The following is a 222,501-nucleotide window of genomic DNA, read 5'->3' as shown; positions in this document are numbered from 1 at the left end:
GGGGGGGTGTATATCCATTAATGAAGCCTTGGTGGGGGTGTATATAAATGAATGGAGCCTGGGGGGGGGGGAGTATATTAATCAATGGAGCCTGGGGTGGGGGTGTATACTAATTAATGGAGCCTGGGGTGGGGGTGGGGGTGTATATTAATTAATGGAGCCTGGGGGGGGTGTATATTAATAATGGACCCACGAAGAAGCAATGTGTTTCAGGTTTGCCTTAAAATACATCTAAAGGAATGGTCATGCCTGTAGTTGGTACTGGAGCAGTTTCAATTACTCAGGTTTATATACTTCATCAAGAAAACTTAATTACTGGCAGAGTTAGTATATTTCGCCCTGGGTTCCCAGACCTTTGTCCTAAGTGCCCTGAGACCTCAGGTACTTACCTTCATCTACTATGGTTCTGCCCTGTGGTCAAGGGGTTCTGGAAACGGGTCTGGGAATTTCTGTTTGCTTGGGTGCGACCATCCCTGACAACTCTAAGCTTTGTCTCGTCCTACTAGATCCTGCACTGTTCCAATCCAATACGGAATGAGCTTTCCTTACCAAAACTCTCTATTTAGCTAGAAAACTGCTGCCAAATCCTTGATGGCTGCCCATCCCCCTCTCTCTGTGACTACATCAAGACAGTTAATAATGTTGTCCCACTCAAGAAGTGGATATTTATTCATAGGAGGTTCCATATTACACAGGACAAGTGGCTTAAATCGCCCCAAATTCCATCCTAAGTACATAATGTATGGCATGTAGATTCTACTCGCCCTTATCGGATTGTATTATTAGGGGTGACCCTGGGGTAGGGACATGGTGCAGGCGTGGTGTTAGGTGCTTTGTGTAGCCCACACTTGAATCTAGTTGTTGTTACAAGGGTTTGGACTATGTATTTGCATATACCGCCATACAATTTACTTTACACATATCCACGTATAATTATGATTGATCTTCCTGTATGTATTCATGAGGAGATGATCCTTTTGTTGCAGCAGACCATGTATACATAACTTACAACTGTGCACTGCCCTTTGTATCATTCCTTTTTCAGGGGTCTTGAGAGACCACCATCCATGCACTTTGTCTGCTGTCTGCTGTGTATCTCCAAAGTGCCCTTAAATAAAGTTTATTGTTGATTTAAAAAAATACAATAAAACTGTAAGAAACTGCCAAAGACATGACATCATATGTTTAAAATTGTTTCAAATTGTTTAAAGGCATATTAATCTTGGTCTGTGTAAACTTTTATGTAATTACCGTATATACTCGAGTATAAGCCGACCCAAGTATAAGCCAAGGCCCCTAATTTTACCACCAAAACTGGGAAAACCTATTGACTCGAGTATAAGCCGAGGGTGGAAAATGCATTGGTCTCAGCCTCCCAGTATATAGCCATCCAGCCCCCAGTAGTACACAGCCTACCAGCCCCCTTAAGTACACAGCCTGCCAGCCCCCTTAAGTACACAGCCTGCCAGCCGCCTTAAGTACACAGCCTACCAGCCCCCTTAAGTATATAGCCTGCCAGCCCCCTTAAGTATACAGCCTGCCAGCCGCCTTAAGTACACAGCCTGCCAGCCCCCTTAAGTATACAGCCTGCCAGCCGCCTTAAAGTATACAACCTGCCAGACCCCCTTGAAGTATACAGTCTGCCAGCCCTCTTGAAGTATAAAGCCTGCCAGCCCCCTTAACTATACAGCCTGCCAGGCCCCTTAAGTATACAGCCTGCCAGCCCTCTTGAAGTATACAACCTGCCAGCCCCCTTAAGTATACAGCCTGCCAGCCCCCTTAAGTATACAGCCTGCCAGGCCCCTTAAGTATACAGCCTGCCAGCCCTCTTGACGTATACAACCTGGCAGCCCCCTTAAGTATACAGCCTGCCAGCCCCCTTAAAGTATACAGCCTGCCAGCCCCCTTAAAGTATACAGCCTGCCAGCCCCCTTAAAGTATACAGCCTGCCAGCCCCCTTAAAGTATACAGCCTGCCAGCCCCGTTCACCAAGCACATTAAGAAAACAAACAAAACTTCCATACTCACTTACAGGTGGATTCCTGATGCTCCATTCCCCGCGGCCGGTCTCCGGTCTTCTCTGTGTAGTATCAGCCGGCAGTGGACCATCGGGCCTCCGGAGGGTGAGTATGGAAGTTTTTTTGTTTTCTATTGACTCGTGTATTATCCGGGGGGAGGTTGTTCAGCACATTTTTTTGTGCTGAAAAACCCGGCTTATACCTGAGTATATACGGTATTCTGGCATGTAGCAAATATAAATAATTTTGGTAATCCTAATTGCCCTTAATCTATAAGGTTCACACGTGTTTTTTATATAGTGTATGTAAGCTTACGGTGTCAACTGTAGGTACAGTATGTAGTTGCAGCTGAGGTATAGAATTTCTGGTCAATATAAGGGGGACACCTATATAATTGCATATGAGATATAGCGGATCGGTAGTGTGTATGGTACACAATGTAATGTATGTACACCCACTGTACACAGTGAGAAGTAATTACACTCTAGTTTAGTTATATCTTTATTATGTCTTCTCTAAAATGATTACACCAGGGATTAATTTGCATATTCCTCTATAGTTTCCGTTTTCGACTACAGGCAGTCCCCGGGTTAGGTACAGGATAGGTTCTTTAGGTTTGTTCTTGAGTTGAATTTGTATGTAATTTGGAACAGGTATATTTTAAAATTGTAGCTCCAGAGGAAATTTTGTTTTGTCCCTGTGACAATTGGATATTCACAATTCTGTTCTGTCGTGGGACCGAGAATTATCAATAAAACATCAGAGAGGTCCGTCTGTAACTAGGGGTTGTCTGTAAGTCAGGTGTCGTTAAGTTGGGGACCGCCTGTATGTACTTAACTGCTGCTACATCTAACAGTGTAAGGTTAATAACTTCCTGAAGATGGGGACACATCTGGAATATTCCATGAATCCCTTCCCGCAGTGGCGCTTTTTAGTTTTTGCGTTTCACTCTCCACCTTCAAAAATTCATAACTTTTTTTATTTTTCCATGTAGAGAGCTGTGTGAGGGCTTGTTTTCTGCACCACAAAATGCATTTTATAGTAACGGGGTTTAATATTCCATGCCACCAAATGGAGCGAAATTGATGAAAAACCGCATTTCTTGTGGGCGTTTTGTGGGCCGCTTTCTTGTGGGCTTGGATTTTATGGCTTTCACTGTGCACCTCTAATGACATGTCCACCTTGGGACGCTGCGATCACGGGGATACCAAATTTATTTAGGTTTTATAATGTGTTCATACATTTCCAAAATTAAAACCTTCTGCACAATTTTTTTTTATTTCGCCATCTTCTGGCGCTAATAACTATTTCATACTTTGGTGTACGGAGCTATGAGTGGTGTAATTTTTTGTGACTTTTGAGGGCTGTACGGCCTTTTGATCACTTTTTATAGAATTTTTACTGTTTTTCAAAATAGCAAATAAGTGCCATTTTCGACTTTGGGCACTACTTTCCATTACAGGGTTAAATGCTGTGAAAAACCGTTATTATATTTTGATAGGTCAGTCATTTTGGTTCTTGTCGATACCTAACTTGTTTATGATTTTTACTGTTTATTACGGCAGTATATGGGGATTACCTCCTCATTCATTACAACGTTCGGATTGCATGTTGTAATGAATAGGTTAAAACCAGACAGCCAGACAACCGATTGTCGCCCCCCCGCCCCACCACCATGATGTCACACGGAGCGGCAATCTTCACCAAGTTTCACCATGTTTTTGAAACTGCCGGTCGCGATTGTTACAGGTGTTTGCTGCAATATGTCTGTGTTGGTCTTGTTCATCCCGCTCTTTTTCTGTACTCTCCTCATTGCTGCCAATCATTCTCCATCAGATAGAGAACATCATGGAAACTTCTTCAGGCCATGACTTATCTCTGCAGAATTTGCCACCCTGGTGACTGTGGCCTCTGGAGAACATCTCCTCACTACATCCCTAAAAAAATCACAGCCAATACAATGTCCCCTACATAACAGCAAAGTGCCCCCTGCACATACAGATAATACACTGCGACCCATCAATATATTATAATATACACTACCGTATAATTTCCCCCCTTATTAATCCGGTAGCCCAAGTATATAGGTAGCCCATGCCTTTAGTATATAGCTAGCCAATATATATCCAGTCGTAACCATAGTATAAAGGCAGCCTGCCCCCCTGGTAGCATAACGCCAGCCTGCCCCATAGCATATAGCCAGCCCCCCCCCTGTAGTATATAGCCAGCCCCCCCCCCTGTAGTATAAAGCCAGCCTGCTCCCCTAGTAGTAAATAGCCAGCCTGCCCCCTTGTAGTATATAGCCAGCCTGCCCCCCCCATGTGGTATATGGCCTGCCTTCTCCCCATGTAGTATATAACCAGCCCATCCCCTGTAGTTAGGCAATTCCCCCCCCCGGAGTATATATTCAGCCTGCACCCCTGTAGTATAAAGGCAGCCTGCCCCCTGTAGTATATAGCCAGTCTGCCCTTTCTGTAGTATACAGCCAGCCTACCCTCTCTGTAGTATTTAGCCAGCCTTCCCCCAGTATATAGCCAGCCAGTCCCCTGTAGTATATAGCCAGCCTTCCCCCCTGTAGTATAAAGCCAGCCAGCCCCCCTGTAGTGTATAGGCAGCCTGCCCCCCTGTAGTATACAGCCAGTCCTCTGTTGTATACAGCCCGCCAGCCCCAGTAGTGTATATATCCAGCCCCATGTAGTATATAGCCCCCTGCCGCCCCCAGTATATAGCCATCCCCCCGTATTATATAGCCAGCATTCCCCCTCCTGTAGTATATAGACAGTCCCCCTGTAGTATATAGCCAGCCACCCATGTAGTGTATAGCAATCCTGCACGCTTGTAGTATATAGCCATCCCCCAAAAATAATAAAAATAATGCTCAACTACCTGCACTCCCAAGAACCGCATGGCCCATCCCATGTCCTCTCCCTCTATGACCTAGGCTGCACACAGCAACCAGCGCTATGTATATCCAACCAGCGCTATGTATATCCAACCAGCGCTATGTATATTCAACCAGTGCTATGTATATGTTAAAGATACACATATCGCTGGTCGCTACGGGGGGCCAAGATGGTGCCCCGGGATGTGAAGTGAGGGTAGTGCCCTAGGCGATCACCTACCCTCGCCTACCCCTCCTCCCACCCCCCCTCTCTTGCTGACCTGAAGACATTTGTGTGCTAGGAAGCCCCATGTGTTTGAAAAACATGTATATTGCTGCCATCTACTGGTCAAATTTGCTATTACAGTTGCTGATTTTGGAGATGAATTATAATCTAATAAAAAGAGGTCACCGTCTAACGAATAGTTATGTATAATATTATGTTGGTGTAATTGTGGGTAAGTTTTTGTGACAAATAATACTATGGGTCTTTTTGGTGTATTTCGTCATTAAATTGGGCTTTCCGGTGCACAGTCGGATCATGCGACACATTTATGAAAGAAGTTGGTGCTCTCTCAGAGTAGTGCAGGGGGACCCAGATTCATGAAGAACATGCACCAGAAATCCTGAGGTGGTGCCTTCTGCACATTCCACAGGCAAACTGAACATAGTGCACATAAGGGGACATTTATCATTTTGAAATGGTGTATTCATATAGACCTTGTGCCTAATTTAGCATAGTCTTTTTATGTTGTGAAAAATGTCTCCATGTTCTATGTTATTTTGTTTGCCTTTTTTCAAATATTTCTTTTAGTTTCTTTAATCATAAATATGTGTGGTTTATTTTTATTAATCGTAGGTTGCAATTTTTAACATTGTGTTATATGTGTTATTAATAAAAACAAAACACAAAAATGTATACATCCTCCTTGAAATAAACCTAAAAAAATCCCAAAAACACAAGGTAATAATTTGAACTTTATATATTTAAATTCCCTCTTAATTAAAAATATGCAAATGGTCATCAAAAAATGTTCACTTTTTTAATGTAAAATATATGTTTGTAAAGGCAGGCCAACAATTACAAATATAGTAAATGTGAAGATCAGATCTAAATAACCCTTGAAATTATAGAGTTCACCTGTATTGATTTATGTATTGCTACATTTAACAAACAGATAGACGGTGGGATGATTTAAGCACGCTTTAAATCATACACCACGGTGCTCCACTGTGGAGTGACTGAGCGATTTTTAAAATGTTATTTCCTCTGCACAATAGTAAATCCGGCGTTGCACACCCACAAACAATGTTACATTTGTTTGCCTGGGAACATTTGCAAGAATTATGTTAAAACACCTTTGCGATTAAATTAGGCAAAAAAAAAAATCCCAATTTACACAAATTGAGCAATTTTTTTTGCAAAAATGAAACAACATAGAACGGATTTGAAATTATAAATTTCACCCAAAGTGTTTTTGGTATATGTGCCCCTCTGTATTAGCAGGTCCTGCCGCTGGGTTGGGGCCCATGTGGAATTGAGAGCTCTCTGATGATTTGGTTCTCCTTCTGCCCAGAAAAGTGTGAACATTTTTCTCCACCACTAGAGGGCGATCACTACTAGAGTTATTTTTCTCTTTTTTAGAGTTTAGTGTCATCATATTCTGCAGTGGAGGCTGGAAGCAGCCAAAACGTTATGGTTTACAGTGGAAAGGAGGCAGATAGAATTTAGGTGGGAAACAACTGGGCAGATTTATGAAATACTCTGGAGCCATTTGTGGCATAAAAAACTGGAAAATTTAGCAGCCATAACACCCAACCATCCTAGATCCAGTGGGACAATCCCAGTTTTTGGGCTTTGTTCCACTCAGTGGGAGGTATATACCAGAATATCAGCTCTGTCGACATCCTCCAGACACTGATAGACCTGATTATAGTGATAATGCAGAAAAGGTGATAACATCAGATCCCTTCTTGCTTCACTGCTACATGCAGCATAAACAGAGGAGAGAGGAGCTGCTGCAAGGGAACGGGGAAAGGTGGGTGTCTGAGTTTAATATTTTACTGGGGGGAACAAAACCAGGGGTAGTTGCTGGGGGGCACAATAATGGGAAGCTGCTGGAGGCATAATAATAGGGGGAGCTGCTATAGGGGAGTGCAACAACAGGGGGAACTGCTGGGAGGGCTCAATAACAAGGGCAGCTGGGGGGAGCACAATAACAGGATGAGCTTTTTGGAGGGCACAATAACAGTGGGAGCCAGTCAGGATAGATTTATGTTAGGTGATCAGCTATTGGCGTAAATGTGATTTTCTTGTCCATGATCTGCCCGCAGAATTTCTATTATTATTATTATTATTAATGATGGCCCATCTTCCGCTGTCAGTACTAGTCTTAGCTCCAGCAACTCCACTTCTTGTTTTGCATGATACAACAGGTAAGAGTTATCAATATTGGTATTTCATCACTGCTGTCAAATAGGTGACAGGCCAATGCTCTTCTTTGTCTATATATTGGTCATAATAAGGCTGGCTTAGCTATTACTTTGAGGCAATCAGTTGTTATGACCATAACTACCAATAATTTTATTTTTTAAGAAAACAATAGCTCCTGGGATGTACAACAACTTTGCCTATTATCTTGATTACCTATAACCATCAGTTTCTTTGTTATCCTCCTGAGTTTAGCCTATAAGTGAAGTAGCTGTTACCCCTGGCTGTGCTGATATTCCCTGTGAAACCATCATGTGAACAACTCTACAGCCTCATGTGTGTGGCAGAGTATGTGCTGCTAGATAGATTCAGAAGTTTGTTCTGTTTTCTAACAGTCCCTCCATCCTAGTCTGTGATTCTACAGAATCTGTGTAATACACTCCTCTGCAGCCCCTCCCACACCTTCTGCTCTATGGCAACTTTCTGCATAACAGGGAGCTGTCAACCCTAAGTGCTCACACAGCAGAGACTATATACTTTGTGTAACTGTTTCACTACTGGTTTCTACCGCTTAATACCTGTTCAATGCTCCTTTATGAGATGAAAGCTTCCAGGCTCATCACTTAATACATTCTGTAAATATACTATGCAGTGTTCTGTGTATTTACATATAGGGATTTCACTGGATTTACTTCTAAATTAATTAATTAGAAAGCAAAAGGCATCATGGAAACTGCATCCAAAATTTAACTTAGCTTCAGAGCAGATACAGGAAGTGGTTAGTCTCTGCCCACTTCACTGCTGGTCAGGAAGATTTCTTGGCTTTAGAACTGAAAATGCCATAACTCTGGAAAAAAGGGGATGGGGAGCACAATATTTGTATCTTTCTGTTTGTTTTAAAGGGGAAATCACATATAACAATTTGGTAAAAATCATTATGACATCAGAGTTTTGCTTTTAGTCTGTCAATGTATGATGTTTGTTGTATGAGGTTCCACACCCATGTCATTCTTTTGGAACTCAAAATGTGACACCTTAGAGAATATAAACTTTTACCCCTTCCCACATTTGGACGTTGCAGTAACAGTAGTGAGGGGGCTCTGCAAGCTCAATGGTGGAGTAGCTAACGCCCACAATCAGTTCTGGCACTGATCATGGGTGTTAACCATTTAAATTCTACAGGCAAAGGTGCCCTGAGCATTTAAATGTTGGCGGCCAGTAGACGCCACCATGTTGTCTCCGATTGGCGCACCCTATGACATCACTGATCAAATGATCGGTCGCCATTTCCCTAAAACCATAAACATGTTAGGTATTGCCAAGGGCCAAAATGCATATCTATCAAAATACAAAAACTGTTATTCCTGGCGGTGAACCCTGTGATGAAAAATAGCACCCAAATGTCCGAATTGCCACTTTTTCGCTTTTCAATTCACTTTACATAAAATGTTAAATGAAAAGTGATCAAAAGGTCGTACATTCCCCAATGCAAAGAAGCAAAAGGTTTTAATCATTTTAAATATATTAAAACATAATAAAACCTATATCATGTTGGTATCTCTGCAATTGTACCGACCCAAAGAATACATTTGAGGTGTCATTTAGAGCACACAGTGAAATTTGTAGAAACCGAGCCCACCAGAAAAGGACATAAATGTGTTTTTTTCACAAATTTCACCACATTTTGAATTTTTTTCCAGCTTCCAAGTTCACAGCATGGAAAACAAATCTTAATACAGCTCTGTACATGGAAAAATAGAAAAGTTATTGATTTTTGAGGGTGGGGAGCAAAAAAAGGAAACACAAAAACTAAAAAGGGCAGTGGCGTTAAGGAGTTAACTAGTGTAAATCAGTTTTTGGCAATGAAGTTTCATAAACATGGGAGTGTTCAACAATCATCGCTACATCTGACATATATCTGAAATACTGCTGATGTTTATGGTTTTTCAACATTTCATAATTTGGACGTTTTCTGTTCTGACTGCAGTGGGTTGATGTATGTGCAACTTTTAAAGATCCACAAAGTGACAAATATATTGATTTATCACATAGGCTTTTTATATTGTAAACATTTTCTACATTTTAGGGAGAGTACTGACTCCTCTCAAGAATATCAGTGGGTATGGAGACTTTGGGGCATATTTATCAGGGCCTCTGCGTCACGTCAGCTTATTGCTAGCACCTGTGATTATTTGCCCCAAATTGCTGCATGCACAATTTTTTCTTATATGCGGACCATGAACTTTCATAGAAGTCAATGGATCAGAAAAAGCGGACAGTACACGAATAATATGCTTATGAGGTCCGTTTTTTTCTTAAATGTTGCTAGCTAACTAAATGGGTAGGGAAGAAAATAGCTTAGAAACCAAACCGTCAGAATGAGCCCTTACTGCCAATATACAAGCAGCATGGTCTGTTGTTTGCTCCGCAAGTGTCGTCGACATGTAGAGATCTGCTCACACACCTATGACAGGAGAGATGAATTATTATTAAATTATTAAGAATTATTATTATTATAAAATGATTTCCCAAGCTATATAGCTCTCAGCAGACAGCTCAGGAGACCAGTCTGCCAAATGTCACAAACTAAGCAAATGTCATTTTTGACTGGACAACCCCTTTAATAAATAGAGGCACTCTCCAGTGCACACAAAGATTTCTGTGACACATAAAGAATGTCATGTTCAGTACAATTCCATACTACAATTTTTCACTTCTGATTTCATGAATCCAGATATTGACTAGAAGTTAAATTATTGGAATGCATCCTAATCAATCACCCGAGGACCTTTCACACATTCCACAAATACATTTTCTCTACATTTTTCCCTGAAAACAAATTGAGAGATTTATCTTTTTTCTTTCTAGTTTTCTAGTTCCCTTTTTGTCTAGTTTCTTAGTCTTATTTGTCTTAGGTGGATTCTTCTTGTGTTAAATTGCACCTGTGCCTGAATGTCTAACATTACTGCTTGGCATGACCAACGGGATGAATGGAAATGAGCAGGTCGAAAATAGCTCTGTATTGTTTATTTGAAGCACTTACAGTAGATTTACTTACCTTTGTGAAGAATCGGGATTCCTTGGAATTGAGGTAGATGCTTGACATTTATGTAACTTTGGATTTTATATGGGTTTGACTTACCTTTGAATCGTGGCTCCCTCCCTGTTTCTCAGCAATAGGACCTGCTCTATAATATGCGGCATGGTCATCCGACTTGGTTACATTGTGACCGTGCTCAATAGACCTCTATGGGACCTCATTTTTGTGGGGTTTTTTTTCAGTGAGAAAAGCACCACCCCGGCATACATAACCTTATCATGTGCAACACAAAAGAGAATTTTGCAAAGAACATCAATTTAATCACAAATCTGCACCACATAGGAAGTGGTGTAAATGGTGCAAAAATTAAAAGTGACATCACTGGATCTAAACATATAAAATTATTCATCGTGAACTGAAGGAATAAAGGTCTATAAGGAGGAATTATTAGTGTACATTCAGTGTATAGCATAGAGCCATGTCATAGTGGCCAGTATAGGTGGATGCCCAGGCCTGCGGCCTCCAACGATCGGTCAAACCCCGGCTCCATATGAAAATATGCAAACGGATTGGCAAAATGTCAGAGGTGCCACTGCTGCTGCAGTTTAAACATTCCCGCAGCAGCTGCCCGCACCATTGACATGATTCATATAAATGGTGCCGTCATGTCACCTGCAGCGTCGAGTCGGCGAACCACGCCGCATAACAGAAGCGGAGGCTATGCCGCATGGCAGGGGAGTGGTGAAAGGTAAGTACAGTTTTATTCTTTATTAATGCCTCACTGAAGCCCTACTGAATAAAATAGCTGTGGGGCTGGAGCTATATACTGCTGGGGACCTGCGGCTACATACTGGGGGCCTGGAGCTATATACTTGGGGCCTGGAGCTGTGTTTTTCAGAATAATGGCCAGGGGTTGTAGACTTGTTGTTGGCAAGGCTGTGAATGTCGGCTGTGGGACACATGGATGCAGCTTGTAGTGTTTGGGCTGGCAGTGATGGTGCAGTTTGTGTTGGAGTATGGCTGTGGCTATTAGGGTTGTTGCAGGCATGAAGGGGGATTGTAGGGTGGGTGCTTGCACAGCTGTGCCCCAAATATTTGGGACTGACAGTCTCTCCTGCATAGTTTCATGTATTAATGCTGCCAATTGGACTCTGTATGTTGCTGGTTTACATATCGCAGTCTGGTCTGTGTAGGATTTTTACCTCAAGGTGTAAAATTTTTTTTTTCTATTGCCTTTATGCCGCCTTTTTCCAATTTTAATGTTTTTGCTCATTTAGGTATCAGTGAATTTCCTGTGCAAAAACTGTGCAAAATAGGCAGGACTTGTGCAGATGTTAAACATACATGTGACTGGAGCACACACAGCGCAGCACACTCGTGTCAGAAGGCATTTAACAATGTACATACACTAGACTAAAAATCAGACGGAAACCTGCAGTCCAACACAAAGACATCTCCGCAAACCACTGCTTGAAGATAAATCTCCCCGAAGGAATAGGACCTGCTTCATACAGCCATGGGTGTGAGGCTATAAAAAGATATGGGTATGTGTGCTTTTCCAAAGAGAAATCAAAATCACCCACTGAGGTTTTGATTACTCTATGGAAAAGACTCTACCGAAAATTTGGTAGGGCATCGATGTCAGATTGCCGTGGGTCGGTAGAGTATGTGGAGCCAGATGTACTAACCCCCTATTCTGTGTAGGGTTCCGCTTCCATTCAAATGACTGGAAGTTCAGCAGCAAAGACCTGGCTTGGTCTCTGTGTTTCTTCTAGAAGTCCAGGGCCACAGCTGCTGATCTGAGATGAATAAGGGGCCGCCTGTTGTCAGACCTCCACTTCACCTCTTCTGTAATATGAAATCTAAAAGAGTTACAAATCAGTCTAGAAACATGTCCATAGTGGTGGTTTGCCCATAAAGGAATGAAATATGTACACACTATAAAGAAAAAAACAATCCAAACATAATGAAGAATTTATAATTTAATAAATTTAAAAAACAAATTTGAGCATATTTACAGCATTAAAATAGTAGGTTGCCATAAAAACAATGGGGTTTTGTATGAAAAGTGTTCTGAGGGCGCTGCAGAAAATGCTGATGAAATATACATATCTCCATGTCATCTACTTAGACAAACCCCTGATGGCAGCTCATAGCTAACTATGAGGATAGTATCAAATATTGGAGACATGGTTTTCTTTCTTGCCCATATACAAACCTGTGCGTGAACTTTCTTTCATACATCACCCCTACATGTATATACTGATTCCACGACGTGTAAGCCAGAAAATGATAAAAACAACCCAAAAACAGTAGTCACGTTCATATTATAATAAGATACAGCAGTCAATGAAATACTGGTGAAATGTCATGTTATGATCGCTTCTGTATTGAGCTAATACCATCGTCATATCTGGAATCTTTGCTGGTTCTTTCAGTCATCCTATATAGAGATACATGAAATCTACAGTATATAGAGATTTCCTCTGGTATATGCTGGCTCAAGTGAATTAAATTATTAGTAATAATAGTCCACACAGTGGGGCATATTATCAGTTACTTATACAAGACCTTCTATTCCATCTTTGCACATCTATTGACTTTTAAGTTGATAGATAGTTGAGTTTAAGCCATAAAATGCAAACAATTCTGGTAGCTTTTTGGAGCTACTTAGGCCATGCTCCCTCTGACTAATTTTGGGGTTATGAGTTGAAGGGTGTAATTACAGTATAAGGCTACTTTCATTCAGCCGTATGCCCGCCCGATTGCATCGCTGGATAGAAGGAGGAGGAGGCAACCCCTCCATTCAGAACAGCAGTGCACGGCCGCACACACAGGGAACAGCGTGTGTACGGCGTGGAACGGTGCCACACATTAATAGAGAATGGTACTGCCGCCGGGCCGCCATTGCCGTCTATGGGGACATATATGCGGCCGTAGATTTGCAGCCGCATTTACGTCCACATAGATGGCCGACTGAATGTACCCTAATACTGCCAATAAGTGCTCATCATATACCAAAAAATTGCAATACCCAGTTATTAATTATTCATACATTTCTAGTAAGTAAACAGAGAGCCAATTTCAATTTCTAAACGAACTGTTGTTTTATGGGGAGGATTTAGACAGATAAGACAGGAGAACTCACTGATTCTCTTTAAGGGCTTATTCACATGGCCGTCTGCGGGGACGTACATGCGGCCGCAAATTTGTACGTCCCCATAGACGGCAATAGCGACGTGCCGCAGATACGGTGCCGATCCGGCCCGCACACTGCAAAAAGATAGAGCATGCTCTATCTTTTGGCGTGTGTGCGGCCGTGCGCCACTATTCTCTATGGAGGGAGGAGGGGTCACCTCCTCCTCCTCTCCAGCACACTGCGGTATACCCACACGGCGGGCATACCATGTGTGAATGGACCCTTACCAATCTCTCCTGGACAGTGCTACCAATCTCTCCTGGACAGCGTTACCAATCTCTCCTGGACAGCGTTACCAATCTGCTGTCAAATGCTACAATAGTCATAGACTCATCCTGAATATTGTGTGAAAGGGGAACTAAGTGGTTTAAATGTATGGAAAAGGAAGTATAAATAAAGTTACAACTGTTAGGGTACATTCACACGCGGTATGCCCGCCGTGCGAGCATACCGCCGTGTGCTGGAGAGGAGGAGGAGGTGACCCCTCCTCTCTCCATAGAGAATAGCAGTGCACGGCCGCACACATGCCGAAAGATAGAGCATGCTCTATCTTTTTGCGGTGTGAGGCCCGGATCGGTGCCACACATGTGCGGCCGCATGTACGTCCCCGCAGACGGCCATGTGAATGAGCCCTTAGTGATATGTGATAGGGTATCTCTGGGTGTAGCTAAGTAAGGAGATGTCATGAGACTATTATTGTCATGAGATGAATTAATGGAGGATCGTATCATCTGCTTTCATTGCCTGACTCCGTTTTCTCAAAGTATAAAGATAAAAAACCTTTTCAGATGGTGGGTGTTTGCTTATTTAGTCTCTGCATTGTATGTACTAGGAGATGTTCACTCCTGAATTTGGTATCTCTAGCTGCGACTCTAAAAGGCTTTATTATCACTGCAAGAAGGTGTCTTATATGTGCTGTCAAAACCCTGACTGAAATCTATTGGCCCTGATTATAAGTCCATGAATTTATCAAATCCTAGCACATTTTGCCCCAAACCGCACGTTATACAGCCTGACATAGAATTGTGCTGTTACATACACCAGGAACCACAGTGCACCCCGGCACAGCCAACTCCACGCCGCTCCTTGCATACCTGGCATTGAGGTGGCTCAAAGCGGGGAGAATTGCATATTTTTATGTAAGAGCATGATAAATCCCCTCAATGAGTCTATGTGGAGCCGCAGTACATGGTTATGGCTTCTGCTATAAAGGATAGCACAGACAAGTCTTATTTATTCACATTGTAAAGCCTATTAACCTTTGACTCAAATAGGAGAAATTCAGTTTGGCTGGAGTCCAAGTTACCATGATTTGTGTCAAATTTATGAAAGTGTTGGTGTGATCTTTGAAAAATTTAGAATTTCTTTGAAAGTGAAGAACTTGTCCAATGATGTTTTATCACTTTTGATGCCATCCACTTACTGGAGTGAAATTACATGATCATTTATGATGTTTAAAAAGACTGGTAACCACAGCATAAAGATGAAAAGGGCACCAAATTTGATGCAAAAGCAGGTGTACACCAACTAACATCAGACAAGTGGTGCACAGCCTGTAAAATCCCCCAACAGTAGTTCAATCCATGCACATTCTGTACCTGATATATCAAATTTATGTAATGTCAGAACACATGAAATATCGTCTTTTGAAGTTGATCATTTTGTGTGGTCTTTCCTACCTATCCTTAGCGTCCAGTGCCATCTATTATTTTCTCTGGTTTGTGGATGTCTTTCATGTCCCCTATCCCCATAGTTTAGATAATGCAATGGAACAGAGCAATGAAACTTGCCCATGAAAGGTAATACCTGCATCAGCTGCTTGCATTACATCTCACAACAGGGTTTTCATGTTACTAACCAAGCCTATTAGCGGCCATATTGTAATTCATTGAAAAAACAAAGCAACAACCCAAAACATGGACAAAGGTTGTGTTAGAAGAATCAGCAATTAAAACATCCAAGTATATATTTGCAGTGGATATATCAGATTGAACATATATTCCAAAATAGAAAAACATTCAGGCATCACAGATTGAGATTCTGACATGAGGAATGGAGTCCTCCAGCAGCATAGAGATGTAATATTGGGGATGTATTACAACATGAATACAAAAAGGTTCATGGTCCAACAGAACTGTACGTAAAGAATCGCAGCTTTTTTGCCTATATTTAAAAAATGTATAAAAATTACCACCCTCAGGTCTGAGTCAAAGCAAAAGGTTGAGCCCTGTTATATGGTCTAGGTTAATTCCTATGAGCATGTGTATACCCATCCCCAGCAGGTCAGTGTCAATATCTTATGGCAAGTGTTTAATTGTAGATACATATAATACAGACAGAAGCAAATAAAATGGTGTCCTACTACCTCTGTCCTACAGGATTGGACCTGTACAGTACAGACATGGATACTTCTTTTTGACTCCTTCAAATTATAATCTAAGAAGGCGGACATTTCCGAGTGCTTTTCTTGGTTGAAAAGGAGAAATGATTGTTAAACTACATTCTGTCATTTGGGTGATGAAGATGAAGCTCACAAGATGTGACATAACACAGAGTTAGGATCCATACAACATAATCCCCCTCATTTATACATACATTAGATGCAATACATTTACAACTCCAGGGCAGAGGAGCTGCACAGACTTTTGCAGACATTTTTGGAAGGTGCTTCTATAGTAATTCCTGCAGTAAAGCTGCAATCTGTGCATTTAAAATGTCAAGTCAATAGGAAACAATCACAATGTATAAGTACAGTAAAAGTCACTGACAAGAGCCAAGAAGCTGCACAGTGTTACGTGCATAGTTCACTTATCTTTGCTGTAGGCCTAATATAGGCCGCTATAGAGAATAATCCACAGCATATGGTAGGTATGAAACTCTTTGTAGATCTCTTGACAGCTCCTCAGCAGCTTGAACCTAAAGCAAGTTTTTTGTAGATCCACAATGGTTGAGGCAATTTGGGTTGCATTGTAGCTCACTGGATTAAAAACCTGCCAACTTCATCCAACTTCAACTTACGGCCTTCTGCTCTGCAACCAGACTTCTTTTATGTTCATTCTCTTTCTCTTTCATATTGGCAGATACGGCTGTTAGCTGACCCGTCTCACTGTAAGCTTTGGAAGACAAACGACCATTAGTGGTGGCATGCATACATCATCCATTTGTACTATGACAATTGTCCAGATTTGCAGTTATGTTACCTGTGATCATAAAAATACAGCCCCAACTGCATATACCATGTTATAGAGCTGAGCTTAATGTACAAAGTGTCATATATGCAAGCAACATGCTAGACTACTGTAACTCTCTACTAATCTATTTTCTTTATCCTTATCTTTAAGACCAAATCCAGTCTGTGCAAATGACTGTTCTGGCTGTCTGTCTCATTCCGAATACAGTTTAAAATAATAACCCTCATCCACAAAGCTCTGCATAATGCTACACCTCCATATCTTTCTTTTCTCATTTCAGTCGATCACCCAACCCACGCTCTTAGATCTGCCAGTGATGATAGGTTAATCACTACTTTGATTCGAACCGCTCATGCACATCTCGAGGACTTCTCCTCAGCTGCACCAATTCTCTGGAATGCCCTTCCCCAGACTCTCTTTTCCAACCCATCCTGTGCAGGCTTCTCTGCAGTCCCATTGATCTTGGAATTTGTATATAAGATGGTGGCCAATGGCTGGTTCAAGCAGCAGCATTTTTATTTATTAAATCATTTTATACTGTTCCCTTATAATGGCTTACAAGCTCTTATACCTCTTGTGTCACCCCCTCATCCTCATAGACTGTATCCTCTTGCGAGCAGGGCCCTCACTCCTATTGTTCCATATGACTGTTTGTACTCTGTAATGCATGTTATAGAGCAATAGGAACTGAGCAGCTTGTACATAATGTCATAAGAAGCATGTTATAGAACTGGAAGAGCTAAGCAAATTGATAATGTGTGTGAGAAAAGTTTCAGTTTAACTTCAGTTTAACATTTATTTATGCAATTATTTCTTTGTTCAATAATAGAGGTGAACAATATACATTCTACAGTACATGATGTTTTTAACTATTATTACGCTTTATATTTTTTTAATAAATAAACATAGAAAATTCAAGTAAATATCCAGTTCAAGATCAGATTTCCATCTAGCAGAGCCAGCTACTCTGTTGTTAATGAAGTTAATGAAATGTTTGTGGCTATTCTTCCATGTAACATCAGTCAAAGTTCAATCTTTTACTCCTTTTAAAAATCCACCTGTGGATCTAGATAAAATATTGTACACTACAATACTTCACCAGCCTAACCTGCATATTCAGTACTATTCCAGCACATCTGGAAAGCGCAAAAGCGCCATAATGCTAGGGCTGATGAAAAGACAAATATGTGTTAATATGCCTTAAAGGGGTATTCTCATCTGGGCATTTACATTTAAATAAATTCATTTGCCTTATGTAAACATTTCTTCAATTGGATGTTAATAAAAATTTTTTTCCTGTGTGAAGATAATTTCTCATAAATGTAGCCATGTTGTCCCTTAGAAACGAGATGGCTTCCTCGGATACGACCACCTCACACTCTGGCTGCGGTGGCCAGACTTGCGCTATAAAGTCCTGTCGTACCACCAGGATTCAGCAATCATTACCACAGGGTGGCGGTGCGACATGCAGTAACTCCCAGACATTTTATATACAATAACCTTTTGTTTCTTTGTGCAATCACTCCAGCAGAGGTGGCCGTATCCAAGGAAGCTATATTGTTTCTAAGGGACAACATGGCTACATTTATGAGAAATTATCTTCACACAGGAACATTTTTTTTAATAACATCTAATTGAAGAAATGTTTATATATGGCAGATTTATGAAACTGAATGTGAGTGCCCAGACGAGAATACTCCTTTAATTCCTCAAAATCTGCTAGAGGTCTTTTGCTGGCCATCTTTATCAGTGTCATCCATCCATGGTTACTCAGTGTTTGAAGATAAAAGGATAATAACTAGTACACTTTTTAACATCTGTGGTATTTCTATCTGTTATTAAATCTGTAAAACCTGGCTCTGATTGGCTGTAATGTAAAGGTCTAACACCGCCCCCACCCCCGTCCAACCATGGTGGTAAGCAGTGGACCATTACCTGCACTGTTGTCTCTAAGGCAGACATTAGCAGATGTTTTTGGTGTTAATATACTGGCGGGTACCCAGGCTTTTCGTTTTGAAGTAAGTTCTTTCACTAACCTGAAATTAAAACAAATAATTCGCCACATTACAACATACTCCATACACCTAATAGAGACTTTAAAAGAAACCTCTCATGAGGATTTAGATCCAAACTCTTCCACCAACCTGCAATGCAGGACAGTGTCAGGGTCATGTCCAAGAAAATATATTTAAATGCTTTATACAAATGTAAAAGTAATGAGTCACAGAGATGAGAAGAGTCACTTTGGGATGCCCCCTACTGGTTTAATTGATGCCCCATTGTCAGGATACATCATTGCTGGGTGGCAGATGCTGAAGGTAGCTAGTTATAATCTACCCTATTTTTCGGACTATAAAACGCTTCGTACTATAGGACACACCCCTGATTTAGGTTTCCAAAAAAGGAAAAATATATTTTACACCAATTAAACTATCCTTGTTGGTTGCACTAAAGCACAGCACACACAGATCGGTTCCATCCATACAGTTACACACACAGCTCTGCTTCATCCATACAGTTACACACACAGCTCTGCACCATCCATACAGTTACACACACAGTTCTGCATCATCCATACAGTTACACACACAGCTTTGCATCATCCATACAGTTACACACACAGCTCTGCATCATCCATACAGTTACACACACAGCTCTGCATCATCCATACAGTTACACACACAGCTCAGCTATACACACAATACCCCCCCTCACTTCCCACCTTCCTCTATTCCCCTCTTCTCCTTTTTCTTACCCTGTCCCAGGGCAGCATGTCCTCATTCTCAGCAGTATGTGGTGATGTAAGAAGCATGGGATCAGTCATATGATGCTGACATCACTGCAGCTCTTGTCTCTGTTAGATCGGGTGCAGCTCTATATCAGGGCATCACCCGATCTCCCTTACAGCGGTCAGGAGGGTCTGGCAGTGCTGGATCCTCCTGACCTTCGGTCTATAGGATGCAGGCAAGATTTTTTCTTGCTAAAAAGTGCATCTAAGGCCTCTTGCACACTAGCGTTGCGTTTCACGTGCGGGTGCAATGCGTGAAAAACTGACGTTTTGGCTGCGTTTTTGTTCCATTTTTCCTTGGAGTAATTTGCGTTTTTGCGTTTTTCACGCGCGTGTTGTTAGCGTTGTTTTTGCGTTTTCGGCGCATTTTTGACGCGCGTTTCAATGGGAGACTCGAGCAGTTTTCAAAGGGACCATGATTTGGGATTAAAATGTGTTATTTAATTGAAAAATAATGTCTTCTGATAATTTGCAAACATCTGCGATCTATTCTTCACTGTTCCGCGCGTATATTATCTCCCGACAATTTAGCAGATGTGAAGAACAGTGAAGAATAGAATAAAACCAGTGAACACAGTGAACACAGGATCATTTAAGATAAAAACACAGTGCAGAACACAGTGCAGAATAGATTACAGATGTTCGGCACATCTGCTTACTTGTCGGGAGATACGCGCGGAGCGGTGCGAACAAAATAGCATGTGAAGAACAATATATATGTGTGTAAAGAACACATTGCAGATGTTTCCATACATCTGCAATGTCTTCTTCACACATATATATTGTTCTTCACATGCTATTTTGTTCGCACCGCTCCGCGCGTATCTCCCGACAAGTAAGCAGATGTGCCGAACATCTGTAATCTATTCTGCACTGTGTTCTGCACTGTGTTTTTATCTTAAATGATCCTGTGGTCACTGTGTTCACTGTGTTCACTGGTTTTATTCTATTCTTCACTGTTCTTCATTGTGTTTTTTTAATTAAATGATCGATCGCGAGCAGGGGAAATACTGTTATACTGGTCACCTAGCAACCCTTACGTTTAAAACGCATTGCACTCGCATTGCACTTGCAATGTTTGCGAGTGCAATGCGTTTTTGATACGTCCCCATAGACTTGAATGGGGCGTGAAAAATGCGCGTGAATCGCAAAAATAGAGCATGCTGCGATTTTGACGCGCGTGCAAACGAACGCAAGCACGCGCGTTGAAAACCACGCAAATGGAGAAAGACCCATTGAATACAATGGGACAGAGTGCAATGCGAGTTCTGCGCGTCAAATGCACGCGCAGAACTCGCGCGTGAAAAACGCCAGTGTAGAAGGGGCCTTATAGTCCAAAAAATATGGTACTTATTTTATGGGACTGTAGTCCGTAAGGGTCAGGTCACTGTGACTCTTCTCCACCCTTGTGACTCCTTAGGTCTTTTGTAGGCAGGGTTCAAAGTTCTTTCCTGTGAGAAGAAGGACGTCACTGTGAACCTGTCACTGTCCTGCATTACATTGCCATCCAATACAGTTCATTCCTTAACTGCCAACATGAATAGTAGAATTCAGCTTGTAACTATTGTGGATGAAAAACGATAGGGGCAGTGACATAACTATAGAATATGCAGTAAATCAGTACATATTTTGCAGTATATAAGTAATTGAGACTAAGCTAAACTTTTGCATTTGACCTATGAGTCTTTAGTTACACCCCTGGGTTACGGGTAGAAGGTAATTTAAGACTATATTAAATACAGTATAAAATAACATTGTTCACTAGTACACTAATATTCCAATGAAGACACATGATTTCCCACTAATATTATGGTAGATTTTGTGCTTCTTACCACTGCCCATTTTCTCCACATTTCTGGAACTGTACTATATCCCCTGGGTTAAGGGAAAAGGCTGTTGGTAAGCAAGTCTCAAAACTACTTTCAACACAGAAAAGGCTAGAATCCTGCAAAGGTAAAACAAAAAATAGATTTCAAATAATGTATGTGTACATTAGAGCAGCAAGCAGGTAAGGTTATGAGGCAGATTGATGGATTACAAAACATGTAGGGTATAATTACATTTTGTGAGGGAAGTATAATGGAGATTATATACTACATTGGAACTTGTTTAAGGGGATAGCACATAAGGCAATTGACAAGGGAAGTTCCAGCTTTTGGTCATGAGAGTCAGTGCAGGGCCCTATACCTCAACCTTTACCCATAGAAATGTTGTAGTTAGTGTTACTTCATTTTATGCATGTTCCTTCTGATAGAAGCAACACATATCAGCAAAATAAAACAGCATGAAAAACTGTTAACATACCATTAAAAGGAAAATCTGTATCCAAAGCTTTTACTTTACTTTTACTGACAAAAAATGTGCCTTGAATTTTTTTTCTTGCCTTGGCTTCTTACGTTCAAAGTGCAAGACAAGCTTTGGCGTTTTAGAAGCGATTAATAAGTAAGCATTTGTTTTATATCACCTTTTCTTATTGCTTAAATAAAAATGAAGTAACTATTTGTGTTTGAAATTAGTAGAATCTTGGAGCATTTGCAGAAACTTTGTTGCGTTTCTGATATGTAGCCAGCTTTATCGACTACTTGTACAGTGAGCAAAGCACTTGACCTGCTCTAGTTATGTTTGCTTTTGTGAACAAGCTACTTCTGGAAATATATGTATAACTGCCCATGTACAGTAACTTAATAGAGCTATATCTTGTTTAGTATGGATGACTATCATCCTGAATCAGTCTTCAGTAAGGCCCCTTTCACACTTAGGTTTTTCACGCACGTGTTCTGCGCGTGCTTTTGACGCGCAGAACTTGCATTGCTCTCTGACCCATTGTAAACAATGGGCTTTTTCAGACTTGCATTTTTTTTCATGCACACACGCGCATTTTTTTTAAAGCAAGTTTAAATCTCGACATGCTCTACTTTTGCAAGTCACGCTTGAAAAACGCACCATACAAGTCTATGGAGATGCATCGAAAACACATTGGCCGAACGAAAACCCGACAGATTCGGAAAAAACGCTGCATTTAAAACACGGAGCTTGCACTTACCTTCACTCAGCCCGAGCCGGTGAACTCCAGCGTGTTCCGATGCTTTTCAGCGCAGCAGCGCCACCTGGTGGACGGCGGAGGAACTACCTTAATAAATCCCAGCCGGACCCGAATCCAGCGCAGAGGACGCGCTGCTGGATCGCGAATGGACCGGGTAAGTAAATCTGCCCCAATGTACTCTGAGACACTTGCAAGTGCAATGCGTTTTTCACACATCAATTGCCATAGAAAAGATAGAGCTCAGTCCTGAGTCCTTTCATGCGCATTACCTGCGCATGAAAAACACATTGAAATTCCATTGAAAAAGCGCGTGAAAAAATGAGACACTGAATAATCTCTGACTGAAAACTGATTGAACTCTGATGCAAAATGTCAGTTTTTCACTGACCAAACCCTGATCGCACCCTGATCAGACTCTGACGTGATCTGCAATGCAAGTTGGAAGGGGCCTAAAGAGTTCCAATCCAAATAATTCAATTCAAACCAAAACCTCTAGGAAACATTTGTAAAAAAGAGTAGAAATAAATTACGGTACTTTGACTGCAGTGGATTCTTCCTCATTATCAGAATTTGAGAGCTCATCGTTGCTAGAGGGAATAGCAGAAAAATCTTCATATGTTTCCAGAGAATTGAGATGCTTTGGCCAATCTAAAGAGAATAAAAACACAAGTCATATGTTTAATATTTTAACATAAAGGTATTCACCTAGTCATCGAGATATGTAATGTATGTTAACTATTATGTCCGGACATTATCCCTTAAAGAATCTCCAACTGTCATCTTTATTTTTTTCACATGACCTGAGACTGAACATCTCTGCTGGAGGTGCAATGTGATTATCCTCATTATAGAAATTCTAAGAAGCTGAGATACTACAGTGTAAGGAGGCTGAACTGTGAGCTCCTGGTTGTGGTAGTAGTAAGTGTGAAGAGCTCACATGGTACAGCCCATGCCATTTTTAAAAAACACAGGAAGACTTGATGAGTGACACATCACTCATCACTAGAGTTAGATTTTTACTGCTGCTCAGCACCCATCCCAATGTGATAAATAGAGATAGAAATAGCAAGGAAAAGAAAAGCTGAGAGATCGACACATGGAAACCCCTTATGAAACACATGAGATTTTTTTGTTCATGTTGGAGTGTCCCTTTAAACTTTATCTTAGCTTAGTGCATAGAACAACAAACACAATGCCCATTATTGTAAAGGATTGTGTAGTACCTACAGTGACCACTGTAATTTACTAGTGATAAAGTCCAATTCCACAAAAGCTAACTTGATGTAGGGGGAAATATGATTGTATGGGGCAATCCCAATAAGAGGAAATATAGATGAAATATGTCATCTCACTTTCCTTGTATAAATAAGCTTTAAACATATGAAGACTTTTTTCAAATATTTAGTAGTAGTTTATTGGGATACAATATATCAGTACAATTTTACTGCCTTGAATTTAGGCAACTAAGACCTATGCTAAATGTAATAAATTTATGAGTGCTACATGATAACTTCAGTGCATATTTAGACACTTGTAGTCTTCTTGGTTGGCTTACTTTTGACCAATCCTTTGAGCCAGAGTTTTGCTTATATTTGGCACATTTTAAGTCATGCCACAATCCTTTCAGAATTGCTTCAGGATTCTAGTGCATTTGCTAATAAATCTACCCACATTAAGTGACCGAAGTTACAGAAAAAATACAATAGCCACGGCACCATGGCCAAAGGTAAGTTTCATCCATCACATTAATCTATTTAGGTCACAGGCTTGTCGTTATGCAGAAAATGATTATGGAGTGTTATGGAAAAACTAGCTGGCTACTACCATATAGAAACTGTATTGTAGCATAGTACATCCAGTGTGCATAAAAGAAGTACATCAGATGTTTTATGTTATACTTCTGAAAACAAGAGCTGACATAAATCAGACACAATTGTACAAAAAGCATGCAACAGATACTAACAAAAGAACAACATTGATACAATTACAAATCAAGCATGCTCAGGGATGACCACATTTGTAATCATAGTTTCTCAAATAAAATATATTTAACTCTGCAGATATGCAATTCAGTCCCTCTGTATAAGTAAATGATATATAGTAAGGAAATATATGTGGTATAAAGATCTATTAAATAGTATATCAAATTTAGTTAGTACAAAAAAATTTAAATAAAAGGGAAACAGTACAAAGAAGCTGACAGCAGACAGAACACTCAAAACAAAACATTCAGTATGAATATTTGCATGGCTGCAAAAAATGAAACTTACCGTAGATCCCTAAACATATACCACCTGGTAAAATATAGCTAAGACTATTGTAGTCTGATCTATCCTATCTTACATAGTATGCAGTTATTTCTATGTAGAACATTGTACACCACTTCCGTTTTTATTACTTGAGACAGTAAAGAATTGCCTGACAGCCCCTGCTCAATTTTCTGCTCAAATACACAGGAAAAGAAGTGGTGCACACAGACACTAAGGGAAATCATTAAAGGCAACCTGTCACCAGGGACCTCATTTTCACTAAAGACAGGTTCCAAAAGCCCATCACACCTGCAGTGCAAATCTGCCTTTCTGCTTTCTCTGAGCATTTGCATTACACTATAATTGTGTGTTATAACTTGCCTTGCACCCTGACAGAATCCTCTGTGTAGTCCCAGGGTTTTGCTTTGGTTTGGATGCAAATGACTTGTCTGTGCTGCAGACTGCTAAGCTCTCAGCCCTCACCTTTGTGTTCCTGTACACTTCCCCCTCCTGCTCTGTCACAGAGCTCACAATCTGGTGAACTGACATCAGTGGGAGAGAGAGGAGCTGTACAGGAGCACAAAGGCGGGGGCCAAAAGCTAAGCAGTCTACAGCCCAGACAAGTCACATGTTGTTTTTTTAAATGTAGCCAAACAAAAACCCAACCCTTGGGACTACACAGAGGATTCTGTCAGGGTGCAAGGTAAGTTATAACACACAATTATATTGTAATGCAAATGCTTAGAGAAGGCAGAAAGACATATTTGCAATCCAAGCGTAACGGGCTTCTGTAACCTGTATTTAGTGAAAATAAGGTCCCTGGTGACAGGTTTCTTTTAAAGGAAATCTACCATCATAATCAAGCATGATAAACCAGGGACACTTACTACTAGATTCAGGCACTGTGACTGTAGTTATTTTACATTTGTTAATTATGTCCTTCTTCCTTCTAAAATCAACTTTTAAAATGATGCTTATGAGCGAGAGGGGCACTTTCTTCTCACTGCACAAGTGCTGATGGAGCAAGGGGGAAGGTCAGACAACCTGTGGAGCCGAAACACGGAGGCCTCTGGCTTGATTTTAGAAGTAAGCAAGCCATACTATCATAGTCACCGTGGTTTATCATGCTTGATGATTAATGATAATCACTACATGAATAGTCAGCTTGAAACTGAAAAATATATCCATTAATCATGTTAAATGTGCACTAGGCTTTTTATTTACACTTCATTTTAACACAGGGAGCACATGATCCTGCTGATGTTATTTGTCATCTGTGATTCATCCACAGTAGACCCATTAAAGTTAGTGGATATGTGTGCTGTAATGTCCATGGAGTAAAAATAGAATTTTTTTGCATAGAAAAACACAAGTCATAAAGCAGCCCTTTAATGTTATGTAATCAGTTCTATGGATTTAGCAAACATTATTTTCTTTAAAAGGTTTTTAAAGAATAACAATTTACTCCATCTTCACAGCTTAATAGATAAAAGAGTGATGGCTGGTGGTCCAACAGCTGAGATGATCAATGATCATACAATTATGTAGATGGAGCAGTAGTGTCTGAGCTTGGTTGCTACTCTATTTGTTTTATTTTATTGTGATCACAGATGAGTCCAGTGGTTAGGCCCATTGTAATCATACACTTATCCCCTCCACTATTGGTAAGGGGGAAATTGTCTATGGTGGTAATACCTCCTCAAGGATAGCTCTTGAAAGTGAATTATTGATCTTATAATGTGTAGTAAAAAGGACCGAAAAACAATAAATACTTTGTGCAAGATACAAAACATAAAACCACACATACATGCAAAGTAGCACAAGACAGCACTAATACCTTCGAGGCCCAGTGGTGTTGGGTCACTTTTAATTTCGTGCCTTTTTGCTTTAACATCTGGGCCAAGTGGACCTATTAAGTTTATAAATGTGGAAAATTTGTAATATGGAATGAATGCAATATTTTTTTGATTAGATATTTTAAAAAAGCAAAATAACAAAGAAAAATATCAACAAATCCTAACTCTGATATTGAGTACTAATATATATATATATATATATATATATATATATATATATTGTGTAAAGGACATGGCTTATTGAAATAGGTTAATTGTAGTACCACATTCAATATATTTATAACTGAGAAACAGCACAAAACAGTTCTATGAGCATATACTAAAGTGAATGGGAACTTACACAACAGGAACCACCTGATTCCCCCCCACGATATAATATACATATATATATATATATATATATATATAGATATACAAAGAGGTGAGGCAGCACTCGGGAAAAGTTATGAACTCGGGTGCAATTCCCAGGACCTGAACCAAGGTCCATCAAACCATAGAACAGCAAAAAAAGGCAGCACTCCGAGATTTGTGGAAATCAGAAAAACATACTCATTTATTCACACATGTGTCAAGGCTACGTTTCGGCTCCTTGCATCTGGAGCCTTTCTCAAGCTTGAGAAAGGCTCCAGATGCAAGGAGCCGAAACGTAGCCTTGACACATGTGTGAATAAATGAGTATGTTTTTCTGATTTCCACAAATCTCGGAGTGCTGCCTTTTTTTGCTGTTCTATATATATATATATATATATATATATATATATATAAATATATATATACATATATGACCTAATAAGCCACTACCAATATGTTGTCAAGCAGCTCAACACTTTCCAGATCATGTTTCTTTCATGACCCAGTGTGGTGGCATCATCCAGATTAATCTACACACTTAAATCAAGCTCTCTCTTCCTCATAAAGCCTCTTCATTGTAATTAATGGTCCTACATCCAGAGACATCACTAATCAGTCCAATACATGATGTCAATCACAGAGGAGGAGGCTTTCAGAGTTCCCCATCTTAACCTCAGTGTTAATCTCTCCAACTCCTTGACTTTATACGACCAATTTACATCTCACTTCAAAGTTGATTTTCTGGATGATGCCATCAGACAGGACCATGAAAGATACAAAAACTGGAAGGTGTTACATGGCTTGACAATATTCTGGTAGTGGTTTATTAGGCCAATTGCTGATGACAGGTTCCCTTTAAAGTTGACTCTTTGGTGATTTTTAATTTCTGCCATATATTTATGGGCAAGGTTCTCCTTCAAATCTTCTCCTGGTCACTGTAGTATTGTATGTGTACTTGCATTTGTTCTTGTCTTAATGTAATGTACGTGAAACCCTTATTAATTGCACAGAACCATGACTGTGAGCAGTCCTCCTTCCCTCCATTCTGTCTGCAAACTGTGTCTGAAGAGGTTCTGATGTAAGACTGAAACTTCAACGCAGTTCCAAATAAAAATGATATCTTATGGTTGTGTCAGGATTCATGGGGTAGTGGACCCACAGAACCACTGCGCAGGATTACGTAAGCCGACACCTGGGAGTGGAGTCTAGGTGGTACCTGGTTTTCACCAGAGCCCACCCCAAAGCGTGTTGGACTTGCTCCGCGGTCAAGGGCAGAGCTGGAGCTCACAACAGGCAGCAGAGGAATGTAGTCAGGAACGGAACCGGGGTAAAAACAGGAAATCTCAATACTAGCAATGAGCACACAGGAACAAGCTTTCGCAATGGCGCGAGGCACAAAGATCTGGCGGGCATGTGAGAAGAGGCTGGCTATTTATCAGATCACCAAGTGGCCAGCGCTGTCAGGTAAGTCAGATAGCCGCGGTAGTCCTGGGGAACGGAGGGGGGCACGGGTGCGCCTGTGACAGGTTGAAACTTCTAATCAGTGTGACTGCAATTTCATTATCTTTGAAGTAAGGGATTGGGTCCCTTTCCAGAGCCCCTAAACATTAAAAATGGTGTGCAGGGAAATTCTACCTTTTACTCTATCCTATATCCTATGTATCATATAATACATAAACAGTACAAAAGTGCACAAAATAGTTTGCAGTTTGAGAGCTCAGCAAAAGTTTAGGTTAAATCTCCAAGTTAATTTTATTATGAGCACTAAATAAAATATTTGGATGTACTAAATTTTTATGTTATGGAAAGCGTGATAATAGTCTCAATTCAACATAAGAATGTCTTTTATAAAACTGTACTATAACAATGTGCCTACTATAGTTATTTGTTTCTTGTGTCTGGCATAATAGCAAAGAGAAGTCATGGACTTCAACTATATGAAACAGAGTGAAAAGCTAAAATAACATAAATTTCTCTTTTTATAGAAATTATTGCCAACAATTGGAAGTGTAAGGTAAATTTCACCTAGTTTGTATATTGTATGTAACTTTATTTAAGATCAGCAATTATTGTTCATTTTATGGTAATGTGTCTCTACTTATATTTCTGAATTAAATACTAATAAAACGTGGTCTCATTAATGTAATAAATTTAGCAAAGTACAATTTCAGTAAAATAGTAAACATCCACAGTGAAGAAAAAGGAAATCTTAGAATTTAACAACCTGTAGATCAGTGATTTTCAACTAGTGTTCTGCGGCACATGTGCCGCGGGGAAAGTTCCCCAAACTATGGTGCCCCCCAGAGGTCGCATTAACGCCTCACCAAGCGTCATAGACGCATGATGAGGCGCTATTACTCTTCAGAATAATTGCCGTGTGTAAAAGTACACTTGGCAATTACACCCCGTAACGTCCTGCATTGCGATCGTGGAGGAAAGTATCACTGTGATCGCAGCGTGCGGGTACTGCTCAGCAAATGATGCAGTGTCCACAAGACCAATAACAAAGCTCCTTTCACGCTGTTAGTATAAAGCAGCATGTAAGAGGCTTTGTTATTGGCTCAGTGCACTGGAGTCTGCACGTGTTTCATTAGTTTGTGCGGCCGCAAGACTTCAACCACACGCGCTCCTCTGCTCCACAATTCTGCAGAACCAGGTAAAAAAGCCATTTGCCAGCTCCCATCCTGCTACTACCACCTGGCCCTGTACTGTCTTCCAGTCCAATCAAACTCTGCTCCATGCTGCTGTATAGCTGCCTTCCTTCCTCCCCTCCCCCGGACAAGCTGCCACTGTCATGTGCCTCCAGCCACGGGAGGTGATATACTGGAGATCGGGGTAAAGGACAAGTGTGCAGAGCTGCGTCCGTCGTCCTGCTTCTACCCCTCCCTCACACACTGAGCCCAGCATCAGCGATCATCATGGCAGAGGAGCAACAACAAGTTGTGCAGAAGCTCCCTCAGCTGCCCCAAGCTCCCTCAGCTGCCCCAAGCACCCTCAGCTGCTCCAAGCTCCCTCAGCTGCCCCAAGCTCCCTCAGCTGCCCCAAGCACCCTCAGCTGCCCCAAGCTCCCTCAGCTGCCCCAAGCTCCCTCAGCTGCCCTCCTCATCACTGTCATTTATCTAGCATGTTATCTCTGCCATCCTCCCTTACAAGTAACTGACATGTACAAATGTAAAATGAGAAATACTATAGTCATGAGGCTGGAGTACTACAAGTACCAGCTCATATGCTGAGTATATCAGCTGGCACTTGTACTCTGGCCTCATGGCCATAGTACTTTTCATTGTACACCTTATTTTGGTTGGTGGTGTGCCCCAGGATTTTCTAAGTATAAAAAGTGTGCCGCGGCTCAAAAAAGGTTGAAAATCACTGCTGTAGATCCTCCTTGGCTGGGTGGGGTTTGTGGGCCCATATCTTATGGGCCAACTACCTGTTATACCCAGAAATCCAATATCATATATCAATTTATTTTTTTTTTAAACTTTACCAATTAGCTCTTGAAGAAGTCAATAACAGAGGCTTGCTTACTTTTTCTGTGTATGAATCCATTTTTTACCAAATTTGTACACTAAAAGACATACTGCAAACTCAGCCTTATAAAATTGGTAACTCATCAGGAGTTGCACCTTACACAATAACATCACACTATTTTAGTAATCAATTCAGAAATCCAGGAAGGGTTCACTTACTTATCTTACATCTTTTTATTATTCTTACACTCTGCCTTACATTAGTGTCAGTACACACAGAAGGTTGTTGCTAATGAATGTGAATGTGTTGTTGGTGATGAATTGTAAATGTATGGCTGCACTGTAGCTATAAATATTGAAACCCTTTAAAAATATTCACACATACAGAGCTGGTCAATTTCAGTGTTATAAAACAGAAATACATGATAAAAGAGCAATATGTGGAGCGGATGGAATTGATGTCTCAGTCTCAGTTAACTACCTTTTGTGCGAGCAGGAACTTTAATAGCTGTTGAACTGATAGAAGAAGCTAATGAAAAGCGACGAGTAACTTCTTTCTCCTTAGATTCTGACTCTAATGAACACAGATGTACAGCAAAAATTTGTCAAAATGCAGTAGATAACAGTCAATATCCACAAGGTTTCTAGTAATACAGACAAATATATGCACCATTTTAGCAAGTGTGAAAGTGAACAATAACCTCCATCATGGTGATGCCCATCCTGAAAACAATAACCCCGAATGTAGCTATTAGTATTTTAAATATTTTCTGTCATAACTCCATATTACTATCAGCGACCCTATTGGTCTATCACTGCGAGTAAGTCCACCAGCACACGAGTGAACTCCACTCACATGCCAGGGACAGTAGAAAAGACTGTCTGAGACGCAAAAAAAAAAGTAGTAATAGATGCTGCTCCATGTTTTGCAGTTAGGACAGATGGCTCATGCACTTTTCTTTGGACGCCATGGCAGAAATGAATTTGTGCATGTGCTCTGTTGAATTAACAGGTAGCAAACGAACAAAAACAACATTAGTGTTCCGGTTGGATGTATAATGACACATAGTATAGGTCCATAGGTGAACTGGTCATTTTATTAGTAGGTCACTAGATTAGGTTGGCCACCAGGCCCAGCATTAGTGGAACATTTGAAAGTACACTGACTACTAGATCTGGCTCTGCAAGCAGGGAGTCCCGCTTCTGTGCAGGGGAGTATAGTAAATGCAGGATATTTTTTTGTGTTGGTACCCTCAGATACAACACAGTTACATTTTAATAATGCTCAGATATTGACAATTTTGTGCTGTCAAGGGGCAGATTTGGTAATTTAACTATATGATTTCCTGCTGAGCACTTGATACTTCTGTTTTGGTACTCTTAGACACCATTCATCTTGTAATGTCAGATTATCATTTTGCATCACACCAATTATTTACTTTGTTTTTTTGTTTTTTTTTGCTTCTTACTTTTCAAAAGCTATAATTTTTTTAACATAGAAAACCACAAGGAAAAGGAACAAAATAAATATAAAGAGATGTTTATGATAAGTTTATAAGTTTCCTACAAAATGTTTTTCAATTTTCAGTGTTCTTATGTAAAGCATGATAGTCTTTAAAACTAAGAAAAAATGTGCACATGCTGGGGAGTGTGTATGTGCTCGTACATATACAGGGATATTACTCTATGTCCCAGTTCCCATCTGTGCTGGGGGTTACTGTTACAGTCTCCGGTTTAAAGGGAATCTGTCATCACACTAACCCCCCCCCCCCCCCAAGCCCACAAACCGTACCTTCTTCTTTAATATGTTGATCCTCTGCAGGTATATTTGCAACATGAATGAAAAAAAAATCATCTTTTATTCTTTTGTAAGATGCAGTCAAGGAGGTGGAGCTTCTCGACCAAGCAGTCAGGCAACCCTGATTTTTCATTCATGCTGCAATCTAGAAATAAGTCAAAAAGACCTCCAGGGAACATACATATTACAGAAGAAGGTACTGTTTGTGGGTTTGGGGGGTTAATGACGCGACAGGTTCCCTTCAAGAGACGGTAACAACAGGTTTTTAGTCTCTGTTCACCTTCTGTTTCCCATTTAGTTCACTGTAAGGAAAGTTGCCGTCCATTCCAATTCTGTTTTAATAGCAGAAAAGAAATGCTAGCTCTATTTCATAACAGGAGGGCAAACAGAAACTGTCAAACGCATGTGTGAACAGAGCTGAATATAGAAGAAATTATGTATGCAGCACTTTTCTTTCATTCTGAATGTTTATCATTTAAAAGAATTGTTGACATACAATTTTCTTCATTGTAGTTGTTCTTTAACTACAAAGCAATATACTATAAATTATTTATCATAATGTAAAATTCTTTTCAGCTTTCTTCCTTTATAAACATGCTTGCTACTTGTAAAGTATGCAAATCCAGTCATCCAATAATAAAAACTATACATCTGTGGTATTTATTCATTCATTCATATACATAAATGTGATTTGTGGCAGTTCTGGCCCCAAACTAATCTGATATTGAATACCAATATTTTAAGCCGAGAAAACAATTAATGTAATGTACGGTATTTTAAGTGATGTACTATTAGGCTAACTGTCTATAATCATGTATAGAGAGGGTTTAAGGGCTGAGGAGCCTCCATACAAGGAAGAGGGCTCCTGTATTGTACACCAGACACCCACTACTAATACACACGACTGTTAACCATCTAAGTGCTAACACACCATATTGGACGAGATTGTGTGTGTGTGGGTTGGTGGTGGGGGTGGGGGGGCGGGGGGTTGAGACAGAAAAAAGGTAGGCCCAGAAAATCAGCAGTGGTAGTTCAGAAGATCATATTATACATGATGGAGGGTTAGGGAGTGAAATGTTACATTCAGGGATCACATTGTACTCAATAATAAAGGTAAATTCTATGCTCTTAAATCCTCCATCTAGGGGTGGCTGCTGCTACCCAGCATATTGGGGGGAAATTATCAGAAGTGCCTGAGAGCAGAACTGTTGTCATTGCACATGGAAACCAGTCAGAGCTAACCTTTCATTTTCCCATAGCTGTTTATTAAATTAAAGTTGACCTCTGATTGGTTGCCATGAGCAACAAGAGCAGTTCTGCTCTTAGACACTTCTAATAGATCTACCACACTAGCTTTTGACACATGTCTTTTCAGAGGACTTTGGTTCTGTTTAAAATTAATACAATTATTTAAAAAAAATCAGATTTACTGGGTTATTTATGTCACAATTTACTATATAATGTCCATGTCCGAAAAGATTAAAATGATAGTATTGGGCACATAGAATATGAATTAGATGTTGCCTATTTATAGTATATCTGTACATTTCCTGAAGTTTGCAAGCCATGCTTAAAATCTGCTTAGGCATTTTAGCAAGATTGCTGTAGCAGCAAGAAAGCCGCAGTAAATGTCCACTTTCATGTTGCTTGAACATAACACAGAAAAAAAAGAAGTGAAATGTTCACAAATTTATTTAGCTCCTTCTTGTTAAATGCTAAAATTCCACATCAAAAAGGAATTATGTAAACAAATATCCATCTAAGTTTCAGAATTCTATGGTTAAAAAGCCTTTCACTTAAAAAAACAAGATACCTGGAATTTTATGTTGAGAAATCCTTTCTTAGTCAGGTTTGTAGAAACAGAGTATTTTAGCTCCTCAGATGCTGGGAGACCATCACATAGTGCAGGATAATATAGGGCTAACATTTTATGTCACCACTTTTGTAGTTAACAAATCCTTTATCCAGTGAAATGAGACTGCATCATGGGAGAAGGAGTATTGTCTCCAATAATTCTCTAGAGCTGCACTGATTCTCTGGATTGCCATACTCCAAACTATCGGACCAATATCCAACTCTAAAATCTTTGAACAGGCATATAAGATTCACTAATCATTTCATTTTCACTATGTTGAAACTAACATCACTGTGTCCCCCTGTCAATGGTATCTCTCAGCACTAGATCCCATATCTATGCACCATGTAAAAGTAGATAGTGGCTTGTTACTGCATTATTATTTTCTAATTTATAAGGAATGGCTGGACCTCTTCTTCTTCTTCATAGAATGTAAGTTGCAAACAGGGCCCTCATTCCTATTGTTACAATTGATAGAAATATGATGACCCTGTAATCTGTAAAGCACTGTGGAATATTTTGGTGCCATATAAATAAAGAGTTATTGTTATAATTACTCTTATTATCATAGTCACTCACAAATGTACATGCAGTTTAATGGTTATGCTATAGTATGTATTGTACATACTTGATTTGTGACTTGGACATAAACAATGAGGGCACAAGAAGATGTAAAGTGAATGCTGATGAAACGAGTGAGTGAGCTCGTGTTGGACAAGACACCAAAGTGCAAATGCTCAGGTTACCTTTGGGTGGAGCTCTGCGGTTCGAAAGGCCCTGCAAAGTGAAGCGCTTTCTAGCAAGCGCTGAGCGCTCAAGGTTATGACTGGCAGGCTTATCAGCTAGGAAAGAGGGAGAGGGAAAGCAGTCAAGCTGAAGGGGAGTGAGGTTAGTTAGGATAACCAGCAAGCACACAAGGGAAAGGTTGGATGGTGATGATTCCCACTTATATCTGTAGAAAATTCTTATTAAAAAATTTATACCAAATACAATGTACATTTTACAGTTTATAACAGAACTACTAAGAATTGTCATTACTCGGAAGAAACCATTTTCTGATAATTTAATCATTACCTCCAATCAAAACGAAATAAATAAAAGGTATCCACCCCATAAAAGTGATGCACCCCAAATCCCTGGATTCTATAGAAAATCATCAGAAAGAACTCTGTACACCCTGTTTTAGACCCTCACTCCACGCTCCAGGCTAAGGCTCCAGGTGTTAAGTCAAGTTTTAGCCTTCTGTCCTTATCTATCTGCTGTGTACATACTATTGGAAACACTGCCAATTGCAGGGGAAGAAAGCAGCAAAAAAAAGTGTGAAGTATTTAGCAAAGCTTTCTAATTCCAAAGTTATCAGCTGCACTATTCACTTGTGGAAAAAAAATGCTTCAAAGGTCTAGTTATTGTAAGAAGCTACATTGTGGTTCACAAACGGGAAATGTGGAAAGGTGTGATTGACATATTATTATTATATAACAAATTATAAGAGCGTATCCCCTTGCCCTTCAATTAATATTTAGCTCACTTAAATCTCATATTAATTCAGTTCACATTGGGGCACATTTACTAAGACCAGTGGAAACTGCACTAAATGTAGTTGCCTGTGCATAGTGCAGGGTAAACTGTAGTTAAAGGTTTTTAAAAGGGATGATAGAATGAAATCAGTTTCTTCCAAGTTCTTCTATTTATGGCGTGGATTGTAAAACTTTCAAAAAACCTTCAAAATATCTTAAATCTCAAAGACTTTAATAGTGAAAATGTTTTTGAATGAATGACATAATCAAGTAAAATATCCTGCCACGCCATTACCATTAGATTATTGTACTGTAACTGTCTGCATCTCCGATTCTGTAGCTCACCAAACCACAAGTGTCTGAAAGATGATATTCTTATCTTTAATATGACACCACAAGTATGTTTCTAGGTACTATAGAACTGAAGATAGCTGTATCTGAATTGGCACCCCCCCCCCCCCCGAACCTCTAAACTTGACACCTCTAAGGCAAAAGTTGACCCTTCTCTGCTCACTTTCATATAACTTTGGAGGAGATTTTTTTTATATGTAGAGAGGCGAGGTTTCACATAAAAGAGGAAAATCCCGAGGTGGCTAGTAGTTTAAGGGATTAAAATCTGGTGACAGGTTCCCTTTTGAAGGCATGAAATAATATTGTTGATTTTTATTGTTGACTTCTCAGCTTCCTCTTTGGATCCAAACATCCTTCCTATTTTTCTTTAATGTTTAATGCCCTTAATCTCTTTTCATCAGTTCTCACTTCCACTACTATATAACAATGATCATGGCTTTGTTTATTGGTATCACTCAGGTTAAAGTTTAATTATTGATAAGTATCCCAAACGCTTACCTTTAGCATATCTCCCAACTGGACTTGATGTTCTGTTCTTGTTATTATTGCTGGCCGATTCTGCTTTGTTTTGATTGTTTAATGAGGTTTTATTTGGCCTTTATAAATAAAGATGAATATTAAAATCAATCTAATGAAATCTATAGAAATAAATGAGATTAAAGAATAATTCTTGTCACAGTTCAAGTTACTTAATGTGATGTAGTTGAAATTCACATAAAAATAAGGCCGCATTCACACCACCGTAGGGACCTTACATCCTTACATACGGCCCCCATAGACCTGCCATGGCCGCACAAAGCGATATGGTGCCGCACATACCACCCTGTACACGGGAAAAAGATAGGACATGCCCTAGGTCACCCCTTCTCCTCTCCATTGGGGCATACGTCAGTGTGAACCTATTTGTAAGGTTGGGTTCTCAGGTTCTCCATTGCTAGAGCATGCAAATAGCTCAATGCCTGACCACCTCTTTGTATCTCTATGCAAGTAACCATATCCAGTTTGCTGATGAGCCATCATATTTTGTTGGTATTTAGGTGTGTCAAAATATTTGATTTTAGCTGAACACTGAGCTTCATTTACAATATGTTGTCAAGCTACAAACATATGGTGCAATGTAACTTCTGCATAACCACTTTCTGCATGCTATTGGTGCCTAGTTCTACAATGAGGCCTCCTCTTCCTCCACCATCCGACAGCTTTTCCACATTTTCAATAAGTTTCACTGTCATGGACATTAGAGATCCCTCTTGCAGCCCTCAAAATCACAGCAGGGTAAGCCAGCTTAGGCAGGAGAATATTATGCCCGACATGTTAAAATAGATCATGCAACTCACTTTCGACCAAATGGTTAATAACACTGTGCCTGAAACAGGCAGAGAAGATGACAGATTCAACTTTCCCCATCCCCCCCCCCCCCCCCAAGCTGTGGAGGCCCCCTGACCTCTTTATTTATAGTTATCAGGTAGTTGTCTGGGTGATGTAGTTGCATCAAATTATATTTATTATATTTATATTTTTGAGGTTCAGGGTGCACATATTGCAATCCTAAATTCCATGACATGGATACCTTTTTATGGCAATACTACACCAACAAATGGTACTGAAATTTTCAGTCTGAAAGACGAACTGGCACAGAATTGTGGCCCGACACTCCACAAGATGCTATTGTCTGTTATGAAAGGGGGGTTGGCGTCTGGGGCTGAGCTTCTGGGAGAAGAGGGCTGCAGCCCCACAAATCACCCACCAGAGATACATCTTTAATACGCAGATGCTATTGATTCCAAGATTCCTCTCTATGATGCAGCTGCTCTCTATAAAAGTTGGTGAGTATGTATTTTAGGGTGACTATGTATCATATTTAAATAAAGACTGTACTGTATGTTATTCTTAAGGGGGGAATAGTATACCAAATTCATATTAGTTTTATAATTAGGGTGTAGGGTATAATATAATATATATAACACACTCTGGTTATCTGGTGGCCGGTAATTTTTCAAGCTCTCTAAATGAGAAAATATACTGCACCTTACCTGGTAACACATGAATTCATAGGAGCATGGTACACACTCTCGGTTATCCTCTGATGTAACTGACTTGCCTCTTTAAAAAACAAAACAATAGATTGTATATTTATTAGGTTGTCAATCCCATCTTCAAGATGTTTCATTTGCTGCACAAATGCATTACTCAGGGTTATCATACAACATCCACATTTCAAATATGCCCTTAAAACACATATTTGTACATATTTTCAAATATGCCCTTAAAACACATATTTTTACACATGAGTTACTCTCTAACTTGTCTACATTTTTTCTCAATTAGGTAACTCATCTCTCTTTATTCTTTATGTAGACATAAAATGGTAATTGGCTCACGCTGCCTTACCTTTTAACGATGGCTGGACCTTTCTTCAAAACAATTGCAACTATTGTATTATTCCTATTTTCCATAGATTGGAAATTCATGTGACCAGAGCCCTCAATTTGATAATTCGATTTACTAATTTAAGTAATTTATTACTTTGTAAAGCATGATTGTGTATATAAATGTGAAATACCTATAAAGTGATGAGGAATATGTTCTGTTTTATATAAATAAATTATTTTATCATATAAATTTAATATACTGTGTATACTGGAGTATTAGCCGAGACCCCTAATTTTACCACCAAAAACTGGGAAAACCTATTGACCCGAGTGTAAGCCGAGTCAATATCATGTAGTATACAGCCAGCCCCCTGTAGTATACAGCCAGCCAGCCCCCTGTAGTATACAACCAGCCAGCCCCCTGTAGTATACAGCCAGCTAGCCCCATGTAGAATACAGCCTGCCAGCCACATGTAGTATACAGCCAGCCCCCTGTAGTATACAGCCAGCCCTCTGTAGTATACAGCCAGCCCCATGTAGTATACAGCCAGCCCCCGTTAGTATACAGCTAGCCAGCCCGATGTAGTATACAGCCAGCCCCATGCAGTACACATCCAGTCCCCTGTAGTATACAGCTAGCCAGCCCCATGTAGTATACAGCCAGCCCCCTGTATGCCAAGCACATAAAAAAAAAACGTAATACTCACCCTCCGGGGATACTCACTCACCCCCCAACTGTCGTGGCTCCTGATCCTTGGCGCTGTTACTGAAGTATGTAAGCGACGGCAAAACACCTGTCAGGGTTCTGTGGGATGGTCACCCTTGGTCCTCATTCTGACATGCAGTCTGGGTGGTATTTTTGAGTGTATATGTATGCACTAAGCACTTTTTATGTACATTTAATGTATGGCTACTTAGTGTTTATCTATTATACATGAACTATGCACTTTGTAAAAAATAAAATATACACACACACATATATACACATATATACATACAACAGGAGAGTCCAGGGCAGCACAACCTACTTAGCTGGGTGCAAATCTGTAGACCCGTGGCAGGGGAATTCAATATACTCCAAGAAAGGAGGCAGCACTCCAAATAATTGTGAAAAATGCAGGATTTTGGGTAACTGGTGGTGGTAACTGGGTAACCACCATTTTCGTATATAAAGTGAATGACCAGCAATTACATATATAAGGACCAACCCACAACCTGATTAGTCAGTTACATGGTAGTGCAATAAACACAAATATACAATATAATACAGTTAAAGCTTTTTTTATACAATTGTGGTCAATATATAAACCCAAAAGTGTATGTGCATATACAATATACAAGGTGCTGTGCATGTTAAAAAAAAAAATGATGCCACCTCTGGGTAAAGGACTGCCCCATCGTCTCTGGACTTTCATTGATAAAAAACATACAAATGAGATGCATTCTACATAGTTACTATGTCACGTAAAAAATACAACATTAGGCTACATGCACACTGCCGTGTGCCCGCCGAACCGTAGCATGGTGGGCACACAGCAGCGCGGGGAGAAGAGGAGGAGGTGCGCCGCTCACCCCCTCCCCCCCCTCTCCATAAGAACATATGGGCCACGGCGCCGTAATACGGGAAAAGATCGGACATGTCCTATCTTTTCCCGGGTTACGGAGCGGTACAGTGCCGCACGTGTGCTGCACCGTACCGCTCCCGTACCATGCCGTGAGCCCATAGAAGTGTATGAGGGACGTATATCGGCCGTATATATGTCGGCCGTATATACGTCCCCCATAAATGTGTGTGAATGCAGCCTTACCTAGATTGTAATTTATATGTTAACTTGTTAATTTAAATGTAATTTAGTATTTATTGGAAAAATTAGACCGACTGGTGAGTAGGCATTTTACATATAAGGGTCATAAGGAATCCCATCTGAAATTCAAATTTATTGACCATATTCCACCATTCAGACGAGGAGGAAATCGGGAACTTATGTTGAGAAAGAGAGAGCTACAGAGGATACATTGTTTGCATACATTGCAACCCAATGGTCTGAACATTGTGTTTCATTTGAGTACCATAATGTAGATAGGTACGTTACTTGTAAGACTGTTTAAATTGCATTGCCAATTCTGTGATCTGAAGTATATGTTTTTTGGGGAGAATTCTGCCACTACCGATATTTTCATTTTTCTGATTCCCTCTTCGGTTGGACTCATGTACCCCATACGTCTCTGAACACCTTTTTCCTGTTACACATGAGGACTACGGACCATTTATAATATATGATGGTTGAAGTAATGGTACTATTCCTTGTTGTTTAAGTGGTCCATAGTTGTTTAGTGGTTTAAGAAATGGCTATTGAGTCTTGATGTATTACTGTGTGATTATTATTATCAATTTGGCATTTCACGCATATACTATGAGGCACATTTACTAACCCCGACCGCGGAGTTCACCAAAAGTGCTTTGCCTGACAATAATGCACTGCGCCGCAATTCACTAAGATTGTGCGCCCAATATCCTGCATGTGTCGCTCGCTCCACTCAGGTCCCACAGAGGTCACCGTCTTTTTAGTGGTGCATGTAAGTGCATTGTCTTGCGACAGAATTTGAATGTTAAATCCAGATGGTCCAACGGTACGCCCCAATATGTGTCGTATGGAAGCCAGCGCAGCTGCACCAAAAAACTATCGAATGAGTCAAAATTCCAGCGCTGACACCTGTTGAATACCTGTCTAAGCCATGTAATCCCTGAAAATTGTGCAAAGTCCGACAAAAGTGAGCAGCGCAAGCCTTAGTAAATGAGCCCTTATGTGTTTATCTATATTTGAGTGACAAGGTGATGTACTTATTTTTGTCCACCAATGTATTGTTTTTATTGCTTTCTGAGTAACCAATAAAGTTTATATTCTGAAATCAGTTTGTGATTTATTTATATGCAAGCATTTGACTTTTGGCATGGTCTAGTTGTAGGTATTTATTGATCATTTATTGTAGGCTATGCACATTTACTTGTTATCTGGTTGGCAGTAGGTTAAATAGATGGTCTGCTCATAGCCACAAACAACTATTAGCTAAAGCAGGAAGGTGTTGAATTTCAAAAGTCAGATCCAACGTTTCCCAACAAATGCTTTTGTAAAAGGGATGTTATTGTTCTATGGTATATAAGAGAGAAAAAAATCTCCCCCATAGTCATGTGAAAATGAGCAGAGAAGAGTCTATCATCCACAGATAGGGTATGAAATGTCCTTTGTAGAACTTCCTCTTTTATTTGAAATCGTGCCAATTTACCTATAAAAATGTCTTTTACAGTCATGTGAATATGAGAAGAGGTGACTCATATTTTGCCTAGTTTAAAAGCTGCAGGGCAAGTGTCACTTCAGATGCCCTTATATTCAGTTCTATAGTAACCAGAAACATAGTAACTTTTGTTATCAAATATAAGGTAAAAACTTTATCTTTAAGGTCGCATCAGACTTGTGGTTATGTGATGTACAGAGCTGGGGATACAGGCAGGTCAATACAAAGTCCTGCACATAAAAATCCAAGTCCTGCCATTTTCTTAAGTGCCTGTATCTCACAAAACCATAATCCCGATGTGATCAGAAAGATGAGATTCATATCTTTAAGCATGTTTCTAGGTGAAAACCAAAGATCTGAAGTGACAGTTCCCCTGCAGCCTATACACTTGGCTCATTGTAGGCAAAATATGACTCTTCTCTGCTCATTTTCACATTACTTTGGAGGAGATTTATACAGGTAAAAGGATGAGATTTCACATAAAAGAGAAAATCCTAGAATGGATATTTCATTAGGCTGGTAGTTTAATGGGATTAAATCTGGTGACAGGTACCCTTTAAAAAGATTACAGTACTGCATTGAAATATGCCCTTCTCCTGGAATACCTGTACTTATGTGGTCACCTTAATCCTCAATAACTTCTAATACTCTTAACATATACCTTACATCTTTTCAGTATGTGGTAAGTTACCTTACATATGATATTTTATATTATAAACGTTTACTGTGCACTTAAACCATAAGAAAATGTTCACAAACATGTTGTATGGATATGGATAGAAGATTACCTCTACAAGCTTCCAGCTGACCAGTCAAAACTTTCCGAATCTGGGAAACCCAAAGATTTTTTAACTCAATAGTTGTTGCCTGCAAGATAAAAGAGCAATTGCTAAATGCTAAAAGCACAAAAAGAGAAAAAAGAAAGTAAATGTGAGCCTTTGTTTTTTTACTTGCTGGGGCATGTTAATTCTGTCAATATAATTGGTGATCAATATTCTTGTCACCTGGTGAGGAACTATAAAATTGGTAGTATGGGTGACCGTAAAACCCATTTATTTACATGCAAGCACAGCACAGCCAAGTGTACGTGCGTATTGTAAGGTGAGAAAGGAATAAATAAACTTTGTAGGTGGCTTATCTGGGCACCAAATGCCGCACATGTAAGTGTTGGTTGGATTGATTTATAGACTGGGATTTTGTACATATGTTATTGAAGAAAACATTAACAGGTGCTATGACAGCAATATATTATGTTCCCCATGTTTTTGCCAAAAAAACTAAGCGAAGAATAACATGAAATGATATAGAAGAACTTCCTGAAAAGATTATGGAAATAAGAAGAGAAAACTTTCTGAAGGATCTATACTAAATTGGTGGTATTGATGGTCCATTACCTGTATAATGTACACTTCTTCTCTGCCATTACACCAAACTTCAAACTTCTTGTTATCCCCCTTTACACTCTCAGTGATACCTACAGAACTCATCTGATGGATCACCGACACACAGAAGAAAGACAAAGAGCAAAAACAGAAGATTATATTCTCCAGCATTTCAGACTTTACCCACAATGCAACGAGTCAATTGTTATAGTATGGTCTAATTTTACAAAACATTGGAAATGCCTTATAAAGCAATGTTCCAATATTTTCCAGCAGAGGTGTGTGATAGACGAATAAGATACTTACATACAACCACATAAACCAGACTGTAATACTCAATAGTTTTTACATGAAAGAATGAGGGGGACATTACCTTTAATGCATGCTTGAAGCTGTAAGAAGGAGATTTCTCGTGTCCTTCTGTACTCTCCTCCCTCTTCTTGCAGAAGAGAAGAGTTTTGGCATACAAAAAGAGATGCCTTTGCATTGGTTTGAATCTGGCCAGATCTTTCACTTTATTATGGCCTTTCTTATGTTCAGTCCACACATTAAAGGAGCCCTGCATAAGTAGCTTCCCAAGCTCACCGAGATCCCCCTGTAAGCAATAGACACAGGTAAAGTAACACTTTGGAAGCTGTACACTATCATATATACACAGACTTGTTGATTTAAAATTTTAAAGGAATTATTTGTAATACTGTAGATGCCAAAAGATGCAGCCAATGTTAATAAAATTGTGTTTTGGTGGGTGGGCAAATAGCAGATGGTTTGCAGTTGCAGAGAATGAGCCTAGTTTCCCTAATCCTAGATCATCAGCACAGTGCCAAGGACATTTTCTGATGCTTGGATTCTGGAAGGAGGTTATTAACCCGTTAATATGAAGGTCTAAAAAGACCCTACTGACCAGACGCATATAGGGTTTTTACAAAGCTAGTGGTTTATCCACGCTAACTTTTTTTAACTGTGAGGAAAACCCACAAAATGTGGGTTAATATCCATTGGGTTAATTTGTAGTTATTTACTAGGGTTTTTTTTATTTTTATAGTTTTGTTGTTACAGTGTCAGTGTAATAACAGTTGTGCTTATGTGGAGATGACTGGTGGAGAAAGTGGACTCTAGGTTTGCTAAGTTTCTACAACATCACCAGAACTCTACCTGATATGAAGAATTCAAATTGTTGTTGCAGTCATCTGCCTTTGTTTCTTTGCAAACTCTGAAAGTGGAGGGGGGCATTTTACCTTTCTGAAAATATATTTCATGTCAATGGTAGGGCTGTCTCCTGTGCTGTATTGAAAATCCACTTACCAAAATACATAATTGCACATTTTTGTGGTTTTGAGCATTAAGTAGATTTAACAAGAGAATTTCAACATTTATCAAAAATTTTAATCATTAGGCTGCATTCACACCTTGTTTTTGCGCTCCATTGTAAAGATGTATCGGACTGTATGCTCATATAGTGGGATACATCGTTCTTCTCCTATACCTTCCCCCTGAAAGTGGCAGGAGTGAACATTGGCAGCAGACGGTAATTTGATGCTGACGATGTTCAGGGTGTTTCATTGGGGACCTCTCTCCTGCTGAGCAACATATACCTTCAGAGGATAAATAAGGTTTTTTGAGGTACTTATCATAAAAGGAAGTAGTTAAACTTCTTATTTAGTTACTAAACTATGTCATAATATGCTTTAATATGACATTTTGAAGGCCACTTTAAACCTATAAACATTTATAAAGTAGTTTAATGACAGTGTAAATACTAGGCAAGAATTTTCAGCGTTTTTATTATGAAAAACCTTGCTTGGATTTCTGAATTACTTCAAATACTGCCAGGACATTTAAAACAAAGCAATATACCAGGTTGAGCCGGTTTGATGCCATTTAGTGGGTGACACACAGACATTACTATGAAAGGCTATTTACTCGGGTCCGTGTTGCTGTTTTCATGTTTTTCGTTGTCTAAATGTTGCTATGCCACTGGAGATCTCCTACCTCCTGCACTGTGCAGACTTTCTGGAATACCTCCAAGATACCTTAAACAATGTAACATACTTGGCTGAATGATGCCTGGAAGTGACAATTTAGCAGCTGATCTACAAGCATTGCTGTAAAGGCTGTTTAGCTAGAGTTATATTGTACAAAATGTTGCTATGCAGATTAAGGTCTCCAAGCTTCTGTGACTATAGAGCTATGTACACCTTCAAGAGAAATTTTCTAAGTATTGCAATATATCTATTTTGGATAAAAATAATCTAAACCATTTCCTTGGTTTCCCTTCTGTAAATGCTTTTTGTTCTCTTTACAGAGATAAGTAGTCTGACAGCTTATTGTGTATTTTATATGTTTTCTTTTTAAAGATGATTTTGTTGGACATGTGTATTTCTATGGGCTCATGCACACGGCTGTGCTTTCCAAGGTCCTGTGTGGGAGCTGACTGCTTGAGCCATAAAACTCAGAGCAGGTCCTATTCCTGCCAATTTTTGGAGTTCAAACTGTATTTGGTGCCATGTACCATCGATCTGTTGTATGCAACCTCAAAACAGCACAAGTGGGCATGTGGTCTTAAAGGGCATCTACCACCAGGATGAAAGACTGTAAATGAACCAGAGGGGCTCCAGGCTCCATAGGTGTTAATGGAGCCTGGAGCCCCTCAGGCTCATGTGCATGCAGTCCTTCATCATGTGGTAGATTCCCACATGGGAAATACCTGCCTATATTAAGAATGAGAAGAATAATTAGCAGAAGAGAAACCATGCTCAATGTTTGATAGAAATTCTACTGGAAAGATGTTTTTATAATTGGAATAATAATTGCAATAATTAAAAAAAAAATAATTACCCCAAAAGCTGTACATAACCTTTAATGTGAGTTAAACAGTTCTACAAATTACTGACCATTTTGTACTTTTACACTTTGTGGTTGGTTCAAAAAATACCTCATATCCAGTAATGGCTATTTGATGCATGGAATCATTCACAGATTTTATGATATCCAACACAGTTGCAAGGGCTTCTTCTAACTCAGCAGTTCCTTCAGAATTCTTGCTACACTTAAGCATTTCCTATGAAAAGCACACAAGTCAGTTAAACATTGATCATAATTTATGTGCAGATCATATTGTTTCACATTTACAATCCTGTTTACCTAATTAGCCAGTTATCATTGTAAAAGAAAATATTCAAAGATGAAAAAAAGAATTAGATCACAAATTCCAAGTCATGTATATAATTTTCCCTTGTAAGAATAGAATTATTAGGAGTATTTCTCAAAAAACAAAAGTGTGCTGCAAGAAACATTAGAATTTAAGAAACATTAAGAATTTTGATGGATGACACCAAAAATAAAGGGTTTTGAAGCCTGACAGCGAGATGTGGAACACCTAGGTGAGATTATAACATTTAGTTGTAATCTTACATAACACATGGTCAGAACAGGACATAACCATATTGTTTTGAACTGGTGTGATATTTTTCTGTACATTATTTTTGTGCCAAAGTCTTCCACTATCCACACCCAGCTGTCTTCAGCCCAGCCCTGTCTAGGAAGGGTTCCTAGATTGATGCATGGCTGAGCTGCTGGGGGCGGCGTACAGGAACTCTTTTATATACCTGCCCAGTTCTATTTTACCTTGCTGGTTCTACTAGTCTCCTCATATCTTTTCCCTATTACTGCGTGTGATTACATTGCTTTTCAGTGTATACACCTTTATTATGTTTACTTGACTTCTCTCTAGTAATTTGATTCTGGTTTTGACCCAGTTTAGTAAGATAGAAATGACTTGAAGATGTCTGTGCAGTGATAGTTAAATGTTCATCAGCAGCTCTGTTTCGCAGTATTTTGAACCACATAAACATTGAGAAAAAAGAGATGGACCGCACATCCACACATCATACAATGATCTTTTGCTGCTTGCAGTATTTAGACCAGACAGCTGGGGATAGAGGTACCCCCCTCTTTCTATAGGTTTTTGTTGATTATTTTTAATTATAACTACTGTACATTAAAAGTTATGTTTCAATACAATCTCTTCCCCATTTAAACTTGTTTTGATTCATGACTGAACTGAAGACAGGAGACTATTAACTCTTGTGCATTGCATACGATTTTTTAAAGTCAAAGACTACGATTCAGAAATGGAAATAACAGCAAGTGATACGTTATGTTTCAACCTGAATGGTCTTTTTCAACCATTAAGCAGAAGGAATTTAGCACTATAAATAAGAGAATTTTTTTTTTCTATTTTCAATTATGAATCTACAATAGAGCACTTGAATTTACTTTGAAGCTTGTCTGGGGTAAGATCCTTATCCTATGGCACCCAAAAATTACCGGTTTATGGTATGCAATGTAAAAGATTTTTTCTCTGTCACCAAATTTTATTCCATGAAACTACCAGCCCACTCACGTAGGGTATGAAATGTAATTTCTAGTATTCCCTCTTTTATGTGAAATTGTGGTATATGTTATGAGCAATTAGACTTCACCCCACTTAGAATCCACATGAGAAAAAAATAGACAAACATAAACATGTCGGCCCCGATTTACTGAAGCCCCTGTGCCAATTTTTCGCCAGACTTTGGACATACTTTCATGTGCAAATTGCTGGAACATGTACTTAAGAAGTGACTGTGACACAATTGCGGGGCATGTGACACTATACCCAACGCTACACAAAATTCTGCACTGAAATGGGCGTTTTGATGTGACACATTTAACATGCAAAGTCCGACAGAAATGTGTTACATGCTCCATGTTAAAGGTGCACCAAAAATGTAGCAGTGTAGAGGGCACCTGATTCATGAAGAACGGGCACGTAAAATTATGAATCTGGCGCCCTTTGCACTATACACAGGCAAGCTGCACGTAGTTTGCACAGTTTTTAATAAATGTGGGCCACTAGGTATCTCTGCATCAAAATATAAAACTGATTATTCCCATCAGTGAATCCTGTAATGGAAAATAACATTAAAATGTCCAAATCACCACTTATTCATCATTTTTGCAAAAATGTAATAAAAGCTGATGAAAAGGTTGTACAGCCCCCCCCCCCCTCCTTGTACAGTAGCAAAGAAAATGTCAATTTGTCCTGCAAAAAAATAAAACCTTACACAGATCCATAGACCAAAATATGAAAAAAATATTGCAGTATTAATACATAATACAGGCAGTATTACATATGGACCTTTGCCCACTGTGACCTCCATGAGAAGCTATAGCATCATGCTAATTTACACATTTTTTGTTCTAGGCTGCAATGCTTAACATTAAGGTGTCTGCAATTAAGCTTTATTGTTAATCTTTGTTCCCATGTCATTTGGCTGGAGTTACACTTACTAAATGTAACTGTTCCGACTTATCCTGTACGTAACCCAGAGAGTGCCTGTAAAACCCATTTAAATGTGGTATTTCCATGATTGTACCTACCCAAAGAATAATGGGGAGGTGTCATTTGGAGAGCTCAAAATGGAGCCCACAAAAAATGTTGAAATGTTTTCATCAGTTTCACTAGGATATTGTTTTCTAGCTTCAACTGCATGGTATATTAATCAGTGCCACAGGAAAATACAATTTTTTATGCAGAAAATAAGCCCAATTTTGAAAGGATGGCAGTAAAAAAAAGTGAAACAGAAAAGAGAAAGAGGGCTTTGATGACAAGGGGTTAATATGTCCCAATAGTCCCACGAAGGACACTTACACTGTATTTAATTTTTTTAATTTTGCAGTTTTTCATTTTAATACAATAAAAGGTTTTGCCATTCCATGGGGCACCTAATGATTAGATGATTGGCAAAGCCACTTCCTAAATTCCACTTCCAACACGATTTAGATGGGAAAAGGGAAGAAAGACACTTCTTTTTTCTGCATGCAGTCCGTGCTTGCCCTTAGACTACAGCTGTAAGAACATAAACCATCCTACTGCTAAATATTCTGGTCTGTACAACACTTATTAACTTGTTGATGTTGCAACAGTGAACTTTGGGAGGCTGTCAATTAGGTATTATTCAGAATAAGTAAGTAAAGTCTAAACAACATACCTTTAAAAGCAACTGATACTTTGTGATTCTCTGGACTGGTTTCAAGAGATACGCATCTAAAGAAAGTTTGTGATCCAGTTTCCTTTGACACTCCTTTAAAAAGAAAGCAAAAAGCATAAAAGTTTTAGAATCTATGTAAATATCTTGAAAAAAAATACAGTATGATAAAATTGTGTAACAGATATCCTTTATGAGAGTGTAGTTAAATCAAATGTATTTTCGTGAAGTCATGCATATTTTGCTTTGTAAATGTCAATTGTAATTGCAAATTATAAATTAAAAGTTCTCCTTACCTGAAAGAAAATGCTTTCAGCACACTGTCTCCAAAGAGCTTCAGACCTTGGCTTATTTTGGCAATACTTTTCATAAATTTGAAGGTCTTCCTTCTACAAAGACATAAAAAGACAGGTGCACACATTGCTGAATAACTTAAAAAGCTTTATTTACTGCTACTCTTCTTCTAGAAATGATAGAACTCAATGTGGTGAAGAACGGGGGGCACTAGAATAGTTTGAATGACTGTGGGTGCCATGGATTGATTCCTCTGGATTATTATTAAGAGTGGTTCAAGTATTATTACCTAAGTGAACTTTGCCACTCAGCTTTCAAAGGGTGTGATACGATGTGTATGTACTGAAGGGGAAAGAATAAATAATTGTGGTTGAGAAAAACGATTGTTCAACTCATTAAAATGTACGTGTTTGTTGAGTCAGATCAGTATAGTAGTAATTTCAGTCCTTACACCCTTTTTTAAAAGAGATAATGATAAGAAAGAGGATGTACAAGCTTAGACTAGATATAGCAAATTATTAATAACATTATATTACATATAATGCAGTGAAGAAATCATTTATAGAACAATGTTGTTCTGCAATGTCGCATGTATATATTCCATGGTAGGAAGTAAAAAATAAAGAAAACTTTATTGAAGCCAAAAAAAAAGACAGAAACATTAAAAAGACCATGTATCAAACTAGGGATGGTCACGGTAGATGCTATTCACGCGCTCACGGCCGCGCGCTGCGCCAAAGCTACCTCGGGGCTGTAAATCAAAATGTGTTTAACCCCTTAAGGACGCAGGGTTTTTCCGCTCATTTCTCGCTCTCCAACTTCAAAAATCCATAACTTTTTCATTTTTATGTGTACAGACTCTGTGTGAGGGCTTTTATGTGTACAGACTCTGTGTGAGGGCTTATTTTGTGCGTAACAAATTTTACTTTCCCGTAATGTTATTTATTTTAACATGCCGTGTACTGCAAAGCTGAAAAAAAATTCCAAATGTGGAAAAACTGGAAAAAAAAACGCACAATCGCGGTGATACCAAATTTATATAGGTTTTATTGTGTTTTAATACATTTTCAAAAATGAATTAAAAAAATGAAAAAACGAATGTGTACAAAAAAGAAAAATCTTCTGACGCTAATAACTTTTTCATACTTTGGTGCAAGGAGATGTGTGAGGTGTCGTCATTTTTTTGCGAAATGATGCGACGTTTTCATTGCTACCATTTTGAGGTCTGTGCAACATTTTGATCATTTTTTATTTCATTTTTTATGTGATGTAAAAAGATGTAAAAGTCGCATTTCGGACATTTGAGCGCCATTTCCCGCCTCGGAGGTCACCGCCGGCCGTAACCGCTTTTATATTTTGATAGATCGGGCATTTTGGGACGCGGCGATACCTAATATGTTTGTGATTTTTACTGTTTATTATGTTTTATATCCGTTCTAGGGAAAGGGGGGTGATTTGAACTTTTAATATTTTATTAATTTTTTTTATTTTTTAAACTTTTTTTTTTCACTATTTTTTAGACCATCTAGGGTACATTAACCCTAGATGGTCAGATCGCTCCTACCATATACTGCAATACAACTGTATTGCAATATATGGCATTTTTGCAGCACATTCATTACAATGAGCCACTGGCTCATTGTAACGAATCTGCAGAAGCCATGTAGCCTCGTGTCAAAAGAAGACCCGAGGCTACCATGGCAACCGATCGGTTAATAGCCGCGATCCGTGCAAGCACCGACCGCAGTTATTAGCGGTGGGGGTTTTCTGCAAAATGCAAAAACCCCCACCTTTGTATGAAGAGGACTCAGCCCGTACACTCCTTATACCGGCGCAGAGCGTTAAGGGTTTAAAACACTAGCAAAGGTAAGCTCCGGCACCAGCTCACCCTGAGCTGGTGCCCGGTATTTACATCTAATACCTACCATCAGAAGTGGTAGGTTTCCTTTAACGAGGAACTCCTCTTCCTCCACTACAGAGCATAGATCTGCAGTTTCATAAACGGTATGCCACCTTAATTTCCCCCTGATATGTAGCATGTAAATATTATTATATACTTTGTCTATTTTGTTTATGACACAATTCATTTTTCCACATGCACGTTATTTCACCCTTATCCAGCTCCCACTTTAGATTTCGCATTTCATTCATCTTGTTTATCACTCCTATTCACTTTCTATCAAACTTGCATTTTCATATACATATTTAATTAGCCCATTTTTTTGTACACTACACGGACCCCTTACGGTGTTTGCTTGCATAGGGACCCTTATTATTTGTTTGTAGTGTTGTTGTGTTTTGTTTGGTGTCTCACCTTTTTTTTTTTTTCCTTTTTCAAAGCTACTGACATCTCTGATTTTGCTGTATCTCTGTGGAAGACTACTTGATTTAGTTGAACTCACCTGCTATACAGAAGAATTGGCCTGCTGACAACACTCGTATCCAATCTGCCAGAAGCTGGTTATGATCTACGATGTACGGTTTAGTGCCCTGAAGCCTACACAAACCTGGGTGACCTCCACTTTTGGACTTTTTGCTGCTAATAGTTCAGATGCTATACACCCACTCCTGTTGCACAATGACTAGATATGTGGATGTAATATATACATCATTATCATCCCACCACTTGTGTCCGACCTATTCTAGGTTTTTGGGTTCTTTCATGTTATAAATATGTGATCGTTTTTCTCCTGGATATTTATATTATACTTTATTATATCTTTACATACGAACCTACGAGGTAGCAAGTTTTGAATAATCTCCTGCGGGGCCACTCATAGCTTTTTATATTTCTTGGCACTATGCACTTTAGGCGTGTTCTATCATATATGTTATTAATTCTTTAACCTGTTTCCCCAGGGTGGTAATCACTCTTTTAGACATCAAATACCTCATAGGGAGGTGCCTTAAGTTGTGTACATTTGGCATTATTTCTCTACACTTTTTTATTGATACTATGTATCTTGAGGTGCACTTTTTAAACGTTTTTCTTTGTGTCTGCTTACACATCCTTCTAACTGTGAAGTCTATTAGATTCAATTAGAGCCCTGGTTGGTGACCCTTCATAAATCCTACTGTATATGTGGGCTTACCTCCTTTTTATTATATTTAAAAAATAATTATTTTTTTTTGGTACTATAATTTCACTTTGGCAACCTGCCTAAATAAGGGTTTTTTGCACATTTTTTACTTACCCTGTTTTCGACGCTCTTTAGTCACATAGTTTGCCGATTTAGAAATGTTTCTGCTAATACATGTTTTTGTATTTTCTGTTTTCGTTGATATTTCGTATATTCTTCTTAGCTGTATTGATGTTTAGCCATATAGACTCTACACTTCGGTGTAATACTATCTATGAATATACTGCTTTTTCTATACTCACCTCGTTCGTTGCTCTTCAGCTATATATCTCACCGACTCTCGCCGATACTTACCTCGTCTGATGCTCTTCAGCTATATATCTCGCCAATTCTCGCCGATATATCTCGTTAATTTCGTCGACATGTGGTGTATTCTTTTTAGCCACATTGACATTTAGGCGTTTATGCTCTAAACTACTAGGCACATATAATTGGTCCATTTATCAACTTATCCCATCATATACTGTAATATGATAATCGCCTCTTTTTTGATCCCATTTATTCCATTTGCTTTATTTCTTGATATATATGCATACTGACAAATATAGGAACTGAATTTAAGCACAAATTGGGTTTTGGGAGACCTTTACGCTGCTTCTCCATCTCCTGAGACGGTGGAACACAGGTTTCACATATCCTGTTAGACACTTCCGGCCTGGTGGAACGCACGGCCATCTTCCCGGCCTGCAAGGCGCATGACCAGATATTACATCACGATGGGAGCGGCAGTGGGCTGTGCCGCGGCGGAACGTCTAGGGCAGTGGTGGCGAACCTATGGCATGGGTGCCAGAGGTGGCACTCAGAGCCATTTCTGTGGGCACTCAGACCATCGCTCCAGGACAGAGTTCACCAAATAGGACCAAATCCACCTGCACTCCCAGGCAACTTAAGAGATGCTGCTGAGTCTGAATTTGCCCTCCTTCTATAAACTGTATGGGTGGCCTCAGGGGGGTCGATACGATTGAAAGATGAGTAGCAATAAGTTACTGCTTAAAATGCCATGTTGGCACTTCATGGTAAATACGTGGATTTTGGTTGTAGTTTGGGCACTCGGTCTCTAGAAGGTTCGCCATCACTGGTCTAGGGTATATAAGCATATCACATGCTTTGTGCCGGGAATCCCCTGACCAAGCCCGCGAGTCGGGCGATACGCTTGGGGCATCCTCTCCTCCCCAGACTGGACCCATTCATTTGGTAATGTAGTTTTGCACTTTATTCTCTTACAGCCTATTTACATTGGACCTCGTATTTATTACATATATCTTCTGTATAAGAAATCTTCTTGACTCTTGGTCCTAGGTATTTTTGTGCATTGTCTAAGATTACTACTTACTTTGACTCTATCTACTGTGGTCTATTTGTTATTCATTTATGTGGTTGTTTTGGGGAGTCTTAGTGATATGTACCCAACTTTTTGGGGTTTTAATTATGTTTAAAAGTTATACCAATAAAGTTTAATTTGTGTCATCTATGCACATCTCTTTTCTCGTTTGTAACATATCAGTACTCTTTAGATGTGTGACAAAGTTTTTCATTTCATATTGTTACCCCACTTTTCTAAAGGACATTACATTTCTATTATAAACACATAGGGGCAGATTTATCAAGCTGTCTGAATTTCAGAATATTTCTAGTTGCCCATGGCAACCAATCAAAGCTCCCCTTTAAAATATTCATGAGCACTGGTAAAATGAAAGCTGAGCTGTGATTGGTTGCCATGGGCAACTAGAAATATTCTGACTTTCAGACAGCTTGATAAATCTGCCCCATAAAGTTTTAAACTCATGCACTCATTTTTATATAGTCATATACACTTACGGTTTATGCATTTATGCACTCATTTATACACCAATACATACAGTATATACAAACTAATACAGAATATACACGCATACAGTATTTACACATCCATACATTTATACACTGCCGTATATACTCATCAAATTTGCACATCTACTGTATTCATACATATAGTGTATATATGCTAATATATACAGTATACACTCACCATTTATGCATATACATGCTGTATAAAACACACTATATACACACAGAGCGTCATTTATCATATGACTCATCTCGTATGACAGACCTGCCACTGCCGGATACATCAAGAGGCCAGGTGCTGGGCAGGGCCTGGCATAGAAATAAACACAGCTAGCAAATTTTCACATCTGAAAATCCACCGGCTGCAGGGATGGCGCAGGTGCTGGGACAGGAATGCCCTGAGCCAGCCCACTCCACATTGTCCGCACCCCACTAGCATGAAGGAGGGGATTGGGGAAATTAATTGCACTAGCATTTGCAATTATTTTAGAGCTTCTACGCCACCAATACTGCATATACATACACACACACCATATACACATATATACATACACACAACATATACACATATATACATACACACACACACACCAAATGCACATATCTACATACACACACCATATACACATATATACACTCACCGGCCACTTTATTAGGTACACCTGTCCAACTGCTCGTTAACACTTAATTTCTAATCAGCCAATCACATGGCGGCAACTCAGTGCATTTAGGCATGTAGACATGGTCAAGACAATCTCCTGCAGTTCAAACCGAGCATCAGTATGGGGAAGAAAGGTGATTTGAGTGCCTTTGAACGTGGCATGGTTGTTGGTGCCAGAAGGGCTGGTCTGAGTATTTCAGAAACTGCTGATCTACTGGGATTTTCACGCACAACCATCTCTAGGGTTTACAGAGAATGGTCCGAAATGCCTTGTTGATGCCAGAGGTCAGAGGAGAATGGGCAGACTGGTTCGAGCTGATAGAAAGGCAACAGTGACTCAAATCGCCACCCGTTACAACCAAGGTAGGCAGAAGAGCATCTCTGAATGCACAGTACGTCGAACTTTGAGGCAGATGGGCTACAGCAGCAGAAGACCACACCGGGTGCCACTCCTTTCAGCTAAGAACAGGAAACTGAGGCTACAATTTGCACAAGCTCATCGAAATTGGACAGTAGAAGATTGGAAAAACGTTGCCTGGTCTGATGAGTCTCGATTTCTGCTGCGACATTCGTATAGTAGGGTCAGAATTTGGCGTCAACAACATGAAAGCATGGATCCATCCTGCCTTGTATCAACGGTTCAGGCTGGTGGTGGTGGTGTCATGGTGTGGGGAATATTTTCTTGGCACTCTTTGGGCCCCTTGGTACCAATTGAGCATCGTTGCAACGCCACAGCCTACCTGAGTATTGTTGCTGACCATGTCCATCCCTTTAAGACCACAATGTACCCAACATCTGATGGCTACTTTCAGCAGGATAATGCGCCATGTCATAAAGCTGGAATCATCTCAGACCGGTTTCTTGAACATGACAATGAGTTCACTGTACTCAAATGGCCTCCACAGTCACCAGATCTCAATCCAATAGAGCAGTGATGGCGAACCTTTTGGAGACAGAGTGCCCAAGCTACAACCAAAACCCACTTGTATGTCGCAAAGTGCCAACATGACAATTTAAGCAGTAACTTACTGATCCCTGCTGTATCATTTTTTAATCGTATTGGCGTACTGAGTTCACCAATAAAATAGAAAGATGATGGAGAAATTTGGATTTTAGATTCTTTCCAGGGTCCCCTGAAGAGGAAGAATCAGAGGGCCCCGAGCAGGAGCTCAAATGACAATCCATCTCTATCCAACCCTTCTTGCGCCTCCTGTAGTCCTGGCAGTCAAGGATGTTGCTTTAAAATAGTGCTGAGCATGGTGCGTCCTGGGCTGTATTGGGTCACAGGAGAAAGCCTTGAGTCCTAGCTGGCAAACTCTATTGGGGTGAAGGCCTGAGTGCCCACAGAAAGGGCTCAGAGTGCCACCTCTGGCACCCGTGCCATAAATTCGCCACCACTGCAATAGAGCATCTTTGGGATGTGGTGGAACGGGAGATTCGCATCATGGATGTGCAGCCGACAAATCTGCGGCAACTGTGTGATGCCATCATGTCAATATGGACCAAAATCTCTGAGGAATGCTTCCAGCAACTTGTTGAATCTATGCCATGAAGAATTGAGGCAGTTCTGAAGGCAAAAGGGGGTCCAACCCGTTACTAGCACGGTGTACCTAATAAAGTGGCCGGTGAGTGTACACACACCATATACACATATATACACACACCATATACACACACACCATATACACATATATACACGCACACACACACCATATATACACACACACACACACACCATATACACACACACCATATACACATATATACACACACACACCATATACACATACACACACACCATATACACATATATACACACACACACCATATACACACACCATATACACATACACACCATATACACACATATATATATATATACAGACACACACACCATATACACATATATACACACACACCATATACACATGTATACACACACACACACAAACACCATATACACATATACACATATATACACACATACACACCATATACACATATATACACACACACACCATATACACATATACACACACACCATATACACATATACACACACACCATATACACATATATACACACACACACCATATACACATATATACACACACACCATATACACATATATAAATATACACACACCATATACACATATATAAATATACACACACCATATACACATATATAAATATACACACACACCATATACACATATACACACACACCATATACACATATATACACACACACACCATATACACATATATACACACACACCATATACACATATATAAATATACACACACCATATACACATATATAAATATACACACACCATATACACATATATAAATATACACACACACCATATACACATATATACACACACCATATACATATACATATATATATATATATATATATATATATATATATATATATATATACACACACCATATACACATATATATACACACACACACACCATATACACATATATATACACACACCCCATATACACATATATACACACACACACCATATACACATATATACACACACACCATATACACATATATACACACACACACCATATACACATATATACACACACACCATATACACATATATACACACACACATATATAAACATACACCATACACACATATATACACACACACAACATACACACATATTTACATATACATACACACACACCATATACACATATATACATATGCATACACACATGCCACATACACATATATACATGTACATACACCATATACACATATATACATAAACAAATACAGAAAACGTTACTTGTTTTTTTGGCACTGGTGGGCTGGTCTTGCCTTCTTCAAGATCACAGGCTGTGTAGTCCGGCGGGAGGGGAGGACGCGTCGGCCCATCGGTGGGCGGGGGAAAGTGCAGGCTGGCGAGAGGACGTGTCAGCCAGCAGGTGGGAGTAACTTGAACACGGGAGTAAGGCAGTGCCGGCAGGCAGGAGGATGCATCGGTCGGTGGGCGGGAGGAAGTGCTGGCCGGCAAGAGGACCTCCCAGTGGGAGAAGGAGCAGGAGATAGTGCGAGCTGACGAGTGGGTGGAAATGCCGGTCGGCAGGAGGACCTGTCGGCCGGCAGGTGGGAGGTATGTGCTGGCAGGCGCATGGAAGGGAAGACGTGTCGGCTGCAGGGAGGGAGCATGAAGAGGAAAGAGGGCGTATCGGCGGACTGGAGGGCGGGTCATGAGTTTGGGGCGGGTAGGAAAGTGCGGGCCAGCACAGGTGGGCAGCTCTGTGTTCAGCACAGCAGACGGGGCCCGGGAGAACGGCACTAATAAATCTTGGTATCACCGTCCATCCAGGGCCCCCTAGCAGCACAGGCCCCGTAGCAACCACTACGGCTGCTACGGCTGTTGTTACGCCACTGGGGACAACAGAAGGGCAGGACTAGGGATCTCTCATCTTTAATTCCTGCTGTCTACTTCCCCCATGTGGTCAGCAGCTATTGGGACAGATCCGTGTAAGCGTATAAATGTATAGATCAGTGCATAAATGTGTGCGCATGAGTGTATAAATGTTTGTATAAATGTATTTTCGGAGAAGTTTGGGCCATGCCTCTCCTAGTTACGCCCTTGCTGGATTCCCTCCACAATACAGCATGGAGTTTTCCGCAATGCGTTATGACTTTTCAAGTTTTATTATGGTGTGACTTGTATCTTTTATGCAGCATAAAAGATATTTATTGTCAGTAGAATATCGCCCTGTGTAAACATGGATGTGCTGCCAACAAAAACAGAACTGGATTTGCCCAAACAGTACAACTAATGAAACCATTTGGACTCATATAGTCCTGATAACTTCTCAATGTAAATAAAGGCAAACAAATAATGATTCACCTGCTGTACTGATGATAAGCCTTTTTAAACAAAAATGGGTACTTAAAGGTTTTATCTGACAATAAGGCCACATTCACATCACATTTATATACAGTCAGGGTAAATGCCAGAAAAAGCTCCAGACGTATAAGCTGAGAGTATCTGTGACTTATACTGGCAGACAGAGAAAAACCGTTTTGCCTCTTTCTGTACAGTATATATCGTAGTACTTGTCAGTAGAGTCAGGTCAGTAGTAGTAATTTATATACATTGCAAATTGTTGATAACCTTATATGACATAATGTATAACATTATATGCACTGGAGCTTATTGTTCATAACTTAACAATATTTGCCTCCAATTGCCTTCCTTGTTATCCAGTGTAATCTTTTTTTCAAAAATGTTTATGTCATAAACTATGTTAAAAAGTCTTGCATAGATCTTGTAGACTATGAATAGGGGTTTATCCTTTATAGTCTCCTTTATCTTCAAACAAGGGCTAAATCAAGACACAATGACACTTCATTGGGTATTATTGTTCAAAGGGCCAAATGTATAGAATTAGAGCATAACTGTAAGGCTACATTCACACGACCGTATGATTTCTCCAGTCCCGTATTTACGGGCCGTATATACGTGACGTTTTTCATCCGTATGCAGCACGTATGTAACCCGTATTTTATACGTCCCCATAGACTTCTAGGGCATACGGAACTGAAATACGGGAGAAAATAGGACATGCTCTATATTTTTATACGGCCAGTATACGGTACGGTACGGAACGGAGTAAACAACGGCAATATAAATGGTCAGACGTATTGTCCATTGAAATGAATGTGGCCGTATGTAATCCGTAAAAAAACGGTACGGTACGGATACGGACGTTTTCATACGTCCGTGTGAATGTAGCCTTAGCCTTATTAGTTTTATAAATTTTTTCCTATAGCTGCAAAAGCTGAAAACTAACATTTTTCCGATATATATTCATTACTATATGGCAGCTTTTCCTGTGCTAATTCTGTTTTCTGCCTCTATCAGCCCCTCTACCTTCTGCCAAGGATTTTGGTTGCTAATAACAATCCATTGGGACCTTTCGGTCAGGAAAGAGAGAGGGCCTGGGACTATGTAGTGTGCTCCTCTCTGCTCAGTGATTACAGAAAGAAGCTCCATCGTGTCTGCTCTGTCTCGCCTACACTCGTCTGCTCTGCTCCTATGTTACCACATACAATACATTTTTGGTTTGTAAACCGGGTTGGTTGTCAGGCTAAGAAAAAGCCAGCAGCATGATTTATATATACCGTTGGAATTGTTGGCAAACCTTCTCTCCAGCTGTGCTTAGCCAGGTAACTGGCCAGGTAACTACAGAATTGCGCTTTAAAAAACTGTAAGTATAGCACTAAAATATACTTTTTAATTTGGTTGAGGCAAAGATATGACTAGATATGTCTAACAAAGATGTGTTAGAAGCACTATGGGGTCATTTATCTTAGTCTGATGTACCTTTTCTAGTGACTTTTTGAGCACATTTGGGTATTTGCACAATTTTTTGTGCCTTTTTCCAGCAGTGTGCTGGAGTTCGCCATGTAGCAGTTTCCTGGTTTGCGCCGAATTTGTATATGCATCTCTCCGGCTTCCAGATGTTTGCACCCTATTTAACATTGATTTGCGGCTATATGGGCCCAAATAATTGCACAATAACAAGCCAGTCCTAACCATGCTTAAGAAAGGCAATGGGGTGATATGCGCACCATTTGAGCAAATTTAAAAAAATTTTGCACCTAATAAGGCACAAAAAAACTTTATTTGACAAAGACAAATCAGGTGCAAAAATTAGACTCACAAAAAATTGGAAAAAGAGCTCAGAGAAGGGGGAAGTAAGATAAATGACCTCTATATTTTAACATTTTGTAGCCTTTCAACTGTAATGTAAGATAAAACAGAATAAAGGAAATGAATAATACCGAAAGTTTAGCAAATATTCTTTACATTTGTTTAACACCTACATTCACCTCTGCTATGAGAAATGTTAAGAGTGGAACTCTATAGTACATGGTTAACTGAAGGTACAAAAAATAAAAATTTCAAATGACTTACCCTTTTTAAAAAGCATCTTGCAAGAGAATCTGCATCTTCAATGCACTTTACCAGTTCCTTTAAAAAGGTTCTAGAAACAAAAATGAAAGACAAAAATGCTGTTAACGTGGTACCATAGTATATAAGGATGGAAAAATGATATTTTTGCTCTCTATAAAGGGATCCAGGTCTCTCTTAAACATGTACAGGCAGTCCCCGGGTTACGTACAAGATAGGTTCTGTAGGTTTGTTCTTAAGTTGAATTTGTATGTAAGTCGGAACTGTATATTTTATCATTGTAGCTCCAGACAAATTTTTTTGGTCTCTGTGACAATTGGATTTTAAAAATGTTGGGTTGTCATAAGAATCAGGATTAACAATAAAGCTTCATTACAGACACCTGTGATAACTGTTATAGCTGATTATTGTAGTCTAAGGCTAAAGTACAGTAAATTACCAATATCCAGAGGTCCGTCTGTAACTAGGGGTCGTATGTAAGTCGGGTGTTCTTAAGTAGGGGACTGCCTGTACATAGATTCCAACATAACAACCTCCTGCGGCAGAGAGTTCCATAGTCTCACTGCTCTTTTGTAGTTCATGTACAATCAATGTTTAGTAGAATAAACACAAAGAAGGGAAAGGCAAGTAGGTAATGACATTATATGACTGATCATGCAGGATCACATAAGTCAAATATACATGCTCATTTAAGGTTGGGGTATGAGTTCAAAGCTTAAAACACACAGTAAGATACCCCAAAAAGCCATCTCAAGTGGGTAACTGTTACAGCATGTCGATATATCTCTTTTGTAGTTTTAAAATTCGAGGTAAAAAATGTGCACATTTACTAAGTGGTCCGGACACTTTTTGTTCCTAGCTCACCTTTGATGGCGTGATCCCTGAGATATGGAATCATTCCTGTGAGGCAGGGATGGAAGGATATCATACCCTCCATGTGCCACCAGCTTTAGGACGCAATTAGCAGACAATACCTGTAGAACATGGATCAATCTCTTTTAAGCCTACATTTCTTATGTAATGGGAAAGGTAGCTGCAGCTGAAGTTGTATCCAACAGTATCCAACAAGGAAAAACAGAAAAACATGGAAGATCTGGGTTGTAGCCAGTACTGCTACCAACACAATCCTACTTTATATACCCAGTTAGTTCCAGAAGATTGACAGGGTTACTCAGCTGGGACAGTCATGATGAACCCTCAATGCCTTTTTCGCCTTATAGACAATAATGGGGGTGTCACGGGTGCTCTCGCAATCCCTGTCTCGGATCACGGTAGCACCCGTGCCGCCTCAGGGTCTGGTGCCCGGCTCCTCTAACCTCCCCCAGCTCCAGCGGCGTCCTCCGCAGCTTCCACAGCTCGCTAAGAATTAAAGGGCCAGCACGCCAATAATTGCTGCTGGTCTGATTTAAATTCCAGCCCCTTCCTATTGTTCTGGCAGGATCTTCAAACTTCCCTGAAGAGAAAGCTCCTGTGATTCCAGCATTCCTGTTATTCCTGCGTTCCTGTGTGCCAGCCGGTTCCTGTGTGCCAGCCGGTTCCTGTGTTCCTGTGTGCCAGTCCGTTCCTGCGTTTCTGTATGCCAGTCCGTTCCTGTAGTCCTGCGTTTCTGTGTGCCAGTCCGTTCCTGTAGTCCTGCGTTCCTGTGTGCCAGTCCGTTCCTGCGTTCCTGTGTGCTAGTTCCTGTGTGCCAGTCCGTTCCTGTAGTCCTGCGTTCCTGTGTGCCAGTCCGTTCCTGTGGTCCTGCGTTCCTGTGTGCCAGTCCGTTCCAGTGGTCCTGTGTTCCTGTGTGCCAGTCCGTTCCTGTGGTCCTCCATACCTCCGTGCCAGCTCCTGCGATTCCTGATGTGAGTCCTGTGTGCCTTCCTGTGCTATTCTCCTGCCGTCACTCCAGGTACAGACTGTCTCCTGTGTTACTACCTTGGCAGCCACCGCGAGCTAGTCGCACCTTTGGAATGACCTGGTGGTTACTCACCGCAGCAAGTCCATCCTGCTTTGCGGCGGGCTCTGGTGAACACCGGGTTCCACTTAGGCTCCGGTCCCAGGTCGGCTAGTACCACCTCGTGCGGTGGTCCAGAGGGTCCACAGACTCCCAGTCGTGACAGGGGGTAAAATGTGAAAAAAGTGTCAATTTGGACACTATATTGTTTTTTTCAGTTTTTATATGGGATCATTATTTTTAATAGATTTGGCATTTTCTGATACAGGGATACCTAACATGCTTATAATTTTATTTATTTATACCAGGCGGTCCCCTACTTAAGAACACCTGACTTACAAACAACCCCTAGTTACAAACGGACCTCTGGGTGTTGGTAATTTACTGTATTTTAGCCTTTGTCTACAATAAACCGCTATAAGAGTTATCAGAGGTGTCTGCAATTAAGATTTATTGTTAGTCCTGGTTCCTATGACAATCCAACATTTTTAAAATCCATTTGTCACAGAGCCAAAAATTTTGGCTGGGGTTACAATTATAAAATATACAGTTCCAACTTACATACAAATTCAACTTAAGAACAAACCTACAACCTATCTTTTACATAAACTGTGCTAAGGAATATGTGTTCTAAGGAAATTTGGATGATTGGAATTTGTACTTTAAAGAAAATAAAAGATTTTCAGCAATTTAGCATTCAGCTGTCTTTCCTTTTTTTAAAGCATGTACACATTTTTTGCATCTGTTTGTCAAATATACTTTCATTGTTTGTACTACAAAATGCTTGATGTAAGCATACATTGGTTGCTTTAAATTTACTACTACTTTTTGAATAATCTCAGAATAGCAGCCTGAGTACTAAGTGTTACTGACATATACAGTATATTTCTCTGGCAGCTGTCCAGTTTGACTGCCCAGCCTTAGTGTTTAGCTGGCATTTCTATCGTTGGTAGTTCCTATGCCGATCATACAATAGAGAGCTGGATTAGTACACACAATAATGAATCATTTACTGTAATACTGGCCAAATTCTCAATTTACAAAGCTAGCTTTTGTTTTATTCAGCACACAGATGCTTAAAATCACAAAAGAAAAAACAAACCTGGGGTTCCACAAGGATTTTATCCGTCACTCCCATAATATGACCAAAGACTGCAGTTGCCCTGTGACACCAGAAGTAATATAAGTATTTGGTTTCCCATTGTGTTCCCAAACTAGTTTGACACTAGTTTGTATCATCTTAGCAGTCTTCTGGTTTCACACTTTTACACCTGTGCAGGCATCTGGATTTTGCTGCAAGGGAACACCAGGCGACTGCCTCTTGGAGTTGTAACAGTTTTGGTGAGAGCGGATGTGGGGATACTGATTCATGACTTCAACGTGACACGCAAAGGATGTCTTAATAGAGAAGGCTAAGGTCAGGGGAAGTAATATAGGTACCAAGATTTTCTCAAGGCTGTGATTAGAACAAGCAGCAGAGATCTCAGGGGACTGGAAAGTACGGATGACAAAAAGCTAAATATAAAGGCATGGGTCAAGCTAGGCACAAGTACATGCTCCAAAAACAAGCCACAATGGAACACAGGTAGGCCACAGAATATAAAACGACTCCCGGCTTTGCGGTAGCTACCTGAACTACCGGAATTATTGATCAGGCCAGCACACCCTATAATCACAGTGCTCATCGCCAGGAAGACCAGTGTGGCAGGCAGAATGACTGCCAGGGGCTGCTTTAGACAGTCCTGCATCACTCCTCCTTTACAGTTCACAAGACATATTAAATCATACACACCTTTTATGAAATTCATAGATTTCAGGAAGGTTTCCAAACAGGACATCCTTGCTGTTTTGTAATACCACAGGAATTAGAGGATTCATTTCAGGATTGTCCAGTGATGATATGTAACCCTGCAATCAACAACAGGTATAGAAAGTATTTATAAAACTTCAGCAAGCGATCTATAATGACAGACCCAAATTATTTATGTATTTTAAGTATTTAAAGGAAACCTACCACTGCTCGCGTGATGAAATCATACAAGGACACCACCCTGTAGGCTATTTAATATTAATGCCGGCAGATACTTTGGTTAGGCACAGCGATCTTTAGTTTTGCTAAAAAATGATTAACTCACATATGTAAATTACATCATCAGCCCTCCATCGATGCCTTCCAATTCTTAATTAATCACGCCTCCTTCTTTCTACCCGCCCTTCTTCAGGTGCTGAGAGCCGTGAAAGACGGAAGTGTGAATAATTAACAATTGGAAGCCATTGACGGAGGGCTGATAATATAGGGGTAGCACCGGAGGGGGGGGGGGGGCTAATTTACATATGTGAGTTAATCGTTTTTTTTAGCTAAACTAAAGATTGCTGTGCCTAACCAAAGTATCTGTTGGCATCAGTATTAACCCCTTAACGCTGAAGCCACTTTTCACCTTCCTGACACAGCCCATTTTTTCAAATCTGCCCTGTGTCACTATAAATGGTTATAACTTCGGAACGCTTTAACATATACAAGTGATTTTAAAATTGTTTTCTCGTGACGCATTGTACTTCATGTTTGGTGAAAATTTGGAAAAAATCTTGATTTTCGAACTTCAAAATGTTCTACTTTTTAAATACATAGTAATAACCGCAAAAAAATGTAATAACCAACATTCACTAAATGTCTAATTTATGTGGACATGGTTTTTTATGCATAGTCTTATTTTTGTAGGATGTTATGGGGCCTTTGAACGTTAGGTGCGATTTTTCACATTTTCATAAAAAACGCAAAATCCTGCTATTGAGGGACCTGCTCAGGTGTTAAATCACTTAGAGAGGCCTAAATAAAAGTACGGTAACCCTTTAATTATTTTACAGGGGTTAAAACAAAATCGGATACAATTTTGAAAGTAAACTTTTTTGGCTAAATGAATGTGTTTTTCAAAAAATTTACAAATTCTCAGTGGATAAAATACCAAAACGCTCCACAAAATTTGATACCCAATCTCTCCCGTGTATAACAATCCCCATATGTGGTGGTAACCTGCTGTATGGGCACACGCCAGGACATCGAAGGGAAGCTGTGCCATTCAGAGCAGATTATGCATTGTCACTTTTTATTGGCTATACAATCTTTATTTTTTTGGCAATTTGGACATATAAGGGCTTATTTTTTGCGACATGAGATGCACTTTACAAATAATTCATTTTCGTGGGTCATTAGCTTATTGATGAGATTTTATTAACTCTTGAATGTATGGGTGAAAAGAAAATTGTCAATTTTGGTTTACTTTTTTTTCGTATTTTTTGGGGGTCGTACATCGTACACTAAAAATACTATATTACCTTTATTCTATAGGTGATTACGATTATGGTGATACCTCATTTATATAGTTTTTCATTTATTTTTACAATTTTACTGGATAAAAACTAATATAGAGGAAATCTCATTTGTTTTTGCATCGCCATCTTTTTGGAGACATAACTTTAATATTTTTTGGTTGACAGAGCTAGTTTTGGGCTTATGTTTTACGAGTTGAGTTGTTCTTTTCAGTGGTACCATTTTGGCGCACATAACTTTTTTTGATCACTTTTTAGAACATTTTTGTGTAGAGATTTTATGAAAAATGTACATTTTTGGCGTGTTTTACGGGTTTTGTTTTTACGGCGTTCACCGAGCGGGTCCAATAATGTTTCTGAGTTATTGTACGGATTGTTACGGACGCGGCGATACCAAATATGTGGGGTTTTTTGGCGATTTTGTGGTTTTTTCACTTTATTGCATGTGTATAGGGAATATTTGTGTTTAGGGGACTTTAACTTTATTTAATTAATTCTTTTTATTAAAAAATGATTTTATGTAGTGTTTTTAACATTTTTTTATTAACTTTTACAGGTTAGCTTGAACAAGTGATCCACTGATCATTTGTTCAAGCTCTTCTTCACATTACACAGTGTAATACAGATGTATTACACTGTGTAATGTAACACACTGAGCATGCTGCGCATGCTCAGTGTGTTACAGCCGGGTCCTGCCAGAAGGCACGGACCCGGCTCACAGAAGAGGATCGCGCAGCCCCGGGCACCGGCAGTCCCGGGGCTGCGATCGGAGCAGCGGACCCCCCCGGTAAGCGCCGCGGGGGGGTCCGATTCTTCTCAAATGCCCCTAGCACGCCGCGGTCAGCGCGACCGCGGCGTGTCAGGGGTTAACACCCGCGATCGGAGAAATCTCCGATCGCGGGTGTTAGAGGCGGGTGTCAGCTATAATATATAGCCGACACCCGCAGCTTCTGGCGCGGGCTCCGTTCTGGAGCCGGCGCCAGAAGCATGACGTACTATTACCGCATTTTGCGGGAACGCACCTCCCGCCATGCAGTAATAGTACGTCAAATGTCGGGAAGGGGTTAAATAGCCTACAGGGTGGTGTGCTTGTATGATTTCATCATGTGAGCAGTGGCAGGTTTCCTTTAAAATAAAAGATTTTGTGCCTGTTTTTTTTTTTTTTTGCCCAATTTTTTGTTTGTCACAGTAGATGAGTATGTGTCAAAGTGTTGTGTGCCATTTTATCTTAAACAACAGCCTAAATCTCATTTTTTAAATTTTAGGACAAGTATAGCCTAAAGTCCAGTGTAAATACGATTTCTGTGCAGCAGTAGTACGGTAAAGATGTCGACATTGGATTTTCAACGTAAAAGAACAAGACTGCTGAACTAAACTAGATCGGTACAATGGGACCGATGAATCATTTCTAGTGCGGCATGCTGGGAATGAGGCGGCCAGGGTCGGGATGTCTTGGCAAACCAAATTTCCTACAACCTATGCTAGTATACTGACAAAGGTTATATCTGAAATTTATGCCAGCACCAACCTTTCTAATAGGTCAAAGCCTCTTATTAGTTATGGATTCTCATGTGACCAGTGTGCATTAAGACTAGTTATAAAACATCAGCCCCAATATTTTTAGGGACAACACAGACAACTTCTATCTGTTAGTTTTCAAACCAAATGCCACTTTTTTGTACAAAATTTTTCAGTGAGAAGTAAGAGTGAGAATTTTTATTTTCACATTTTAAATATACTTTGTTATAGTATACCACTAACTATAAACAAGCAGTTCATCTGATGGTGCGAGAGAAAAGGGTACTATTGGTAGAGGTGCCCCAGTATAAAACACTCATGGGATAAAATTCTGACTGTGAGGTCTATCCAGGGGACAGAATACACAATATCCCAGGATCCTGCCAGAATCTTAGTCCGTAATTAAAAGAAAAGTATACTCTAGAATTGCAACACATAGGGGCACATTTACTAAGAGTGGTGCAAACTGCACTAAATGCGGTTTGTTTGCATATAGTGCAGGGTGCCCCAGATTCATGAAGGCAAACTGCATTTAGTGAGGTTTGCACTGTTCTTAGTAAATGTGTCCCAATATGTATGAAAATTTGTTAAATATGGTCCAGTCATTAAAGCCTTTTTTTTAGGCCTGGTCACAAAGGTGTTAAAAAAGAGTCTTCATTTTGTTGTTTTTAGAAAGTACTCAGGCACGGGACATAAACGTACTTTGCCCACCTTCTCTGCCTGCAGGCTCACCCCTGGAGGTACAGTAGTGTAGCCAAAAAAAATAATTACAATTTCTTGCAGTATGCGATTATTTTAGTGCTTCATCGCTAGAAACTGATGTGGAAACTTGTCCGTGACATGAATGAGGCAGCTGATGAAAAGGAAAACCCCTTCTGTACTACCAAGTGTCCGTCTATTATTAGGCTTAGTGACCAGAGTAACAACTGAATTATATAGTACTTTTTAAATTACGTATAGACAGTAGTATAGAAAAGGTTAAAAAGAAACATCAAAAAATGTTAAAAATAAAAGTTTAACACAAAAATGAATTTCATCTAACATCAAAATCCATCGTGACAAACCAGAGACACTTACTCATAGATCCAGACACTGTGGTAATCTTCTTAAATGTGTTATTCACGGCCTCCTTCCTTTTAAAATCTACTTTTATAAGTAAGTGTCCGTGATTTATCATGCTTGATTTTGACAATAGATTTCCTTTAAAATATAGATAATTTTTTTGCTGAAACATCCCTTTAAAGCATCTTACCTCAATGATACTTTGCAGCTCCTCAACATAGACGCGTTCGGTTTCTATGAGTTCATTTATAATATGGCTGTCAATATGAAAACAGAGAATTATTTTCTTTACTGAAATATATGGTTACCATTTACAAGACACTGGGGCACATGTATCATAGTTTCAGCTGGCCACATTGTCTAATTTTAGCGACTTTTGCAGTTTTTGCTCCATTTTTGCGACTTTTTCAAGTATGCCTTTTCTGCACCTTTGTGCAGTGTGCCTGATGTATCTTTGTTTTCCAGATGTTCCGTGCGACTTTTCACTTAGGTTTCACTTTTTAGCACCAGGGCAGGTGCAAAGGAAGTTTTTTTTCATGGACCCGATTTTACCATGTTAATTGGAATTATTTCACATGCTTTAAATGTTCAGCATTTTGCACAGTTTTTTTTATTGGTTCCTCTAAGGGTGAGGTCACACGTAGCGGTTTAATTCTGTTTTTAATGTATTTTGAAACTAATTACAACAGCTGAGGAGAGGTGATTTGCCCTATTTCATTTCTGTTAACATTTGTCTTTACAAAACGCAATATAAACGCGCATAACGCATGTGTTAGCATTGCGTTTACTTTGCGTTTGTAAATTTAAATGTTAAAAGTGATGAAATAAGGCAAATCACCTCTTCTCAGCTGTTGTAATTAGTTTCAAAATGCATTAAAAATGAAACATGTTAAATCCCAAATTAACAGTAGTGTCCACTCCTGCATATAACCCCCTCACGTGGCTTATGTCCATGTGGATTTGAGACATTTGCAACAAAAAGTCTCAAAAAGAAGCCAAAATTTGCGCCTGCTAGGATAGGAAAAACTGAACATGTATCAAAAGTAAAAAGACAGGTGCAAAAACTAGCCACCAAAAGTCTCTAAAATTCACCTCAGAGAGACCAAACTATGATACATGTGGCCCACTGTGAACTATTTGTTCAACTCTCATAATATTTTGCGTAACTCAATTGCCAGTTGCACGCAAGCAAATTCCAACAAACTTGTTCTGTATGTCTGGTGTATTTATGGGTCCAAACATAAAACTGCTGAAATGGACTGATGCTGAGTTCAGTTCAGCAAATCTATGTTAGGAGCGGTCATTCCCCTAGCCAGACCAAGTGAATTTGTCAAAACATAGTGACACGTGAACAACCAGCCTTTCTCTCATGCTAACGTCACCACTTATTTTTATTGAATGCATTTACAGAATAAATCAACAGCATGTTTTTTTCCACTTTTCTCAAAATCAGTATAAAATGAAAAGAGATGTTGAAAAGTTCAGCAAGAAACTATAGTGACTAAGCCCTTCTCAAGGATTTTGGGGTATGTATATTAGATACGTACCCATTTCACCAATTCCTCATGTGTAGTAATAACATTTAATATGACCATGAAGAATAATAACATCAATATGCTCTTTTGCATGGCAGCAGGAATTAAACCTACCATCAGGCATCTCTTGAATAGGGTAGATCCCATAGTAGGTTGTTGCTATAACATGGATACCCATAGTTTTTTTAATTAAAACATAATACTGGTGCGTGTAGTAGCCACGTTGTGGAGCGGGTTTCGATGCTGTCTACCACCTTCTGTTGAGCACGCTTCCTCTGCGCCATGCGCACACTCATCTGTGTAGCTAGACTACTGCACGTGCTTCAGAGCTGAGGCTGTGCTGCTCAGTATAGACTATCTGCACATGCACATTAGTCCGGCTTCTTAGATGAGTGTGCACAGGGGGCAGAGGAAGCGTGCTAAACCTAAGGTATTAGGCAACATTGAAATGGGCTACTGGGTGTGGAGTAGTCTTTCCTCCCACTCCACACCGCGGTTACCACACGCCCCCTACTCTCTGCCACTCATTTGCATAAATCATAAAATAAGTTCTTTAAAGGATTATACTTTTTATAGTGATATAATAAAAACAACTTTGGGAATCTATGTTATGGCAGCAACTTACCATGGGATCTACCTAATTAGGTAGATCCCTGTTGGTAGGTTTCCTTTAACCCCTTTATACCCGGCTCTCTTCCTCTCTGAATCTAGCTACTTCAGCGCGATGCTGTGAGGACCGGAGAAGGCAGAAGCAGTAATAATCTGCTCCTGCCTTCTCCCTAGTCTAGCGACTAGCACAGGTCCAGAGGAAAACTACTTTGGACCTGTACTCGCTGACATCTTAAGTAGGTAAGGAGGTAAAATCTAAAATTAGCTGTATGTTATTTATAAAAAACCTATCACAGTGTAGTTTTCATTTTATTGGACAGGTCATACAAAAGGTTAAAGGTGTTGGCCACTTTACCTCATGTTTTTTGTAATGTGTGTGTAAGTGTGGGGATTGTTAGGCTGCATACCTGCTGCTCCGGTGATAGGGTCCTTCAAATTATTTATATATAAAAAAACTTCTATTATACGTCAGTCTGCTATATCAGACGTGTACTCGCGTTTTCTTTATTTCTTCAGGTAACCCGGTTACCACAGCAACATCAAACAGCATGTCATTTTGACTACACATGCCTTGACTAGGGGCGTGTTTCAGCTGGTCATGTGCCTTTCTTTTTTATATAAATTGTTTGTCACAATACCCTGTATTATCCATGACTAAGGACGCGGCAGCGTCTGAAACGTGTTGGATTATCCTCCAATGTATGTCCACTTTTTAGATTTTTCTAAATAAAATGAAAAAGTTTTAACGAATAAGCCAAGTCTCGTCTAGATTGAAGCTGGACTACACCTGTTTGCACACCTGCTGAATCTCAACTGGATTGAGTGTCCGTGCTCTCTTGGATCGGGCTTGTGCACGTGGTTGAAGCTGAACGCAACCCAGTAACCACTCGTAAGTGTGGGGAGCAGGATATCAGGTAATTTACCAATATACATCTATTATTGCTATGTACAGTGAAGCCTCCTGTCTTTTACCACATCAGCCAGACATTCCTGTCCATAAAATGGCCGCAGATGGAGGGTCATGTGATCTATAACTGGCGATTGTTCATGGACAGATAAAACGGCTATATCATCTAAACACAGTTTTGGTTTCCTATTAAAGGGGTATTCCCACAAAGACAAGTTTCTTATATGTACTCAGGATAACAATATAACACATTCTCTAATGCACTGTTATTAACAAAAATACACCATTTCACGGATATAAGTCCAACCTGTCTCTATCAGTTCTGGTGTACACAATTTCAGTGTCCCCTAGACACGACCCTGTAACTGGATATAATTAGTTCTATGCACAATTATTGATATTAAAGGGGTGCCACTGTGTTTCTATGTGCCACTTATCAGAAGATATAGGCCCCCTCCAGCCTGTCAGCTGACGACAGAATGGAGAAGTAGCTGGGAAGAAGAGGGACTACATGCACACTATTCTTCTTTACATATTTTTAACATACCTTGGTAACTTTTTAAAATGTGTCCTATTTCTAGTCTTTTGTCTTTGTCTTTTAACCCCTTAAGGACGGAGGGTTTTTCGGCGAATTTCTCGCTCTCCAACTTCAAAAATCCATAACTTTTTCATTTTTACGTGTACAGACCTGTGTAAGGGCTTATTTTGTGCGTAACAAATTTTACTTTCCCGTAATGTTATTTATTTTAACATGCCGTGTACTGCGAAGCTGAAAAAAAATTCCAAATGTGGAAAAATTGAAAAAAAACCGCACGTGCGTCACGTTCTTGTGGGCTCAGTTTTTACGACTTTCACTCTTCGCTCCAAATAACACGCCTACTTTATTCTTTGGTTCGGTGCGATCGCGGTGATACCAAATTTATATAGGTTTTATTGTGTTTTAATACATTTTCAAAAATTAAACGAATGTGTACAAAAAAGAAAAAAAAACTTTTGCCATTTCTGACGCTAATAACTTTTTCATACTTTGGCGCACGGAAATGTGTGAGGGGTCATTTTTTGCGAAATGAGGCGACGTTTTCATTGCTACCATTTTGAGTTCTGTGCGACATTTTGATCATTTTTTATTTCATTTTTTATGTTATGTAAAAAGGTGTAAAAGTCGCATTTCGGACATTTGGGCGCCATTTCCCGCCTCGGAGGTCACCGCCGTCCGTAACCGTTTTTATATTTTGATAGATCGGGCATTTTGGGACGCGGCGATACCTAATATGTCTGTGATTTTTACTGTTTGTTATGTTTTATATCCGTTCTAGGGAAAGGGGGGTGATTTGAACTTTTAATATTTTATTAATTTTTTTTATTTTTTTAACTTTTTTTTTTCTTTTTTTTTCACTATTTTTTAGACCATCTAGGGTACATTAACCCTAGATGGTCAGATCGCTCCTACCATATACTGCAATACTACAGTATTGCAATATATGGCATTTTTGCAGGTCATACATTACAATGAGCCACTGGCTCATTGTAACGAACCTGCATAAACCATGTAGCCTCGTGTCAAAAGAAGACCCGAGGCTACCATGGTAACCGATCGCCGCCCCCCGATGACGTTCTGGGCGTGGCGATCGAAAAAAAGATGGCGGCGCCCGCGACTTTGCCGGCGGCGTTTAGAGGGTTAATAGCTGCGATCGGTGCAAGCACCGACCGCGGTTATTAGCGGTGGGGGTTTTGTGCAAAATGCAAAAACCCCCACCTCTGTATGAAGAGCCCTCTTCATACATCCCTTATACCTCTGCGCCGTAGCTCTAAGGGGTTAATAAGGGGTTAATAAGGGGTTAATAAAAAAAACATGTAATTAATAAAACTATTCGAACAGGTTAAAGTAACTCTAAAGTAAGTTTATGGTGTATATATATATATTGGTGTACTTCCTTAGTGAAGATGTGATTGTAAATTGTTGTGACAACCACCAGGCAAGGCCCCCTTCACAGCCACTTGCCGTGGAGTTTGAGTAGGGGGTTAATAGTCACAATTTGTGGCCATTCCCCATGTATTGCTACTATTTCTGTGCTTATATGCCAAATTGCTATGCACACGTCCTGATTAATCTGTCATTTACTAAGGGTCCAAATTGCGCATTTTTGTCGTGTTTCCCGTATTTTTCAGATTTGCACCATTTTTCCCTGAATTGCCCCGGGATTTTGGGGAAAACACTCGGATTGTGGCGCATTGGCGCCGGCTGTCCCGCAACAGAAATCGGGAGGCGTGGCTGTTGGAAAACCCGACTGATTCGGAAAAAACGCGGTATTTAAAAAGAAATTTGTGTCACAAAAATAGCACTCACATACACCGGAACGAAGTAGGTGAATTCCAGCGGACCTCAGCGGACATCAGCGCAGCTGCGACACCTAGTGGACATCGGGATCACGACCTTAGTGAATCCCGTCAGAGAACGCGCCGCTGGATCGCGACTGGACTGGGTAAGTAAATCTGCCCCATTGTGTCTGCTTCTGTGGAGCTATAAGTGACACTGAATATACTGCTTTTCTTCCTGTTGATATGACTGAGCCCTGACATCTTCTATTTAGATGTGAACATAGATATACTCTAGCTGTACCTGAATGAGTGCAGTGGTCGGGGGGGGGGGTACTTAAAAATAAGTATTTTTTTTCTATTGAAAGCAATTACCTGGTAAAAACTAGTGTTACAGGCAGTCCCCAGCTTAAGGACACCTGACTTAGGCCTCTTGCACACTAGCGTTGCGTTTCACGTCAGGGTGCAATGCGTGAAAAACTGACGTTTTTGCTGCGTTTTTGTTTCATTTTTGTTCGCGTTTTTTTGCGTTTTCGGTGCGTTTTTCACCCGCGTTTTTTTAAGTCAATGGGACTTTTTCAAAGGGACCAAGGTTCGGGAATAAAATGTTTTATTTAATTGAAAAATAATGTCTTCTGATAAGTTGCAAACATCTGCGATCTATTCTTCACTGTTCCGCGCGCGTATATTATCTCCCGACAAGTTAGCAGATGTGAAGAACAGTGAAGAATAGAATAAAAACAGTGAACACAGTGAACACAGTGACCACAGGATCATTTAAGATAAAAACACAGTGCAGAACACAGTGCAGAATAGATTACAGATGTTCGGCACATCTGCTTACTTGTCGGGAGATACGCGCGGAGCGGTGCGAACAAAATAGCATGTGAAGAACAATATATATGTGTGTAAAGAACACATTGCAGATGTTTCCATACATCTGCAATGTCTTCTTCACACATATATATTGTTCTTCACATGCTATTTTGTTCGCACCGCTCCGCGCGTATCTCCCGACAAGTAAGCAGATGTGCCGAACATCTGTAATCTATTCTGCACTGTGTTCTGCACTGTGTTTTTATCTTAAATGATCCTGTGTTCACTGTGTTCACTGTGTTCACTGTTTTTATTCTATTCTTCACTGTTCTTCATTGTGTTTTTTTAATTAAATGATCGTTCGCGAGCAGGGGAAATACTGTTATACTGGTCACCTAGCAACCCTTACGTTTAAAACGCATTGCACTCGCATTGCACTTGCAATGTTTGCGAGTGCAATGCGTTTTTGATACGTCCCCATAGACTTGAATGGGGCGTGAAAAATGCGCGTGAATCGCAAAAATAGAGCATGCTGCGATTTTGACGCGCGTGCAAACGAACGCAAGCACGCGCGTGCAAAACAACGCAAATGAAGAAAGACCCATTGAATACAATGGGACAGAGTGCAATGCAAGTTCTGCGCGTCAAATGCACGCGCAGAACTCGCGCGTGAAAAACGCCAGTGTAGAAGGGGCCTTACAGACAGCCCCTAGTTACAGACGGACCTCTCTGCTCACTGTGGCATCAGGTGAACTTTTCTGATTGCTTTGCTTTAGTCCCAGACTGCAACGATCAGCTGTAAGGTGTCTGTAATGAACCTTTTTTGATAATCCTTGGTCCATGACAGACAGGGACAAATGACAAGGACAAAACAAAATTTGGTCTGGAGCTACAGTTATAAAATATACAGTTTTAACGTACATACAAAATTCAACTTAAAGGACACCTGTCATCAGGTCTGTGTCACTTGTCCTGTCACTACTACCTGTTGGAGCAGCTCACAAAGATCCCATCCCAGCCTTTATCTAGTTATTTCGTACATTAATCATTATAAAATCATCTTTTCTTTATTATGTAAATGAGGCTGGTCACATGGTCAGAGGCAGTGATGTCACCCCTGTCACCCTGATCATGTCTGTGTGTAATGTATAGTAAAGCATGGCCAGTGTGTGTGCTGTATCTGCTGACATGCTGCATCCTCCTAATACACAGAGACACAGACAACAGCTACACAAGTACCTGACATGTTCTGCTATAACATGGCTGCATCCTGGAGCTGTTGTATCTCTCCTATACACACACACATGCACACACAGGCTGTAGGGGGTGTGGCTGCCAGCAAGCACATGGAGCAGCCATCACATCATTATACAGCCTCACATCATTACACAGGCTGTCAGTCATGCACTGGGGGTGTGGCTGTGCCTCCCACTCATGAATAAGCTGGACAGCTTGAATATGCTAATGACTCATTGGACATTTGACAGGTCATTTGCATACAGATTTAGGACCTCATTGCTTAAGTTTACAGGCATGTAGAAGGACAATGAAGGGATAGAGGCAATGCTCTCTAATGGCAGTTTATGAAAATCTATTTAGATTAGGGGGGTTATTTTGCATGACGGGTTCTCTTTAAGAACAAACCTAAAGAACGGATCTCGTACGTAACCCGGGCAATGCCTGTATTAGATTAATACAATAAAAGGCATCTGCCAGAAGTTTTGACTATACAAACATTGTTAGGGAGCAGCCCTGGAGTTTGGTGTAATCATACCTTTGTGTGTATGGTAGTAGCAGAAGGACTAATTAATGCATTTATATTTGAGAATTGTAACTGGACTTGGTGGAATCTTCTCAAACCTCTGTGGCAATAGATCACCGCAATATACACAGTATATCTGCTATATCCATCTCTGCTATGAGATAGGCTACCTGCACACAATGATAATAGTTTGTTGTTTGTATCCCGTGTCACCGGCGAGTGAGCTACATTTATGCAATAAATGACTGCCCCGGATGCAAACACAAACAGGACCTGATCTATCTTTTGTATCTTGGGTAGTCAGCTAATGCACATGGTCAGGAAATCCACAGCCTTGTTCATAGAAGTGAATCGGGATGTGTCCGTGCGCTACTTGTACCGTTTACCATAGAGGTAGCACACAGCCACTTTCACTACAATGGGCAATCTGGTCATCCATTTACACAGCCGTATTGCCCATCCTGAACAGCTGTAGCAGGCTACTGCTTGCATTCTACAGCAGTCACTCAGAGCACTGGGGAAGTCTGTACAAACAGCGTATCATACAAACAGAGTATCATCGCACTGCCACGGACTGGGTGAAGAGCTCATATACCAGCCAAAGGTCCAGGAGCCCTAGCGCCTCAAATAAAGTGTCACTGGATCACCTTTATCTTATCTGCTTTTATTCTCTTATATCTTCTATTATTTCTGTGTGATAGTATTCTTAACATGTTGTTTACAGGGGGAAGGTTTAGATGAGCTGTGACCTCTTTTATTGTCAGTAGTGGAGGTAATGATGTTTTCTACTAAGGTGTTATCTACTACTGTAATCCTGTTTGTATTGTTTGCGATGTAAATGAGGTGACTGCTGCATTGAAAACCCCTGGAAAATCTGCAACAGTTTATAGCGGACACAGTGAAAAGTGCAGAATATACTATTTTTATTCAATATAAATAGTGTTATGAAAAAATAAGAAAAGATAATATAAGGTGAAGCCGAAACTCTTGGCAAAATGTGCGGCAGTTCAGTCCATATCTGCTTTCTATCTAGTTACAGACTTGCCTCGATGTCAGAATATTTAGTCTATGCCATCTACACTGGTGCACTGGGATCTTTGGTTTTCCTTGGTTTGTGGGTGCACTCTCGCTCAGTACTACTGTTTAGGGAGGCAATGTGGAGCACAGGACACAGCATACATAGGGAGAGGTGAGGGTCTCTTCTGCCCATACAAGTCTGGCAGCAAGCCCTCCTGCCCTGCTTGGGAGTCCCATTATATAATATACATCCTGATATTGTATGATATAGTATAGGTATGCATGGTACCAGTTCAAGGGGTTGTCTGACAGTAGGGAAAAAATTGCAGAACTTGTACTCGTCTCATCCAGCGCTCCCGGTGTCCCTCCATGCCGTACTCCTGTTTGTTTACAGGGGCACAGAAGCTCCGCTCAGACAGCTTCCAGGTGGCCAGGCATGCCCACCCGTCACCATATCCAAGCGCTGTATCAGGCCTGGGACAGGGGTCAGGTGGAGCTTCTGAGTGCCGCTCTAAACAAACAGGGGTACAGCACAGAGGCACAGACTAGGTGAGTACAAGTTTAGTTTTTAATGGAGACCCCACCTCACATGCACCTTACTATTTTTTCTCTACTCTTGGACAACCCCTTTAACTACACTAGACCCTCTAACTACAACAAAGGGGATCACAATTACATTAGAGGTCTAATTTTGCAAAATAAGGGAACACCTTCCTGTTCATATCCAGGAACTCTGCTTAGTGGTAGCAAACGTTCCTTTAATTTGTTTCCATTCAATAGCATGGGAGTGTTATAAATTGCCATGTATAGGGCGTGGCTATCTCCAACACTCCCAGTGTTATTATAACGGGACTGTATATAGTTATAGGGGGTTATATAGTTATTATAGGGGGACTGTATATAGTTATAGGGGTCTGTATATAGTTATTATAGGGGGACTGTATACAGTTATAGGGGGGCTGTATACATTTATTATGGGGCACTGTATATAGTTATTATAGAGGGGTGTATATAGACATTGTAGGGGGACTGTATATAGTTATAGGGGGCTGTATATAGTTATAGGGGGCTGTATATAGTTATAGGGAGACTGTATAAAGTTATAATAGGGGTACTGTATATAGTTATTATAGGGGTACTTTATATAGTTAACATAGGCCAACTGTATATAGTTATAGGGGGTGTGTATAGTTATTATAGGAGACTGTATATTGTTATTATAGGGGGCTGTATATAGTTATTATAGGTTGCTGTATACAGTGATTGCTGGAAACTGTATATAGTGATTGCTGGGGGGGCTGTATATAGTGATTGCTTTGGGAGCTGTATATAGCAGTTGCTGGGGGGCTGTATATAGCAGTTGCTGGGGCTCTGTATATAGTGATTGCTGGGGAGCTGTATATAGTGGTTGTTGGGGTAGCTGTATATAGTGGTTGCTGAAGGAGCTGTATATAGTTGTTGCTGGGAACTGTATAAAGTGATGTCTGGGGGCTGTATATAGTGAATACTGGGCGCTGTATATAGTGATTACTGGGTACTCTGTATATAGTTATTCCTGGGGAGCAGTATATAGCTATTGCTGTTCCCTGTCTGGACTACATGCAATGGGGGCCCCCCACCATATTTAGCGCCCAGGGGACCCCACCAACCATATTCCAGTCCTTCTAGGGACTCTCCCCCCTGTTTTCATTGGTTTTGTTCTAGGACATTGCTATGTCTTTATATCTAGGATGTAATTGATTGATTGATGACTTTGGCACCTTTGATGCACCGCATATTCTGTTATGGGGGGGTGGGGAGATTTCAATAAAAAATAGTTGTAAAAATATTGCAACCAGTCATCGTGTAAAATTGAGCTTCCTGATGACAGATTTCCTTTAAATAATTTTGGGGCAAGGGTTTTGGTTCATATTAAAAGTAACATTAGTCCCTGTTTTCATGGGTGGTAGTCTCACGAGTGGCATAAGGTTACCTCCAAATATTTAGTGTAGCGCAGTAAATGCCCATACAATTACACCGACCAATCACATTGCTGCTTCTATTCTCTGACCTCGCTTAGAGCTAGAAGAGCTGTAATGCGATTGGTCCAACTACGCTGTACTACACTGTGATGTGCGGATACGTGTCCCTGCACCTGTCAGTGACCAGAACTGGCAACAAGCCTTCACTCCTGTATTGTCCTCACAGGAGACAATGGGGCAGCGGAGCGCGGAGTTGTGTGGCTGACAGTTGCTAAGCAAACACCATAACGCTCCCTGTTGTCAATCCACACAGCAGGTTTTTACTAACAGCGCCATCCTCCTGGCAGGTAACCTACACGGAGCGGGTGCTGCCCGGGTCACGTGACTGGCTGAGGGCTGAAAGTACTGGGGAAAAAGCCTCCCCGGCTCATTACACAGAAGTCATCACACTGGGCGCCTGTGTGCAGCCAAGCCCCAGCCGCCCGCCACTCCGGTCAGTGCACCGCCACTCACTATGGATGTGAGATTCATGCGTTTTCTATACTACGTATATAGTATCCATGCTCTTTATTTGCTGTGTTTATAGTATCCATGCGTTTTATATACTATGTATATAATATTCATGCGTTTTCTATACTCTGTATCCTATACTTTCTATCCTATTTCTAGACTAGTATCCATGCTTTTTATTTGCTGTGTATATAGTATCCATGCGTTTTATATACTATGCATGTGTTTTATATACTGTGTATATAGTTTTTGAGTTATTCATGTGTTTTATATATCATGTATGTAATAGTCATGCGTTTTATATATATTCTATCCTAGATCTTTTACATAGAGTATCATGGCTTTCTGTCCAGCCTGTAGTACAGGGGTTTCCCTGATGGCAGCAGTGTGTGATTAATAAGTATATGGAGTTTGGGCCACCCACCAGGGTACAGAACCGCAGCTCCTTTGATTTTATAAGAAAACAAGGACACTACTAACCCGGCACTATGGTAAATGTGGCTTGTGTTTCATGCTAAGGGATTTTTCATTTTTAAAGCTTTGCACATCTCTACACATTCTGGGTTTGGACCCCCAGGTAGCTATACTAGGATTACGATGCCTGTCACCTTGTGTCATGTTACTCTGGTGCCACATATGTGCAGGCATACATCTGAATAGAAGACATGTTATATTGCCTTAGGATTTATTTGTCTAAAGAGAAATGATGTTGTCAGGTGCATAGATCACTCTGCACTTACAGGTTTGGTGCAGTTGAAAAGCAGGGCTGGATTATAAAGGCCATTATGTTATGTATTGGCATTTATTTGCACAAACTGTAGGAATGCTTGATGTATAGTGTACAATTGTAATACCCATGTCCTAAGCTGTCAGCCCAATTGCTGGCATAATTCTGTGACTTGCATTTGGTAAACCTGGGGTACACCAGTAAAATTGCAGGGTTTACATTTGCTAAAATTAGCCTTTAAGAATTGTGAAACAATTTACTTCCACTATGTACGTTTTTACCATTGGGGGGTTATTCTGATCACTTGAGGTTTCTTTCAATGAAGATCCTCTATTAACCTGTGCAAAGCTTAGACTATGGCCATTTTTGGTCAGATCCGGGCTTATTTGATAAATGTTGTAACACTTTAGATTGTCACGTGCTATTATGTATGTGTGAACTGCTGGTCTATTTAAAGAGTCATAGAAATAATTCTGCCCCCTTTCAAGCAATGCTTCAACACGTACTGTGACTCCCAGGTAGTATGGTGATCACCCTGCACAGGACGCTGGATACAGAGCAGTGTTTGCCCACTCCAGTTGGTTAATTGCTAATAAATGTAGGACTGCGTCACTAGATTCACACGTATTACATGGGGACTTTGTACTGTAGATGCTACAATGTGTGTGAGATGCAGGTTTTTGGACCTACTGTGGTATTTTCAATACTATATTGTAGCTTGTCCCCCCCAGTTCGGTGTGGGGGTTCAATCAGAACTAGGGTTAATTTAGTGTTTGTGTTAGAACATAAACCTAAAAGGACTGATTTTTTTTTTTTACCTATAACTTCAGAAATCTACTTGCTTTTTGCATTTTGACATTTTCAACTGTACAATGTCCAATGTTTTTGTTCATTTGCTGTTAAAAACTAAAAACAAATCCTACAATTTTTAACAATAACTGTTCGTTCCAGGTAGTTTAGAAATAAAGCTTTACACATTGGACATGACATTAATACTTTGAGACTTGTTATACTGGTTGTTCCAGACCCCCCCTTCCCATTTTCTTTGCCTATTGTGTACAATGTAAAATAAGAACACTGTTTGTGCAGTGTGGTACAACCCTTCAGTGACAACCATGTTTAAAAGAAATGTCAGGGATATCACTTGAGTCTGGACAAATACTGAGCTACCAGCTAGAAGTAGTTCATAGTCCTAGCCTAGTCACCCTCTACAGACGTCACTCTCATCAGATGCTTTTACATGTCCCTGCCTATTGCTAAATATAATATAACTGGAAAGATCATGATGTCTAGTACCTTGCTATCTTAGAGCAAACATAACATAGAGAGGGATCAGAGTTCCTGAGAATCTTTAGTGCTCCCATCAGATTAGGTGTGTGTATGATGGTGGCTGATATGTCAGGGATAGAACTGATATTGAGCATGAAAACGTTCCCTGATTCTTATTAGTGATAACAGAATATAAAATGTACATGGTATGTTCAATGAAATGTGCAAATCCAGAGTGGAACACTTTTCCATGGAAAACTTTTCAGCCGCACTGGTTTGGCTAGTATTCCGAATCCTGTCACTAGGCTTCTTAAAAAAGTCATGCTTTATGTTAAAGGGGTTGTCCAGGAGCTAAAAAAAAAATGTGGCCGGGAGGGGGCTGCTTAAAAAATAAACATTTACCGGTACTTCCCTCCACACTCCCTCCCAGTGTCCTGCAGTGGGCACAGAAGCTGCGCTGAGAACAGTTTGCGGCCGGCTGAGGTGGCTCACCCGACACTATGTCCAGCACTGTGTCATCATAATAATGAATAATAATTCCTTTATATATAGCACACACAGATTATGCAGCACTTGCCAATCTTGTTGCTATGGGGCCAACAATCTAATCAACCTACCAGTATGTTTTGGAGTGTGAGAGGAAACCGGAGGTCCCGGAGGAAACCCACACAAACGCTAGGAGAACATACAAACTCTTTGCAGATGTTGACTCTGGGACGTGAACAAAGGTCCCCAGCGCTGCAAGGCTGTAATGCTAACCACGAAGCCACCGTGATTCCCCGAATGCGCTGAGTTATGGGGATGGGTGGGTGTAAACAAACAGGGGCATGGCCCGGAGAGACGAGGGAGCGCAGAGGTAAGTAAACGTTAGTTGTTTTTTTATCTCTCTGACAACCCCTTTAACATAGTGCAAAACTTATTCAAGAAGCCCAGTGACCTAATTTGGAATACTAGCCAAACCATTGTGTATCTATTCCATAAGGAACAGATTGCCAACTGTGGTCACTATTTCAATATTCTGGGAAGAACCGATTCTCCTTACAGAGAGTTTGTCATTAAATGCCAAAATCAAGCATGATAAACCATTGACTTTTACTCATAGATATAGGCACAATAACTGGTAATCTGCTTACATTTGATATTTATCTTCTCCTTCCTTTAAAAATCTAATCATTATGCTAATGAGCCTAAAGACCTCTGTAGCAGTTACCAGAGCCCTTAGTGCTGTATTTTCACAAACTATTACAAATAGCATAACATACCGGTATCTTGCTCTCTCCATCTTCCCTCTGTCTGTATTCTAGCAGCAGAAGGAAGTGCAGAGGTAGACCGGATCTGCTCATTGTTGTTACCTGTAAAGTTGCAGCACTGAGGGGCTCTGGAAACAACCCCCAGTGCCCTTCATGCCCACTAGAATAGTTAACAAAGTAGATTTTAGACGTAAGGAGGCCACTAATAACAATAGATGCAGGCACTGTGACTGTGGTAATCTAAGTGTCCCTGGTTTATCATTCTTGATTTTGATTATAGATCATCTTTAACCACTTACCGACATGTGACGTAATACTAAATCATATGCCGGGTGCATGGAGAGGGCTCACGGACTGAGCCCGCCATCTTTCTGAGGATCGTCCCCCCCCCCCCCCACTCCCCCATGACGTCATCAAGGAGCGGCGATCCGTCGCCATGGTAGCCTCAGGTCTTCCAGAGACCCGAAGGTTACTTCGGGTTAACCTATTCATTACAATGTGCTATCAGCATATTGTAATGAATGGGGAGTAAAATCAACATATATACTGTAGTATGGCAGTATATGATAGGATCGTACAGACAACCTAGGGTTAAAGTACCCTAGGGAGTCTGAAAAATAGTAAAAAATTTTAAAAGTTTAAAAAAAAAATTCTAATAAAAAACATAAAAACTCAAATCACCCCCTTTCCCTAGAACTGATATAAATAAACAGTAAAAATCATAAACACATTAGGTATCGCTGAGTCTGAAAATGCCCGATCTATCAAAATATAATAACGTTTTTGTTCACTGAAAATCGTGCCCAAAGTCGAAAATGCCATTTAAAAAAAAAAATAAATAAAAATTCTATAGAAAGGGATCAAAAGGTTGTACAGTCCTAAAAATGATAACATTGTAAACGTCAAAATCCGCAAAAAAGGACACCTCTCAAAGCTCTGTACAACAAAGTATAAAAAAGTTATTAGCGGCAGAAGACGGCAAAAAAATTTTAAACGGAAGGTTTTAATTTTTTTTAAATGTATGAAAACAATATAAAACCTACACAAATTTGGTATCCCCGTAATCGTAACGACCCAAAGAATAAAGTAGACATGTAATTTGGGGCGCACAGTGAAATCCGTAAAATCCAAGCCCACAAAAATAAGGCACAAATGCATTTTTTTTTTTTTACCAATTTCACTGCATTTAGAATTTTCCTGCTTCCCAGTACACGGCATGGAATATTAAATACCACCATTTTGAAGTGTAATTTGTTACGCAGAAAATAAGCCCTCACACAGCTCTGTACATGGAAAAATAAAAAAGCTATAGATTTTTGAAGGTGGGGAGTGAAAAATGAAAATGCAAAAACGAAAAAGTGCAGCGACAGGAAGGGGTTAAAGGAAATCTCCCATGGTACCTTATCCCACCTTGATAAATGGATTTGAATATTTATTTCTCTGCATCCCCAGCAGAGCATGCCCGGCCTTTAAATGAAATCTACCACTTGGGTGGTAGTCATTTAAACTAAATATACTTTCCTGTCAGTGTCTTCATGTAGATCCCAGCACATTTTATATTGGTCTTGAAACTCTGGGATTCCTGGAAAAACACTTTATTTTTTTTTTAATAAAGATGTTACTTGGCCTCCCCGGGTCTCAAAATGTCCGATCTATCAAAAAATGTAATAATGGTTATTCCTAGCGTTGAGCAATATAATGGAACCTAAATGTCCAAAACCCACTTTTTGCCATTTTGCAACATATACATTTTTTTTATAAAAAGTTATTTAAAAGGTTGTACAGTGCCCAAAATGATAGCAAAGATAACATCAGCTCATCCTGCAAAAAGACATACAGCTCTGTACACCCAAATATGAAAAAATTATTAGCACAAAATTTATTTTATTGTTTTTTGTACAGAAGGTTTTAATTTTTTAAATGTATTAAAACATATTAAAAACTATTTACATTTAGTACCCCTGTGATCGTACAACAAGAATAAATGTTACATGTCATCTGGGGCACACAGTGAAAGCTGTAAAAACCAAGCCTACATGAAAACTCAGCAATTGCGTTTTTTCACAAACTTCACTGGATTTGGAATTGTTTCCCAGTGCAAGGCATGTAGTATTAAATATACAGTGCCTACAAGTAGTATTCAACCCCCTGCAGATTTAGCAGGTTTGATAAGAAGCAAATAAGTTAGAGCCTTCAAACTTCAAACAAAAGCAGGATTTATTAACAGATGCATAAATCTTACAAACCAAAAAGTTAAATTTTAATACATTTTAAACATAAAAGTGTGGGTCAATTATTATTCAACCCCTCAAACCACCAGAATTCTGTTTGGTTCCCCTAAAGTATTAAGAAGTTGTTCAGACACAAAGAACAATGAGCTTCACATGTTTGGATTAATTATCTATTTTTCCAGCCTTTTCTGACTATTTAAGACCCTCCACAAACTTGTGAAGAGCACTCATACATGGTCAACATGGGAAAGACAAAGGAGCATTCCAAGGCCATTAGAGACAAGATAGTGGAGGGTCACAAGGCTGGCAAGGGGTACAAAACCCTTTCCAAGGAGTTGGGCCTACCTGTCTCCAGTGTTGGGAGCATCATCCGGAAGTGGAAGGCTTATGGAACTACTGTTAGCCTTCCACGGCCTGGACAGCCTTTGAAAGTTTCCTCCCGTGCCGAGGCCAGGCTTGTCCGAAGAGTCAAGGCTAACCCAAGGACAACAAGGAAGGAGCTCCGGGAAGATCTCATGGCAGTGGGGACATTGGTTTCAGTCAATACCATAAGTGACGTACTCCACCGCAATGGTCTCCGTTCCAGATGAGCACGTAAGGTACCTTTACTTTCAAAGCGTCACGTCAAGGCTCGTTTACAGTTTCCTCATGATCACTTGGAGGACTCTGAGACAGACAGGTTCAAGGTTCTCTGGTCTGATGAGACCAAGATCGAGATCTTTAGTGCCAACCACACACGTGACGTTTGGAGACTGAATGGCACTGCATACGACCCCAAGAATACCATCCCTACAGTCAAGCATAGTGGTGGAAGCATCATGCTGTGGGGCTGCTTCTCAGCCAAGGGGACTGGCCATCTGTTCCGCATCCTTAGGAAGATGGATAGCACGGGCTACTAGTAGATTTTGGCCAAGAACCTCCGCTCTTCCATCAAGGATCTTAAGATGCGTCGTCATTTCATCTTCCAACAAGACAACTACCTAAAGCACACAGCCAAGAAAACCAAGACCTGGTTCAAGAAGGAAAAAATCAAGGTGTTGCAGTGGCCTAGTCAGTCTCCTGACCTTAACCCAATTGAAAACTTGTGGAAGGAGCTCAAGATTAAAGTCCACATGAGACACCCAAAGAACCTAGATAACTTGGAGAAGTTCTGCATGGAGGAGTGGGCCAAGATAACTCCAGAGACCTGTGCCGGCCTGATCAGGTCTTATAAAAGACGATTATTAGCTGTAATTGCAAACAAGGGTTATTCCACAAAATATTAAACCTAGGGGTTGAATAATAATTGACCCACACTTTTATGTTTAAAATTTATTAAAATTTAACTGAGCAACATAACTTTTTGGTTTGTAAGATTTATGCATCTGTTAATAAATCCTGCTCTTGTTTGAAATTTGAAGGCTCTAACTTATTTGCTTCTTATCAAACCTGCTAAATCTGCAGGGGGTTGAATACTACTTGTAGGCACTGTAGTTATGCAATTGAATTAGTTATACAGCGTACCACCTTCCAGTTTTTGTTTCTTTTCAAGATCCAGTGTGATGGCATTATACAGAAAATTCACTTTGAAGTGAGCTATAAATTGGTTGTATAAAGTCCTTCATTGGACTTCTGGAGATGTGGTTAGTGATGTCTCGGGATGCACTGAAGGGGCTTTCTGAGGAAGAAAGAGCTTGACTTCATTGTTAAAATCTCCACCTCCTTGACTTCATAACACCAATTTGCATCTCACTTCAAAGTTGTTTGTTTTCTGGATGATGCCGCCGCTTTGGGTCATGAATGAAATACAATCTGGAAGGTGTTGAGCTGCTTATTGGTTTATTAGGTCACTTTCTGCTGACAGGTTCCCTTTAAGGGGTTAAAGGCTGTGTATGCTCCGCTTTAGTTGCTGGCAAATAGACATTCAAATCCTTTTCATAAGATACATTTTGCCATTAAAGGCAGCACTGTTAACATAAAGCATTACTTTTCCTTATAGCTTCATCAATAAGGAAACCCCCATTTTGTACGGCAGAGGCTGGGGATGAATGCATTAGTTACATCTGTCCTCCATTGGCCTCCACTGTTCCATACAGTTCTCCTTCCAGCAGGAAACGGGATAAAAAATGTAGCCAAATGTGTTTTTTGTTTTTTTTTCCAACCAGTGTTTCCTGCTGGATGTAAGACAAAGGCAAAAGGAATGCCTCTGTCTACCAGTATATGCACATGTCTAACGTGTACGCTAGGAGCTTTCCTGATGCACACGTTAAGGCCGGTTCCACACTTGCGAGTGTGATGTGATGAACTCGCATCACACTCGCAACGCATGCTGCTTGGAACGCACGGCCCGAACGCTGCAAACCGGAACTGAACTGACATCTGAGTTCAGTCCCAGTGTGCAGCATTCGGGCCATGCGTTGCTAGTGTGATGCGAGTTCATCACATAACACTTGCAAATGTGGAACCAACCTTAATGTGTGGCAAAAACGTGATGTGAAGGTAGCCATACCCATATCATCTTAATGTGTATTACAAACACAACTCCTCACCTCTGTGATCATACTGATCCAAAGAATAGAGAACGTCTTATTTAGATTGTGCTGTGAGTCATAAAAAAATGGACCAACTATGTTTTGTGGCTTTTTTTCAGCTTTTTTTTTACCTCCTCCTTTGGCAACATTTTATATCCCATGCAATGTACACTTGGAAGTACTTTGTCCTGCAGAAATCAAGCCCTCCTGCATGGGTTGTGGCGTATAGACTCCATTGGATAAAATTTGAAAACCTACAAGAACTCCTGTTCCTTAAGACGTCAGCCTTTAAGAGCAGCACAACTGGATAGCATGTTGTGGTGAGGGCTCGCAGTCGGATCTTTCTTTGTACAGGGAAGGTGAAGGCTTTAAGATGCATTAACACGAGGTGCTAGCACACTAAGGAGGACATCGGATTAATCGTACATGCATTTCTTCCCGGTGTCTTGCATTGTTTAAAGGGAACTTGTCACCTGGGACCTCATTTTCACTAAAGACAGGTTGCAGAAGCCCAAAACTGCCTCTCTGCCTTCTTATAAGCATTTGCATTACAATATAATTGTGTGTTATAACTTCCCTTGTACCCTGACAAAATCCTGGTGTAGTGACAGGGGGTTGGGCTTTGGTTTGGATAAATTTAAAAAAAAACTTGTGACATGTCTGTGCTGCTCTCTCCTGAGATCATGGCCTCCATCATTGTGCTCCTGTACAGCTCCTCCCTCCTGCTCCTTCACAGAACTCACATCCTGGCCAGGTGACATCAGTGGGGGAGGGAGCAGCTGTACAGGAGCATGAAGGTGGGGGCTAAGATCTGAGGAGTGAGTAACACAGACAAGTCGCATGATTTTTTTTTTTTAAATACATCCAAACCAAAGCCCTACCCCAGGATTTTGTTGGGGTGCAAGGTAAGTTATAACACACAATTATATTGTAATGCACATGCTTATTAAAGACAGAGGCATTTTTGCACTGCAGGTGTGTCTTTAGTGAAAATGAGGTCCTTGGTGACAGGTGCCCTTTAAATGCCTTTCTAAGAAATCCAGCAGAATGTACCAGTACCATAAGTAAAACGTAACTTTTAATAATTACTGATAAAATAATTTCACAGTGAACCACAATAGTATGCACATCAACGATCTAGTCAGCAAAAACACATCAGAAAGGGAGCTCGTTCAGACCTCCAATAAGTCTCGGCTGACACGGTCCCCAGTAATACCTCACATTCATCTTGAAAGCTCTAGAATTTTGTTTGACAAGGAACTTCTTTGTCTTTAACGGCAAATTCTACCACCAGCTCAGGGGCACCGCAATGGGTTGGATATGTGCGCCGACCTATGCGAATATGCTACTGGGCTGGTGGGAGGAAACCTGTGTTTTCTCAGACTCCAACTCACAGAGCACTTTAAACATTGATGCCTGGTATAGGTACATAGATGATGTCCTAGTAATCTGGCAGGGCTCACAAGCCACTTTTTCTACATTTGTACGGCAGCTTAATGAGAACACCATAGGGCTGAGTTTTACCCACGAAAGTTCCGAAAAATGCCTCACATTCTTGGATGTTTTGGTTTCTAAGAATAGTGAGGGCACCATACTCACCGAGGTTTATTGTAAAACAACCTCTACCAACTCCCTTTTAAGGTGGGAGAGTAGCCACCCATTACCCCTGAGGCGTGGCATCCCCAAGGGGCAATACCTACGCCTCAGGAGGAATTGTTCCACCACAGAACTATTCCTCAAGCAAGCCAGGGATCTACGTCATAGATTCCTGGAAAGAGACTATCCAGACAAAATTCTTAGAAAAGCTTTCCAGGATGCCCTTAAGAATGACCGAAGTCACCTCTTAACAACAAAAAAACAGGTGATAAAGAAAGAGGAAAAAACCATTAGGTTAATCACCACGTTTAACAATGGGGCTGAGGCTGCAAAAAGGATTTTGCAAAAGCATTGGGACATATTGATGATGGACCCAGATGTGAAAGATGCCATCAGCTCGCATCCAACAGTAACCTATAGAAAAGGACGTTCACTGAAGGACAGGCCTGTCCACAGTCATTCCAGGCAACATCAGGACCAGACTTGGCTGGGCAAAATGAATGTCACAGGCAATTTTGGATGCAGTGGGTGTGTAGCCTGTCCCTATATGAAGAGATGCAAGTCCTTCACATCATCAGTCACTGGTAACTCCTACATGATTAAACAGTACATGAACTGTAAATCTGTAGGAGTAATCTATAGAGTAGTCTGTGAATGTAAAATGGAGTACATGGGCAAAACAATCTTAGTTTAGGAGAAGAAATGGAGCACACCTAGGCGATATAGCTCATGGTAGGGACACGCCGTTTGCCCGCCATGTGAACTTAGTCCATAATGGTGATGCCAGTAAGATCTGTTTCCATGGCATCCAAGTAATCAATAGACCGGAAAGGGGGGGGAATTGGGACAAGCTAGTCCTACAGCAAGAAACTAAGTGGATATTTCTGCTGGACACGGTGGCCCCGAAAGGTCTAAATGAAATGCTAAATTTTGGTTGCTTCATATAATTCTAGAGCAATTTTGAGTGGGGGTTTTCTTCTGCATGTACCCTCTTTGGGAAAGTCTCATTCTGTCTGTTCTTTTCATTTAAATGTCTAAATTACCTTGCCAGCTATAAACCAACTAGATTGCGCACTTGGATACCTACATATCAAGCGATGATTATATACAGCATAATACGCCTTTATTTAGTTAGTATGCAACAATAACGCTAGCATACAGGATGATTGAAGTGTATCCATGGTGACAACACTTCCGTCCACCTCTACCTGCATCCTAAAGCATCCCATTGAAGTGGAGGTGAGGGCGGAGTGTGGGCATATCTGGTGTGGTTACGCCAAGGGCTTTTTGCCTTCTCATGCCGAATCTGCCCATACTTGACTCCTCCCACTCAATGACGAAACAATGTCTGAGTGGAGGAGTAGCGAGGGGGTGTGGCGCATATTGAGCTTGCTCGGAAGCGACTCCTCCCACTCTATGATGAAATACTGTGAGGGTGGAGGAGGAGGGAGGAAGGGTGTCAGGGGAATCCCCGGCTATAGCTCCTCCCACTTTGTGGCGTAATAGCTCCTCCCATGCTGTGATGAAGGGAAGTGATGTCATAGCTCCTCCCACTATGTGCCGTCATAGCTCCTCCCATTCTGTGACGGATGGAAGTTACATCATAGCTCCTCCCACTCAATGATGGAGGGAAGTCCTCAGCCTATCAGCTTTCTGACTGCGCATGGGGGAGGGCAGCATCAACTTTAAAAGTGTGAGAGCACCAGATTGTGGCGCCCATGCCACTACATCTAGCCACCATACTAGTATAACTTGTATTATACAGGCCACTGCTCGTTTTTGATTCATTTTAACCCTTTGATGTGGAGCTTTTGCAGCCATACTTAGCATCAAGACTGCATAGCCCACTACATTACTTTATTCCCCTGATGAGTGCTTCACACGACGTATGAAACGGGTAGGGATTACATATTAGGGACTAACAGGGTCTGAAAGGGACAGTACTGGGACTGTCCTTGTCAGGGCGGGAGCAATATTGCAGGGTCAGGATACAAAGCGATCGTAGGGCTTAATAGGTCCTGCACCTCTGGACCAGTACCGCTCGACCAGGAGACGGAGCATCGAAGACTGGTGAGATCCACCCTATTATTCCTTGCTGTCCGGATTAATGTTGGTCCGTGGTTTTGGGATGATGCACCGTGTCATATGCTATACAGGAAAGCACTAAGACACGGTGAGGTATTACTGGGGACCGTGTCAGATGAGACTTATTGGAGGTCTGAACGAGCTCCCTTTTGATGTGTTTTTGCTGACTAGATGGTTGATGTGCATATTATTGTGGTTCACTGAACTTATTTTATCATTAATTATTAAAAGTTACGTTTTACTTATGGTACTGGTACATTCTGCTGGATTTCATATCGATTTATGGATATATTTTTCTTGACTTAAAAAGTGAGTTGGCCAACTAGGCAACCTTTTTCTGTCTTGTTCAGATTTAGAATTAAATGCCTTTCTAAACGCAATTCAAGCCCCACGTGTGACAGCACCCTTGTTATACAGGTGACCCCTTCCATTAACTGCCACAGTCGAACCTCTCGAGTGGGGTCTGAATAGTATTGTTTTAGGAATATGCCTGTTGGGGTAGTATGGTGCAGGTCCTACTTGGCATAGATCTGTTTGTGAACACAGCCTGCATTATGTTAAGTGTAGTCGCCAAGAAAAACATTTTGTTACTTATTAGTGTTGCATACAATGGTAGTCAACAACAAAAGAGGAATTTGGAGCCTTAGTTTCCTTCCAGACTTTTGCTTGAAACATTAATGAGTTTCACCTGACAACTAGTAAGTATTATGTCAGTTTAGCACCTCTTATACATAGAAACATAATGAGGGGGTTCTGCATAATTTATCTCTATAGCTAACTTCACTTCCTAACTGCTTAAATATACAGTGATGGTGATGGCACACACAGCGGCTGTCATACAGCTGCCCCACATGGCCCTTTCAAAAAATGTACAACCAAGGGGATGTTCTTAACTTGACAAATGTATGTTTGCATAGAAATAAGGGAGTGTGAACCAGGGTTATATCAAAGATTTAGTTTGTTGTGAAAGCAGAGCTAGAGGTTTTTTAAGACCCAAAGGGTAATTTTTTGTGAGTGCAATCCTATTTTGTAAAGGTGGTCTTCATCTTAAGACTTTTACAATGCAGTTGTTAATCCTCTATGCAGGGGGCTCCCAAGCCGAACCATCATGTGTCTGCTCTGGTGTCAGGGAAAAAACCCAAGCTAGCAGCACTCTTGAGTTCTTGTGGCTGCTATTATTGGTCAAGTGCTTCGAGATGCATCCTTAGGATACCTGTACAAGTTGTGTATTATGCAATAAACCTGCAGCACAAATCCCTAGCATTATATGTCTTTTATCTGTAGCTATCTGATCCACATCAAATAACTGACGTGTCACTTACCTCTTCAGATCATGGTGTTAAAATCAACCTTTGCAAAGAAAGAGGCTGCGCTACACCCCCACTGCAGAAATATGGCAGCATTGTACATATCAGAACCAGCCTATTTCAGCTGGTATTTGGTTCATATGTAATAGCTGTGTTTCTGCAGCCATTCTACCTCCAGGGTACCTGCACAGGGTGCCAACTACCTACAGTAAACCACCTGCAGTAAATTGGCTCCAGATCATGGCCACTATGCAGTTTATAGCACAGTCTCGCCAAGCTGTGGAGATGTCCTATATTTGGGCAACTTTGCAGTGTGGCCGCTCATATTTCAATGGAGAGGAAAGGAGCAGTCAGTCCCTCTCCCCTTCTTCAACATGCTACGTGCTATGCCCTGGAACCAATCCGGGCATTTGAATAATGCGCAAGACTACGTGCACACTGTTTCACATTCATGTGTCATATTTTATACAGCAGTTTTGCGTTTCAATGTAGTCATGCATGTTGCCAATTTTTTCACTGGTCTGTATCTGTGTGTCATGTCTGCGATTATGTGTTTTTTTGTTTTTTTTTGTTTTTTGTTTTTTTTAAGTGGGTAAATTCCTGTCCGTATTTGTGGGCAGTGCCTTCCCATAGAAGTCTATGGAGCTGTGAATAATATTGATGCCACACAGGTACTATCAATGTGCCATATTTGCAGATCGGTTGCCAGGTAAAGTCAAGTAACTGGAACAAGCCAAAGACATATTTTGCCAGATTTCCAGATTCTATATGAACCAAATTAGGCCAATTTCACACTGTAGAATTTTTCAGTTTCTGAAAGTCAAAACCAGTAGTGGATCTAAAAGTTACATTGGCAAGATTTGTAACTCTTCTGTGCTTGGAATTGTTTCTAAATTTTGCTTCCAAATATTGTAGAAAAATATTAAACAGAATACCGCTGTGGGAAACTGGCCTAAGGCTGCCTTCACATGAATGTGTGAAGCCGGTTTGTACAAGGTGGGCATATCGCGTGTGAATGCAGCCATCTGTAACACCACCATAGAGAAGCGAGCGGTTGGCATTGTAGTATGGCAAAATATAGGACATGTCCTATATTTTTCTGGTCGCGGTGCAGTGAGACCTTGCGTGTTCACCAGTTGCCATAGGAGTCAATGGGGACCAGTTTGCGGCCGCATATCAGCCCCTCACATGTTTGTGTGAGGCCGAACTACTGCCTAACCACTTGTATTTGGTTCTATTTTATTCTAAATATTACTTTTGTATGTTTTGGTCCATGTCAAAAATGTGTGAATAAAAATAAACACTCCTGTACACAATTATAAGACTTATTTTTAGTTGGTGTACATGGAGTGAGGGTGTGTTCCCATACTCGTAGAGAGAGGCCTCTCCTTTTTCAGGGTGCTCCCGTGTTTGGTTTTAAAGCTACAACCTGACTATGTGACCACTTCATTGTTTGTGAATGTTCTTTTTGACATAATTTGCCACAATGCACATCTACAGTATGTTGCTTCCCTGATTCGCTCCAGTTACCGAAAGTTTTTCTCTAAATAATACGTGGGCTAGGTTACCTCAAATAAGTGTCTCCGGACAGACGGCTTTCTTTAGTCCACATAGAACTGTAGACTTTTGAAAACTTGCCTTATTGGAATGAAAATGACCTTCTTTAGATGGTGCACCGACTTGAAAAACTGCTCAGAAGATGTTAGTTGGCTTTTAAGGGTAAATAGAAACCGCAGGAAACATAGATTGTGTAAATCCTACTAACCTATAACTGCAGTAAAAGTGTGTAAAGTTGATAAATTAAGAGGTAATAGAGAAAAGCCCATGTGCCGAGTTTTCTGTCTAATCTGTATTATAAAGATAACAGCTTATCAGTAGCTGGAGTCCTCATTCTGAAACATACTATACTGATTTATAATTGCCTATGGCACACACAAGTGGACATGCTATATCCATTGTGGGATGAACTTTTTGAGAGTTTTGTTTGTTCTTTTTTTTGTTTTTTTACATTTTTGTAGGGGTCAGTTTGTAGTGTACTCCCAAACCTGTGTCCTAGACTTCTATAGCAATGCTTCGGCAAGTCTGTAATTATTGCCCATTAGAAAATGATAATGTACAGTGCAGGTCATTTTTTTTTTTTTCAGTATCCTCGTGTTGAAACCTAACTGAGCTCTTGAAACTTTTTTTTTTTTTTTATTGCAGGTAAGATTAGTGCTGGCAATCATACTTCACTAGTCATCAATATTTCACACTTTGACCTAATGACAGGTACCCATAGTCTCATATTAATATTCAGTCTTTTTAAATAAAGATTCTTGGCTTAATTCAGCTTTACAAGTACACAAGTTTTCTGGCACACTTGCAGCACAGAGGGTCGAATCGTGTTAGCATTTGTGCAAGACTGCGTCTCGTCACTACTCTCCTAGGATCAAGTCTTACTACAATCACAAAAATTTCACAAGAACATAACACTCTCAGAATACTATAGTATTAGGTCTGGCCATGTGTTTGTTTGTTTCTTTGTTTGTTTTTTTGTTTCTCCTCCCGTAACTTGTCAATAAAAAACGTAGAATGCCTGATAACATTAGACCAGTGAAGATTTGTTCTGTATTTGTGATCATATCTAGAATAAATGCATTACATTACTATAATGTTATATATTTTATATACATTGTAGTGACAAACTCATCTTAGTAAAGCTGTTTCCATGATTTACTGGATTGACATAATTTTTGTTTTTCATGGTAGTTGGCTAAGTGAAGTTGGTTGATGTGGTTTCCTTTTTATATACAATTTTAGCTTTTAAAAACTAGTTTGTCCTGGAGATGTACAGCTAACAAACTAAAGTACACATCTAAAAGAGCACAATTAATTGCTGAGCAAAACGGATTTAGCTCAGTCCAGCTAAGCCTAGAAAATAGAATAATGCACATGCAGCAGTTGTAATGTGGATGTGAGTCACACAAAGAATGGTTTATCTGACCATGCTAAAGTGAAACAAAGCAGAGTACAATAACTAAATGGTCAGCAAAAGTCTGGCCGGGATCTAGCCCAGACACCAGAACCGTATTGTGTGAGCTGTTCCATGTTGTGCTTTTTATTACAAGGAAAAGCTCCGCTTATGCTTGTGGGGACTTCCAATTATGTAAACCGCATAGATTGTTAAACAAAAGTTTTTGAAGTGTTTTCCAGGGACTGGTGACTTAATTTATTAAATGGAGTCTGTCAGCAACTTTGACAATTTAAAGATGCAGATAGTGTTTAGTACTGACAGAGTGCAACTGAGCGTGAAATGGCCCCGTTGCCGAGGCTTGCCCCCACCCTGCATGTTTTTCATATAAAATAAAGGACAATCTTATTCTCTGACCAAGAGGGTGAGTGCCGTTACTATCCTCTGTTACTACTATGGAGTGTTTGGTGCTGGCCCTGCGGAGCTGTCTTACTGTACCTGTGCATTGTTAGTAGCTGCAGGATTAAGATTGTGAAAAATTCATTTATATTCCAAGAAATCTCTTCAATCTACTGCTGCAAAGCCCCTCTTCCTTAAGTACTATTGACTCATGAGAGGGGCTTAGCAGTGTTCTGTTAGGACATCGTCCACCAGTATGCTCTTAGTCCAACCACAATCCTGGAATAAAACCTTCACACAAAGGAAACCTGTCTGGAGCTTTGTATGGTCAACTGCTGACAGGTTTCCTTTAATATCACACTGGTGAGTGTTTATCCAAGAGAAGGGACTTGGTACAGCATATTAGGTGCAGTTGTCTGGATATTAATGCCCAACCTTAGGAATAGGTCACAAAGTACAATTTTGCTTTAAAAAAGTTCTGTATCCCAGTCCTCTGGGATACCAAGGACTGCAGGCGGAGGTCTTGAGTCACTCAACCTGTCTGGCAAACTCTTTGCTGGGTTGACAGCCTCCTCTGCCATAGGATTGCCACCACCTGGCCCCGCAGTGATGAACTGTTTGGTGCAATGTAATCACATAGTTACTCATAGTCCATATCATATTCAGTCATGCAAACAAATAAAGACAAGAGATAGCGGCACTCACCCGGGAATCTTCTTTATTCAGCTTAAAGGGGTATTCCAGGAATCAGCATAATTCATATACAAGTGGGCACTCAAAATATAAGGTAATGTATAATTAGTTGTTATTTAAAACTTTGCTCCCCTTAGCAGAAAATGCTGGTGACATAGACTGTAATGAAGAAATAAAATGCTACTGGCCCTTTAATCAGTCCGTTAATTTCCTCCGCGCGGTCCGTTGCAGAGCATGCACAGTACAGAAGATGGCCGCTGGTCACATGACCACATCACATGTCCTGCACATGGTTGGTTGCAGTGCATCCAGTATGGCAAGTGTTGTGGTGATGGCAGTTGCACATCATTACTATGGTAACAGTGCAAGAAAACCTGTTACATCATCACTGGGAGCAGAGCATAAGTGGTAGGAGGAGTTACTGAGAACTAAAGGATCATGGAACTTGTAGTTTCCAGTGGCGGCCATCTTGGAGATAACTCCACCTACTTTAGAGAGGCCATAAATTTTGTAAATCATAAAATCAAACTATTTAAGCTCCATTTTGTGACTAATGACATTGAGTATTGTTGTATTCATTTATTTATATCATCATGGGTTTTTGTGTCAGACGTTATTCCCGGAATACCCCTTTAATGCATAAGACAGGGAGGTGCAGCACAAGAAAGGCTTCGGCGACGGGCCGTTTCGCGCACTCCTGCGTTTCGTCTAGCCGGCTAGACGATGCGCAGGAGTACGTGAAACGGACCATCGCCGAAGCCTTTCTTGTGCTGCACCTCCCTGTCTTATGCATTAAGCTGAATAAAGAAGATTCCCGGGTGAGTGCCGCTATCTCTTGTCTTTATTTGTTTGCATGGATCATCTACCTGGTTGAACAGCTGTGCACCACCTAATATCCTAATCATATCAAGCCCGAAGTGCTGTGCCTGTGTTTCCGCCATCAATTACCCTCGCTCCTGGTCTGGCAGTGCCGACATCCCGCTAGGTGACTTGCCAGTATCCGGCGTTTTTCTATTCTATTGATCATATTCACTCATTTGTCAGTCATTTTGAATATTCATATGCAATCTCATTTGTAATAGATTGCAAGTGCAGTGATTGAAGCTTGTTTATGTACAATCCAGCATTAGGGGCTATTTGTCACTATTATCCTTGGGACTATCCGTCCCACAACCTTATCCAAGGAAATAAATGTCATGAATATTAATGAATGATTTTTATTGTTTTGTAGAAAGATAATATGCTCAGCTAGTTCTGCTCTGTAACATACTGCATGCAGGTTAGACTACATTTTGGAGGCGACATGTTCACTACAAGTAGTGTTTTTATTTATTTTCAAGGAAATGAAATGCTTCATGTATTGAATAAAGCGTGTAACAATGTTCTGTTGCTTTTTCAGGTAGAGAAGTACCTGCTCTAGCTTGCTGAGGTACAAGCGGCCTGAATGTTTACACAAGCCTTCTACAATACGGATCTCTGCATTGTGTTTGAAGAGTCATGATGTCTTGATTTATGATAGTCACTTAAAATGACGTATCATTTACAACGGCTTTCAGGGTAAAATTTCATGAACTGATTGGAAACTTCGGTCTGCACAACTTTGTTTCCCAGAATGCTTATCAGTACCAGGCGGCTAAGGAGATGCCAGTGTTTACAGATTTTGGCCACTTGTTTTGTCATGTCTTTAATGCTCATGTGGGTTCAGGATGACAATGATTTTGTGAACCACATAAAATCCTACTCCTACCGATACCTGGTTAATACCTATGATTTTGTAAATGACAGTCTGACCATCGGACGGGATAAATCTGATGCACACAGCTACAGTTACCTGATCAGCAACAAAGATAAATGTCAAAATGAAAATGTGCTCCTCCTACTGTTTGTAAAAACATCACCTGAGAACCGAAGACGTAGGGATGCCATTCGGAGAACCTGGGGTAATGAGGATTATATACAATCCAAATACGATGCCACCATAAAGGTTATGTTTGCCCTTGGGGTAGAAAAAGACCCTTCAAAACGCAATCTACTCCAAAAGCAACTTGAAAGTGAAAACGCAGCATATAATGACTTGGTACAACAAGACTTCTTGGACACTTTCCATAACTTAACATTGAAGTTTCTTTTGCAGTTTGGGTGGGTGAATGCATACTGTTCTAATGCAAAATTTATAATGACTGCGGATGATGATGTTTTTGTCCATACACCCAATCTAGTTTCATACTTGAAAGGTTTGGACCAAATTGGTGTTCAGGACTTCTGGGCTGGTAGAGTCCATCGTGGGTCACCTCCCGTTAGGAACAAAAATAGCAAGTATTATGTGCCTTATGATATGTATCAGTGGTCATCCTATCCAGATTATACAGCAGGGGCGGCCTATGTTGTTTCTCAGGATGTGGCTGCTAAAGTGTACCAAGCCTCACAGACCTTAAATACCAGTCTCTACATAGATGACGTATTTATGGGAATTTGCGCCAATAAAATGGGAGTTGTACCTCAACATCACCTGTTCTTCTCAGGGGAAGGAAAAGCCCCCTATCACCAATGCATCTATAGTAGAATGATGACTTCCCATGGACATCTGGAAGATCTCCATTATCTATGGAAGCAAGCCACAGATCCAAAAGTAAAGGAGTTGACATCTGGCTTCTGGGGTGACACTTACTGTAAACTAGTGAATATGATGCTTCTGTGCAACATCCGTTACAAAGATACATACCGATGTTCTGCAGCATGGTCCTAAAACTTGAATAAAATGGCACTTCGCCTTGCGTATTGTATTTTTATGGCCAATCTCACTAGAGAATGTGGAAGCTGTAGTATATTGTGCGAAAAGTAATTCTGAATGTTTTTGTCTCCTCCTTTCAATCTTTCTTTGACAAGGTGTTGACAACTTGGAGATAAATAAAATCCATTCTTTCAAATGTTTCTAATATCCAAAAGTGGAAAAAAAGTGCATGATAAATCTGTCCTTTAGATCACATTGCTGATGAATTTTAGTGATGACAGTAAATGGAAATCTGTGAGATGTTATTTCTAGTGATAATTTGAGGCCTCCATACACACGAACTGGAAATAACCAACCTGATTGGATACATTTTGACTAGATTAACTAAAAAGTAACAAAAAACCACGCCTACACATAAAATCTGTATGTAAGAAAACTCCAGTTGAATGCATATTACTTTATAATTACCGTATAAGCCAAGCTCCCTAATTTTACCACAAAAACCTGGTAAAACCTATATTTTTTTTACTCGAGTATAAGCCGAGTTTGGGTTTTCAGCACATTTTTTTTTGTGCTGAAAAACTAGGCTTATACTCGAGTATATTTGGTACTTTATATTACTAGATACCTTTTCCTTATATTTTCTGTTCCCTTTTTCATATTTATACTCATGGACTTGTGCACTGAAAATGTCAGGTGTGATAAGTATGCTTGCTACTCAGAAAACCTTGTCCATATTACATAAACCCATAAACTTCAGAGTTGTGCTTCCTCTATATTGGAAACCGCTTTGCTTCTGTCTTGACTTCAAGATGATTGTACTGAGCCTTTGTATTGTATGTTTATGCTTTGCTGCTTTATATATGTTGGTGCACAGCTTCCCAGCAGATGGTCTTCTCTGGCATCTGCTCCTATAAATTTCACCAGATTAGTATTTCTTACAGTCGGCCAGTGTTTAGCAGCACAGTTTACTGCACACCACGAAAGTTATTTGAACCTTCAGCTTACAAAATTGCAGCTTTTTTTAATATAATGTCCAAAAGATGCTGTTCTTCCTCCATACAGGGATAGGAGTCACTGGAAAGACACAACATCTTGGTGGACATCTTTGTAGTAAAGCTTTCTTGTGTGGTAGGTTTTTATTCACATGGCAGAACAGAGCCTTGATAAGGCTAAGATCACACATGCATTTGACAGGTCCTATTCATCTTTCCATTATTAAGCAGCAGAAGTAGCTTGCATCTTCTCTACGGTATTGATAATTTGAAGTGTAACGGAGTATCTGTTGAAGTCTGCAGAAAATGGAACCTTCCATTTAGTTTATTTTAAAAGATAACCAAAAAAGAAAGAGTAACTGAAAGCCCACAGCAGGTGAAACTGGACGTTAAATTGGGTAGTGTGCTAGATGTTGTTTCAACCCCCATTTATTTTTATGTGTTTCAACTGTGGTTTCTGTGGCCTGTGCATGAGCAGACTTCCTGGGCCACAAAACTCTGGGCAGGTTCTATTCCTGGCTGTGGATCGGGCAGTCTCGCTTACAGTCATCAGCTGAGCTCACTTGCAGATAACTGGTTACAAACAGGAGGCCTTGAAGAGCTTGCATTTTGCACTCTTGCCTCCGGTTTCTCTCTGTTCAGATGCTGGTAAGAGGTGTCTGCTTCCAGAGTGTTGTGCCTTCTGTTTTTGGGGTGCAGTCTTGCTGATGATGTACAATGTCATGAAATGCTGTTTCTCTTAATATGATTTTTGTTTAAATTGCCTTTTATATTTAAATTTTGAATTTGTTTGTGAGAATAGCAATGCAGCAGGTCTGTTCAAAAATGTCTATTTTTATATGGGAAGCGTACTTATTTATTCATAAAGATATGAAGGCATACAGTGTAAACTGGCCTGAACTTTCAGGTACTACTCTTCTGCACCTTATGGTCTTTAATCTTGGTGAGAGCACCTGCGAAGTGCACTGTGAACTGTTTGAGACCTCTCTTGGTATATAGTACAGACCTGGTCAACTGACATGACTGACACTTTTTTTTTTTTTCTCCCTTTTTCTAAGTTGGAATGGTTCAAAAGAAAAATACTTTTTTCTTTTTAGGCAATGCTTCCGTCAATGCCTTTAAGACTGTACCAAAACCTGAAATGTGTGATCTGTGCCGCATGGAGTGGTAGTGGTACATGATCAAGAACAATTTTAACCAAACCATGCAACCATCGAAACCCCACCCGGGATCGATAAAGTACTATCGTATTGAACTGTGAATTTCCATGGTATTAAGTCCGTTGTGGGGACATGTATATGGCTGCCAGCTTGTGGCCGTACATGCGTACCCCATAGGCCGGCAATAAGCGCACAGAGCGATACAGCACAGCACACATGCGGCACCGTACCGCTCCGTAAACAGGGAAAAGATAGGACATGTCCTATCTAACTCCGTGTTATGGCGCAGTTCCCCATGCATCACTATGGAGAGGGTAGTGGGTGACCACTCCTCCTCTCCATTGCAGCGAATGTATGCCCACCCGGCATGCATACGTTCATGTGAATGTAGCCTTAATCTGCCAGACTAGTCTTCCAGGGGTTATCTAGCAAAGGATGAATGTGAGAACTGGTAACCGCGTGTGAGCTGTTGTTGTCCATTTCTATGAATGACTAAGCATGCTGCTCCAATTCTGCTTTTCTTGCAGAACATTCAGTTGCTTGTATTAAATATGGTGTAACGTGGTGATTTGTACCAAAACTGGTTTTTATCATAAAGTTCTCTAGAATGTGAGTACCTAGATATAACATACAGTATGTCGTTCTTGTCTACAACATGTTAAAAATGACCAGCGTCCCAAGTATGTTTTACATGTGTGATTTTATGTATTTTGTATGTTTATATTTAAGGCTTTTTTTAAAAGAAATAAATTGTAAAATTTTCTTTCAATAAATAATCTGACTGGTAAACTAGCTGTATCCAATAATAGACCCTTTTTTTTCCTGGGTTAAATCTGTATGGCACATGATCATATTAAAAAAAAAAACCACGAAATTAGCAGGTGCTGCTGACATTTGGGCTTTGTTGAAAAAAATGGCTCCTTGCTTCCACATGGTATGTAATGCACAATATTACTTGGTACCTAAGTTGACAAAACGGCCAACTAGAAAGAAAATCCTCCCGTGTACCTTTTTCTAGTGCAGAGGTTCTCCTCACTTTCACTCATCACTAGGGATCGGCTTGTCCCACCTTGACTTGCTTCATGCATGACTTCAATCTAGAGTTAAAAGTAAATGGGAGATGTAAATAAAAATGTAGAGAAAAATTCATTCTTCATCGGTACCATGTTCACGCTCCTTTTGCAGATATGTAGCTTAAAGCTGCAACAATTTCAAAATTAATGTTGCCCTATAAATCCTACAGAAAGTCTGCCATTTCCATCAGCCTATGGATCAGTTCACATCTCTTGTCCCTATTATAGGAAAATAAACCCATGATGACTGTTGAAATCTAAAATGTATATTTACCTTTATGCCACTCTTTGCCTTTTTGTTGTTTCGTTTTCTGGACAGGTCAGCTTCTGAAAGTGACTTTGGAGGTGCAGATGGAATTTCTGGTGCTCTTCGAGTTGTAGCTAGAAAATAGTGAATTTTACAAATTACTGACTTTATAACCTCTCCTATTTTCGCCCCCCTTCTTCTTACAAAGTCTAATATGTAAGTCTAGAAGTATTTTATCAAATTATCAATCTGACATCATAGGTAGATCTTAACTATGGGAGTCAAAATGTGAAAACAAATCTAGAAAATCCCATTGTCTGATTTTTTTTAAAGAATTTATTTGCAAATTATGGTGGTAAATGAGTATTTGGTCACCTAAAAACAAGCAAGATTTCTGGCTCTCACAGACCTGTAACATCTTCTTTAACATCTTCTTTAAGAGGCTCTGTCCTCCATTCATTTCCTGTAGTAATTGTTCCTGTTTGATCTTATTATCAGTATAAGACACATGTCCAAAACCTCTAAAAGTCACACAGCAAACTTCACTATGGTGAAGACCAAAGAGCTGTCAAAGGAAACGAGAAGCAAAATTGTAGACCAGCACCAGGCTGGGAAGACTGAATATGCAATAGGCAAGCAGCTTGGTGTGAAGAAATCAACTGTTGGAGCAATAATTGAAAAATGGAAGTCCTACAAGACAACTGATGATCTCCCTCGATCAAGGGGTCCATGCAAGATCTGATCCCATGGGGTCACAGGTAAGCAAAAAAAACCCAGTAACACATGGGTGACCTAGTGGATGACCTGCAGAATGCTGGGACCAACGAAACCAAGGCTACAGTCAATGCCACGTGTGTCTCTGCTTAAGCCAGTACATATCTAGGCCCATCTGAAGTTTGCTACAGAGCATTTGGTTACTCCAAAATAGTATAGTGAGAATATCTCATATGGTCAGATGAAATCAAAGTAGAAATGTTTGGTAGAAACATTGTGTTTGGAGGAAGGTGCATCCAAAGAACACCATATAGACTGACGCATAAAGGGGGCAATGCCATGACGAGTGGCTGTTTCTCTACAAAGGGACTGAAAGGACTGTTCAGTGTGCATGAAAGAATGAATGGGAGAATGTATTGTGAGATTTTGAGTACAAACCTCCTTCCATCAGCAAGGGCATTAATGATGAACCATGGCTGGGTCTTTGAGAATGAAAATGATCCCAAGCACAATGTCAGGGCAAGTAGTGGCTTTGCAAGTAGCACTTCAAGGTCCTGGAGTAGCCTTGCGACACCATGTTGCCCAGTGACGGCCCCAAAACATCACTGCTCTAGAATGGATCTACATGGAGGAATGGGCCAACATTGTTAAGGCTTACAGAAAACGTTTGACCCATGTCATTCTCAACAAAGGATATATAGTATTGAGATGAACTTTTATTGTTGACCGAATACTTATTGTTTACCATAATTTGCAAATAAATTCTTAAAATCAATTTGATTTTCTGGATTTGGAGCAGGGAAAATGTAATAAGTGAAAGAAACCCGAGTAGACCAGTTACATGAATTCTATAGTCTGTGAGAGTGCTGATGACAAGGTGGAAAAAACGACAGAGAAAGTTCTGTAGAATCACAGACTGGGATGGAGGGACTAAAGCAGGGGAGATCTTGTACCTCACTATTCTGTGCAGGAAACATCTGTATCCACTGTTCTGAACACATCCAGCTCTACTAAATACACAAGAGCTCTATCACAAGACCTCCTTCTCTGGGAGCAGTAGTACCTCCCCTCCCATGAACAAATAAGCCCTGTGAGTCCGTACTCTGCTTCTTCTCCCTATGCTGATAGACACTGCAGCAATGTGGTAATCTGAGGGGTATAGCAAAGAAACTATTGGTTATAGGTAACAAAGATAATGAGCGCAGTTGTTTTACATCCCAAGAGCTATTGATTTGTGTAAAAAAAAAACCTTTAGAGTTAGGCTACATTCACACTGCTGCAAGGGCGGGTATATACGGCCTATATATGTCCCCCATAGACGGCAATGGGCGCACGGTTCCCTACAGGAGCGGCACCATACCGCTCTGTACTTGGGAAAAAGATAAGACATGTTTTCCCATATTACGGCGCCGTGCGCCATACATCCCTGTGGAGAGGGGCAGGGGTGAGCACCCTCCTCCTCTCCCCGTGCGCTGCCATTGCCCGCCGTGCTATGCTCCTGTGAGAAGAATTTGGCTCATAAAATCCAAGATTGTCTTTATACTTTTCACTAGTTAATGTGCAAATTTTTTTGTGCATTTTTTGGTATGTTGTGTGACAACTTTGGCTATTTCCACTCCCCCAAAAGACACTCCATTTTAGATTATCCAGTGATCCATTCACCTGATTAAATTGTCTAAAACGCTTTATAAATGTGACAAATTGGAGGAGATTTATTGAGGAACATTTATCATACCTTCTACACTAGAAAACTGAAATAATAAATGGTTGTGGTGGTGGTGGTGGTGGGGGGGGTGAATGCCCCAGCCCGCCGCATTTTGCTATATTCTCCACTGGAAAACTGGTAGACTATGCAGGAAATCTCTGCCAGTTCAGATCTGGTCTTTGGGTCAAAACGTAAATTGTGCTTCATCCATTTATAAACCGGAGCACCAGCAGGGGAGTTTCAGACACAGTATTTAATAAATTTCCACCAATTAATGTTGGATAGTTCTTTGTTGCAAAATACACATTTCTGGCAGGTTTGGTTGGCTTTATGTTTAATATAGGAGACTTCTCCAAAAATAATGCATACAGGGGTGATGCATTTCTACCAGTGGAGTCTAGTAGGAGCTTTCTCGTGCATTCTCAGATACCTGATGGGGGAATTGGGACCATTCAGATGATACTGTCAATGTCTATGGACAGTCCAAAATCACAATAGTTTGTGTGTGTTCCTGGGGAATATAGGACAAAAGTTATGTGCCCCTTTTTCCTTATGTGAACCACTACCTGGAACATTTATAACTCTGTGCTGTGCATCAGCCATACATTTAAGAAAATTCCACATATAAAGGATGAAGATCTAACAAATATCTAGAGGGAAAAAACATATTTTTGACATATATGTTAGTGCAGTGATGGCGAACCATTTGGAGACAGAGTGCCCAACCTACAACCAAAACCTACTTTTGTGTCGCAAAGTGCAAACATGACAATTAAAGCAGTAACCTATTGATCCCAGCTGTATCACAGGTTTCAACCATATTGGTGACCTGAGGACACAAATACAATAGAAAGAAGATGAAGAAATTTGGATTATAGCTTCCTTCCAGGGTCCCCTGAAGAGGAAGAATCAGAAGACCCAGAGCAGGAGCTCCAGTTATAATACGCCTGTCTCCACACCTTCTAGCTTCTTGTGTAGTCCTGGCAGCCAAGGAGATGTCGGTTTAAAATAGCACTGAGAGTAGCACTCAAGCCTTCCTCCTTTGATCCAAGACAGCCATGGGTCTTGGATTGCAGGAGGAAGGCATGAGTCACATCTAGCAAATTCTGTGCTGGGGTGCACACCTGGGTGCCCACAGAAATGGCTCCGAGTGCCACCTCAGGCACCCGTGCCATAGGTTCGCCACCACTGTGCTAGTGGTTGGAAAGCAAATTGAGAATCCTCAGTTATTATGTTTTATTGTCCAACTAAAAAAAGTTGATGACAACATCTAGGAAAGAGATATAGAATAGAGAATAAAGACTTGGTGGAAAAATTTTGAACAAAACCCATGGCCTTATCAATCATGTACGAACCCAGCTGTGTTTACTAAAAACTTCTGTCCTGTTTTTCCACTGGTAGTGTAAATATGCGCTACTGATTTGTGTGTGTGGACTGGATCATATTTAAAGGAAAAACCTCTAGTTTTGCTCCTGAATATATACATTTAAACATATTGAGGCCAATGTGATAATACTGTCCTAAATTTAGACAGCTAAGTACAGGCAGTCGCCAACCTAAAGGGGTTGGCCACTTAAAGGGGTATTCCGGGAATATGAATGTCTGATACAAAAAGCCATGATGCCATAAGTAAATGAATATAACAAAACTTAATGTCAGTCACAAAATGGAGCTTAAATAGTTTGATTTTGATTCACAAAAATTTATGGCCTTTTTAAAGTTATCACCAAGATGGCTGCCAATGGAAACGACAAGTCCCAAGATCCTTTAGTTCTCAGTAACTCCTCCTCCCTCTTATTCTCTGCTCCCAGTGATGATCTAACAGGTTTTCTTGCTCTGTTACCATAGTAATGATGTGTAACTGCCATCACACAACACTGACCGTACTGGATGCACTGCAACCAACTGACTACAGCCAAACGTAGTGGTGATCACATGACCTGCCCAGGCAGGTGCAGGACATGTGATGTGGACATGTGACTGGCAGCCATCTTCTGTCTCGTGTATGTTGTGCAATGGACCACGCGGAGGAAATTAACGGACTGATTAAAGGGCCAGTAGCATTTTAATTCTTCATTACAGCCTATGTCACCAGCATTTTTCTGCTAAGGGGAGCAAAGTTTTAAATAATAACGAATGACATATAAGCTTATATTTTAAGGACCCATTTGTACATGAATTATGCTGATTCCAAGAATACCCCTTTTTTTATAATGTTTTTTTATAATGTGTAAGTGTGAGGGGCAGTTTTGTAGGTAATTGACCAATGTATGTCTATTAATAGTTCTGCTCTGCTTTCTTGATATGTGAAGCCTCTTACCTCATCAGCCAGATATTTATATCCATAAAATGGCTGCAGATGGAGAGTCATGTGATCTCTGACGGTCTCTGAACAATAGCCAGTTAGAAATCACATGACCCTCTGAAGCAATTTTATGGTCATGAATGTCTGGCTGATGAGGTAAGACAGGAGGGTGCAGTACACATATCAAGAAAGAAGAGTAGAACGTTTAATGTATTTATATTGGTGAATTACCTAATATCCTGCCCCCCCCCCACACACACACGCTTAATCAGTACACAAAAGATGAGGTAAAGTGGCCAACCCATTTAAAGACACCCTAGTTACAGATGGACCTGTCTGCCCACTGTGACTTCAGATGAAGCTCTCTGGATGCTTTACTTTAGACCAGGGGTCAGGAACCTTTTTGGCTGAGAGAGCCATGAACGCCACATATTTTAAAATGTAATTCTGCGAGAGCCATACAATATGCACATGCATCCAAGTAGATAGGTAGCCACGGCACATGTCTCTCAGTAGATAGGTTGCCACAGCACATGCACCCAAATAGACAGCTAGCCCCAGCACATGCCCCCCAGTAGATTGGTAGTCACAGCACATGCTCCCCAGTAAATAGGTAGCCACAGCACAAGCTCCGCAATAGATAGGTATCCACAGCACATGCCCAAGGTAGAAAGGTAGTCATAGCACATGCCCCCAGTAGATAGGTAGCCAGAGCAAATACCTCCCAGTAGACAGGTAGCCCCATCACATGCCCCCAGGCCCCAGTAGATAGGTAGTCACAGCACATGCCTCCCAGTAGATGGGTAGCCACAGCACATGCTTCCCCAGTAGATATCTAGTGCCAGCACATACACATTAGATAGGTAGTCACAGCAAAAAAAAAAAAAAAAAGGGAATACTCACCTACCTGCTTTCCCTTCAGCATCTTCTCATAACTCCACGCTCTTCTCTATGACCCAGACGCCACTGCCATCAAAAGAGCCACATATGGCTCCCGAGCCATAGGTTCCCTACCCCTGCTTTAGACCAATCTGCAATGATCAGCTGTATGGTGTCTGTAATGAAGCTTTATTGATAATCCTTGTTCCCACGACAGCAGAAAAATGTTGAAAATCCAATTGTCACAGGAAAAAAAAAATTGGTCTGGAGCTACAATTATAAAATATACCTATTCTATCTTAAGCACAAACCTAAAGAACCTATCTTGTACGTAAACCGGAGATTGTCAGTCTGGTACTTGACTGGATGTGCTAAATTTATTAAAATTGGGAAAGGCTGGATCCTCATTAAATTGAAGCATCTTTAGAAACTTTTGTATAAATTGAGATCACTAAGTGATATATTTCTAATTCTGCTGTTGACATGAAATTCTCACCAAACAGAATATTGAATCTTATTTTCTAAAAAGTATAGGGTTGTACTCTTTAATTATTATGAAACTCTATTATATAAACGGTCTGTTTTCTTTAAAGTGCTCCTAAAGAATGTAATATGTGCTATGATGTGTTGATATTGGCTACACAGACACTTTTTTTTCTTTATCCAGTTTAGAAAAACTGAACCTGTTGGATGCAGGCAGTTCTAGCACTTTTTAAATACTTGTGCTACAGAAGGCCCACATTTGAATGCATATCTTCATTGTACACACAGTGCCCACTGTTCACATGCATTTCCCTATGTAGCAGCAAAATCCAGTAGAAGCCAGGAGTGTTTGCACTCTACACAGCAGGTGCCTGCATACTCTGCCTGAGGGGTGTGTTATTTATTTTTTATTTTTAAAGTCTCTATTAAATTTAATCGCATTTCCATTAATACATTGCATTGTTTACAAACCTATTAATAATCCATTTCATAATCACAATGTCAACATCCCAAAATCTTAACATGCAGTTAAACACATCATATGCAACAAGAGAGTTAAATAACCTTTCTATCTAATCGTGTATGTGTGTATATATATATATACGTGTATGTGTGTATAATATATATATATATATATATATATATATATATATATATATATATATATATATGTATATTAACCATATCCTGATATATCTTCGCTGCCCGACAATAGAATGATCACATGTGCCACAAGCAGTGAATTATAGCACCTCAGTCTTCAATATTAGGTTAAGCTTTTTTCTACCATGTTCTGATTTTAGGTACTCTTTACTTATACTCTATAAAATACATTTGAACACAGCAAATTTGTTATACACTGCTTGAAGAGACACAAATAATGTACGTTGCCTTGTGAAAGTATTCGGCTCCCTCAAACTTTTCTACCTTTTGCCACATTTCAGGCTTCAAACAAAGATATAACATTGTATATTGTTTTGGTGAAGAATCAACAAGTAGGACACAATTGTGAAATGGAACTAATTTTTTGGAATTTTGTTAAACTTTTGTAAAAAAAAAAAATGAATAAACTGAAAAGTGGGATGTGCAATATCATTCGTCCCCTTTACTTTCAGTGCAGCAAACTCACTCCAGAAGTTCAGTCTCTGATCTTTGAATGATCCAATGTTGTCCTAAATGACTGATGATAAATATAATCCACCTGTGTGTAATCAAGTCTCTGTATAAATACACCTGCTCTGTGATAGTCTCAGGGTTCTGTTTAACCCCTTCAGGCCTCTATTTTGGCCTCTTGGCCGCGTACCCATTTTTCAGATCTTCCCTGTGTCACTATAAGTGGTTATAAGCTTTGGAACGCTACAAGATATCCAGGGGATTTTAAGATTGTTTGTTTGTTTTCTCGTGACACATTGTTCTTCAAATTAGTTTCAAAATTTGGATGATATCTTTTGTGTTCAGTAGTTTACTAGAAGGTTATGAAGCTCAGAATTTGGGTGAAATTTTTTTGGAAAAAAACGCCAAAACTTGTATTTAGAGGGACCTGCTCAACTTTCTATTAATTACAGTGAGAAACCTAAATAATAGCTCCATTATGGAAGCTACACACCGTAACATATGAAAAAGAACTTTTATGAAGTTTGCTAACCCTTTAGAGGTTTTATTGTGGTTTAAAAGAAAATGAAGGTAGGGTCTTCAAATTATAATATTTTTTGACAATACATACATTTTGGGTGGAAAATTAAACATTTGCAATGGATTAAATGAAAAAAGACTTGAAAAAGTTTGATTTCTCCTGAGTACACCTAAACCCCATATGTGTTGGTAACCTGCTGTATGGGCACACAGCCGGGCATGGAATGGAAGGAGCCCCATCTAGAGCAGGTCTGCATTGTCAAATTGTACAGGCGGTCCCCTACTTACAGACGACCCCTAGTTACAAACAGACCTCTGGATGTTGGTAATTTACTGTACCTTAGCCCTAGGCTACAATAATCAGCTATAACAGTTATCAAAGTTGTCTGCAATTAAGCTTTATTGATAATCCTGGTTCTTAAGACAACCCAACATTTTTAAAATCCAATTGTCACAGAGACCAAAAAGATACTGGCTGGGGTTACAATTATAAAATATACAGTATACTTAATAACAGACCTACAGAATCTATCTTGTACGTAGCCCAGGGACTGCCTGTAATTGTTTTTTTTAATGTGGGCTTAAAGGGGCTTATTTTTATGCCACATGAGATGCACTTTTCCGGCATATAATTTTGGGGCGTTCATAGCTAATTGATTTATAGCTTAAGTCCGTTCCTTCCTCGCCCCCCGCCGCCCCCGTTCTTCTTCTCTTCACTGTTCTTTTACCTCAGTATAGGGAGGCAGTTCCATAATCTCTCGGAGGGGTGCGCGCATATGCACCGAATGGCGAGGCTCAGTCTGTGTCCCTGCCGGCATCACTTGGCGCACAGCGCATGACCGGGTATCTGATAGCGCAGTCGGATTTCGCGCATGCACGCCAGCGACGTGCTGCCGGAACTGGGGCAGGTGTCGGACCCGGAAGCTGTCCGGCGTGCATGCGCCAATGATACCCGCTCGTGAGTATAAAATCCAGCTTCCCAGCGTCAGTTTCGCACCCCCTGAAGAAGCGTGGGCGAAACGCGCGTTGGGGAGTCTGAGAGACAGCCATAGACAGCATAAAATGGGTAGGACACTTGTCTGTTACTTGTGAATCTTATGTTTTGGGGCACACTCTATGCTTACCCTTGATATGCACGACTGTGGTAATGCAGTCATATGTTTTTTGTCTCATCGGACCTTTTGAGATTTTTTTTTTTGTTTCTATTTTTGGCCGTTCACCATACCAATATATATATTATTATTATCCTATGGGTCGCTGGATAACAAAATTACCTTATTTATACACATTTTTAACTCGCATATTTACCCACTATGACTATGCCATTACCTGCCAATCTAAGTTTCAGAAAAGAGAACTGCAATAAGTTTCCAAACCACCTTTATTTTTCTTTAGAATTTTACAGAAAGACACTCAAACACTTTGGTTCTCAATATACTATCTGCTTGTAATAATGAGGATTGTTCCCATTTAGTTTCAATGCTTTTAATTTTATCGGCAAGCATCTATTAACTCCTTAAAGACGCAGCCTGTTTGTAGGTTAACGCTCAGTCCTTTTTTTTCAAATTTGACCAGTGTCTCTTCCTGTGGTTATAACCTTTTAACATTTTAAGATATCCCTGTGATTTTGAGATTGTTTTCTCGTAAGACATTGTAGTTTATGATGGTTGTATCATTTCTGTGATCAGTTTCTTTTTTGGGGGGGGGGGGTAAAAATTCACTTTGGAAAAATCTGAAAAAAAAGACAATTTTCAAGATTTCTAATGTTCTACTTTTTAGACAAAAAGTCACACCACAATTTTTTTTTGGTAGAAACCTTTTGCAATTGCTCTGCTTTTTATTTCCATAACTTATTTTACATTTCCATTTTTTTACGGATCTGAGAAGGTTTCAAGTTTTTTAGTAACAACTTCTCAGATTTTCCTGAAATTTGAAAAATTCAGTTTTGAAGTGCCCTAGAGGCTTTTGTACTTATATACTCCCACAAAACCTTTTTGAAACCATTTTATTAACCTTACATCTCAACCTATTCAAATCAGCATTTGAGAAGTCTATTAACCCTTTAAATATTTTTCCGGAAGCAAACAAAAATTTCAATTTTTGATTACAATTTTTCTCATTTAGCCCTAAAATGGACACATTCAGAAGGAAGTTGTGGCAAATATACATCCCAAAATTTGTGCCCTGCTTCTTTCGAGTACTGCAATACCAGACATGTGGATGTCATTTGCTGTGTCGTCGCACAGTGATGTCCAGAATAGAGTTAGTTCTATTGGCCAATTTGGCTACAGTGTACTTGAAGAGCCCCTGAAGAAACAGGACATTAAAAAACCCCAAACATGTCACCATTTTTGAAACTAGACCCCTCAAAGAATTCATCTGGGGTTGTGGTGAGAATTTTAACCCCTAACATGCAGGTCAAAATTGAATGCAAAGTAAATGGTGCATAGTAAAAATTGAGTTTTTGTGTCATTGTAGTGACAAATGAAATAAGCCCAACTCATGCCACTGCAGATAAACACCACAAAAGTCATTATGTGGGTTATTACGGGTATGGCAATACCCCATGTGTGGCAATAGTCTACAGGCTGGGGACATTGCAGGGCTGAGAAGGGATAAGCAAAATCTAGCTTTTGGAGCACTATTTTCACTAGTCTGGTGTTGGGGTGCCCCTGAGGTACCAGTGCAGTAGAAGCCCCCGAGTAGTGACCCCATTTTAGTAAAGGGCACCCCTCAAAGTATTGTTCTAGGGGTGTATGAGCATTTTAACCCCTAAGATGCTGGCCCAAATGTAATACAAAGTGAATGGGTCAGTGTAAAAATTGCATTGTTTTCTCAAATGTGTCATTGTAGTGACACATGAAATCAGCCCATGTGTGGCAATAGGCTACAAGACACAGCAGGGCTCGTAAGAGAATGGCATTAGAAGCACAGACATTTAATTTTTTTTTTTTTTTTTTTTTACATCATAAAACAATTGTAGATGCCCTTAGGGATCAGAACAGTAGAAACCCCTGAGGACTGATCCTATTTGAAACCTACATAAATAAATCTAGGGGTGTAGTGAGCATTTTAACCCCACAGGTGGACCCCAAGGTTGATGCATAATGTATAGTGCATAGTACAAAATATCCATTATGTCATCTTGTGCCCAGCTCCTGCCACGGGAGACAAACACCCCAAAAATCATGATGTGGGTTCTCCCGGGTACGGCAATAACCCATATGTGGCAATAATCTACAGGCTGGGCACACGGCAGAGCTCAGCAGGGAAGGTGCGGCATGATGTACAAGCTGTGTGCATCAGGGTACAAATCTATATCCAGGGACGTGTGATGTACCTGAAAGCAATCCTTCATGCATAACTCTAGTTTCTTGGGGCATGTGTCACACTGGTAGATGGTTTGTTTTTCTATGCCCCTTTTGGAGCACACTCTGCACCTCTTCTGTTTCCTTCCCTTGCTGGCTGTTTGGGGAACTTCTCCTGGTAAGTGCTGCCCTGGTACAATGCGTGATGTGGCCTTGCTTCCAGACATCTCTAAAAATCTACTTCTTGACTACCACCTCTTGAAATTCAAGGAAAGTTCCCCTCTGGCCTGCACATTGATGTAACACATAAGCATAATACAGTGCCATCTGCATGATGTGCACAGCCAGCTTCTTATACCACACCCTCTACTTCTGCATGGCGTTATATGGCTGAAGAACCTGGTCCGACAAATCAACCCCTCCCATGTACCTATTATAAACTAAAATACAGTCCGCCTTGGGGGCTTCTGCACTGGTACCTCGTACAGGGGCAGGGGTGGTGGTGTGCCCATGTATTGTTGCTAGTACAAGGACATATCTCTTGTCCTTGTACCTAACACACAATACTGAGTTGCTGCTTAGTGCTTGGCTCTCGTGCCTTCTGAGCTTTTCCCCTAGCAGCGACTTGGGGAGACCTCTCTGATTCCTACTAACAGTGCCGCATGCCTCAGTTTGTCTGGAAGCGAGGCACTTGAACAGGGTAACACTGGTATAAAAATTATCCAGGTAGAGGTGGTAGCCCTGGTCCAGTAGTGGGTGCACTAAATCCCACACTGCTTTTCCAGCAATTGCAAGGAGGGGGGGGCATTCAGGGGGCACTATTTTGCAATCCTTCCCTTCATATATCCTGAACTTATAAGTGTACCCTGATGCATTCTCACACAGCTTATACATCTTCACGCCATACCCTGCCCTCTTATTTGGCAGGTACTGGCGGAACTGAAGTCTCCCATTGAAATGTACCAGGGACTTGTCTATTGATAAATGCCTCTCTGGAATATACACTTCCATAAATCGGGAATTTTGATAATCTAATATGGGCCGGATCTTATACAACCTATTAAAACTGGAGTCATCTCTGGGTGGGCACTGGGCATTGTCGGCAAAATGCATAAACTTATGGATGGCTTCAAAGCACATCCTACTCATCGCCATGCGGAACATCGGGGTGTGGTACAGTATATCTGTGCTCCATTAATCCCTGACTGATGGCTTCTTTACAAGTCCCATAAGAAGCACTATGCCCCAAAACTTCTCTATCTCTGCTGCACTAACAGGGGTCCACCTGTGAGGATGTGCCTAAAAAGAAGTGGGGTTTTGGGCAATATATTGTGCAGCGTAGTGATTGGTCTGGGACACCATCAGACCACCTAGGTCCTCACTAAATAAGAACTTTAAAAAGTCCACTGGCCCGAGCTCTGCCGTGTCTCTGCGTATTCCAGGAATGGCCGTAAAATCAGGGATCTGGGGGTCACCCATGTGAGGTCAGAAGTCCCGGGCACGTAAGCGCCTTCTCAGGGGTTCCTCAGAGTTGCTTTGTGAGGACTCGGTAGACAAATAAAACGGACACTCGTCCCCACTAGCTGGCTCCGTAGAGGCCATATAACTATATACATTATGTCTTCTGTGACATGATTGGGGGGGGGGGGATAGTATAGAACCTACACTACACTACACTACACTTACTCCACGACACTACACTTACTCCACTACACCACTGCTACTCCTATATGCTGCTACTCCAACTCCTAATAGATCGCACTGAAAAGTGCAGTTGTGGGGGATAGGGAAAACGTACAATAGGGGGGGGGGGGTAATTGAGTGTTTTGGGATACAGTAAAGGGACATCCCTCTAGCACAACTCTCTCAAACAACTCCAACATCAACATGGCACTGTTAGAGAGGGTTGTGCTAGCTAGATCAGCCCCCCAGCATCAGAGATCGCTGTCATTGGCCAATCTGAATTGATTGGCCGATGGTGGCAATCGACCTCACAGGACCAATCAAATGGGTCCTGTGATGTCATCGGTGGGGTGTTGGCTAGCGATGCCGACACCTCCCACCGACCTGTGTCGCGACAGGGTGACATCCTAAAACCGAGTAGCGCTCGCTAAGCGTCAACAGGTTAATTAGCAAATGATAAAAATAGAGGATAACAGAAGGAACTAAAATATCAACCTTTGTGACATTGCAAAAGAAAGAAATGATTGGGGTTGCCCAAAAGAATAGAGTTGATCCTTCACAGTCTAAGTAGAATAAAAACGTGACAAAATTTACAGTGGAACTTTGTAAAGGGGTTGACTGTTATAAAAATGTAGCAGGTGGGTTAGGGAGGGAATAAGGCTTTACGCGCCTGCTCCGGCACTCACGTTGTCCAGCGCCATAGTCCGTCAGAGCTGTGCCCCTGTTTGATTACAGGGGCACGGAAGCTCCGCTCCGACAACTTCTCGGTGGCAGAGCACGCCCACCTGTCCCCTGTACTGGGTTGTTTCCTTGGTACCTTCTTGATTTTCTGATCTGAAAGATTAGCTGAGTCTTGAGTCACTCCAGCCTACATAATAGTCTACAAATTAAATCCTGCCTAGACAGCATTAGATTTTTTTCCTAAAACAACGAGTGTATGTATGCAGATTATCTGAGCACAAAGCTACCTTATCTATACCACTATAAAACACCAGTATTTTTTTTTTTACCAAAGAGATCCTGTTTGCCAGTATTTTACGTGGAATGGGTTGCAAAGGGCAGTTTAGTAATGCCGAAATTTTTCTACAAAAACCTCCTTATTTGGTTGGTCTTTGTTGTGGCAGAATATACCAGTAGACTAACCAGTTTCAGTTTTTTTTTCATGCTATGGAAAATCTACAGGACATCCAGTGTGTCATTGGCCACAGGAAACTCAAGCCCATAATGCGTAGGAATCATGTTACAAGTTTTGTAGTCAGTTAAGCAGCTTCCTGTTTGGTCTCCTGTTTCGGCTACTATTGTAAAAAGAAACCCTACCATGAGGAATCTACCATCAGAAGTATATCTGGTGGTAGATTTCTCCTGCCTTCCTTTGCCCTAATCTGTAATGTAATAATCCTGAAACCTAACCCAACTTGTTAAAAAACTTTATTTTAGTATGTAACATGAAAATTAACTGGAGAGGCGTGTAATACCTTGGCTCCCAGTGCCTGGCCAGCCCAGAAGTCTCTTCAGTTAATTTTCATATTACTAAAATAAAGTTTTTAACAAGTTAGGTTAGGTTCCAGGATTATTAAATTACTGATTAGGGCAGAGGCATGCGGAAGAGTCCATAATCAGATCTACTTCTGATGGTAGGTTTCCTTTAAAAAACTGTATTGGGACACAGTCTAGTGTATATTATAGAGAATGTCCAATATTTGCTCACTAGCTCGAACTTGTACACTGTAAACATTGTGGTTGGGTGTGATCATTGTGAAAATCTGTATCTATAAAAATAAAACAGTGTTAGCAGGAGACTGACAAATGGTATAGTGTATATTTATTGCAAACAAAGTCCTATTCACAGTGGGACGTGCGTAGTGAGGAGATATACAGCGTTGCTCATTTTCTATTCTACTATGTTAGTGTTGCTATGTGATAGATGTTTATTTGATGTTTCACCACCTTGATGATTAGCTAAACTATAACTAAGCTGCCAAGCAAAGCCGCCAATGCTACAATATACTCCCACATCAATATAAGCATTTCAAAACAATTAATTCTAATTCCAGCCAAATACTGATGAAGAAAGAATCTGACTGATCATTCTGGAGATAGGAAGGGTTTTTCTCTAATTGACGCTTGCTCCTAATTGCAAGTGGCCTCAATGGAAGGATTTCTTGGCATTTTCCTAGATAAAAAGATTAAAGGCTGAGCTTGGGTGTGCATCCAATGCTGCTACAAGTGAATCAATTAAAACTTTAGAAAAACAGGTCATATATGTACTTAAGTAAATGCAATCTTGCATATCAAAATATCAACCCTAAAGAAGAAAAAGAAAGGATTCGTAAGTAGTTAATGACTAAATAAATAAATAAATCTTTATTTGATATTGATATTAAAAATAATTAAAAAGCGCAACTGAAGTGCATATGAAAGACGTCCCCCCTTCCGATATAATAAGTACATACATAAATACATGTAAACCTAGTTATTAAGGTATGCCGCAATGGAAATAAATAAATTAGCAGCAGTATATTACACATCTACAATAGGTATAGCCGATCCCAAATGCATATGGACAATATAATATCTCTAATACAGGCGGTCCCCTACTGAAAGGCAACCGGCTTTCAGGTGAACCCTAGTTACAGACGGACCCCTCTGCCCACTGTGCTTTACTAAAGTCCCAGGCTGCAATGATCAGCTGTAAGGTATCTGTAATTAAGTTTTCTAGATATTCCTTGGTCCAATTACAGCAAAAAATTTTGAAACCTCAATTGTCACCGGGCAAAAAATTTTTTTGTCTATATCTACAATTATAAAATATACAATTTCGACATACAAATTCAAATTAACAACAAACCTATGGAATCTTGAAAGTAAACTGGGGACTGCCTGTACTGCATGATAAACAAAATCCAGGTGAAATGCATAATACCTACATAATACCTACAAAAGTCTCCACTGGTTTATACGACAGGAGAATGAAGACGAGGGGGACTGCAAACTCCCCACACATATCACCTGTCCTGGTAGGCTTCCTCAGGGGTAAATAACATACAAAGAATAGCGAGATATATATATATACACAACTGAATCACCCCTGGATTGGATGCAAGACCAAACATGGCGTGCCTGTCACTGGCAACATGCAAATACGTACAGAATGCTATGCGTGCATTTCAAGCAGCCAGAAGTACAAAAGTAGTCATTTGTCATTGACTACTTATGCATCCTTTTTATTTCTTCTTTTAAGTAAATTATTTATGCAACAATTGGCAATTTTGCATGTATTTATTTCATAGTGCGAAGTAATAATAAACAAAACTTTATTCAAACCAGAAAAAAAGGACACGAGCATTAAAAATCCATATATGGTTATTACTAGGAATGGTCAAGATAGAAGACATAACCAGAAGCCAACCTTATACAATCAATAAAATCCTAAAGGTGTAGTGCTAAATAAGGCATGCCCACATGCATCACCTGTCCAAAACCAATTATTAGAAACTTATATACAACAATCCATGTGTAAATATATAAAGGTGTCTTTTTCTGGATCAAATAAAGATTTCTAATAGGTTATTTCTTCTATATGAGGATGCAACATATCAGCCTTTTCCCTTTATCATGTGTTCTCTGCTAATGATTTAAGGGATAGAAATGATTCAACTTGTATAATGATAGAAATGTTTAAAATATGTGCATGTTAGATTGTTTTTATCAATTGAAAACAATGATATTTAACAATCCATTTAGTGGATCAAGCATATTAAGGCCTTATTACATGGGCAAATAACATGGGCTTAGTTTTGTATTTCCTGATCTGGGGCCGCTGTAAATATGCTCCTAGACAGCTGACAAATGGGAAAAAATGTGTTTATCGCTTGGTTATATCCTTCTATGACATCCAATGGTCCAATTAACATGTGCAATTTGCAGTTAGCACTTTAGTGAGGTTTTAGTAAGTGTTTGTCTGAAACATAGAAATGTGGGCTGTTTTGGAAGTTTGCTCATGGTTTTATATGATGAAGTTGTCATACAGAAATGACGATGTTGTACAGAGTGCTGGAGCCGAGCCTTAGCATTTATAACATACTGTATTTCCTGTAACTGATACGGTTACCTGGACTCCCTCCACCATCGTATACATTATGCATTATGACTTTTCAGTTTTTATTATGGTGTGACTTTTATCTTTTATGCAGCATAAAAGATGTTTAATTGTCAGTAGAATATCGCCCTGTGTAAACATGGATGTGCTGCCAACAAAAGCAGAACTGGATTTGCCTAGAAAATTCAACTAACGAAACCATTTGGACTCATATAGTCCTGATAACTTCTCCATGTAAATAAAGGCAAACAAATAATGATTCACCTGTTGTACAGCTGATAAGCCCTTTTTAAAAATAAATGGGACCTTAAAGGTTTTATCCGACAATAAGGCCACATTCACATCACATTTATATACAGTCAGGGTAAATGCCAGGAAAGCTCCAGACGTAGAAGCTGAGAGTATCTGTGACTTATACTGGCAGACAGGGGAAACCTTTTTGCCTCTGTCTGCACAGTATATTTCGTAGACTGTGTAAAACGCAGGGTGGGAAGATGCAGGAAGCGGTGTCTTTCCATCCTGCTCCCTCTTTCTGAGAGACAGGATTTATCTTTGTCCTCCATTGTAAGGACACATCGGGAATCCACCCATTGTATCCTTACAACATAGGGCTAAAAGGAGCTGTGAATGCAGCCTAAGTGTTTGGCTGTGTTCAAATTCAAGCACCAAATTAAAAATCCCCTTATGTACTTAGTAAAAGTAATCTTGGTAAAAAGAATTCTATATTTTGGTTGATCTGACATTATGCAGAAAAAAGGCTCTTCAACCTCTTAGTGCTCCATGATGTAGTATTACGGCATGGATCACTGTAACTTATCACTCCATGCAGTAATAGCATGTCATGGAGCCAAACTGGCATCAGAAAAAATAAAGTGTCAGCTGTATTATATAGCTGACATCCCTGTGTAACACCAGTAGTCGGAGGGATTCTGCAGAGGTATTCCTTGCTCGATGGGTGCCCCCCACAACAGTTTTTGTTGGGTACCGGTGGTTGCTAGGGCAACAAGCTGATCTAAGACCCCAGGGCTGTCCATAGTATAAGGTAATACCTGTAAGTTCCTGTCAAAGTCCTAATACTGACTGGCTGATAATGTGATAAAGAACTAGCAATCAATTGATTGTTTTTTTTCATGTCCCACAATGGGACTAGAAAAAGAGAGAGGGCAAACATTTTTTTTAATGAAAAACTAAATTAAATAAAAATCCCTCCATGCCCCATTACATATGAAATATACATACAACTTAAAAAAGAGGAAAATCGTCATAAAAACCCCACATATCGCCACATTCATATTTACTCAAACAATAAAACATGAATGGTTTAAATAAGATTTTTTTAAAAACACCAAAATTATGATTTTACCTATCTTGTCCCAAACAAAATGCAATAAAAAGTGATCAAAAATGTTTCTAAAAAAATGGTACTGATGTAAAATACACTATGTCCCTCAAAAAACAAGCTCTCAATCAGCTATACAGAACAAAATTAAAAAAAATTTATGCCGCTTGGAAAATGGCAATGCAAAAATTATACATTTTTTTTCCCCATTTCTTTTCGGTTTTATTCGACAAAATTAGTAAAACGTAAAAAAAACATTCAAATTCAGTATCACCGTAATTGTACCAATAAAATAAAGATAACATGTTTTGTACATGGTGAACAAATAAATATAAGTGACAAATCAATTAAAAAATTGATGTTTTTTTCTACTACCCCCCCACACACACACATAAAAAAAAAAGTTTATACATTTTCAACAATAGGGAATAGCCATCCTAAAATAGTATCACTGAAAAATGAATCTTATCTCACAAAAAATAAGCCCTCATATGGCAACATTAATGGATACATATTGTGTAGCTTACAAAAGTGTGCCCACGAACCAACTAAAAACCACTAAATTCTATAGGGAAAATGCATGTCCCTCATTCCTTTCTGCACCTCGCTGGATACCCATACAAGTAAGGTCCACATGCAGAGTGTCTCCATGCTTTGGGAGAAATTGTGTAATACATTTTAAGATGAGTTTCTCTTTTTATCTTTTGTAAATGTGTAAATTTTAGGGCTAAATAAACGTATTACTCACAAAATTTTGTTTTAATTACTTTAAAGATCTCAAAGGATTAACAATCTTCATAAAAGCTGTTTCTGATAGGTTGAGGGTTGCAGATTTGAAAATAGTGTGATATACAGGGGGTTTATAGTTTTACATATTTCAAAGCTCATTACAACAGAAATGACCGTCAATTCTGTAATCTCCTTAAAAATACAGTAAACTGATGTACGATTTATAATCAGCGATCAACATTATGAAAACAGACAAGTGTTAGTAAGGAACAAACTTGTTAAACTATCTGTCTGAAAACTAGGTCATTTAGAATTTAGAAAATGGCGAATTTTTCAAAAATGTCACGATTTTTTTTTTTATATAAATAAACGCAAAACTTATAAACCAAAATTTACCACTAACATGAAGTACAACATGTGACAAAAAAAACAATCTAAAAATCCCTTTTGTAAGTGAAAGTGAGTTAAAGTGTTCAAAAGTTATAACCATATAAAGTGACTCATGTCAGATTACAAAAAATGTGGCTGAGGTTTGAGTAAAAAAAAAAAAGGCTTCATCCAAAAGGGTTTAAATACTGTATGAATGCAAAGTCAATGGAATGTAAAAGTGTCAGGCTGGGATAAACTCTTGTGACTTGTCCTCGTCCTATAGTCCACATACAAGACGTGGCATCTGCTGATTCTTGCTTATGATACTGTATTTATCTAATGGGACATTAAGCCGTCCTAACTTCTCAGCTCTAGCGACTCTTTACAGCTAATTTGAACAATATTAATGCACAGTTGTTTTTCAGCAAAATGCAGAAGAACCATCAAAGTGAACCTGTCACTGTCCTGCATAACAAGTTGGCAACAGCATGTGGGCCAAAACCCTCATGACAGATTCCCTTTTGAAATGTAGTTACGTGCCGAGTTATTACATATAGAAAAGAGATATCCCCATTTACACAACCGTAAGTGTGCCTGTGAATCTGGCAGCACAAACTGCTAGATAGAGGTCTATGGTACCTGGTCACCCTGCAGTGAGCACACTGTGTATACCTGCACCATGACTGGGCCACGGCCTGTTGGCTTTCAATGGAGAGGGGAGAGGGGAGGGGTGAGGAGCACCTGATGCGTTTTCCACCCGGCCATGTGCTATTCCCTGGGATCCGGTCCGGGCTGTGTGAATGTGGCCATAGTATTTAAAGCTAGAGACACACACACACACTCCACATCTTCAGCAGTGTGGAGGAATCCTACTGATTACGATTTCTGCTGCACAATTTTGAAAAGCTTCTCTACTTGTCAGAGAATGAAAATGTATCTATTGTGTCATCTCTGAGATACTGAGCATGTAGAAACATATTTTATTGACAGCCAATGTGCATGCTCTTTTTCACACAAGCAGAACTGGACTTTATTCAATCTATATTTCATATTTGATTATGTGGAGGACCTTCGGGGAATAACTATGCTAAGATAGCTGCCCAATGTACCCTATATCAAGCTAGGAAGCAAATAGCTTCAAAGGGGCTGAGTAATAATAGATATTCCATGAATGAAGAGGGGCTTTTGGACATTTCATTAATGAGTGGAAGCTACTGTACATTTAATTTAGTGATTGGAGGCTGCTACACATTTCATGAATGAGTAGAATCTGCTGGACATTTTATTAGCGAGTGGAGCATGCTGAACATTTCATTAATGTGTGAGGCTGCTGGACATTTCATTAAAGGGGTAGGTTGCTGGACATTAAATTATTGAGAGGAGTATGATGGACATTTAGTGAATGAGGAGAGGCTGCTGGACATTTTCATTAATGGGGAGAGGCTGCTGGACATTTTCATTAAGGGGAGAGGCTGCTGGACATTTTTATTAATAGGGGTAGGCTGCTGTGCTTTTCATTAATGGGGGAGGCTGCCAGAAGCTGCTGGACATTTAATTAGGGAGAGAAGGCTGCTGGACATTTCATGAATGAGGAGAGACTGCTGGACATTTCATTAGCGAGTGAAAGATACTAGACATTTCATGAATAAGGGGAGGCTGTTGGACATTTAATTAGTGAGGAGAAGCTACTGGATATTTAATTAGTGAGGAGGGCTGCTTGACATTTTATTCATAAGGAGAGGCTGTTGAACATTTAATTATTGAAGGGAGGCTGCTGGAAATTTTAATTAGTGAAGGGAGGCTACTGGACATTTCATTAGCGAGTAGAGTATGCTAGACATTTCATTAATGGAGAGGCTGCTGGAAATGTCATTAGCGAGTGGTGACTTCTGTACATTTCATTAATAGGAGAGACTGCTTGACATTTAATTAGTGAGGGGAGGCTGCTGGTCATTTCATGAATGAGAATAGGCTGCTGGAAATTATATTAATGAGGGGAGGCTGCTGGACATTTCATGAATGAGTAGCATCTGCTGGACATTTCATTAGCGAGTGGAGCATGCTGAACATTTCATTAATGTGGGAAGCAGCTGGACATTTCATGAATGAGGAGAGTCTGCTGGACACTTCATTAGTAAGTGGAGGTTCCTGTAAATTTCATTAAAGGGGGAAGTTGCTGGACATTTAATTAGTGAGAGGAGGCTGACAGACATTTAATTAGTGAGGGGGAGGCTGCTGGACATTCATGAGTGAGGAGAAGCTGCTGGACATTTCATTAGCAAGTGGAGAATGCAAGACATTTCTTTAATAAGGGTAGGCCGCAGGACATTTAATTAGTGAGGGGAAGCTACTGGACATTTAATTAGTGAGGAGGGCTGATGGACATTTAATTAGTGAGGGGAGGCTGCTGTACATTTCATTAAAGGGGTAGGTTGCTGGACATTAAATTATTGAGAGGAGGATGATGGACATTTAGTGAATGAGGAGAGGCTGCTGGACATTTTCATTAATGGGGGTAGGCTGCTGTGCTTTTCATTAATGGGGGAGGCTGCCAGACATTTAATTAATGAGTGGAAGCTGCTGGACATTTAATTAGGGAGAGAAGGCTGCTGGACATTTCATGAATGAGGAGAGACTGCTGGACATTTCATTAGCGAGTGAAAGATACTAGACATTTCATGAATAAGGGGAGGCTGTTGGACATTTAATTAGTGAGGAGAAGCTACTGGATATTTAATTAGTGAGGAGGGCTGCTTGACATTTTATTCATAAGGAGAGGCTGTTGAACATTTAATTATTGAAGGGAGGCTGCTGGAAATTTTAATTAGTGAAGGGAGGCTACTGGACATTTCATTAGCGAGTAGAGTATGCTAGACATTTCATTAATGGAGAGGCTGCTGGAAATGTCATTAGCGAGTGGTGACTTCTGTACATTTCATTAATAGGAGAGACTGCTTGACATTTAATTAGTGAGGGGAGGCTGCTGGTCATTTCATGAATGAGAATAGGCTGCTGGAAATTATATTAATGAGGGGAGGCTGCTGGACATTTCATGAATGAGTAGCATCTGCTGGACATTTCATTAGCGAGTGGAGCATGCTGAACATTTCATTAATGTGGGAAGCAGCTGGACATTTCATGAATGAGGAGAGTCTGCTGGACACTTCATTAGTAAGTGGAGGTTCCTGTAAATTTCATTAAAGGGGGAAGTTGCTGGACATTTAATTAGTGAGAGGAGGCTGACAGACATTTAATTAGTGAGGGGGAGGCTGCTGGACATTCATGAGTGAGGAGAAGCTGCTGGACATTTCATTAGCAAGTGGAGAATGCAAGACATTTCTTTAATAAGGGTAGGCCGCAGGACATTTAATTAGTGAGGGGAAGCTACTGGACATTTAATTAGTGAGGAGGGCTGATGGACATTTAATTAGTGAGGGGAGGCTGCTGTACATTTCATTAAAGGGGTAGGTTGCTGGACATTAAATTATTGAGAGGAGGATGATGGACATTTAGTGAATGAGGAGAGGCTGCTGGACATTTTCATTAATGGGGGTAGGCTGCTGTGCTTTTCATTAATGGGGGAGGCTGCCAGACATTTAATTAATGAGTGGAAGCTGCTGGACATTTAATTAGGGAGAGAAGGCTGCTGGACATTTCATGAATGAGGAGAGACTGCTGGACATTTCATTAGCGAGTGAAAGATACTAGACATTTCATGAATAAGGGGAGGCTGTTGGACATTTAATTAGTGAGGAGAAGCTACTGGATATTTAATTAGTGAGGAGGGCTGCTTGACATTTTATTCATAAGGAGAGGCTGTTGAACATTTAATTATTGAAGGGAGGCTGCTGGAAATTTTAATTAGTGAAGGGAGGCTACTGGACATTTCATTAGCGAGTAGAGTATGCTAGACATTTCATTAATGGAGAGGCTGCTGGAAATGTCATTAGCGAGTGGTGACTTCTGTACATTTCATTAATAGGAGAGACTGCTTGACATTTAATTAGTGAGGGGAGGCTGCTGGTCATTTCATGAATGAGAATAGGCTGCTGGAAATTATATTAATGAGGGGAGGCTGCTGGACATTTCATGAATGAGTAGCATCTGCTGGACATTTCATTAGCGAGTGGAGCATGCTGAACATTTCATTAATGTGGGAAGCAGCTGGACATTTCATGAATGAGGAGAGTCTGCTGGACACTTCATTAGTAAGTGGAGGTTCCTGTAAATTTCATTAAAGGGGGAAGTTGCTGGACATTTAATTAGTGAGAGGAGGCTGACAGACATTTAATTAGTGAGGGGGAGGCTGCTGGACATTCATGAGTGAGGAGAAGCTGCTGGACATTTCATTAGCGAGTGGAGAATGCAAGACATTTCATTAATAAGGGTAGGCCGCAGGACATTTAATTAGTGAGGGGAAGCTACTGGACATTTAATTAGTGAGGAGGGCTGATGGACATTTAATTAGTGAGGGGAGGCTGCTGGGCATTTCTTGAATAATGAGAGAGTGCTGTACTTGCAAACCATATTCATATATTCTGGGGATGTGTGCCACTTGGTAGGTTATGGTGTGCAGTACTGGACTTCATTCAATCTATATTTAATATTTGGTTATGTGGAGGAGCTCCCGGGGAATAACTATGCAAAGATAGCTGTTCAATGTACCCTATATCAAGCTAAGAAGCAAATAGCTTCAAAGGGCTGAGTAATAATGGACATTTCATGAATGAGGGGAAGCTACTGGACATTTAATTTATTGATTGGAGGCTGATGCACATTTCATTAGCGAGTGGAGCATGCTGAACATTTCATTAATGTGTGAGGTTGCTGGACATTTCAAGAATCAGGAGAGTCTGCTGGACACTTCATTAGTGAGTGGAGGCTGCTGTACATTTCATAAAAGGGGTAGGTTGCTGGACATTTAATTAGTGAGAGGAGGCTGCTGGACATTTAAATGAATCAGGAGAGGCTGCTGGACATTTAATTAGTGAGAGAAGGCTGCTGGAAATTTCATGAATGAGGGGAGTATGCTGGACATTTCATTAGCGAGTGGAAGATGCTAGACATTTCATTAGTATGGGGAGGCTGTAGGACATTTAAATAGAGAGGTAAAGCTACTGGACATTTAATTAGTGAGGAGGGCTGCTTGACATTCAATTTATGAGACGAGGATGCTGGACAATTATTTCATGAGTGGAAGCTATTGGACATTTAATTAGTGAGGGGAGGCTGCTGGACATTTAATGAATGAGGAAAAGTTGCTGGACATTTAATTAGTGAGAGAAGGCTGCTTGACATTTCATGAATGAGGGGAGTCTGCTGGACATTTCATTAGTGAGTGGAAGATGCTAGACATTTCATTAGTAAGGGGTGGCTGTAGGACATTTAATTAGTGAGGGGAAGCTATTGGACATTTAATTAGTGAGGAGGACTGCTCGACATTTTATGAATGAGTACAATCTGCTGGACATTTCATTAGCGAATAGAGGATGCTAGACATTTCATTAATAAGGGGAGGCTGCTGGACATTTAATTAGTGAAGGGAAGCTACTGGACATTTCATGAATGAGGAGAGGCTACTGGACATTTCATGAATGAAGAGAGACTACTGGACATTTCATGAATGAAGAGAGGCTACTAGACATTTCATGAATGAAGAGAGGCTACTGGACATTTCATGAATGAGGAGAGGCTTCTGGACATTTAATGAATGAGGATAGGCTGCTGGACATTTTATTAATGAGAGAAGGTGCTGGACATTTCATTAGGGAGTAGAGGCTGCTGTACATTTCATTAATGGGGATGTTGCTGGACATTTCATTAGTGCGAGGACGTTTCTGGACATATCAGGAATGAAGAGAGGGAGTTGGATAGTAAATATGTGGTATATAATTATAGTTTTGGTATATTGATCCCCATTTCTAAGTTTGCATCAGTCCCGCTGTTGTTTTGATAGGCCACTGCAGACAACTTTCCACCTCTCAACACTTAGTAACATGAACACACTAAAGGTGGGCTAAAATACTACTGTTCTATAACTATACTGTTCTATAACTATACTGTTCTTAAAGTTTATACATTGAAAATCTCAGCATAGAAACATGTTTTATTTGAATGATCATTATATGATATGGTATAAACCTTTTTAAAACAGTACAAAGCGTAAGGGCCCTTTTGCTTTAGAACATGGTTATGCTTATGGACCACTACTAATTTCATTGTTGAGATGAATTCTCCTCAAGCTAGCATGAGCAATGTACCGTAATTATATATTTAAAAATCCATCTTACCCAGAGATGTTGGTCTAGCTGTTTTAGGAGATGCCCTTTTAGGAGATGACTCTGGATGTGGAGCCACAGGCTGGACAGGCCTTGTCTGTTTGGCTGCCAGCTTCTTCAAGCTTGCTTGTCTCTTCTCAAACATTTCCTGAACATCAGCCAACTTCTGTAGCACTTTCTGAACACTTGCCTGGAAATCATGAGTAATTTAAGTGTAAGCTATTCATTTGGATATGATATAAAGAATACTAAGTACAGTAATTTATATGACCCTACTTTATATATTGTACCTTACACATAAGCCTTGATTGACAAGAACACATAATAATAATAATTCCTTTATTTATATAGATAGATTTATATAGATTTATACAGATTACGCAGCGCTACACAGAGTTTGCCAGATTAGTCCCTGTCCCCATCTAATCATACAAAGAGTGAGAATATACAAACTCTTTGCACATGTTGACCTGGGACTTGAACCCATCATGCACTGTTTATAGGCTTTTCTTTGGTTTCTTTATAGTAGTTGCCAATGGATAAATATGTACAGGAAGTCCCCGGGTTACATACAAGATAGGGTCTGTAGGTTTGTTCTTAAGTTGAATTTGTATGTAAGTCGGAACTGTATACTTTATTATTGTAACCCCCAGACAATTTTTTTGGTCTCTGTGACAATTGGATTTTAAAAATGTTGGGTTGTCATAAGAACCAGGAATAACAATAAATCTTCATTACAGACACCTCTGATACTGTTATAGCAGTTTATTGTAGCCCAAGGCTAAGGTACAGTAAATTGCCAACATCCAGAGGTCCGTTTGTAACTAGAGGTCGTATGTAAGTCAGGTGTTCTTAAGTAGGGGGCCACCTGTATATACACTGCTCAAAAAATAAAGAGAAATATTTAAAGGCTGTTATGGCATTTCATGGTATTTTCCTTGATCTGGCCCAAGCATGTCCCAGAGGACCTGGGAGCATTGAGAACTTCTCAGCTGCACTCACCATTAGGCAGCCTTCTGCACCAATAATCAGTTATGCTACATCAGTTATGGAAGTGCTCACTGGACAGTCGGCAGGGTGCGAACTGCAACTCTCTGCTTTACAGGCAACATTTGGCCTGTCGGCTCAGCTTATGCACCCCTGATCCCCCTTTTAGTTGAAATGAACATGGCTGCACTTTATGTACTGTATATGCTCAGGAGGGAAGATCCTCTGCTAAATATTAGAGGAATAAGACACTGGGAAGTAATGCCGCATTTATCTCAAACACTGCTAGAGTGACCAAGAAAAGAGAATTGTGGAGGCAGAGTGGGTAACCATATCGTTGGAGTTGGGGTCGGAGTTGAGGTTCAGGAAATTGAGGAGTTGGAGAATTGGCTTCCCAACTCCACAGACCTAGTCTCTTACAACGAGATTGCACAGGTTAAGTACTGTATAGTATTGGAATGTACAGAACAGTAAGTTACAGTACACAAATAAGCAAGGTTCTTTTTAAATGTTATGATATAATTTATTCTCGATTTTTTTTTTTTTTTTTGACATGTGAAGACATCAGTGTCACACTTGAAGCCACCACTGTGACTAGTAGTTGATCAGCAAGTTGGTCAGCAAGCACTAGGTAAGGATTCAGATCCTGCAGCAGATCAGTGCAGCTGATGTATTTTTTTATGCCATATTTACCCAAATTCTTTATATTTCAGCATGTATGAAAATGCAACTACATGTCCCAGAAACCTTGGACCCATAGAGGTTGCAATACTGCATTGGTAGTTATGCCCCAGTATTATTGCTTTCTCAATAATAATAAGTTCTCACCTTTATCTCAGCAGTAAGGATGATTTCATACTTGTTATAAAATTCTGTAGGACTGGACAGCTGGTGCACTTTTGAACTGCCAATGAACTTCTCAATATCTCTCAGAGCTGATTCTGCTCCATCCTGTGACTGACATTTGTCCACAGCTTGAGAGGCTAGCAGGTAAATTCCATCTTCACACCACTGGTTAGCCTGTGACAAATCCAAACATAATGTAAGTGTAATGCAATATTTGCAGGGAACAAAATCAGAGAATGTAAAAAAATAATATTTAGGAAATGCTCGTTTTGGCATGTGTTCTCATACTGGGGTTCCGAGGTAGTAAAAAGTAAAAAAGAAAAACATTTTTTGAATTTTTAATTTTATTGTGTTTGGGCCTAAAAGAATGTGATTGTTTCTAATTGATGGAAATGCTACTGCTGAGATACTTATTGGTCCTTAGATTAGTGGTTCTGTGCCCAATATTTCAGTGGGTGACATCTACACATCACAGTGGTAACTAGGAATGGCTGGTTCCCATTAAAAAATAGTGGTAGTGCCTCCACACACTGAAATGCACAAGGCAGCAAGCTAAGGTCTTGTGGCATAAAGTGTGTATTTGTAGTAGGAAAAGCATGAGAAATACTGCTTATTGCCCGGCTTCTATCTGCTATATAAACAAAATCTATTTAATAAAAACAGTTTAAAATGCCAAAACAATATCCAGTAGAGATGCAGCCTGACAATTTGTGATAAATATCATGAGGTTGTCTCTACAAGGGTGAATCGTGTAAAGGTACTGTAATACTTACAATTTTATCTTCTTGACCAAGACAAGGACTAAAGAGGAAACGCTGTGTACAAAGTTATGTTGTGTATTTTCCAATCATCGCTATTGCGTGCCAACTAATCTAGGCAGATGTCCCCGCAGAAACCTTGGACCCATTGAGGTTGCAATACTGCATTGGTAGTTATGCCCCAGTATTATTGCTTTCTCACTCATCTTATGTTGCTAACCTATCCTAAGGACATGTCATCAATAGCTTTATGCCAAGAAACCAGGAAAGAAAACTTTGCAAAGCTAAGCAGAACTAAATTCATAAAAGTTATCAAAATTGTGTTCTCATATAAGGAGTTAATGAGAAATTCAAACACAAAGTACATTAGAAACTTTCCATAATGCAATCTTCTTTTACACTAACCATTTCATTTCCGTGGGGCTATACTACTTTTGCATTGTCATGTTTTTACAAGCAGTTCTATAAAAAGATATTAAAAAGGATGTCTCTTTACATACAATGGGAATATAAGATCTAGTGTTCATAATGGTAACCGACAGCAGATATATTATTTTACAGAATATTTTACTCATATAAAATAGTAACATCCAATAGGAATGACTAACCTTATCCAGTTGTTGGTGTAGCTCCAATGATTTTGCGAGGATGTCATACTTTTTCTTGGTTTCGTTGGTAAAGTCATCACAGATGCGTCTTAGCTCTATGCATTTTGGTCTAATGGAGTCCACAGCATAGTGGTTATTTTGTATCAGCTGATCCCCATGAAGGGCATGTAACTGGGCTTTCTCCAGGATGCCCTGGTGACAAACCAAAATAACCGAACATAACTAGAGGAACATTTTCATGGGTAATGAAAACTGTTTTGAAAAGATTTGCCTCAACACAAAAACATCTTCAAGCATTTGTAACAGAAAGCCTAAAAAGTAATTGTATTATTTATTTATCTATTTTATTTATATGATTTTGGACAGGATCTGAGCGCTGATGGGAAGCACCACATACATGATGTATGGCAGTAAGCTAACTCTGAATTGTGCGTGTTACATCTGGAGTGTTATAATCAGCTTTTACAACTTTTGTATCATTGGTACCTTCTAGCAAAACATCTTTACAGGTCATGACAGAACATACAAAGCTGAATTTTCATGTGAATCTACTATTTGTGAACCTAGTCTATAGCAAGCAAACTGTAGTGCAAGGTACTGCTGCCCATGAGGATATCCTGAAAGAAAAAAAAATTTAAGAAAATTCTGTAAAATCTTTCACTTCACTATGCTGGCTAATATGGCTTCAGGCTGCCCACCAGAAGATCACTGATTACCCATCCTAAGGATATCCTTTGACACGCAAGTCCTGGAAAACACCTTTAACAGGCCTTATAGGACATCTACCACCAGCATGAAGGATTGTAAACCAAGTACTCTAACATACTGGTGTGTTGGGTGGTGCAATGTGCTGGCTAAAGTGGTTTGGGGCAGTGGGGGTGCAGGGTGCTGTATATCTATATACTGAGGGGGAGGCATTGTGCTGGCTACCTATATACTGGGGGGCTGCAGTGTCCTGGATAACTATATAGTGTGGGGGGGGGCAGTGTGTTAGATCCCAATATACTGGAGTGGAGTGTGCTGAATAGCTATACCCTGGGGGGATTTTTATCATGTTTTTAAGCTGCCATTGTGAATATTTAATGTGTGCATTCGTTCGTTAACCTGAGGTGGGGTGATTTTTCGAAATTTGCCCCTACCTAGAAACTGCCTGGGTGCAAGAGTTAAAAAAAAAATTAGACAAAATGTTATATTGTATTAACAGTAAAAACTGATGTAAACACATTTATAATTATTCAAAAATCTTCCTACAGTAAAAAAACATGATGACCTATGCTAAATATATTGAAATGTTTGTGAATGTTTGTCATTAATCTAAATCATTAATCAGAGAAAAACTAGAATCAGCAACGACTTGTGAAATTGGTTGATAAACATAGCACTTGCTGCACTGGGGGAAAAGGTCAGTAATAAAGCTACTTGTGCTTAAAAATGTATGTTTGTCTGTCACATTGTGAACCCTTTATATAGGACTCATAAAGCATAGAGCACAGTGCCATAGAGCACAGTATTTCACATATGTGAACAAAGATGAAGTAAACTGGATTAAAATATATCACTTTTAAAGAAAGGAGAGACTGTATAGCACATAATGATTGCCATGCAGCAACTGTATTTGGCCAAAAGTCGCCCTGACTGTAACACATGGTAGCTGCTATGCTCAATTAATCATTAAAGTAGATATTACACATCAATGTTTATTGTTGTCAATTTGTTTACTGTAAGTGTGTGAAAATTGCATTAAAAATAAGCATTACATGTGAATGTGCATTTAGATCAATATGTGCAGTTATTCAACATTTTAACATGCATGGTTGGCAAGCTTTTGTTTTTGGAATGATACAAAGGACGGGTCGGATGAGCAAGTCATCAGATTACAGAGCCGTCGCACACAGCTGCTGTATTGCCTGTGTATTGCCTGAGTCAGGACATCCATTATTTAGAACCCTTGAAAGCTTACTCTTGAAAGCTGTCTTTTTCCTTTTCATCAGAAAAATTGTAACAATATTTTGGGAGTTGCAAATTTGTGTGGTAAATTTTCTGTTTAATGTTAGTCTTATGAGTGGGGCATATAGATTGGAAGCACTAACTTTAATAAACTAACTTTTTCTTTTTTTTTTTTTTACCATTGACCATTAGGGCTCATTCAGATGTTTTTGAGGTCCATGTAATCTTTTTTTTTTTGCGGATGGCATATTGACCTATTGATTCCTATGGCTCTGTTCATAAATCAAGACTGTGCAGACAGTAGAGTATGCAATTTTTTTTTTCTCACATGCAGACCAGGGACCTCCATAGAAGTCAATGGATCCACACAAAAAAAAAACAGATGACACGTGGACGACATCATTAAGCAGTCCCGTTTCAGCTATTGCTTTTGCTTTTTTGCAGATGTGAAAGAATACAATATGCGGATACAATATGGACTGAACATGAACATCACATCCATATTTTTTTTGCACATGCACAGCGGAAACTGAAAGTGTATGATTGTTGGTTAATATTACGTTTCCTCTTCTGAGTGTCCCCATTGGTTAGCTATGTGATTCATCAACAATTTTGCTTTGATTTTCTCTCCGTAATGTATGTATTTTTTTAAGGTTTACCTGTCCTTTCTCCTCTTGATGCTTTAACTCTTTGAGAAGTTGCTCTACTCTTGACACACTGTCCCCTATGTCTGTAAAGGCAGCTTGGGCAACCATCAGGGAATCCAGTGTGAGCTTCAGCTGTGGAGAAAAGACACATGATGCTCATTATATCCCATGGTCCTCCCTTCAATATTAGGATTCAATATTCTGATGCAAAAATGAACGCAATACTGATGCAAAAATGTACGCAATCACAAACTTTACAGCCATTAGGTATTTTCCTGACTAGATACATTTCACTCCACCATATAATAGATCTGTGTTCTATGGAATGGTAGCAGGGTTATATCGAAGTATTTGGGGCCTTACCATACCTTTCGTATTCCAAAAACCCTTTGTATGGATATGATTTGGCACAAACCATGCATTGATCTGGTGTTCAGTTTTTCAGCACAAATTCTAAATCAATATTTACATCCGTGTGCACATCCTGTCATTGTTTAACCTGTACTGTACATATATTTATTCATGCCAATTTGGATCTAAACAATAAACCGTTGGGACGGCTGTCCTGATAAGGGACAAGAGGTTTTGTTATAGGTTACCGAAACATATTTGATGTTGGAAAAGTCATCCAATGTGTACATGTGGTTTTTATATAGACTTTTAAATAGACTTCTGTATATCATTAGAGAATAATACTGGATTTGATCAAAGAGATAAAGGCTAAGGCTTTGTTTATGTGATTGCATGTTGGCCCTATTGTCTGTCTGTAGTTGGATAACACGGAGCCAATGTTTTCCGGAGATGCTCACTTACTGTGTCTTACATTTTGCCTGATGGTTTCTCAACACCCACTTTTTATAATTCATGTTGTATAAAGCATCATATTCTGCAGTGTTAGCTAGTATTTCATGGGCAATGTGCTATGGTATTGAAGGGCGAAATTCACATGGATTTCATGTGGCTGTACTAAAACTGTAAAATAGTCCACAGCACAGATGCTAAACACTAAAACTAACATGTAGTTTACATGTTCTCCCCTTATTTGTGCTTGATTTCTTTCAAACCCCAGAAATCAAAAAGGGGAATTTAAAAGACTGGCATTTTAAACAGCCCCCGTAAGAGGCACCGACCTTAGTAGATTTGGGAGCCTTCTATTTAGACCAGGTCTGACCTGGTGGAGATTTCTGCTATAGACTCCACTGGTTCTCCTATAGTAAATGCGCTGGGGTGACTGTACTCCTCTGACACACCCAAAGTGAAATGGATGTTGGAAAGTTGTCCGAATTGTCAGAGATGAGGAGATTTATTTGCCTTTTCCACCAGAAAACTGTCGAAGAAGGCATAATAAATCTTCACAGTGTTAAACACCTCTCACGATTTTACCCCTCACACCAGTAAAATCTGCTGGTAAAGGGTTAAAAGTCCCCTCAATGTCACCTCAAATTATCTGCCACTGAATCGCGCCGGAGTCCATGATCATTGGACAATGTACAGTGGGGATCGTGGCCGGACCGGGTAAGTAAATGTGCCCCTATGTGTGAAATAGCATATCTTGTCACAATTTAATGCATCTCGCAATAGGTGGAGCTAAGTGAGGGTGGGCGGATACACACTTTAGTGGGTGGGGCCAACAAAAATCTTACTGGTGGGAGGAGGCAGATTTAAGGCGGGACACTTGCACTGCCCTTTCACTTAGAAAGGGAAATGGGATACGGATTTTTACTGCGGAAAGAATTAGATGTTGGAAAACTTCAAGCAAGGAATTAAAAAAAAATATCAATCTAAAAGTGCTAATACTATCTACGGTGATATCTTGCAGCTGCAATCCTTGTGTATTTTTATTACAAAATGGTGAACTTTAGTTCTTATAGACTTCAGTCTATGCTCCTTTTTTATTCCTTATACTTTTCTGTATATTGACAGCTGGGTGTTGTCAATCCTTTTACATGATTTATGCACTAAATAATGTGTGGAGATTATCTAGCACACAATGAGGAAAATGGCATTTCCTCTATAATTGCTGCTATACTGCATACCATAGATCTATGCTTTTATCTATGTCTAAAGTAAATATTAAGTAAAACATACAATTATTTTTGACACACCTCTCTGAAATCATGCTCGAAGTGACGCAGCTGCAAGCACTGTTCTAACTTCAGATGATGGCGGCCCCAGAACTGGTCAAAAGCTTTCTCTGTTTCATCCAACTGAGCCAGTAACCTGAGGAAATAGAGCAGAACATAGAAGAGTCTCAGCTGCTGCAGACTGTATATATGTATACATTGAGTGGTAACAATTATCAACACGTTTGCATATACATATATGTACTGTATGTTTCCAGAGGGACAGAAAACTGAGCTAGATATACAGATTTTGTTTCCTGTTTCTGCTAGAATGAGCTGATCGGTTGGGTCCGATCTGATATTGACAACCTATGTTACGGATAAGTCATAAATATCTCACACCATAAAATGCCCTTTAAAATTATATTCTCATTCTCACCTGCCTTAATGCTTTATCAGAAAAGTTTGCAATAAATAGTACAGATGGCTTCAAAAGCCAATGATTTGTGGCAGAAAAAAAACTGATGGGTTACTAAGTACATGCTCACAGAAGGGTTAATATGTTTACAACTACTTGGCTATACTCCATGTATAAGTAGGTCTTACAAATATGTAAGTGTTATCCGTCTTCCTGGATCTCACACAGAGATTTGTCATTTTAGAATTAATAAGACCTGTGTTCGCTGTACAAACCGTTCAACAGTAGCCATGTTCTCCAGCTCATCCGGAGTCAGTTTGCAGTTTGGGTCCTTGGACACTGGCTCCTTTATACATGAGAGCAGAGTCCCACCTTGTTGCACTGCTAGCTTTAAATCATCCTGGAAGATAAATATTGAGCAGATATAAAGAGTTTACTTGTTTTTCAACACATTGTCCCTGTACTCGGCTCTTTAGAGCCCACACACTATTAATATTCATTGGGAGAAACTTATACTGGGTGTCCCACTACAAAACATCCCCTATCCACTGGATAAGATGGATGTGTCTGATTGTTGGATCCATATATCATGTGATTGTTAGTCTAGTGTGCCCCAAATGACTGGGATGGCACATCACACATGCATTGTCACTCTGTTAACTGTTTGCCAAAGATAATGGAATGATGTGGGAGTCCCAGTAGTCTGGACTCCAATTATCAGACAGTAATCCCCTCACTTGGGACAACAAGGGACTTACCTCTCCATTTATTACCCTTTGTATTTTTTTTTAATTGTAATTTTCATTTTTGAATTGTTAACCTGAAAATTTTTTCATAATACGAAAATCCCACTCTGCCTCACTATTTCATTGGGATCTGCTACCCCAGGCAATAAAGTTAATTTTTAATATTCATAGTGTTAGGAAAACCCTTAAATAATTTCCCCTCTTGGGGCTTAATAAAGTTTTCTCTATCTATCGCACACATTTTCAGATAGGTCTATTTAAATTTCCCTTTCTATCCCTTCTCTGCTTAGCCACAATTACCATTGTACTATTTTGTGTGGAAAGAAGAATATCAGTAATATCTGCTTTTACTATCGATATGTGGATGACGTATTCATCGCGTGGTCTGGTACAGATGAAGAATTTTCATTATTCATGGCATATCGTAATGCCAACGCGATGAATATGTACTTCACATATAAAAGTCATGCCACCCAAATGGAATTTCTGGATGTTCTAGTAAGCGTAGAGAACAACACGATTAAAACCACTGTTTTCAGGAAATCTACCGCAGTTAACACCTATTTACACTACACTAGTTACCATCCAAATTGTGTAAAGAAAGCGGTACCCTATGGATAGTATCTCCGTCTTAGACGGATAAATAGTGGCTGCTCAAGCTGGATCTCTTACCCAAAAAATGCTAAAAAGAGGTTATCCTTTACCTCTACTCAATCAAGTATAAGAAAAAGCCCTTTTCGACTGAATTACTCAAAAAACGGGCACAAAAAGAAAAATTTGTTTTTTTTTAATTATACTCCCCTGGCTTCTAAGATTAGATCAGTCATACATAATAATTGGTATTTACTTAAAATTGATCCACAGATAAAGGAGATGGTGATCTAGGTCCACTCATAACATTCAGACGCAGTAGAACCATTAAAGATCATTTGGTTTGCAGTCGTCTTCCTAGTATGAAGGAGAAACATTGGCTAGAGAAAGCTATATCCCCAGGGAAATCATCCTTGTGGAAACTGTAGTTTTTGCTCCTATCTTCAGAAAGGGAAATATTTAAACATCAGTGGCTGCGTTCACTAACTTACGCTAAATTCACACTGCCGTGAGCCCGCTGCACCGTAGTACGGCGGGCACACGGCAGCGCGGGGAGAGGAGGAGGAGGTGAGCGCAGCTCACCCCGGCCCCTCTCCACAGGAATTAATGGCGCACGGCGTCGTAATACGGGGAAAGATAGGACAGTGCTGCACCGTACCGCTCCCGTACAGGGCCGTGAGCCCATAGAAGTGTATGGGGGACGTATGTCGGCCGTATATACGTCCCCCATACTGTAGTGTGAATGTAGCCTTAAACAATTCATTTCCTGTAACACCGAGTTTGTGGTCTATGTTTTGTTTTGCCCGTGTGGCAGGTTTTACATCGGGAAAACTATAAGAAAACGTATTAGGTACCGAGAACACCGTAACTCTTTCAAAAGTGGTGATGGCGCACCTCGCCTCATTGAACATATCAGAGAGGCACATGCAGGTAACCCTAATACAATCTCTTTTATAGGTGTAGAGGTTGTTCCCGTACCCCCTAATGGAGGTGATAGACATAAAATCTTATTAAGGAGAGAAGCCTCGTGGATAATTAAAACCAATGCTTTAGGGTCCATTAGGCTTGAATGATAAGAATGAAATGGGGGCTTTTTTGTAACCTCCTTTTCTGTAGTCTCTTTTTGTAAATCTTTTTTGTAATTTTCTCTGATTATTGTTATTTAATTGATTTTTCTTTCCTTTTTTTTCCTTTTTTCATTTGTATATGTAACCATTTGTGTGCTGTTGTCACTGCTGCGGACTCTGCATGCATCGAGAATTTATTTGATTTACATATGTTTAGTCTTGCGAATTTGTTATATCCCCAACGTTAATGTTTGTCTCCGATGCTCAGAGGAACACACTTTACCATTGTACTATTGCTCAGAAGCTGATCCCTTTACCAATCAGTAACCCCTAAAGCTCATGCCCTCAAATGTATTTTAGATGTTTGCATATGAAAACACTGCCCAATAACTGGGCCATGCCGCTTTGTATTTACTACCCTATTTTATTTCTGGTTGGATATTTGTGCAAAACAATCACTGTTAGGCCAGTTGTCCACAAACGAGTGTAAAATTAAACATTTTTGTTCAGTGAAAATCATCTAATTTTGATTCAATTTTCGTTCAATTCCGTGTTGGTACTATCTGAGTGCTTTATAACTATATGTTCTTTGTTGCCTAGTGTCATCCAATTTGTTTCAGATTTTTCACATCCCATTTTAAGGGCTCTGAGCTACAACTTCTTTTTTTATAGCATCTTCTAGCAACACATGCGTGAAAAGCGTACATATTACATCTGAATCTGTCTGTTTTTTCTCAAGCACTCAGTGACTTCATTATGTAAGTTTCATGCACAGCTCAGATCAGACTATGGTATACTGTGGTTTTCTCAAATAGGATTAAATCAACTTGTCATATCTTACATGCCATAAAACTGGAATTAAAGGTGAAGTGTCAATACACTTCAATCATTTCAATCATTTCCACAACAGCCCAAGAATGTATAACAAACTGAAGTATATACAGCACCTACTTTCAGTTTGGTCTGATGTTCTGTATGTGACATGAGTAGCTCCTCTGTGCAAATGACATCATTAGGGAGTTCTGTCTCTGCCAGGCTGGTTCCAAATGTCTGCAAACTTTGGGCTGTAGTTTTCACAACTTGAGCAAAGCTCTCAATGGCCTATTTCAGGGAATACATATCACAAAATGTTAGTTTATTTGGAAAGAACACAGATGCTATTTAAAACATATTTATACTGTAAATACAGGTTTTTAGTGTAGATGAAAACCCGCCACACACTAAAGGTATTTTACAGAATTGTGCTTTGTTTTCCTGGAATATGACTAATAAACAGATTCCAACTAGCTGAACAGTACAGCAATATAAATAGACACAGAACTTACCAGCTACAACTTCCTTTTCTTCCAATGAGGCTTATCTCACAAGAACTCAGTGGGGGGGATTTAACAATGTGTCTCAGGTTCCTGTTTCTAGCTGAAAAACACTTGTCTTTTGCTGTCCCAGATTTATCACTGTAATGATGAATTCTGGTGCAGTATAAGACTGTCTGTTCCTACTTTAGACCTACTTTAAGTTGGTCTAAACTGTGCGCCAGAATTTTGGGCACTCGAACAATTTTCTGTAAGTCACGCCCATCTACAGTTTGTAACGCCCCCTTATTCGGACAAGTCGGGAAAGTGCCCAAAAAAGGTCTAAAAGCCTTCATAACTGTGGTGCAAGGCATTTTAGACTGCGATTTTAGCGCATATCCAATAGAATTGTGGCGGAATTGAGTTTATAAATCCACCCAGTAGGTTTTTGATACCCAGCATTTTCTCCACTACCCCATAACCTCTTCATTTGACAATATCTCAAATTCTATTTGATCTTCAAGATTAGATTCAGCTCCATTAAACATTTTACCAGTGCTAGTGATTCAACTTTCGGGGTTAACCATGAACGCCATGAACGCCACATATTTTAAAAGGTATTTTATCAATATAAAAAACAATAAAGCACCCATAGAAATCAATGGTACACTAAGGCATTCATGAGAATCACTGAACCACGGATAAGAAAAACAACGTAATTGTGAAAGAGACCTAACTGTGTGCATTTTACGTAAGACCAACACACTTAAATTACAATAAGTCTCTGAAATCCTTTAAAATAACCTGATATTCTTATAGTTCTAAATAACACATGTAAAACTATAACTCCTAGTAATGTCGTTCAAAGATGCTGAAATGAAATACATAAAATCAGTACAAAATCTTACCACATGTATTTGCAGTGGCGGGGGTCTGGTACTGGGTATGGTGTTGATGCACTTTCCAAATATGCGCTGCTGAGTGTGTGCCTGCGCTGAGTTAAATAGTGGGGAATCCCGACTAGTGGTAGATGCAGTGTTTACCACCTGCGTTCCAGGCGTACATTATTAGTTGTTTTATTAATGATTTGTCTGCGAGCCAGATGCAGCCATCAAATGAGCCACATATGGCTTGTGAGCCTTGGGTTTCTTTCCCCCCAGCTATAACACCTATAACCCAATCTTTTTATTGTTACATATAGTTGTTCTGGAATTAGATGTTTATTACCAGATGTCAATGGTACAGCTGAACAAGGGAACAAGGGGAACAAGGCGCTGACTGCCACATGAAGCCCAGGAGTCAAGGCCGGCCAATGGAGTAAGATCGGCAGTATGGCGGAAAAGCAGCGCCTTGAACTCCTCCCTCATGAATTTGCCGGACTGCTTTGAGCACGGTTCGGTGTTTTGTACAACGCGGCAATGTCTGCTAGGTTTATTGGAGGGTTCCACTAAAGCTAGCAGTTTATTACTGCTAAAAACGGGGTAGCACTAGGAGCTGCATACTTTAGTAAACATCTCTTAGGGCCTTTTTATGGGTGACAGATCCTCTTTAAGCATCAATTACAGCTTGACAACAAAGTCTCATTCTGTTCGACTGAACATGCTGAGGCATTTCTGGAGAAAGTGCATACTATGTCCATACGCCTTACTGGTCTAACGTAGATGCTCCCTGGCCCATGCAAGACAATGATGCCTGTGTCTGGTGGAGTGACCCTTGCAGGTCGTACAGCATGCAGATCATGCTGATGAAGGCTGTTAATATGGTCTGACTTCTGTTTCTCTCAAATCCTTAGTTGTGTGGCATTCATCATCCAGTTACACAGGAGGTGATGTGGCCAACGGATATCTGCCTCTTCCTTTTTGAGACTCTTCTAAACTCGGCTGGCAAACAATGGATCTGTGAAGACCACTTAAATGTGACAGCAAAATAAGAGTGTCAGAGCTGCAACCATGGGCAGGAAAAGGACCTGCTCTGAGTTTGGTGGTTTGGACAAGCTGTTGCACACATATTTATGGTAACCAGAGCTCATGGAAATTAATCCATCTGATCACTATGGGGCAGATTTATAAAAAGTGTCCTAAGGTTAGACAGTCTTATTCTGCACAAATTTATAAAAGTGTCTAATGCTGGATGATAAATCTGTCCTAGGATAAGACTTTCTAGTCGTACTCTGCACCTCCTACTAGTTGGCTTATTTTACCCCAGAAAATTAGGAGACAATTCTTTGAGGTTAGTAGTATTTCTGGCACACAGAACTTTTTGGCCTCGCCCTCTTTTCCCAGGCCATGCCCCTTTTGGGAACTAGTTGTATAAGTCAGAAAACTGTCTAAAACCCTTTATAAATGTGGTGCAGACAGGTTTTTTTTTTTAGCAAACTACGACATAATTATATCGTGGAGAGATCAATTAATCTCTCCCTATCTTTTTAATTAATGGGTAGCACATGGACAACAAAATGTGCATGTAGTCAAACGCAGAACATTTTGAATGCAAGTTTTATCGGTTTTTTGACCTAATGTGTCAGGGCGTGACTGAAAATGCTCAAGAATGGTCATACATGTGCAGACACGTACATTTTAATCATTCCCCAATGGTCAATATGGTAAATGTCATGCTCATTGAAAGCTCTGGTCATTTATCATATACTGTATACATCATTGTGTAACTTGTCTTCAACCAGTGACTTTACTATGATCCTATTTATGACTGGAAGAAAACACATCAAAACAAATGAAAGCAGGCATAAAAGCTGTGAATCAGAGCCTCCTGATAGATCCAGCGGGTTCAGGGGTGGTGGGGTAAGGATCATGCACTAGCGCATGATGTGCCAGCGTATAATACATCCAACCCCCATAGTGCACATAATTGATAAACTCTCCTATATATCTGCTGTAAAAAAAAATCCAACCCTGCATTCTGAAAAACAGCCAGCAAACAGAGGATAATTATCACTTACTGTTCTATGCTGTATCCATTGACTGTGGCTGTATTCCAAGGTGCCTCCCAGTTCAGTGGTTAGCTGACTTTTATCAATGTATCCAAGAAGATCCGAAACAGAATTTAGCATAATAATCTGTAAATTTCAAGCAAGGAAATACACAATAATATTATGAGTATAAAATTGTAGCAAATATATTTTGTGAACACTGGCCCCCTGCACATGAACATTGTTTTGCACTACATGGCATCTCTTATTTTAACAGATAGCAAACATTTCATGTATTTTAGAGGACTTACACTCATGGCCATGGTTTCCAAGGTCCTTTGTGTGAGCCAAGTGTCCAAGCCACAAAATTGCAGAGCGAATCTGTGTGTAAGTAGACTTCACACACTGGCGACACACGGACAATGGACATTCATGTGCAGGTAGGCTTAGTATATGGAAAATCAAAATACGAGACAGATATATAAGAAATTATTGGAGATGAAACACAGAAATTTGGTGGCAAACCCTTTGAAATTGCCTTTATTTTACAGTTATTCCTAGTAAAATGTATTTGTTATCCAAATCCGAGTTGTGGACGTAGACAGTCTTACTAATCTAACACATAAGCAGTCCTGCTCTACATGTCTTAAAAACAGGGCTAATGAAAAGTAGGTGGCCCTCTGTGTTAATAACTTCACAAAGAACTAATTGGCAAATAGTGTTTCAAATACAGATGTGATTACCTGGTTCACCGCCTACTTCAAATAAATATTGCACAGGTTTTAAGAGGTTGCTAGAGCGATAAAGTAGCCGAATGTTCGGGCCACCACTGTGTGCTGCTGCAGAGGACCCTGGAGAGAATGAAGCAGTGGTATTTACTGCTTCTATCTTCTCCGATCCTTTATACAGCGCTATTTATAAAATAGGAAAAGCTGCCTCTATTCATCCCGGTGGTCCCATAATCACCAGGGTGATGATACCAAGAGGCTGTTTCTGTATGTAGACCCAGCAGAGCCCAGATAGTGACATCATACACTGTAACAGTCAAACCCAAACCCAAACTGTAACCCCAGTAAAGCATGAAGTAAAGCATGAAAAAAGCAACATGCAAACATGTCTTTTCTGACCTTTGAGTGCCAAAAGGTAAAAATATAAGTGAAAAAAAACTGACAATTGTATTTTAAAAGTTATTTTAATCAGATAGTTTCTGATTCTTCCCTCTGTGTCCACCAAGTTTGTACCTTTAGGCTACCCTCCTGATTACAGCTTTGTCGCTAACAGACTCTTTTGGTTTATTTTTGCTTGCTGAGCTTAACTTCTCCCTCAGATGATTTGGTAATCATCTGGGGGGCTGTTATCTAGGTGGTTTTCAAGCAGGCAAGGGCTGCAGGGCTCTTCATATCAGGGCTATCTCTACCCTATTCTGTCAGACACAAATATTTTAAGGGACTAAAATTGCTACACAATTTGCTACTTTAAAAAAATCTTGCAGTTGATACAACTAATTCAAAAGGCCACGCATGCCAACTGGAGTGAATGGTGTAAACAAGCAAAAGAAAATAAAAATGTAACACTATGACATGGGATGATACACATGAGTACATGCAGGTGAACACAAGATGAAAATACACGCTTACCGGTACCTTCATTTTAAAGTCATCTCTGTTGAGTTTGATCCCAATGTCTACAATAGTCCTTTGTATAAATCGAGATGGTCGCAAAACAAAAACCAACTGCAGGTTTCCTGGAAAGGCTCCCTAAACATAACAAAAATAGAGGTGAATAATATTAAAATGTTACATTTGTATATACCATTTCTCCCCTGTTTTACATTTTCATGATGCAAGAGTAAAAATATCATATCCCACATAACACAGAGCACTGGTTCTTAAACTTTCTAAAGGTGGGACTTTTGGAAATCAAATAACTAATGACCCCCCACAGACGTCATGGACTGCAGTTTGTGAAATAATAGCATGGAGCATTCAATAACTATTACAAAATAGTGTCTATACAACACTACATAGTTCTGAGATATCTTTATCTCAGAACTAAGTGCTCTGTGATTTTACTGTATACCTGAGAAAAACCTAGAAAATATCATATTGTGTGTCTCATAGTCTTTTCTCTCTTAAATACAAGATGGTAGATAAGGATAAATAAATAATAAGAAGATGAAATGGTCAATGGAAGTTTACTGTGCTGTGAGTTTTGGCAGCAAACTTTCAGAAAAACTTGTCAAGGTACTATATGTATCATACAGCACACACACAATACACACAATACACAAACAAACGAGGGTCAGAGTTTTTTATTTAACCCCTTAAGGACGCAGCCATTTTGTAGCTTAAGGCTCAGCCCGATTTTTTGGATTCTGACCTGCGTCGCTTTATATGGTTATAACTTTTGAACACTGTTACTTATCAAAGCGATTCCGAGATTGTTTTTTCCCCACATGTTGTACTCCATTTTAGTGGTAAATTTTGGCTGGTAAGTTTTGCGTTTACTTACAAAAAAAAAGGAAATATGATACATTTTTTTAAAAATTTGCCATTTTCGAAATTCAAAATCATTGCGTTTTCAGGCAGATAGATTTACCACCTAAATAAGTTGCTGAATAACATTTCCCATTTGTCTACTTTACATTTTCATAATTTGGATAATTTATTTTGATGTCACGCGGCTTACAAAAAGAATATTGCTTTTCCGGATTTTCAGAATTGACTATTTTGGGGATAAATACAGTTTTGAATGAAATTTTACATATTTAGCATCAAAACCCCCTATATAACCAACCCATTTTCAAATCTGCACCCCTCAAGCTATCAGAAACAGATTTTACGAAGATTGTTAACCCCTTGAGATCTTCATAGTAATTGAATCAAAATGGAGGTGAAATTTAGAATGGTCAAATTGTTCCCTTATACGTTCATTTAGCACTAAAATTTACACATTTCCAAAATATAAAAAGAGAAAACCCACCATACAATTTGTTCTGCAATTTCTCCTGAGTACAAAGACCCCCCACATGTGGCCGTTACTTGTGTTATGGGGGCACAGCGAGACGCAGAAGGGAAGGAGAGCCCTGCAGCTGCCAGGATTTTAGTTTCCTCATTGGCCCCCTTTTTCGTTATTTGGGCCATGTGATGCCATTTTTTTTGCGCGATGAGATCCTTTTTCCATTGTTACCATTTTGGGGTTGGTATCACCTATTGTTGAAAATTTAGGAACTTTTTTTGAGGGCAGAAGTAGAAAAGCATCAATTCTGTACTGGATTTTTTTTTTTGGTGTTCACCGTATAGACTAATAATCCTGTTATCTTTATTCTATGGGTCGATACGATTACGGGGTTACCAGACATGAATATATTTTCTTACGTTTTACTAAATTTGTCAAACAAAACCCTAATGTGGGGAAAAATCTATCATTTATGTATTGCCGTCTTCCAAGTGGCATAACATTGTTACTTTTTTGGCTACTGAGCTGGTTGATGGCTTATTTTTTGCGGGACATGTTGTACTTTGCACCAGTATCATGTCGGAGTACACATGGTTTTTTGATCACATTTTATAGCATTTTTTGTGGGATTGAATAGCTAAAAATCATAATTTTTGGAAGGTTTATAGCAGTTTTTTTTTACGGCGTTTATCGTGGGGGTTCAATAATGATTTACTTGTATTCTACGGGTTGTTACGGACGCGGTGATAACTATATATGTGGGGTTTTTGTTATGATTTAGACTTTTTGGGGGTTATATGTCTCTTTATATGTTATGGGGCTTATGGGCATTTTTATTGATTTATTACTTTATTTTTTATTGAATAACATTTTTTTTTTTTACTTTTTCACTTTTTCCACCATGGGAAATGACCAAGCAATCATCTGATTGCTTGTTCATGATAATACTCTGCAATAATCATGTATTGCAGGGTATTATCAGTGTCAGCCTATGCACTTGCATAGGCTGGCACTATGCCAGTAAGATGACGTCACAGACGCCATCTTACTGGCAGTGCCTGCAGGCAGTGCTGGGGACCAGATCGGACCCCAGCACTTCCATAGCAGCGATCGGTGCCCCCCGAAAACGGTTCGGGGGGGCCGATCGTGGGGGAAAGACACCCCAGGGACATGTTAGATGCCGCGGTCGTGCGTTTAACGGGTTACACACCCGCGATCGGAGCCGACTCCGACCGCGGGTGTTACACTGGGGTGCCGGCTATTAGTTACAGCCGGCACCCCGTGTTTCCCGATGCCGGTTCGGCTCTGATCCAGAGCCGAGCCGGCATAAGCGCCGTGGCGGATATATCCGCCACTGAGCGCTAAGTCACTGCGCTCCGTGGCGGATATATCCGCCACAGAGCGTGAAGGGGTTAAAGGGGTATTCCCACGAAGACAAGTTTCTTACATGTACTCAGGATAGCAAATTAACACATTCTCTAATTCACTGTTATTAACAAAAATAAAGCATTTCACAGATATAAGTCCAAACTGTCTCTATCAGTCCTGCAGTACACAATTTCACTTGCTCCTAGACATGACCCAGTAACTTCTGACTTAAGGTCGGACCCCCATCTTGGATTCCTGTGTGACTATGTACTACTCTGAGCCTGCAGCCCCACTCCCCTGCAGTACAGCACGGAGCTCACAGACACTCACTGATTCACTTCCTGCCAGCACCACATGGTGAGCAGGGAGAAGCCGCAAGCTACAAACTCCAGGCAGATAAGTGATCTGGGGGAAGGAGGAGGCAGGCACCTATCTGTGACATCATAAGATACATGTCATGAGTAAGGGCGGTTCTCCTCTTGAAACCTGTTGACTTTCATACACAGTTTTATGGAGTGGTTATGATGTAACCAAATAAAAGTTCAATGTTGTCATGGAACCTGGCTGGACCGTGAATTTTTTGGATGTCTGCATGCCTTGGCAGTAAGGTGGCCCGTGCCGGATCTGACACAACAGGCAAATTACGGGGGTGATGAGCTGGAATCTGCACTTTCTATAACTATCTGTGAGAACATAGATGTAGCAGAGCTGACAGTGTAAAAGTCAGCCCTCTCTGTCATGCCTCTGTGTAATACAGTGGTTCTCAACCTGTGGGTCGGGACCCCAGTGGGGGTCGAACGACCAAAACCGGGGGTCGCCTAAAGCCATCGGAGACGCAATTTTACTGTGTTTTTACTGCGAGTTGCATGGTTTGGGGTCACCACAGCATGAGGAACTGTATTGCGGGGTCACAGCATTAGAAAGGTTGAGAACCACTGGTGTAATAGGTATCTCATGCATCTTCTCTTCTCTGACCTGTCTCATCTCTCCTTCTATGTGTCAGTGTGTTAGTACAATGTCAGAAGCCAGATGAAAGTGTATTTACACCTGTACCCTGATAATGTAACCACATTGTCACCCCACAGAATTAGATGGATCATAATCGTGTCTGCTTGGAGAGTCCTCGCCCACACCTTGGGATTTTACACTGAACAGCCAAGGGCATGATAGGAGCTAAAACAGGAATAAAACTGGTAAAATTGTAAAGTAAGGGGTTTAAATGATCTTTATGGTGTAAACATCAGGGATTGAGGTTTGAGAATTTTATTTTGTGGGAGAACCCCTTCAAGGAGTTGTCAGGGGCTAAAGTATAATGCTCACTTCTAAAGTTTTTTCCTCAGATGTAAACAATGACAATATTCCCTTTTGTAGGTATACAGTGGTATATGTCCCCAACAGACTCCCACAATATACTCCATATATTGGCGAAACTGCATGGATCTGGCAAAACTTTAGGTCTGTCTCCACATTGAAAATGTTTTTGTTTTTGAAGCCAGATTGCTGGTGGGAACAGATAATAATCCCCCCTTGAATACACACTGTAAATTAGTACAACCACGATTAAAGCTTTAAACGTATGCCTTTGATGAAAGCATAAAAAATAAAACTCCTCAAATAACGCATTAAAATAGAAACTGATGGTAGAGAAGTCCTGACATCTCTCCATTAGCAGTATGTGAGCATGTTTTTTGTAAAAAAATTACAAGTGACCATTACTTTATGAAATGAAGATCAGTCAGTTCAAAATATTGGTAAAACTTTGAAAGTGTCCCCAAGTGCAGTTGCAAAAACCATCAAGCACTACAAAGAAACTGTCTCACATGAGGACCGCCCTAAGAAAGGAAGCCCAAGAGTCACCTCTGCTGCGGAGGATAAGTTAATCCGAGTTACCAGCCTCAGAAATTGCAGGTTAACAGCAGCTCAGATTAGAGACCAGGTCACTGCCACACAGAGAGTTCTAGCAGCAGACACATCTCTACAACAACTGGTAAGAGGAGACTGTGTGCAGCAGAATTCATGGTAAAATAGCTGCTAGGAAACCACTGCTAAGGACAGGTAACAAGAACAAGAGTCTCGTTTGGGCTAAAGAACACAATGAATGGACATTAGACCGGTGGAAATCTGTGTTTTGGTCTGATGAGTCCAAATTTGAGATCTTTGATTCCAACCACTGTGTCTTTGTGTGACGCAGCAAATGTGAAGGAATGGACTCTACATGCCTGGTACCCACCATGAAGCATGGAGGAGGAGGTGTGATATTTTGGGGCGGCTTTCCTGGTGACATTGTTTGGGATTTATTCAAAATTGACAGTATACTGAACCAGCATGGTTACCACATCATCTTGCAGCAGTTGCAGTTGGACCATCATTTATTTTTTAACAGGACAATGATCCCAAACACACCTCCAGGCTGTGTAAGGGGTATTTGACCAAGAAGGTGAGTGATGGGGTGCTGAACCCAGATCTAATGGTTTGGGGTGAGCTGGACCGCAGAGTGAAGGCAAAAGGGCCAACAAGTGCTAAAGATCTCTGCGAACTCCTTCAAGACTATTGGAAGACCATGTCAGGTGACAAAATGGTGGTATATAAGTTATAAGGACTTACCGCTATACGTGTGAGTGACGCTTTGACCGAGCTCCATTTATCTTTCCGCCTGTCAATAATGATAATAAACCCAATACTGGCAGCTTCCAGACTGTAAAACAAGACGGAAAACAAACTATATGGGTTACAAGGATCCAGAAACTTAACAATGGGTATGTTCTGGATAAAGTAATGCAAAATAACAGGCACAGTAAATTAATTTAAAGCAGAATTACAAGGGGGGGTAGTGGGAAGAAATTATTTTGTATGTGTTTGAGCTGATATGTCTGGTGTCTCATCAGCGTAGTACATAGAAGTTGGCCCATACCTGGCCAAACTTAAACCGGCATCTTTTAAAATTTTTGTCCACTGTATTGTTAATTCAAATTTACCAGCATGGTCCTTCCTCTTATGGTATTCCTGATCCGCAGAATGGTCATTCTGGTTACCAGCAGGTTCTCACTGCCCTTTATGGGCCCCAGTTGGGCTTACAAATCATGTCAACATGTGCGCAATTATTGCTTTTCTTATTCTTTTAGGTGGCCCCTTCCAAAAAAACATTTTTATTCAGCTTCTTTTTAAAGTCAAAGAGGCCGGGGGCTTAAAGGGGTTCTCCTGGGGTTGAAAAACCACACACTACCCATGGTCAGGTGTGGCACTATTTTTGGAAGAAAACAGCCATGCTTTTCAACCTCAGGAGAACCCCTTTAATCATGCAGTCATGTATCGATAAACAGCCGAATTCCCTAAAGAAACCAATCTCACACTTCCCCAGCTCTGAAAGATGCTTAGAGACCATACATAAATGATAATAGCCAATAATCCATTATCTTATTATTGTACTGAAATGATCAGGTCATAGATAGAGCATAATCCGATTTTTGGACCAATCGCCAGTATTATACAGGACTTGTGAGCAAACCTCTTTATATAAATATAGCATCTTTTGTAAACAAACCTTTCTAAGTATCAGATGTAAAATTGTTTTTATAGCAGGAAATGTTGACAGCTGTTATGCCATCCCATCCATTTTGCTGACACGTTGACAGAGCGATTACTAATTGACTTTACCCTGCACTGTTCTTTAATTACTAGTGTCTGCTGTCTGTTTGATATATCCAGTGATGTGAAATATATTCATTTATTATTTATATTCTGCATTATGTATAAAACACCCACTGCCTGCATTACTTATTCAATAACACAGATTTAGACTGGTGCTATGTGATCATCCAGGATTAAAGGGGTTATTCAATCTCCAGTTCATATGCGTTATAGGGTATATTGTTATCATACTTGGGAACCCTCTATGTATGTGCTGTAGTACAGAGCCTTCTGTAAATATAGCCCCTGCTCTGGATGGATCTTTTAATGCAAGTAACCTTCATGTCAAACAGAATCAAAATACATGCGAACACAAATTTGGCAATATTCTACCAAAAAATGATGGTTCCTCACCCCTCCTTTGTAGGTAGAGGCTCAGGGTCCCTCTAACAAATAATGCTCTTTACAAATGGAAGCATGTTAGTACAAATGTATACATTATTCAGCAGATGTACAGTACTAGTACATTGCCCTCTTCCATTAGTTTTTAAATATATTATACATATACAAATATATATATATACATGTAATGTTTTATCTGCTATGGATTTTGATGGAGAATAATATGATTACTTCTCTTATTGAAAACTCATACATACACTGTTGCGTTCAGGAGGAATAACTGCTTATACTAGTAAACAATTCCTACAAAATGCAAATTAAATACATCTTTATTTAAGGGAACCTTACATCAGAAATTGATCTAATAAATCACTATCAGTATGTGTTCCAGATCATATTTCTTTCTTGCCCATGGTGGTGGCATCACCCAGAAAATCAACTTTGAAGTGAGTGTAAATTGGTTGTACAAAGTCAAGGAGGTGGAAAGTTTAACACTAAATTCAAGATTTCCCTGCCTAGAAAGCCCCATTCACAGTAATTGAAGGTCCTGCACCCAGAGATATATCATGGACCAGACTTCAGAAGATCTGGTTAGCAATAAGTTATGGGAGGAGGTTTTTAGAGGCAGGGAGAGTTTGACTTTATTGTTAAACACTCCGCCTCCTTGACTTTATACTACCAGTTTACATTTCACTTCAAAGTTGATTTTCTGGGTGATGGAACTGGGCTGTGAAAGAAACACGATCTGCAGGATGTAAAGCTGCTAGATAACATACTGGTGGTAGTTTAATAGGCCAGTTTTTGATGACAGGTTCTTTTTAAGTTCATAAAAAAATGCATGATAAATTATCATGTACTTTTTTTAAAATTATTTTGGATGCACTGAGGTGTCGTTATCTCGAAGTTGGTCTCATCTATAACATGGGTAGGCACTTATTCATTGTATTTTGTCTACAATCAGTAGTATTATAGTTTTACTAGTGTCCCAAGGGTCATGTTTAACATCACCCCAGTTGTTGTACAATAAATGGTTCATTGAATACCAATGTCATAGATTGTAATCTATGGTCGATGTCTATGGGACTCCTGTATATGTTATTCTATGATGTCCATTGCTCAGGTTGTCTGCTCAGATATCTACTTTCATAGATTTTTCTTTAATAATGTATCATGTAAGTTTTATTATGAACTTAATAAAGATGATGTCTTTACTTATGAATTGATGTGCGTCGGCTTCTTTTTGTGCAGAGATTAATTATAGAGACCACCAGGTAGATCTTAAAGGTTAACAAAACGTAGGAGTCAGCATCAAGTAACCTGACCAGTAAGATCTTCAGGCCTTACTTGCTAAATTATGTCATGAGGTCATGGTTTCCAAAATAGAAACTGCATACGCAAGAAAGACAGGCTGACAGGGGAAAAGTACACTAGTCACTGAGTCAGAACCACTACTTCTGCAGAATAACAATAAGTTCTTTGTACAAGCGCAGCACAATTCTTTTGTATACAGTATGTTTATTTTATGGTAAACAGAATCAAATCTGTTTATCAGGAAGCAGGGCCAGACAGCGAGAAACCACTGAAGAATATATTTGTAAATCGGCTATGATAGCATAGCTGATGTATCATAGGGTGTGAAGACTGCAGAAAAGTTATCACAGGTTTCTATTCACAGTGCAAACTTTCTCCACAGACTTGACCCTATGCAATGCACTGGGCAAAATCCATATCAGGAACAAAATTTATAGGTAAAACATGATGGTTTTTCTGCAGATTTTGCTTTAAATTCCACTGCAATTTTGCAATGAATTTTTTCACTACCGTATTTGTTGTGGTAGCCTTAGGACAGATGCCCACAAGCAAGTTTGATCAGTGAAAAAATGTTATGTGCAGCCTTGGAGGTTGCAGTGTTTGACCCTGGGCTGGGAAAGTGAGGCAATGGGATTGGTAAAGTGAGAAAAAACAGAGGTATCAGTAGATGTGCTACCAATCATTGCCGGCACCAGCACTGGACATACCTGGGCAAATGTCAAGGCCCAGAGCTGCTGGGGGGAGCCACATAAGACTGTACATAAAGAATCCATGAGGGTGAAGGGGGCTGTATATAAAATAATCATTAGGGGGCTGTTTGTAATGACAAACTATGGAATATTTTAGGGAACACAAGACTGTTTTAGTTTCTGAATTTTTTATTTCACCACGTGAAATCACTGCAAAGGGGCCAACTGAAGCTCTGTCGCCAAGGGGTGTACTGAAACCTGGAAATGATCCTGCTACCAATTATTTGAGTGTAAGAGACCCAATACATTGGTATAGCTTGGTAAAAAGTATATTTATTGAGGGATTGGGGCTACACGCTTCAACGCCAAAGTGCATCTTCATCAGGCCAAATACAGCAGCTATAAAATATACAAACATATAATACAAGTATGCAAAGAAATGAGGTAAAATGTTGTAGTGAGTATGTATTTATACACAGACAGTGTTTATAGTCATACATGTGTGGGTATGTGAGAGGATAAAATCTGTGTGTGTAAATAATTGGTAGTACAGAAAATGCATGTTTAGGAGAGAGGGAAGTGACACAGGAATAAGTTTAATTACAGGTTATTGAATTGGATATAAGGCTGTTTACATCTCGGTGTTTTTAAAAGTTTGATTTACAAAGGTTTAGGTACATAAAGTCTTGGGCATTGTTAGTCAGTGTACTTACCAGGCTGGGCTGAGTTTCAGCAGCCTGTGGCCACACAGCATTCTTATTCTTAATGCATTCCTTCTTCATTCTGCTTATACTCACCTCCTGTTCCACCAATAATCACATTACTTTTTTATGAAGTAATTTCCAACGGACTCTGTGCTTTTATACCTGTGTTTTGTGTGTGTATATTTTGTACCTGTTGTATTCAGTCTGATGAAGATGCTTTGGCGTTGAAGCGTATAGCCACAATACCTTAAAGGGAACCTGTCACCAGGAGACCCATTTTTAGCACTCCCCCAGTCCCCACACAGCATAGTACATACACATAGTTTTACAGAAAAAAAGATATGTTATATAGCACCTTTAAATACCATGTGCTGTATGATTAGGCACTCATCCCCTGGCAGTGTCTGGAAAGGAGCAGTCCCCCCCCACCCTTGGGAAACAGCTCCTCCATGTGTCCTTTTCAAATATATAAAACACCCATCACTTGGCTTAGCGACGCCCCCTGCTCCACTACAGCCAATCCCGAGTGAGGGGAGTTATTCATATATTTGAAAAGGACACATGGAGGAGTAGTTTCCCAAGGGTGGGGGGTGCTCCTTTCCAGCCACTCCCAGGGGACAAGTGCCTAATCACACAGCACATGGTATTTAAAGGTGCTGTATAAGGTGCTTATACAAAAACACTTTGGCAGTGTATGCACTATGCTCTATTGGGACTGGGGGAGTGCTAAAAATGGGTCTCCTGGTGAAAGGTTCCCTTTAATAAATATACTTTTTACCAATCCATTGGGGCTGATTTATCAAGCTGTCTGAAAGTCAGAATATTTCTACTTGCCCATTGCAACCAATCACAGATCAAGCTTTCATATTACATGTTGCTAGTTTCTTGGTTGCATACAAACATAGTTAGAGGACATTGTGATCCAGCACAATACAGGTTACATGAACATATGGGGAAGCAATTACGGTATGAAAATATACCAGTCACAATAACACAGACACAGACTAGACAGAGATACTACACGAAAGTTGCCAGTGCGGCACAAACAGTGTTGTGGTGAACTAGTGGTTTGGTGCTGTTGGTATTGGTTTGGCACAAGAGACACTGTTTGTAGCTCCACTTTTGCCTGGTACCGGTGCTTAGGCTGCCTGGTTGTGGCTGCTACTGGAGCCTTAGTGCAGCGTCCTCCTGACTCGCAGTAAGGCTCTGGTTGTGATCACTTACATTAATAATCCATGATCTCATTACTGTGTTAAAATGATGAGGTCAAACCAACAAAAATAGCTTGGTCACAAGTTCAGGCGCTGCTCGTTTGCTGGTAATACAACAATGTTGGTAGGTGAGGGCGTGGAATCCATTTGTTAGCCGGATTACATATATTCCACACTATTGTTTACATGGTTTATACTGCTGTAGATATCAAACAAACATTTTGTAATGACACAGCCGCCATTCAAAGTATATATTAAATATGTGTGGATCCTCCACCTCATGTATGATCTAAGTGCATTCAAGAATTTAGGAGATACTACATGACTGGTTGATAGGTACCCAATAAAGGGAATGCAGTATCTGGCTAACACAATATTGAGTTCATATTAGAATATTTTCATAGTGAAGAAGTCTTACTGTTTGCCATATAGAAATCCAAATTTGAAAGGATTTTCATCTGCAGCTACAGGTTTTACCTTTAAGGTGTCAGACTTCTTACCTTGGGATGCTGGTTAAATAGGTTACAACATTCAGAAAATCATCATCTGGAATCTCTGTAAAGTTTGGATATTCAGGGAGAGATATTATGGGTGCGCCATCTTTTCCTCTGCCTCCTAAAAATAGAAGACATCCTTTAGTTCGTGTTTTCTAACTACATACTTAATATAAATGACAAGAAGACAGTCACAGATTTACACTTTATAAAAGATTTACACTTTACACCATTAGTCTCAGTCTGCAGTACAATGCTTTCCTCTAAAACATATGTGGCTCTGGATAAAAGGGTTTTTTCCACAATTCATATTTAACTCCTGCTTACCCATTCTACCAGTTGCTTGGCAACTCAACAGTCGTACCCTGTCCACACTGATTTTGCTAAAAAATACCTATCCTATCCCCAGAAAATAAATTAACTTTGTAAGTCTATCCGGTACCCTCACAGAAGGAGCAGCCAGTCACAAAGGTTACATGTTATTCATGGAGTCACTGTGTGACCTAGCCCACGTTTTTGACATCTCCCCCATTTCCCCCTCCCTTTGGCAGATAGGAAGATGACATCAGCAGAATGGAAGGAGGGATGCGGGAGATGCCAGAGACATGTTCTGAATCACACAGTGATTTGCTTACAAAGTTCATTTTTTGCAGATATGCAATTTTTAGCTGAAAGTGTGGGCAACAGTCAACCTGTCATTAGGTTAATTAGTGAAAATAATGACAGATTCCCTTTAAGAGAACGGAGGACAGAAAGTTCCCTAAAGTGCCCCATACCAAATGGAGCATAGAAGTACATGCTCAACCTGATTTCATTCACCTCTGTGGGACTTTTAGTTCAAATACTCTATGGCAGTGGTGGCGAACCTATGGCACGGGTGCCAGAGGCGGCACTCAGAGCCCTTTCTGTGGGCACCTGGGCCATCGCCCCAGCACACCAGACAGAACTCAAAGAATCTTCCTGCAGTTCCAAGCAACTTAAAAGATGCTGCTTTCAGTCATATATTTAAGTGATACTTACTCCGCTACTTGGGTATGTAGGAAGAGGGAGAATGTGTAGACAGGGCCAAATTATCTTTGGAAGACCCTCTGCTGGCCCCACAATTCTCTGTGTACAGAGGGACACTGGAAAGACGCTAAAATGATGCAAATTATGCCAATATGATCGAACGTTGTTGAAGAACAGGGAGCAATAAGTTACTGCTTTAATTTTTGGTTGGCACCTCGCAATATATAAGGGGGGATTTGGGTTGCAGTTTGGGCACTCGGCCGTTAAAAGGTTCGCCATCACTACTCTATGGGTTGTTCTGAAAATCAGATAGAGGTTGATGGAGGAAGTTGAGCAAGTGCAACTGCAATGCATCTGACATAAAGAAGCCAAATTTAATGAAAAGAGCTGAAAGAGACATTTTCTTTGCACTCCATCCACTGTCTAGTGACCGTTTATTTTATGGCAGTCCAATACAGCAGGAAGTGACAAACATGTACCTTATAAATCCTTTTAAATGAAACTTACTGTCAAAATTAACATGATAAACAAGGGGCACTTACCCATATATCACAGCACTGTGACTTTGGTAATCTTGTTATATTTGTTATCCATGGCCTCCTTCCTTCTACAATCAACTTAAAATTATGCTAATGAGCTAGAAGGGCTTTGGGGGCGCTACCAGAGCCCCGATGCTGTAGCTTCACAGGCTCTTACACTGTCTACTCCACTCCCTCTGACTCCTCAGCACTTACCTGTAATCTCATTTAGCTGTAATCTCACAACACATAGTTTCAGCACATAGGGATCGGGGAAACGCATAGCGTAACAGCCTGTGAAGCTACAGCAAAAAAGGGACTCTGGTTTTAAAAGTTTTAAAAGCAGTGGATAACAAATTAGATTAAGATTACCAAAGTCACAGTTCCTGGATCTATAAGTAAGTGTCCCTGGTTTATCATGCTTGATTTTAATGGTAGACTTACTTTTAGTAATGTCCCTATTCATATCTAGGTTATGGTTTACTCCAAAGAAAAATGAGTCTGCACTCCAAACTTGATGTGAAAAAAACAGATGGGTCTCATTTTTCTTTGGAGAAGAATTTCCTGGTATGTCAAGGCCAGTTTTGGAATTTGTACCCACAATGTTTTTCTGCGATAGCTATGGTGCTGCTAGATTTCTAACGTTTAGGTTATGGTTTAGATTTTTTTATAATGGAGGCTATAAGTAGTCTATATAACAAATATGTGCTGTAGCCTCATTTCCTCAAAGGTCCTCCTTTTCACCCTGAAGTAGTATTGTGTCTGCTAGGCAAGTGTGTCAAAACCTGAATAGAACCTGTAGGAAATACCCAAGCAGTGATCCCCCCCTAGTGGTTGTTGCTGGTAAATATTGTCCCTGTATATTAGCAATATATTGGTTCACAGCTTTTCTGCCATGTTTCTATGGCAGTCACGTGGATTATCTATAGTGATTACAACCCTGTGTTACAGTGAAATTGTGAATGGCCCATTGAATCAGTTATAGTTGTCTTTTTTGTATACTTGTTGCTGCAGTTTTTCCAATATTATTGATTTGCAGAGTAAAAGCTGGAATGATATTAGCAAAAAAACCCTCACAGCCGGGGAAGTGGAAAAAAAAAACATATTAGGTATCACCGCGTCCCAAAATTCCCAATCTATAAAAATGTATAAACGGTTATTCCCGGGGGTGAACCCCGTAACGGAAAACTTCGCCCAAATGTCCGAATCGACACTTTTTTGCCCTTTGGCAACACATAAAAAATGTAATAAAAACCGATCTGAAGGTCGCACAGTCCCTAAAATGTTAGCAATGAAAACGACAGGGAAAAATGACACCACCAATGCTGTACTCCCAAGTATGAAAAAGTTATTGGAGTCAGAATATGCTAAAAGTAATATATATTTTTTTTGGTACAAAAGGTTTTAATTTTTGGTAAAATCTATTAACACCTAATAAAACCTATATACATTTCTGTGATTGTACCGAACCAAAGAATATATTAGAGATGATATTTGGAATGTAAAGTAAAAGATGTAAAAACAGAGCCCACAAAAAAATGGTGCAAATCCGGTTTATTGTCAATTTTACTGCATTTTGAATTATATTTCCCCTTCCCAGTACACAGCATGGAATATTAAATAGTGTCACTAGAAAGTACAATTTGTTATGCAGAAAACAAGCCCTCAAACACCTCTGTAAGTAAAAATAAAAAAGATACTAATTTTTTAAAGTGGGGAATGATAAATATAAAGTAAAATGGAAAAAGCCTATCAGAGACAAGGGGTTAATATGCCCCCTTATACCACATGATAAAAAGTTTATAAATTTTCTGGGATAAAGGTTTGTGGTACCTGAGGACACAGTCACACGTGGCATTTTGGTTGCATTTAGAAACTCAATTACTTGGTGCCACGGCAAAAGTGCGTTCCATCCACTGTTACCCACTGACAGTGTGAGTCAGCCACAGGTGTCAGCCACAGTGTGTTAGCTGTGGGAACCCTATAGCATTCTGTGCCAGTCACTGTTGCCCCATAAACAGTTATAAGTGTCAGCATGTGTCCAAACTACAGGTATTGTGGATTCCAGGGATTCCAGTCATATGTGCTCTAATACCAGTGTGCATTAATTATAAATGCTCTCCTAACATTATATTCCCTCCAATTGTCCCCCCCCCTCTCCCAGGCACTGGAGGGTGCTGAACTTACAAAATTGTGTAAATGCTACTGCTACTAAGGTGCATATTTACAGAGAAAGGTTGTTTGGGTGGACTATGAGAAACTGTGGGCTCCTTCTCATGTTAACCATCAACTTTTCTATCCCAATGCGGCAGGACACCCTCAGCAGTGTGTATTGCTCCTTGTAAGATAATGCTGGCAAACCGGAATTTCAATCGGTGTAGATTTTTTTTGGTATTTTAAAATACTGAATGTACACTTCCCCAGTGTAGATATATATAAGATAAAGCTAAACTATTACCCTCATATGTCTATCTGAGAGCCATATATTCAGATAAAGATCTCCCATTTTTTACTTATCTGCAGTCATCTACTTTCCAGGGACATAACATTTGCCATGAGGTCAGATTGCGGGTCTCTGAAAAGAATCAATTCCTGGTCTAATGGCCCCTGTCATTTTTATTCCCATCTTTTTTTAATCTTCAAATCTTATTGGTTTGCACTTCATTGAATGTAGGCAGCAAAATAAAGAAAAGATGTTATTGTTCTATGTTCTGCTCTTCAGTGTTAACTCTACATACATTTCCTACAGACTGAACAATTAGAAACTTACCTGGCAAAGTAGCAAACTGCTTGTGTAGTTGTTCCATAATATCGACAGCAAGCAGCGGGCGAATCTCTTGCTGCATGATTTCATCTGAAGATTTAATGAAAAATCCCAAGTGAGTCACATCAGAAAAGAATCACTCCTAAAACATATGACACAGAAGAGAAAGTAACAATTTGGATGTTTCTATATGTTTCTTATATCTGTAACCAATGTTCTTCCTATGAAATAAGTGATGACTGTCTCAAATCTCCCTTTCTTTTTATGCTTCAGTCACCCATAACCCCAGTCTGATATGTCATAGTCATTTTGCATATGTAGCTAACAATTACGTCCTTTCCTTTTTCAGCTCTGAGAATGAAGCCTTGCTAACCTCATCACTCAGTTCTGTGACCAGCCTTTGCCCCTAAGCAGTCTATGGAAACCAGGCTTGCTTTGGAGCTGAATGGTTTTGCTGTGTGGCAGACAGCCGCCAGGACCTAGCTACTAGATGAGGCTACAGAACTTACACTGGGGCCTCTTTGTTACACACTGTGCTCACTGAACTCTCACAAGTTTATTCTTTCACAATTATGTTAAGTGAATAGCTCTACAATGGAGTAAGGAATTAACAAACGCTAAAAATAAAGGAGGAAAACGGTTAGCCAGAGAGCTGATGCTGGTCACATCTCAACAAGCATGGTCTAGGAGAAATTCCCATAAATTCTTAAGCTGTACAAAGCACACAACAGGCACAGTAAGTGAATGTTCAAACCATCATTGTTAAACATAAGATTAAAAAAATTATTCTGGATCAGCTGAATTGGACTGAAAATGAGGTGGATTTTCCCCTTGCATTTAGGCCTGCTACTATTATATTTTTGTTCCTGTTCCACACCATGTTGTTAAATTACAGAACTGGACTGTAAGACAACCAAGACAGACTCATAATGAAGAAGACAAAATCTGCAGTACAGACAGCTATGGTTATCTGTATCAGCCGCTGGAAACATGTAGCCTGCACATACTGCAGCACAATACTGTTATCTATTTTTATATAAAGCTATTATTTATGTAGATCATCAGCAGATTTGGTTTTCAGTATTATCAACAACCCTGATGATACCAAACTATTTATTTCTAGATTAAACGCAAACTACTAACAAACCCATACCTGTCCACTTTATTTCCATCCGTGGTATCATCATAAGGGCTCTTTCACACAGACATGGCCTGATCACAAGGGCTGCACATAGTCCAAAGCACTATGTGGGATTGGGCCACAATACGGCTACACGCGTTTGTGGATCTTGGGCTCTTTTTTACATTCAATATATAATCACATGCACCTCAAATCTCCAATCTCCGTCAGCTCCAAAGAGATGAATGGAGCAGAATGCTTGACAATAGTGACCGCACACTTTGTTAAGGGGTGGTGCTCAATGTAAGATTCTCAATCCACGTTCAATTCATATAGGAAACATGGCACACACTAAAATGTATTTTTATTCCAAAGAATATATCACATAGCAAAGCCTTCACTGCGTAAAATAAGTGTGCACAGATGTGATCTATCTGGACTCCCACAAACCTTACCCAAGCTTGCAAGCTAAGAGGCCCTACAAACAGTGCCGCATCTCGCCTCAGGTGGCAGAGAGCAGAGCCCCAGGGGGGAGGGGGTGGAATTGTTGGACTCAAGTGTGGGCAATTTGGGTGGCACTGTACATAATTAAATCTGTATATGCAGGCACTGTATATAACTAAATTAGGGAGGATTTGTAGGTAATTAAACTGGGGGAGGGATCTGTACATGGGGTACTCTATATAATTAAATTAAAGGGGATATTCCCACAAAGACAAGATTCTTTAATGTACTCAGGATAACAAAAAAACACATTCTCTAATTCACTGTTATTAAGAAAAATACAGTATTTTACAGAAATAATTCCAACCGGTCTCTATCAGTTCTAGTGTTTAAATTTTAGTTGTTCCCCGATACGACTGTAAATCTTCAGACTATGGTTTTCATGAATAGCTTCTCTTGTCTGCACACTGCAGTGCTCTCTGTCCCTTCCCCCCTGCATTACGAAGATCAGCTCAGAAACAGACACTATCTGCAGGCAAGCAGCATCCTGCAGAGACTTCTCTGCAGGATGGCATCTACCATAGCTGACTTTGGTTGTGTTATATGTGAGTTAGCGGAGCAGAGAGTGTCATTGTGTTTTATACCCATCTCATGGATCTCATCATCTCTCATCTGTCTCACCTCTATTTTGCTCTGTGCCAGGTGCTAGTGGAATGTTCAGAAGATCAATGAAAGTGTAGACAAAAGCTGTACCCTGATAATCTAAGCACACTGTCAGCACACACCATCTCATAGCACAGAGGAGTCATGAAGTGTCTTCTTAGAGAGTACCTGCTTACACTCTGGAATTTAACAGAAACGGAACATAACGGATTACATTAACTTTACATTGATGTCAATGGGATTTTTAAAATTATCTTTATTGTGTAAACATCACTAGGGTATTAAACTTTGAGGATTCAATTAATGGGCAAACCCCTTTAAGTAATGAATCTGTATATGGGGAACTTTATATAATTAAATTAGGGGGTAATCTGTATATGGAGTACTGTATATTATACTGTATGTATCCATGAAGGACTGAGGTTTCAGCCCACTGCAAAAAAATCTATATTGCACAGCGCATGTTATTGCCTAAAATACTAACCATACATCTTGCGACCTGAAAGAGCAAAATAATAGAGATGCACTGAGCTGCAAGTTTAGCTGTAAGTTTCATTATGCCTGTGATTGGCATAGGATCCGAGAATATAATGCAGACATATGGCAGCTGTCTAAATATGGCCTTATACCTTTCCTTCTCGATCCCCTTCTGACTTTGAATCAGAAAACTTTAACAAAAGCTGTAGTAGCACTGTGATAAGCAGTGGTGGAAGCAGTTTTTGAAGCAAAAGCCAGGAGTGGATGTGGTTAGACCTCCCAATACATTTCTGTATCAAAAACTATATGTGTAATTCCAGACTAAGATTGCAACGATTTCGGTCAAATGTTAAATTAAATCAATCGCCTTTATTAGTGAACTCTTTAGGGCAGCGATGGCGAACCTATGGCACGCGTGCCAGAGAGGGCACGCAGAGCCCTCTCTGCTGGCACGCATACCATCTCCCCAGTCTCATCAATGATACCTACCACTGCCGGGTCCCAGCACTCTGTTGACCACTCGACGCCGGCGTCCCGCTGCCTGCTCGTTCTCGCTTGGCCCACCCTGCTGCCTGCAGAGTCGCGGGGTCCCGATGCCTGCTTGTCCCCGCCCTGCTGCCTGCAGAGTCGCGGGGTCCCGATGCCTGCTTGTCCCCGTCCTGCTGCCTGCAGAGTCGCGGGGTCCTGATGCCTGCGGGGTCCCGGTGCCCGCTGCCTGCGGGGTCCCGGTGCCCGCTGCCTGCGGGGTCTCGGTGCCCGATGCCTGCGGGGTCCCGGTGCCTGATGCCCGCGGGGTCCCAGTGCCCCATGCCTCCTGCCTGCTCCTGTGCTCCGACGTCACTCCATCCTCGCCGACACTTGGCACGTTTCCGCGGCTGCTGCACTTAGTAAGGCCCTCTATGTGTGTCTGTCTATGCTGGTGTGAGTGTAGTGGAGTGTGTGCTGTGTGAGTGTAGTGGAGTGGAGTGTGTGCTGTGTGAGTGGAGTGGAGTGGAGTGTGTGCAGTGTGAGTGGAGTGGAGTGGAGTGTGTGCTGTGTGAGTGTAGTGGAGTGGAGTGTGTGCAGTGTGAGTGTAGTGGAGTGGAGTGTGTGCTGTGTGAGTGGAGTGGAGTGTGTGCTGTGTGAGTGTAGTGGAGTGGAGTGTGTGCAGTGTGAGTGTAGTGGAGTGGAGTGTGTGCAGTGTGAGTGGAGTGGAGTGGAGTGTGTGCTGTGTGAGTGTAGTGGAGTGGAGTGTGTGCTATGTGAGTGTAGTGGAGTGGAGTGTGTGCTGTGTGAGTGTAGTGGAGTGGAGTGTGTGCTGTGTGCGCAGTGTGAGCGGAGTGGAGTGTGCGCAGTGTGAGCGGAGTGGAGTGTGAGCGGAGTGGAGTGTGTGCTGGGTGCACAGTGTGAGCGTAGTGGAGTGTGCGCAGTGTGAGCGGAGTGGAGTGTGAGTGGAGTGGAGTGTGCGCTGTGTGAGTGGAGTGGAGTGTGCGCAGTGTGAGTGGAGTGTGAGTGGAGTGGAGTGTGCGCTGTGTGAGTGGAGTGGAGTGTGCGCAGTGTGAGTGGAGTGTGCGCAGTGTGAGTGGAGTGGAGTGTGCGCTGCGTGAGTGGAGTGGAGTGTGCGCTGTGTGAGTGGGGTTGAGTGTGCGCTGTGTGAGTGGAGTGTGTGCTGTGTGAGCGTAGTGGAGTGTGCGCAGTGTGAGCGGAGTGGAGTGTGAGTGGAGTGGAGTGTGCGCTGTGTGAGTGGAGTGGAGTGTGCGCAGTGTGAGTGGAGTGTGAGTGGAGTGTGCGCAGTGTGAGTGGAGTGGAGTGTGCGCAGTGTGAGTGGAGTGTGCGCAGTGTGAGTGGAGTGGAGTGTGTGCTGTGTGTGCAGTGTGAGCGTAGTGTGCGCAGCGTATTACCAAAATTTTCATACTCCTCCTCGGGTAAAAATACTCCTCAAAAATGGTGAGAGGAGTATTATTACCATTCTGGGAAAATGTTAGTGTGACCTCTGATAATGGTCTTTATGCTATTTATGTGGTTGTAATGGTGGCCTCATGATGGCAAAGTGTTATTTGTCTCTGGCGCTATTGGACTAAACTGCTGTGTTGGCACCTTGCAATAGAAACGTCGCCTTTGGTTTGCAGTTTGGGCACTCGGTCTCTTAAAGGTTCGCCATCACTGCTTTAGGGTATGGGTACATTATGTGTAATATTATAATATTTTGTCTGAGCACTCTAAATATACAGAAATATAAACAAGCAGATGATTCTGCATTCTTTGTTGGTCCTGAATCAATAACCAGGATAGTTTTGCAATTTATGTTACTACAGATTCTTAATAATTTCACCTTAAAATACAAGTTAACACTAGCATTTTAGGGATATATAATAATCATTTCTCATACAACACAATTTACTATTTAATGTAGTAATGGCTGACCTCATATGATATAAAATATGTACATGCATTTACGGGTTACTGTCTACAAATACAAAATATGTTAAGGGAAGGAAATAAAATATTCATTAGTGTGGCGCAAGCTCTATGATGGGGTAGTTGCAAATAATCTATTCAAGGTGACAGAATTTAAATATGGCCATATTCCATTATAGGTATGCTTGTAATAGCATAACTAGACAACTACTATAACATTTGTTGCAAATAAATACAATATTCTATGACAACAAGAAACAAAAAAACAAAAATGTATAAGAGTAAATACATACATTTTCTGGCAGCATATTCAAGATTAAGGCACCTTCCAAGGAAATAATGATATGATGCCATCTCTCCCTCTGTTATTCGAACAAGGGTGAAGAGCTTTACATTTTTTGGCAACTGCTGTCCACATCTTGAACACCAGTATGCCATGGACAGAAGAGGAAGGAGCTGTGATACATAGCCTGCACTGCGCACAGTCTTATTCCCCAGCCCTTATCTCTCTTAAGACTGCAGGAGGATATATTCTTTACACTGATGCCAGTTAATACCTTGACAGATTAATGGCTACTGTGTTTTCTATTTAATGTCAGTGATTGTAATAAAACAGTGCACGGTTTGCTATAACAGTTCACTGCTGGACCAATGCAGAATAAAATGCCTGCTACAAAGGATATAAATGTAAAAACAATACTCTCTGCTGATGCTAAGTGAGTAACATGGGAAAGCTGCATAATATAAAGCTTAATTATTAATAACTGTGTATGTCCATGCAGACCCCAAAATGCTATCAAAAACTCCATATGGAAAAATCAGTATTTTAAAGTACGGCAAAGTGGATGCGATATTCAAGACTCTCATGCACACAGCGCAGAAAAAAGGGGAAGGTGTATTAATTCTGTATAAGGCCAATATACATCCCCCATAGATGGCAATGGGCGCACGGCACCCTCCGGGAGCGGTACGTTGCAGCACAAGTGCGGCACAGTACCACTCCATACCCCGTGAAAAGATAGTGCATTTCCTATCTTTCCACGGCATATGGCGCCATGCACCATATATCCCTATGGAGTGGGGCAGGGGTGAGCAGCGCTGCCGTGTGCCCGACGTGCTTCGGTACCGCGGCCAACGGCAGTGTGCATGTAGCCTTAGGAAGTACAAACCTAGACTAGACAGTCTTATACCACAGAAAACGTATCAAAGACAATTGATAAATTCAGTGCAAGGCCAACCAACATACTCTGCAGCTACACTGTCTTTCAGTACCGTATAGGAAATAACCCTAAAGAGGTAAATAAGAATTGTGTAGAAACCACACCAGTCATACAAAATGGGGCTCAGTTGCATAGAGGCTATGTGACAGACGATCAACAGATGTCACTGCCTATTATAGCTGAACATGCCTACTGATGTTGACTTCGCCTACATCATGAAGAAACTTTTTTTCCAGGCCATTTTGTTTTCCCAGTTTACCCCTACTTGCTGTGTGATGTGGAAAAGCCGCCACATGAGCACCATGACTGCTTCAACTGACTGATTGATGGAAATTTTGGGGATGAGTTGGATAGGTGAATAGACAACTTCTTTAATGTCATAGCCCAGGCATTTCATGTTCCATAAGAAAGGGTTGTTTTAGCTCTGCCGGTGCCCACCCTTTTCTGTTGTACCATAGAATCAGCGAGGAGTATTAATGACTATTTTGTTTATTTTTACTTTACTTGAGTGGTAATAAGGAAATCATATACCAGGCCCCATCTATAATGTATCATTCATAATACTGAGAAGAAAAACTTTCTTGCCCCACTTAGACTTCTGGGACTGGTTGAAATTGCACCTTTATGTTACACCTTTACATACCCCTCTGTTCCATGTACACCATCGTTTTGGCTTGAAGACTAGATGCATTGGTTCTATTTGTAATTATACCAGGTAAGTCACTTTCTAGGCAGAGTAAATATAGGTGAAAAAAGCACTGTAGTCCATTCAGATGTGAAGTATATAACGCTGGTTTCATATGCATTAGGCTGTTTGTCCATAAGTAACAAAATTGCTCTTTGTGTCTGCCGCATCTACTGTCCAAAAAGTAGAATCGATGAACTGAATTAATGTACTGCAGTATTTAATCATGCCCCGCCAGTGTATGATGTGAACCCCGCCACCCTCTCCCCCCAGTCTATCAGGAGGCTCCAGCTTACTGTTATATCCTGCAAGGGTTGTGCCACAGCGCAGGGTCCTGCATGGCGCAAAATTGTGCCAGTTCCTAGTGCAGGTCATATACAATGCGTCATCTGCCACACTCTGCTGCTGGGAATGCACCCTTCACTCCTCTCCACACCTGCTTGGAGAGGAATAGGCATAAGGGGGGAAAATAGGCCCAATTCCTGGTTGTATGCCAGGAAATGCACATATTTCAGGGCATGTATGTCAGAAAACAGACCCTGTTAAATGGGTTGTCCACAAAGGACCGTCAGACCCCTTGTCGCTCCGTCAGATTAATGGAGCAGACCACCGAGCATGACCATTATGCTTCATTAATCTCTGTAGAGCTGACGGAGATCCCCCTCATTTCGCAATCTGCATGGGTCTCAGCACTGGTGGATAGGGCCTAACTTTCCTTCTTTGGAAAACCCCTTTAGATCCTTCCGCTGAGTTCAGTTCAGCTGTTCTATGTTCAGACTGCTAAATCCCTCAGGCACATGATGGAGGAACTTAATCAGAATAAACTCATTTGAATACAAAGGGCCTTAGTGTGTACAAGAAAACACTAAGTGTTAGATCACATGCCAAAACTGCATCTTTAGAAAACTATGGGATTTGTTCTAACATTACCAGTAGTTTTTTTCTGACATTTCTGGAAAGCGCTGGAGATATAACAAAGCAAGTCACAATACATACTGTATACGAAAGGGGCCTAAATAACACTAACAACATGGAGCTTCCAACCTCAACATTTCTAATTTCCAGCACTCCTGCGACCATTATGGAAAATGTATACATGCTCCTTTTAATCCTCATAGATTTTAATAGAAATGGCCAGTGACAAGTTCCATCACCTCTCCACTGCAGTGTATAGAGAATGTGAAAGCTTGGGTTAATGAACACTGGACCCCATGATCCCTACAGGTGACAGTACTATGCATATTCTATAATTGCCTAAAATGGGAATACCCTTGTACTATAGAGGGTATTTGTGTGGAGGTCAGCCATAGATTAGTCATTGCTTATTTATTACTGTATTAATATAACATGATTTCATAATTTCTTTGTGTGACCTGTAAGTGACTGTATGATAGAGAAACCAGACACACAGAGCAGGTGCTCGCTGCTGTATAAATAGTTTGGATCAAGGCAAATCCTCAGCCGCTTTATCTCAGCATCACAGGAGGATTACCACCGAGGGAAATGGTATTGCACTTTGATGTGGATCACATGGATGAATACAGGTTGTGGGTGGAAAGTCAGGTCTTTTACAAAACTTCACACCCCATTTTCTGTACTGAGCTCTATGTGTTTATGAAACTGCCATAAGGTTTTTGCTGTACAAATTAATAACCTCTTAAAGTCTCTCACATATTTACCACCTCATACAGGCAGTCCCAGGGATACCTTTTTTTGTCCCAATGACAATTGGATTTTCAAATTCTTTTGCTCTAATGGGAACAAAGATCATCAATAAAACTTCATTACAGACACCTTACAGCTGATCACTGCAGCCTGGGACTAAAGAAAATCATCCAGAGAGCTTCACCAGAGGTCACAGTGGGTAGAGGGGTCTGTCTGTAAGTCAGGTGTCCTTAAGTAGGGGACCCCCCTGTATTTTACCTGCACAATGCAATGCTTTATGGATGAGACTGGATTTGATTAGATAAAAAATATACAAATAAGATTTGGTATAAAGCTACTAAACCAGTATGGAGGAAGCAGAGAAAGATATTCCCCGAAGTATCACTAGTAATCAGCAGTGCATTAACCATGTAACTTAATCTCAGCACAGAAGCAGAATCCCCACACAAAGACTGGTCCCATATTTATTTTATGTATACAGTATAAAAAAGGTATATATTTTTGTGATTTTCAAAGTATTTCCCCCTGAGACGTGCTTTAGTTCACTGTGATTAGTCCTTGAATCACAAGCCTGCAGTGGGTGTATGTCACAGATCCCCCTCAGTCTCTGAGCATTATGACAATATATGGTATAAGGATCCCTTCTTCCCTGCTGTAATCATGATTACAGTTCAGTGTTGTGGGTAAGAAGGAAATCCTTTCATCATCTATCAATATCATGCCCAGAGACTGGCACTGTGGTTGGGCTGTGAAATTTGGCAACCGCAGGTATGTGACTCATGGACCAAGCATGGTGGTTTGAAAAGGTGGAAAATGGTTTGAAAAATGGATTTGGCATTATAACCATTCCTAGATTGATGGGCGATAACTTTTGCTACTGTAGCCCCTGCTGGGAGCACAGCATATACATCGGACAATGTAATTAAATTAAACCCCCTAGTGATGTTTACACAATAAAGATAATTTTTAACCCCTTAGTTTACCATTTTACTCAGTTCTATTGCTGTTTTAGGGTGTGGGCAGGGACTCTATATGCAGACACATTGGGGCAGATTTATCAAGTGTCTGAATGTCAGAATATTTCCAATTGCCCATGGCAACCAATCACAGCTCCCCTTTAAAATATTCGTGAGCACTGGTGAAATGAAAGCTGAGCTGTGATTGGTTGCCATCGGCAACTGGAAATATTCTGACTTTCAGACTGCTTGATAAATCTGCCCCATTATCTCTCTAGTGCTGTGTGAAATGCCGTGTGCTTTCAATGTGATTAGATTATTAGGGTACAAGGTTTATATACACTTTCATTCAGCCTCTTAACACTCACTAGTATATGCCACATAGAAAGAGAGATGAGACAGATCTGAGATGAGAGATGATGAGATCCATGAGATGCATATGACATTTTCATAAAACTAACAGTTTTATCAGCAGGTAATAAAAATCTGCGTTTCATCATGATGAAGGATATAAAAAAACCTGTTGCAGTTGAGAAAGAAGTAGCATTTGTACATGTCATTATGTGCAATTATGAGATAAAATTAGACAAATGGCATCTTAAATTCAACCTAAAAACTAAAAGACACTGATAAGCAAAAGAACTTATGTGTTTCACATGCAACCCTCACTAATTTTATTGAGAAAACTTGGTGTAAATAGGGAATAGTTATAGAAGTGACATAAATAAAACCCTCTTTGATAAGGCAATACAGAAATTCATTACAAAGACCTGGTTAAACTTACCCACTGAATTCTATAGATGTGACACAGATATAAATATTCCCCATAGTCAGGGTTGTGGAGTCACAGTTGGTGACCATTTTGGTGGAGTCTGAGTCCTCATAAAATGGACCCTTACAAATATGTAATAAATTATAAGAATTATGAAATTTCCATTTTAAAATCTGTTCTATTCCTGGTCTAAGGATTTAGGCCAGGGGTCAACAATCTTTATAGGTCCAAGTTAAGTTGATGCTTAACTTTAAGGGGCTGCACCAGTAACCAGCACCCTAGATGCTTCAACAACCACATTACAGCACCACCAGAAATGATAAATACCACAGTATATCAATGCTTTCAGAGCAGACAATAATACTAGAGACCCCAGAGAAGATAATAATAATACTGGACACCCCAGAGCAGACAATAATTATACAAATGCCATTATATTCTGCCCAGCCCTTCTATTGGTGCTGGTTATTGCAGTCTATCTGTGTATCTAGTGCTCTTGCCATTGCGTTTCTTGCTACTCTCTGTATTGACTTCTGCTTTGCCTACTGACCATTCTATTTGCTATTCAAATCTGTACCTATGCCGCCATCTTGGTTTTGACCCGGTTTTCTTGTCTGTCTGTATCTGTTGTTTTTCCCTCAGTATCGTTTATCTCCTAGTGTGACCCCACCTTCCTGTCTGTCTTGTGTCGGTTTCTGTTACCAGTGTGAACACTGGTCTATACCTGTATTCCGGTTACCTGTCCGCTCCACCATCCAGCAGCTGCTAGACGAAGTAGGTTTTCCTGTCTTCTTGTAGGGTCTATATTAAAATGAATCTGACCGGAGCTCCTTTTAAGTCTTTTCAATATTCTTAAACAAATCCACAGTGTTGTTCCACTCTCACTCCTTAGGAACTTCTCTGGTGTAGCTCCACACAAATAGGCATCAAGATGAGAATAGACCATTGTTGGTTGATGATTCAGCTGCGCTTTCCTATATCTCGTAACCACTCCAGCAATTACAGGCTACTGTAGAAATGATTTAGGCAGAAATAGTGTAGTTTGTCCAACCAAGTAAAAGTTTATTCAGATAAAAACATACTCACAAAGCAAAAGGTAAAAATGCACATATAAAAATCCACCATGCGGAAGCCAGTCTCGCTAGTTCGCCCGACCCAGGGTTTCGCTACCACGGCTTCTTCCGGGGCGTTCTTGTAGGGTCGCTCAGGGACCATCAGATAGGTTCCTGATAGTGGGTCCGCCCATACCAGCGCGGTTTATCTGCTTGAGGCAGGGCCTTAGCCCGCAGGGGCGTCGCAGGGTAAGTTCGCCACCACCTACCTAGTCTGACAGCTAGCGCCAAGCCTGGACAGGTACTGACAACAACACTTTCAAATAAGCTCATCATCTGCTAATTTAATGGGATTGTACACTTTTAGCAAATAATTTGTATTCTTTGTATAATGAAAAGTTATACAATTTTCCAATATTCTTTCTGTATCAACTCCTCACAGTTTTCTAGATCTCTGCTTGCTTTCATTCTATAGAAATCTTCTATGTTTGCTTCCAGTGGATACAATTTGTGATGGAAATGCAGGTTCACAATATAGAAGATGCATGCTACAGAAGGTATATTGGTAAATAGCTTACATTACACAAACAATATCAAATATTTGCTGAAAGTGGACAATCATTCTAAGCTGCATTCATATTAAGCATTTCAAACGAAAGTCAAAAGCTGAAGGGAAGGGCTTGTTTGCAGATGTGTTTCCAAATGGATTTGCTATCAGGCCAAGGCATTCCATGCCGCCTTTGAACTGTGTTTTAACCCCTTAACGCCGAAGCCTCTTTTCACCTTCCTGACACGGCCCATTTTTTCAAATCTGCCCTGTGTCACTATAAATGGTTATAACTTTGAAACGCTTTAACATATCCAAGTGATTTTAAAACTGTTTTCTCGTGACACTTTGTACTTCATGTTAGTTGAAAAATTTTGGTGGTATGTTTTGCATTTATTTATGAGAAAATCAGATATTTGGTGAAAATTTGGAAAAATTCTCGATTTTTTAAATTCTTTTTCCATACATAGTCATAACCGCAAAAGTACTTAATAACTAACATTCACTAAATGTCTACTTTATGTGGACATGGTTTTTTATGCATTCTCTTATTTTTGCAGGATGTTATGGGCCTTTGAACGTTAGGTGCGATTTTTCACATTTTCATAAAAAACGCAAAATCCTGCTATTGAGGGACCCGCTCAGGTTTCAGGTCACTTTGAGAGGCCTAAATAAAAGTAAAACCCAATAAATTACCCCATTATAGAAACTACACCCCTCAACGTACGTGAAACAACTTTTATGAAGTTTGTTAACCCTTTAATTGTTTTACAGGGGTTAAAACAAAATTGGATAAAATTTTGAAAGTACATTATTTTTTGGCTAAATTAATGTTTTTTTTCAAATGTACAAATTCTCAGTGGATAAAATACCAAAAAGCTCCACAAAATTTGATACCCAATCCCTCCCGCGTATAACAATAGCCCATATGTTGTGGTGACCTGCTGTATGGGCACACGCCAGGGCATCGAAGGGAAGCTGCGCCATTCAGAGCAGATTATGCATTGTCACTTTTTATTGGCCATACAATCTTGCAATTTGGACATATAAGGGCTTTTTTTTTGCGACATGAGATGAACTTTACAAATATTTCATTTTAGTGGGTCATTAGCTTCTGGTGAGATTTTATTAACTCTTGAATGTATGGGTGAAAAGAAAATTGTCAATTTTGGTTTCCTTTCTTTTTGTATTCTTTGGGGGTCGTACACCGTACACTAAAAATACTATATTATCTTTATTCTATAGGTCACTACAATTATGGTGATACCTCATTTATATAGTTTTTCATTCAATTTTCAATTTCAATTTTACTGGAAAAAAACTAATATAGAGGAAATCTCATTTGTTTTTGCATCGCCATTTTTTCGGAGACATAACTTTAATATTTTTTGGTTGACAGAGCTGGTTTAGGGCTTATTTTTTAGGTGTTCAGTTGTTCTTTCAATTGATACCATTTTGGCGCACATAACTTTTTTTGATCACTTTTTAGAACATTTTTGTGAAGAGATTTTTATGAAAAATGTACATTTTTGGCGAGTTTTTCGTGTTTTATTTTTAATGAGTTCACCGAGCGGACCCAATAATGTTTCTGAGTTATTGTACTGATTGTTGCGGACGTAGCGATACCAAATATGTGGAGTTTTTTGGCGATTTTGCAGTTTTACTTTTCTACATGTGTATAGGGAATGTTTGTGTTTAGGGGACTTTAACTTTATTTAATTAATTCTTTTTATTAAAAAATGTTTTTATGCAATGTTTTCAACAGTTTTTATTCACTTTTACAGGTTAGCTTGAACAGCGATCCACTGATCGCTTGTTTAAAGCTATTCTTCACCTTACACAGTGTAATACAGATTCTTGTGAAATGCCCGATCGCGATCTCCGATCACGGGTGTTAGAGGCAGGGCCAGAAGTTTGACGTAATAGTACTGCATTTTGCGGGAAAGCACCTCCCGCGATGCAGTACTATTACGTCAAATGTCGGGAAGGGGTTAAAATAACACACATTTCTAGGGGTAGAATATATGGCTCTTTTTCTAAAATGTATGTACTGTGAAATACACAGACATATCAGAAAACAACATTATTATTTTCATTTTTATTACAATAAAAGAAAAAATAATATAAATGGTTATCTTCCTAGCATTCTAGTATCTAGTACCCTTCATAAAGTAATATTAGATGGTGCTTATAGGGAGTAGTATAACGTTGTATGTACTGTGCTCCTCCTAGTGGCAGTTTGTTGTTATTAAACAGATTGCTACTGGGAGTCCGACCAATGAAATAGAGCAACACACCCTATGATAAAGGTTCAGTTCTGCTAGTTACAGCACTGGAATGGCCATAACCTATATTGGATGTATGTGGGGTGTCTCCCAAATATATCCGCCCCAAATTTTATTATATGTATAGACTGTATATACTCTTATATTGGTGCTGTATTTTTTTAATTTTTTTTCCAGCTTTTGGATTTGTGTTAAAAATATATATACAGGCAGTCCCCGGGTTACATACAAGATAGGGTCTGTAGGTTTGTTCTTAAGTTGAATTTGTATGTAAGTCAGAACTGTATATTTTCTCATTGTAATCCCAGCCAGAACTTTTTTGGTCTCTGCGACAACTGGATTTTAAAAAAGTTGGGTAGTCATAAGAATCAATATTAACACTAAAGCTTCATTACAGACACTTTTGATAACTGTTACAGCTGATCAATGTAGCCTAGGACTAAAGTACAGTAAATTACCAACATCCAGAGGTCCGTTTGTAACTAGGGGTCGTATGTAAGTCGAGTGTTCTTAAGTAGGTGACCGCCTGTATTTTAAATATAATAACGAGAGAGCATACAAAAAACTTCTATTTCACAGTATGCTTACAAAGCTAATGGTACTACTCACAGCACTATTCCACATTTAATTTACAGACAATGTAATCCCCTACCATTGTAGTCAGTAGTCAGTCTCCCATTTTGTCAATAAGACTACATAATATTACCAATACAGGCCGTCCCCGGGTTACGTACAAGATTGTTTCTGTAGGTTTGTTCTTCAGTTGAATTTGTATATAAGGTGGAACTGTATATTTTATAATTGTAACTAAAGACAAATTTTGGACGATTGGATTTTCAAAAATGTTGGGTTGTCATCAGAACCAGGATTAACAAAAAAAGCTTAACTGCAGACACCTTTGTAAACTTTTATAGCTGTTTATTGTAGCTTAGGTAAAGTACAAGAAGTTACAAATTACCAGAGGTCCATTTGTAACTAGGGGGTCATCGGGTGTTCTAGAATTGAGGACTGCCTGTACAGAAAAAACATTATGCTTTAGCTTTGAATTTTTATATATACTGCAAAGGAAATTACTTAACACATTACCAATTTTCCGAGAAAAGAAAGACATGACACTAGGCGAAATCTGTCAGTAATTAGAAAGCAGTGAAAAATAATAGCGGGTTTAACTGATGGCCTTTAAAAACATGTCTCCTTACTAAGGTTCCACACATGAAACATCTCATAGCAAGACCAGGTAGCTAACTCAAGTCTTTTGAAAACGTATTGTTTCAAAACATATTGATGGCATTGGTTACAGAAGAATTTCTAAACATTAGTAATGTGTTCAATACTTATTTCATCCACTGTACATACAATATTTAAAATTCTACTCCTAATAAAAAGTTTATTTGAATGAATTTTTTTCAATGCCAACTATGGTAATGGAAAAACTAAGATATTTGATGTAATATGTCGTCACTAAAGGAAATCTAGAAAATCCATCATGATAAAACAGGGACACTTACACACAGGGGCAGATTTATTAAGCTGTTTGAAAGTCAGAATATTTCTAGTTGTCCATGGCAACCAATCACAACTCCCCTTTAAAATATTCATGAGCACTGGTAAAATGAAAGCTGAGCTGTGATTGGTTGCCATGGGCAACTAGAAATATTCTGACTTTCAGACAGCTTGGTAAATCTGCCCCACAAAGTCAAAGTCAGTTGGAAGCTGAGTTGTCTCTCAAAATGTGAGTTTTGGCGATTTTCATGAAAATTTCAAAAATCGCACCTAAAGTTGTACGCCTCATAACATTCTAGAAAAATGAGAGTATGCATAAAATATGATTCCAACATAAAGCAGACATTCCGGAAATATTAGTTATCAAGCTCTTATTACTTAAATTTTACAACTAAAATGAAGTTAGATTTGACTCGAGAAAACAATCTCAAAACAAGCTGGATATGTTAAAGAGTTCCAAAGTTATAACCAATAATTGTGACACCGGGCAGATTTGTTTATTTAGGGTCCATTCACACGTGGTATGCCGTGTGCTGGAGAGGAGGAGGCCCCTCCTCCCTCCATAGAGAATAGCGGCGAACGGCCGCACACACGCCAAAGGATAGAGCATGCTCTATCTTTTTGCGTTGTGTGGCCCGGATCCGCGCCACACATGTGTGGCACCGTATCTGCGCCGCGCCGCTATTGCCGTCTATGGGGACGTACATGCGGCCGCATGTACCTCCCCGCAGACGGCCATGTGAATGTGCCCTTATAGCGCATACCTGACAGATTTGTTTTAGATTATTGGATCTGTGCCCAAGGTAAATGAAATCCTAACTACAACTATTTTTAGAAGATATACTTTTAAGTGTACAATATGCTTTTTCATATAATAAACACAATTTATATAAAATGCATTGCCATTTTAATGTGCATTGTGCAGGCTTCAGCTCCCTGCAGAAGCGCTGTTTCAGCTTTTTTACAATATCTATAATGTAACCATGACAACTGACAATGTAAGACACTGCCATGCACAGAAAAAATATACCCCACTTATGATAAATTTTTGTGAAATATTAAAAAATGAAAGTGACAGACTACATACCCAATACATGCAAAGGAAATAAAGAAAAAAATAATAAAAATAATTATATAGGCATCCCCTTCTTATTAACACTTGACTTACAGACGACTCCTAGTTACAAACGGACCTCTGCATATTGGTAGTTTACTGTACTTTATCCTTGGGCTACAATAAACAGCTATAATAGTTATCAAAGGTGTCTGCAATTAAGCTTTATTATTAATCCCGGCTCCTATGACAACCCAACATTTTTAAAATCCAATTGTCAAAGAGACCAATAAATTCTGTCTGGGAATACGATTATTCTTAGATACACAAAGTACACACCATTGAGCAGTTTATATCCAAGCACAGTATATATATGCTCCAGTTATCTCAAATATGGGGAGCATGTATCTAACTTTTTTGCCCATTTTTCTCTTTTATTTGCTGCAATATACAGACCATGAGCCCTCTCCAAACACCCAAAGGGGTTAACATGACATAATAATTAGTGATTGCCTGCTGTCAGAATGACCATGTGTCACTGTAACTAGATGAATCCATTTGAAAAAAAAAGCTATGGTAGTTCATATCTGTATTTGAAATTATTTCTCTCCCTCAAAGGAACAAAAAAATAAAATTTAGACCTGAGACACCAACAGTGTAAGGCCCCTTTCACACTTCCGTTTTTCACAAGCAAGTTGTATGTATGTTTTTGAGGTGCAGAACTCGCATTCTGCCCACTGTATTACGACATGGGACTGTCAGTACTTGACAACCAGGCTTGGCGCTAGCTGTCAGACTAGGTAGGTGGTGGCGAACTCACCCTGTGGAGTCCCTGCGTGCTAAGGCCCTGCATCAAGCAGATAAACTGCCCTGGTAAGGGCGAACCCACTACCAGGAACCTAACTGACGGTCCCTGAGTGACCCTACAGAGTGACAGGAAAACCTACTTCGTCTGGCAGCTGCTGGATGGTGGAGCGGACAGGTAACCGGAATACTGAGATAGACCAGTGTTCACACTGGTAACAGAAACCGACACAAGACAGACAGGAAGGTGGGGTCACACTAGGAGATAAACGGTACTGAGGGACAAACAACAGATACAGACAGACTAGCGGAGTCAAACAAACCGGGTCAAAACCAAGATGGCGGCAAAGGTACAGATTCATATAGCAAATAGAATGGTCAGTAGGCAAAGCAGAAGTCAATACACAGAACAGCAAGAAACGCAATGGCGAGAGCACTAGATACACAGATTAGACTGCAATAACCAGCACCCAATGAAGGGGCTGGGCAGAATATAAGGCAGCAATGGACACCGCCCCCAGCACTGATTGGCTCAGCTGTCCATCACTCAAACCACAGCTGGAGGCAAAACAATTACAGAGACACACCCAGCTTTCCCAGGATCAGAAATGGAGCTGTCAATGACAGGCAGTTATGGGTGTGGTTTTCCAGCAAGAAGCCTGAAACCTGATCCATTAGAACATTTTGCGAGTTCTGACAGTACGCCCCATTTTATGAGGGGCCACTGGACCCTCAACTAAAGATGCTGTATCTGTTCCCAAGCAAATAAGATCTTGGGCCTTTAACAGAACATAGGCTGGACACAACGGCATCTGCATGCGGGTTACTGGACGAATCCATAGACACACAAGAGAAACGGGGAACAAAACCATAACTGCAGAGAAATGGGGACTTGGCGGTAGATGGAGAGTCTTGGTGTTTGTACACAAACTCAGCGATAGCTAGCTGTGTACCCCAATCTTCCTGGCAGTCAGTTACAAAATTCCTGAGGTACTGCTCAACCCGCAAACTGTATTGATCAGATTGCCCAGCAGTCTCAGGATGACAGGACGGTGTTACAGACAGTTGTATCCCCAACTTTTTACAGAACTCACTCCAGAAACACAGATACAAATGGTTCCCCCTGATCAAAAATAACAGACTCAGGTACCCCATGCAGTTTAAGAACATTGTCAATGAACAGAGTGGCAAATTCCTTGGCATAAGGCAATTTCTCTAGCAGAAAGAAATGACACATTTTAGATACATGGTCAATAACCACCCAAATTACTGTCATGCCCTGAGAAAACACGTGTCCATGGTTTAGACTGAACAGAATGATGAGCAGAATATTCCACTGGGCATTCTCTGGAAACCTTGGTCTTAGTACAAATACTACATGATGCAACATATTCCTCAACATCATGTGACCATTTAGGCCACCAATAAGATTCAGTGCCAATAGTAGCCAATAGTAGCAGTGCCTCCAGAATGTTCAGAAAGTGCAGTACCATGACATTCCTCCATAACCTGGACCCGGTGTTGGGCAGGTACAAATAGCTTTTCTGCAGGGGTGTTATCAGGAGCCAGATGTTGATTATCATAGATCACAGTAAATAAATCTGGCTCACTAGCAGACACATCAACCTTAGGAGGCAAAACAGACACAGGTTCCGGGTTTTGTATACCACATAACTCAAGGTTAATGGACTTGTAGCGCTCGGACCCAGAGTCAACAATGGCCTTGTCAGACATTTTATCCTCAGTCAAGCCAATAACCGGTGACCTCATCTGAGGTTTCTGAAATACCTGGGCACCTAAGTGACCTCCTCGATCATCACTTAGATACTGATGCTTCTTCACTGGAGGTCTGACTGGACAGGACTCGATGAAATGACCGGAGTTCCCACAGTAGAAGCACAGGACATTCCTCTTACGTAGATCTCTGCGTTGCTGAGGTGACATGACTCCCACTTCGATCTGCATGGGCTCTTCCACTTCTATTTGCATGGGCTCTATAGTATTTTCTAGGGGCTCTTTAGATAGAGCAGGTAGGACAGTGGAAGAAAGTAGAGAAGAAGGATCAGGAAAAACAGACTCACGTTCATGCTTACCCTCTCTATGACGTCTGTCTACTCTGACTGCTAGTGTCATGGCCTGTTCTAAGGTCTTCGGCTTAGGATGTCCCACTAACAGATTTTTAATAGCATCAGACAGGCCCAATCTAAACTGGTATCTTAAGGCTCTATCATTCCAACTGCTTGGAATGGACCATCTCCTGCAGAGCAATAATCCTCTGCAGTACGTTTACCCTGACGTAAGGCAGTCAACTGAGCCTCAGCAAAACTGGTTTTATCTGGCTCCTCATATAAAGACCCCAAGGAAGAAAAGAAAAGGTCTCGAGAGGACACCTCTGGGGCATCAGGGGCTAAAGAAAATGCCCATTCCTGAGGGCTACCACGCAGAAGTGACATGATGATGCCTACCCTCTGTGCATCATTACCAGAAGACTGGGGCCTAAGGTGAAAATACAGCTTGCAACTCTCCCTGAAGGGAAAAAAAAAATCTTCCGTCTCCAGCGAAGAGATCAAGACATGTCATTTGGGGCGTAGAGTGAAATCTGTAAAATCCAAGCCCACAAGAAAATTGCGCAAATGTGTTTTTTCACCAATTTCACTGCATTTGGAATTATTTTCCCGCTTCCCAGTACCCAGCATGAAAGTTGAAAGTTAGAGATTTTTGAAGGAGGGGAGTGAAAAATGAAGATGCAAAAACGAAAAAAGGGCTGCAATGGGAAGGGGTTAAACAAGCTTCAAACACAGCATGCTCTGCACGTCATGCATCTGAAAACGCCCTATAGAAGCCTTTGGAGACGCATCAAAAAACGCATCGCATTCTGAGACACATTCATGTGCAATGCATTTTTCATTGATCAATTGCCATTAAAAAGAAAGACTACAGTCATGAGTCTTTTTCATGCATCTTTTATGCACTTTGTCTGCATGTGAAAAACACATTCAAAACTGATGAAAATCACAGACAAAAATGTCAGTTTTTGACACTGATATAAACAACTTTTATCTATTTCACCACTGGCTACTATGGAACAAAGAATCTTTTAGCTTTTACTTAGTAATTCTCAGATTCTCCCACTAGGTATATACAGATGAAAGGTCTGTCATTGGTAGGACCTTACAGAATAAACAAGCAAAAGGTATTTTTAAGATAGCTTTGCCATAATTTGAGCCAAATCAAAAGTTGCCCGATACATAAAAGTGGCAAATCCAAGGTTGTATTTAAACCAAATGTAACTAAAGCAACATATCTGCTGGAAAATTGACAGGAGAAAAAGAACAGCACAGAACGGTGCATTTGTCAATAAGCTAATTAACTAAATGCTGAAAATTTAGTTTTTCCTAGAAAAGTAAAAGTGACATAAGTTAACTCAGAAATTTTAAATTCACATTAGTTTTCCATATCCACTGCAGATTTCTGTATTACACACAGTGGGTATGGTAAGTATTTAGACCCCTTCAAATTTTTTTCTTTGTTTTATTGCAGCCAATTGGTACGATCAAAAGTTCTTTTGTTGCTCATTGATGTACACTCTGCACCCCATCTAGACAGAAAAAAAATTAAAAAGGAAAAACTGAAATATTACATGGTCATAAGTATTCAGACCCTTTGCTCAGTACGGAGTAGAATGACCTTTTGAGCTAGTACAGCCATGAGTTTTTCACACCTGGATTTGGAGATCCTCTGCCATTCTACCTTGCAGATCGTCTCCTGGTCTCTCAGGTTAGATCGTGAATATTGGTGGACGTCTCTCCAGAGGTACTAAATTGGGTCTAGGTCAGGGTTCTGCTAAGGGTGTGCTTAGGGTCATTGTCTTCATGTGTTTTCTTGCCTACACTAAGGAGAAGCTTCTGTTGGCACACTCCGCCATAAAGCCCTGGGAGGTAGAAGCTCCAGGGATAGTTGACTTTGTGTAACTTTCTCCCATCTCCCTACTGCATCTCTGCAGCTCAGCCACCGTGATCTACAGTAATATACAGGCGGTCCCCTACTTAAGGACACCTGATTTACAGACGACCCATAATTAAAGACGGACCCCTCTGCCCCTTGTGGCCTCTGGTGAAGCTCTCTGGATGCTTTACTATAGTCCCAGACTGCAATAATCAGCTGTAAGGTGTCTGTAATGAAGCTTTATCAATAATCCTTGGTCCAATTACAGCAAAAAAATTTGAAACTCTAATTGTCACTGGGGCAAAAAATGTTTTGTCTGGATCTACAATTATAAAATATAGAGTTTCGACTTACATACAAAGTCAACTTAAGAACAAGCCTCTGGACCTTATCTTGTATGTAACATATATATTACGGTAAACCTCATTATACATGGTTTGGGCAGTAGTTTTAGATGTGCAAGAGATTTGCTGTGCTGTAGTATGCTCACGTTAGTACCTGCAGTGTACAGTTATTGGTTTCAGATCTCGGTTACAAATGAATTAAATCCACTGTATTGCAGCTTGATGTTCTATTGTTTCCTAGTTAGGTCTATTCAGTACAATGCACAGCAATGCTTTCTGGACCATTCTGGTATTGTTCTTTCCACTGGTTACAGATTATAACTGTAATGCTTTTTTTAATTGCAGGATTACATCCCTCATGTGAGATGTCCCATTAGTGGATAAGTGTTTTCAGCAGCATCCTACTAGATTGTGGTGCATGTAGTCGTTCAAGTAATCATACATAATTGATTTTATATTATGATGTTTTCCTGTTGATAGCATGCTATATCCCTATAATACTCCACACTCAAAATATTTTTCCTTTACACATCACACAGGGATGTCACAAAAACATTTGCATACCTCCCAATTTTTTGGGATAAGGAAAGAAGGACAAAAAGGGTTTGTGCAGCAAACTAAAAAAATGAAAATTATGTTCTATGCCATGTCCAGTGTCCTGCCTCCTAGCATAGTATAATATTCCCCTTAAAAAGAACTTGTCACCAGGGACCTCATTTTCACTAAAGACAGGTTGCAGAAGCCCTTCACACCAGCAGTGCAAATCTGCCTTTCTGCCTTTTATACGCATGTCCATTACAATATAATTGTGTGTTATAACTTACCATATATACTCGAGTATAAGCTGACCCGAGTATAAGCTGAGACCCCTAATTTTAACACAAAAAAATGGAAAAACCTATTGACTCGAGTATAAACCGAGGGTGGGAAATGCATTGGTCACATTAGTCCCAGTATATAGCCTGCCAGCCCCATGTAGTGTATAGCCTGCCAGCCCCCTGTAGTATATAGCTCAGAGCTCGGCCCCCACCTGTGTGCTCCTGTACAGCTCCTCCTTCCTGCTCCTTCACAGAGGTCACAGCCTGGTGAGCTGACATGAGTGGAGGAGAGAGGAGCTGTGCAGGAGCTCAAAGACGGGGGCAGCCTGTAGTACAGACAAGTCACGTGTAGTTTTTTTTAAATGCATCCAAACCAAAGCCCATCTGTGAATTGCAGTCCACACCCTGCTGACAATCAGAGTCCAATGAGTGTTTCCATAACTGATGTAATATAACTTATGGAAGTGAAGGAGGCCGGGAAGTAGTGAGTGCAGGTAAGATGTATTTCCATTATTATTGTTGATTGCTCTAGGGTCACCAGTACTATTATCTTCTCTGGGTATTATTGTCTGCTCTCAATGCTGTGGCATTTATAATTCTGGGTTGGCATTTGTGCTGTGTTGTAGTTGTCGGTGCATCTATAAAGTTGAGCAGTATGACATGATGGCCCTTGGACCAATAAATGTTGATCACCCCTGGCCTGAATCTCTAGATCAGTAACAGAACAGGCATTTAAAGGAAATTTCATATTTTTTATAATTTATTATGTTTGTGGAATCAGGGTCCATTTAATCACAACTCCAACAAAATTGTCTCCGACAGACCCTTAGAAACCAAAGACAGATGCTCTTGGATACGACCACCACTTCTGGCGTGATTGTACAAAGAGACAAATAGTTTTTACATATGAAATGGCTGAGAGTTACTCCATGTCCCACAGCCATCCTGTGGTAATGAATGCAGAATACAGGTGATTGGGCATCTCAATAGCGCATTCGTGGGCATCGCTGCCAGAGTGTGGCTGTATCTAAGGACAGCTATCGTGTTTCTAAGAGACAATGCTTATGGGAAATTACATTCACAATTTTTTTTATAACATATGGCAAATTAAAAAAATTAAATATGAATGCCAAAATTAGAAATTATATTTAGTATTTTTATACAGCTCTCTCTGCCAGATCTGCAGCTTGTGTGTCAGCAAAAAACTAGACCTGTGTATTGCCTGTGACATCACCATGTTTGGAGGCCCACAAAAAAAGGAAGGCTGGCTAATGAAGTCATTTGTTCCCAGAGTGACCCACCACAAATCCGGGCCACAAATGCAGTACAACCAGCCACATTGACTTCTCTAGGAATAGCCGAGCTGCAAACACAGCCAAGAAGAGAACCTGCTCTGAGTTTTTTCTCAGGGGTACTAGGCTCAGGCATGGAGCAGAAACCACAGCTGTGAGCCCATAGAAATACATGAGGACGTAGGCTAGACGACACAAAAAACCACGGCTTGCTCATCTGATAGTTTGCATGTGTGTTGTGTGTGAAGGTGCCACTATCTGCAACCTTTATAGCATGGTTTGTGAAGTACGGTAATATCACATCTGTCCTTCGATCTGTCATCCTACTAAGTAAACTGTAGTAAACTGAAGTATATTGCAAAGCAGATACTTTGCCTTGACTGAAGCTTATTATAAAACACAACAACTCGTCATTATTTTATGAATGAAACATTTTCCAATAGATGCAAAGACCCCAAAAACATCTAAACACACAGTGCTGCAAAATACAGTATAGTCTTGGGGCAGGAGTGAACCAAAAATACTAATGTTATATCATGCCCCTGTTTAAAGGACATCTAACCTCAGCATCATTTTTTTAAACTCTTTATTCCCACAATCGCAGCATATAGAGTTATAATAAAAGAATTTCTGAGGAACTGTAACAGTAAAAACTGATGGTAGATGTCCTTTAAGTTGGAAATGATGATGTGAAAGCAATTAGGAAAAAAGAAACACATGGGGTGGGTATGATTAGTCTTTGTAAAAGTTATAAAGTTCTCATTGTGATGCAAATAAGCCATAAGTAGTAACTGGGGTCATTGCTGAACTCTGTTCATGATGTAATGTTGGTGAATCATGCCAATCCTCCTGAATCCAGGAATATTTAAGGGGTTTTCCCATGAAAGAAAATTCTCAATTTTCAATCCCCTGATAATGTTAACACAAGAAAGATAATTTTTAACCCTTTACTTCACAATTTCACTCAGTTTTATTGCTGTTTTAGCACCTATCACTCAGTGAAATATTCCAGTGTGTGGGCGGGGACCCTCTAAGCCAGCGGTTCTCAACCTGTGGGTCAGGACCCCAGCGGGGGTCGAACGACCAAAACCTGGGGTCGCCTAAAGCCATCGGAGCCGCAATTTTATTGTGTTTTTACTGCGAGTTGCATGGTTTGGGGTCACTGCAACATGAGGAACTGTATTGCGGGGTCCCAGCATTAGAAAGGTTGAGAACCACTGCTCTAAGCAGACACATTCTGATCCCTTTAGTGCTGTGTCTGAAAGTCAGTGTCTGTGCATCACAGCAGGAAGTCAGTGTCTGTGTTGGTGATGTGTTGTTCGTGAACGAGCCGGCTCTACAAGCCAGCTTTTGTTTGCGAACGACATGAGCTGGCTCACCTCATTGGGTCGATGGTCACTTAAACCCGCCGTTAACCAACTCACCACGCCCCCTTTAACCCGTTAAAAACCGGTTAAAAGTGGAGTGGCGTCCGGTTATTGCCTGGCCTGCGGCTCCCTATGATATATTTAATAGGGAGCCGTTCAGGAGCCAGGAGAGCCAGCTCTTAGTGAGCGGAGCCTAATGAGCCAACTCACTAAGAAGAGCCGTAATTCCCATCACTAGTCTGTGTCAGTGAGCTCCGTCATGGACTGCAGGGGTCGGGGCTAGAGGCAGCGAGCAGAGAGAAAGAAACTCAGCTCCACAGCAGCCACACAGAAATCCCAGATGGCTTCCCCAAGTCAGAAGATACAGGATTGGAAACCAGAGGCAACTGAAATTGAGTACACCACGACTGATAGAGACAGGTTGCAATTATATCTGTGAAATGCTGTATTTTTGTTTAGAATGGTGAATTAGAGAATGTGCTATTTTGTTATCCTAAGTACATTTAAGAAACTTGTCTTTGTGAGAATACCCCTTTAAGAACAGAAGCTAAACTAGAGCCAAGCACAGGATTTCGGCCATGTGGCCACGACCATAGGTTGGTAAACCAACATGACTAGTAAGCATTCAGAACTGCCACTGCCCCATGACTACTTACTGCGTATGTACAAAACAAGAAGAGCTTTATAACTAATTTATAACACCATGGAAATGCGGCCCGCGGACCCTTAGTAAATGTGCCCCATTATCTGTCTTGACAGACACAGAGCCACACAAAACTGGCCCAGACACTTTATAAATACCTGTGGAAGCAGTTTGCACTTTCTTTTCAGTGCAAAGTCAGACAGAAAACTGGCAAAGTGCTGTTTTACGGGACCCAAAGAACAGTCCCAATTGAAAAAGACTGCTTGGGCAGGGGGCCAAAGATTGATGTGAATGTATATTTGATGATATCCTCCATTCCTTCTGTCTGTTTTTTTTTTAAATGTATACACTAAGCTAAAATTAAAGTGTCCAATATTTTAACACACATGTATAAAGCATCAGTTAGGCTACATTCACACGGACGTATGAAAACGGCCGTATCCGTACTGTACCGTACCGTTATTTTACGGATTACATACGGCCACATTCATTTCAATGGACAATACGTCTGACCATTTATATTGCAGTTGTTAACTCTGTTACGTACTGTACCATACACTAGCCGTATAAAAATATAGAGCATGTCCTATTTTCTCCCGTATTTCAGTTCCATATGCCCTAGAACAGTGATGGCTAACCTATGGCACTGGCCCTTTCTGTGGGCACTCAGGCCATCACCAGAGATGACTCCAGGTATCTTCCTGCAGTCCCAGACAGCCCAGGACTTGCTGTGCACAGAGCTATATTAAAGTGACAGCTCTACCTGGGACTATTTGCTGCTTTATTGGTGTCCTCAGGGGCAGGTATCAATGAAAACGGTGACAGAGAAGGGAGTATAAATCACAAATTACATTTCTGTGTTGGCACTTTGCAATAAATAAGCGGGTCTTTGTTGTAGTTTGGGCACTCAGTCTCCAAAAGGTTTGCCATCACTGCCCTAGAAGTCTATGGGGACGTATAAAATATGGGTTACATATGTGCTGCATACGGATAAAAAACGTCATGTGTATACGGCCCGTAAATACGGGACTGGAGAAATCATACGCCCGTGTGAATGTAGCCTTAATGTCAGCTTTCTATGCATTCTATTTATCAAAGAAAAACTGACACTTTCTTCCATTTTTCTTGGCTGATTTGCATCAGTCTATGAGTGATGTATGATGCATGCTCTGACTAGGACATGCTCTACGGAGTAGCAGGGCTAAGGATTGATCGTTTGGCATAAAAAATGACTGACCTAATAGATGACTGGGTTGCTAGAGCCACATGTATAATTTAAAAAGAGGTATGGATTCATTGCATCACAGTGCTGGACAGCAGTCCCATGTTGCAACCCTGATAAGACTTTGGTGCTGCTGTTCCATTGGGAAGAAGATCATATGTCAATATCAAGCCAGTCCTGTCCTGGATACTGTGGTCCGTCTGTGAAACAGAACACTACAGGATCCATAACTCATGGACCGAACAGGGAAGTTTGAATCTGTCCTAAGTCATGTCTAAAAGGGCCCTCTAATTTCAATGGCAGGTTAGGGAGTCTATAGATCTATTGCTTGCAATAGTTTTACACTGCAAATTACTTTCCTGTTCCCTGCATTTGATGCTGTACATATACATAAAATGACATCATTATATGACATTATATTAACTATCAGTTCTAACCAGTGACTAACTATGATTGGTGGAAAAAGACGTTTATGTCATGTGGTGTACATCGGTAAAACAATCAGAAGTCTTTTTGTAGGTTTCAGGGAACATCATAGGTCCATTTTATCATGTCCACAACTTATTCTGTACATTAGGGGAAAACATGGAGCTAATCCTGATGTGCTGCAATTTGCAGGTCTGGAAAACATTGAGATCGACCCTCTAGGACAGTGATGGCGAACCTTTTAGAGCCGGAGTGCCCAAACTTCAACTAAAAGTCACTTATTCATTGCAAAGTGCCGGCACAGCAATTTAAGCAGTAATTTATTTCTCCTTGTTCTTTGACAATTTTCAATCGTTCAGCCTCCTAAGGACACCAACCCAGTTGAAAGGAGGAGGGCAAATTCGTCTATCATTGTAGGAAGATTCTCCAGGAAGATTCTTTGAGTCCTGTCTGGTGAACTTCATTCTGGGGTGATGGCCTAGGTGCCCACGCAGAGGGCTCCGAGTGCCACCTCTGGCACCCGTGCCATAGGTTCGCCACCACTGCTCTAGGAGTATAGGAAGCGATAGTTCGAGGAAACTATTACGACAAGAAGCCAAAATATTATCAAGTACAACATGATGGGCCATTTAGAGCTTAATGATTGCAATGAACTAAGCGTTTCGGGGCTCTGCCTATGTCTGGAGGTTTCGGCAGACGGAGGCAGTGTGCCACAATGCGCGTCAGGGTGTTTGTCATCCCAATAGATGCAGTTTTTATCAAATTGGCTAAGCACCCTTTCCTTATGCAATATTGCTGTATTTTATTAACTAGATATCTATAATATTGATATGATAGTGCTTTTAATCAGTTTTTAAACTCCTGCATCTCTGTGATGTTTTTGTGTGCCTATTTTATTATTGGCAACAAAATATTTTTTGTGTATGAATTTTTGTAGGGAGCTGACTTTTTTTGTAGTAATCATTGTTTATGGTTACCATGGATTCTCCTACCTGGGAGCAGATATTTAGCCTGTGTTGCAGGCTACAGAAAGTGTATTACTGTGCTTAAAGACCCGCAGTATGTCGCAGTCTGTATGTCTCCTGAATGCTGACCTAATGGAATAAGGTTTACACAACTTTCCTGGTTAGTCTCATGCAGCCTCTACTCTTGTCTTCAAAAAGTCGCTAAAAAACTTGCATCGTGGTTCTGACATTTTGCCACCAAAAAGTTACAAGGAACATTTCATGCCAAATGTAAGAGCACAAAACAACAAATTTACCTGTCAGGTAGTGTAAGGCCGCGCAACGCAGCATTAATGAATGGCAACTTTTAAAAAAGTTGCATAAATATTTGTAAATCCATTCCAGTGCTCTCTGGCGTACGTGAAGTCATGCAGAAGTAAAAAAACACAAAATTGCAAATCTGACGGCCAGCAGAGGAACAAATAAAAACGTAAAAGTAATTGCAAGATTTCTGCCTAATGATTGATGTCCCCCATTGACTTTAGTTTATGAGAATCCAAACTGATGCAAACCGTTCATGAAAAAAAAAAAGAAAATGTCAATTTTCCATTGTAAAAAATTGCCATATGCATATTCAGGTAGCCTTACAATATTTTTTTTCTAAGGATTATTAGACAAACAAAAATAAATACTAAAAGGGGCATACATCATATGTTACAGCCTCCTAATAGATGTTCATGTGTGTGGATGCAAACAGTTTTACGTCAAGTCCTGCACAGCCCAGCACTGCCCCCTGCCCGCCCAAGTATCGTAAGGGGCAGAATTCCTGGCTCTGCGCTGGGAATTACAACTAAATCACAACTTCCATGCCAGTATTCAGGCATACAAGCCATGATAAAATTCCCCCTATCTTCTAAAGCATAAAGCCTATTCCTGTGCGAATATGCGATTCAATGAAGCAACATGTCTGCCATTACAGTGCTTCCATAGGTTGCCACATTGCGTATTTCCATTCAGATGCTGCTAGGCAAATTTTTAAACTGCTGCACATTCATTATGTTGTCATATTTTACATGGAAAAGCCATAGATTGGCTCTGCTAAGTGACAATAGGGCATATCCGCATACAGATCCAGTCACATTTGTATCAGATTCCTGTTTCTGATTCTAGGAATTTTTGAGCATATGGGCATACACATAACATTGTGTACCTACACACGTTCATTGCTTGAGATTCTTGGAAATCTGGATGACAGGTTCTCACATTCTAGAATGTAATTGTAAAACTCATGACTCATCCTTTTATGGTATATTTACAGGTGATTTATTCATGTTATGGACAACATAGGAAAGTAGATAAAATCAGAATAGAATTACCGTAGATAGGATAAAACACTGTATAATACTATATATCTTATACTCTTTACTAATTTTCAACAGTCAGAATATTAGATAGATGCATAACCAGACACGTGGCTAGGTAGTTAGGTAAATAAAGTAGATATTACATACACACAGCATAGATAGAAGCAAAAAAGGAGCACTTCATTTGAGACTCTCACATTGCACTCAGAGGAATGAAGTACTCTTTTTATTTTTTTAATTGAACAATGGAAGTGATCTTTTTGCAAGAATATTTATGGACTTTGGCCAGTTTTTAGAACGTGCACTCTTTGGGATTGCAGGGGCAGATTTGTTGTCATCTAGATAGATATTAGATACAACGATGATAGTGGATAGAAGGGTAATGGCACATATGTTAGATACATAGATTATGGATGGATAGATGGATAGGTGGATAGATAGAGGATAGATAGATAGATAGATAGATAGATAGATAGATAGATAGATAGATAGATAGATAGATAGATAGCTGAGCAAATGGGATGTATATATTAGCTGATAGATGACAGATAGATGGCTTATATAGGTTAAATAAATGAATTATGGATGGATGGATGCATGGGTGGATAGATATAGATGATAGATTGCTTATAGTTATTAGGTGATAGATAGATAGATAGATAGATAGATTAGATACATAAATTATTGATAGATCCTATATAAATGTTAGTTACATGGATGATAGATATGTACATGATACATTCTCCATGCTAGACAGGTATAGATTTGTGGATAGTATGACAGTGCACAGTATGGAGGTATATAGCAGCCCTCTGTATAATGTACATGAAGGATCAGCCTGAGGATGTCAGGTCTCGGTACACTCCTATCACTGCAGTACATTCATCATATACACATAGAAGACAATGGAGCCATCAGCCCTATAAGATAAGATGGCAGACATGATGTAACCCGGCTCTTACCGACATGGGTGATGACCGAGGACAGCCTCTGTGTGAGCTCCTGGTGTGACATCTCTTCTTCCTTCAACCAATAAAGCATTTCCCGGGGAAAGCCGATGCCGCTGCCTGCAATGTGCCGGTGCGTACGAAGCCAGGCGGTGCCACTCCCCGCTCACCAGCCACCTGTCACCGGGCAACGCACTGCCAGCTGTACCACTGCTGCGCTACAATGGCCACTGCCCTATCCTCTCTGTGAGGCAGGACATGGCTGCGGGCTCAGCACCTGCCTCCAGGGGTAACAAGAAGGAGAGGCTGAGGGGAGGAAAGCCCGGATGTACGGAGCCCGAGGACTGGAGTGTGCGATGACGTCACACTGCCAGAGCCAGGGTCCCGGCAAGGTCACCGCACCCAGCTGGGTATCAGGTGCATCCAGACATCTAATATCTATATACTATATATATCACTATTCATTTATCTAGTTTCATCAAGTCTGCTATTATATACCTATATATTTATCTATCATTTACATATGTATTTGATAATAATGATAATAATTTTGATTTATATAGTGCCATCATATTCTGTAACGCTTTACAATGATTACTATCTAACTATAAATTATTATTATGTATCTATCTGGATCATTTATCCATCATTATTTCGATATTTATTTAGTAATCTACTATTTATATACCATCAACATCAAGTATGATAAACCAAGGACACTTACTCATCGATCCAGGCAATGTGACTGTGTAATATTCTTATATGTGTGATTCTTGGCCCCCTTGCTTCTAAAAATCAACTTTTAAAATGATCTAATGATCCTGAGGGGTTATCCTAGCCTTTATGCATAAATGCTGAGGGAGCAGGGGGAAGGGGTGAAACAGTGTATCAGTCTATAAAGCCAGATTACATAAGGGCTAGGGTGCTGTGAAATGATCATAAATTCTTGTGCAATTCAAGAAGTTGTGGTTATAAGGCTACATTCACACGAACGTATGGGGGACGTATATACGGCCGATATACGTCCCCCATACACTCCTATGGGCGCACGGCACCCTACGGGAGCGGTACGGTGCCGCACACGTGCGGCACCGTTCCGTACCCGGGAAAAAGATAGGGCCTGTCCTATCTTTTCCCGTAATACGGGGCCGTGCGCCATAGGTTGCTATGGAGAGGGGCGGGGGTGAGCTGCGCTCACCTCCTCCTCCTCTCCCCGTACACTGCCGTTGCCCGCTACGGTACGGTACGGGCGGGCAACGGCAGTGTGAATATAGCCTAACAGTGACTACACCATGGCGTGGAGGGGCGTGGCGGCCTGTGTTGTGCAGGCTTTTAAAAAGCCTGCAAACTTTCATTGCCAGGTAAGACCTGAGCCTCTTGGTGTATCCGGCAGAACATAGTGTGCAAGCGCCTGTGTATGATAAATCTGCCCCAATATCTTTAAAAATCCAGATGTGGACGTATGAAAAAGTCGCAATTTTGGCACATACTGGGGCAAATTTACTAAGGGGTGCATGGTGCACTTTTGCTGGACCATGCACGTTCTTCATGGCTAAAGCGGCTTGCACCGGTATTTAAGAAGTGTGTGCGCTGGGATTGGGTACACGCAACCCTTGTGTGGCACAGCTGTGCTGGCCTCCAACCCCACAGATTTAGCTTAGTCTTATTTATTAACAGTTAAGACAAATAAAACAAATCCAAATTCCAGAATGATCTCGAGAACAGGGGTCCCATTCTCGCTAAATGATGGAGCCACAGGTCAAGCAGGCGTACTACCTCTCTATTTAATAATAGTCAACACTAGTTTTCTGCTGCATCAGATTTATTACTGTGCTGTTAAATACAGCCGCAGTGTAAAACTGTGATGTTCTACTTTACACCTTCTTAGAGTTGATCTAAACTGTGCGCCATGTCTTAATTTTATTTTTGGTGCACAGCCTATTATTCACCTGACCACACGCCTTTTTCAAAGATCTCGTCCCAGTGTTGAAAAACTGTGAAAAAGCCTTGATAAATGTGGCAGAAGGTTTTTTTGGCACAAATTACACCACAAATCAGCAAAAATGGCTTCATACATCTCCCCCACTGTCTCTGGGAGTACTGGAGTTAGTGAAGTTCTATACTCAGTAATTAACGGAGTGACAAGATGCAAGCTCGTCTGCTATTCAAACTAGTGAGAACGGGACCCCTGTTCTCGTAATTGGTGAGGGTACCAGCAGTCAGACCTCAACTGATCAGAATGTTATTCCCCTACATGAAAATGTGGTAAAACACCTTAAAGGTACAAATGTTAATATTAAGTTAAGTGTAAGCACTAAGTGTAAGTTCAAGGATCCTTTTTCACCATTTTTCTTCACACAAAAGGGTGGTTGGGCCTGATTTTTGAACTCTCTTAGTGAATGTGGACAGATAGAAGCTGGGGCACCCTGCTGTTATAAGTAATAGCACACAGGATAAATATTATGTGCATAGGAGGTTTATCACATAAGACAATGACAGGACTTATTTTTTACCCTTCTGACTCTTATGTACTGAATGCTGCTGAATAAATGACTGTTATATTGTTTGACTATTGTTATTATGATGACATTACATTAAATGATATTTTCTGACAGCTCAGTGGTTTTCGTCATCCCTATTCTAAAGAAAGGATATAAGGAGCAGGGAGGGCAGCAGCTGTTTTTGGTTACACAGAGACCAGACTCCGCACCCTTGGGACATGTTCTCCCCTCTGCCTCACTGGATGACTGTTCACAATGGCGCCTTCCTACATCAGCTCTGGCCCCAGATGGTAAACAAATCAAGTGAAAAACTACAACCCCCCCCAAGCATTATGTGCTGGCAACATGGGCTGTTATAGCATCAGATCAATGGAAATCAGCCGGTGGATTGCCCTGACGTGCTACCCAACGTATCTGGATGTCAGGATGACAGTGGCATAGGTTATATAGATGAGATAAAAACTGAATTTTCAAGACTATTTTATGCTTTGTAAAAATGTGTTAGTTATTTATAAAAACCAAAATTGATTATATATTTACTCCCAGCATATACACAGGCATAGCAGGGAAGATCTATTAAGCTTATGTACTATTATTTCTAAAAATTGTCATACCTGGCCTGCAGCACATTTATTATGTGTTTTGGGCCCTTTTGTTAACTTGTTTAACAATGAGTGTGACTTAACCAAAGGACCAAAAGACATGTGCTACAATTGTTCCATCATTTTGGTGCAGAGTAAGCTGACCAATGGGTCATACCATTGGACGATGTAACGTAAAGCTGTAGTGTCAGCTACCATAATTAAACTGACTAATTTCCGACAAGTCCAGTCTGTCTTAGGGTACATTCACAGAGCCATATGCGGCATAAGGTGCGCTGCAGAGGAGGAGGGATGACCCCTCCCTTCTCCATAAAGAACAGCGCCACACGGCCCGCACACACCGGGAAAGATTTTGTAGTCACATATACATTCCCCAGATGGCCATGTGAATGTACCCTTAGACAGAATCAGGGCAGTATCAGTGGTACTCTTGTGAGGGCCCTGGTCACAGTGTTAACTTACTCAGTGCTGCAGCTCACTCAGCGCTGTAATAGTACTCAAGCAGCGAGAACAGGCCATGCAAGTACAGGCGGTCCCCTACTTAAGAACACTCGACTTACATACAACCCATAGTTACAAACGGACCTCTGGATATTGGTAATTTATTGTACTTTAGTCCTAGGCTACAATAAACAGCTATAACAGTTATCACAGGTGTCTGTAATGAAGCTTTATTGTTAATATTGATTCTTATGACAACCCAACATTTTTAAAATCCAATTGTCACAGAGACCAAAAAAGTTCTGGCTGGGATTACAATGATAAAATATACAGTTCCGACTTACATACAAATTCAACTTAAGAACGAACCTACAGACCCTATCTTGTATGTAACCCGGGGACTAACTGTACATGTGCACTCTATCATGTTTCTTTTCAATCACTTCTTCACTTCAATTTTATATGTGTTTTGTTTCATTTTTTATGACAAAAAAAGTGGCATTTCGGACATTTGGTCACTACATTCTGTTACAGTATTCTCATCCGGAAATAGACATTTTTTTAATTGTTTATTTTTATTGCAGTTCTAGAGAGGGGTGATTTAAACTTTTAAACATTTTTTTTTACTGTATTTCTAGACTATCTAGTGTACTTCATAGGGGGTCTGATCACTTGCTTTATAGATCCTGCTATGACAGCCATGGAACATTAGGGTTGTGCCTGTCACAGCTACTGGCCGAAGCCCATTGAAGATGTCAGAGGGGGAACTATCCAGATCCAAGATGGCAGCACCTATGCGGCGCCGTCCCTTAAGTGACGCCATTGGGTTTGATCGCGGGTGTCAGCTATAGATGTTAGCCGTGGGTTCAGCCTGCTCCATACATCCTTAACCTACATGTGATGTACAGATACGTCACATGTTGGTAAGGAGTTAAAGGGGACCTACCACCACGATTCTACCTCTAAAGGTAGAACGGGTGGTAGGTGGATGAATGGGACGTAAGGATAGCCCTTTTTGGGCTAATCCTTACGTCCCGGCTATCCTTTTGTAAACTTTAATCAGTTGATATGTTAATTTAATTAAGCGGCTACTGGGGCGTGGAGTAGCCGGACATGAGGCTACTAGTCGCGGCTACTCCACGCCCCAGTAGCCTTGTTCCTCCGCCTACCGGTTAATCTTCGGCGCGCAGCTCCTCGTAGCTGCGCGCCCTCGTGCGAATATCCTGCGTTCTGCGCATGCGCAGAACGCAGGCCTACGGGTGCGTGGCCGTAGCTCCGAGGCCGGCGCTACTGCGCATGCGCAGACGCGAGTGCTCGGACGAGGGCGCGCAGCTACGAGGTGCTGCGCGCCGAAGATTACATGGTAGGCGGAGGAACAAGGCTACTGGGGCGTGGAGTAGCCGCGACTAGTAGCCTCATGTCCGGCTACTCCACGCCCCAGTAGCCGCTTAATTAAATTAACATATCAACTGATTAAAGTTTACAAAAGGATAGCCGGGACGTAAGGATTAGCCCAAAAAGGGCTATCCAATGATCCTTACGTCCCATTCATCCACCTACCACCCGTTCTACCTTTATAGGTAGAATCGTGGTGGTAGGTCCCCTTTAAAGAAAATCTACCATCAAAACAAAGCAAGATAAACCAGGGACACTCACTCATACATCCAGGCACTGTGACTGAGGTAACCTTCTTATATGTGTTATGCATGGCCTCCTTCCTGAATTTGATGACAGATTTCTTTTAAAGAGAACCTGACATGCAAATCAAGCCACCCAAAATAAATACTTCATTAAAAACTATGATTAAAAAGCATTGCTCTTATCCCTAAACTGTTCCTTTCCATGGCTGGCTGCAGTGTTAAATAATCAGTTTGTAAACTTCTATGCAACTCACCTAATGTGAGTCCAATGATAGTAATAGGCCCCAGTATATGCAATGTTCAATGTATCACCCTACCTCCTTGATTGACAAGTTTCACTGCTAGGACATGCTTCTGTATGGAACATTGAAAGAGAGCATCATTGGGCACTTTATCATGTGACCAGGGTGATGTCATCTAAGGCCCTGTTATATTTGCAATTTCTACCCCATGTATGTATCTGATCACATTAAATCACAGCATGGCTCCATGTAGGCATGGGGAGGAGTAGAAGTCCATGGAGGCATGGGAAAGTGTAGAAGTCCATGGAGGCATGGGAAGGAGTAGAAGTCCATGGAGGCATGCTGGTATTTCATGTTATTACATACATGAAGTAGACTTTGCAAAAGTAACTGTGCAAAGGTAACTAGTAGAAATTGCCATGTATCTGTGCTAGGTCAATGACTTTTCCCAAAGAATAGACATTGTACTACTCTGTGTATGTCAGCGGTAGCTCTGCAAGAAATGTCCCCCTTATTAGACTATCTTTATTATTAGTTGCTCATGATTGCTTTATCATCAGCTTTATGTGAAGGTCTTATCATGTGTCCTCTTATGTCATGTGTTTTAAGGCTGTGAGGTGGTAGTCCCAGGATTTTATTATAAATAAAGGAATTTGAATTTTGAGGGTATGTCTCATGTATCTGTCTCTACCCCCACCATCTCCCCACCCACAGATAACTGGTCATAGGGGGCATGTCCCATCTGATGCCAGGTAATAATGATTATGGAATATGGGAATGTAAATGAAATGGGGATGCGAGAGAAACAATTTTTATATAAAAGAAGGGTTTGTTAATAGGGTTCTATGGGAAGCTGTTACGAGCTGTATTTGTGACAGATGACAGGTCCCCTTTAAAGTTAAACCTCTGCTTGCTTCATTGTGAGAGTATTAGTAACATTAGGCACTGACATAACTATCCTCGGTTCAAATCTTGCATTTAGCCTTGATTATGTCTTTACTTTGCTCCAAACAGATTTCCAGATTCCCAGAAACCAGATTTCCTTTTTTTTAGTTCAATTCCTTTAGGCTTCAAGTGAGCCTCTAGTGAGACATTTAGCTGAGACAGCAAGAGATCGCCACCAGGGAGAAAATTACAGAGATTTAAAGACTGGTTTCCATGGTAATCAGTGTGGCAAACATGCAAAAAATGTTTGTGTCAGAAGCAGTGGTTTATTTTATTTAAAACACAAATCAGTATTCGATCCAGATACTGTAGTGGCATTAGATGATGCTTTCTGTCAAGTCTCTTTTCCTTCACCCCATAGCAGAACATAGAATGGGGCCCCCACTACAACATGACACTTTCCCTCCCAGGCATTTCTGGAAATTACGTTGCGTTATTGACCAGAGCAATTTTTACAATTTTGACATGTACAAATACAACCAAAATTATAACTGACGTAGACATCTTCATGCCATGTTGATTCAAAATGTAATTTTTTTTTTTAATTAACTTTGGTGGAAAAAAATGTGTCCCAAACAGTAAATAATTTGTTTTACACCTCTAAAGTGTAATAGACGAACATGTGTAGAGATCATACATACCTTATACTCATATGTTCACATGAATAAATCATCATAAAATAACTAAAACTGAAATAACCAAAATCTGCTTTTTAGTCACAACCTGCAAAATATAGGAATTAAACAAACTAAAAAGCAAAGGCACCCGTATAACCTATATATTTTTTTAAAGCAATTTCAGTTCTGTTAATTAACATTTGACAGCACATACCACCATTGTGCAACTTTGTGATACACAAATGTTTAAAGAAAAATGCATAAAAACATACATTTTTACATAAAAGTCACATCAAAGCTGAGGGGTTCGCACATAGATATGTAAAAATACTAAGTCAAAGTAAGCAAATTTCTATATACTGTCAGGTGGGTCCACCGGTAGTGGACCCACTGTACCACCGCGAGCGATGACGTAAGCTGACACCTGGGAGTGGAGTCTAAGTGGCACTCGGTGTTTACCAGAGGCCACTGCAAAACGGATTGGACTTGCTGTGGCAGGATACCACCAGGTCGCTCCACAGGCGCGACTTTGCACGAGCTTGTGGCCAAGGGGAGAAACAGAATCGTAAGGCTGAAACGGGCGGTGGAGAGGCTGGAGGTCAGGACAGACGGCACGGGATTGGGGTCAGGAACAAAGCAGAAGGTCAGGACTGGCAGCAGAGGAAAGTAGTCAGGAACGGAATCAGTTACAACAGGAAATCACACTTATCGCACTAGGAACGGGAGACAAGCTTTCTCTAAGGCACAAGGCCCAAAGATCCGGCAGGGAACAAAGGAAGGAGCTGTCAATTTATCAGGCGGGCGACCAGTGCCAATCATCGGCTAGCTGGCCTGTTAAATCTTACAGAGCGGGCGCGGGGACCGTTACTGGATTGAGGGGAGGTGAGAGACACTGCAGCCAGGCACCAGAGGCACAGGGAGGCACATGGGTGCGCCTGGGACCCAGGACATGGGTTAAAAATTTCCACTCAAATATGTACAAATACAGACTACCTGTACACAGAGAATGCACTTTCCTAAAAACAGTAAGATGTCCATACTTGTGTATAATCGCCAAAATATGCAGCAAAGAGAACAAGGTGAGTCAAAAAATGTTTGAAAATATATTATTGTACACTCCCTTACACATTGCTAATCTAAATGAAAAAGTATATATCTATAAACCAAGCTAATGGTTGGTCCCTTTTAGATGAGTGTAATATGTAATTTGAGTAAGAACCCCATAATATAAGTATAAATAAAGGAGGGATGGTGTGAAATAAAAACTTTATTCAGGAATGTGTGTTACATATAACTTTTTGAACAAATTCTGTGTTGCAGTGTTAATATGTAGCCACATGAGGCAAAGGGGATTGAATGTTTATCTTCTCACTCAATTTATAATAATTAGAGTGTAAGTGTGTTCTTGGATACAGTAGCTCTGGGTGTTAATAATATGAACGTTAGTTCATATTATCCAACATTAAAAGTGTTTGCCCATAAAAGAAAGTACTCAAATTTTAATCCCCTTGTCATGTTTACACATTAAAGATAATGATGATGGTAACCCCCCGCCCCCCCCCCCCCCCCCCCGGCAAAAGACACCGGACAAAAGGGGTGTCCTGATTATGTTAGGAACCTTGGAGAAGTTCTAGATTCTCAATGGGAAGTCATAGGGAACAGGGTTCTGGTCTCAACAGATCCAGATGAATCTCCGGATTCCATTGAGACCAGACTTCACGCACCTACTATGCTCCATTGAGAGTTATTTATATCTGTGTCCAAGGATGCTAGAACAAATTAAGACACAGGTATGCATTTCACTTATTGTCCAGATCTAAAATATGCATTTGGACTTGGACTGAAATGGATCATAACTCCATAACTGTCCATAACTGACATATTGGTCAGACAAGCACATGGGTTTTTATGATCCTTTGTCTAAAAAGTGGAGGGAACTGAAGATGCTGAGACTAAGGAGGTGTTGGCTACCCTCTCCAGTCTTTGAAGTGGGGCCTTTCAGAGATTTTGTAACGGTCCACAGATAACAGAAATAAAAGTCTGTGGACCAGTGGATCCTCTGGACCAACGCGGGAGATGGAGAGAGTACTAGTCGCAACCCGGGGCCGGAGTCTAAGTGGCACCTGGTCTTCGCCAAAGCCTGCCGCAAAGCGGGATGGTCTTGCTGGGGAGGGGGTGCCACCAGGTCGTTCCACGGGTAGGACTAGGCACGTGGTGGCAGCCAGCGATGACAGGGATATAGGACACAGTCCGTGCCTAGGATGACAGCAGGAATGCGACTTGACAGGATGAGCTGAAACTCACAGCAGGCAAGCAGGCAGAAGCTGGCACAGGACCCAGGCAGACAGGAACGGACAAGTCCTTGGAGGAGAGCTGGTTGCTTAGAGGCGTCTGGGAATGCTGGAACACGGGAGCCACCAGGAGCATCTGGGAATGCTGGAGACAGGAAACACAGAGGCTTCTGGAAGTGCTGGAGGAACACAGGGAACACGGAGGTGTCTGGAAACGCTGGAAGACATACAGGAAACACGGAGGCATCTGGAAAGGCTGGAGGACAGGAGCGTCTGGAAACGCTGATGGGCAATCACTTCAACAGGAACCGCTGTGGGAAGCGAGGTGTGGAAACCGTGGAAGTTCCATGAAGAATGCTGAAGATCCGGCCAGGAAGGAAGGGAGGTGCCGGATTATAAGGGCTGAGCCGGATTAGCCAGCGCCAATCAGGAGGACGCTGGCCCTCTAAGGGCCTCGGCAAGAGCGAGGATGCGGCCTAGTCGGGAAGCAGGAGCGCTGGAGAGGTAGGTCCAGGCTGGGTGTGCCGTGCCACATGGAAGGGCACGGGTGTACCCGCGATCCGTACCGAGGTCGGAGAAAAAAAAATTTAAATGTCCATCAAATCTATTGTAAATGGACCAGAGGAGGATCCCTGGCTGTGGCTTGGCGCATCTGTGTAATGGCCACTCTCGTACCATATGTGCTCAGCCAGGCATAATGGAGTGCAGGAGGAGCAGCTGGAGCTGGCGGAGCAGGCAGAGCTGGCCGAACAGATGCAGGAAGTGGAGCAGGTGGATGAAACCCTGCAAACCGTTGGCGATGGTGCTCGATGTTCTGGCACATGTCCTGTATGTTGTACCCCACATTATTGCAGACCTGGACAACACCAAGCACAGCCAACTTGCAGGTAATTTTGAACTCAGGCGGTACTGTTTTGAGATCTGCAACCAGTGCCCTGCAGAAAACATCATCTATTGATTAAAAATTTCTTGAGTGCACTGGTCTCTAAGATCGGATCCAGGTTCCCTCCTCCGTCTGTTCCTCCTTGTTGGTATAGGATTTATTGGCTCTGCAGCTGGTTGTTCGGTGTCATCCGGCACAGCTGGCACTTGATCCTCCACCGTTTCAGAAGTTGGGTCCTCACTGCGCCTGCTTTGAAGGGTTTCCTCCAGATTGTCGGTAGTCCTATATAAGAAAAATTTCTGCATTATTTTTGATTATTGAAAAGTGGATTTTGACTATTTGCATACATTCTGGATAGTAATGCTGAAAATCCATAAGAAATTCTGCATCCAATTTGTGCATGAATTCTGCATAAAAAACGCACGTTGATGCACATTTAATGCAGATTTTGACTCTCCCATAGACATTCATGCAATGGATTGCTTTTCTGCATACATGCAGTTATTCGGGTAGAAAGGCAATTCACTTTGACCCCACATAACAACATGCATTGATCTTGAAAAATGAAAAAAATACTTACAGGCCCACTTCCATGACACTGTCGAGGAAGCCCAAACTTCGGGTGTACATGTTTGGTCTCTTCCCCAAACTGCCAAAACCACTTTTGGCCTTTGCATTTTTCTCGAGGCGGTATTGGTCCCAGGCAGAGCACCACCTCAACTGTAGATGAAAAAAACACAATAAAAAACTAAGCAAAATAGCAATGCATAAATCATTATTATTATTATTAACCCCTCCCCGCCCTGCGGCAAAAACCGCCTCTAATACCTGCGATCGGTGCAAGCAGCGACCGCAGGTATTAACCCTTCCGATGACGCCGGCTGCATTTAAAAGGGAGAGGCATCTGCAGTATTGTTAGAATGAGCCAGTGGCTCATTATAATGAATACTGTGTAAAAATGCCACAGTAGTATTGCAGTATATGCTAGGAGTGATCAGACCGTCCAGGTTAAAATACCCTTGAGGGTCTAAAAAATATTAAAAAAGTAAAAAAAAATTTTAAAAAAAACCCTATAAATTTATGGTTCAACATCAAACTTTATTGACTGTTGCATATTAATACAAAAGGTAGCAATGTATTATTTGGTTTGCAACATGCAGAAATACGTATACATTTACATTATTTGTATATATGTACTTTTATAGTGGTATACATCGCATTTGGCGAGAAGGGTAAACTTTTAAAGAACGTCAACAACAACAATTGTCAAAACGACCATACGGCCTGTCAAAGGTAATTGAGAAACAAGAAAGTGAGTGTAAAACATAAGACAAGACAACACATACAAGGATTAAGGGTTGGGGGAAGAAGAGAGGGGGGAAGGGGGGAAGTGAGTCGCATTTTCTGCCCTAAACCTATGTTTATGGATCATGTACACTGTTACCTGAGGTTAACCAATCATGCAAGGCAGGGGTGTCTCGATAATCGATCCAAGCAGACCATATGTTGTTGAATTGTTCGTATCTGCCCTCATCGCTCGCCTTCAATTCTTCCATTCGTTTAATTACGTCTAGCGCCTCTATCCACTGCAACCTGGTGGGTGTCTCGGACGATCTCCAGAGCCTGGGGATTATTTGTCGTGTAGCCATAAGGAAGTGGCGTAATGCTCTTTTTTTGTATTTAGCGATAGTTCCAGAATACATGGACAGAAGCGCTACCTCGGGGTTGGAGCAATGTTCCCTTTGTAGATACAGTTGTAGAGGTCAAAGACAGCCCGCCACAGATCCCGGATAGGACCACACTCCCACCAAATGTGTAGCATGGAGCCCACTCCCGTTCCACAACGCCAACAGGTGTACGGGACGGAGGGGAACATTTTATGTAACCTCACTGGAGTCCTGTACCATTGGGTCAAAATTTTGTAATTCAGTTCCTGCATACGACAGGAAATGGATGATTTATGCGTCAAGATTAATGCTTTTTGCCATTGTACAGGAGTGAAGGATTTATTGAGTTCCCTCTCCCAGGCGCCTGCACAATCCGGGCGGGTATCTGTCATATCCAACCGTGTCAGCATGGAATAGACCAAGGAGATCGCGTGTGGAGGTGCAGTGGTTGAAAGGCAAATATCTTCAAATGGGGTACAGTTCAAGAATTGTTCTATCTTTCCCAGAGAAGAAACATAGTCACGAATCTGAAAATACAGAAGCCATCTGGCCGGTGGGACGCCCAGTAAGGTCGTCACCTCCCTCTGGGCCCTGATTCCTGTGTCTGTGACAATGTCTCTCACTCTGGGGAGATGTGGTAGGCTTGTCTGTGTTAATGAATAGAGTCCAGCAATAGCTGGATTACCGATTAGTGGAGTGAGTGGGCCTGGGATCTTGATCAGTCCCGAGGTGCGTGCAAATTTTCGCCATGAGGTTAAAATAAGTGTTAGGAGGGGAGAGAGGTCTGCATTAGGCGGCAGTGAAGGCCACCAAAATGCTCCCAGAGCTTGAGTGGGGCTCTGCTCTAGTTCCATCTCTACCCAGAGTTTCGAGGAACGCTTGTGAAAGATGTCTAGGATATAGGTGGCAATTATTGCCTTGTGGTAGCTGTAGAAATCTGGGAGCCCTGTTCCCCCATCAAGTTTATGTTGTGCGAGAGTTGTGTGCCTGATGCGTGGGTGTGAGCCTCGTCATACAAAATTTTGAGTTATGCGTCTGAGTCTATCAAAGTATGACTTAGGGAGGGGGATGGGTATAGTTTGGAAAAGATATAGAATGCGGGGCAGTATATCCATTTTCAGGACGTTTATCCGACCAAACCATGATATGGGGAGTTGTGCCCACTTCTCTAGGTCCTTTCCAATAGTTTGGAGCATAGGTTTATAGTTGAGGTCGAAAAGCAAGGTCATGTCAGGAGGGATACGTGTACCCAAGTAGTGTATAGATTCCGTCGCCCATTTGAAGGGGAAGTTAGCTTGTAGCCATGCCTGTTCGATTGCAGGGAGGGAGATATTTAGAAGTTCTGACTTGTGCGTATTGATTTTAAAATTGCTCACCTCTCCATAGGCACTAAATTCTTTCAATATTGCGGGTAGAGACGTGTTCGGGGATGTGATGTATAATAATAAATCGTCTGCGAATAATGATAGTTTGCAATGTTTCCCGCCTACCAGGAGGCCACGTATGTCAGGGTTTGATCTCAAGGCATTTGCCAAGGGTTCCATTGCTAGGAGATAAAGAAAGGGGGATAGGGGGCAGCCCTGTCTCGTCCCGTTTGTGATGCGCAGTGGATCTGAAAGAGTGCCATTAACCCGAACTAAAGCTGTGGGGTCACGATATAATGCCAATATGGCCTGCAGGATCCTGGGGCCTAGGCCTAGCTTTCTAAGAACTCCCATCAGGAAATCCCATCGCACCCTGTCAAAAGCCTTCTCCGTGTCTACTGTGAGAAGGCATAATTTGTTACCATTTGCTCGTGCTTTCGCTATCAGGGAAATTGTTTTCACCGTGTTATCTTTTGCCTCCCTTCCTGGAACGAAGCCCACTTGGTCTAAGTGTATGAGATTTGGGATATGAGGTTGGAGGCGGTAGGCTATCATTTTTGCAAACAATTTTACATCCACATTTAGTAGTGATATGGGTCTAAAATCCCCACACGTGGTTAGGGATTTTCCTGGTTTGGGTAGGACTGTAATAATTGCTTGTAGGGATTGGGCCAGGAAGGGAGTACCGCTTGCTGCTGCATTGAATACCTGCAGAAGTATAGGCATGATATCATCTCCAAACTGTTTGAAGAACCGTGCCGTGAAGCCATCTGGCCCAGGGCTCTTGCCGGATTTCAAATCCTTTATGACTCTTTTAATTTCATGTTCAGTGAATTCCCGTTCTAGTGTCTCAGATTGTTCTTGCGGTATAGGTTTGGGCCCATAGTTGGATAGGTACTCCTCAATTTTCGCGTGTTTAAATCTAGGGTGTTGTTGAGTGGTGTGATCTATATTGTATAGGCGGTTATAAAAGTCTCGGAATTCATCCACTATACCCTGTGGCGAGTGAATCGTACCTTTGTCTGCTGAGGTAATAGAAAGAACATGTGTGCGAGGCGCCTTTGGGTGTAATGCCCTTGCCAGCCACGAACCGCATTTATCCCCATACTCGTAGTAGCTTTTTCGCAATCGGTTACGCACGCATTGTGTCTTCTGGTCTAAGATTGACAATATCTTTTGTCTCACCGCAGACAGCTCTGACTTGATGGGGTCAGAAGGGGAAACTTTATTGTTGGATTCAAGTCGCTCTAAGTCAGATAGTAGCTTTTTGAGTTCGTGTGTACGAGCCTTCTTAAGACGGGCACCATGAGACATCAGGACGCCCCTTATATTACCCTTCAGCGTCTCCCACAGCAAGGGGGCATTTGAGTTTTGATTGGTGTAGTCTGTGATGAATGTCTGGATGGTGTTTTTAATGTCTGCGATACATAGTGAGTCATTTAATAGGTTTTTGTTAAGTCTCCACGTGTTAATGCGTTTTGGAGCGCTAGAAGTCATTATAGATCCCATTATTGGGGCATGATCTGACCATAAGAAATTGTCTATGGAGCATTTAGGTGTGGAATCGAGGAGATGATGGGAAAGGAACAGGTGATCTATTCTGTGATAACTATTATGTGCTAGAGAGTGGTAAGAAAAATCTTTTTCGTGTGGGTGCAGGATCCTCCATAGATCAATCAATTGCATTTCTCTCAGCGATCTCCTCAGCCTATTCAACTGACCCATTGGAATGGCAGACTTACCCGTTGTGGAATCCAGTGAAGGGTCAAAGGAGAGGTTGAAGTCTCCACCCAGGATAATCTGCGAGCCATCTGCGAACTCCGCCAGCCTCTGTAACGTGGAAATGCCAAATGTGACTTGTCCCTGATTAGGAAAGTAAATGTTAGCAAAGGTATATACTTTGTTCGCATATGACAATTTTATAAAGATATATCTGCCATTAGAGTCTGTGGATGAAGCTATTATTGTGTGTTGCAGGGATTTATGGATGCCTATAGAGACACCTCCAGCCTTGCGATCCGGGTGGGGACTATGAAACCAGGTGGAGTAATAGTTGGTGGGACATTTGGGCATATGCAGTGCGCAGAAATGCGTTTCTTGTAGCATAGCTACCATTATGTGTTTGCGGTGTAGGCGATAGAGGATCTGGCCCCTTTTGTTCGGGGCATTAAGGCCCCTTACATTAAATGTACAGAAGGAGAGATTGGCCATTGTGGGTTATAACTCGTTTGTAGAAGGGGGAGGTAATAGGATAGGAACACTAGGGGAGGCACACTAGGAAAGGTGTAACGTGAGACACGACAGACAAGGGTTTCTAAGATTCTTTTGTTAGCAGTAACCCAAAAGTAACGTAAAATTTAAACAAATCTATGGCAACTCGTCAGAGATTACCTTGTGTAGCCTCAAAAGCTACTATCCCTATGTGGAGGAAAGGGAAGCTGTGGCCTGTGGAACCTCCCAGGTCACTCCATACCTGACATAATGATCCCTAAGGGAATGGCAATGAATAGGCAGCAAGAGAAAGAAGAACATTATGTAAACAATAAAGTAATATGTGAGCATCATATAGCAAGCAAAGATATCACGTTTCATTCCTGTGCTTGGTCCGCAGGTGTTCTTCTTTGTTTTTTCGGTTCCCTCCTTGGTTTCGGTTGCACTTTCTGCCAGGTTGTGCTTGGAGGGGTTGGGGGTCAGTTGAAATGGGTATCCCCATCTATAAGTAATATCTTTTCCACGAAGAAGGGTCAGCAGCGGTTTTAGGGCTTTCCGCAGTTGCAATGTTCGTCTCGCCAAATCTGGTAAAATTATTAACTGTCGGCCTTTGTAAGATAACGGCTCTGCCGCCCTGGCTGCTCGCAGGATAGCTTCCTTATCTTTGAAGAAATGAATGCGGCAAATAACGTCTCTATGCCTAGAGCCATCAGAAGGTTTAGGCCCTAATGCCCTGTGAATACGATCAATTTCAATAGGGCGCTCTTTAGCTGTAGGGAGGATAGATGCAAAGAAGCCTTGGGCCCATTTTTCCAGCTGGGAGGATTCTACTTCTTCACTCAGGCCCCTTATCCGAATGTTGTTTCGCCTGTGGCGATTTTCAATATCATCAATGTGTGTCAGAATATCAGAAATTTGGTTGGAGTGAGCTTGTATTACTTGATGATGGTCCGCTATGAGTTTGAGAGTGTGTTCCTGCGATTCCTCTACCTCCACCACTCTGGTACCCACATGGTGTATATCTTGTCTCAAAATGTCCATGTCTCGCTTATGCGAGGTCTCCAGTTTGGCCAGAAGGGATTCGAGATCTCCTTTGGTTAGTATGGCGCGCAGATGGGCCTGCCAGTCCCAGCCAGATTCCTGCATCATAGGATTTGGAGTTGCCATTGGTGCATATGGTGGTGATGGAGAGGCTGCCGCCCATGCTGGTGATGAGCCCTGTGAGCCCTCTGTGCTAAAAGTGAGGCGGGGTGAACCGCTGAGGTGTGGAGAGGATGGGTGCTCCCCTTTCCCTAGGTTCACATTGTGGCTCGATTTGGGCCATGGGGTGTGCTGCTGGCTTTCCAGTATGGTTGGGGAGTTACTGGCCCGCATTACTGAGGCCTGCAGTGGCGGGAAGTCCCCTTCCCCCATGCCGACGTGTGCCGCAGAGAGCTCGGGGGGAGCTTCATGTGGGGGGGAGCCTACCTTCAGGCTGTTTGAGTCTTCCCCCGATGTGGCTGCTCCAGTTGCCGGAGTGCCTGCAGCTTCTAGTAGAGGCACGGGCGCTGGTCTCCGCTCCGTCTCATGGTGCGCGGTGGCCGGCGCCTCGTGGTCCGGCGCCATCTTGGCTGCATGTGCGGCCGTTCCGGAGTCCTGCGCGGAGTCCAGGAACTGGACGATCGAGCCGCGGACCGCATCTCTCAGATTCAAGTGGCGGTTCCCCGGCTTTCTAGGACCCATTGCTGCTCACTAGTGTGGTTCTGCTGCCTGCTATGTGTAATGTCACAGGTATGGGTGCCGGAGCTCTGCTGGGATGCGTCCTCACTCAGCCATCGGCAAGCCCCGCCTCTCAAAAAAAAAACCCTATAAATTTAAATCACCCCACTTTCCTTAGAACTGAAAAATGTAATAAACAGTAAAAAATCATGTAAGATATCGTGGCATCTCAAAATGCCCGATCTATCAAGATATAAAAACAGTTATTGCCGGAGGTGAACCCAATAACAGAAAATAGCACCCAAATGTCTAAAATACAACTTTTACACCATTTTACCTCACAATATTTTGCAAAAAATGACACCTCGCACAGCTCCATACACTGAAGTATGAAAAGGTACATTTTGAGAAGGGTGTAAAGAGGTTACTTACCAAGTTCTTCACGCCGCCTTGGATTCACGATTTTCCACTCATCAGGGACCATGAGCGAGGTGATTTCCTGCCAGGCTCTCTACTTTGCTGCACGGTCCGCATACTCTTCCACCCGCTTGTCCCATATCAGAGGACGCTCTTCCACCAGCCAAATTAAACGTTCCATAGCAATGTATGCCATTTTCACTGCAGGATCCTCACAATTTGCACACCCTTTGCACACTGTTCACAAAACTCACTTTCCGGATGACACACTTCAGACACTCTGCAGACAGCGAGGGCACTGCTGAGGTCACTGTCTGCAGAGGTCACATGATCGGGTCTCCATTGCAACAGACCCACAACGAACGGCTGCCTCTGTTCGGTATGTTTTGGCTCTGCAAGCAGAGCCGATTTTTTACATTTTTATTGATTTGTATAGGGGCAGCCGTAGGTCGCGATGCGGTGAGACACCGTTTGCTCACAGCATTGCGACCAGGAATAATAGAAGTCTATGGGGGACCGTGTTCTGGTCGCCAATCATGCGACCAGAAAACCGTCCCCCTCCCTGCCGTGTGAATGAGCCCTAAATGTGAATATCTCCGAATCCCTGGCACCTAGAAACACAATTCATATGAAAGAGCACATTCTATTTGCCATGGATCCAACGCGATGACTCCTAGAAGTCAGGACATATCTCTCTTACGTCCTTGGGCATAGAGGTGCCACAATGTGAGCACATATGAAATACGCCCTTGGCAGAACATTTCAAAAGGCTTAGACAATGATAGAGAGTGGTGTTACATTTCAGGGGCAATCCTTGTAGTAATGTTACTGTATAGAGATGATCAATTCAGTGAAATTATTGTATAGAATTTAAAAAATGTAATAATAAATGCCATATTTGCCATAGGGTGTGAGCATTTGTGTCCAGGGTGTCCAGTTATGGAGGAGATGTCTTTAGGAGCAGGAATGTTTGGCCCTTTTTTGGCCAATAATGAACAAGCTATTTTTTTTCAATTTTTCCTTGGCATGGCAAAATCGATAACTTTTTTAAAAAAATTTCTATTCATGTAGCAATATTGCTAACCGGGGAGAAATGTGAAAAACTGAAATAGAAAATGATAAACTTTGAAGTATTTGCTGTGTGGCTGGGTGACAGCTGAAACATTGCTGATGGTGGTACAAAGTACCTTTACTTTTTCAATTAATTAAGGGTGGTGACACAAGTGGCATTTTTAGGCCTTTTTTGGGCCGTTTTTAGTTAGTGCGTTTTCAGATCTTAAAAAACGCATGTGTTTTTGACAGGTTTGACCAATTATCTTAATTAAAACTGGTCAAAAACGCATGCGTTTTCAAAACCATGTGTTTTTTAATGCACACATTTTTTCCCGATCTGAAAACGCACTACTAAAAACGGCCTAAAAACGCCACGTGTGTCACTACCCTTAGGGTGAAGACACACATGGCGTTTTCAGGCCGTTTTTGGGCCATTTTTAGTTAGTGCGTTTTCACATTGTAAAAAACGCATGCGTTTTTTGAAAATGCATGCGTTTTTGACAGGTTTGACCAATTATCTTAATTCAAACTGGTCAAAAATGCATGTGAAAACGCACTAACTAAAAACGGCCTAAAAACGCCACGTGTGTCTTCGCCCTTAGGAGTGCTGCTGTTTAATTGTTTTTGAGCAAACACACTTGGTTCAGGGAATAAACAAGATATGTTTCTGTATCGGTGTAGCTACAGCATTTTCAAGGTATGTTTGGTTCACAATACATAAAAACAAATGGTAGATTCCCTTTAAAAACTTTACTTTAGTAATATGTAGATTAACTGCAGAGGCTACTGCGGCGTGTACTAGTCCTAGCTCCCAGAGCCTGACCAGGCTAGTATATGCCCCAGTAGCCTCTGCAGTTAATTTACATATTACTAAAATAAAGTTTTTTTAATAAGTTAGGTTAAATTCCATGATTATTACATTACAGATTAGGGGCTAGGGAGAGTAGGGCATAGGCAGGCATGAGATCTACTTCATCAGATCTCCTTTTGATGGTAGAAACCTCATGGTAGGTTTCCTTTAAATAAATTATGTGGCCAATTTTCCAATTTTTCTACAATTAATTTGTTTCTCTTTGGGGTGCGACTACGCATGGGGTTTGCCCCTTCTGACTCAGTCGGCCGCTAATTATTCAGTAATGCTTAATTCTTATTCATGCTTAACTCTTTTCTCCCTTCCCCTGCCTGAGAGCTGGTGACAGCCGATGAAACCAGAAGGGGCTTCTGTTATGTACACAGGAGCCCATGAGGCTCATTTGTATATTTTTAATAAATAGTGGAAAAAGGCAGCACACCAAACGAAGTCCAGTATCAAGTGTAAAAAGTGGGTTCCATTTTATTCCATGTTTCAAAATACAGCAACGTTTCGGCTCTTTAAGAGCCTTTCTCAAGCCAAATAACAAGAGTGCACAACATACATATATACCCCATCCGGGTGATCATGTGATACATTTGTTTCCGCCCCCTAATTTGCATATTGCGTCATCATATTGAAATTTACAGTGAACATCAAATAAAATTGCTTAAATTCATAATGACATATGTTACATACAACATAGTAAAGTGCATGTGCCTATGTAGTGTCTGAATTGATTAGTGCTTAACCATTGGTGTAACAGTATCAATAAAGTGCTGAGTGAATTCAAATAAAGTTAATCAAAAATCTTTAAAAACAGTCCGGGTGTCTCACCACCTCGTCCACCAGCCGTGTGCACAAAAGGGAAAGAGCGATCCGTTCGTCACCGCCTCTGTTCAAGAGTTTGGCTTGGCGCGCCGGTGTCTGGAAGTGCTTGACACGCATGGCTGGAACGCAAGCACAGCGATGCTTCACTGCGCATGCGCGGACTCGTCCTGTAGTCAAGGAGATAGCTCACGTCATAGATGGACAAAGTGGGTACAGATCGCTGTATGTAACAGACGTGTAGCCAGGTAAAGTATATGTTGCCAATGATTATATCAAAGTAGGAGGCTACTGGCACAGCACGGAGTATGCATATGGTAATAAGGAAAAAACCACATATATGGGGAAGTGACATAATTATTAACCCCTGTAGTCCGGGGAGAGAGAAGATTTTTTAATCCCTGATGATCCTATGGGGACCCTATAGGGAAAAATGTAAATATGGTTATGAGACCCCTCGTGGTTCGCTAGGTAAGTGCAAATACTCCCATTGGCACAAGTTGTAGCCACCTGATAATAAATGGTAAATCACATAAACATCATTTTAGTAAATTATTATGCAAAAAAAGGAAAAAGAAAAAAGAGGCAGTACAGGATCTGGTGCAACACAAAAAATTGGTGGAAGGGACTGGTGAGAGAAAAAATCCCGGAATGGCTTTCTTGGGTTCATGTCATCTGAGAAAAGAAAGAGAGAGATTCTTAAGTTAGATATATGATAGCATTTAAGGTATAGGGTATTTCTTGTTACTTAGAGGACCTACAGTATATATCAGGCAATGAATAGGGAGTCTGGCATGACTGCATATAATGTGCATCAAATACCTGTTAGTTTGAAGTCAACATTTAGTCCATGTGGACGTAAAGTGTTTAAGGTAAAAATCCAATATAATTCTTTCTTCTTAAGGATTTTTTCTCTGTCTCCACCCCTCCGTAGGGGGGGTATGTGGTCTATAATTTGAAATTTAAGATCATTCTCGGTGTGGCCGGCATCAGAAAAATGTTTTGGTACAGGTAAGTCACGTCTATTGTTACGGATAGTGTAGCGATGTTGGTTAAACCTCGTTTTGAATTCTAAAGTTGTTTCGCCTATATATAGAAGACCACAAGGACAACTTAATTTGTAAATGACAAAACGACTGTCACAGTTCAAGTAATGTTTAATTTTGTACTCTGTATTATTGTGAAAAAAAGAACCACCTCTGATCATTTGTTTGCAGTTTATACAACTGCGACATGGAAAGGAGCCCTTGTTCAATTCCCCAAAAATGCCCTTCTGTCTGCTGGGTCGCAGGGATCCCACATCGGCTTTCACTAACCGGTCTCTAATAGATTGGGATCTCCGGTATGAAAAAATGGGGGGGTTGTTGAACTCAGGGGCAGAAGTGGGGTTACCTGCTAATTTAGACCAATGTCTGCGAATAATTCTTGTAATGTAATTACTGTACTCACTATAAGTGGAGACAAATGGGATTCTACCTGAATCTGTCTTCTTAGTAGTGGATGTTAATGTGCTGGATCTATCTATAAGCTGTACCTTATCAAAATTTCTTTTGATAATTCTACGTGGGTAACCACGTTGTGTGAATTTGTTAAGCATGGTGTTCAAATTTTTTGTAACTTTCTGTGGATTGCTGGTGATGCGTTTAACCCTAAGGAGTTGACTATAGGGTAAACTGTTAATCATGACTCGTGGGTGATGGCTCTCAAATCTAAGTAGTGTGTTCCTATCAGTTGGTTTCACAAATAGGTCTGTTTCAACATTCGCATCATTTAGTGTCACTAAAACGTCTAGAAATTGTATTTCACTTCTGGAATATGTCAAGGTAAATTTGATGGTGTCATCGATTGTGTTGAGATACATGTGGAATTCGTTGAGTTCATGCTCAGTGCCAGACCATAGGAGGAAGACGTCGTCTATGTACCTCCACCACCTCAGGCAATGCCTGAAGTGAGTGGAGGCATAGACGGCGTCCTCCTCCAGGACCCCCATGACGATATTAGCATATGTTGGTGCCATATTTGCACCCATAGCGACTCCCATTAACTGTAAATAAAAATCGTCTCCAAATAGGAAATAATTGTTCTTCAAAATCATATCAAGTAGTTCTATGATAAATGTTTGTGTGGGTAATGTGTAGTCGCTGTTAGAAAGTTTGCTCTTAACTGCATTAATGCCTCTCTCGTGGTTAATTGATGTATATAGGGAGACAACATCGAAGGAGGCTAAAATGGTATTGTCAGTGATCAATGTATCTGCTGCAGTGATTTTATTGATAAAATCAGTTGTATCTTGGATGTAGGATGACCCAGAAATGGAGAACTCTCGTAACGTTTTGTCAAGGAAAGTAGCGATGTTTGAAAAGATAGAGCCTCTTCCGGATACTATAGGCCTTCCTGGGGGAGACCTGAGGTTTTTATGTATCTTAGGTAACGTATATAGTACCGGAGTGGTGGGATGTAGTATTGTTAGGAACCTGTGCATGTCATGATCTATGATGTTGTCGGCCTTAGCTTTGTCCAATATTAATTTAATTTTTTTACTTAAGGTAAATTTTGGATCACCTGGAATCCTACGATATACTGTACTGTCAGACAGTTGTTTTTGTATCTCAGCTAAATAGGCACTGGTGTCCATGACGACGACAGCCCCGCCTTTGTCGGCGGGCTTAATGGTGATGTCGCCGTCATGGACCAGTTCCTCTAATGCATCAATTTCAGTGTGCGTGAAATTTGGATGAAGAAGACTATCATTTGTGCCGTCATGACGGAGCACCTGTATCTCATTTTTTACCGCAGACATGAACGCATCAATATGTGGTGCGCTCACGTCGGGGGTGAAATGACTGATGTTACGTAACTGAAACTGTTTAAGAGAAAGTTCAGTGTTATTAGACATATTGATATTGGTTTTCACAGATTGGTTACAAAAATAATGCTTAAGCTTTATAGACCTGAAAAAATGTTGTAAGTCCAACTCAATTTGGAACCAGTCAGGTTTGGAGGCAATACAATAAGACAATCCCTTTGTTAACACAGACATTTGATCAATAGATAACGGTTTAGATGAGATATTTACCACGGCTGGTTCTATGTCCTTTTCCTCAGGGCCATGGCAGGTAGTGTCTGTTTCTGTTTGAAATGCTGGGTGTTTCCTAGATCTATGGTGCTTGTATCCACCTCTTCGGGTCTTTGGTCGTTGGTTACAGGTGTGGTCATGCCTAAAAAAGATGTAGATGCCTGTGGATTGGTAATGTTTCGCTCCATGCCAGACCTAGTGCTGTTCTTTCTTGTGTTTGGGAGTCGTCCTTTGCGTTTCTGGTTGGTCTTTTGTTGGGATGAGGTTTGGAAGCCTTGCCAGCTGTAAATCAATCCTGTTCTATAGTCTTCGGTGTCACGATTCCATTTCTTTCTTTTTATACCCTCCTGTTCACTTTTGAGGGATAAGGTTTTTGTGTTTGTGGTCGAGATACATTTTGTAAATTCATCTTCAGACAATGCGGACTTAAGTGTGGATTCTGTTATTTGTATGTTATTTTTCAAGATGCTGATCTCTTTTTTTAAGAATTCAATATTTAGGAGCATCAAATCCATCGAATATTTATTGGAGATTGATGCAAATTTCATGCAAAAATCGGTATCATGTGAAAAAAACGAAGGTGCAATTCTGGAGCGCATGCCCCTAGGTATCATCTGAGCCTTGTAATAGCCACTTAGGGTCGCAAGATGCAGCTGTAAAGATACTAGCCTCTTGGAATCATTTTCAAACTTACGTTGAATTTCAGGGGTAGCTGGAGTGGTAAGAAATGCAGCATCTATATCCAAGTCCTGCAGAATCCTCTCACTGTCCTCCATACTGTAGGCGAAAACATGGGTTGGGTTAAATGGTGGTGGCACATCCATGATGTGCGTCGATATAAGTTGGTGTGCACGCTTCAGCCAAAAAATACTAGAAGAAAATGCAAACAGCACACTTAGCAATCGGTGACGGTGGGTGCAGGCACAATAAGACCGGGCCCAAGGTCCTTTGTAGATAAATAGTGGAAAAAGGCAGCACACCAAACGAAGTCCAGTATCAAGTGTAAAAAGTGGGTTCCATTTTATTCCATGTTTCAAAATACAGCAACGTTTCGGCTCTTTAAGAGCCTTTCTCAAGCCAAATAACAAGAGTGCACAACATACATATATACCCCATCCGGGTGATCATGTGATACATTTGTTTCCGCCCCAAATGTATCACATGATCACCCGGATGGGGTATATATGTATGTTGTGCACTCTTGTTATTTGGCTTGAGAAAGGCTCTTAAAGAGCCGAAACGTTGCTGTATTTTGAAACATGGAATAAAATGGAACCCACTTTTTACACTTGATACTGGACTTCGTTTGGTGTGCTGCCTTTTTCCACTATTTATCTACAAAGGACCTTGGGCCCGGTCTTATTGTGCCTGCACCCACCGTCACCGATTGCTAAGTGTGCTGTTTGCATTTTCTTCTAGTATTTTTTGGCTGAAGCGTGCACACCAACTTATATCGACGCACATCATGGATGTGCCACCACCATTTAACCCAACCCATGTTTTCGCCTACAGTATGGAGGACAGTGAGAGGATTCTGCAGGACTTGGATATAGATGCTGCATTTCTTACCACTCCAGCTACCCCTGAAATTCAACGTAAGTTTGAAAATGATTCCAAGAGGCTAGTATCTTTACAGCTGCATCTTGCGACCCTAAGTGGCTATTACAAGGCTCAGATGATACCTAGGGGCATGCGCTCCAGAATTGCACCTTCGTTTTTTTCACATGATACCGATTTTTGCATGAAATTTGCATCAATCTCCAATAAATATTCGATGGATTTGATGCTCCTAAATATTGAATTCTTAAAAAAAGAGATCAGCATCTTGAAAAATAACATACAAATAACAGAATCCACACTTAAGTCCGCATTGTCTGAAGATGAATTTACAAAATGTATCTCGACCACAAACACAAAAACCTTATCCCTCAAAAGTGAACAGGAGGGTATAAAAAGAAAGAAATGGAATCGTGACACCGAAGACTATAGAACAGGATTGATTTACAGCTGGCAAGGCTTCCAAACCTCATCCCAACAAAAGACCAACCAGAAACGCAAAGGACGACTCCCAAACACAAGAAAGAACAGCACTAGGTCTGGCATGGAGCGAAACATTACCAATCCACAGGCATCTACATCTTTTTTAGGCATGACCACACCTGTAACCAACGACCAAAGACCCGAAGAGGTGGATACAAGCACCATAGATCTAGGAAACACCCAGCATTTCAAACAGAAACAGACACTACCTGCCATGGCCCTGAGGAAAAGGACATAGAACCAGCCGTGGTAAATATCTCATCTAAACCGTTATCTATTGATCAAATGTCTGTGTTAACAAAGGGATTGTCTTATTGTATTGCCTCCAAACCTGACTGGTTCCAAATTGAGTTGGACTTACAACATTTTTTCAGGTCTATAAAGCTTAAGCATTATTTTTGTAACCAATCTGTGAAAACCAATATCAATATGTCTAATAACACTGAACTTTCTCTTAAACAGTTTCAGTTACGTAACATCAGTCATTTCACCCCCGACGTGAGCGCACCACATATTGATGCGTTCATGTCTGCGGTAAAAAATGAGATACAGGTGCTCCGTCATGACGGCACAAATGATAGTCTTCTTCATCCAAATTTCACGCACACTGAAATTGATGCATTAGAGGAACTGGTCCATGACGGCGACATCACCATTAAGCCCGCCGACAAAGGCGGGGCTGTTGTCGTCATGGACACCAGTGCCTATTTAGCTGAGATACAAAAACAACTGTCTGACAGTACAGTATATCGTAGGATTCCAGGTGATCCAAAATTTACCTTAAGTAAAAAAATTAAATTAATATTGGACAAAGCTAAGGCCGACAACATCATAGATCATGACATGCACAGGTTCCTAACAATACTACATCCCACCACTCCGGTACTATATACGTTACCTAAGATACATAAAAACCTCAGGTCTCCCCCAGGAAGGCCTATAGTATCCGGAAGAGGCTCTATCTTTTCAAACATCGCTACTTTCCTTGACAAAACGTTACGAGAGTTCTCCATTTCTGGGTCATCCTACATCCAAGATACAACTGATTTTATCAATAAAATCACTGCAGCAGATACATTGATCACTGACAATACCATTTTAGCCTCCTTCGATGTTGTCTCCCTATATACATCAATTAACCACGAGAGAGGCATTAATGCAGTTAAGAGCAAACTTTCTAACAGCGACTACACATTACCCACACAAACATTTATCATAGAACTACTTGATATGATTTTGAAGAACAATTATTTCCTATTTGGAGACGATTTTTATTTACAGTTAATGGGAGTCGCTATGGGTGCAAATATGGCACCAACATATGCTAATATCGTCATGGGGGTCCTGGAGGAGGACGCCGTCTATGCCTCCACTCACTTCAGGCATTGCCTGAGGTGGTGGAGGTACATAGACGACGTCTTCCTCCTATGGTCTGGCACTGAGCATGAACTCAACGAATTCCACATGTATCTCAACACAATCGATGACACCATCAAATTTACCTTGACATATTCCAGAAGTGAAATACAATTTCTAGACGTTTTAGTGACACTAAATGATGCGAATGTTGAAACAGACCTATTTGTGAAACCAACTGATAGGAACACACTACTTAGATTTGAGAGCCATCACCCACGAGTCATGATTAACAGTTTACCCTATAGTCAACTCCTTAGGGTTAAACGCATCACCAGCAATCCACAGAAAGTTACAAAAAATTTGAACACCATGCTTAACAAATTCACACAACGTGGTTACCCACGTAGAATTATCAAAAGAAATTTTGATAAGGTACAGCTTATAGATAGATCCAGCACATTAACATCCACTACTAAGAAGACAGATTCAGGTAGAATCCCATTTGTCTCCACTTATAGTGAGTACAGTAATTACATTACAAGAATTATTCGCAGACATTGGTCTAAATTAGCAGGTAACCCCACTTCTGCCCCTGAGTTCAACAACCCCCCCATTTTTTCATACCGGAGATCCCAATCTATTAGAGACCGGTTAGTGAAAGCCGATGTGGGATCCCTGCGACCCAGCAGACAGAAGGGCATTTTTGGGGAATTGAACAAGGGCTCCTTTCCATGTCGCAGTTGTATAAACTGCAAACAAATGATCAGAGGTGGTTCTTTTTTTCACAATAATACAGAGTACAAAATTAAACATTACTTGAACTGTGACAGTCGTTTTGTCATTTACAAATTAAGTTGTCCTTGTGGTCTTCTATATATAGGCGAAACAACTTTAGAATTCAAAACGAGGTTTAACCAACATCGCTACACTATCCGTAACAATAGACGTGACTTACCTGTACCAAAACATTTTTCTGATGCCGGCCACACCGAGAATGATCTTAAATTTCAAATTATAGACCACATACCCCCCCTACGGAGGGGTGGAGACAGAGAAAAAATCCTTAAGAAGAAAGAATTATATTGGATTTTTACCTTAAACACTTTACGTCCACATGGACTAAATGTTGACTTCAAACTAACAGGTATTTGATGCACATTATATGCAGTCATGCCAGACTCCCTATTCATTGCCTGATATATACTGTAGGTCCTCTAAGTAACAAGAAATACCCTATACCTTAAATGCTATCATATATCTAACTTAAGAATCTCTCTCTTTCTTTTCTCAGATGACATGAACCCAAGAAAGCCATTCCGGGATTTTTTCTCTCACCAGTCCCTTCCACCAATTTTTTGTGTTGCACCAGATCCTGTACTGCCTCTTTTTTCTTTTTCCTTTTTTTGCATAATAATTTACTAAAATGATGTTTATGTGATTTACCATTTATTATCAGGTGGCTACAACTTGTGCCAATGGGAGTATTTGCACTTACCTAGCGAACCACGAGGGGTCTCATAACCATATTTACATTTTTCCCTATAGGGTCCCCATAGGATCATCAGGGATTAAAAAATCTTCTCTCTCCCCGGACTACAGGGGTTAATAATTATGTCACTTCCCCATATATGTGGTTTTTTCCTTATTACCATATGCATACTCCGTGCTGTGCCAGTAGCCTCCTACTTTGATATAATCATTGGCAACATATACTTTACCTGGCTACACGTCTGTTACATACAGCGATCTGTACCCACTTTGTCCATCTATGACGTGAGCTATCTCCTTGACTACAGGACGAGTCCGCGCATGCGCAGTGAAGCATCGCTGTGCTTGCGTTCCAGCCATGCGTGTCAAGCACTTCCAGACACCGGCGCGCCAAGCCAAACTCTTGAACAGAGGCGGTGACGAACGGATCGCTCTTTCCCTTTTGTGCACACGGCTGGTGGACGAGGTGGTGAGACACCCGGACTGTTTTTAAAGATTTTTGATTAACTTTATTTGAATTCACTCAGCACTTTATTGATACTGTTACACCAATGGTTAAGCACTAATCAATTCAGACACTACATAGGCACATGCACTTTACTATGTTGTATGTAACATATGTCATTATGAATTTAAGCAATTTTATTTGATGTTCACTGTGTAAATTTAAATATGATGACGCAATATGCAAATTAGGGGGCGGAAACAAATGTATCACATGATCACCCGGATGGGGTATATATGTATGTTGTGCACTCTTGTTATTTGGCTTGAGAAAGGCTCTTAAAGAGCCGAAACGTTGCTGTATTTTGAAACATGGAATAAAATGGAACCCACTTTTTACACTTGATACTGGACTTCGTTTGGTGTGCTGCCTTTTTCCACTATTTATCTACAAAGGACCTTGGGCCCGGTCTTATTGTGCCTGCACCCACCGTCACCGATTGCTAAGTGTGCTGTTTGCATTTTCTTCTAGTATATTTTTAATAAGCCATTTGCCGCTAAATGAAGAACGGATCGTGTTCTAGGAGGCACATGCCGGGGTGTAAGTATGCTTGGGTTGAAACCACTGAATCCATGTGATTGATTTTCTTTAGGGTGCATCCACACCTTCAGTATTTCAGATGCAGTTTTTGAAGCCAAAAGCAGTTGTGGATCGTAATGGGTGAGAACATTCATTAAGAAGTGCTGCTCCTCCCCTTTAAAAAAACTGAACGTGTGGATGCACCCTGAGGGCGCGTTCACACGTTCAGCTAGCGCTGCGCTCATAACGCGTTCATAATCGCATGCGTTTCCCGGGAAATGCATATGCGATCGCCCCAAACTCCGCCCCCTGTGCGCTTGCGTCGCGTTATGAACGCGGCGCTAGCGGAACATGTGAACGCGCCCTGAGGACGCGTTCACACTTTGCGCTTCTGTTTGCGTTTTCATTGTGTTTTAACCCCTTAACGCTCTGCGCCGGAGCTCTACGGCGCAGAGGTGCAGGGAATGTATGAAGAGGGCTGCACCGATCGTGGCTATCAACCCTTCCGTCGCCGGCGGCATTTAAAAGACGCCACCATCTTTATTCCGATCGTCGCTCCCCCATCATCGGGGGCGGCGATCGGTTGCCATGGAAGCCTCGGGTCTTCGTTTGACCCCGAGGCTACATGGCTTCTGCCGATTCGTTATGAGCCAGTGGCTCATTGTAATGAATGACCTGCAAAAATGCCATATATTGCAATACAGAAGTATTGCAGTATATGGTAGGAACGATCTGACCATCTAGGGTTAATGTACCCTAGATGGTCTAAGAAATAGTGAAAAAAAAAAGTTTAAAAAAAAAATTAATAAAATCCAAAAGAAATAAAAATTCAAATCACCCCCCTTGCCCTGGAACTGATATAAAACATAATAAACAGTAAAAATCACGAACATATTAGGTATCACCGCGCCCCAAAATGCCCGATCTCCGAGACGGGAAATGGAGCTCAAATGTCCACCTTTTTACATCACATAAAAAATGGAATAAAAAGTGATCAAAATGTCGCACAGACGTCAAAATGGTAGCAATGAAAACATCGGCTGATTTAGCAAAAAATGACACCTCACACAGCTCCGTGCACCAAAGTATGAAAAAGTTATTAGCATCAGAAGATGGAAAAAATTTCATTTTTTTTCTTTTTTGTACACATTCGTTTAATTTTTGAAAATGTATTAAAAAGCAATAAAACCTATATAAAATTGGTATCACCGCGATCATACCAACCCAAAGAATAAAGCTGAGGTGTTATTTGGAGCGCACAGTCAAAGTCGTAAAAACTGAGCCCACAAGAACGTGCATTTTTTTTTTTCAATTTTTCCACA

The 222,501-nt window shown here is 40.6% G+C and overlaps 2 protein-coding genes across 10 annotated transcripts; one reads left to right on the top strand and one right to left on the bottom strand.

Annotated features, from left to right (window-relative positions):
* Positions 1-14,109: 14,109 nt before the first annotated feature.
* MCF2L2 (MCF.2 cell line derived transforming sequence-like 2) lies at positions 14,110-192,302 on the bottom strand. The gene is made up of 33 exons (XM_072142708.1): positions 191,958-192,302; positions 160,993-161,076; positions 156,703-156,817; positions 150,863-150,953; positions 145,570-145,689; positions 143,963-144,079; positions 140,666-140,815; positions 137,586-137,710; positions 136,935-137,049; positions 134,842-134,961; positions 132,236-132,427; positions 130,852-131,043; positions 129,049-129,226; positions 103,541-103,647; positions 103,202-103,290; positions 69,048-69,114; positions 64,743-64,858; positions 61,018-61,087; positions 49,415-49,507; positions 49,122-49,214; positions 46,022-46,147; positions 43,460-43,681; positions 43,099-43,191; positions 42,493-42,571; positions 38,072-38,141; positions 36,537-36,634; positions 34,917-35,012; positions 30,999-31,091; positions 26,678-26,749; positions 23,127-23,239; positions 21,381-21,493; positions 18,696-18,796; positions 14,110-16,682 (listed from the first exon to the last, which is right to left on the bottom strand). The coding sequence occupies exons 1-33, from the start codon at positions 192,034-192,036 to the stop codon at positions 16,579-16,581; spliced, it is 3,693 nt and encodes a 1,230-aa protein (XP_071998809.1). The 5' UTR covers positions 192,037-192,302; the 3' UTR covers positions 14,110-16,578.
* B3GNT5 (UDP-GlcNAc:betaGal beta-1,3-N-acetylglucosaminyltransferase 5) lies at positions 71,680-102,939 on the top strand. Of its 9 annotated transcripts, none has more exons than XM_072142712.1 (3): positions 71,724-71,915; positions 93,886-93,974; positions 98,707-102,939. In XM_072142712.1, exon 3 carries the CDS (start codon positions 98,920-98,922, stop codon positions 100,051-100,053), a length of 1,134 nt encoding a protein of 377 aa, XP_071998813.1. In that variant the 5' UTR covers positions 71,724-71,915; positions 93,886-93,974; positions 98,707-98,919; the 3' UTR covers positions 100,054-102,939. The 9 variants fall into 9 exon arrangements, with proteins under 9 accessions (XP_071998819.1, XP_071998813.1, XP_071998815.1 ...); XM_072142711.1 differs by lacking the exon at positions 71,724-71,915 and adding an exon at positions 80,185-80,273; XM_072142715.1 differs by lacking the exons at positions 71,724-71,915; positions 93,886-93,974 and adding exons at positions 80,189-80,273; positions 95,468-95,533.
* Positions 192,303-222,501: the final 30,199 nt, after the last annotated feature.

This window comes from Engystomops pustulosus, chromosome 3 (genome assembly GCF_040894005.1).
Source record: "Engystomops pustulosus chromosome 3, aEngPut4.maternal, whole genome shotgun sequence".
Taxonomy (NCBI): Eukaryota; Metazoa; Chordata; class Amphibia; order Anura; family Leptodactylidae; genus Engystomops; species Engystomops pustulosus.
Note: the sequence above shows the minus strand (reverse complement) of the source record. Positions and strands in the feature narration are given on the sequence as shown.

What these genes read in the sequence shown, in the direction of transcription:
- MCF2L2 (XM_072142708.1), bottom strand. Translation starts at nt 192,036, where the DNA reads ATGCTTTATTGGTTGAAGGAAGAAGAGATGTCACACCAGGAGCTCACA. An exon ending in AACATCAGACCAAACTGAAA is followed by an intron (nt 137,711 to 140,665) that starts GTAGGTGCTGTA and finishes TTTATCTTCCAG; the next exon opens with GATGATTTAAAGCTAGCAGT. An exon ending in TCGAGCATGATTTCAGAGAG is followed by an intron (nt 134,962 to 136,934) that starts GTGTGTCAAAAA and finishes TTTTCTCCACAG; the next exon opens with CTGAAGCTCACACTGGATTC.
- B3GNT5 (XM_072142718.1), top strand. Translation starts at nt 98,920, where the DNA reads ATGCTTATCAGTACCAGGCGGCTAAGGAGATGCCAGTGTTTACAGATT.